This window comes from Hyperolius riggenbachi, chromosome 6, assembly GCF_040937935.1.
Source record: "Hyperolius riggenbachi isolate aHypRig1 chromosome 6, aHypRig1.pri, whole genome shotgun sequence".
NCBI classification, from domain to species: domain Eukaryota; kingdom Metazoa; phylum Chordata; class Amphibia; order Anura; family Hyperoliidae; genus Hyperolius; species Hyperolius riggenbachi.
Window position 1 is genome coordinate 125,454,943 of NC_090651.1, and position 288,358 is coordinate 125,743,300.

Here is a 288,358-nt window from a genome sequence, read left to right on the forward strand (position 1 = left end):
GGAGAAAGAACAAATACATGTTATAACAAACCCGATGCCAAACTCTTCTTCAACATGAACATTTCTTGTTGACCGCCATCTGTAAAAAAACAGAAGAGAGACAAAACAGAAAAAGAGAAAACAACATACATGCATTTACACATACAATAGAAGAAATAAAATATTACACATTGCAAAACTAAAGGATACTACAGGGTGGACCATTTATATGGATACACCGTATCTATGGATACACCCCATAAACTACACCATACTATCAAGTTTTTTGTTCCAACAGTCTTGGAGGGATCTTTCCAATGTGGGTTAGTGTCAGACCAATAGCGGTGGTTGTTTGTTAACTTCACCATTCATATAAAACGGTGTATCTATATAAATGGCCATATTAAAATGTATCCATATAAATGGCCCACCCTGCACTGTGGCCTCCTCCTCCCCAATAGCCACCCTATTCCTCTCCATATTTCTTTTGTTTAACAGTTAGTGTGCAAAATCTGCACAGTGAATGTGAAGACAAAAATTTGCCCAACTGTCACCGCCATAACAATTCACATGCAAAATTCTTCCTCAACATGAAAAATACTTGTAAACCCCATCTGTAAAAAAACAGAAGACAGACAAAAAAATACCAACTTACATGCATTAACACATACAATAACAGATATAAAATACTACACGTAAAATGCACACACAGTGATCGGTAAAAAAGGATTGTTCATACATGCATACATATTATACTGGAAAAAAGAAAAAAAAGTCAGACAAAAAGAGTAATAAAGTGTCAAGGAGAAAGAACAAATACATGTTATAACAAACCCGATGCCAAACTCTTCTTCAACATGAAAATTTCTTGTCGACCGCCATCTGTAAGAAAACAGAAGACAGACAAAACAGAAAAAGAGAAAACAACATACATGCATTTACACATACAATGGATGAAATAAAATATTACACATTGCAAAACTAAAGGATACTACAGGGTGGGCCATTTATATGGATACACCGTATCTATGGATACACCCCATTAACCACACCATACTATCAAGTTTTGTTACAACATTCTTGGAGGGATCTTTCCAATGTGGGTTAGTGTCAGACCAATAGCGGTGGTTGTTTGTTAACTTCACCATTCACATAAAATGGTGTATCTATATAAATGGCCATATTAAAGTGTATCCATATAAATGGCCCACCCTGTACTGTGGCCTCCTCCTCCCCAATAGCCACCCTATTCCTCTCCAGATTTCTTTTCTTTAACAGTTAGTGTGCAAAATCTGCACAGTGAATGTGAAGACACAAATTTGCCCAACTGTCACCGCCATAACAATTCACATGCAAAATTCTTTTTTAACATGAAAAATACTTGTAAACCCCATCTGTAAATAAACAGAAGACAGACAAAAAAATACCAACTTACATGCATTAACACATACAATAACAGATATAAAATACTACACGTAAAATGCACACAAAGTGATCTGTAAAAAAAGATTGTTCATACATGCATACATAGTATACTGGAAAAGAGAAAAAAAAGTCAGACAAAAAGAGTAATAAAGTTGCAAGGAGAAAGAACAAATACATGTTATAACAAACCCGATGCCAAACTCTTCTTCAACATGAAAATGTCTTGTCGACCGCCATCTGTAAGAAAACAGAAGAGAGACAAAACAGAAAAAGAGAAAACAACATACATGCATTTACACATACAATAGAAGAAATAAAATATTACACATTGCAAAACTAAAGGATACTACAGGGTGGACCATTTATATGGATACACCGTATCTATGGATACACCCCATAAACTACACCATACTATCAAGTTTTTTGTTCCAACAGTCTTGGAGGGATCTTTCCAATGTGGGTTAGTGTCAGACCAATAGCAGGGATTGTTTGTTAACTTCACCAATCACATAAAATGGTGTATCTATATAAATGGCCATATTAAAGTGTATCCATATAAATGGCCCACCCTGTACTGTGGCCTCCTCCTCCCCAATAGCCACCCTATTCCTCTCCAGATTTCTTTTCTTTAACAGTTAGTGTGCAAAATCTGCACAGTGAATGTGAAGACACAAATATGCCCAACTGTCACCGCCATAACAATTCACATGCAAAATTCTTTTTTAACATGAAAAATACTTGTAAACCCCATCTGTAAATAAACAGAAGACAGACAAAAAAATACCAACTTACATGCATTAACACATACAATAACAGATATAAAATACTACACGTAAAATGCACACAAAGTGATCTGTAAAAAAAAGATTGTTTATACATGCATACATATTATACTGGAAAAGAGAAAAAAAAATCAGACAAAAAGAGTAATAAAGTTGCAAGGAGAAAGAACAAATACATGTTATAACAAACCCGATGCCAAACTCTTCTTCAACATGAAAATGTCTTGTCGACCGCCATCTGTAAGAAAACAGAAGAGAGACAAAACCGAAAAAGAAAAAACAACATACATGCATTTACACATACAATGGAAGAAATAAAATATTACACATTGCAAAACTAAAGGATACTACAGGGTGGGCCATTTATATGGATACACCGTATCTATGGATACACCCCATAAACTACACCATACTATCAAGTTTTGTTCCAACATTCTTGGAGGGATCTTTCCAATGTGGGTTAGTGTCAGACCAATAGCGGTGGTTGTTTGTTAACTTCACCATTCACATAAAACGGTGTATCTATATAAATGGCCATATTAAAGTGTATCCATATAAATGGCCCACCCTGTACTGTGGCCTCCTCCTCCCCAATAGCCACCCTATTCCTCTCCAGATTTCTTTTCTTTAACAGTTAGTGTGCAAAATCTGCACAGTGAATGTGAAGACACAAATTTGCCCAACTGTCACCGCCATAACAATTCACATGCAAAATTCTTTTTTAACATGAAAAATACTTGTAAACCCCATCTGTAAATAAACAGAAGACAGACAAAAAAATACCAACTTACATGCATTAACACATACAATAACAGATATAAAATACTACACGTAAAATGCACACAAAGTGATCTGTAAAAAAAGATTGTTCATACATGCATACATAGTATACTGGAAAAGAGAAAAAAAAGTCAGACAAAAAGAGTAATAAAGTTGCAAGGAGAAAGAACAAATACATGTTATAACAAACCCGATGCCAAACTCTTCTTCAACATGAAAATGTCTTGTCGACCGCCATCTGTAAGAAAACAGAAGAGAGACAAAACAGAAAAAGAGAAAACAACATACATGCATTTACACATACAATAGAAGAAATAAAATATTACACATTGCAAAACTAAAGGATACTACAGGGTGGACCATTTATATGGATACACCGTATCTATGGATACACCCCATAAACTACACCATACTATCAAGTTTTTTGTTCCAACAATCTTGGAGGGATCTTTCCAATGTGGGTTAGTGTCAGACCAATAGCAGGGATTGTTTGTTAACTTCACCAATCACATAAAATGGTGTATCTATATAAATGGCCATATTAAAGTGTATCCATATAAATGGCCCACCCTGTACTGTGGCCTCCTCCTCCCCAATAGCCACCCTATTCCTCTCCAGATTTCTTTTCTTTAACAGTTAGTGTGCAAAATCTGCACAGTGAATGTGAAGACACAAATATGCCCAACTGTCACCGCCATAACAATTCACATGCAAAATTATTTTTTAACATGAAAAATACTTGTAAACCCCATCTGTAAATAAACAGAAGACAGACGAAAAAATACCAACTTACATGCATTAACACATACAATAACAGATATAAAATACTACACGTAAAATGCACACAAAGTGATCTGTAAAAAAAGATTGTTTATACATGCATACATATTATACTGGAAAAGAGAAAAAAAAATCAGACAAAAAGAGTAATAAAATTGCAAGGAGAAAGAACAAATACATGTTATAACAAACCCGATGCCAAACTCTTCTTCAACATGAAAATGTCTTGTCGACCGCCATCTGTAAGAAAACAGAAGAGAGAAAAAACAGAAAAAGAAAAAACAACATACATGCATTTACACATACAATAGAAGAAATAAAATATTACACATTGCAAAACTAAAGGATACTACAGGGTGGACCATGTATATGGATACACCGTATCTATGGATACACCCCATAAACTACACCATACTATCAAGTTTTTTGTTCCAACAGTCTTGGAGGGATCTTTCCAATGTGGGTTAGTGTCAGACCAATAGCAGGGATTGTTTGTTAACTTCACCAATCACATAAAATGGTGTATCTATATAAATGGCCATATTAAAGTGTATCCATATAAATGGCCCACCCTGTACTGTGGCCTCCTCCTCCCCAATAGCCACCCTATTCCTCTCCAGATTTCTTTTCTTTAACAGTTAGTGTGCAAAATCTGCACAGTGAATGTGAAGACACAAATATGCCCAACTGTCACCGCCATAACAATTCACATGCAAAATTCTTCCTCAACATGAAAAATACTTGTAAACCCCATCTGTAAAAAAACAGAAGACAGACAAAAAAATACCAACTTACATGCATTAACACATACAATACCAGATATAAAATACTACACGTAAAATGCACACAAAGTGATCTGTAAAAAAGGATTGTTCATACATGCATACATATTATACTGGAAAAAAGAAAAAAAGTCAGACAAAAAGAGTAATAAAGTTGCAAGGAGAAAGAACAAATACATGTTATAACAAACCCGATGCCAAACTCTTCTTCAACATGAAAATTTCTTGTCGACCGCCATCTGTAAGAAAACAGAAGACAGACAAAACAGAAAAAGAGAAAACAACATACATGCATTTACACATACAATGGATGAAATAAAATATTACACATTGCAAAACTAAAGGATACTACAGGGTGGGCCATTTATATGGATACACCGTATCTATGGATACACCCCATTAACCACACCATACTATCAAGTTTTGTTCCAACATTCTTGGAGGGATCTTTCCAATGTGGGTTAGTGTCAGACCAATAGCGGTGGTTGTTTGTTAACTTCACCATTCACATAAAACGGTGTATCTATATAAATGGCCATATTAAAGTGTATCCATATAAATGGCCCACCCTGTACTGTGGCCTCCTCCTCCCCAATAGCCACCCTATTCCTCTCCAGATTTCTTTTCTTTAACAGTTAGTGTGCAAAATCTGCACAGTGAATGTGAAGACACAAATTTGCCCAACTGTCACCGCCATAACAATTCACATGCAAAATTATTTTTTAACATGAAAAATACTTGTAAACCCCATCTGTAAATAAACAGAAGACAGACAAAAAAATACCAACTTACATGCATTAACACATACAATAACAGATATAAAATACTACACGTAAAATGCACACAAAGTGATCTGTAAAAAAAGATTGTTCATACATGCATACATAGTATACTGGAAAGGAGAAAAAAAAGTCAGACAAAAAGAGTAATAAAGTTGCAAGGAGAAAGAACAAATACATGTTATAACAAACCCGATGCCAAACTCTTCTTCAACATGAAAATGTCTTGTCGACCGCCATCTGTAAGAAAACAGAAGAGAGACAAAACAGAAAAAGAGAAAACAACATACATGCATTTACACATACAATAGAAGAAATAAAATATTACACATTGCAAAACTAAAGGATACTACAGGGTGGACCATTTATATGGATACACCGTATCTATGGATACACCCCATAAACTACACCATACTATCAAGTTTTTTGTTCCAACAGTCTTGGAGGGATCTTTCCAATGTGGGTTAGTGTCAGACCAATAGCAGTGATTGTTTGTTAACTTCACCAATCACATAAAATGGTGTATCTATATAAATGGCCATATTAAAGTGTATCCATATAAATGGCCCACCCTGTACTGTGGCCTCCTCCTCCCCAATAGCCACCCTATTCCTCTCCAGATTTCTTTTCTTTAACAGTTAGTGTGCAAAATCTGCACAGTGAATGTGAAGACACAAATATGCCCAACTGTCACCGCCATAACAATTCACATGCAAAATTATTTTTTAACATGAAAAATACTTGTAAACCCCATCTGTAAATAAACAGAAGACAGACGAAAAAATACCAACTTACATGCATTAACACATACAATAACAGATATAAAATACTACACGTAAAATGCACACAAAGTGATCTGTAAAAAAAGATTGTTTATACATGCATACATATTATACTGGAAAAGAGAAAAAAAAATCAGACAAAAAGAGTAATAAAATTGCAAGGAGAAAGAACAAATACATGTTATAACAAACCCGATGCCAAACTCTTCTTCAACATGAAAATGTCTTGTCGACCGCCATCTGTAAGAAAACAGAAGAGAGAAAAAACAGAAAAAGAAAAAACAACATACATGCATTTACACATACAATAGAAGAAATAAAATATTACACATTGCAAAACTAAAGGATACTACAGGGTGGACCATGTATATGGATACACCGTATCTATGGATACACCCCATAAACTACACCATACTATCAAGTTTTTTGTTCCAACAGTCTTGGAGGGATCTTTCCAATGTGGGTTAGTGTCAGACCAATAGCAGGGATTGTTTGTTAACTTCACCAATCACATAAAATGGTGTATCTATATAAATGGCCATATTAAAGTGTATCCATATAAATGGCCCACCCTGTACTGTGGCCTCCTCCTCCCCAATAGCCACCCTATTCCTCTCCAGATTTCTTTTCTTTAACAGTTAGTGTGCAAAATCTGCACAGTGAATGTGAAGACACAAATATGCCCAACTGTCACCGCCATAACAATTCACATGCAAAATTCTTCCTCAACATGAAAAATACTTGTAAACCCCATCTGTAAAAAAACAGAAGACAGACAAAAAAATACCAACTTACATGCATTAACACATACAATACCAGATATAAAATACTACACGTAAAATGCACACAAAGTGATCTGTAAAAAAGGATTGTTCATACATGCATACATATTATACTGGAAAAAAGAAAAAAAGTCAGACAAAAAGAGTAATAAAGTTGCAAGGAGAAAGAACAAATACATGTTATAACAAACCCGATGCCAAACTCTTCTTCAACATGAAAATTTCTTGTCGACCGCCATCTGTAAGAAAACAGAAGACAGACAAAACAGAAAAAGAGAAAACAACATACATGCATTTACACATACAATGGATGAAATAAAATATTACACATTGCAAAACTAAAGGATACTACAGGGTGGGCCATTTATATGGATACACCGTATCTATGGATACACCCCATTAACCACACCATACTATCAAGTTTTGTTCCAACATTCTTGGAGGGATCTTTCCAATGTGGGTTAGTGTCAGACCAATAGCGGTGGTTGTTTGTTAACTTCACCATTCACATAAAACGGTGTATCTATATAAATGGCCATATTAAAGTGTATCCATATAAATGGCCCACCCTGTACTGTGGCCTCCTCCTCCCCAATAGCCACCCTATTCCTCTCCAGATTTCTTTTCTTTAACAGTTAGTGTGCAAAATCTGCACAGTGAATGTGAAGACACAAATTTGCCCAACTGTCACCGCCATAACAATTCACATGCAAAATTATTTTTTAACATGAAAAATACTTGTAAACCCCATCTGTAAATAAACAGAAGACAGACAAAAAAATACCAACTTACATGCATTAACACATACAATAACAGATATAAAATACTACACGTAAAATGCACACAAAGTGATCTGTAAAAAAAGATTGTTCATACATGCATACATAGTATACTGGAAAGGAGAAAAAAAAGTCAGACAAAAAGAGTAATAAAGTTGCAAGGAGAAAGAACAAATACATGTTATAACAAACCCGATGCCAAACTCTTCTTCAACATGAAAATGTCTTGTCGACCGCCATCTGTAAGAAAACAGAAGAGAGACAAAACAGAAAAAGAGAAAACAACATACATGCATTTACACATACAATAGAAGAAATAAAATATTACACATTGCAAAACTAAAGGATACTACAGGGTGGACCATTTATATGGATACACCGTATCTATGGATACACCCCATAAACTACACCATACTATCAAGTTTTTTGTTCCAACAGTCTTGGAGGGATCTTTCCAATGTGGGTTAGTGTCAGACCAATAGCAGTGATTGTTTGTTAACTTCACCAATCACATAAAATGGTGTATCTATATAAATGGCCATATTAAAGTGTATCCATATAAATGGCCCACCCTGTACTGTGGCCTCCTCCTCCCCAATAGCCACCCTATTCCTCTCCAGATTTCTTTTCTTTAACAGTTAGTGTGCAAAATCTGCACAGTGAATGTGAAGACACAAATATGCCCAACTGTCACCGCCATAACAATTCACATGCAAAATTATTTTTTAACATGAAAAATACTTGTAAACCCCATCTGTAAATAAACAGAAGACAGACGAAAAAATACCAACTTACATGCATTAACACATACAATAACAGATATAAAATACTACACGTAAAATGCACACAAAGTGATCTGTAAAAAAAGATTGTTTATACATGCATACATATTATACTGGAAAAGAGAAAAAAAAATCAGACAAAAAGAGTAATAAAATTGCAAGGAGAAAGAACAAATACATGTTATAACAAACCCGATGCCAAACTCTTCTTCAACATGAAAATGTCTTGTCGACCGCCATCTGTAAGAAAACAGAAGAGAGAAAAAACAGAAAAAGAAAAAACAACATACATGCATTTACACATACAATAGAAGAAATAAAATATTACACATTGCAAAACTAAAGGATACTACAGGGTGGACCATGTATATGGATACACCGTATCTATGGATACACCCCATAAACTACACCATACTATCAAGTTTTTTGTTCCAACAGTCTTGGAGGGATCTTTCCAATGTGGGTTAGTGTCAGACCAATAGCAGGGATTGTTTGTTAACTTCACCAATCACATAAAATGGTGTATCTATATAAATGGCCATATTAAAGTGTATCCATATAAATGGCCCACCCTGTACTGTGGCCTCCTCCTCCCCAATAGCCACCCTATTCCTCTCCAGATTTCTTTTCTTTAACAGTTAGTGTGCAAAATCTGCACAGTGAATGTGAAGACACAAATATGCCCAACTGTCACCGCCATAACAATTCACATGCAAAATTCTTCCTCAACATGAAAAATACTTGTAAACCCCATCTGTAAAAAAACAGAAGACAGACAAAAAAATACCAACTTACATGCATTAACACATACAATACCAGATATAAAATACTACACGTAAAATGCACACAAAGTGATCTGTAAAAAAGGATTGTTCATACATGCATACATATTATACTGGAAAAAAGAAAAAAAGTCAGACAAAAAGAGTAATAAAGTTGCAAGGAGAAAGAACAAATACATGTTATAACAAACCCGATGCCAAACTCTTCTTCAACATGAAAATTTCTTGTCGACCGCCATCTGTAAGAAAACAGAAGACAGACAAAACAGAAAAAGAGAAAACAACATACATGCATTTACACATACAATGGATGAAATAAAATATTACACATTGCAAAACTAAAGGATACTACAGGGTGGGCCATTTATATGGATACACCGTATCTATGGATACACCCCATTAACCACACCATACTATCAAGTTTTGTTCCAACATTCTTGGAGGGATCTTTCCAATGTGGGTTAGTGTCAGACCAATAGCGGTGGTTGTTTGTTAACTTCACCATTCACATAAAACGGTGTATCTATATAAATGGCCATATTAAAGTGTATCCATATAAATGGCCCACCCTGTACTGTGGCCTCCTCCTCCCCAATAGCCACCCTATTCCTCTCCAGATTTCTTTTCTTTAACAGTTAGTGTGCAAAATCTGCACAGTGAATGTGAAGACACAAATTTGCCCAACTGTCACCGCCATAACAATTCACATGCAAAATTATTTTTTAACATGAAAAATACTTGTAAACCCCATCTGTAAATAAACAGAAGACAGACAAAAAAATACCAACTTACATGCATTAACACATACAATAACAGATATAAAATACTACACGTAAAATGCACACAAAGTGATCTGTAAAAAAAGATTGTTCATACATGCATACATAGTATACTGGAAAGGAGAAAAAAAAGTCAGACAAAAAGAGTAATAAAGTTGCAAGGAGAAAGAACAAATACATGTTATAACAAACCCGATGCCAAACTCTTCTTCAACATGAAAATGTCTTGTCGACCGCCATCTGTAAGAAAACAGAAGAGAGACAAAACAGAAAAAGAGAAAACAACATACATGCATTTACACATACAATAGAAGAAATAAAATATTACACATTGCAAAACTAAAGGATACTACAGGGTGGACCATTTATATGGATACACCGTATCTATGGATACACCCCATAAACTACACCATACTATCAAGTTTTTTGTTCCAACAGTCTTGGAGGGATCTTTCCAATGTGGGTTAGTGTCAGACCAATAGCAGTGATTGTTTGTTAACTTCACCAATCACATAAAATGGTGTATCTATATAAATGGCCATATTAAAGTGTATCCATATAAATGGCCCACCCTGTACTGTGGCCTCCTCCTCCCCAATAGCCACCCTATTCCTCTCCAGATTTCTTTTCTTTAACAGTTAGTGTGCAAAATCTGCACAGTGAATGTGAAGACACAAATATGCCCAACTGTCACCGCCATAACAATTCACATGCAAAATTCTTTTTTAACATGAAAAATACTTGTAAACCCCATCTGTAAATAAACAGAAGACAGACGAAAAAATACCAACTTACATGCATTAACACATACAATAACAGATATAAAATACTACACGTAAAATGCACACAAAGTGATCTGTAAAAAAAGATTGTTTATACATGCATACATATTATACTGGAAAAGAGAAAAAAAAATCAGACAAAAAGAGTAATAAAATTGCAAGGAGAAAGAACAAATACATGTTATAACAAACCCGATGCCAAACTCTTCTTCAACATGAAAATGTCTTGTCGACCGCCATCTGTAAGAAAACAGAAGAGAGAAAAAACAGAAAAAGAAAAAACAACATACATGCATTTACACATACAATAGAAGAAATAAAATATTACACATTGCAAAACTAAAGGATACTACAGGGTGGACCATGTATATGGATACACCGTATCTATGGATACACCCCATAAACTACACCATACTATCAAGTTTTTTGTTCCAACAGTCTTGGAGGGATCTTTCCAATGTGGGTTAGTGTCAGACCAATAGCAGGGATTGTTTGTTAACTTCACCAATCACATAAAATGGTGTATCTATATAAATGGCCATATTAAAGTGTATCCATATAAATGGCCCACCCTGTACTGTGGCCTCCTCCTCCCCAATAGCCACCCTATTCCTCTCCAGATTTCTTTTCTTTAACAGTTAGTGTGCAAAATCTGCACAGTGAATGTGAAGACACAAATATGCCCAACTGTCACCGCCATAACAATTCACATGCAAAATTCTTCCTCAACATGAAAAATACTTGTAAACCCCATCTGTAAAAAAACAGAAGACAGACAAAAAAATACCAACTTACATGCATTAACACATACAATACCAGATATAAAATACTACACGTAAAATGCACACAAAGTGATCTGTAAAAAAGGATTGTTCATACATGCATACATATTATACTGGAAAAAAGAAAAAAAGTCAGACAAAAAGAGTAATAAAGTTGCAAGGAGAAAGAACAAATACATGTTATAACAAACCCGATGCCAAACTCTTCTTCAACATGAAAATTTCTTGTCGACCGCCATCTGTAAGAAAACAGAAGACAGACAAAACAGAAAAAGAGAAAACAACATACATGCATTTACACATACAATGGATGAAATAAAATATTACACATTGCAAAACTAAAGGATACTACAGGGTGGGCCATTTATATGGATACACCGTATCTATGGATACACCCCATTAACCACACCATACTATCAAGTTTTGTTCCAACATTCTTGGAGGGATCTTTCCAATGTGGGTTAGTGTCAGACCAATAGCGGTGGTTGTTTGTTAACTTCACCATTCACATAAAACGGTGTATCTATATAAATGGCCATATTAAAGTGTATCCATATAAATGGCCCACCCTGTACTGTGGCCTCCTCCTCCCCAATAGCCACCCTATTCCTCTCCAGATTTCTTTTCTTTAACAGTTAGTGTGCAAAATCTGCACAGTGAATGTGAAGACACAAATTTGCCCAACTGTCACCGCCATAACAATTCACATGCAAAATTATTTTTTAACATGAAAAATACTTGTAAACCCCATCTGTAAATAAACAGAAGACAGACAAAAAAATACCAACTTACATGCATTAACACATACAATAACAGATATAAAATACTACACGTAAAATGCACACAAAGTGATCTGTAAAAAAAGATTGTTCATACATGCATACATAGTATACTGGAAAGGAGAAAAAAAAGTCAGACAAAAAGAGTAATAAAGTTGCAAGGAGAAAGAACAAATACATGTTATAACAAACCCGATGCCAAACTCTTCTTCAACATGAAAATGTCTTGTCGACCGCCATCTGTAAGAAAACAGAAGAGAGACAAAACAGAAAAAGAGAAAACAACATACATGCATTTACACATACAATAGAAGAAATAAAATATTACACATTGCAAAACTAAAGGATACTACAGGGTGGACCATTTATATGGATACACCGTATCTATGGATACACCCCATAAACTACACCATACTATCAAGTTTTTTGTTCCAACAGTCTTGGAGGGATCTTTCCAATGTGGGTTAGTGTCAGACCAATAGCAGTGATTGTTTGTTAACTTCACCAATCACATAAAATGGTGTATCTATATAAATGGCCATATTAAAGTGTATCCATATAAATGGCCCACCCTGTACTGTGGCCTCCTCCTCCCCAATAGCCACCCTATTCCTCTCCAGATTTCTTTTCTTTAACAGTTAGTGTGCAAAATCTGCACAGTGAATGTGAAGACACAAATATGCCCAACTGTCACCGCCATAACAATTCACATGCAAAATTCTTTTTTAACATGAAAAATACTTGTAAACCCCATCTGTAAATAAACAGAAGACAGACGAAAAAATACCAACTTACATGCATTAACACATACAATAACAGATATAAAATACTACACGTAAAATGCACACAAAGTGATCTTTAAAAAAAGATTGTTTATACATGCATACATATTATACTGGAAAAGAGAAAAAAAATCAGACAAAAAGAGTAATAAAATTGCAAGGAGAAAGAACAAATACATGTTATAACAAACCCGATGCCAAACTCTTCTTCAACATGAAAATGTCTTGTCGACCGCCATCTGTAAGAAAACAGAAGAGAGACAAAACAGAAAAAGAAAAAACAACATACATGCATTTACACATACAATAGAAGAAATAAAATATTACACATTGCAAAACTAAAGGATACTACAGGGTGGACCATTTATATGGATACACCGTATCTATGGATACACCCCATAAACTACACCATACTATCAAGTTTTTTGCTCCAACAGTCTTGGAGGGATCTTTCCAATGTGGGTTAGTGTCAGACCAATAGCAGGGATTGTTTGTTAACTTTACCAATCACATAAAATGGTGTATCTATATAAATGGCCATATTAAAGTGTATCCATATAAATGGCCCACCCTGTACTGTGGCCTCCTCCTCCCCAATAGCCACCCTATTCCTCTCCAGATTTCTTTTCTTTAACAGTTAGTGTGCAAAATCTGCACAGTGAATGTGAAGACACAAATATGCCCAACTGTCACCGCCATAACAATTCATATGCAAAGTTCTTTTTCAACATGAAAAATACTTGTAAACCCCATCTGTAAAAAAACAGAAGACAGACAAAAAAATACCAACTTACATGCCATAACACATACAATAACAGATATAACATACTACACGTAAAATGCACACAAAGTGATCTGTAAAAAAAGATTGTTCATACATGCATACATAGTATACTGGAAAAGAGAAAAAAAAGTCAGACAAAAAGAGTAATAAAGTTGCAAGGAGAAAGAACAAATACATGTTATAACAAACCCGATGCCAAACTCTTCTTCAACATGAAAATGTCTTGTCGACCACCATCTGTAAGAAAACAGAAGAGAGACAAAACAGAAAAAGAGAAAACAACATACATGCATTTACACATACAATAGAAGAAATAAAATATTACACATTGCAAAACTAAAGGATACTACAGGGTGGACCATTTATATGGATACACCGTATCTATGGATACACCCCATAAACTACACCATACTATCAAGTTTTTTGTTCCAACAGTCTTGGAGGGATCTTTCCAATGTGGGTTAGTGTCAGACCAATAGCAGTGATTGTTTGTTAACTTCACCATTCATATAAAACGGTGTATCTATATAAATGGCCATATTAAAATGTATCCATAAAAATGGCCCACCCTGCACTGTGGCCTCCTCCTCCCCAATAGCCACCCTATTCCTCTCCAGATTTCTTTTCTTTAACAGTTAGTGTGCAAAATCTGCACAGTGAATGTGAAGACAAAAATTTGCCCAACTGTCACCGCCATAACAATTCACATGCAAAATTCTTCCTCAACATGAAAAATACTTGTAAACCCCATCTGTAAAAAAACAGAAGACAGACAAAAAAATACCAACTTACATGCATTAACACATACAATAACAGATATAAAATACTACACGTACAATGCACACAAAGTGATCTGTAAAAAAGGATTGTTCATACATGCATACATATTATACTGGAAAAAAGAAAAAAAAGTCAGACAAAAAGAGTAATAAAGTTGCAAGGAGAAAGAACAAATACATGTTATAACAAACCCGATGCCAAACTCTTCTTCAACATGAAAATTTCTTGTCGACCGCCATCTGTAAGAAAACAGAAGACAGACAAAACAGAAAAAGAGAAAACAACATACATGCATTTACACATACAATGGATGAAATAAAATATTACACATTGCAAAACTAAAAGATACTACAGGGTGGGCCATTTATATGGATACACCGTATCTATGGATACACCCCATTAACCACACCATACTATCAAGTTTTGTTCCAACATTCTTGGAGGGATCTTTCCAATGTGGGTTAGTGTCAGACCAATAGCGGTGGTTGTTTGTTAACTTCACCATTCACATAAAACGGTGTATCTATATAAATGGCCATATTAAAGTGTATCCATATAAATGGCCCACCCTGTACTGTGGCCTCCTCCTCCCCAATAGCCACCCTATTCCTCTCCAGATTTCTTTTCTTTAACAGTTAGTGTGCAAAATCTGCACAGTGAATGTGAAGACACAAATTTGCCCAACTGTCACCGCCATAACAATTCACATGCAAAATTCTTTTTTAACATGAAAAATACTTGTAAACCCCATCTGTAAATAAACAGAAGACAGACAAAAAAATACCAACTTACATGCATTAACACATACAATAACAGATATAAAATACTACACGTAAAATGCACACAAAGTGATCTGTAAAAAAAGATTGTTCATACATGCATACATAGTATACTGGAAAAGAGAAAAAAAAGTCAGACAAAAAGAGTAATAAAGTTGCAAGGAGAAAGAACAAATACATGTTATAACAAACCCGATGCCAAACTCTTCTTCAACATGAAAATGTCTTGTCGACCGCCATCTGTAAGAAAACAGAAGAGAGACAAAACAGAAAAAGAGAAAACAACATACATGCATTTACACATACAATAGAAGAAATAAAATATTACACATTGCAAAACTAAAGGATACTACAGGGTGGACCATTTATATGGATACACCGTATCTATGGATACACCCCATAAACTACACCATACTATCAAGTTTTTTGTTCCAACAGTCTTGGAGGGATCTTTCCAATGTGGGTTAGTGTCAGACCAATAGCAGGGATTGTTTGTTAACTTCACCAATCACATAAAATGGTGTATCTATATAAATGGCCATATTAAAGTGTATCCATATAAATGGCCCACCCTGTACTGTGGCCTCCTCCTCCCCAATAGCCACCCTATTCCTCTCCAGATTTCTTTTCTTTAACAGTTAGTGTGCAAAATCTGCACAGTGAATGTGAAGACACAAATATGCCCAACTGTCACCGCCATAACAATTCACATGCAAAATTCTTTTTTAACATGAAAAATACTTGTAAACCCCATCTGTAAATAAACAGAAGACAGACGAAAAAATACCAACTTACATGCATTAACACATACAATAACAGATATAAAATACTACACGTAAAATGCACACAAAGTGATCTGTAAAAAAGATTGTTTATACATGCATACATATTATACTGGAAAAGAGAAAAAAAAATCAGACAAAAAGAGTAATAAAGTTGCAAGGAGAAAGAACAAATACATGTTATAACAAACCCGATGCCAAACTCTTCTTCAACATGAAAATGTCTTGTCGACCGCCATCTGTAAGAAAACAGAAGAGAGACAAAACAGAAAAAGAAAAAACAACATACATGCATTTACACATACAATAGAAGAAATAAAATATTACACATTGCAAAACTAAAGGATACTACAGGGTGGACCATTTATATGGATACACCGTATCTATGGATACACCCCATAAACTACACCATACTATCAAGTTTTTTGTTCCAACAGTCTTGGAGGGATCTTTCCAATGTGGGTTAGTGTCAGACCAATAGCAGTGATTGTTTGTTAACTTCACCAATCACATAAAATGGTGTATCTATATAAATGGCCATATTAAAGTGTATCCATATAAATGGCCCACCCTGTACTGTGGCCTCCTCCTCCCCAATAGCCACCCTATTCCTCTCCAGATTTCTTTTCTTTAACAGTTAGTGTGCAAAATCTGCACAGTGAATGTGAAGACACAAATATGCCCAACTGTCACCGCCATAACAATTCACATGCAAAATTATTTTTTAACATGAAAAATACTTGTAAACCCCATCTGTAAATAAACAGAAGACAGACAAAAAAATACCAACTTACATGCATTAACACATACAATAACAGATATAAAATACTACACGTAAAATGCACACAAAGTGATCTGTAAAAAAAGATTGTTCATACATGCATACATAGTATACTGGAAAAGAGAAAAAAAAGTCAGACAAAAAGAGTAATAAAGTTGCAAGGAGAAAGAACAAATACATGTTATAACAAACCCGATGCCAAACTCTTCTTCAACATGAAAATGTCTTGTCGACCGCCATCTGTAAGAAAACAGAAGAGAGACAAAACAGAAAAAGAGAAAACAACATACATGCATTTACACATACAATGGAAGAAATAAAATATTACACATTGCAAAACTAAAGGATACTACAGGGTGGGCCATTTATATGGATACACCGTATCTATGGATACACCCCATAAACTACACCATACTATCAAGTTTTTTGTTCCAACAGTCTTGGAGGGATCTTTCCAATGTGGGTTAGTGTCAGACCAATAGCGGTGGTTGTTTGTTAACTTCACCATTCACATAAAACGGTGTATCTATATAAATGGCCATATTAAAGTGTATCCATATAAATGGCCCACCCTGTACTGTGGCCTCCTCCTCCCCAATAGCCACCCTATTCCTCTCCAGATTTCTTTTCTTTAACAGTTAGTGTGCAAAATCTGCACAGTGAATGTGAAGACACAAATTTGCCCAACTGTCACCGCCATAACAATTCACATGCAAAATTCTTTTTTAACATGAAAAATACTTGTAAACCCCATCTGTAAATAAACAGAAGACAGATGAAAAAATACCAACTTACATGCATTAACACATACAATAACAGATATAAAATACTACACGTAAAATGCACACAAAGTGATCTGTAAAAAAAGATTGTTTATACATGCATACATATTATACTGGAAAAGAGAAAAAAAAATCAGACAAAAAGAGTAATAAAGTTGCAAGGAGAAAGAACAAATACATGTTATAACAAACCCGATGCCAAACTCTTCTTCAACATGAAAATGTCTTGTCGACCACCATCTGTAAGAAAACAGAAGAGAGACAAAACAGAAAAAGAAAAAACAACATACATGCATTTACACATACAATAGAAGAAATAAAATATTACACATTGCAAAACTAAAGGATACTACAGGGTGGACCATTTATATGGATACACCGTATCTATGGATACACCCCATAAACTACACCATACTATCAAGTTTTTTGTTCCAACAGTCTTGGAGGGATCTTTCCAATGTGGGTTAGTGTCAGACCAATAGCAGTGATTGTTTGTTAACTTCACCAATCACATAAAATGGTGTATCTATATAAATGGCCATATTAAAGTGTATCCATATAAATGGCCCACCCTGTACTGTGGCCTCCTCCTCCCCAATAGCCACCCTATTCCTCTCCAGATTTCTTTTCTTTAACAGTTAGTGTGCAAAATCTGCACAGTGAATGTGAAGACACAAATATGCCCAACTGTCACCGCCATAACAATTCACATGCAAAATTATTTTTTAACATGAAAAATACTTGTAAACCCCATCTGTAAATAAACAGAAGACAGACAAAAAAATACCAACTTACATGCATTAACACATACAATAACAGATATAAAATACTACACGTAAAATGCACACAAAGTGATCTGTAAAAAAAGATTGTTCATACATGCATACATAGTATACTGGAAAAGAGAAAAAAAAGTCAGACAAAAAGAGTAATAAAGTTGCAAGGAGAAAGAACAAATACATGTTATAACAAACCAGATGCCAAACTCTTCTTCAACATGAAAATGTCTTGTCGACCGCCATCTGTAAGAAAACAGAAGAGAGACAAAACAGAAAAAGAGAAAACAACATACATGCATTTACACATACAATGGAAGAAATAAAATATTACACATTGCAAAACTAAAGGATACTACAGGGTGGGCCATTTATATGGATACACCGTATCTATGGATACACCCCATAAACTACACCATACTATCAAGTTTTTTGTTCCAACAGTCTTGGAGGGATCTTTCCAATGTGGGTTAGTGTCAGACCAATAGCAGGGATTGTTTGTTAACTTCACCAATCACATAAAATGGTGTATCTATATAAATGGCCATATTAAAGTGTATCCATATAAATGGCCCACCCTGTACTGTGGCCTCCTCCTCCCCAATAGCCACCCTATTCCTCTCCAGATTTCTTTTCTTTAACAGTTAGTGTGCAAAATCTGCACAGTGAATGTGAAGACACAAATATGCCCAACTGTCACCGCCATAACAATTCACATGCAAAATTCTTTTTTAACATGAAAAATACTTGTAAACCCCATCTGTAAATAAACAGAAGACAGACGAAAAAATACCAACTTACATGCATTAACACATACAATAACAGATATAAAATACTACACGTAAAATGCACACAAAGTGATCTGTAAAAAAAGATTGTTTATACATGCATACATATTATACTGGAAAAGAGAAAAAAAAATCAGACAAAAAGAGTAATAAAGTTGCAAGGAGAAAGAACAAATACATGTTATAACAAACCCGATGCCAAACTCTTCTTCAACATGAAAATGTCTTGTCGACCGCCATCTGTAAGAAAACAGAAGAGAGACAAAACAGAAAAAGAAAAAACAACATACATGCATTTACACATACAATAGAAGAAATAAAATATTACACATTGCAAAACTAAAGGATACTACAGGGTGGACCATTTATATGGATACACCGTATCTATGGATACACCCCATAAACTACACCATACTATCAAGTTTTTTGTTCCAACAGTCTTGGAGGGATCTTTCCAATGTGGGTTAGTGTCAGACCAATAGCAGTGATTGTTTGTTAACTTCACCAATCACATAAAATGGTGTATCTATATAAATGGCCATATTAAAGTGTATCCATATAAATGGCCCACCCTGTACTGTGGCCTCCTCCTCCCCAATAGCCACCCTATTCCTCTCCAGATTTCTTTTCTTTAACAGTTAGTGTGCAAAATCTGCACAGTGAATGTGAAGACACAAATATGCCCAACTGTCACCGCCATAACAATTCACATGCAAAATTATTTTTTAACATGAAAAATACTTGTAAACCCCATCTGTAAATAAACAGAAGACAGGCAAAAAATTACCAACTTACATGCATTAACACATACAATAACAGATATAAAATACTACACGTAAAATGCACACAAAGTGATCTGTAAAAAAAGATTGTTCATACATGCATACATAGTATACTGGAAAAGAGAAAAAAAAGTCAGACAAAAAGAGTAATAAAGTTGCAAGGAGAAAGAACAAATACATGTTATAACAAACCCGATGCCAAACTCTTCTTCAACATGAACATGTCTTGTCGACCGCCATCTGTAAGAAAACAGAAGAGAGACAAAACAGAAAAAGAGAAAACAACATACATGCATTTACACATACAATGGAAGAAATAAAATATTACACATTGCAAAACTAAAGGATACTACAGGGTGGGCCATTTATATGGATACACCGTATCTATGGATATACCCCATAAACCACACCATACTATCAAGTTTTTTGTTCCAACAGTCTTGGGGGGATCTTTCCAATGTGGGTTAGTGTCAGACCAATAGCAGTGATTGTTTGTTAACTTCACCAATCACATAAAATGGTGTATCTATATAAATGGCCATATTAAAATGTATCCATATAAATGGCCCACCCTGCACTGTGGCCTCCTCCTCCCCAATAGCCACCCTATTCCTCTCCATATTTCTTTTCTTTAACAGTTAGTGTGCAAAATCTGCACAGTGAATGTGAAGACAAAAATTTGCCCAACTGTCACCGCCATAACAATTCACATGCAAAATTCTTCCTCAACATGAAAAATACTTGTAAACCCCATCTGTAAAAAAACAGAAGACAGACAAAAAAATACCAACTTACATGCATTAACACATACAATAACAGATATAAAATACTACACGTAAAATGCACACAAAGTGATCTGTAAAAAAAGATTGTTCATACATGCATACATAGTATACTGGAAAAGAGAAAAAAAAGTCAGACAAAAAGAGTAATAAAGTTGCAAGGAGAAAGAACAAATACATGTTATAACAAACCCGATGCCAAACTCTTCTTCAACATGAAAATTTCTTGTCGACCGCCATCTGTAAGAAAACAGAAGACAGACAAAACAGAAAAAGAGAAAACAACATACATGCATTTACACATACAATGGATGAAATAAAATATTACACATTGCAAAACTAAAGGATACTACAGGGTGGGCCATTTATATGGATACACCGTATCTATGGATACACCCCATTAACCACACCATACTATCAAGTTTTGTTCCAACATTCTTGGAGGGATCTTTCCAATGTGGGTTAGTGTCAGACCAATAGCGGTGGTTGTTTGTTAACTTCACCATTCACATAAAACGGTGTATCTATATAAATGGCCATATTAAAGTGTATCCATATAAATGGCCCACCCTGTACTGTGGCCTCCTCCTCCCCAATAGCCACCCTATTCCTCTCCAGATTTCTTTTCTTTAACAGTTAGTGTGCAAAATCTGCACAGTGAATGTGAAGACACAAATTTGCCCAACTGTCACCGCCATAACAATTCACATGCAAAATTCTTTTTTAACATGAAAAATACTTGTAAACCCCATCTGTAAATAAACAGAAGACAGACAAAAAAATACCAACTTACATGCATTAACACATACAATAACAGATATAAAATACTACACGTAAAATGCACACAAAGTGATCTGTAAAAAAAGATTGTTCATACATGCATACATAGTATACTGGAAAAGAGAAAAAAAAGTCAGACAAAAAGAGTAATAAAGTTGCAAGGAGAAAGAACAAATACATGTTATAACAAACCCAATGCCAAACTCTTCTTCAACATGAAAATGTCTTGTCGACCGCCATCTGTAAGAAAACAGAAGAGAGACAAAACAGAAAAAGAGAAAACAACATACATGCATTTACACATACAATAGAAGAAATAAAATATTACACATTGCAAAACTAAAGGATACTACAGGGTGGACCATTTATATGGATACACCGTATCTATGGATACACCCCATAAACTACACCATACTATCAAGTTTTTTGTTCCAACAGTCTTGGAGGGATCTTTCCAATGTGGGTTAGTGTCAGACCAATAGCAGTGATTGTTTGTTAACTTCACCAATCACATAAAATGGTGTATCTATATAAATGGCCATATTAAAGTGTATCCATATAAATGGCCCACCCTGTACTGTGGCCTCCTCCTCCCCAATAGCCACCCTATTCCTCTCCAGATTTCTTTTCTTTAACAGTTAGTGTGCAAAATCTGCACGGTGAATGTGAAGACACAAATATGCCCAACTGTCACCGCCATAACAATTCACATGCAAAATTCTTTTTTAAAATGAAAAATACTTGTAAACCCCATCTGTAAATAAACAGAAGACAGATGAAAAAATACCTACTTACATGCATTAACACATACAATAACAGATATAAAATACTACACGTAAAATGCACACAAAGTGATCTGTAAAAAAAGATTGTTTATACATGCATACATATTATACTGGAAAAGAGAAAAAAAAATCAGACAAAAAGAGTAATAAAGTTGCAAGGAGAAAGAACAAATACATGTTATAACAAACCCGATGCCAAACTCTTCTTCAACATGAAAATGTCTTGTCGACCGCCATCTGTAAGAAAACAGAAGAGAGACAAAACAGAAAAAGAAAAAACAACATACATGCATTTACACATACAATAGAAGAAATAAAATATTACACATTGCAAAACTAAAGGATACTACAGGGTGGACCATTTATATGGATACACCGTATCTATGGATACACCCCATAAACTACACCATACTATCAAGTTTTTTGTTCCAACAGTCTTGGAGGGATCTTTCCAATGTGGGTTAGTGTCAGACCAATAGCAGTGATTGTTTGTTAACTTCACCAATCACATAAAATGGTGTATCTATATAAATGGCCATATTAAAGTGTATCCATATAAATGGCCCACCCTGCACTGTGGCCTCCTCCTCCCTAATAGCCACCCTATTCCTCTCCATATTTCTTTTCTTTAACAGTTAGTGTGCAAAATCTGCACAGTGAATGTGAAGACACAAATATGCCCAACTGTCACCGCCATAACAATTCACATGCAAAATTCTTTTTTAACATGAAAAATACTTGTAAACCCCATCTGTAAATAAACAGAAGACAGACAAAAAAATACCAACTTACATGCATTAACACATACAATAACAGATATAAAATACTACACGTAAAATGCACACAAAGTGATCTGTATAAAAAGATTGTTCATACATGCATACATATTATACAGGAAAAGAGAAAAAAAGTCAGACAAAAAGAGTAATAACGTTGCAAGGACAAAGAACAAATACATGTTATAACAAATCCGATGCCAAATTCTTCTTCAACATGAAAATTTCTTGTCGACCGCCATCTGTAAGAAAACAGAAGTGAGACAAAACAGAAAAAGAGAAAACAACGTACATGCATTTACACATACAATGGAAGAAATAAAATATTACACATTGCAAAACTAAAAGATACTACAGGGTGGGCCATTTATATAGATACACCGTATCTATGGATACACCCCATAAACCACACCATACTATCAAGTTTTTTGTTCCAACAGTCTTGGAGGGATCTTTCCAATGTGGGTTAGTGTCAGACCAATAGCGGTGGTTGTTTGTTAACTTCACCATTCATATAAAACGGTGTATCTATATAAATGGCCATATTAAAATGTATCCATATAAATGGCCCACCCTGCACTGTGGCCTCCTCCTCCCCAATAGCCACCCTATTCCTCTCCAGATTTCTTTTCTTTAACAGTTAGTGTGCAAAATCTGCACAGTGAATGTGAAGACAAAAATTTGCCCAACTGTCACCGCCATAACAATTCACATGCAAAATTCTTCCTCAACATGAAAAATACTTGTAAACCCCATCTGTAAAAAAACAGAAGACAGACAAAAAAAATACCAACTTACATGCATTAACACATACAATAACAGATATAAAATACTACACGTAAAATGCACACAAAGTGATCTGTAAAAAAGGATTGTTCATACATGCATACATATTACACTGGAAAAAAGAAAAAAAATCAGACAAAAAGAGTAATAAAGTTGCAAGGAGAAAGAACAAATACATGTTATAACAAACCCGATGCCACACTCTTCTTCAACATGAAAATTTCTTGTCGACCGCCATCTGTAAGAAAACAGAAGAGAGACAAAACAGAAAAAGAGAAAACAACATACATGCATTTACACATACAATGGATGAAATAAAATATTACACATTGCAAAACTAAAGGATACTACAGGGTGGGCCATTTATATGGATACACCGTATCTATGGATACACCCCATTAACCACACCATACTATCAAGTTTTGTTCCAACATTCTTGGAGGGATCTTTCCAATGTGGGTTAGTGTCAGACCAATAGCGGTGGTTGTTTGTTAACTTCACCATTCACATAAAACGGTGTATCTATATAAATGGCCATATTAAAGTGTATCCATATAAATGGCCCACCCTGTACTGTGGCCTCCTCCTCCCCAATAGCCACCCTATTCCTCTCCAGATTTCTTTTCTTTAACAGTTAGTGTGCAAAATCTGCACAGTGAATGTGAAGACACAAATTTGCCCAACTGTCACCGCCATAACAATTCACATGCAAAATTCTTTTTTAACATGAAAAATACTTGTAAACCCCATCTGTAAATAAACAGAAGACAGACAAAAAAATACCAACTTACATGCATTAACACATACAATAACAGATATAAAATACTACACGTAAAATGCACACAAAGTGATCTGTAAAAAAAGATTGTTCATACATGCATACATAGTATACTGGAAAAGAGAAAAAAAAGTCAGACAAAAAGAGTAATAAAGTTGCAAGGAGAAAGAACAAATACATGTTATAACAAACCCAATGCCAAACTCTTCTTCAACATGAAAATGTCTTGTCGACCGCCATCTGTAAGAAAACAGAAGAGAGACAAAACAGAAAAAGAGAAAACAACATACATGCATTTACACATACAATAGAAGAAATAAAATATTACACATTGCAAAACTAAAGGATACTACAGGGTGGACCATTTATATGGATACACCGTATCTATGGATACACCCCATAAACTACACCATACTATCAAGTTTTTTGTTCCAACAGTCTTGGAGGGATCTTTCCAATGTGGGTTAGTGTCAGACCAATAGCAGTGATTGTTTGTTAACTTCACCAATCACATAAAATGGTGTATCTATATAAATGGCCATATTAAAGTGTATCCATATAAATGGCCCACCCTGTACTGTGGCCTCCTCCTCCCCAATAGCCACCCTATTCCTCTCCAGATTTCTTTTCTTTAACAGTTAGTGTGCAAAATCTGCACGGTGAATGTGAAGACACAAATATGCCCAACTGTCACCGCCATAACAATTCACATGCAAAATTCTTTTTTAAAATGAAAAATACTTGTAAACCCCATCTGTAAATAAACAGAAGACAGACGAAAAAATACCTACTTACATGCATTAACACATACAATAACAGATATAAAATACTACACGTAAAATGCACACAAAGTGATCTGTAAAAAAAGATTGTTTATACATGCATACATATTATACTGGAAAAGAGAAAAAAAAATCAGACAAAAAGAGTAATAAAGTTGCAAGGAGAAAGAACAAATACATGTTATAACAAACCCGATGCCAAACTCTTCTTCAACATGAAAATGTCTTGTCGACCGCCATCTGTAAGAAAACAGAAGAGAGACAAAACAGAAAAAGAAAAAACAACATACATGCATTTACACATACAATAGAAGAAATAAAATATTACACATTGCAAAACTAAAGGATACTACAGGGTGGACCATTTATATGGATACACCGTATCTATGGATACACCCCATAAACTACACCATACTATCAAGTTTTTTGTTCCAACAGTCTTGGAGGGATCTTTCCAATGTGGGTTAGTGTCAGACCAATAGCAGTGATTGTTTGTTAACTTCACCAATCACATAAAATGGTGTATCTATATAAATGGCCATATTAAAGTGTATCCATATAAATGGCCCACCCTGCACTGTGGCCTCCTCCTCCCTAATAGCCACCCTATTCCTCTCCATATTTCTTTTCTTTAACAGTTAGTGTGCAAAATCTGCACAGTGAATGTGAAGACACAAATATGCCCAACTGTCACCGCCATAACAATTCACATGCAAAATTCTTTTTTAACATGAAAAATACTTGTAAACCCCATCTGTAAATAAACAGAAGACAGACAAAAAAATACCAACTTACATGCATTAACACATACAATAACAGATATAAAATACTACACGTAAAATGCACACAAAGTGATCTGTATAAAAAGATTGTTCATACATGCATACATATTATACAGGAAAAGAGAAAAAAAGTCAGACAAAAAGAGTAATAACGTTGCAAGGACAAAGAACAAATACATGTTATAACAAATCCGATGCCAAATTCTTCTTCAACATGAAAATTTCTTGTCGACCGCCATCTGTAAGAAAACAGAAGTGAGACAAAACAGAAAAAGAGAAAACAACGTACATGCATTTACACATACAATGGAAGAAATAAAATATTACACATTGCAAAACTAAAAGATACTACAGGGTGGGCCATTTATATAGATACACCGTATCTATGGATACACCCCATAAACCACACCATACTATCAAGTTTTTTGTTCCAACAGTCTTGGAGGGATCTTTCCAATGTGGGTTAGTGTCAGACCAATAGCGGTGGTTGTTTGTTAACTTCACCATTCATATAAAACGGTGTATCTATATAAATGGCCATATTAAAATGTATCCATATAAATGGCCCACCCTGCACTGTGGCCTCCTCCTCCACAATAGCCACCCTATTCCTCTCCAGATTTCTTTTCTTTAACAGTTAGTGTGCAAAATCTGCACAGTGAATGTGAAGACAAAAATTTGCCCAACTGTCACCGCCATAACAATTCACATGCAAAATTCTTCCTCAACATGAAAAATACTTGTAAACCCCATCTGTAAAAAAACAGAAGACAGACAAAAAAATACCAACTTACATGCATTAACACATACAATAACAGATATAAAATACTACACGTAAAATGCACACAAAGTGATCTGTAAAAAAGGATTGTTCATACATGCATACATATTATACTGGAAAAAAGAAAAAAAATCAGACAAAAAGAGTAATAAAGTTGCAAGGAGAAAGAACAAATACATGTTATAACAAACCCGATGCCACACTCTTCTTCAACATGAAAATTTCTTGTCGACCGCCATCTGTAAGAAAACAGAAGAGAGACAAAACAGAAAAAGAGAAAACAACATACATGCATTTACACATACAATGGATGAAATAAAATATTACACATTGCAAAACTAAAGGATACTACAGGGTGGGCCATTTATATGGAAACACCGTATCTATGGATACACCCCATTAACCACACCATACTATCAAGTTTTGTTCCAACAGTCTTGGAGGGATCTTTCCAATGTGGGTTAGTGTCAGACCAATAGCGGTGGTTGTTTGTTAACTTCACCATTCACATAAAACGGTGTATCTATATAAATGGCCATATTAAAGTGTATCCATATAAATGGCCCACCCTGTACTGTGGCCTCCTCCTCCCCAATAGCCACCGTATTCCTCTCCAGATTTCTTTTCTTTAACAGTTAGTGTGCAAAATCTGCGCAGTGAATGTGAAGACACAAATATGCCCAACTGTCACCGCCATAACAATTCACATGCAAAATTCTTTTTCAACATGAAAAATACTTGTAAACCCCATCTGTAAAAAATCAGAAGACAGACAAAAACATATCAACTTACATGCATTAACACATACAATAACAGATATACAATACTACACGTAAAATGCACACAAAGTGATCTGTAAAAAAAGATTGTTCATACATGCATACATATTATACTGGAAAAAAGAAAAAAAATCAGACAAAAAGAGTAATAAAGTTGCAAGGAGAAAGAACAAATACATGTTATAACAAACCCGATGCCACACTCTTCTTCAACATGAAAATTTCTTGTCGACCGCCATCTGTAAGAAAACAGAAGAGAGACAAAACAGAAAAAGAGAAAACAACATACATGCATTTACACATACAATGGATGAAATAAAATATTACACATTGCAAAACTAAAGGATACTACAGGGTGGGCCATTTATATGGATACACCGTATCTATGGATACACCCCATTAACCACACCATACTATCAAGTTTTGTTCCAACAGTCTTGGAGGGATCTTTCCAATGTGGGTTAGTGTCAGACCAATAGCGGTGGTTGTTTGTTAACTTCACCATTCACATAAAACGGTGTATCTATATAAATGGCCATATTAAAGTTTATCCATATAAATGGCCCACCCTGTACTGTGGCCTCCTCCTCCCCAATAGCCACCCTATTCTTCTCCAGATTTCTTTTCTTTAACAGTTAGTGTGCAAAATCTGCGCAGTGAATGTGAAGACACAAATATGCCCAACTGTCACCGCCATAACAATTCACATGCAAAATTCTTTTTCAACATGAAAAATACTTGTAAACCCCATCTGTAAAAAATCAGAAGACAGACAAAAACATATCAACTTACATGCATTAACACATACAATAACAGATATACAATACTACACGTAAAATGCACACAAAGTGATCTGTAAAAAAAGATTGTTTATACATGCATACATATTATACTGGAAAAGAGAAAAAAAGTCAGACAAAAAGAGTACTAACGTTGCAAGGACACAGAACAAATACATGTTATAACAAACCCGATGCCAAACTCTTCTTCAACATGAAAAATTCCTGTCGACCGCCATCTGTAAGAAAACAGAAGAGAGACAAAACAGAAAAAGAGAAAACAACGTACATGCATTTACACATACAATGGAAGAAATAAAATATTACACATTGCAAAACTAAAGGATACTACAGGGTGGGCCATTTATATGGATACACCGTATCAATGGATACACCCCATAAACCAAACCACACAATCAATTTTTTTGTTCCAACAGTCTTGGAGGGATCTTTCCAATGTGGGTTAGTGTCAGACCAATAGCAGTGATAGTTTGTTAACTTCACCAATCACATAAAATGATGTATCTATATAAATGGCCATATTAAAGTGTATCCATATAAATGGCCCACCCTGTACTGTGGCCTCCTCCTCCCCAATAGCCACCCTATTCCTCTCCAGATTTTTTTTCTTTAACAGTTAGTGTGCAAAATCTGCACAGTGAATGTGAAGACACAAATATGCCCAACTGTCACCGCCATAACAATTCACATGCAAAATTTTTCCTCAACATGAAAAATACTTGTAAACCCCATCTGTAAAAAAACAGAAGACAGACAAAAAAATACCAACTTACATGCATTAACACATACAATAACAGATATAAAATACTACACGTAAAATGCACACAAAGTGATCTGTAAAAAAGAATTGTTCATACATGCATACATATTATACTGGAAAAAAGAAAAAAAGTCAGACAAAAAGAGTAATAAAGTTGCAAGGAGAAAGAACAAATACATGTTATAACAAACCCGATGCCAAACTCTTCTTCAACATGAAAATTTCTTGTTGACCGCCATCTGTAAGAAAACAGAAGACAGACAAAACAGAAAAAGAGAAAACAACATACATGCATTTACACATACAATGGATGAAATAAAATATTACACATTGCAAAACTAAAGGATACTACAGGGTGGGCCATTTATATGGATACACCGTATCTATGGATACACCCCATTAACCACACCATACTATCAAGTTTTGTTCCAACATTCTTGGAGGGATCTTTCCAATGTGGGTTAGTGTCAGACCAATAGCGGTGGTTGTTTGTTAACTTCACCATTCACATAAAACGGTGTATCTATATAAATGGCCATATTAAAGTGTATCCATATAAATGGCCCACCCTGTACTGTGGCCTCCTCCTCCCCAATAGCCACCCTATTCCTCTCCAGATTTCTTTTCTTTAACAGTTAGTGTGCAAAATCTGCACAGTGAATGTGAAGACACAAATTTGCCCAACTGTCACCGCCATAACAATTCACATGCAAAATTCTTTTTTAACATGAAAAATACTTGTAAACCCCATCTGTAAATAAACAGAAGACAGACAAAAAAAATACCAACTTACATGCATTAACACATACAATAACAGATATAAAATACTACACGTAAAATGCACACAAAGTGATCTGTAAAAAAAGATTGTTCATACATGCATACATAGTATACTGGAAAAGAGAAAAAAAAGTCAGACAAAAAGAGTAATAAAGTTGCAAGGAGAAAGAACAAATACATGTTATAACAAACCCGATGCCAAACTCTTCTTCAACATGAAAATGTCTTGTCGACCGCCATCTGTAAGAAAACAGAAGAGAGACAAAACAGAAAAAGAGAAAACAACATACATGCATTTACACATACAATAGAAGAAATAAAATATTACACATTGCAAAACTAAAGGATACTACAGGGTGGACCATTTATATGGATACACCGTATCTATGGATACACCCCATAAACTACACCATACTATCAAGTTTTTTGTTCCAACAGTCTTGGAGGGATCTTTCCAATGTGGGTTAGTGTCAGACCAATAGCAGTGATTGTTTGTTAACTTCACCAATCACATAAAATGGTGTATCTATATAAATGGCCATATTAAAGTGTATCCATATAAATGGCCCACCCTGTACTGTGGCCTCCTCCTCCCCAATAGCCACCCTATTCCTCTCCAGATTTCTTTTCTTTAACAGTTAGTGTGCAAAATCTGCACGGTGAATGTGAAGACACAAATATGCCCAACTGTCACCGCCATAACAATTCACATGCAAAATTCTTTTTAAAATGAAAAATACTTGTAAACCCCATCTGTAAATAAACAGAAGACAGACGAAAAAATACCTACTTACATGCATTAACACATACAATAACAGATATAAAATACTACACGTAAAATGCACACAAAGTGATCTGTAAAAAAAGATTGTTTATACATGCATACATATTATACTGGAAAAGAGAAAAAAAAATCAGACAAAAAGAGTAATAAAGTTGCAAGGAGAAAGAACAAATACATGTTATAACAAACCCGATGCCAAACTCTTCTTCAACATGAAAATGTCTTGTCGACCGCCATCTGTAAGAAAACAGAAGAGAGACAAAACAGAAAAAGAAAAAACAACATACATGCATTTACACATACAATAGAAGAAATAAAATATTGCACATTGCAAAACTAAAGGATACTACAGGGTGGACCATTTATATGGATACACCGTATCTATGGATACACCCCATAAACTACACCATACTATCAAGTTTTTTGTTCCAACAGTCTTGGAGGGATCTTTCCAATGTGGGTTAGTGTCAGACCAATAGCAGTGATTGTTTGTTAACTTCACCCATCACATAAAATGGTGTATCTATATAAATGGCCATATTAAAGTGTATCCATATAAATGGCCCACCCTGCACTGTGGCCTCCTCCTCCCCAATAGCCACCCTATTCCTCTCCATATTTCTTTTCTTTAACAGTTAGTGTGCAAAATCTGCACAGTGAATGTGAAGACACAAATATGCCCAACTGTCACCGCCATAACAATTCACATGCAAAATTCTTTTTTAACATGAAAAATACTTGTAAACCCCATCTGTAAATAAACAGAAGACAGACAAAAAAATACCAACTTACATGCATTAACACATACAATAACAGATATAAAATACTACACGTAAAATGCACACAAAGTGATCTGTAAAAAAGGATTGTTCATACATGCATACATATTATACTGGAAAAAAGAAAAAAAAGTCAGACAAAAAGAGTAATAAAGTTGCAAGGAGAAAGAACAAATACATGTTATAACAAACCCGATGCCAAACTCTTCTTCAACATGAAAATTTCTTGTCGACCGCCATCTGTAAGAAAACAGAAGAGAAACAAAACAGAAAAAGAGAAAACAACATACATGCATTTACACATACAATGGATGAAATAAAATATTACACATTGCAAAACTAAAGGATACTACAGGGTGGGCCATTTATATGGATACACCGTATCTATGGATACACCCCATAAACCACACCATACTATCAAGTTTTTTGTTCCAACAGTCTTGGGGGGATCTTTCCAATGTGGGTTAGTGTCAGACCAATAGCAGTGATTGTTTGTTAACTTCACCAATCACATAAAATGGTGTATCTATATAAATGGCCATATTAAAGTGTATCCATATAAATGGCCCACCCTGTACTGTGGCCTCCTCCTCCCCAATAGCCACCATATTCCTCTCCAGATTTCTTTTCTTTAACAGTTAGTGTGCAAAATCTGCACAGTGAATGTGAAGACACAAATATGCCCAACTGTCACCGCCATAACAATTCACATGCAAAATTCTTCCTCAACATGAAAAATACTTGTAAACCCCATCTGTAAAAAAACAGAAGACAGACAAAAAAATACCAACTTACATGCATTAACACATACAATAACAGATATAAAATACTACACGTAAAATGCACACAAAGTGATCTGTAAAAAAAGATTGTTCATACATGCATACATATTATACTGGAAAAGAGAAAAAAAAGTCAGACAAAAAGAGTAATAAAGTTGCAAGGAGAAAGAACAAATACATGTTATAACAAACCCAATGCCAAACTCTTCTTCAACATGAAAATTTCTTGTCGACCGCCATCTGTAAGAAAACAGAAGAGAGACAAAACAGAAAAAGAGAAAACAACGTACATGCAATTACACATACAATGGAAGAAATAAAATATTACACATTGCAAAACTAAAAGATACTACAGGGTGGGCCATTTATATGGATACACCGTATCTATGGATACACCCCATAAACCACACCACACCATCAATTTTTTTGTTCCAACAGTCTTGGAGGGATCTTTCCAATGTGGGTTAGTGTCAGACCAATAGCGGTGGTTGTTTGTTAACTTCACCATTCACATAAAACGGTGTATCTATATAAATGGCCATATTAAAGTGTATCCATATAAATGGCCCACCCTGTACTGTGGCCTCCTCCTCCCCAATAGCCACCCTATTCCTCTCCAGATTTCTTTTCTTTAACAGTTAGTGTGCAAAATCTGCACAGTGAATGTGAAGACACAAATATGCCCAACTGTCACCGCCATAACAATTCACATGCAAAATTCTTCCTCAACATGAAAAATACTTGTAAACCCCATCTGTAAAAAAACAGAAGACAGACAAAAAAATACCAACTTACATGCATTAACACATACAATAACAGATATAAAATACTACACGTAAAATGCACACAAAGTGATCTGTAAAAAAAGATTGTTCATACATGCATACATAGTATACTGGAAAAGAGAAAAAAAAGTCAGACAAAAAGAGTAATAAAGTTGCAAGGAGAAAGAACAAATACATGTTATAACAAACCCGATGCCAAACTCTTCTTCAACATGAAAATGTCTTGTCGACCGCCATCTGTAAGAAAACAGAAGAGAGACAAAACAGAAAAAGAGAAAACAACATACATGCATTTACACATACAATAGAAGAAATAAAATATTACACATTGCAAAACTAAAGGATACTACAGGGTGGACCATTTATATGGATACACCGTATCTATGGATACACCCCATAAACTACACCATACTATCAAGTTTTTTGTTCCAACAGTCTTGGAGGGATCTTTCCAATGTGGGTTAGTGTCAGACCAATAGCAGTGATTGTTTGTTAACTTCACCAATCACATAAAATGGTGTATCTATATAAATGGCCATATTAAAGTGTATCCATATAAATGGCCCACCCTGTACTGTGGCCTCCTCCTCCCCAATAGCCACCCTATTCCTCTCCAGATTTCTTTTCTTTAACAGTTAGTGTGCAAAATCTGCACGGTGAATGTGAAGACACAAATATGCCCAACTGTCACCGCCATAACAATTCACATGCAAAATTCTTTTTAAAATGAAAAATACTTGTAAACCCCATCTGTAAATAAACAGAAGACAGACGAAAAAATACCTACTTACATGCATTAACACATACAATAACAGATATAAAATACTACACGTAAAATGCACACAAAGTGATCTGTAAAAAAAGATTGTTTATACATGCATACATATTATACTGGAAAAGAGAAAAAAAAATCAGACAAAAAGAGTAATAAAGTTGCAAGGAGAAAGAACAAATACATGTTATAACAAACCCGATGCCAAACTCTTCTTCAACATGAAAATGTCTTGTCGACCGCCATCTGTAAGAAAACAGAAGAGAGACAAAACAGAAAAAGAAAAAACAACATACATGCATTTACACATACAATAGAAGAAATAAAATATTGCACATTGCAAAACTAAAGGATACTACAGGGTGGACCATTTATATGGATACACCGTATCTATGGATACACCCCATAAACTACACCATACTATCAAGTTTTTTGTTCCAACAGTCTTGGAGGGATCTTTCCAATGTGGGTTAGTGTCAGACCAATAGCAGTGATTGTTTGTTAACTTCACCCATCACATAAAATGGTGTATCTATATAAATGGCCATATTAAAGTGTATCCATATAAATGGCCCACCCTGCACTGTGGCCTCCTCCTCCCCAATAGCCACCCTATTCCTCTCCATATTTCTTTTCTTTAACAGTTAGTGTGCAAAATCTGCACAGTGAATGTGAAGACACAAATATGCCCAACTGTCACCGCCATAACAATTCACATGCAAAATTCTTTTTTAACATGAAAAATACTTGTAAACCCCATCTGTAAATAAACAGAAGACAGACAAAAAAATACCAACTTACATGCATTAACACATACAATAACAGATATAAAATACTACACGTAAAATGCACACAAAGTGATCTGTAAAAAAGGATTGTTCATACATGCATACATATTATACTGGAAAAAAGAAAAAAAAGTCAGACAAAAAGAGTAATAAAGTTGCAAGGAGAAAGAACAAATACATGTTATAACAAACCCGATGCCAAACTCTTCTTCAACATGAAAATTTCTTGTCGACCGCCATCTGTAAGAAAACAGAAGAGAAACAAAACAGAAAAAGAGAAAACAACATACATGCATTTACACATACAATGGATGAAATAAAATATTACACATTGCAAAACTAAAGGATACTACAGGGTGGGCCATTTATATGGATACACCGTATCTATGGATACACCCCATAAACCACACCATACTATCAAGTTTTTTGTTCCAACAGTCTTGGGGGGATCTTTCCAATGTGGGTTAGTGTCAGACCAATAGCAGTGATTGTTTGTTAACTTCACCAATCACATAAAATGGTGTATCTATATAAATGGCCATATTAAAGTGTATCCATATAAATGGCCCACCCTGTACTGTGGCCTCCTCCTCCCCAATAGCCACCATATTCCTCTCCAGATTTCTTTTCTTTAACAGTTAGTGTGCAAAATCTGCACAGTGAATGTGAAGACACAAATATGCCCAACTGTCACCGCCATAACAATTCACATGCAAAATTCTTCCTCAACATGAAAAATACTTGTAAACCCCATCTGTAAAAAAACAGAAGACAGACAAAAAAATACCAACTTACATGCATTAACACATACAATAACAGATATAAAATACTACACGTAAAATGCACACAAAGTGATCTGTAAAAAAAGATTGTTCATACATGCATACATATTATACTGGAAAAGAGAAAAAAAAGTCAGACAAAAAGAGTAATAAAGTTGCAAGGAGAAAGAACAAATACATGTTATAACAAACCCAATGCCAAACTCTTCTTCAACATGAAAATTTCTTGTCGACCGCCATCTGTAAGAAAACAGAAGAGAGACAAAACAGAAAAAGAGAAAACAACGTACATGCAATTACACATACAATGGAAGAAATAAAATATTACACATTGCAAAACTAAAAGATACTACAGGGTGGGCCATTTATATGGATACACCGTATCTATGGATACACCCCATAAACCACACCACACCATCAATTTTTTTGTTCCAACAGTCTTGGAGGGATCTTTCCAATGTGGGTTAGTGTCAGACCAATAGCGGTGGTTGTTTGTTAACTTCACCATTCACATAAAACGGTGTATCTATATAAATGGCCATATTAAAGTGTATCCATATAAATGGCCCACCCTGTACTGTGGCCTCCTCCTCCCCAATAGCCACCCTATTCCTCTCCAGATTTCTTTTCTTTAACAGTTAGTGTGCAAAATCTGCACAGTGAATGTGAAGACACAAATATGCCCAACTGTCACCGCCATAACAATTCACATGCAAAGTTCTTTTTCAACATGAAAAATACTTGTAAACCCCATCTGTAAAAAAGAAGAAGACAGACAAAAAAATACCAACTTACATGCATTAACACATACAATAACAGATATAAAATACTACACGTAAAATGCACACAAAGTGATCTGTAAAAAAAGATTGTTTATACATGCATACATATTATACTGGAAAAGAGAAAAAAAGTCAGACAAAACGAGTAATAAAGTTGTAAGGACAAAGAACAAATACATGTTATAACAAACCCGATGCCAAACTCTTCTTCAACATGAAAATTTCTTGTCGACCGCCATCTGTAAGAAAACAGAAGAGAGACAAAACAGAAAAAGAGAAAACAACGTACATGCATTTACACATACAATGGAAGAAATAAAATATTACACATTGCAAAACTAAAGGATACTACAGGGTGGGCTATTTATATGGATACACCGTATCTATGGATACACCCCATAAACCACACCATGCTATCAAGTTTTTTGTTCCAACAGTCTTGGAGGGATCTTTCCAATGTGGGTTAGTGTCAGACCAATAGCGGTGGTTGTTTGTTAACTTCACCATTCACATAAAATGGTGTATCTATATAAATGGCCATATTAAAGTGTATCCATATAAATGGCCCACCCTGTACTGTGGCCTCCTCCTCCCCAATAGCCACCCTATTCCTCTCCAGATTTCTTTTCTTTAACAGTTAGTGTGCAAAATCTGCACAGTGAATGTGAAGACACAAATATGCCCAACTGTCACCGCCACAACAATTCACATGCAAAATTCTTCCTCAACATGAAAAATACTTGTAAACCCCATCTGTAAAAAAACAGAAGACAGACAAAAAAATACCAACTTACATGCATTAACACATACAATAACAGATATAAAATACTACACGTAAAATGCACACAAAGTGATCTGTAAAAAAAGATTGTTCACACATGCATACATATGATACTGGAAAAGAGAAAAAAATGTCAGACAAAAAGAGTAATAAAGTTGCAAGGAGAAAGAACAAATACATGTTATAACAAACCCGATGCCAAACTCTTCTTCAACATGAAAATTTCTTGTCGACCGCCATCTGTAAGAAAACAGAAGAGAGACAAAACAGAAAAAGAGAAAACAACGTACATGCATTTACACATACAATGGAAGAAATAAAATATTACACATTGCAAAACTAAAGGATACTACAGGGTGGGCTATTTATATGGATACACCGTATCTATGGATACACCCCATAAACCACACCATGCTATCAAGTTTTTTGTTCCAACAGTCTTGGAGGGATCTTTCCAATGTGGGTTAGTGTCAGACCAATAGCGGTGGTTGTTTGTTAACATCACCATTCACATAAAACGGTGTACCTATATAAATGGCCATATTAAAGTATATCCATATAAATGGCCCACCCTGTACTGTGGCCTCCTCCTCTCCAATAGCCACCCTATTCCTCTCCAGATTTCTTTTCTTTAACAGTTAGTGTGCAAAATCTGCACAGTGAATGTGAAGACACAAATATGCCCAACTGTCACCGCCATAACAATTCACATGCAAAATTCTTCCTCAACATGAAAAATACTTGTAAACCCCATCTGTAAAAAAACATAAGACAGACAAAAAAAATACCAACTTACATGCATTAACACATACAATAACAGATATAAAATACTACACGTAAAATGCACACAAAGTGATCTGTAAAAAAAGATTGTTTATACATGCATACATATTATACTGGAAAAGAGAAAAAAAGTCAGACAAAAAGAGTAATAAAGTTGCAAGGAGAAAGAACAAATACATGTTATAACAAACCCAATGCCAAACTCTTCTTCAACATGAAAATTTCTTGTCGACCGCCATCTGTAAGAAAACAGAAGAGAGACAAAACAGAAAAAGAGAAAACAACGTACTTGCATTTACACATACAATGGAAGAAATAAAATATTACACATTGCAAAACGAAAGGATACTACAGGGTGGGTCATTTATATGGATACACCGTATCTATGGATACACCCCATAAACCACAGCATACTATCAAGTTTTTTGTTCCAACAGTCTTGGAGGGATCTTTCCACTGTGGGTTAGTGTCAGACCAATAGCGGTGGTTGTTTGTTAACTTCACCATTCACATAAAACGGTGTATCTATATAAATGGCCATATTAAAGTGTATCCATATAAATGGCCCACCCTGTACTGTGGCCTTCTCCTCCCCAATAACCACCCTATTCCTCTCCAGATTTCTTTTCTCTAACAATTAGTGTGCAAAATCTGCACAGTGAATGTGAAGACACAAATATGCCCAACTGTCACCGCCATAACAATTCACATGCAAAGTTCTTCTTCAACATGAAAAATACTTGTAAACCCCATCTGTAAAAAGAAGAAGACAGACAAAAAAATACCAACTTACATGCATTAACACATACAATAACAGATATAAAATACTACACGTAAAATGCACACAAAGTGATCTGTAAAAAAAGATTGTTTATACATGCATACATATTATACTGGAAAAGAGAAAAAAAGTCAGACAAAAAGAGTAATAAAGTTGCAAGGAGAAAGAACAAATACATGTTATAACAAACCCAATGCCAAACTCTTCTTCAACATGAAAATTTCTTGTCGACCGCCATCTGTAAGAAAACAGAAGAGAGACAAAACAGAAAAAGAGAAAACAACGTACTTGCATTTACACATACAATGGAAGAAATAAAATATTACACATTGCAAAACGAAAGGATACTACAGGGTGGGCCATTTATATGGATACACCGTATCTATGGATACACCCCATAAACCACAACATACTATCAAGTTTTTTGTTCCAACAGTCTTGGAGGGATCTTTCCAATGTGGGTTAGTGTCAGACCAATAGCAGTGGTTGTTTGTTAACTTCACCATTCATATAAAACGGTGTATCTATATAAATGGCCATATTAAAGTGTATCCATATAAATGGCCCACCCTGTACTGTGGCCTTCTCCTCCCCAATAACCACCCTATTCCTCTCCAGATTTCTTTTCTCTAACAGTTAGTGTGCAAAATCTGCACAGTGAATGTGAAGACACAAATATGCCCAACTGTCACCGCCATAACAATTCACATGCAAAGTTCTTCTTCAACATGAAAAATACTTGTAAACCCCATCTGTAAAAAAACAGAAGACAGACAAAAAAATACCAACTTACATGCATTAACACATACAATAACAGATATAAAATACTACACGTAAAATGCACACAAAGTGATCTGTAAAAAAAGATTGTTTATACATGCATACATATTATACTGGAAAAGAGAAAAAAAGTCAGACAAAAAGAGTAATAAAGTTGCAAGGAGAAAGAACAAATACATGTTATAACAAACCCGATGCCAAACTCTTCTTCAACATGAAAATTTCTTGTCGACCGCCATCTGTAAGAAAACAGAAGAGAGACAAAACAGAAAAAGAGAAAACAACGTACTTGCATTTACACATACAATGGAAGGAATAAAATATTACACATTGCAAAACGAAAGGATACTACAGGGTGGGCCATTTATATGGATACACCGTATCTATGGATACACCCCATAAACCACAACATACTATCAAGTTTTTTGTTCCAACAGTCTTGGAGGGATCTTTCCAATGTGGGTTAGTGTCAGACCAATAGCGGTGGTTGTTTGTTAACTTCACCATTCACATAAAACGGTGTATCTATATAAATGGCCATATTAAAGTGTATCCATATAAATGGCCCACCCTGTACTGTGGCATTCTCCTCCCCAATAACCACCCTATTCCTCTCCAGATTTCTTTTCTCTAACAGTTAGTGTGCAAAATCTGCACAGTGAATGTGAAGACACAAATATGCCCAACTGTCACCGCCATAACAATTCACATGCAAAGTTCTTCTTCAACATGAAAAATACTTGTAAACCCCATCTGTAAAAAAGAAGAAGACAGACAAAAAAATACCAACTTACATGCATTAACACATACAATAACAGATATAAAATACTACACGTAAAATGCACACAAAGTGATCTGTAAAAAAAGATTGTTTATACATGCATACATATTATACTGGAAAAGAGAAAAAAAGTCAGACAAAAAGAGTAATAAAGTTGCAAGGAGAAAGAACAAATACATGTTATAACAAACCCGATGCCAAACTCTTCTTCAACATGAAAATTTCTTGTCGACCGCCATCTGTAAGAAAACAGAAGAGAGACAAAACAGAAAAAGAGAAAACAACGTACTTGCATTTACACATACAATGGAAGAAATAAAATATTACACATTGCAAAACGAAAGGATACTACAGGGTGGGCCATTTATATGGATACACCGTATCTATGGATACACCCCATAAACCACAGCATACTATCAAGTTTTTTGTTCCAACAATCTTGGAGGGATCTTTCCAATGTGGGTTAGTGTCAAACCAATAGCGGTGGTTGTTTGTTAACTTCACCATTCACATAAAACGGTGTATCTATATAAATGGCCATATTAAAGTGTATCCATATAAATGGCCCACCCTGTACTGTGGCCTTCTCCTCCCCAATAACCACCCTATTCCTCTCCAGATTTCTTTTCTCTAACAGTTAGTGTGCAAAATCTGCACAGTGAATGTGAAGACACAAATATGCCCAACTGTCACCGCCATAACAATTCACATGCAAAGTTCTTCTTCAACATGAAAAATACTTGCAAACCCTATCTGTAAAAAAACAGAAGACCGACAAAAAAAATATCAACTTACATGCATTAACACATACAATAACAGATATAAAATACTACACGTAAAATGCACACAAAGTGATCTGTAAAATAAGATTGTTTATACATGCATACATATTATGCTGGAAAAGAGAAAAAATGTCACACAAAAAGAGTAAGAAAGTTGCAAGGAGAAAGAACAAATACATGTTATAACAAACCCGATGCCAAACTCTTCTTCAACATGAAAAATACTTGTCATTCGCCATCTGTAAGAAAACAGAAGAGAGACAAAACAGAAAAAGAGAAAACAACGTACATGCATTTACACATACAATGGAAGAAATAAAATATTACACATTGCAAAACTAAAGGATACTACAGGGTAGGCCATTTATATGGATACACCGTATCTATGGATACACCCCATAAACCACACCATACCACAATTTTTTTTGTTCCAACAGTCTTGGAGGGATCTTTCCAATGTGTGTTAGTGTCAGACCAATCGCAGTGGTTGTTTGTTAACTTCACTATTCACATAAAACAGTGTATCTATATAAATGGCCATATTAAAGTGTATCCATATAAATGGCCCACCCTGTACTGTGGCCTCCTCCTCCCCAATAGCCACCCTATTCCTCTCCAGATTTCTTTTCTTTAACAGTTAGTGTGCAAAATCTGCACAGTGAATGTAAAGACACAAATATGCCCAAGTTTCACCGCCATAACAATTCACATGCAAAATTCTTTTTTAACATGAAAAATACTTGTAAACCCCATCTGTAAAAAAACAGAAGACAGACAAAAAAATACCAACTTACATGCATTAACACATACAATAACAGATATAAGATACTACACGTAAAATGCACACAAAGTGATCTGTAAAAAAAGATTGTTTATACATGCATACATATTATACTGGAAAAGAGAAAAAATGTCACACAAAAAGAGTAATAAAGTTGCAAGGACAAAGAACAAATACATGTTATAACAAACCCGATGCCAAACTCTTCTTCAACATGAAAAATTCTTGTCGACAGCCATCTGTAAGAAAACAGAAGAGAGACAAAACAGAAAAAGAGAAAACAACGTACATGCAATTACACATACAATGGAAGAAATAAAATATTACATATTGCAAAACTAAAGGATACTACAGGGTGGGCCATTTATATGGATACACCGTATCTATGGATACACCCCATAAACCACACCATACTATAAATTTTCTTGTTCCAACAGTCTTGGAGGGATCTATCCAATGTGGGTTAGTGTCAGACCAATAGCGGTGGTTGTTTGTTAACTTCACCATTCACATAAAATGGTGTATCTATATAAATGGCCATATTAAAGCGTATCCATATAAATGGCCCACCCTGTACTGTGGCCTCCTCCTCCCCAATAGCCACCCTATTCCTCTCCAGATTTCTTTTCTTTAACATGTGCCCAGTATATGTAGCCAGGTGTATATGTGCCCAGTATATGTAGCCAGGGGTATATATGCCCAGTGTATGTACGCAGGGGTATATGTGCCCAGTATATGTAGGTAGGGGGATATGTATCCAGTATATGTAGGCAGGTGTATATGTCCCCAGTATATGTCCCAGTATATGTAGGCAGGGGTATATGTGCCCAGTATATGTAGCCAGGGGTATATGTGCCCAGTATATGTAGCCAGGGGTATATGTCCCCAGTATATGTAGCCAGGGGTATATGTGCCCAGTATATGTAACCAGGGGTATATATGCCCAGTATATGTATGCAGGGGTATATGTGCCCAGTATATGTAGGTAGGGGTATATGTGTCCATTATATGTGGGCAGGTGTATATGTGTCCAGTATATGTCCCAGTATATGTAGGCAGGGTATATGTGCCCAGTATATGTAGCCAGGGGTATATGTCCCCAGTATATATAGTCAGGGTTATATGTGCCTAGTATATGTAGGTAGGGGTAAATGTGCCCAGTATATGTAGTCGGGGGGTATATGTCCCAGAATAGGTAGCCAGGTGTGCCCCCAGCAGGAGGGGAGCAGCGCAGAGAAGAGTGAGAGCTGTGAGCAGCGGTGGAGAAGGGGGGCCATCTCCCCCCCTTCCCTCACCTTAGGGCTCTCCCTCCCTCGCTCACTCTCCCCTCCGAACTAATGTGCGGTGGCCAGCAGGCAGCGGGCGGGACTTACCTTCCGTCTGGATGCAGTGCCAGCGCGGGATGGATTTGCCGCTACTCTGGTCTGGTCCAGTCCAGAGCAGGGGAACCAGAACTTCCGGCGCTGGCGCGAGACGGAAGGTAAGTTCCGCCCACTGCCAGCGACCCGCACATTAGTTCGAAGGGGAGAGCGAGCGAGGGAGGGAGAGCCCTAAGGTGAGGGAAGGGGGGGGGGAGATGGCCTCCCTTCTCCACCGCTGCTCACAGCTCTCCCTCTTCTCTGCGCTGCTCTCCTCCAGCTGGCCGCATGGGCAGCGGCCGGGGGCAGTCAAGTGGTGCGGGGCCTGTTCAAGCGCGGGGCCTGGGGAGATTGCCCAAGTTGCCCCCCCCCAAGGCCGGCTCTGATTCAAAGGACTTTGTTGAGCCAACATTCAGGTCTCTGAGCTGCAGGGTTGTTTTGCCACAAATTGCTACACTCGCTTCTCTGTGGTCTCGTCTTCCCTTACTTAGGACTGAGTAATTGTATGGGATGGTTACTTCAAATGTGTGGCCCGCATTTTCATCAATCCAAGTTTTAGTGATGCATGAAAAATCGCATGTCTGAATAAGGTCTGCAATAATGGCTGTCTTATTGTTTATACAGTAGGCATTGCAGAGCGATGCTGTGACTGAATGGGGCTTAGCAATAATGACTGGGTTCACTGCCGGGGTGTTACTGCATCTCTGACTAGGGACATGGCAACCACTGCTACTTTCAGCCTATGATTTCCAGTAAACATCACTGGAGATCGCTGGAAAGTTCTTTTCCTTGAATGGGCCTGGGTCCCTGGAGTCTAAGTGTGACAATTTTTATGGGCCAGACCACCTTTTTTACCTCTCTGCGTTTTATTTAAAATCCCTAGAGATTCCAGCAAATTAGCTTGTTTTTTTCCAATGTGAGAAGCAGCTCTTGATGGCCTGAGGGACAGTAAGAAGCTTGCCTTATATATTAACATTTCTCTTTGGGAAGGAATGGGTTAATTAAGCTCTTCCTCGATTGTTGTTGTTTATCAGTAGGGGGTAGGCAAAAGCAAACTGCTGGCCTTGAGAATCTGCCAGAAGAGATGTGAAAATTCCATTGATGTGCAGAAACAAGGGGCCTACTAAGGTTCACTTAGAAAGGCAACAACTACATGTTATAACAAATCCCATTCCCCTCTCTTCTTCAACATAAAAATACTTCTAGAGCCCCATCTGTAAGAGAACAGGGCCCATATGCAAATCACATTTTCACCTGAGTTTTCTCCTAAGTCATGGGGTCTGCAACCTTTAAGACATAAAGAGCCACTTGGACCCGTTTCCGAAAAGAGAAAAAAAACTGGGATCCGCAAAACCATTATAAAACAAATCTAACACTGCATATATTGTTTCTTACCTTAATGCTATATACAGGATCAGATATGACCCCAATGTGCACAAATCATTAGCAGATATGACCCCAATATGCACAAATCATTAGCAGATATGACCCCAATATGCACAAATCGTTAGCAGATATGACCCCAATATGCACAAATTGTTAGCAGATATGACCCCAATATGCACAAATCGTTAGCAGATCTGACCCCAATATGCACAAATTGTTAGCAGATATGACCCCAATATGCACAATTCGTTAGCAGATATGACCCTAATATGCACACATTTTTAGCAGATATGACCCCAATATGCACAAATCGTTAGCAGATATGACCCCAATATGCACAAATTGTTAGCAGATATGACCCCAATATGCACAAATTGTTAGCAGATATGACCCCAATATGCACAAATCGTTAGCAGATATGACCCCAAAATGCACAAATCGTTAGCAGATATGACCCCAATATGCACAAAACGTTAGCAGATATGACCCCAATATGCACAAATCGTTAGCAGATATGACCCCAATATGCACAAATTGTTAGCAGCTATGACCCCAATATGCACAAATCGTTAGCAGATATGATCCCAATATGCACAATCCTTCAGCAGATCTGACCCCAATATGCACAATGCTTCAGCAGATCTGACCCCAATATGCACAATCCTTCAGCAGATATGAAAAGAAAAACCCATTTACTCACCTAGTCAGAAGACCTCCTGTCACGATCTCCTCCTATCCCGACCTCCGGTCCCGAGCAAATCCCACGATCCTCTTCCTTCCCGACGTCACGTCCTGCCTGCATTACACTGCAGGGCTACGGCAAAATGGCCGCCCGAAGCCCTGTGCTCCTACTGCGCATGCGGGGCTGCACAACGTGCGGGGCTGCAATAGCTGACAGTACACCGGCCAGCGGCAGCACACGTCACACGCGCGCCGCAGCCACTGACACACACTACTGGAGCCGCGGCCTAGTAGCCGCGGCAAAGGTGAAAAGGAGCCGCATGTGGATCTGGAGCCGCGGGTTGCCGACCCCTGTCCTAAGTGATATTTTTAAACTTGTTGATAAAATGCTTTTTTAAACCACCAGAAAGCAAACAAATACGCAAAATAATTTTGATAGTACCATTTCACCTACTTTTTGGTATTTTTTTTAATTGCAAAGTGATTAAAAGTTATTATAAATCGAAGATAAAACAATTATCTCCTAGGAGAAAACTTCGGCAAAAAAGTGAATTGCATATGGACCCAGAAGAGAGACTACATAGAAAAAGAGAAAACAACTTACAGGCATTATCACATACAATGACAGATATAAAATACTACACAAGAAATTTCTACAATGTCACCTGGAAAAAAAGATGGTTCATATTGCATGTTCATATTATACTGGAAAAGGGAATGAATGAGGGACAAAGAATGGGAGAAAGTTTAAAGGAGAAGAAACAAATACATGTTTTAACAATTTCCATGCCCAACTCTTCTACAACAAGAAAAATACTTGTTGAACACCATCTGTAAGAAAACAGTAGAAAGACAACACAGAGATGAATAATCCCTCTTACATGTAGACAAACATATGCCAAATATAGAAAACAAATCCACTGTCCATAATAGCACTTAGCAGCCGGTCAGCCATTAAAAAGATGCAAATACGTGCACCTGTATCTGCAGTACCAAATCCAGCAAGAGCTGAACATAGACTGGAGAGAGACCTTGGTCGCGCACAATCATAGATCGTGTGACCAGCAGGGGGCACATGAATATCAGGGGCCCCGGGCTCTGATGCTGCGCATGGACCCCCACTCCTCATGTAACACCAAAAGGGAAGTGCAGGTGGACCCCAGTGCTCCCACCAACTGGGCAAACCACCCACAGCTGCCACAGAAACAATATGTCAAATACAGGAAACAAATGCACACTTTAAGACAGCACTTGCCTTTTAAATTAGTCCACAGAGAGTATAAAAATATATATAAATAATAATAATAAATATTACACATTGCATGTGTACAATGTTATCTGTGAAAAAAAAAGATGGTTCATATTTGCATATATATATTACACTGGAAAAGAGAGTAAAAGATAGACAAAATGTGCAAGACAGTTGAATGGAGAAGGAACAATTACATGTTTTAACAACTCACATGCTTAAAGGAAGGATGCTTACGAGGTGAAAAACTTTTAAAAAAAAGTTAAATACCTATTGCTATTTATCATCCTTAGTGGACGCCACCTGCGCCCCCCCATTTCATTCCGCCATGTCTTATGTGTAACTCCCAGTCTCCCATGGGGTCCCGACCCGATCCCCTGGACCGTCCTCGGCTTCTCCAGATAATATGGCCGCAGGGTCCTGCCGCGCCTGCGCTGTTCTCATAGCCGCAAGTGCGGCTGCGCAGCTCTGAGTTCTCCTCCAGCTCTGACCTCATCCCCAGTGGTCTTGCGTGCTTTATGTACACAAGGCTGCTGGGAACGAGGTCAGAACTTAAGGAGGACTCAGAGCTGCACAGCCGCACTTGCAGCTATGAGAACAGCGTAGGTGTGGCTGGACCAGGCAGCCATATTAATTGAGGAAGCTGAGGACGAGCCGGGGGAGCATGTCGGGCCCCCACTGGAGACTGGGAGTTGCACATAAGACATGGCAGAATGAAACGGGGGGGGGGGGGGGGGGAATGTTGTCCCCTAAGGATGATAAATAGCAATAGGTCCTTTAACTCTTCTTCAACATGAAAAATACTTGTTGAGCCCTATCTGTAAGTACTCAGACACACTATAAGCGCTTTTCTGAGCGCTTATTGGCCTCCATAGTTTTCTGAGAGCTTTCATATTGACTTACATTAAAATTGCAGGAAAAATCTTGGTAAAATTGTGTTTGCAGTCAAAATTATGCAATTTTTCTGCGATCACGATTTTACCATGAGTCCTAAGAGAACAGAAGAGAAACAATATAGCAAAGAACAATCCATCTTACATGTATAAACACATATAATGACACTTATAAAATATTACACAGTGCATGCATACAATGTTATCTGGAAATAAAAATGGTTCATATAGCATATATACCATACTAGAAAAAAGAATGAATGGGAGACAAAAGGCTCTATACAAAAAAGGGTGTTAACTCAGTTAGCACGCCTAAAGCTTTGGGCATGCTAACTAGGGTGCTAAGCAGTTAGCAGGCCTGAGGCTGGTTTCACAGTGGGACGTTACAGGCGCACGTTAGAGCAGCCTGTAACGCAGGCCACCGCACAGCAATGAAAAATCAATGGGCTGTTCACAGTGCCCACGTTGCGTTACTCAGTAACGCTGCGCCATAACAGAGCGTACTGCATGCAGTACTTGTTAGACTGCTTGCACATGCGCTGTAATGTTGGGGAGGAGCGGAGAGCGGCCAAGCACATGGCTAATTAATATTCACTGCACTCAGTGACGTGCAGTGTTCACTTCCTGGAGCGGCCGCTCTGTGTGGCGATTGGCCGGGCGGGACCACGTGATGCTGCATGCGTCCAAGAGTGCGCATCACGGCATCACGGACGCCAGAGTGAGCTGCACAACACGGTTCACTCTGACGTCCACATTAGAGAGCACCAGGCATTGCGTTAGGGGCACGTTATGCGACCATAACGTCCCCTAAAACGCAACGTCCTGGTGTGAAACCAGCCTAAAGCTCTTATTGATCGCGCGCAAAGTTTAGCGCTGCCGGTAGCGCGCAAAACGTCGCACCGGGTGCGGCTGAAACGGCGTTTAGGGGGCATCCGGTGCGACGTTTTAGGTGCACCCAGTGCAACGTTTTGCGTGCTAAAGGGCGTTAGGCGTGCTAAGGGGCTTTTAGGCGTGCTAACTAAGTTAGCACCCTTTTGTGAATCAAGCCCAAAGATTGGAAGAAAGTTGAAAGGAGGAGGAACAAATAAATGTTTTAACTGGTCACATGCCTAACTCTTCTTTAACATGAAAACTACTTGTTAAACCCCATCTGAAAGAGAATAGAAGAGAGACAACACAGAAATGGACAATCCATCTTATATGTATACATATACAATGACAGATATAAAATACTACATCCAGTGGCGGACGTAGGCCTGTGCTGTCTGTGCATCCTCACAGGGGCTCCATGTCATGTGGGGCCCATTTAGCTCCATCAGTCAGGCCCAGATCATCCTCTAGGTTTGTGTATGTCGGCAGATTGTGTGAGTTTCTCTGAGGACAGTGAACGGCATGCCTATGTGCTCTGTAATGTGCTGCTGAAGATGTCAGTGCTATATAAATACATAATTATAGTATGGAAGGACATTAGACCATAAGAATGGTAGTGGTTAGCATGTGAGCTCCTCTGAGGACAGTCAGTGACATGATTATACACTCTGTAATGTGCTGCAGAAGATGTCAGTGCTATATAAATACATAATTATAGTATGGAAGGACATTAGACCTTGAGTATAGAAGTGGTTAGAGTGTGAGCTCCTCTGAGGACAGTCAGTGACATGACTATGCACTCTGTAATGTGCTGCAGAAGATGTCAGTGCTATTTAAATACATAATAATAATAATAATAATAATAATAATAATAATAATAATAATAATAATAATAATAATATGGTAGGACATTAGACTACTCTGTAAAACAACTGTGGAAGATAACAGTGCTAAATAATAACAACAAAAGGTTTTTGCCCATTTATATTTTTACAAGTTTTGATCTATGACACTTCTGCATGGGGAGCAGTGATAATTGCTTGTGGCCTAGTGAAGTACAAGATATGATGAATAGGTGGAAAATGTGTGCGACATTAATACAGTGCTTACAGATTGTAACTTAGGTTCACATACTTTTATGTTATTGACAATATTTGAATCGACCCATGATCTGTTATGACCAAGCCCACTTACATGGGGCCCCTACATTTATTCTGCACAGGGGCCCACTGTTGACTTTGTCCGTCATTGACTAAACATGACATTCCTACAATGTGATCTGTATGATCTGAAGAAAAAAGGGTAAGGCTACTGAGGATGGATGGGGAGAGAGAGGTGCTTATTAACAGCCTGTAAGGGCCCAATCTGCTTTTTAAGTCGCTAGTGTAATGTAAACTATATGGTAGAATGGTAGAGATCTCACTGTTGCAATTACCGAAGATTTGTGGTAAACGCAAACGCGATACAAGCAGCATTTTTTGCGATTTTAGAGCTATCATGATTGCAATGTTTTTAAAACGTGAATCACAATTGCAAAAATGTATGGTATTAAATATACGATAATCACAAAAAAGCCAGCATTTTGCTATCCCCAGTGTGAACGGGAAGAGTGTAAGGCTAATGATGATTCTGGGGGTAGATAGGGAGAAAGGGTCAGGGAAGTTTCTAGGCTTCAAACCGGAAGGAGGAAGTGTGCAGTAGTGAGTCTTGCAACGCATCCAATAGGACGCGTGCAAGACGTTTGGAACGCAGGAAAGCCGACGGACTTATGGGTAACTAACCCCCTCTCTCCCAGCCGCACAGCTAAGGCAATTAAGCCCCATTTAAATCACAAGTTAGAGTCCTTAGGGACTCGTGAGCTCCACGCCTGTCGAGAGGTATATGGAGGCTCAACCACCAAACAAAAGTTCTGGCAGCACCGGGAAAATGAATGTGTGCTAAGTCACTGAGAACAATGTACAACTAGAATTATGACCACAAATAGCACCACACCATTATATATCACAAAATATCACAGTTTTATTGATACAATTTATACAGCGCTATCAAACTTAAAAACAATTAAAAACCCATGAGACACCACACTGCAATGGTTAATATATAATACATAATGTAGTAGCTGATGGCATACCAATAATGCCATCACCTGGGTAGTTCAACGTAAGAACTGCCACGGGGATTGAACCCGGGTTCATGAGATCATATTATAATAAAGTGCAAAGACATATACAAAAACATTATACGAGGTTATGGATAAACCATATATAGAAAGTGCAACCTGCAAAAAAAAGTGCATATAGTGCAAGACCATACATGAAAATCTGTGGTAATTATAACCCATGATGCTGAAAAAGCTAAGTGGTAGGATGCTGGGACCGTATAGACAGCATGGAGCGCAGAAAAACGAGGCTTACATGACCCAGGAAGGATAAGACCATGGAGGTGTCTCAAGAATGGAGGAGGCCCCCGGCAGACTTCTCTACCGGTATTGCGGCAGTCACGCCGCTTTCTCAAGAGAGGTGGATCCTGTGTCAAACCGGCATGTATGCCAGGAAGATATAGCGCTAGAGGTGCGGTCACGTGAGCGCCAGACGCGCATCACGTGATCCGCCCCCATTACGCCAGCCAATGCGGCGAAGAGGAGGCATCAGAAGGAAGCAAACAGTCCACGCTGGAACGCACAACATGTAAGTGTATGGGCAGCCCGGAGGGACAAGTAGTCCACATCACAAGAAGGAGAGTAGGATAACGCTGGAGCGCATATGACGTAAGTATAAAGGCCCATACACACGGCGGATTTTTGCGAACGAAGGGTCGTTTGAACGTCCCGTCATTCAGTCGTCCGCACGCCAAATCGGGCCTCCGGGACCCGTCGTTCGAGCTCAGCTCGGGGTAACCTGCGTAGGAGGATTTCTCAGGCCCCGCTGGGCCGATTTTGAAAAAAATTTTCCCTACACGGAGCTAGCACTTTGCTAGCTGTGTGTGGTACGCGATCGCCGCCACTACCTGCCGATTCGCCGCTACCGCGCCATTCTGTACGGGATTTCCTGCTAACTCTAATCGCCGGAGGCAATCGGAGTGGGTGGGGGGATGCCGCTGCTCAGCGGTTATCATGTAGCGAGCCCTGGGCTTGCTACATGATTTAAAAAAATAAATTAAAAAAAAGTGCTCTGCTGCCCCCTTGCCGCGGGAATTGGAGCGGCAAGGGTGTTAAGGTGAATCAGAGGGAGCAAAAAGAATACAATGCCGGTATTGAATATAACAAAGCCAGCAGAAAAATATGATATAAATAAATAGACTCCCGCTCCTATATGCAGTAACTTCAACATCCATACCTCCATAGCCCCATAGTGTAATTATATATTTATTAGCCTTATTATAAATAATACAATTTCATGCATATACAATCAATAACAATACACATATATATATATACACAACAATTACAACGGCAAACAAATTGCATTGCATAGAAATAGCAGGCAAACCAGAGTTCCAAAAGGTGTATAAACAACACCATAGACCATCCATATTTTGATATAAAGTTATTTGAGGCAGTAATTGAATATCCAATCAATCTTAGTGGTATAAAATTACCACGTATCATCAAAACGATGAAAACTCCAAAGAGCGACGCAAGAATGATGATGGTCCATAATAAGAAATTCCCAGAGTCCTTGTAAAACGTCCATGGCTGGATGGTGTAATGGTTAAGGGCTCTGCCTCTGACACAGGCAGCCTAGGTTCGAATCTCGGCTCTGCCTGTTCAGTAAGCCTGCACCTATGCAGTAGGAGACCTTGGGCAAGTCTCCTTAACACTGCTACTGCCTATAGAGCGCGTCCTAGTGGCTGCAGCTCTGGCGCTTAAAGGGACTCTGAGCAGTACCTATGGGTATGCCTTTAAGCATACCCACAACGAATTAATTACATCCTCACACCTACCAGCATGATGTTTGTAATTATATCCCCCTGGGTTCCTTATATTTCATTGCATTGTGCTGAATCGGCTGCCGACTTTGGAGAAAAGTCGTCCTGTGTAATACAATGTAACTATGGAAAGATGCATATCATTTTGAAGCTCTCTTTCTCCTCTTTCCAATGATAAACTGCCACCCTACGCCTTTTAGTTTTCGCTATTTTCGCGATCAAAGTTGCCATGGCCGCGATCATGAAAATAGCGAAAACTAAAAGGCATAGGGTGGCAGTTTATATATCATTGGAAAGAGGAGAAAGAGAGCTTTAAAATGATATGCATCTTTCCATAGTTGCTGCACTGCTCAGAGTCCCTTTAACCATTATACCATCCAGCCACCGCTGACAGGATGGCGAGGGCTGGTTTATGTGCTGATGGGGCCCCTTTGACTCTGAATGGGGCCCCAAGCGACTGCTTTTGTTGCCTGGTCGGTAATCCGACCCTACACTTAGCCATAGACCCTGAACAAGCATGCAGTAGATCAGGTGTTTCTGCCATTATTGTCAGATCTGACAAGATTAGCTGCATGCTTGTTTCTGATGCAGATTCAGACACTACTGCAGCCATATAGTTTAGCAGGACCGGAGTGCTCTTCAGCGCTGCTAGATTTGGGCGCAGCCGGCGCCTCCATAGACTACAATAGGAATCATTCCTATTGCAGTGCTCAGTGAGTAACGTCGGCTCCGTCAGAAGACGGAGCCGAGGTTGCTTAAGAAACACAATAATTCGGCCTCCAGCAATCGCTGGAAGCCGTCTTATTTCATTCCCTCACTATTCATGGCGGCCTGGAGGGGGAATAGTAATTAAAACGGCCCGGACTTGTGCAGAAGCAGGATCAGCCATGTACCGGCTGTATCCTGCACCCAAGTCTACCGGCGCCGATTTCAAATGTACTCTAGCAGGACTGCCATGCAATGTGTATTGTTTAAAAGAAAATAAATATGGCAGCATCCACTTACTTCTCACTACAGGTGTTCTTTAAAGGGATACTGTAGGGGGGTCGGGGGGAAATGAGCTGAACTTACCCGGGGCTTCTAACGGTCCCCCGCAGACATCCTGTGCCCGCACAGCCACTCACCGATGCTCCGGCCCCGCCTCCAGTTCACTTCTGGAATTTCTGACTTTAAAGTCTGAAAACCACTGCGCCTGCGTTGCCGTGTCCTCGCTTCCTCTGATGTCACCAGGAGCACACGGTGCAGGCACAGACCATACTGGGCCTGCGCAGTACACTCCTGGTGCCATCAGCGGGATCGAGGACACGGCAACGCAGGCGCAGTGGTTTTCTGACTTTAAAGTCTGAAATTCCAGAAGTGAACCGGAGGCGGGGCCGGAGCATCGGTGAGTGGCTGCGCCAACACAGGATGTCTGCGGGGGACCATTAGAAGCCCCGGGTAAGTTCAACTCATTTTCCCCTGACCCCCCTACAGTATCCCTTCAAGTTACCTGGGGCTTGTACCAGTTTCCTGCAGGGGACAGACCGATGCTCTGGTCCCCCGCAGCACCCTCCTTTCGTTCTAATGCACTGCCCTGGTCTGCAGGCCTCCTAATCGTGCTCCCATGGACGAGAGCGCTCTGCGCATGTGAAATATGAAAAACGAAGTATTGCACATGCAGAATGCTGTTGCCAATGTTTTGCGATCTTGTGAGTGATTTAGATTTTAACTCTTAACTGCGCGTTCGTTTTTTTTTTTTTTTACAGTGCTTTTCTTAGCGCTTTTGCAGAGCAATTTGTATTTTCACTTTCTGACTCAAGTCAGGAAATGAACTCTTTGATCCGTAAAATAATAAATGTAATGGGCTCTATTCACAAAGAGCCAAATTTTCCGCAAAATTTTACCGCTATATTCCCACCAGCAGTAAACTCCGCATTTTTTCCACATTCAGTAATATTTTCCGCATGTTTTCCGCATGCGGGAAAAAAGAGGCGGAAACAGCCATTATTCATGCGGGAATCATGCGGTAAAAAGGTCGCATGAAAAAGTGTTTAAAAAAAAAAAATTAAAGTCCACCAAGCACAGCCCTTAGCCTCCACACCTCATTAAAGTCAATGGGATGCGGAATATATCACCTACTATTTGTAGGTGATAAAAAAATCGGTAAATAACGATGAAATGATGCGCCTGAACATTTTTGAGAATTGATTTTTTATTGTGGAAAATACCGACTTTTGCGGAAATTTTTCCGCATGAATCCCGCACTTTTACCGCACTTTTTCTGCATGCGGAAAAACATGCGGAACATTTTGAGAATGTCAACTTGACGGTGTTTTGGTCGCAAACTTCCCACATGTACTTTACCGCATGCGGGAAGTCTTTGAGAATAGAGCCCAATGTATTTATTCTTAAAAGCGCTCGGGAAATCACTATACAAAGCGTATTTTCAAGCGCTTTGCAATTTCCCTATACCTTCCATTGAGGCAAATCGCCCTAAAAATGGTACAGGCATCGCTTTGGTGAGCGGATTGGAATCAAACCGCTCATATGTGAACACTCTCATAGGGAATAATTGCACAAAAGCTTTTAGGGCGATTTTGAAAATCGTTGGCGCTTAAAAAAATACCAAAAGCGCGCTTAAAACATCCCAAAAGCGCCCAAGCTTTTAAAGTGAAACTTTTTTTTTCAGCTTTCAGTTCCGCTTTGAAGGGAACCTTATCTCAAAATAGTTTTATTTACCTGGGGCTTTTACCAGCATCCCGCAGTGGCCGTGTGCCCTCCTCAACATGCTGGAGCAATGCTACAGTCCCCCGCAGCAGCTAAGTTTCGTTTTCGGTGACTGGCCAGTCGCCAAGCTACTGCACCTGCGCGGCCCTGCCTGCTCATCTGCGCTCTCGCTCACATTGCTGTCCTGCGCATGCGCAATAAGAGAAATCGGGGTTGGTGACGTGAGCGAGAATGCGTGTCTAGGGCCATGCAGGCGCAGTGGCTCGGCAATGAAACTTAGCCGCTGGGGGTGACTGGAGCATCGTTTTAGGATGTCAAAGGCACAGGTAACTGCAGTGTGTTGGTAAAAGTGCCAGGTTACTGAAAAGCCTTCTTCTTTTTTTTTTTTTTTTCCTCCTTCATTTGAGTTAAAGGGCAACTAAAGCAAGAGGTAAATGGAGGCTGCCATATTTATTTCCTTTTAAATCATACCAGTTGCTTGGCAGCCCTGCTGATGTATTAGGATGCTGTAGTGTCTAAATAGCACCAGAAACAAGCATGGAGCTAATCTGTCAGATGTGACAATAATGTCACAAACACCTGATCTGCGGCATGCTTGTTCAGGGGCTACGGCTGAAAGTATTAGAGGCAGAGGATCATAAATATGGCAGCCTCCATATCTCTCTTGCTTCAGTTGCCCTTTAATTCGCCAGGTTCGCAGCCTACTGCACATATGCAAAAGGCTGTGAAGGCGGAGCTTAAAACGGACGGGGCTTATCGCGACCAAATGGGGGGCGGGAATGCTCTTCGATTTGGAGGAGGGGCTTTGCAGCGGCAGCAGGGGAACATTTTGGCCAATGTCTGGCTGCTCAGGACAAAGTCTGGCCCTGGAAATGACTGATCATGTATTATTGCTACCACAAGGAATTTACATCCGTTTTTTTTTAAGTAATATCAGCCCAGGATGAGCGTCAAAACGCCAGAAACTGATTTCTGCTCTCAGAAATCTAATTCTATGGCATCTATTTTACCTTCACAGTGTCATTTCTACGAGCTGCCGCTAGGGGGAGCTCCGGGATGTAGCCGTCTCTACTATCAGGACAGCCGGTCTCTATGACTGCTTGTTCCTGGAGCCGGTGTATGTCGGGGCTGACTGAGAGCTCCTAGCTGTCGGGGATACGGAGAGAGGGTCGTACGTCTGTCTCCGCCGTTGCTGCTGCTCTGTCTGCGAGGAGGTCGGTCGCGTGCCAGGATGACGTCATAGCTGCTACTGTGACGCAGGTGGGCCTCGCGTGTACCGCTGAGGATGATACCTGCAGTGACACGTGACCACTGCTCCATCTGCTATTGCTGTGCCATGCTAGTGGATGGAGGGGAGGCATTATGTGCAACAGGGAAAGATGAGGGAGAGCGCCGTGCTGTATATACTGCTGCACGTGCATCATGCAGTTATGCATTCAGGCGTGCACATGCCTACCCACACTCCAATTTTGATTGGCCAATTTTACCACTGCCATGTGGTATGTGATTCTGAGCTTACTTGCATAATCTGTGTTTAGCATTCAAAGTCTGTTGGCCCTCATGTTACATGGAGGCGGTAAAAGTGGCTTGTGATTGGCAAATCAATTTTGGATGTGTGTATGCACCCTAAGGTGGCCACTAACTGTCCAATTTGTAGTGGAAAAATTGTTTGAGCGCTCAGACATTCTGATCGGATTGGTTGTAAATAATCTGTTGAGGGGCACATTCGATTATAAACAATTATAAAAAAAATAAATAAAAAAATTCGTTGTCCGATTGGATGTTAGAATTTATTGATCGCTTGAACGATTTTTCACTAGAATTTAGATTGTTAGTGGCCACCTTTTAGTTACTTTGCCCCTCCCTCTACTTTAATGTGATGTACACAGGGCCCAACTGTTTAGAGTACTCTGGCCTCGGAGCAGTGCTTTTTAGCGCTGCTAGATTTGGACGCAGCCGGCGCCTCCATAGTCTACAATAGGAATCACTCCTATTGCAGCGCTCAGTGAGTAACGTTGGCTCCGTCAGAAGACGGAGCCGGGGTTGCTTAAAAAATACAATAATTCGTCCTCCAGCAATCGGTGGAAGCCGAATTATTTCATTCCCCCACTATCCATGGCGGCCTGGAGGGGTAATAGAAATTAAAAACTTGTGCAGAAGCAGGATCAGCCACAGGGGCGTAGCAATAGGGGGTGCAGAGGTAGCGACCGCATCGGGGCCCTTGGGCCAGAGGGGCCCCGTAGGGCCCTTCCTCAACTACAGTATTAGCTCTCTATTGGTCCTGTACTCATAATAATCACTTCTATAGATATTTTGAATAGTGGTAATCATTAACAAGCTGTTCCCCATCCCTTCCTTGCACCTCTGACACTGTAGTTGCCATAGGCAGGGTTTGGTGCGCCATATCAATTGTTATGTATAGAGTGTTTGGGGGGCCCCACTGTAAAACTTGCATCGGGGCCCACAGCTCCTTAGCTACGCCACTGATCAGCCATATACCGCTGTATCCTGCGCCCAAGTATACCGGCGCCGATTTAAAATGTTCTCCTCTGGCCTGCCCCTTAGAATGTGGCTGCTTCTCCCCTCCCTATTGTTGCCTAGTAGGAGGCTCCATCCCCATCTCTAGGCATTACTGCCTTCTTTCTGGCAGCATGATTATAATTCGAGCAAAGCTGCTGCAGCCATCATCTTGTTACCTAAAGCTAGGCATTGTAACACTGGTGTGCCCCTCAGTATGTCACTGCTGCTGCCCTCTTCAATGCTACTGGTGCTGTATGTATGTCCCTGTGTCTGCACACTGGCCCCAATGTTCAAGCCCTTTGCCCTTCAGCTTACCTCCTTGGTATGTCCTAGAAGATTGTAAGTGTATTGCGTCATCACGCTAGCAACGTGTTAGTCATGTGCAATAGAACTTGCAGTGTCTGAAACAGCTGATTATCAGCTGGTTTTGGAGACATGCGCATTTGCCCTGTAATTTTGCACTGCCAGCAAGCCACATTGGAAGCTGCATAAAGGACTGTACCATTCCTTGTTTGGAGTGCAGCATTCTCCATACATAGTGCTCTATTGCTTGCTGTGGCACTGAAGTAAAGGTGCAGTCCGTACAGAAAATGGGCAGCGCATACGCAGAAAGGAGCAGTCCGTCTGCAGAATTCTGCAATCCATACAGAGAATGGTGCAGACCTTTAGACAGCTTAAGGTGTGGTTTCCAGGCAGGGCAGCACAAAATGTAGGGCAAATGCTCATGTCCCTGAAATCAGCTGATAATCGGCTATTTCAGAGACTGAAAGTTCTTTTGCGAATGTGCAGGAGTAACATGGAGCAAGCGTGATGTCACAATATGTTATCAAAAGAACAGGGCGACAGTGCCGATCCTTTGCTTTTGATTCCATTGATGATCCTGGGAGCTGCTGGATCGATCGAGGCACATGGCAACTGTAAGGTGGTTGAGCGCACCAGTTGTTCTACTCACTGTGACACAATATGGTTATGTTATGACATTTAGGAGAAGCCAACTATCTAGGGCGTACCGACACACCAGCAGTCTGAGTCGGAACATAGCTTCTGCAGCCCCCACCTCATCCACTGCAACTTAAGGTGCATACACACATGCTATTTTGATTGGCAGATCACTGTCCAATTTTACTACCTGCATGTAGTAGGAAGGTCAACAGATTGTGGATTGTATGCAGTGTTCTCCCCAGAAATTCTTTTCAGCCGGGTGGCATGACAAAGTAGCCGGGTGGGGAAGTAAGGTCCCTTTTACACTAGGAAATGCAATCGCGAAACCTACAATTTCCACTACCCGCGATTGCAACATATAGCTGCCGGGAACAGAGCACGATCGCCCACCAATTGCGATTCAGAAAAAAACGACGAATGCTAGTGGGAAAGGAGCACGGCGATTAACGTGTTATCATGGTTCTCATTGTGATCTGCAAAACTGCTGCGATGCGCTTTCTGAAGCAGATCGCAGCTAGTGGAAAAGGGCCCTAAGGTCAATATAGTGCATTGTAATATACTGGGGCACATTACTGAGCACAGAGCAGTGTAGTATACTGGGGAACAGTACTGAGCACAGAGCAGTGTAGTATATTGGGGTACTTTTAGAGAAGAGAGGAAAGAGCAGAGCAAAAGTAGAGGAAAGGGAGAGCAAGAAGAGAGAGAAGGTGAAAGACAGCAAAAGTGAGAGTTTGACCCCATGGGATTGTGGATGTGGTCAGTTTGGCTGGCTTGCAGCTGTTCGACATCATAGTAAGTAGGACCAGGGCGCTAGCGTGAGATGCAGGTGGAGCAGGGCCCAGCAGCCGAGGGGCTGGAAGGGCCCCAGAAAATTCAACAGTGAAGGGTCTAGCTTCAGCCATGGCACCTGTGCAGAGCTCAGTGCCCAGCAATGGATAGGTGTGCCAGTACATTATATATTATAAATTTATATATGGGATGTGGATGTACATACTGATATAAATATACACCTGATGACAGATATACGTCCTGCTACATATGGACAGATGTTAACCTAATGATGCAGCATGCTCTCATATATGCCCCATCCATCATGCACATGATTTGTCATGCATGATGACACAGGAGGGTCTGCACAGCGACAGCTGCATGATGACACATGGGGGCTGCATGGTGTGACATGGGGGTTGCACGATGACACATGGAGGCTGCATGATAAGGGGTTGCATGGTGAGTCGGTGACACATGGATGATGTTGACACTGGGGGGCTGTATGATGAGGGACTGCATGGTGACCGTGACACATGGGGGTTGCATGATGATACACGGGGGCTGCAAGATGAGAGGCTGCAGGTATCCCCTCCCCCATAGAATAAGATGATTAAACCTTTTGGATGGTTTGCTGGGTGACCTCTCCCCCCTGGGTCTGGCTGAAGCAAAGGCCACAGACATGCTCCCCCCTGGGCCCCGGTGCGCCTCTGATCCCAGCTGTCAGCACAATCAATTATTCTAGATATTCCTAATAACTGCACCTTATTACTAGCCAGAGGATTCTTCTACGCAGCAGACAGGGGGAGCCGGTGCTAATGGTACGGTCCGTTCCCACTTTCACACGCTGAATGGCGTCAGGTGGGGTCTTGCATACCTGGAAACAGTAGCAATGGATTTCCGATGCGGAGGGCCGGGCACGTGGGTGGCCAGAGTGAGGCAGTGAGGTTCCTGGGCCCGCGGTCGCAACCACGTGTGTGGCGGCCACTCAGCTGCTGAGGCTCAGTGTTGTTTCCCAAGCGAGCCTCCGACTTCCCCAGCTTGCGTCCTGGCAGCCAAGTGGTGCGACTGCATGGTTGCAATGAGCGGTGTTCTGGCGTCTCGTGCTTGAAGCTGGGAGCCCGGTGCAGCTGGTGGTCGACTTCCCTTGCTGTCCTTGATGCTGAGGTGCTGCCGGGGGCTGTCTTCTGGTCCCTCCATGTGCCAGTAGCCATCCCAGGGCTCAGCTGATCCGGTACTGCAGCCGACTTCAAGTCTATGTGGGTAGCCGTCCCGTAGCTGGCTCCTGCAGCACAGATACACAGTGCACCCTGGATGTCCAGTAATCCCTCCCCCACGCCTCCATCCCATGAAAAGGAGATAGTGCTGTGGGAAGGAAGGGGGATAGAAGGGCCAGAGTGCCTGTGTGTCACGCAGCCCTCTTACGGCGCCGGCTTGTATTAAAAAAAAAAAGTCCTGCCTGACTTTTGGAAGCTGGGCCGGGATTTAAAACACCCGGGCGACCCGCCCACCTAATTAGGCCTGGGGAGAACACTGTGTATGAACAGATTGTGCAGGTAAGCTCTTATACCACATGGAAGTAGTAAAATTGTCCAATCAAAATTGCATGTGTGTGTACCAGGCTTTAGCATGGACATTAACTGCTTTCTGAACTCACCACCTCTAATTTGCCCAGGTCTGGATGAAGAAAGAAGAGCCTGTGGTGACCAGTCCCAGCGCAGTGGTGGCCTTCGACAGCTTGACCATGACGCCTGGTGAGGGATCGCTTGGTAAGTATGGTGCACTGCTTTTTGCCCACTGCCACTTCTCATTGGATGGATTTTTATTTATTTATTTTTTGTTCAGTCACTGTGGGCCTGATTTGCAAAACTTGGCGAGCATTGATAAAGGATACCACAACCGAAGGGTTGTGGTAAAAATGATTGCAGCACTGTGTAGGTAGTAATCAGCACATACCTGCTCATCCTCCTGCCCCCCTCCATCTGCCGCCGTTCTCACTCTATACATGCCGGTGTGCGGTGGCTTTTCTGAACTTTGCCCCGGACATACTGCGCACTGTGTGCGCAGTATGTCCTTCCCCCTTCACTTCTGGCCGGCGCACAGTGCGAGACTCAGAAGCACGCTGACCCCTCTGTGCTGCGTGTGCGCTCCATTACACCGAGCGTCACATGCTAATCATGCTGCAATCATTTTTACCACAACCCTTCGGTTGTGGTATTCTTTAATGGGGGAACAAATCCTTTGTACTAACTTTTATTCATATTGTAGATATTGCTGCAAATGCTCGGGCCTCCATCTTTGCCGCATTGATGGGATTGTGACCTAAAGCACAGATACTTACCTATAAAGATGGAAGTCTATGGATCCTGCAGAGTTTTCCCATGTCCTCCTCCAGACCTTCCCTGTTGCCCAGTACTCTCTTGAAGTCCAGGTCTGCGCTCCCCTCTGAGCAGTAGCACCTTGTTTAACCTCCTTGGCGGGGTAAGCCGCGCAGGAGGTTTTCTCCGGCCCTGCTGGGCCGATTTGTTTAATTTTATTTTTTTTGCTGGACGCGTCAGCACACAGATCGCCGCCGCCCCGCGCTTGATCGCCGGTATCCGTCGTGCCGCGCCCCCCCGACTCCGTGCGCTGCCTGGCCAATCAGTACCAGGTAGCGCTGAGGGGTGGTTCGGGACTCCCAATGACGTCCCGACGTCGGTGACGTCATCCCGCCCCGTCGCCATGGCGACGGGGGAAGCCCTCCAGGAAATCCTGTTCTTTGAATGGGATTTCCTGATCGGAGATCGCCGAAGGCGATCGAAGCGGGCGGGGGGATGCCGCTGAGCAGCGGCTATCATGTAGCGAGCCCTGGGCTCGCTACATGATATAAGAAAAAAAAATTGCTGCGCTCCCTCCTGGCGGAATTTTTTATACCGCCAGGGGGGTTAAAGGTAACCTTAAGTCAAAAATAAAAAATGAGTTTTACTCACCTGGGGCTTCCCTCAGCCCTCTGCAGCTGATCGGTACCCACGTAGAGTCGCTCTGATGCTCCTGGACCTACTTCCGGTTTCGCCGTCACCAGCTACAATAGCACCCCCTATACTGCTATTGCGGCAAGGAAGGGTGCTATTGTAGCTTGGAACGCAAAGAATCACTCGCGTTCCCGGCCCGGAAGTAACCTCCGGGCGGTCCAGGAGCATCAGAGCGACTCTACGTGGGTACCGATCAGCTGCAGGGGGCTAAGGGAAGCCACAGGTGAGTAAAACTCATTTTTTATTTTTGACTTAAGGTTACCTTTAATGTGAACCTAAAGTCAAGTAAAATAATGAGATTAACTCACCTGGGGCTTCCCTCAGCCCCCTGCAGCCGATTGGTGCCCTCGCAGCCCCGCGCCGATGGTCCGCAATAGCAGCATAGGGGGCGATATACAGGCTGGGAACGCGAAGAATCGCTCGCGTTCCCATGCCTGTCGGCCGGTGACGGCCAAACCGGAAGTGTTCACCGGCAGGTCCTGGACCATCGGAGTGGGGCTGCGAGGGCACCGATTGGCTGCAAGGGGCTGAGGGAAGCCCCAGGTGAGTTAACCACTTGCCGACCGCCCACAGCCGATGGGCGGCGGCAAAGTGGATCCCTAAAGGACCGCAATACGCCCAAGGGCGTTGCGTCCTTTTCGTATGCCGGGGGAGCGATCGCGTCATTGATGACGCGCGCTTCCCCCGGCAACTGGCTCCGCCCACCCGCCGCACCATCCCGCCGGCCATACGGAAGCGCTGGCGGGATGTTAACCTCGCAATCGCCGCTACAAAGTGTATAATACACTTTGTAATGTATACAAAGTATATTATACAAGCTGCCTCCTGCCCTGGTGGTCCCAGTGTCCGAGGGACCACCAGGGCAGGTTGCAGCCACCCTAGTCTGCACCCAAACACACTGATCGCCGCCCCCTGATCGCCCACAGCACCCCTCAGACCCCCCCCTGCCCAACCCCCAGACCACTGTTTGCACCCAATCACCCCCCTAATAACCAATCAATCACTCCCTGTCACTATCTGTCAACGCTATTTTTTTTTTATCCACCCAAACAATCAGCCCCTAACCTGCCCCTTGCGGGCAATCTGATCAACCACCCACACCAATAGATCACCCGCAGATCCGACATCAGATCACCTCCCAAATCCATTGTTTACATCTATTCTCTCCTCTAAACACCCACTAATTACCCATCAATCACCCATCAATTACCCCCTATCACCACCTGTCACTTTTACCTATCAGATCAGACCCTAATCTGCCCCTTGCGGGCACCCAATCACCCGCCCACACGCTCAGATTGCCCTTTGACCCCCCCCCTTATCAATTCACCAGTGCATTCATTACATCTGTTCTTCCCTGTAATAACCCACTGATCACCTGTCAATCACATGCCAATCACCTATCACCCATCAGTCACCCCCTGTCACTGCCACCCAACAATCGGCCCCTAACCTGCCCCTTGCGGGCTATCTGATCACCCACCCACACCAATAGATCGCCCGCAGATCCGACATCAGATCACCTCCCAAGTGCAGTGTTTACATCTATTCTCTCCTCTAAACACCCACTAATTACCCATCAATCACCCCCTATCACTACCTGTCACTTTTACCTATCAGATTAGACCCTAATCTGCCCCTTGCGGGCACCCAATCACCCGCCCACACGCTCAGATTGCCCTCTGACCCCCCCTTATCAATTCACCAGTGCATTAATTACATCTGTTCTTCCCTGTAATAACCCACTGATCACCTGTCAATCACCTGCCAATCACCTATCACCCATCAATCACCCCCTGTCACTGCCACCCATCAATCACCCCCTGTCACTGCCACCCATCAATCACCCCCTGTCACTGCCACCCATCAATCAGTCCCTAACCTGCCCCTTGCGGGCAATCTGATCACCCACCCACACCATTAGATCGCCCACAAACCCGCCGTCAGATTACCTCCCAAATGTATTGTTTACATATGTTATCTTCTCTAAACACCCACTAATTACCCATCAATCACCCCCTATCACCACCTGTCACTGTTACCTAGCAGATCAGACCCTAATCTGCCCCTTGCGGGCACCCAATCACTCGCCCACACGCTCAGATTGCCCTCAGACCCCCACCTTATCAATTTGCCAGTGCATTAATTACATCTGTTCTTCCCTGTAATAACCCACTGATCACCTGTCAATCACCTGCCAATCACCTATCACCCATCAATCAGCCCCTGTCACTGCCACCCATCAATCACCCCCTGTCACTGCCACCCATCAATCAGTCCCTAACCTGCCCCTTGCGGGCAATCTGATCACCCACCCACACCATCCGATCGCCTGCAGACCCGCAGTCAGATCACCTCCCAAGTGCATTGCATCTGTTCTCTCCTCTAAGCACCCACTAATTACCCATCAATCACCCCCTGTCACTGCTACCCATCAGATTAGACCCCTATCTGCCCCTAGGGCACCCAATCACCCGCCCACACCCTCAGACCCCAGCCCTGATCACCTCGCCAGTGCATTACTTGCATCTATTCCCCCCACTAATCACACCTTGAGACATCCATCAATCACCTCCTGTCACCACCTGTCACCCCCTAGCACACCTACCCATCAGATCAGGCCGTAATTTGCCCTGTGTAGGCTCCTGATCACTCGGCCAAACCCTCAGATCCCCCTCAGACCCCCTTCCGATCACCTCCCCAGTGCATTGAGTGCATCTATTTTCCCCTCTAATCACCCCCTGAGACACCCATCAATCACCTACTGTCACCCCCCTAGCACTCCTATCCATCAGATCAGGCCCAATACAACCTGTCATCTAAAAGGCCACCTTGCTTATGACCGATTCCACAAAATTCGGCCCCTCATAGACCACCTGTCTTCAAAATTTGCAGATGCTTATACCCCTGAACAGTAATTTTGAGACATTTGGTTTCCAGACTACTCACGGTTTTGGGCCCGTCAAATGCCAGGGCGGTATAGGAACCCCACAAGTGACCCCATTTTAGAAAAAAAAGACACCCCAAGGTATTCTGTTAGGTGTATGACGAGTTCATAGAAGATTTTATTTTTTGTCAAGTTAGCGGAAATTGATTTTTATTGTTTTTTTTTCACAAAGTGTCATTTTGCACTAACTTGTGACAAAGAATAAAATCTTCTATGAACTCGCCATACACCTAACGGAATACCTTGGGGTGTCTTCTTTCTAAAATGGGGTCACTTGTGGGGTTCCTATACTGCCCTGGCATTTTAGGGACCCTAAACCGTGAGGAGTAGTCTAGAAAACAAATGCCTCAAAATGACCTGTGACCTTTTTTTTTTTTTTTTTTTGTCACAAAGTGTCATTTTCCGCTAACTTGTGACAAAAAATAAAATCTTCTATGAACTCACCATGCCTCTCAGTGAATACTTTGGGATGTCTTCTTTCCAAAATGGGGTCATTTGGGGGGTACTTATACTATCCTGGAATTTTAGCCCCTTATGAAACATGACAGGTGGGCAGAAAAGTCAGAGATGCTTGAAAATGGGAAAATTCACTTTTGGCACCATAGTTTGTAAACGCTATAACTTTTACCCAATCCAATAAATATACACTGAATGTTTTTTTTTTTTTTTATCAAAGACATGTAGCAAAATAACTTTCGCGCTCAAATGTATAGGAAATTTTACTTTATTTGAAAAATGTCAGCACAGAAAGTTAAAAAAAAGTCATTTTTTTTGACAAAATTCATGTGTTTTTTGATGAATATAATAAAAACTAAAACTCGCAGCAGCAATCAAATAGCACCAAAAGAAAGCTGTATTAGTGAGAAGAAAAGGAGGTAAAATTCATTTAGGTGGTAGGGTGTATGACCGAGCAATAAACCGTGAAAGCTGCAGTGGATTGAATGGAGAAAAGGCTCTGGTCCTTAAGGGGTAGAAAGACTGTGATCCTCAAGTGGTTAATCTCTCTTTTTTTTTTTTTTTTTTTTTTTACTTGACTTTAGGTTCACTTTAAGGGACCCAGCAGAAAACCTCATAGGGAAATTCTGCTTGATTGGGTGGACGGCACCCTCTTGAACCAGGGCTGTGGAGTCAGTACAAAAATCTTCCAACTCCGACTCCTCAGTTTCTGAAACCACGACTCCGGGTACCCAAAATTGCACAGACTCCGACTCCTCGACTCCGACTCCTTAGTCTAATACTTAACAGGGCTGTGGATTTTGTACAAAAATCATGCGACTCCGACTCCTGACTCCTCAGTTTCTGAAACCACGACTCAGACTCCAACTCTGACTCCACAGCCCTGTCTTGAACTGCTAGGTTTCAGATGTAGTAAACTACCCCCCTTCTGTAATTTGAAACCACTATAATATAGTAACTGAATCAGGAGGCTCTACATGTGCTTATCAAATAAATGCAATACAAAACCGCTTGATATCCCCTATTAAAACTCCAATTAAAACCATAAAGACAGGAGGGGAGCACTCCATCACACTTTTCCACTTATCACCATCAGGTCATGCTCAATAGTGGTCACTCAGCCTATGCAAACCACATTGGCCACCGATATGGTTGATAATACGTGGACCCACCACCTCACTTGGTTAAAGACGATCAATTGGGATTTATTAAGTATTTAAAAGTGTACAGAAAAAGGGTAGTCGTAGGTAAACCAGACATCAAAGTTTATATCACACAGAGTTCAGGCCGAGATTTACCTCACAGGAGTTGCAGCGAGGGACATGCTGGGAGCTTGGGGCTGGACAAAGCCTCCGGTAAGTAGCACTTATTTTGCTTTATAATTGCCTGATAACTCCTTTAAAGCATATAGTATACGGCCTTAGGCCCCAGATTCAGCCAGGCCTCTTAAAGAGACACTGAAGCGGAAAAAATTGTAATATAATGAATTGGTTGTGTAGTATGGATAATTACTAGAACATTAGAAGCAAAGAAAATATTCTCATATTTTTATTTTCAGTTTTATAGTGTTTTTATAACATTGTATCATTCTCAGTTTATTGTATCATTTGCAGTGTATACACTACTCAGCATTCTAAATGCTTTTACAGAACAGCCCAGCAAACTTTTGTCCTGGCTTCTGGCAGAGAAAAAGAAAATAGTGACTGACACTTGAGATAACAACTTCAGAAGAGGAGCTCTCTGCGACTTTGAAAGTCTTGGAGCTCAGTGGCTTTTTTGCATAGATAACAGGAGTTTCTTAACTCTTCCTGTATTGGAAACAATATTAGACACATATCTCTGCTCCTAATGTTTTATTTCTTAGCTGTACTACACATACAAATAATTTTTTTTTCCGCTTCAGTGTTTCTTTAAGTATATAGCTATACAGTTATGTCAGAGAAACTGAGAAACTGATTGAAAGTCCTTTACATAGTGCACTTACCTGGTTTTGTTGTCCACAAGGGATATTGCGGCCCGAAACTGCCTTCTGACTCACACCAGCAGTGGACGTGTGGCCAAACTAGTTGACTTTGGAATGGCATGTGACATTTACAGGTAAGAATCTAAAGTCTGAGTATTACGCTGTGGTACCATGCTGATTTATAACTATTACCACTAGGGCTTGCAAACACAAGTATGAAACGCTTGGAAAAATATAAAAATTGAAACCGAGAGCCCAATATAGTGTAGTATGTCAAAAATTGAGTAATAATATTAAAATGACAAGTAATATACTCACAAGTCTGGGTTACCACAAAGGCAACCACTGGAAGTGCAGGTGGGGAGAATTGTAACCTGACCCCACTCAGGTATTAAGAAGTCGCTCTCTGTAGACAGGAAACAGATGGGGATATACCCCTCCACCAAGGGTGGACTGGATCAGATTGAAAATTTGTGATAACAGAGGCGCCAAATTAGAGTAAAAGCATCTAAAATCAGTTTAAAAGGAGGGGGGTTGGTGGATACCACCCTCAGGTATATAAAGACCAGCCAATAAGCCGTTATATATGAATAAATATAATTTATTATAGATCTCCAGGCATGCAACGCGTTTCACGGGTCAAATGTGTCACAGTAGGCGCTGAGCTTGACAATCGATACAGCTTCGTGTGTCTCCAACACTGATTGCCTGATGAGGCGGGCATTTGACCCGTGAAACGCGTTGCATGCCTGGAGATCTATAATAAATTATATTTATTCATATATAACGGCTTATTGGCTGGTCTTTATATACCTGAGGGTGGTATCCACCAACCCCCCTCCTTTTAAACTGATTTTAGATGCTTTTACTCTAATTTGGCGCCTCTGTTATCACAAATTTTCAACAAGTATGAAACGGGTGCATACTCGTACATGGAGGGAAGTGTGGGCCTAAAGAGGACCCTGGTCAGCGGTGGGGTTGAGGATGACATGGGAAGCCTCTGGGGCAATTTCTAGTTGCTAAAAAGGTAATCTGTAGATAAGATAAAAATATATCTCTTTTGCAAAAAGATATGGAGGCTGCCATTGCTATTTATTTCCTTTTAAAACAAAACCAGTAGCCTGGCAGTCTTCCTGGTCCCGTGTCTTTAATATTTTAGCCATAGACGCTGAACAAACATGCAGCAGATCAGGTACTCTGACTCAGGTTTTACTGGATTAGCCATATGCTTGTTTCAGAGTTTTGACTCGATACTACGTATGCCAGAAGAGCAACAGGACTGCCAGGCAAGTGGCATTGTTTACAGAGAAATACATTTGGCAGCCCCCATATCACTCTCACCTCGGTTTCCCTTTAAGAGAAAAGCTAATTAAATAACTGCCTGTCTTTTTGTATTGTACCATGTAACCTTTTATAATGCTCTGGAGTATTTTTTCCATCTCGCTGTCCCTCTCAGAAAATGCGTAAGACTCCTTCAAACCTATGAGCATTTCAGTGCATGCTTTTCACCCTTCTCTTTTCAACTAGGATTATACTGGGGGCAGCCCTTAGCAATTCCTCCATTGCCGGACACCACCTACTCGCCGTTTTTTTTCCTAGCAATTTGGAAGGAAGGGAGGGGTTCCTCCAATAAATGTAAAATATTTTATATTTGTCATCATGCAGCTGAAAAAAGGCTGTTATTTATTATTATTATTATTATTTAGAAAATAGATTTTATTTCTGAAATCTTATATTTTTAATTTGGGTCCACTTTAAGTGGATGCCACCTGAAGCCTTTGTAGAAGGAATATTTACCTCCAAGACCGACTCCTGGTAACCAATACACTGATGTCATCTATTCACTACCCACAGGGCTGGTTCTAGCTCCAATGGGGCCCCGGGGCAAAAGTAACTGGGGGGGGGGGGGCCTTGACCCCTCCTCCTTCCCCAACCACTGATGGACCCCCTTCCCCCCCCCCCCCCCCAAAGTCTCCATCAGACTGGCCAGCTGTGCTCCCCAGTGTTAGGTAGTCCCCCCATCCCCCAGTATAGATGGCCAGTAGTTTTCCCCAGGATTAGGTAGCCCAGAATAGATAGCTAGATGTGCCCCCATGATTGGGTAGCCCTCCAGTATAGATAAATGTGCCCCATAAATAGGCAGCCTCCCCCCTCCAGTAGAGTTAGCCAGATGTGTCCCCATCCACACATGATTAGGTAGCCCCCCTTCCCCCAATATGGATGTATGTGCCCCCCAGGATTAGGCAGCCCCCCTCCCGGAATAGATAGCTAGATGTGCCCTCATGATTAGGTAGTCCCCCCCCCCCCCCAGTGTAGATAAGTAGATGTGCCCCCATAAATAGGTAGCCCCCCTTCAATAGAGGTATCCAGATGTGCCCCCCACATGATTAGTTAGTCCCCCATCAAGATAGCTAGAGGTGTCCCCTGGATTGAGTTGCCGCCTCCTCATATGCAGTGTGGTGGGCATCGCTACAAAAGGACCAGGATACTACTCATCTATCAGGAAGTCTAGAACGGTTTCTCCACTTCACACAGTCACGGCGTCTCTTCTCTGAATCCTCCAGTGGTGCAGTACTGAGGCACCACTAGATGGTAGCAGAGAGGAGACGCTGTGACTGAAAGACGTGGAGAAGACTTTCTGGACTTCCCAACTATGCTGACAGGTGTGTAGTACCCTCAGGGACCCGCACAGCACATTGGGGGGAGAGCACTCGGGGAGCTCCTGCCTGCTGCTGGCTACCCTCCTTTACCCACACAACTTATGCCGCATATCTGCGGCTGACCAAGATCCACTTGCTTGGGGGGCCATTATGGACTCTGGGGCCTGGGGGCAATTGCCCCTCTTGCCTGTATTGTAGCGCTGGCCCTGACTACTAACGCTTCTTTCTCTCATCATCCTCCAGGACAGCCACCTGAGATTACCATTGAGCCCCTCCCCTGTGGAAACAATGCACATGCAAATTAATTAATTACTCCTCTGATCCACCCTCTATATAGTAAGCCTCCTCCTCTACCTCCCTAGTTCTTTCATTGTTTCCACTCACCCGTGGACAGTGCACTAGTTTTTTTTTGTTTATGCTGTAGGGGAGCGTGTGTCGCACCTATAGTAGAGATGGAAATATTTCTGACCTTTCCCCATGAGACTGCAGTTCAGGCTTGTGTCGGCCGAACGGGGAGGAAGTGGTAAGCGGAGCCCAGCGTACACTACCTGCCGGCGTGGAGGGCTGTGTAGAAAGCCTGAAAGCGTCCTTTCTCGTGGCCGCCGCCTGATACTATCGGCGTTGTTCCGAGGAGCCGGAGGGTCACGTGACGCCCTGACGTCAGGCGGAGGCGACCAGGCGCGTACGCTCCGCCCACCGGGGACGTCAGGGGCTAGTAGCCGGAAAAGCTTCTTGAGGCAGGCGGGGCTACAGGCGGCAACTGCAGAGCAGAGCGCACGTGGAACGCCGACACGCTGCGGGCAGGACATGGATCAGGCAGAGGCCGCCACAGCGGACAGCAATGTACCAGCCGCAGAGACACACAGCCAGCCGGCACAGGTACAGCTGAAGGTGTTTCTGCACCCCATAAGCGCTACACTATACATGGCTTGGGGTTGCAGAGAATACTAACAGCCTTATGTTTCTTGTCTGTTTGCTTTACAGAAACATGTGAAAAAGACTAATAAGTGCTCAAAGTGTGGGGAGGTGATGCCACCAAATTGCACACGATCATCATGTGACAAGTGCAGACATAGGGGGGACACTATCCCTGACACTAATATGATGATGATTGACTTAATGAAGTCTATGAAAAAGGAACTGACTACCACCTTTGCAGCCTTCAGGGCAGCTCTTCCTACTCAGCCTCCAGTACAGGGACAGGCCCAGCCCACACCCCTGACTACATCGACAACAGACAGTAGTACGCAAGCGGTAACAGTGAGCATCCAGCCGCCAGCAGGAGAGCAGCCGCAGGGTTCAGGGCTCAGGCAGGATCTGACCCAGCCCAAGCGTATATTACCAACTGTGCCAGTAGAACCTGACTCTCCAGATGATTCGTGGGAGGATATTTCAGGAGAGTCTCTGGAGGAAGTGGAGGCTAGGGATTCGGACGATCCGGGGAGAGCTACAGCCAGAATGCCTAGATACCTGTTTAGCATAGAGGATACATCGGAACTCCTTAAAGCTGTATACGAATCTGAGCATATTCAGGAGACAACCACGACTTCGTCAGTGCAGGACGATATATACAGGGGATTAGAGGAGACCGATTGCAGAACTTTCCCGGTACACAAATCGATTAAAGGGGTCATATCTTCTCAGTGGAAGCAGCCTGAGAAAAGATTATTTATCCCTAGATCATTTAAGAGGAGATTCCCCTTTAAGCAAGAGGACCAGGAGTTATGGTCAAAGTGCCCAAGGTTGGACGCATCATTAGCTCAATACTCCAAAGCCACAGATTTGTCATTTGAAGATTCAGGCAGCCTAAAGGATCCTATGGATCGCAAGGCGGAAATCCTCCTCAAAAGGGCATGGCAGGCAGCATCCTTCGGATTTAAGCCGGCTATTGCAGCCATATGTCTTACACGCAACCTAGAGAAGTGGATGAGAGGGTTAAAGGTGCACCTTATTGCAGGTACCCCACATGAGAAAATTTTAGACTCCCTTCCAGTCATGTCTAAGACGGTAGCTTTCCTGGCAGATGGGGCCACAGAGTCATTAAGATCTGCGGCAAAAACAGCAGCCCTTATAAACTCGTCTAGGCGGGCAATATGGTTAAACACCTGGGAGGGGGATGTCTCATCCAAGCACAGGTTATGTGCTATGGAATTTCAGGGGGACTTGTTATTCGGGAAGGATCTAGACGGTATTCTAGAGAGATCTTCCGATAGAACCAAGAAATTCCCGGACAAGAGGAAAAGAGGAACAAATAGACCCTTTCAGGGGAGACGTTATTTTCCCAGAAGAGAAGTTAGGGGTCAGGGGTCCCGACAGCAGCAGCAGCAGCAGGGGTCTAGAAGGTGGACCTATAGTACAGGGAGGGGAAGACCTACCTTCTTGTTCAATAAAACCCAGCCAGCCACCCCAAAGTCCGACAAATGACACAGATTTACAGGTGGGGGGAAGGCTTCTTTATTTTTTTCAGGCCTGGCAGAGGATAACAGGAAACGAGTTTATTTTAGATTTAATAAGCAATGGGTACAGGATAGAATTCCGAGAGCCCCCCCCAAGAAATTTTGTGATTACGGGGACCCCCAGGGACCCAGGAAAAGCAGATGCAGTTCGCTCCTCTGTGAAAAAATTATTGTAACAGAGAGTGATTCAGAGGGTTCCGGTCCAGGAGTTTGGCAGGGGGTTTTATTCAAGAGTTTTTGTAATACAGAAGCCGTCAGGAAAGTACAGGATGATACTCAACCTGAAGCCCCTGAACCCTTACATTCTGGAAAAGAAGTTTCGAATGGAAAGCGTCGCATCAATCCGCAATTTAATTTGGCCAGGAGCTTTTATGGCCACACTAGATTTGGAGGACGCGTACCTCCACCTTCCTATGCATCCGCAATTTCAGAGGTTTTTGAGGTTTGCGGTAGTCATGGGGGATGCGGTATGCCATTACCAATACCGTGCCCTGCCATTCGGAATATCCTCGGCCCCGAGGATATTCACGAAAGTTGTTGCAGAAGCGGTCGCGCAGTTACATCTCCAGAATGTAAGGGTTCTTCCGTATCTGGACGATTTTTTGATTTTGTCGAATACCGAACAGTCCTTAAAGGAAAACCTACACCTCTGCGTCCAGACCTTAGAGAGTCTGGGCTGGTTAATCAGCAGAGAGAAGTCGTGTTTTCGGCCATCCCAAACAGCGCTTTTCCTGGGGCTAATCTGGGACTCAGAGCAGGAACAGATTCGGCTTCCCCAACCGAAGGTCAGCAAGCTGATGAGAGCAGTGACCGAGTATACATCGGCCCCGTCAGTGTCCCTAAGGCAGACAATATCCCTACTGGGCTTAATGACCTCAGTGATCCCGGCGGTGGAGTGGGCTCAGGCACACACGCGGGAATTACAGGCCTGGTTTCTTCAGGTCTGGGACAGAAGGAGAGCCTCCTTAGATCAGCGAGTAAACCCACCACAGCGGGTGTTGCTCTCTCTCCAATGGTGGGTGTACACAGACCACTTGTCCAGCGGACGTCCCTGGATGCAGAAGGCTCCAGTGAAACTATACACAGATGCCAGTGCATGGGGGTGGGGCGCCCACTGTTTGGATCAGCAAGTACAGGGTCAGTGGTCCCCTCAACTCAGCCGGAAATCATCGAACTTCAGGGAGTTAATGGCGGTCAGATTGGCCCTACAGGCTTTACTGCCGCACATAAGCAACAGGGAGGTACTATTGTTCTCCGACAATATGGTCACGGTCTCCTATATCAGGAAACGGGGGCACCAGGGTGCAGGCTCTCAGGGAGCTGACAATGCAGATTCTTACATGGGCAGAGGAAAACCTGCAGTCACTAGCAGCAACCCATATTCAGGGCAGTCAGAACCGCTGGGCAGATGCCCTCAGCAGGTCAGTCTTAATAGAAGCAGAATGGCAGCTGAACCAGGAGGTCTTCGATCTCATCACAGCAGAATGGGGCAGGCCAAGCATAGATCTGTTTGCCACACCTCAAAATACAAAGACAAGGGATTTCTTTTCCCTACACCCTTCATCTTCAACAGACCGGTTAGATGCCCTGACACAGGAATGGCCGAAGGGCCTTCTATACGCTTTTCCCCCATTCAATTTAATCCCAAGGGTCCTGAGCAAGTTGAGGCAGTCCCAGGCACAAGTAATATTCATAGCACCCTGGTGGCCAAAGAGGGCCTGGTTTCCCTTTCTACAGACTTTGAAGGTACAGGGGCCCTGGCACTTAGGGGACCGAGGGGACCTACTAATACAGAATGGACAGACGCACCCAGACCCAGGATTTCTGAAGCTCACAGCCTGGATCCTGAGAGGCAGACTTTAAAGGGACTAGGATTTTCAGGTAGAGTAATTAATACTCTGCTAAAATGCAGGAAGGAGAACACTAGGAAGATTTATTCCAAGGTGTGGAAGGTTTTTTGTTCATGGAAGGACAGGAATAGAGTTAGTTCAAATGAAACAAGATTTATTTTGGAATTCCTACAGGATGGGGTGGACATGGGATTGGCGGTTAGCACCCTCAGGGTCCAAGTCTCAGCCTTATCCGTATTTTTAGATAGGCAGCTATCCACAGAATTACATATAAGGAACTTCTTGAAGTCAGTGGCCAGATCACAGCCGGTCCCGGTAAAGATGGCGCCCCCATGGGACCTAGCACTAGTCCTAGATTTTCTAATGTCGGACACTTTCCAACCAGCAGAGACCATTCCGATTAGGCTATTAACACTAAAAGTGGCCTTCTTGGTGGCCATTACAACGGCAAGGAGAGTAGGGGATATACAGTCACTATCAATAAAAGACCCCTATATGGTGATTCACCCGGACAGAATAGTTTTCCGACCAGACCCGACATATTTGCCAAAGGTAGCTACGCAATTCCATAGACTGCAGGAGGTTGTTTTACCATCCTTTTCTACAGACCCCAAAAATGATAAAGAAAGGAAACTGGCAAATCTAGATGTGAGACAAGCAATTATCACATATTTGCAGAGGACACAGGAATGGAGAAGGTCCAGCCATTTATTTGTATTGTTTTCTGGCACCCGAAGGGGATTACAGGCAACTAAGGGTTCCATAGCCAGATGGATTCGGCAGCTGATACAGCTAGCCTATGACAACTCACAGACTGACACACCTCCAATCATTAGAGCACACTCTACGCGGTCACTGGCGGCATCCTGGGCGGAGAGATCCGGGGCAACTCTGGACCAGATATGTAAGGCGGCTACATGGTCAGGACACTCTACATTCGTGAAGCACTACAGAGTGGAGCTGTTGTCCAGCCAGGATCAAGCATTTGGTCGTAAAGTACTCCAAGCAGTCATCCCACCCTAAGGTAAAAGTTTCTCGCTGGTCTCAGGTGGCTGTCCTGGAGGATGATGAGAGAAAGGCCGTCCTACTTACCGGTAGTAGTGTTTCGGCGAATCCTCCAGGACAGCTGCCTTAGTACCCAGCCCTAGGATATTGATACGATATAGTATAAACTAGAATAAGGGTGAGCCTGTTACTCTGGTAATGAACTAGGGAGGTAGAGGAGGAGGCTTACTATATAGAGGGTGGATCAGAGGAGTAATTAATTAATTGCATGTGCATTGTTTCCACAGGGGAGGGGCTCAATGGTAATCTCAGGTGGCTGTCCTGGAGGATTCGCCGAAACACTACTACCGGTAAGTAGGACGGCCTTTTTCTAAACACAGCTATAACTAGGACTTTGACTGTCTGCCATTAAGTGGTTAGGATTTTCTGCCATCACCTGTGACATATCAGATCATAGTGAAAGCTGCTAGTGTGTGTGTGTGTGTGTGTGTGTGTGTGTGTGTGTGTGTGTGTGTGTGTGTTAGTGGTTGTTAAATGAAGCTGCATTCAGCATCCTCACTAGAAGGGATTTTTTTTTTCCTTAATAACTCCAGGATAACCCAGGTTTATTCAAAAGGAAAATGTGACCGCAGTCCCACAACCTTTGGATTTTTTAAAGACAGTCTTTAAAAAATCCAGTCCACATTAACTGTTTCGCTTAAGCTATTCCCTGTGGATTCTCAAAGATTACTGGAGATACTTACCTAAGAAGAGGTGAGCCTCTGGATTCTCCAGAAACTTCCCTCATTTTCTTTGAGACCACCACAGTTGCAGGGACCCTCTGAAAGTTTTTGGCTGCACTCATCTTTGTGTACGAGCACAGCTGTCCTGCTCATACATGGTGGGGAGCGGGCTCCACTTTAAGCAAGGAAAAAATAGGTCAAGTTTGCTTTACATAATATTAGTCTTTAGGCCATATAAGTATAGTTAAGACTTCCAATCTGTTACAGGTTCTTTGGAGTGCTGCTGTGGGAGTTCTTCTCATTAGGATATATGCCGTACCCATGCAAAATCAACCAAGAGGTGCTGGAATTTGTAACGAGTAGTGGACGTATGAATCCCCCTCCCCCCTTAAAAGATTCCCCAGGACTAGTGTAAGTGTTTCTGCAAGTTGAGGGCCTGTAAGAGCCTCTCTGACTGATGTGATTATAAATAGTGTAACACAGTGCTCCTCCTTTCATTGATTTGTTACTGACCTGAATGGAACCCAACAATACCAAAACTGTCTGGAAGGGGTTCAGTGCTTCATTGCTATCAGCAAACCAGCACGAGGCAATGGACTGTAAAAGGGGCAATAGCTGTTTCTAAAGTGTCCTGAACTCTGGATGACTCTTTTTTTTTTTTTTAATAAACCTGAAGTCACATAAAAAACGCAAGTTCGATGCTTACCTCAGTAGGGGGAAAGCTCTAGATCATGGGTGCCCACACTTTTTCGGCTTGCGAGCTACTTTAAAATTTGCCGAGTCCAGGAGATCTACCAACATTTAGGTAGCTAGGTATAGGTGCTTTCAGTATAGATAGCTAGGTATAGTGTAGTTAGGTGCCTTCATTATATATAGCTAGGTGTAGGGGCCTTTTGTATAGGTAATCAGGTACAGCATGGTAAGGTGTAGGTGCCTTCAGTGTATATATAGCTAGGTGTAGGGGCCTTCTGTATAGGTATCCAGGTTACAGTATGGTTGGGTGTCGGTGCCTTCAGTATATATACCGTATTTTTCGCCGTATAAGACGCACTTTTTCTCCCCAAAAATGGGGAGAAAAAGTCCCTGCGTCTTATATGGCAAAGGCAGGGAATCCCCGACTTCCATGCGCCCGCCGATACGACCCGCCGCCATCGGGGATTCCCTGCCTGTGTCCCCCAGCATCCTCATGTGTCCCCGCTGGCCTGGCCTGCCTCTCGCTTGTCTCCGGTCCCCCGCTTATGTCTCCGGGTCCCTGCAGTCAGCGGCAGCAGCTTACCACCTCCATCTTGCCCGCGGCGATTGAAGACATGCGGCTTCCTCTAGTGCTGGCTTCTAATGACGCGTCATTAGTAGCCGGCACTAGAGGAAGCCGCACGGGGAAGCCGGATGTCTTCAATCGCCGCGGGCAAGATGGAGGAGGTAAGCTGCTGCCGCTGACTGCAGGGGACCCGGAGACATAAGCGGGGGACCGGAGACACAAGCGAGGGGCAGGCCAGGCCAGCGGGGACACATGGAGGAGGTAAGCTCAGCTGCTACCGCTGACTGCAGGGGACCTGGAGACCTAAGCGGGGGACCGGAGACACAAGCGAGGGGCAGGCCAGGCCAGCGGGGACACATGAGGACGCTGGGGGGGGCAAGAGGGGGGCGACCACAGGGGGGACCACAGGGGACAGGAGGACACAGGAGGTGGACCACAGGGTACAGAGGTGACAAGAGGACACAGGGGGGCGACCACAGGGGGGACCAGAGGACACAGGGGGGTGACCTCAGGGTACAGGGGGGGACAAGAGTACACAGCAGGGGGACCAGAGGACACAGGGGGGACCACAGAGGGAAACAAGAGGAGACAGGGCGATCACAGGGGGGACCAGAGGACACGGGGGGGGGTGACCACAGGGCACAGGGGGGCAGAGGACACAGGAGGGCAACCGCAGGGGACAGGAGGGGACCAGAGGACACAGGGGGCAACCACAGAGCACAGGGGGGGACCAGAGGACACGGGGGAGGGCACAGGGGGGACCAGAGGACACAGGAGGGCAACCACAGGGTACAAGGGAGATCACGGGGTAACTACAGGAGGGAGACCAGAGGACACAGGAGGGAGACCAGAGGACACAGGGGGGAGACCAGAGGACACAGGGAGGAGACCACAGGACACAGCGGAGACCACAGGACAACTTGGGTAGACAGGGTGAGATAAGAGGGCACATGAGGTACACAGGAGGACACCATTTGGGGGAGGTCATGTATAAGACACTCCTGAAATATGGATGCACCAGGTTTAGTTTATATATTTTTTTTTCCCTGTTTTTTGCCCTCTAAACCTGGGTGCGTCTTATATTCTGGAGCGTCTTATACAGCGCGAAATACGGTAGTGGCCTTCTGTATAGGTAGCCAGGTACAGCATGGTTGGGTGTAGGTGCCTTCAGTATATATAGCTAGGTGTAGTGGCCTTATGTATAGGTTGCCAGGTACAGCATGGTAAGGTGTAGGTGCCTTCAGTGTATATATAGCTAGGTGTAGGGGCCTTCTGTATAGGTAACCAGGTACAGTATGGTTGGGTGTCGGTCCCTTCAGTATATATAGCTAGGTGTAGTGGCCTTCTGTATAGGTAGCCAGGTACAGCATGGTTGGGTGTATGTGCCTTCAGTATATATAGCTAGGTGTAGTGGCCTTCTGTATAGGTTGCCAGGTACAGCATGGTTAGGTGTAGGTGCCTTCAGTGTATATATAGCTAGGTGCAGGGGTCTGGGCCACTTACCTCCCTCCAGTTCCAGCAGGGTGTCTGGGGCTTGTCCTGGTCTCCCCTCCTTCAGCCGCGGTTGGAGTGCAAATGGGCGGCTAAAGGAACACTCGGGTGAAGGGGGCGGCAGGCAACGTGCGTGGATGCAGTGTGCCCAGCGCCGCCCCAGCTATGATGTTGCGGCTTCCTCCACCGCCTTTCTCCTATTGGCTACCTCTCCTCTCTGCCTCTTCCGATTGACCGGCAGCAGAATCTGACAGCTGCCGACCTCAAAATTTAATGTGACGCGGGCAAATGGCCACGATCTACCAAATGGGCAGTAGCGATCTACCGGTAGTTTGCGATCCACCTATTGGGCACCCCTGCTCTAGATGGTTCTGAGGCTTTTCTGATCTTCCAAAGGCCCTCTCCTACAGCCTTTCGGCTGTGCTCCCCTCCATGTACGCAGGTGCCTGTAGGTGTGTACGTAGGTGCAGGCTCACAGTACTTCCGGCGCCTATGCAGTATCACGGAGCCACTTATGCACAGCTTTTATCTTCGTGCATGCACAGCTTTGTGCTACTGCACAGGCATGGCCGTCCATGTGCCCCTGCTCGTACACTGAGGGGAGCGTGGCCATGCAGAGGAAGAGGGACACAGCTGGCAGCTAAGGTGTCATAAACATCAGGATCCAGAGGCTTCGCCCCTACTGAGGTAAGTATGAGGGTTTTTTTTTTTTTTTTTTTTAAGCTTTAGGTTTACTTTAAATAAAAATTGTTTGTATGTTCTCCTCTGTAGCATGATTAGCTACTTACCTTTACTTTGTCTCTGTCAGATCCCGTTCCTCAGATATTGCCACTTCCTGTTTGTGTCCTCTAAAGGTGCCCATTAACGGTACAATATTTTACTTAGATATGATCCCAGCAAATCTAATGATCACAAGTAATTGGTGGGTAATTATTGATTGTTCCCATAAACTGATTTATTAGTGTGCTTTCTCTCTTCAGTTTCGATTGTAAAATCAAACATTCATATAGACAAAATTCTGTATACCAATTAATCATAGAATTGTCTTATGTTGATTTTCGCCACATACTGGGTGGTTTTCTGTACAATTTGATCTTTAAAAAAATCTGATCGCATGATCACATCCGAGAAAAAGTATTGTACGGTTAATGGGCACCTTTTAGGTAGGAAGTTGGAATATCTCAGGAATCTAAGAGCAAGTAGTGGTGGCTAACTGACCTGCTTTCTGCACTCTGTGTTTTACATATAGAATAATGACGCAGTGTTGGCAGCACACACCTGATTACTGACTAAACTTCTCTACCATACTGGAGCGGATCATCTACTGCACACAGGTAGGATCTGTGACATTATTTGCCTTAATCAGTGAAACAGTGCAAAGAGCAAATGTAAAGGACAGGTACCCAAGAAACTTTACCTTCCCCTGTGAATGTAAGATTTAAAGTATACCTGAGCCGAAACTTGGGTACACTTTCATTCCAGAGCAGGAGACTTGGGCGCAGCAGTGAGTAACTTCGGCGCCGTCAGAAGACGGAGCTGAAGTTACTTATAAAACACTATAATTCGGGCCTCCAGCAACTGCTGGAAGCTGAATTATTTCATTCCCCACCATCCATGGTGGCCTGGAGGGGGAATAGTATTTAACATCGATGAGAATTTTGCAGGAGCAGGAAAAGCCATACAGGCTGTATCCAGCGCCCAAGTCTCCTGCGCCAATTCCTCTCGTACGCTCGGGTACAAAATTGCATACTTAAGAAGAGGGAAGCCTCTGGATCCTAATCCTTCCCTCTGGGGGCCGAGCACAGACCCTCCTAAGTTCTCTGACGAGGGCTTGTCAGTAATTTGACCAGGGCTGCGCTCTTCTTGAGGCAAAAGAGTGGCCACGCCTGTCTAAGCCGAACCCGCTCATGCACAAGCAGCTCCATGCTACTGTGCAGGTGTGGCCTTGCTTATGCCAGAAGCGTGCAGGCCCCGATCAGCTGGCGGATCAAAGGACAGCAAGGAAGCCTCATTAGGATGCAGTGGATACCCTCTCCTTAGGCAAATATATATATATATATATATATATATATATATATATATATATATATATATTATAATATTTTGGCAGAGTGGCTTCAAGCAGGAGTGGTAGGCAGAACAATGCAGGCAGCTGAGACAATCTGGCACTATAGATCTCTCAGGGATGCATTGGGGCCACCAGACATACCCTAGATTCTCAGCAGAGGCAAATATGACCAACCACCTCAGCTGAGAACTACGCTGAAATTTAAGAGCCTGCATATATATGTATAGTGAAAACTTGAATTCTCTCATTTAACGTATTGTGCTCTCTGCCCGCTTCTGTCCCCACCTCCTTGAGCTTCCTCCAATCGGAAGCTAAGCCGCAACCTGCGAGGTACTTCCTGGGCCCGAAACTAGTATTGCACGGAAGTGTATTGAAAAAATATGCTTCCACGCATGCGCGTCTCAGCACAAACGCAGAAAATGCAAAAAAAAAACAAAAAAAAAAACACTACATCACCATAGACTTACATGAATTCCGGTCACCGTGCTTGCCGACCCCAACTCGCTGTTGTCCGCGCATCACATTGATGATGAAATGAAATCAAAATTTCCAACCTGCCTGACAGAATTTTTTTTTTTTTCAATTTAACTTGAAAAAAAGTTAGAAAACTGATGTTCAGTGCAGTAGCAGGATTGCAGTAAGGCCGGCTTCAGACTGTATACAGGGGCTGCACCACACCACCAAAAATCAGGCCTTCAGGGATTCCCGTGTTAGAATGCGGTAATCCTCTTCTGGCCGAGATCCAAACAGGAAGTGACTCTTGTTGTGGTCACTTCCTGTTTTAGAGCCGCAACATCATAATGCAAACATTGTATCAAACCCTGTTTTGCCATAGACTTACATGACTTCCAGTCCGCCGCTGAGGTTGCGTGGTAACGTTTGTTTGTCCATGTGGTAGATTGGCTACTTCTGGCACACCGCATACTGTATGAAATCACCCACAGGCTTTCATTAGCATAGCGGTGAGATGTGGTAAAATGACCCATTGCACCGCACCAGTCTGAAAGGAACCTAAGGTTTTGGTCAAAACAATCGATGTCTTTTGAAAACGGATCATTTCTATTGAACTGTATGCAGTCAGCTTCACTTTACTGGACACCACTATATTAACCATTACCTTGGCTTAGAGCAGGGATGTTAGACTTCAGTCCTCAATAGCTAAAGTCCTCACACATTTTTGGCACAGCTCAAATTGATGGGACTGAGGGCTTGTTCACACTGAGTGTTAGCCAAATTTTTTTTTTTTTTTTTTAGCCATGGCGATTTAGCAAATTGCCCTAAAAGTGCTTGTGCAATGATTTCCTATGACAGTGTTCACATTTTAGCGTTTCAGTTTCCTTGAAATCGCAAATGCTCTACATGTACCATTTTCTGAGCACTTTGGCTCAATGGAAGGTACAGGGAAATCGCAAAATGCTTGAAAAGGTGCTTTTATTAATAAATACATTGTATTTATTTCCGGCTACAAGAGTTCCTTTCCTGACTAACGTCAGGAAGTGAAAATCTTAACCGCTTAGCAAAAGCGCTTAGAAAAGAGCTCACAAAAGTGTTTTTCTAAGCGCAGGGAAACACTCAAATACAACATTGCTAAGAGAAAAAGAGATTTCCGGGAGCAGCTGCTCGTAACAGTAAAACTCAACTTTTAATAGACTTCCTTAAAAAGTACTTCCATGCAGCAATAAAATTGTAGATACAGAGAGATACTTATCAAGCACATGCAGTCATAGCGGTGCGGAGGATTGACTCATCCTCCGCACCTTTATCTGACTGCATGTGCTTGATAAGTATCTCTCTGTATCTACAATTTTATTGCTGCATGGAAGTACTTTTTAAAGTAAACGGGAACCGCATTTAAAAAAACAAAAAATGAAGCAAATACTTGAGGGAAGGCTCTGGGTTGTATAGAGCCTTCCGTCTCCTCTCTCGGGGCTCTCTATCCTGTGCTGGCTCCCCCTGTTTCAATCCCCCACCGAAAGGATATTTGGAAGTCTTCGGGAGCAGTGTCCTCCCAAAGACGTGCGGCTCCATACTGCACAGGTGTGAGCGTGCAAGAGAGTGCGCAGGCGCAATACAGGGCCGCCCTTCTTCAGGAGCACTCGGGCTCCCTGAAGACTTCTGGAGTCTCCTTTGGCCAGGCAAAGCAGTATTTGACTAATTTAATCAAATACTGCTACCAGGAGAGCCAACACCGGAACGACGGGACCAGGAGAGGAGCCGGAAAGATCTATAGGACCCAGAGCCTTCCCTCTCCTTGGGTAAGTATCTCATTTTTTTTTTTTTTTTTTTTTTTTTAAAGCGGTTCCCATTTATTTTAAGGAAGTCTATTAAAAGTTGAGTTTTACTGTTATGATGAGCTGCTCCCGGAAATCTATTTTTCTCTTAGCAATGTTGGATAAACTATACATTATTCTGGATGTTGCACCATCATTCTAAATGTTTTTGCAGCTGATATATATAGTGTGCACTCGCTACACCCAACTCCTCTGCTATATTGAAAACTCAATAAATAGCCCAGCGCTTGCGATTGCACTGGCGATTAATGTGAACAAAGCCTAAATCAGAAAAGGTGGTGTTCACCAACTAGAACTCATTTCTCAGTCTATCCTAAACATTGGCATGGATATGGCCGTCGAGGACTGGAGTTTAACATCTATGTTTTACAGCATGGGCATACTGTTGGATTGCCGAGCAGTTTTGTGTATTAGTATTGATGCTGCTGTATACATCTATAACAAATCCTCACCAGCTATTATATCTTTCAGGATCCTGATGTCATCAGCAGTGAACTTCCTGTAGAAAGTGGCCCAGCTCCAGAAGACAAAGGTAGTACGCTAATGCGCCCAACCAGTTGCAACAGCATGACTCCTCTGATTGGTAAGCCTTTTCTCCCGGCTATGCTGGACATGCAAACCATGGAACATAAGATAGCAGATATTCCTGAGGAATTACCGGTTGAAAACATGGTTGGGCTGGAGCCTCAGAGCACCCACTCTGCAATGTACTGGTGAAACTCCAGAGGTTTCATGGGCTCCATCAAACCCAATCTCCAGCACAGAGATAAAACCCCAAATGTCCCTCAAACAATACCTCTGGAACCCAACGTCCGGGTCTTGGGTTATGAAGAGAACCTCCTGACGTCCTTAACCATCCTAGTATTCAGCTAGGAGAAGACTCAGGTTCAAACCTTGGGACTGTGGGAGCTTTTTCCACCTCAAGCCAGATATTTCAGCATTTCCAAAAACAAGCACCCCCTGGCCACTTTCACTTGTCTCAAGTTAGACTGCAGGCAAAAAAAAAACAAAAAACTTTGTCCCCAGTAAACACTGAACTTTCTAAGAAGTACTGACAAGATAAAGCTGAAGCCAAGAGACCAACATCAACCTCTAATGTTACATATTTCTCAGTTTAACTAGGAACCTCACTGCAACTATCCATCTAGTAAGGCCCAATGCACATTGGCGTTTTGAGCCAAAAGGATCCAGTGAGCGGATCCGGTCTCCGCTTCACCGGATCCGGATGGCTCAGGCGTGGCCTGGCTCACATAGTGAAAACGGATCTGATCAATGATTGATCAGATCCGTTTTCATTCAGAAAATATATACCTTATTTTCAGTAGTAGCCGGCGGTAGAGGCTTCCTCTTCTTCCGCTGTGATTACACAGTCACATGACGCGGAAGACGACGGAAGCCTTTACCGCCGGCTACTACTGCAAATAAGGTATGAATAAACCCTCAAACACCCGGCATGTCGCCACATGCCCCCATCCCCTGTGGAACAGTCTGTTTATTCACTAGTTAGAAAAAACGTTCCGTTTCTCATTGCCCCAATGCTGCAGTATTTTGTGTCCGGATCCATTCCGCTGGGCAGAACGGTCCGGAAAATTAGGGCCTGCAGCATTTTTTAGATCGGTGGACCGGAACGTATCCGTACCAACGGACGCATGTGAATGGATCCAATCTGTTAACATTGGATCCATTCACATCAGTTCCGTTTGTACAGTATACGTAACGATCCGGAAGAAAACGCTAATGTGAACCGCGCCTAAGCCATAGAACTCTATACAAAGAACAGCTTGTCCTGCTGAAACGTCTGAGTAACACTGATGATGAGATGCACCTAGGTTTAGAGGACATAAAACAGGGAAAAAATATACTAAACCTGGTGCGTCCATGGTGCAGGGTCATCTTATGGACCTTTTTGCCCCCATTTATTCTGTCCCCCTTGTGCCTTCCTTGTACCTCTTGTGTCGCTTTGTCTCCTTATTTGTCCTTGTCTCCTCATTTATCCCCATGTCCTCCTTCATCTCCATGTCCTCCAGTGTAATTTGTCCTTCTGTGTCATCTCTCTCCCATGCAGCCAGTGCGGTGTGCGCCGCTTCGGTCCGCACATAGCCTTCGACAAGCCTTGAAAAGCTATATACCAATCAGGCAGGGGTGGTGCCCCAGACCCACCAATCACAGCTGCACACTGCTCCCTTTCTTAACTGGAACCGATGATTTTTATGGGCGAGACCACGGCTCCATCATTGGTGCACTCCCTCAGCAGCAGTAACCAGATGCCAGGGTACTTCCTGCTGATTGGAGAGGCATGCACCTATCACGCCATACCTATGATGCCTAAGGGCACCCCTGGCACAGTGTCTGGGACTGGTGGCAGCAGACGCTGCAATATGAAGGAATTTGTGGGGGACACCTGGCGCCAATCCGAATGTTATTATTCGGACTATAAGATACACAGACACACTTTAGGGGGAGAAAAGGTGCATCTTATAGTCCGAAAAAATATGGTGCTTTTCATTACATTTGAAAGTGTATTTCAACATTGTAAGCACGTTCTCTGGCCAGTTGATGAGCTAACTCTGTTTATATGAGTCTCTAAAGACAACTAGAGAACTACCGTATTTTCCGGACTATAAGACGCACTTTTTCTCCCCCAAACGTAGGGAGAAAAAGTTCCTGCGTCTTATAGTCCAAAGGCAGGGAGCCCCCGACTTGCCAATATTAACCGCTGACCTGCCACGATGTCGGAGACTCCCTGCACTCACCGGTGTCCTAAACTTTCCCTGCATGAATGCAATTAGCGGCAGCCGCTGTCACTCGCCTCATTGCTGGAGCCTGCGGTGATGAGCTGCTGCCGGCCCCCTCCTGTCCTCGGTGTCCTCGGCAGCCGCGGGCATCACATACCTCATCCTTGGAACCCGCATGGTCAGGCGCTTCCCTCTCACATGCCTTCACTCTAGTGACGGTCGCGTCTGGATGATGATGCCCGCGGCTGCCGCTGCTTGTTATATTAAGAGGGGGAAATCGATCCAGACACCGGACACACCGAGGACAACACCGAGGACAGGAGGGGGCCGGCAGTGGCTCATCACCGCAGGCTCCAGTGATGAGGTGAGTGATAGCGGCTGCCACTACCGCTAATTGCATTCATGCAGTAGGACATAGAGGGGGACATCAGGAAGACAGAAAGGCAGCCAGAAGCTCATCACTGCGGGCTCCAGCGATGAAGCGAGTGATGGAGGGGGACATCAGAAGGACACAAAGGGATACATATTAAGGACTTGAAGGGGGGCAAATGGAGGACTTGAAGAGGGATATTGAGAGGACACTCTGGGGAAAATCTGGACACAAAGTGGGACATTTGGAGGACACGAAGGGGAAAATCTGGAGGACACAAAGGGGGATATATTGATACAAAGAGGGACATAAATGGGGCATTAGGAGGAAACCAAGGGGACAGGAGGAGGGCACCAAAGGGAAAGAACATCTACAAGATGCCCCTGGACCGTAGATGCACCAGGTTTAGTTTTTTTCGCCCCCCCCAATGTTTGCCCTCTAAACCTAGGTGCGTCTTATAGTCTGAAAAATACGTAAGTTCTTTGATTTAAATGTACCTGAGGCAAAATGTGACATGAGATAAATGGGTATGTGCAGTACAAAATACTAATAACCAGGCTGTTTTACCTGCTTTATTTTGCTGCCTGAAAAAGTTAATTTCTAGGCATGTAAGTGAGAGATTTTGTCTTGCCAGTAGATTGTTGGGTATATAGTAAACATCAACGATAAGCAAATTACAGACATAAGTTTCCTGGGAGAATACAACTTCTGAGGGCAGGGATAAATAAAATACATGAACTATTGATCTTTTTCTAACTTTGGGACACTTAATAGGCTGACACTGATTAGAGACTGTGAGGGCGCGATTCCACTAGAGCGGCGCGTGTCTGGGATACGCGAACCGGCTCTTCCGGGTCTGCGGGGAAAGCACATGAATCCCATCAGCCGTGCCATGCACGGCTATGGGATCCGCAGCCTCCCGCGCCGATTCGGATGGAAAAGCCGGCCGTATCGCTAGCGGTAGCGATTCGGCCGGCGTTACCATTGCACCCTATGGCAGAGTTTCCCCGCACTATTCGCCTGCGGGGAAACTCTGCGGATTCGCGGCAGTTTCCGCTCAAGTGGAAACGTGCCCTAAAACATTCAACCTACTTTGTAGATGTTTAACCTGCTCCCGACCACCTAACGCCGATTGGCAGTAGCAGTGTAGCTCTCTGGGGACCACCAAAAGGAGTCATCTCGCTTCTTGCGAGATTAGCAGGGAACAAGCACCCGCATGAGCCTGTGTTCCCTGCACTACGCAGAGGGGGTCGCCGCAATCAAGCCTGCCAGCTCAGATTTAAAAAAAAAAAAAAGGTAAAACGTACAGTGCTTTGGTCTAGATAACAATCTAATCCTTATCGTAGGCATACTGTATGCCTATGTATGCATCATGTAATGTGTGAATGGTAGTGTAGGGCCAAATTAGGAGGGGAAGGGGGAGGTATATAAAAAAAAAAAAAACATTTTGCTCTTTAACCGTTATGTTTACTACTCCTAAAAATGACTTTATTTCATCAGTTTATTTTTACCTCAGGTTCACTTTATAAGCTTCAAAGATAAAACAGTTAGGATGTGTCAGTATTTTTTGTCAGAGTAATTAAAAAAAAAAAAAAAGTCAGATTCTGATACATTAAATTCACTCCATAATCCACAGTGATTTCTATAGCAACCTTGTTGTTTGTACAGTTTTCTAAAACGTGTGGGGTATTCCTTTAACCATGCTGTGCTAATAGACAAGCAGCTTTGGTGATCATCACTAAAGCACATGAAGGCCTCGATTCACTAACCGGCACTAAGCCGGTTAGGTGGCCTTAGCAGTTAGTGGGCGCAAACCACAGTGTTAGGTGGTTTGCCCACAGGACCACCCACATCGCGCGCAGTAATAGTGCACGGTGCAATGATAACATCGCACACGCTGCCTTGTCAGTGTATCCGTTTTCGACACACTGGGTGCGACGTTTACAAGGTAGCGGGTGCGACATTATCGTCACACTGCGCACTATTACTGTCTCGCCGCGCGCGATGTGGGTGGTCTTGTGCGCTATGTAGCTTTGAGGGACTATTAGTGCCCGCAAAGCTACTTATGGGGCACGAAATGGCTGTTCACTCCGGCGCTATCACTTAGCGCCGGTTAGTGAATTAAGCCCTAAGTGTCCAAATCACCAGAAATGCTCCCTTCATTTCAGGTACATTAGAAGACATAACATGAATGGCCTCAATTCACGGAGCATTATCAAACGTTTATCAAACACTTTATCTAACGTTTGATAATTTACCTCATGGGTAAAATCTCATTTTGAATTCACTAAGGTGTTATAGATTTGTTGAACGTTTTATCGGTAAAACATTTGATAAATATATAACACCTTAGGGAATTTAAAATGAGATTTTACCCATGAGGTAAATTATCAAACGTTTGATAAAATGTTTGATAAACGTTTGATAATGCTCCGTGAATTGAGGCCAATGGTTTATGTGCAAATGACATGAATTGATGTAACCCCAGTAAGATTAACCATCAGCATAAAATGGATGTTACACAAATACATAACTAGCGGGCACGTCTTACAGGGAACCTTAACATAGGGATATGGAAGTTTCCTTTTAAACAGTACCAGTTGTTTGTCAGTTTTGCTGATCTCTTTGGCTAGAGTAGTGGCTGAATTACACACCTGAAACAAGCATGCAGTTAATCCAGTCTGACTTCAGTCAGAGCACCTGATCTGCATGTTTGTTGAGGGGCTGTGACTAACTGTATTAGAGACACAGGATCAGCGGGAGAGTCAGGCAACTGGTATTATTTTAAAAGGAAAAATCCATATCCTTCTCAGTTTAGGTTCCCTTTAAGTCTGGATACAAAATGGCTACTACTGCTGTGAGTAGACAGCGGGTCCTTTTTAAAATTACGTTGCAATGAAATGAATTATGCTTGGTTAAAGGACTTACGGGCCCAAAACAGGAAAAAAATGTCTTTACCTGTATGAATTTGTAACGCACGGAGGACGCCATCCGCGCCCTCCGTGCAGCTCCGCCGGGTCCCCGCTGCTTTTGCTCCCCCCAACCGGACCCCGACCCCACAGCCCGGGTCGGTCGCTCCTTCCTCCTCAAAAATGGCCGCCGGAGGAGGCCGCGGCTGCGCAGTCCGCACCGATGCGAGTGCGGCTGCGCAGCTCTAGGGCCTCCCTCCCCGATCCACACGCGTGCGAATGGCGTCCTCCGTGCGTTACAAATTCATACAGGTAAAGACATTTTTTTCCTGTTTTGGGCTCGTAAGTCCTTTAAGGTGGTTGTTGTCAATAGATGGAACTATTGTAATAATATAAATAAATGTTCCTCTATACACTAAATATCTTGTTTATTTTAATTTTATTTTGGTAAACCCAATCATATTTTTCCATTTTGATAGTTATTGTAAACGTAACAGTATGCTGATGGCATGCAGTATTTAAGACTTCCCGCAAACTTGTAGTGAAAATGGCACAATAAATACAATTCCTCATTTTTTACAATATTCATTTAGACAGTGTTTGCCCACTTTTAAAATCTTTCCTCACCTCGCTTTACATTCTGACATTTATCAAAGGGGGCTACTGTTTAGGGCTGAAACCCACTAGCAGCCTTTTCTAAGCGCTAGTGGTTTAAAAACCTGTTAGCTAATACAATGCTAAAAAAAATCATATTGCTCAAGTGGGATCACACCCATAGCATTATATTAGCGTGAGCTTTTCAAATCATAAGCGCTTAGAAACGTACTGCTAGTAGGTTCCAGGCCTTAGTCCTGCCAGCTGATCTCTGCAGAATGTTTGTTTACTGAGAGGTCTATGCACAGAGGGAGATACTGCTTGCCTTACAGTTGAAAAAAATACGTTCTTTCTCTTAACGCAGCGAGGATCACAGACAGCAAATTATCAGGACCATGGTCATGACATCACATTGTGGGAGTGGTTTCGCTGCAATACCAGTCATACAGACCCCCTTGGTGATCTATTTGAAATAGGTAAAGATTTCTCATGATAAATGGGTTATTGCCTACTGATTGGGATGAAGTTCAATCCTTGGTTAAAGTTCCTCTTTAAAAAAAACTGTAATGACATACCATGGGTAGGGAACCTATGGCTCGGGAGCCAGATGTGGCTCTTTTCAGGGCTACATCTGGCTCACAGTTAGGGGTTGATTTACTAAGCTACACTGCTCAAGCAGCGGTTTGCTATTCCCAATGTGACTCTGGCCTAAACGATCTTTTGAAGAAAAAATAAAATAGTTTAAGACCCTGCCTTATTTTCAAGGAGCACGTGTCAGAAGCATTTCTGATGTGGAAACCATGATAAATAATGGTTCTACTGCATAATTTATTACATTCTGCTACTGTATATGTCAGGGGTCAGGAACTTTTTTTGTCTGAGAGCCATAAACGCCACATTTTAAAATGTAATTCTGTGAGAGCCATACAATAGATTTCAAACTAGGATAGTGTGCCTGCGCAGCAGAGAGCTCATGTCCTTGTTGCCATGGGTATGTGTACACAGTTGATCCTCCGGGTAGGGGAAGTGTGGCCATGGGTATGTGTACACAGTTGATCCTCCGGTTAGGGGAAGTGTCAGACATGTCTTCAGCTTATCTTGGGTTTCAGCAACATCAGCAATTTCCCTGAGAGCCAGACAGGAGAAATACCCACTAACAGCTTGTACAATTAGCAAGCTGACGTGGGGTTTGGTTCACTTTGTTGGATGAGATCCTTACTTTGATTGGCCCAACAGGCTGTCACTTTACAGGCAGCTTATTGGTCCAAAGTCAAGTGACAGACAGCCTATAGGGCCAATCAAAGTGCGGGGATCTCGTCGGGGTCAGCCATACACCCCTGATATTACAATTAAAGGGGTTCTATGGGGGGGTTAAAACAAAAACTGACACTTACCTGGGGCTTCTACTAGCCCCCTGCAGCTGTCATGTGTCCGCATCGTCCTCTAAGATCCTCCGCTCCCCGCCGCCATCATCGTTCAATTATTTGGCGCTAGCGCTTTCAAAAGCGCTAACATAATATATGGCAGTGGTCTCACAGCGGGGATCGCTGGCGATTTGCATTTTGCGGAAAACGAAAAATGTTTTTAGAGTGATCACGGTTCTAATGTTTAAACATTGTGAATCTCGATTGCTCAAAAATCACAAAAATGTCCAGTGAGAAATTGGGAAAAACCCCTCTGCAAAACACAATCTCTCACTGGACATTTTTGTAATTTTTTTTTTTTTTTTGAGCAATCGAGATTCACAATGTTTAAACATTAGAATCGTGATCACTCTAAAAACATTTTTCGTTTTCCGCAAAATGCGAATCGCCGGCGATCAAATAGTGGCGGCGGGGAACAGAGGATTGTAGAGGATGGTGTGGACACACACACACACACACACACACACACACACACACACACACACACACACACACACACACACACACACACACACACACACACACACACACACACACACACACACACACACACACACACACACACACACACACACACACACACACACACACACACACACACACACACACACACACACACACACACACACACACACACACACACACACACACACACACACACACACTCACACTCACTCTGCAATATCAGGATTGCATAGATTGTGAAAGAGAAAAGATAATACTTTTCTATCATTCTCCCAGTACAAGACTGTTTCTGTTCAGATGTATTTGTATATTATCATTATTAAAGAGACCCTGTACTGAAAAAGTGCCCCGGGGGGTACTTACCTTGGGACGGGAAAGCCTCTGGACTCTCTCGGGGGTGCTGTAGAGGCTCTCGGCTTGGAAATAGCCAATCCCAGTCAGGTCCACTCTACTGTGCAGACTCAGACTTGCACCTGCGCAGTAGAGCGGACCTGACTGGGATCAGCTATTCCCAAGCCACTACTGCACCTGTGCTGGACCCGGGAATGTAAATATTTACATGCCCGCTGTTCAGAGTGGCATAGCAAGACCACGGTGGGACGGAGGAGGACAGGGGAAGCCTCGATAGGTTCCAGAGGCTTCCCCCTCCCGAGGTGAGTACCCCCTAGGGGCATTTTTTTTTCATACAGATACTCTTTAAGCCTCAGAAATTCTTAAAACATATACTGTACTCCCTGAGGCCTACTAAAGTACACCCAGGGGTACACGTACGCCATGTTGAGAACCTAACAGCTATTGGGTACTCTAAAGTACTGCAACATTTATCTGGGACCCATCAGATCACAGTAAGTATTGCTAAAGGATGAATGAAATGGCGTGTGTGAAGTTGCTGTAGCATACTGTACATTTAATGGCAACAATGACACTTTGTAAAAATGTACTGCAGATACTGTATATGGCTACAATTACAAGACTGCTATATGACAAAAGGCGATAAATAAAATCAGCGTCAGGCATTGCGGTGGCTCGTGATTGGTTGTTTACCGAGTAATGGAGGGGTTAGGGTAAGATGTACTGCCCCTTTAACACGTGTGCTCTGGGTACAGAAAAAGAGTCCTATGTAAATCTTCATTAGTAGATGAATTCCCCCGGCACTACTTAAACATAGGATAAAAAAAATCAGTACTTTTCCGTTAGCCGGGCATAAGTGTAATAGGGCAAAAGTAACATGTTCTGTGAGGCCGTTAGCCGCCCGCAACTTGCGCCCGGCTAATGGAAAAGTACCAAAAATTCTTTGTCGGCTTTAGGGTTGCTGCAGTATGACCGTATACCGCAGTTTGATTGTGCATGGTAATCGTACTATGCACAATCCTGGTTTACCGGTTTTAGGGGGTGGGGCATCGGCGGTGAAGAGAACGGCCGCATCGGCGGGGAGAGCGGGCAGAAACTCACCTTCGTTTGGCCACATGCGGCTACAATCTACTTCCTCCCAGGCGTAGTCGCTTTGGTAACACCATCCCCTGTGATGTCATCACAGGGAGCCCCTTGTGATTTCATCACGGGGCGCTGTTATTAACGTGACGATGCCTAGGAAGAAGGAGATAGATGCTGCGTGTGGCTGACTGAAGGCAGGTGAGTTGTTTCTGCTTGCTCTCCCCCACCGCACACTGGAGGCACCTATATCGGGGGCAACTATACTAGCTATCTAACTGGGAGCAACTATTAGGGCTGAGCTCTCGGATTCCGAATTTCGAGTTTGCCATCGGAATTTGGCAGTTCCGAGTAAGCACTCGAAACTCGAAAATTCGGCAATTCAGAGTACCGAATTCGCGTTTATATTGAAGTCAATAGTGCTAAATTCCGTGGTTAATTGTAAAGCCCCCTTACATGCTATCATCACCAAATTTGGCATGTATATTAAGCAGATGAGTAGGAACATGGTAAAAAAAAAAAACATTTTGTGAAAAGACCTTAGTTTTTGAATTAAACGATTTTAAAGTTTAAAAATGGTTTTTAAACTGTAAAATGATACTGCTGCAGTACAGGTTACTGCATTCCGAGTTCTACATACAAATTGTATACATTTCATGAAAACAGACAGCGTGGGGTCCCCTCTCCCAAGCCTCCTTAACCCCTTGTCCCCCATGCAGGCTGGGATAGCCAGAATGCGGAGTCCCGGCCACGTGGGGCTTCGCACCCTGAGCTATACCAGCCCGCATGGTCCATGGTATGGGGGGGCTCTGGAGGAGAGGGGCGGCCAACCTCCCCCAGAGCCCTTGTCCAATCTATGGATAAGGGGCTCTTCCCCACCTCTGGTGCCCGAGGAGGAGGTGGGGGCCGCCGACGTCCTGGGGGGTTTATGGTGCCATCCGGGGGTCCCCTTTAACAAGCAGACTCCGGAAGCCGCCCCCTCCCCAGGAGAAATAAGTATAGGGGTACACGAAACCCCCTTACCCATTTCAGCAGAGAGTTAAAAAAAAGAAACAAAAACACAACGGAAAAAGTCCTTTATTGCTCTGGATTAACCAGGGATACTTACCTTGCAATAATCCCACGCCAGTATCCTCAGGAGTGGTCCCACGCCAGTATCCTCAGGAGTGGTCCCACGCACCCACCCAACTCCCGGGGCTGAATGGCTATAGACAGCCTCTGCAGTCTGTATTGCATAAGCTAGAAACACGAAAATTGTTTGCTAAAACAAGAATTTTCAGCAAACCGTGCCATAAACAAAATGGCTGCTGGGGAATTCCCGTTCCCCGGAGGCCACATCAGAGTGTCAGACTGAGCGTTATTTCACATAACTAGGTGGGTCCAGGGGACCAGGGCGCCTCCTGCTCTGGTCACCTGGACCCATCATCTATGGGAAAAATGGCTAGTTTCGCCACTCTAGTGTGGCCTCCAGCGTTCCAGGATTTCCCAGTGGCCATTTTGATCGCATCACTGTTTGCCGAAATTTCTTGTTTCAAAGGCAACATTTTCATGTTCACAGCCTCTGCTATACAGATGCAGAGGCTGACTGTGACCATTCAGTGGCGGGAATTCGTCGGTGTGGGAGGGTGGTGAGATGTCCTAAGAGGATACTGGCGTGGGACCACTTCTAAGGATACTGGCGTGGGATTTTCGCAAGGTAAGTATCCCTGGTTAATTTAGAACAATAAAGGACTTTTTTCGTTGTAGTGTTTTTATTTCTTTTTTTAACTCTGCTGAAATGGGTAAGGGGAACCGTGTACCCCTATACTAATTTCTCCTGGGGTGGGGGCGGCTTCTGGGGTCTGCTTGTTAAAGAGGAACCCCGGATGGCACCATGAACCCCCCAGGACGTCGGCGGCCCCCACCTCCTCCTGGGGCACCGGGGGTGGGGAAGAGCCCCTTGTCCATGGATTGGACAGGGGCTCTGGGGGAGAGGGGGAGGTTGACCGCCCCTCTCCTCCAGAGCCCCCCCCCCCCCATACCATGGACCATGCGGGCTGGTATAGCTCAGGGTGCGAGGCCCCACGTGGCTGGGACTCCGCATTCTGGCTATCCCAGCCTGCATGGGAGATAAGGAGTTAAGGAGGCTTGGAAGGGGGGACCCTACGCTGTCTGTTTTCATGAAATGTATACAATATGTATACAGAACTCGGAATGCAGTAACCTGTACCGCAGCAGTATCATTTTACACAGTTTAACCACTTGAGGACCTAGGGCTTTCTACCCCTTAAGGACCGGCCACTTTTTTTCCATTCAGACCACTGCAGCTTTCACGGTTTATTGCTCGCTCATACAACCTACCACGTAAATGAATTTTGGCTCCTTTTCTTGTCACTAATAAAGCTTTCTTTTGGTGCTATTTGATTGCTCCTGCGATTTTTACTTTTTATTATATTCATCAAAAAAGACATGAATTTTGGCAAAAAAATGATTTTTGAATTTTACTTTATTTGAAAAATGTCAGCACAGAAAAAAAACTTTCTGTGCTGACATTTTTCAAATAAAGTAAAATTTCTGTATACATGCAGCGCGAAAAATGTGGACAAACATGTTTTTGATTAAAAAAAAAACCATTCAGTGTATATTTATTGGTTTGGGTAAAAGTTATAGTGTTTACAAACTATGGTGCAAAAAGTGAATTTTCCCATTTTCAAGCATCTCTGACTTTTCTGACCCCCTGTCATGTTTCATGAGGGTCTAGAATTCCAGGATAGTATAAATACCCCCCAAATGACCCCATTTTGGAAAGAAGACATCCCAAAGTATTCACTGAGAGGCATAGTGAGTTCATAGAAGATATTATTTTTTGTCACAAGTAAGCGGAAAATGACACTTTGTGAGAAAAAAAAAAAAAAAGTTTCCATTTCTTCTAACTTGCGACAAAAAAAAATGAAATCTGCCACGGACTCACCATGCCCCTCTCTGAATACCTTGAAGGGTCTACTTTCCAAAATAGGGTCATTTGTGGGGTGTGTTTACTGTCCTGACATTTTGGGGGGTGCTAAATTGTAAGCACCCCTGTAAAGCCTAAAGGTGCTCATTGGACTTTGGACCCCTTAGCGCAGTTAGGCTGCAAAAAAGTGCCACACGTGGTATTGCCGTACTCAGGAGAAGTAGTATAATGTGTTTTGGGGTGTATTTTTACACATACCCATGCTGGGTGGGAGAAATATCTCTGTAAATGACAATTTGTTAATTTTTTTACACACAATTGTCCATTTACAGAGATCTTTCTCCCACTCAGCATGGGTATGTGTAAAAATACACCGAAAAACACATTATACTACTTCTCCTGAGTACGGCGATACCACGTGTGTGGCACTTTTTTGCACCCTAACTGCGCTAAAGGGTCCAAAGTCCAATGAGTACCTTTAGGATTTCACAGGTCATTTTGAGAAATTTCGTTTCAAGACTACTCCTCACGGTTTAGGGCCCCTAAAATGCCAGGGCAGTATAGGAACCCCACAAATGACCCTATTTTAGAAAGAAGACACCCCAAGGTATTCCGTTAGGAGTATGGTGAGTTCATAGAAGATTTTTTTGTCAAAAGTTAGCGGAAAATGACACTTTGTGAAAAAACACAATTAAAATCAATTTCCGCTAACTTGTGACAAAAAATAAAATCTTCTATGAACTCGCCATACTACTAACGGAATACCTTGGGGTGTCTTCTTTCTAAAATGGGGTCATTTGTGGGGTTCCTATACTGCCCTGGCATTTTAGGGGCCCTAAACCGTGAGGAGTAGTCTTGAAACGAAATTTCTCAAAATGACCTGTGAAATCCTAAAGGTACTCATTGGACTTTGGGCCCTTTAGCGCAGTTAGGGTGCAAAAAAGTGCCACACATGTGGTATCGCCGTACTCGGGAGAAGTAGTATAATGTGTTTTGGGGTGTATTTTTACACATACCCATGCTGGGTGGGAGAAATTTCTATGTAAATGGACAATTGTGTGTAAAAAAATCAAACAATTGTCATTTACAGAGATATTTCTCCCACTTAGCATGGGTATGTGTAAAAATACACCCCAAAACGCATTATACTACTTCTCCTGAGTACGGCGGTACCACATGTGTGGCACTTTTTTACACCCTAAGTACGCTAAGGGGCCCAAAGTCCAATGAGTACCTTTAGGATTTCACAGGTCATTTTGCGACATTTGGTTTCAAGACTACTCCTCACGGTTTAGGGCCCCTAAAATGCCAGGGCAGTATAGGAACCCCACAAATGACCCCATTCTAGAAAGAAGACACCCAAAGGTATTCCGTACAGAGTATGGTGAGTTCATAGAAGATTTTATTTTTTGTCACAAGTTAGCGGAAAATGACACTTTGTGAAAAAAAACTATTAAAATCAATTTCCGCTAAGTGTCATTTTCCGCTAACTTGTGACAAAAAATAAAATCTTCTATGAACTCACCATACTCTGTACGGAATACCTTTGGGTGTCTTCTTTCTAGAATGGGGTCATTTGTGGGGTTCCTATACTGCCCTGGCATTTTAGGGGCCCTAAACCGTGAGGAGTAGTCTTGAAACCAAATGTCGCAAAATGACCTGTGAAATCCTAAAGGTACTCATTGGACTTTGGGCCCCTTAGCGTACTTAGGGTGTAAAAAAGTGCCACACATGTGGTACCGCCGTACTCAGGAGAAGTAGTATAATGCGTTTTGGGGTGTATTTTTACACATACCCATGCTAAGTGGGAGAAATATCTCTGTAAATGACAATTGTTTGATTTTTTTACACACAATTGTCCATTTACATAGAAATTTCTCCCACCCAGCATGGGTATGTGTAAAAATACACCCCAAAACACATTATACTACTTTTCCTGAGTACGGCGGTACCACATGTGTGACACTTTTTTGCAGCCTAGGTGCGCTAAGGGGCCCAACGTCCTATTCACAGGTCATTTTGAGGCATTTGTTTTCTAGACTACTCCTCGCGGTTTAGGGCCCCTAAAATGCCAGGGCACTATAGGAACCCCACAAGTGACCCCATTTTAGAAAGAAGACACCCCAAGGTATTCTGTTAGGTGTATGACGAGTTCATAGAAGATTTTATTTTTTGTCAAAAGTTAGCGGAAAGTGACACTTTGTGGAAAAAAAAACAATAAAAATCAATTTCCGCTAACTTTTGACAAAAAATAAAATCTTCTATGAACTCGTCATACACCTAACAGAATACCTTGGGGTGTCTTTTTTTTCTAAAATGGGGACACTTGTGGGGTTCCTATACCGCCCTGGCATTTTACGGGCCCAAAACCGTGAGTAGTCTGGAAACCAAATGTCTCAAAATGACTGTTCAGGGGTATAAGCATCTGCAAATTTTGATGACAGGTGGTCTATGAGGGGGCGAATTTTGTGGAACCGGTCATAAGCAGGGTGGCCTTTTAGATGACAGGTTGTATTGGGCCTGATCTGATGGATAGGAGTGCTAGGGGGGTGACAGGAGGTGATTGATGGGTGTCTCAGGGGGTGGTTAGAGGGGAAAATAGATGCAATCAATGCACTGGGGAGGTGATCTGAGGGGGATCTGAGGGTTTGGCCGAGTGATCAGGAGCCCACACGGGGCAAATTAGGGCCTGATCTGATGGGTAGGTGTGCTAGGGGGTGACAGGAGGTGATTGATGGGTGTCTCAAGGTGTGATTAGAGGGGGGAATAGATGCAAGCAATGCACTGGCGAGGTGATCAGGGCTGGGGTCTGAGGGCATTCTGAGGGTGTGGGCGGGTGATTGAGTGCCCTAGGGGCAGATAGGGGTCTAATCTGATAGGTAGCAGTGACAGGGGGTGATTGATGGGTAATTAGTGGGGTGTTTACGGTAGAGAACAGATGTAAACACTGCACTTGGGAGGTGATCGGACGTCGGATCTGCGAGCGATCTATTGGTGTGGGTGGGTGATCAGATTGCCCGCAAGGGGCAGGTTAGGGGCTGATTGATGGGTGGCAGTGACAGCGGGTGATTGATGGGTGGCAGTGACAGGGGGTGATTGATGGGTGGCAGTGACAGGGGTTGATTGATGGGTGATTGACAGGTAATCAGTGGGTTATTACAGGGGAGAACAGATGTAAATATTGCACTGGCGAATTGATAAGGGGGGGTCTGAGGGTAATCTGAGCGTGTAGGCGGGTGATTGGGTGCCCGCAAGGGGCAGATTAGGGTCTGATCTGATAGGTAACAGTGATAGGGGGTGATTGATGGGTGATTGATGGGTAATTAGTGGGTGTTTAGAGAAGATAACAGATGTAAACAATACATTTGGGAGGTAATCTGACGGCGGGTTTGCGGGCGATCTAATGGTGTGGGTGGGTGATCAGATTGCCCGCAAGGGGCAGGTTAGGGGCTGATTGATGGGTGGCAGTGACAGGGGGTGATTGATGGGTGATAGGTGATTGGCAGATGATTGACAGGTGATCAGTGGGTTATTACAGGGAAGAACAGATGTAATGAATGCACTGGTGAATTGATAAGGGGGGGTCTGAGGGCAATCTGAGCGTGTGGGCGGGTGATTGGGTGCCCGCAAGGGGCAGATTAGGGTCTGATCTGATAGGTAAAAGTGACAGGGGGTGATTGATGGGTGATTGATGGGTAATTAGTGTGTGTTTAGAGGAGAGAATAGATGTAAACAATGGATTTGGGAGGTGATCTGATGTCGGATCTGCGGGCGATCTATTGGTGTGGGGGGGTGATCAGATTGCCCGCAAGGGGCAGGTTAGGGGCTGATTGATGGGTGGCAGTGATAGGGGGTGATTGATGGGTGATTGACAGGTGATTGACAGGTGATCAGGGGGGATAGATGCATACAGTACATGGGGGGGGGGGGGGTCTGGGGAGAATCTGGGGGGTGGGGGGGTGATCAGGAGGGAGCGGGGGGGGGGGTATAAAAAAAAATAGCGTTGACAGATAGTGACAGGGAGTGATTGATGGGTGATTAGGGGGGTGATTGGATGCAAACAGGGGTCTGGGGAGTGGGCAGGGGGGGGGGGTCTGATGGGTGCTGTGGGCGATCTGGGCGGGGGGGGGGGGGAAATCAGTGTGCTTGGTGCAGACTAGGGTGGCTGCAGCCTGCCCTGGTGGTCCCTCGGACACTGGGACCACCAGGGCAGGAGGCAGCCTGTATAATACACTTTGTAAACATTACAAAGTGTATTATACACTTTGTATGCGGCGATCGTCGGGTTAACATCCCGCCGGCGCTTCCGTGTGGCCGGCGGGATGTTGCGGCGAGTGAGCGGCGACAGGCGGAGGCGGAGGATCGCCTCACGGATGACGCGATCGCTCCGCCCATGCCCAAACAAGGACCGCCGCATTTTGTCAATACGGCGGTCCTTGCGGCGTCTGCTTCCCGGCCGCCATTTGTCTATACGGCGGTCGGGAAGTAGTTAAAAACCATTTTTCCTATGAAACTTTGAAATCTACTAGCTCAAAAACTATAAGGTCTTTTCACAATTTTTTTTTACCATGTTCCTATTCATCTAGCTATTTTTTTTTTTTTTTAAACTTTTTATTATTTCGAGAAGTATATAGCATACAGAAATGTTGGAAAACTGATGATGTTACATATAACAGAGAACAGTTTTTCAATGTTGTACATAGTATTGTGTGACAGTACACGAAAATCCAACAGCATATTCTAGATAGCTATCATCATCCTTGAAGTATTGCATATATTTTGCCCTTCTCGATTTTGTATTTTCTTCCCTTCTATCCTAACTAAACATCAACGGCCCCAAAATCCGTATTGCCCTCCCTTAGCCCTCCCCAATTTTTTCCCTCCCCGTCTTTGGGACCGCATATAACCCCATCATTAACACACTCCATCTGAAATGGCGGCACTCTCACTACCGTCATAAATGAAAATATCTTAATCTGAGCTAGGAGTAGTTAATATATACATTGTCTATTTCTAAGTATCTACACGTCGCAACCAGTAAAGATCCAGAGTATAATTTTATGTGTGAAGTTTATATTTTGGAAGAGGCGCGTCCCAGCAGCGCGCTCCCTCCTCAGAGTTAGTCTGGATCCATACCATAATAAACAAACGGTTGCGACGTGCAGAAATAAATAAAGTACCCCCAGCAACAAAGGTATTGAAAGTTTAAAAATACCATTAGAAACATTTTCTCTCATAAAGCTTCCTTTTTTCCTCACGATATGAGGACACATCTCAGAGAACATAAACATTGTACGTTTCTTTTGCCCTTGTCCATCCCATGTACATATAAGCTGAATAATATAGACTAAGATCATATTAATGTATATGGGTTGGAGAGGGTTCTCACAAACTAGCTGAAACATTAGTCTAGTTTCCCGTTGCTTTCCCCCCTGTTGGGTATAAGGTCGGATCCTTACACGACCCGACCAATGCTGATACATCATAATAGTTGCAATCTATAGATCTTAAGTAAAGTTTTTTTAAGAAAAACCATCTATCTATCTGTAAAAGAAAAAGTTAGGCAAAAGGACCTTGCATATACGTAATTAGCTTATGTTTAAGACTATAGCTTTTAGAAATTCCCGACTAGCATAGCTAATGTAAAGTGGAACTTGTTGCAGTCTCTAGCCTATGCAGGACCCCCCTCATGCACCGATCCAGCGACCTTCAAATCTAGGCCCAGTCATTTTCAGGAGCCGCTTGGGAGCCAAGATCTTCGGCCGTGTCGCCCAAGACGGGCGGGGAGATCAGCATCGGCATATGCGCATCGGCCTTTGCAGATGGAGAAGAGTTAGTCAGCTGCGTGTCCGGGATCTCGGTCGGTGGTTTAAAAGCTTTTGCGTAGTCAATTGCTGCTGCAGGTGTAGAGAACGTAAGTGCTGGAGCGTCAGGTGGAAAGACCTTTAGTACTGCTGGGTATACTAGTGCGAACTTCTGTTTCTTTGAAAATAGCATCTGACTTGCTGGGCCAAACTCCTTTCTAGCCTTAGAGACTTTTACGGAATAGTCTGTAAATACCAGGATATTTTGGTCGTGTATTTTAAGTGTCTTCTTAAGGCGGTAGGCTTTTAAAATCTGTGTTTTTTCATTAGTCAAGGTACCTGGCAATTACCACTCTAGGCCTGTTGTTGGTGGGTTTGATTTGACCCAGGCGATGTGCCCGCTCAACTTTAAAAGGGCTAGGAAGGCCCAGTGCCTCAGGAATTAGTTCCGAACAAATTTCCATCAGAGCTTCTGGTTTATAAGATTCCGGAAGGCCTACAAATTTTAAATTGTTGCGGCGAGATCGATTTTCAAGATCTTCAATATGGTCTGCCATAATTAGATGCTTCTTATCGCTTAAATCTGATTTAGTTTGTAAGGATTTAACTGAGTCCTCCAAATCACTAGTGCGTTGCTCCATAACTGTCATTCTGCTGGTAAATTGAGTCATCTGTGCAGTAATGGGCGCCATGTGCTCGTCTAGGGCGTTGGCTAGTATGGCTGCCACGTCTTTTTGCAGGCATGCTGCTACCTCTGCTGCCAGCCTCTTATAGTCTATGGAGTAGGACCTACCTCCGTGGCTAGAGAGGGATTCATCTTCGCTGCCAGATTCTGGTTTGGCGAGCGAGGCCTGCTGGCTGCGTGTCGCCGCTCGTGCAGCCGTTTTCCCTGTGCGCGTGTGCCGATGGGTCTTGGCAACAAACTTGTCCATGGCTCCTTGCCGCCGTGTTCTGATCGGTGCTGGGTCGGTACCGGGCACTGGGGAGTCCGTGGTTGTGGAGATTAATGTAGATTGCAGGAGATGGGGTCGGAGCTCCGGGAGATGCGTCCGCTACATGAGGCGCCGGAACCGGAAGTACGCCGGAACCGGAAGTCTCATCTGCCTATTATACATGCCAAATTTGGTGATGATAGCATGTACAGAGGCTTTACAATTAACCGCATAAGTTGGCACTATTGACTTCAATAGAAATGCACTCGGAACACGAAATTCGGTTTTCGCATGCGGTACATGAAATATCGACGAAATCGGAATTCAGCTGTTCCGATCAGCCCTAGCAACTATACTAGCTATCTATACTGGGAGGTACCTATACTGAGGGCAACTATAATAGCTATCTATACTGGGAGGCATCTATACCTATACTGGGGGCAAGTATACTGTCTACATATACGGGAGGCACCTATACTGGCTACATATGCTAGAGGCACCTACCTGGCTAGTCTACACTGGGGGCAACTATACTGGCTACCAATGCTGAAGGCACCTACCTGGCTAACCTATCCGGGGGCAACTATACTGGCTACCAGTACTGGAGGCAGCTACCTGACTAACCTATACTGTGGGCACCAATAGCTGGCCAGTTTTGGGTATTGGCTGGCCAGACCCCAAATTTTTCGGGTTCTGGCCGTATCATACTTTAACTTCAAAGTGTACCAGAGCCAAAGCTTGAGTACAAAATTAGATACTTATCTTGAGAGGGAAGCCTCAGGATCCTATTGAGGCTTCCCTCGCTACTCCGTTGTCCCCCGTTGCTGAGCGCGCCCCCCGAAAGATTAGCGGCAAGGAAATAATTTTGTAATTCTGTCATACGGTGTTTTTTGTAGACCGTTATCATACCGTCATATTTCATACCGTTGGAACCCTAGTTGGCTTACATCCGTATAAAAAACAGTATGCTGCCAGCATGACACGTATCGCATGTACAAACATACATCCGTTCCTAAATGATGGAATGGCTGTGGGGCACGACACATGTAAGCCAACACAAAGCTTTTTGTATCCCAAGTTTACGCAGTGCCGGGGAATTCATCTACTATTGAAGATTTATATGACAAAACATCACTGCAACCTCAAATATCATTTCTGATCATCTTCCATCCTTTTTTTTGCTAAAATTGGAAAAAGAAATGCATAGCAGTAGGACTACTAAAGATGGTAAGTAGAGCCCTGACCAGCTATGATGGCTAGAGGCCCACAGGAATAGGGACCTATGAGGCGTTTCCCTGCTAACCTCCTCGCTAGCCCATCCACATAGTAATGATTCTGGGAATGATGAGGTACTTTGCAAGAGACACTAGCAAAACTTACCCCTTCCTTGAGCATGACATAAGGACAAGAAGATCCTAAAAAGTACCTCACCACTCACAAATAACCAATTAGAATATGAATCAGTCTTTATTAATACAAATATTGCACATAAAAACACTTAAAATCCAGATGCATGAGATGTAGCGCTCAAAATGAGTATCAACAAATAATGATAATATTGATCATCCCAATAAATACAGATAAATGATATGGCCCTATGACTCCAAGGTAGCCAACATATGGTTCAAACACTATTGAAAGTGCAATGCAATATATGCATAAATTATGCCAGCAACTTCCACTATAAAGTGCAATGTGCTAAGAAAATATATATATCATGGATAATGTGCAATAGGATGAGAATGAATCCCAAAAGTATAAGTGAAATATAAATGGTGAGAAAACAAACCAAGAATCCAAAAGGGACATGAATAGTGAAGAGTGTGGGCAACGGTGAGGGAAGTGAAAGAAATGACGCTCAGAAGCACTGTGAGAGCAGCGTGCAGGCACCACAACCAGATGAAAATAGGAAAGATAGTGAAGACAAGGGAAGGTAGTAGCTGGACAGAGGTGTGAGGGAGCTTACTGAGGAGAGCTGGGCACGACTTCTGACCACCACGCAAGGGCAATGTAAGTCAATGGGGACTTACAATAGACACAAGGCTGCCCCAAACTCTGCAGTGCATTGCCGCATGATCTGTACCTACTTCATGGATTATGCAACAATGCAAGTGTATGATGACACGGTAAGTGTGAATCCCCGACTGCAGCAATAATGCAGCACATAGGCACAGAGCGATGAATTTCCAGTGACGTACTTCCTGTCCAGCAGGCAGTACATCACTGAGTGGGGGAAGCACTACACCTATTACCCTGTCGGTGCACTTTGGCGCAGTGTAATATGCATGGGAAATTGGTGTGCCCTGAGCTCTCCTGCTGCAATGGCCTTGATTCACTAAGGCCTCTTTTCCATGGACAGTTGATAGGCAGTGAAACGCCTCTCAAATGCTTGCTGCTGCCTGGCAACTGCTTGCTGAGCACACAGTTCAACTGTCCATGGAAAAGAGGCCTAAAGCTACTGCGCACAAACAGTGCAGGGTATTATTAGCACACGTGCAGTCCTGTTAACATAGTGTGCGCTTAGTTTACACGAGATGCTTCTAACTGCGGTGCAATGTGCTTGTAGTGCCACTGCTACAGTGGATTATGGCGGTGGCGCTGTGAGCACATTGCGCAGAAGTTAAAAGCATTGTGCATAAGTTAAGAGCGCACACTACGCTGACTGGACCTCGTGCTAATATTAACTGGTGCTGTTTATTCACAGTAGCTTTAGTAAATAGAGGACTGTATATCAAATTAGCCTTAAAGGGGCCCTGAGATGGGGGGCGGGGAGAGAAGAAATTCATACATACCTGGGGCTTCCTCCAGCCTCCTTCGGCCTGATCCGTCCCTCGCCGCTGTCCTCCTCCTTTGATCTCGAGGATGGATGGGAGTCCCAGTCCCTCAACTCTTTTGCACCCAGGCTTCTGTTATGATCGCTTCTGCAGCGTTTACTGCTGACTGCAGTGGTATTGCAAACCAAGCAGTTCTAATGTCATTACATGCATTTGCTTGCATAGTTTGGTTTGCATTTAAACTAGTTGCTGATTCCATCTGCAGTCGCTCTGAAGTTAATGACAGTTTAATATGCTTTTGTGTAAACAAACATTGTCTGCTGCAGTGGAGGGGCGGTCCCTTTTCTGCAGGCTGCATATCATTGTCTGCCTTTTCCTGCTATCAGCCTGTGATTAATTACCATTCACTTGTGTGGGAATCTGCAGGTCTGCTCCCATTGGATGACCTCAGTATAAAGAACTGCTTCCTGCAATGCCTCATGGGCTATCATAGTTTCAGACTCTATCTGTTACTCTGCTCGTGCCCCACCTCGTTCCTGGTCCGTGTGGACTGCGCTGACTCCTGCGAAGGGGTCAGCGAGTCCTCCTAGTTCTGCTCTTGTTCTAGAAGTTGCTACTTGCTTGTCTTGTGTCATATATTGGTTCATCGCCAATATATACGCATACTTGCGCATTTTGTTATTTTCCTTGTATTCGTGTTACGTTAATATATCAGTGTCGCTGATATATACGTACACGAACTGTTTATTTCCTGTGTTCAGTTAGTCAGTTTTCCAGCACGTTTTGGTAGTTTGCGCGTATCGTGAACACCCGTGCTGAGCTAGTTATCCTGTTCCTGGTCCTGTTTGTGGATTGCGTTCATCTCTGCGAAGAGATAACGAATCCTTCTGAATCCTGTTCCTGGTCCTGTTTGTGGATTGCGTTCATCTCTGCGAAGAGATAGCGAATCCTTCTGAGTCCTGTTCCCTGTATTACTTCAGTCTTAGTCAGAGTTCCTGCTTATGTCATATATCGGTTCATTGCCAATATATACATATGTTAGTCAGACGTTACGAATAGTTTCATTGATAGCTGTAATTGTAATACGCTAGGAAAACATACTTATTGTATATTTATCTGTGTTACGTTCATCTATCTCGATCCTGCTATTTCCTGTCTCTCCTGTCCTGTCTTTGTGAGGCACGCCATCGCCGCAACGCATTGGCTGCCTCATTCCAGTCTGTCTGGTTTTGGACGCTTGCTGTCGCTAAGTAATCGCTAGCTAGCAAGTGTTCATTCTGTCTACCTGTCCTGATCTCCTCAGTCCTGGTTTATGCGCTCAGCGCTACTTTGCGCTGAGACGTTATTACGAAAGTGTTTGTGGCTGTTCAGATCTGCACCGGCTCTGTGCACCACAATCTCCTATTGGAGTCAGTCCTCTCCTCCACTAAACTGGGGATATCCTGATCCCTTGTGCTGGTGTGTGTACCTCCTTCACGTCAGCTTATGTGTTGTATGCTGACTGTGGAGATTACACCCCCAAGCTTAACATTATGATAGCCCCATTACCAATCCCCATTGTGGGGGGGGTTCCCAGCAAAAATGACACTGTTTGTTATGGTTCCTGTTCCTTTAAGAAATTTGAGAAGCTCAATTCTGAAACAGAAAATGAGTTTTTTTCTGAATGTGCCAGGTTCCTGGCCAATCCTGAGCTCCAGGCTACTCCTGTTTCAACGTGGGCCCCCCAGCTAGTTTATGTTTTATTTAAGGGAAGATTGTTTCAGTGGGCCTACGATGTCTTGGATCATACCAATTTAAAAGAAAGACCACTGGAATTTCTAGCGTTTGTGATCCATAACTGGCTGCGCAAAACCGATTTGCCTAGCCCTTTTGATAAGCTCCTGGCAGCTTGTCAATCAGCTGCTCCTTCTACTGCCTACAAAAATAATCAGCAAGCAGATAATTGTTCTGATAACTTTTCTTCTGCTAAGGCAGCAGGGTCTAAAGCCAAACGTAAACGCTCCAAAAGAAAAGCGTTACAATCAGCGGAGTCGTTGCCCTTGGCGACTGCGCATCAGATCTGTAATGAGACTCCGCCAGTAGTAGATAATGAAATTCAGTCACCATTCAGGGGAGTCAAATGGACCTATGAAACTACTAATGAACTTTCATTGCTAGCCAGGGAAAATAAAAGTTCTTGTTTAAATGAATTATCTGAATATGATTATGAAGATATATTACAGAGTATTGAACAGATCAATTTATTCGTGCAGCAAGGGAAATTTGCATACACTACAGTTCAATACTTGCTACAGGTATTGGAGATCCTTAGGAATAAGAAATCGGCCAATCACCTGCTAAATAACCCAATGTATGTTTCTGCCACTAACACATTTGCAAACTATGATCAGCCGGAATGCTCAGCTGTTAAATATGCATGGGATCCTCCATTTGAGAAAGGAGAGATGGAAGCTCTGGTCTATGAATGGAAGAAAGATGCAAGTTCATTTTGTCAGTTTTACAGTGCAAAAAGTGAATTAGTATTGAATGCATGCATTAAGTCTGCCTATAACCTAATAAAAACTGGTGTGTGTGGGTATGACTTTGTGGCTCCATTGATCGATGTGTGGAGAATGATTCTGGACGATTTTTATGCAATTCAATCAGTTGATACCAGGGAAGACACACTGTCAAGTGGAGATTGTTCCACTTCCTCAGTTCCTGAGGACTCGCCTGCTTCAGCACCTTTGGCTGATTCAGCGAGTGATTCAGAGCTCCTTTTGTGTGAAATTGAAGTTCCTGTAATTCCACCCTGTACCATGGATAACTCAGTGTTACTTCCCAGTAAGACAGAAATTACTAATACTTCCTTAATCTTGCCCTGCACAAATTTCTCAGCAGAGGACCCAGAGGTCCTGCTGACTTTCGAGTCCAGCCTAGCCAGTACTCATGACTCTTTGTTTAGTGAAACAGACACCAGAAAAATCTTGCCTGTCTCTGCAAACACTTCTGCAGAAATTACCTGTGTTAATAAAGTTCAACTCCTGTCTGATCCAGCAGATGCCAATAGATGCACTACATCAGTTTCCGAGTCCCAGCAATCCTGTCTAGTAAACTCAGAACCCCAGCATCTGAATTTTCCAATTTTACAAATGAATGGTGATTCAGATGCGCAAACATTGTGTCTTGATCTTCCTGTTTCTACACCTCGCTCTAGTTTCGTGAATAGCTCAGAGCATCTGCTATGTGAACCTGAAATCGCAGAATTATTACCTTGTTCAGAAAATTTTCCAATAAATTTGCCCTGTACCATGAATTGTGCAGTAGATCTCTCCAATGAAACTCAGGTCACAGAATCATTATGCTGTCCAGCAGGTGCTTCCATGGTTTTGCCCTGCAGTGTGGACTGTTCGGTGATCCTGTCCAGTGAAGCTGTGGTCACAGAGTCTTATGCTTCACCCAGTACTTGGGATACTTCAAACCCTCTAGCAGAACAGTCTGAGGCACTGCTTACCTCAGTTGGTGTTACAGTAATATTCACTTGTCTAGCAGCTGTTTTGGAATTACAGTCTGCTCTAATAAAACTTGATGAATTTCTGCCCAGCGAAGCAGAAGCCATTGAAATATTGTCCTCGTCAGCAAGTGTGTCAGATACCTTGCCCTGTACACAGTCTGATTTAACCAATGTTGTTGAGTCCCTCTCCAGTGTTGTAACAGCCGAGGAACTCCAGCCCTGTCCTCTGAATGTTTCAAAAGTCTTGCCCTGTAACATGGATAATTCTGACTCGCTGGAAAAAATAATAGAAATCTCAGAATTTCAGTCCGGGTTAATGAGTGTTTCTGAAACCCAGCCCTGTATCCTGGAAAATTCTGGTTCTCTGGCCGGTGTGGCAGAAGTTCCTGAGTCCCCTTCCTGTCCAGTGAGTTACTCAGTTTTGCCTAGTTCAGTGGGGATTGCTGCACTACTGACTTGTTTTGCAGCCCTTCATGAGCTCCAATCCAGTGTATTTGATGAGTCTCTGTCTAGTCCAGAAGAAGTTATGGGAACCCTGTCTAGTTCGGTGCATACATCAGAAGATTTGTCCTGTCTTGTAAATGCCCCTGAACATGATTTGTTAATAACTTTGCTGGAATCAGAGACATCTAAGTCTAATCCTGCATTTTTTAGTGACAATCCAGTAACTGTGAAGTCTAGTCATGATGATTTTTTTTTGCCCAGTCCTGGTTTCGGTCCTACCTTGACTGACTTTGAGGTTTGCAGTTCCTTGACATGCCCAGAAGTCTCTCTTGTGCCAGTGTGCCCAGATGTGCTTCGTATGCCAGAGTGCCCAAGTGTGTCTGTGTTGGCGTGCTCACACGCTTCCCTAGTGGAGACATGTTCTGATGTTGCCGGTTGGCCTGCATGCCCGGAGATGGTTCTGGTCCCTAAAAACCCTGATCTTGATGTTTGTCCTTGTGACCCTGACTCTAGAGTTGCCCTGGGTTCCATAGGGGTTCTTGATGGTTCTCCATGTGAACCTAAGGGGCGTTCTGACCTGTGGGGATCTCTTTGGAGCTTCCAAGTGTTCTGGGAGATCTCTGAGGAAACTTGTCCTGGTACCTTGGACTGGTTCAACGGTGGGTTTTGTGTTGGTGGGGACAGTTCCGGTGGGCATTGTAAAGGCTTTGGCGTTTTTGGACAGTCCCGAGAAGGCGGTGGGTATCGCTCAGAGAGTTTCTGGGGGCTTTTCTCTGGAAGTCGTGGTTCTGATGGGTATCACACTGAGGCTTGTAGTGCTGACGGGCATGGTTCGGTAGGTTCTGGTTCCAATTGGTCTAGTTTTGGTGAGACTGATTCGGGAATTTGGTTTTGTCGGACGGATCCGACCTTCATGAATTTTCAGTCAGATCAGTTTGCGGGATTTCCCACTTCTGATTTTTTGGTTTGGGTGGTTCAGGAGAAATATGTCAGTTTTCATAGGCGTCCAGAGGCCGCGTTTAAGGGAGGGGGTACTGTTATGATCGCTTCTGCAGCGTTTACTGCTGACTGCAGTGGTATTGCAAACCAAGCAGTTCTAATGTCATTACATGCATTTGCTTGCATAGTTTGGTTTGCATTTAAACTAGTTGCTGATTCCATCTGCAGTCGCTCTGAAGTTAATGACAGTTTAATATGCTTTTGTGTAAACAAACATTGTCTGCTGCAGTGGAGGGGCGGTCCCTTTTCTGCAGGCTGCATATCATTGTCTGCCTTTTCCTGCTATCAGCCTGTGATTAATTACCATTCACTTGTGTGGGAATCTGCAGGTCTGCTCCCATTGGATGACCTCAGTATAAAGAACTGCTTCCTGCAATGCCTCATGGGCTATCATAGTTTCAGACTCTATCTGTTACTCTGCTCGTGCCCCACCTCGTTCCTGGTCCGTGTGGACTGCGCTGACTCCTGCGAAGGGGTCAGCGAGTCCTCCTAGTTCTGCTCTTGTTCTAGAAGTTGCTACTTGCTTGTCTTGTGTCATATATTGGTTCATCGCCAATATATACGCATACTTGCGCATTTTGTTATTTTCCTTGTATTCGTGTTACGTTAATATATCAGTGTCGCTGATATATACGTACACGAACTGTTTATTTCCTGTGTTCAGTTAGTCAGTTTTCCAGCACGTTTTGGTAGTTTGCGCGTATCGTGAACACCCGTGCTGAGCTAGTTATCCTGTTCCTGGTCCTGTTTGTGGATTGCGTTCATCTCTGCGAAGAGATAACGAATCCTTCTGAATCCTGTTCCTGGTCCTGTTTGTGGATTGCGTTCATCTCTGCGAAGAGATAGCGAATCCTTCTGAGTCCTGTTCCCTGTATTACTTCAGTCTTAGTCAGAGTTCCTGCTTATGTCATATATCGGTTCATTGCCAATATATACATATGTTAGTCAGACGTTACGAATAGTTTCATTGATAGCTGTAATTGTAATACGCTAGGAAAACATACTTATTGTATATTTATCTGTGTTACGTTCATCTATCTCGATCCTGCTATTTCCTGTCTCTCCTGTCCTGTCTTTGTGGGGCACGCCATCGCCGCAACGCATTGGCTGCCTCATTCCAGTCTGTCTGGTTTTGGACGCTTGCTGTCGCTAAGTAATCGCTAGCTAGCAAGCGTTCATTCTGTCTACCTGTCCTGATCTCCTCAGTCCTGGTTTATGCGCTCAGCGCTACTTTGCGCTGAGACGTTATTACGAAAGTGTTTGTGGCTGTTCAGATCTGCACCGGCTCTGTGCACCACAATCTCCTATTGGAGTCAGTCCTCTCCTCCACTAAACTGGGGATATCCTGATCCCTTGTGCTGGTGTGTGTACCTCCTTCACGTCAGCTTATGTGTTGTATGCTGACTGTGGAGATTACACCCCCAAGCTTAACAGCTTCTGATCACTGGGGTGGGAAGGAGTGGGGGCACCTGCCTGACCCTCTACTCTTTTGTTACTGTGAGGAGCAGAGGCGCCAATGAGGTATAAAATCAATTTAAAAACGTTTAAAATTGGGGGGTTAATGATGGACTTACCTCCCTACAAAAGAAGACACAATAATGTGTAATATACAAGGCAAAAATAGGCGCAACTCTAATGGTGGCCGCACACCATACAATTTTTTAAATATCTGTTCAATTTAAGAATTGCAATCAATTTTTCTGACTGATTGTAAAATTTCAAAAATATGACCAATGTACCACACACACACCTTTGTTCATTTTTTCCCCAATTATGAAAAATATGATTGGATACTCTGACCAGGGATGCTCAAGTTCGGCTTCGGGAGATATCCGGATTTTTGCTATCCGGATATCTCCCAGTAATGCTGGGCGGGGGGGTCAAGCTTACCTCTCTGACGTCTTCTTCGGTCGTCCCTCAGCGCCTCCCACGATGCGCTCCAAGCGGCGGTCACCTGATTACAAACACTTCCTCCTTCCGGGTTGAAGGAGGAAGTGTTTGTAATCACGTGACGCGCATGGAGCGCATCGTGGGAGGCGCCGATGGACGACCGAAGAAGACGTCAGAGAGGTAAGCTTGACCCCCCCGCCCAGCCCGCACAGCATTACTGGGAGATATCCGGATAGTAAAAATCCGGATATCTCCCGAAGCCGAATTTGAGCATCCCTAACTCTGACAAAATTAGGGTATATATATTTATAAATTGGCAATCTAACACACATCATACAATCTTTAAAAAGATTGAAGAAAAATATCTGGCATTCCGGATCGATAAAAATCGAAGAAAATGGGAAATCCAATCCATTTTTTTCAGTTGAATGGAAAAAAGAACTTTCGATTTTTTTTCAGGAGATCGATCGTTTTTATTGAATTACCGTAAAATCGGGTCATTTTATTGTATCATGTGTAGCCACCTTAACCACTTGCCGACCGCACACTCATACCGTGCGGCGGCAAAGTGGTAGCTGGAGGACCAGCGACGCACATCTGCGTCGCCAGTTGCCTCCCTAATTAATCAGGAAAGGCCGTTTCCTGTTATATCACGGAGCGGGTCTCCGTGAATAGCCTGCGAATCGCGGCTCGCAGACTAAATGTAAATGCAGGAGACGTTTGTCTCCTTTGTTTACATTGAACGGCGCTGCTACGCAGCAGCGACGTAAGGCAGATCGGCGATCCCCGGCCAATCAGCAGCCGGGGATCGCCGCCATGTGACAGAGGACATCCTGTCACAGGCTGCACAGGACGGATAGCGTCCTGTGCAGCCCCTATCACCAGGGGGGGCAGGTAGGAGAGGGAGGGGGGGAATTTTGCCGTGGAGTGGGTCATTGAGGCCCCCCCCAACATGCCAGCCAGCAGGAGCGATCAGACCCCCCCTGCACATCATCCCCATAGGGGGGAAAAAAGGGGGGCGATCTGATCGCTCTGCATGCCACCTGATCTGTGCTGGGGGCTGCAGAGCCCACCCAGCACAGATCACAAAAAACAGCGCTGGTCCCTAAGGGGGGGGGGGGGGGGGGTAAAGGCTGGGTCCTCAAGTGGTTAAGAGTGTGTATATGTGGTATAGTGCCTCTGTATACCACATATAGACACACTTACAGTTGCTCCTTTTTGTATTTTTGAGGAAGCGGGCATGAGACCCGCAAAACGCGTTGCAGATCTTTTGGAGTAAGAAATAAATGTTATTTGTCTATTACACATTATTGTGTCTTCATTTGCGGGGAGGTAAGTTCCCCCCTCCCCCCCCCCCATTTTAAACTGTTTTTAACTTATTTTATACTTCATTGGCGACTCTGTTCCTCAAAATGATCTTTTACCCACCCGGTGGATGGGTGTTACTACCCTTTTCAATCTACAGAGAGCGACATCTTAGCCCGGGTGGGGACGGGAAAAATTCCCCATTGGTGTGTTCAGTGTTTGCCTAGCTCACCTGTGTTTGTGAGTATACTAATCTATCAATTAATAACCTGTATAGCATTGATTTTACACTATTGGGGCTCCTGAATCTTCCTTTTTGTCTCTACTCTTTTGTAACCATGCATTTATTGCAAGGGTCATTCACTCCGGATGGCCTTATGTGCTTCCCAGCTTCCATTTGTAGATAGAAAGGACCATAAGCAGTTCATGCAGAGTCGTTATAGGTACAAAAGTTATCAAAAATACTTTGACACAAATACAAAAAGAGGGTTTCCAAAAAATTACTCTCTGTGAGAGGCTCCTTATAGCTATGCAAATATCTTCCAAAACAGGAATATAACAACTTAGTGCTACAGAAAAGGCAGGCAACGACACGTTCGTTTCGGGCAAGGCCCTTCGTCAGGCCCAATATATAAAGCACTGCTAGTCCTGGGGCAAATGCAAGGCAGGAGCGCCAGAGACTGGGAAAAACATCTGCAGCAACCAGATGTAAAAGACACGATCCTGAGGGCTGGTAAAAAAACGACACAGCTGCTACATCAGCTTCCATTCAAGTGAATGAAGCTGAGAATTGGCACTTTCGGGCAATTATGATTGGTGATCCAAGTATTTAGAGTCCCTTAGATAAGCCAGCTGCCCAAAAGGAAAACCCTTTTAGCCAATAGGATCTTAAGCAAAGCCACCACGTCAAGGAGGACTCTTTAAGAGTGGGTCCTTCACTACACTATGATGGCCTATGCTGTCTGGTGCTAGTTACCCTAATACCATCATTACTATATCTCCTGCTCCAATATGACTTGTAGTTAGGATGTATAAAGCAATAACATGAACTATTGTACAGGACAGAAGGAAAACAAATAGAATTGTTCCCTACAGGGCTGTGGAGTCGGGCAATTTTGGGTGCCTGGAGTCGGGAAAAAATGCACCGACTCCGACTCCTAATGAATTTGTAACTGTAATTAAAATAGAAAATATGATAAAATGTTCTATTTCTCAGATAATAGTCATTAAAAATAATGTATATATATATATACAGTATATATACAGTAATAGCTGTGCTTAGTCCACAAAAATGAAATAAACCAATCAAAATGAGTTACTTGTGTGCTGCTTCAATAAAGCAGTCCCCGTATTTTTAAGGTCAGATATACATATCTGATTGTGACTGTATATATGATGTGTACACAGGAATCTCTTATATATACTAAATAACATCTATGCTGTAAGAATAAAGCCTGATGTGTAGCTGTGTCACTAATAGAGATGGTCAACGAGATGGAAATAATTCTGCATTGATGCTGATTTATGCAAATATAGGCACTCCCTTTGCTGATGAAATCAACTAATTTGATATGTTAAAATTTGGTTTGGTGACTACAAATTAAAGGGTAACTGAGACGGATGAAAAGTAACGTTTTATACATGCCTGGGGCTTCCTCCAGCCCCCTTCAGGCTAATCCGTCCCTTGCTGTCCTCCATCACCCGGATCTTCTGCTATGAGTCCTGGTAATTCAGCCAGTCAGCGCTGTCCGGCCGCATGCCGCTCCCACAGCCAGGAACATTCTGCACCTGCGCAATAGTGCTGCACAGGTGTAGTATGCTCCTGGCGGCGGAGTGTGTGCAAGCGCACTACGCCCGACTGGCTCAAGTACCTGGACTCATAGCAGAAGATCCAGGTGGTGGAGGAGGACAACGAGGGACTGATTATCCTGAAGGCGGCTGGAGGAAGCCCCAGGTATGTATAAAACTTTAATTTCATCTGTCTCAGGTTTACTTTATTACACAGTAGTACTATACTCTACATATGCACTCCCCACAGAGCTGCAGGGAATCCACTGAGAATGCTGTGCACATTGAACACAGAGGTGTTGTCTGTTTACAATCTCCTCATTCCCCTGCAGAGTACCTGCACATCATTCTTACATGTACCCACACTTACATTGCCTAAGGCCTGATAGATGTTCTTTGTTCCGGTTTGTACCTTTTACAAGTACTCTTACCAAGGACTAGTTTTAGTCTAAAGGGAATAAATCTAGTATTTTACTCCAAAACCATTTAGGCGGCCACATGTTTATAATTAGCACAACTCATACGAGGAGATACTCTGGTACCAGACTATTATAGCATCAATACATATACAACCAGGGAATCTTCATGTGCTTATATTAACTTTATTCTAGACCTGCAAAATCCATTACCGAAACAGTGGTACACAAACATTTAAAACATCCTAAAAACATGATCTGACACTGGAGCTGTTACTCTGTGCAATCCCACTGTCCCTGTGATGGTTTGTACCGTCTCAATCGCCCAGCCTCAGCCTATGCAATTGGATCGGTTACCCAATCACTATTGGACATGTGTGGGCCCTCCACCGGCGCACACCACGAGGCCTCCGCATGCAATCTGTATAGTGCACTGTAACTGACCGCCGGCCGGCTAGCTGATGGACTTCTCTAACACAGTTCATCAACCGGTGGCCGGTGGAGGGCCCACACATGTCCAATAGTGATTGGGTAACCGATCCAATTGCATAGGCTGAGGCTGGGTGATTGAGACGGTACAAACCATCACAGGGACAGTGGGATTGCACAGAGTAACAGCTCCAGTGTCAGATCATGTTTTTAGGATGTTTTAAATGTTTGTGTACCACTGTTTCGGTAATGGATTTTGCAGGTCTAGAATAAAGAATAAATATAGTAGTCTACATATCCTTCTCACTTCAGTTGTCTTGTAAAATTCCTAAGCGTTGGCAGTTAAGAGACGAATTTCATGTTACATACTTTTAATCAACAAAATTGTAATATGCAAATTAGAGGAGTCGGAGTCGGTGGAATCCTAAACTGAGGAGTCGGAGTCGGTGGATTTTTGGACCGACTCCACAGCCCTGGTTCCCTATCTGTATTTAGATAGAGTTGCCTGTCTAATTCCCCTTCATCTTTGTCTAAGCACAATTTGTAATTTGTTCCATGAGCTGTATCAGCTGCCTGCCACGGCAGAGAGGTCATTGGTAAACACAGGATGTTAACAATATGTCTGCTTCCATGAAAGCAGGAAGTAGAAACAGTGCAGATTTATTGCAGGATTTTTATCAGCTGTAACAAAGAAATGTTCTTTAATAAGTTTATTATGCTGTTGTGTATCTTTTAGAGCAAAGAGGATGTTCTGAGTTCAGGTTAAGGTGAAAACAACCTGTGGACTGAAGTAGTTAAAGGGAATCTTAACTCAAAATTTAAAAAAGAATTTCACTTACCCCCCTGTTCCCTCAACATTCTGGAACGATGCTCCGGTCCCCCGCAGCAGCTAAGTTCTCTTTTTCGGCAACTGACCAGTCGCCAAACCACTGTGCCTGCATGGCCTTGGTCGTGCGCATCCTCGGTATTACTCATGTTGCCGTCCCTGTCTTGCGCATGCAGATCTCGTACTGTGCATGCGCATGACGGGGATGGCAACATGAGCGAGGATGTGCACAACCAGGGCTGCGCACGCACCGTGGCTCTGTGAATGAAAAACGAAACTTAGCTGCTGCAGGAAACAGGAGCATTGTCCCAGGACATTGAGGGTACACGGTGGCTGTAGGGGCTGGCAGAAGCTCCAGTTAAGTGAAACTTTTTTTTTTTTACTTAAGGCTTACATTTTGCTCACCTCCAGGTTCACAGCCAGAAGCATACGACTGTTTGGAGGCAGAACTTACCATGGCGATTTGGGGGCAAAATGTTGTGCCGATCTGGGGGCGTGGCTTCACAGTGGCCATGCACCCCTACTGAGGGGAACATTGTGGCAAAGGCAAGACCTGGAAAAGACCCTGACCAGTATTGTATAATTTATACCAAATGGCATTCACAGCAGTTTTTTTTTTTTAAGTCTGCATCAGCCCATGACGAGTGTCAAAAAAATTACTACTCATAGAAATCTACTTACATCCATTCTAAAGCAACCGTGTCATTTCTTCTATTAGCCGCTAGAGGGTACTCCAGGCTGTAGTTGTTCCCACTAATTGGACAGCCGCTAAGGGTATCTTTAGGATGTAGCGGTCTCTGCTGATTGCACGGCTGCTAGGGGGAGCTCTGGGCTGGAGCTGTCTTTACTGATTGGACAGCCGCTAGGAGGCGCTCCGGGTTGTAGTTTCTATTGATTGGATGGCCTCTCTTCTTCACTTCGTTTCTGGAAGTTCTGCTGGTGGGCGTCAGGCCTGAGAGCTGCTGGATGTGTCAGGATGACGTCATGGCAGGTGTGACACGTGTGCAGCTGGGCCACTCGTGTACCGCTGAGGATGGCTCATGCAGTGACACGTGACCTTATAGCCTTCTGCTGCTATTACTGAACCATGCTAGTGCTAATTAGAGATGGGAAGTTCGGATATTTTCAATGATTTGGATGATTCGAATCGGATCATTGAAAAGATCCGGATCTTTGATCCGAATCTCGAATCATTTTTACTAGGGAACCATTGGGGGGTGAAATGACTAGCAGGACAGGACTCTCCCTGCAGTGGACAGAGAAGGGGAGGGGGTGTACGGACAGAGAAGGGGAGGGGGTGGACGGACAGAGAGGGGGAGGGTGGTGGACAGATAGAGAAGGGAGGAAGTGGACAAAGAGGGGTGAGCAGAGAGCAGAAATGTTTTTTGCACACATCACCCACATGTTGCAATCATATGCTCACAGTGAAAGAAAGCATTCCCCACCCCAATGTGTCCTGTTTTCACCTCCAACACGCATCATAAATGTAGGGAGAAGTGAAGTGCAGCTGTTTAGAGCAGAGTGCAGGAGGATCATATTGCACAGCAATCACAGTGCCTGCCCTTCTAGCCCAGCACCTGTCTGCAAAGTTACTGAGCTGTGCTTCTGAGCCAAAAGTTTCCCATGTGTTCACTATGTACAACTACGGAACAGACAGCCTAAAATCAGCAGCACATTATAGCCAGTATGTGTGCTCTACACATATCTGGCAGTGGCACCCATGTCCCCTCTCTCTCATCTACCTGTCCCTGCAAGGCTAGCTCCCTTCCAACAGAGCGATCCATCTCTGCTCTGCTTCCAGGACCTCACTGCCCGCTGAGAGGGTGGCGTGCTGCTCCTGGCTCCACCCCTTTTTTGATCCGAATCATTCATTTTGGTGATCCGGATGATTCGACTCACAAGAGATTCGGATGAAAGATCCGAATCGTTCATGATCCGGACAACACTAGTGCCAATAGGAAAAGAAATCCCTAGTGCCAGCCTGTTCCCACCAGCAGCCTCTCTGCACTGCCACTTATTGCTGGGCAGAGCTGTGGACTGGAGGATGGGGATGAGGCAGTACATGCCACTGGGAAATATGACGGGGCTTGTGCTCCTCCCCTTCTGAGGCAAAGGCTGGCCCCTTGGTGATAATAAACTAAGTTTTACTCTCGGACATCTATTTACTCTGCACCCATTCTAACTCAACAGTGCCATTTATCCTACCAGCCGCTAGGGGGAGCTCCGAGCTGTAGCTGGCATTGCTGATAGGACAGCCGCTCTTGTTCCTGGATGATTGCCGGTGGGTGTGGCAGCTGAGACGGCTCCTGCGTATTGGGAATGCGGAGCGAAAGGCCGCATGTCTTTCTCTGCCGCTCGGTCTGCGGTGAGGGTGAGTGCCAGGATGACGTCATGGCAGGTGTGATGCTCGTGTACAGCTGAGGATGGCTCATGCAGTGACACGTGACCTCGGCCCTTCTGCTATTGCTGCACCATGCTAGTGCTAATAGGAAAATAAATCCCTAGTGCCAGCCTTCCCCCACTCTGCACTGCCCATATTATTGCTGCACACAGCTGTGGAGGATGGGAGTGCAGTACATACGGGTGGGCAATATAACGAGGCGAGAGCGTCTCCCCTTCTGAGGGGAACATTGTGGCAAAGGCCGGTGCCCTGGTACCGTAATACTATAAACCTATTTATATTCGCGGAAATCTTTTTACATTGCATTCACTCTAAACTCTACAGTGCTATTTCTCCTACCAGCTCCTAGGGGGCGCTCCCGACTGTAGCTGGTATTACTGATTGGACAGCTGCTCTGTTCCATTTCTTGTTCCTGGATGGTTTGCCGGTAGGTGGCGTAGCTGAGAAGGCTCCTGGCTGTCGGGAATGCGAAATGCTGCACGTCTCTCTCCTCCGCTCCATCTGCAGGATGGGGGGTGCCGGTGTAATGTCAGAATGGGCAGCCCGGAAGCAGCCTTCCTCACTGAGTATGACGCATGCTCAGTGGGAAGTTAGACATTATTTAACTAAAATATCTCCGCTTCTGCACCACGTACACTCCCGAAATTTTCAGGGGAGGGAGGGGACTCCCAGATCTAGCTCTGTGCCGAATTGCAGCCCCGCTAGTTCCCGCGATAGGTTTGCTGCAATCAGCCTCGGGAACTAGTGGGGCTCGGGGGCTGCAATATGGCACAGAGCTAGATCTGGGGGTCCCCTCCCTCCCCTGAAAATTTTGGGAGTGTACGTGATGCGGAAGCGGAGATATTTAGGACGTTTTACGTGGCTGCACAATTTAATGGGATGCAGGCTCCTACTGCGCATGCGGGGCTGCCCATTCTGCGGGGCTGCCCATTCTGAAACTACACCGGGCTGACGCACGTGTGCAGGTGGCTGCTCGTGTACCGCTGAGGATGGCTCATGCGGATCTACATGGCCACGGCCCTACTGCTACTACTGTTCCATGCTATTGCTAATAGGAGTCTGTCACCACTAGTAGTCTCACTGCAATTACTGTATTATTTCTGAAGGAACAGCTACACAGAGATGAGGAATTACATGCAACTGGGAAATTTGAAGGAGCGTGTGCTGCTGTGCTGTGCATGCTTCTGTACCGTGCTCTGTATGCTGCTGTGCACTGTATGCTGATGTACTGTGCTGTGTAGCCTGTTGTGCTCTGTATGCCGCCGTGCTTTGTATGGCTGTGTATGCTGATGTACAGAACACACACACACACACGCGCGCTCCCGATCACCAGACGGTCATTTGCTAATGCTCTGCACAGGTAATGTACAAGAGACACACAAAAAACTGTATTTTGACGGGAAGAGGTTGAAGGTTCAGTTCACGTTATTCTACCTGCATCTTATTTAGCTGATGCTGAATGTTTTTTTGCTACCAAGCAGAACGGGAGCATAGATTTACATTGTCACCTCTAGATACTTTTTTTTTGTTTGTTTTTTTCTATTTTTCTTTTGGTAGGGAGTGCTTAAAGGATACGCCCAGGCACAAAAAAAAAATCCACTTACCTGTGGCTTCTTCCAGCCTCTGGCAGCCGTCCTGGGCCTCGCCGCAGCTACAGTGGCTCCCAGTCTCCTCCGCTACAGATGCCGACCTCGCCAGTAGTTCTGCGCCTGCGCAGTTCAGACCTGATGATGTCGGCGCTACCACATGACCCTTGCTGTGGAGCGCACAAGAATCCGGCCCGGAAAGCTGACCTGGCAAGGTCGGCTTTTGCAGCGGAGGACACCGGGAGCCACTGGAGCTGCAGGGAAGGAACAGGACAGCTGCCAGGGGCTGGAGGAAGCCCCAGGTAAGTGGATTTTTGTGCCTGGACGTATCCTTTTAAGACCATGTTCACAGTGGCTATTGCATTCCCTGTGACAACAGGAACACAACAGACGGGACAATGGCACTGTATGTTATGCTCATGGTGTATCCGGTACAGTGACTCATACAGTCATCCTCTGTGGTGCAAATGCAGCCCATCAGCACACGTTCTTCACAATAGCTGCATGATGTCATCCTGGCACTCATCCTCCCTGCAGACGGATCAGCCCTCCCAGACTGCGGCCTTTTGTTCTGCATCCCCAATACATAGTAGCCGTCTCAGCTGCCACACCAGCAAAACATCCAGCAACAAGAAGTGAACAAGTGCATCCGGTACAATGAAGCATACAGTCAATGAAAAGTATGCTTCACTTTTACTGTTAACTCACGTGTTAAGTGGTAACACACTACCAATCCGCAACCTGTTACACTGAAACTCTCCCGCCGCACTGTGAACTTCACATAGGTGGTGAATGTAGTTACAAAGCGGCTGTTAGGCCTCTTGCACAGTACATGCGATTCCTTTTTTTTTTTTTTCTTTATACGATCCGATTTTTGATTCTGATTAATAAACTTAGCTGCGCGCAGTACTTTTTTAATCAGAATCAAAAATCGGATCGTATAAAAAAAAAAAATTGGAATTGCATGTAGTGTGTAAGAGGCCTAAGGGCTCGTTTCCACTATAGCGAATCCGCATGCGGGCACTGCATGCAGTTTCGCATACTTAATGTTAGTGGATGGGGCTGTTTCCACGTGTGCGGCGGCGGCGGCGTTTTTCGGTGCGGGGAAAATCTGCACGACAGGGTCGTGCAGATTCGCGTGCGGCAGGAATGCGGGCAAATCGCCGCTAATGTGTTCAATAGGGAAATCGCATGCGGCTTTGTCATGCGGATTTCCCCGCGATTTCGCATGCGATTTCGCATGAAAGCCAATGGAACTTAACACAGGCAGTGACATGGTTAAATTCGCATGGCTCCTTGCCATGCGAAATCGCATGTGAAATCGCGGGTAAATCTGCATGCGGAAACGCAGCCGCATGCGATTTCTTCAGCGGTGGAATCCAGGCGATTCCGCACCGCTACAGTGGAAACAAGCCCTTATACTGTGATATAGCGGGGAACTCCGCTTTGATGGATTTATCCAGGTGTTCCAAATTAATGTTAACCTGTTTCTAAGCATGCATTAGAAACCTGGAATCATAGAGACACAGACACCATATCTCCTAGATTCATAATTAACAAGTCCTTTATTGGCACGTAATCCTTGATATATATATAGATTACATGACGTACAAATAATGTTTATTAAATTTGGGATGGGTTATTGGTTAGTAGAGGTGTGCATAATTATTAGAAGGTGTGTTATGGGTGTACATATTTAACATAATTAACTATGATGCAATCTACAGCTCTGTCCTGTAATGTATGCTCTGGGTGAAACTGTCCTTGCAGCCTTCCTCTAAACAGCATCTATGCTGACCTTCACCGCTGACTTACATCACTTGAACAGAGCTGGAACATTCCAGGAACAGAACTGAACAGCACATTGTAGCAAGTTAGACATCAGAATACACAGCATAAAGCAATATATATGAATATTGAAGAAAATGAGCAATGACTGTTTGGGGGAGGGGGTCTAATCAATAAATCCTGGATTTAAATCAATAACCTATGAGGTAAAGAATGTTATTCAATACCTAATCAATAATATGCCTATGACAACTGCAAGGCACCACTTTGAGCGTGGTCTAAAAGCAAGGCAACAGTCACTTGCCTGTGCCTGTTGAGGGCAGGGGGCTATCATGGTGATTAAGCTTTATAACTTTATTAATCTAAGTGATTCTGACTTTTTTTGTATATTTTTCTAGACTGGAAAAATGACTTACTTGTACAGGAGAAAAGTAAGAAGAGAAATTGTTACAGGTTTTTTTCTATTTCAAATTACAGGCTTGGATTGACTATGTTGTGAATTCTCCCTGTTCTGCACACAGTACTGACATCACCAGTGCTGGGAAGACAAGAGGTGGTGTGTACATGGCTTACGCCCATGCCTCCCACTTTTGATAGTTGGGTTAAACGTGTCAGCACTGCTTTACCCTATAAAATACTTGTATACCTTCATAGAGGCTCACAGAAAAAAATTCATCTAAACAGATGGAAAAATCGATAGTTCCCTTTCACCCTACTTGGTTACATTCATAAACGGACCCCAAAAGGCTACACATAAAATTTTGCTGAAGATCAAGTCCTCGAACGCTACTTATTTATCATTTCTGTGCCAATTCCAATCAATGTACTTCTATATATGTGTAATATTAATGCCATGATCTCATGTGTGACTTTTACTTAAAAAATTGAAATGCAGCAACCATTCTGTATGCACGTACCTTGTATATCTGTATGCCTTGTGATCTTATTATACTGTTAATAAAGCCTTGCTTTTTGTTTTAAAAAAAAAGTTACACTTGCACGCTACACGTGCTGCCGCCAGTGCAGTACACTCTTAAGGTCCATGCGCTAGTACAGCACCGCAACATTTGACTAGTGCAACAGCTACTATGTCACTTATCGTAGTAGTGGTGCTGCACTAGCGCGCCCTTAATTTATGAGCGCAGGCTACGCTGCTGGCAGTGCACTTGGCATACAAGTGTAACATTTAACAACGCGATAATGAATAAAGGGGTTGATTCATTAAGCTGCGCTTTAATGATGTGTGCAGTGCGAGTTGTGTGCATGGTAGTGCTGCGTAACGAGCACTAGTAACTTGCACACGCTCTATTCACGTAACGGGTGCTACACACATCTCATCCTGAGTTCTGTCGGGTCCAGCAGCTTTATAGGAGGTGATCCCCGCACTTTGGCGCAATAGGCTGCCTGTCAAGTGCTTACAGTGCAAGTGTGTACAAATGTGAAGGGTGGGTAGGTATAGTGTGCATGTTGTGCAATGCAGCGGAAGACTAAGGGGTCATCAATCCGCCACTGTACCCTTTCACTTACATTTTCCAAGATGGCCGATCATCAAACTGTCATTTGGTAAGGTGGTCAAAATGCATGGCAAGTGAATTGATCAGATCTGTTTGAACAATGGATATTTGCATATTAGATCAGTGTAATTGAATTGACTGTAAACTCATACAAAAATTAACACATCTATGGGCAGCTTAGAATATTATTTAGTATTTATATAGCGCCGACATTTTCCGCTGAGCTGTACAGCGTATTTTGTCTTGTCACTTAATTGTTCGTCAGAGGGTTTCACAAACTAATCCCTGCCATAGTCATATGCCTACTGGGCAGTTTCACCCACCAGTTAGTACAGGCAGCCGCTTGGAGCCCCGTACGGGAAAAAGGAGCGGCTGCCCACCGCTACTGCCGTGACTGCTATAGATTCACTTGTATTTTGTTTATTTACCGAGATCCGGGCTGACATCAGTGCTCAACCCCCCCCACCCCCCCAATATGTTCTGGCGAGTGCGAGTTGATCTGGGGTAGGGCACTTGGGGAGAGGTTTTCTTGCCTGGAGTGAAAAAAAGGCTAGAAACAGCCCTGTATGTCTGTACTTATCGTATGGTGTAGGTATAGTAGTCTAGGGACAATTTAGGGGGAAGCCAATCAACTTATCTGTATGTTTTTAGGATGTGGGAGGAAGGAAACCCAAACAGACACAGGAAGAACATACAAACTGTGCAGAAAGTGCCCTGGCTGGGATTCTAACCAGAGATCCATTACTTCACTCCACTACTCCATTACTTCAAGCCACTGTTATTGTTGTACAGTAACATATCAGGTGTAAAATGTCTTCCTTGTCTCAGGGATAATTTTGCACACAGAGACCATGCAGGGAGGGAGTATATGCACTATACAGCACGGATGGATGCTATTGAAAAAAAGATCTAAACTTTTGTATACTCGCTAGCTTAAACTGGGGTGGCTGGTGAAGACTAGTCTACTGTGAATCTGTGTGTGTATGGGAGACCATTTCAAAAAGCTTTTTTTTACATCCAGGAAGACTAAAAATAAAGAATCCACTTACCTGGGGCTTCCTCCAGCCCCTGGCAGCCGTCCTGTGCCCTCGCCGCAGCTCTGCTCCTTGCCGGTGTCCCAGAGTCCTTTCCGGTACCAGAGGCCCACTTGCATTCCAGCGTGCGACTCACTTAGTCGCGGTGACGCCATCTGGACTGTACGGCGCAGTAGCTCTGCGCATGTGCAGTACATTCCGGTTGACTCCCGAGGTTGGCATCTGCACTGGCGGGGACTGGGAGCCACTGGAGCTGCAGCGAGGGCACAGGACAGCTGTCAGGGGCTGGAGAAAGCCCCAGGTAAGTAGATTTTTCCTTTTTTTTTTTTTATATATATCCTGGACCTTACCTTTAAAGTGACCCTGAGACAAGGGGGAAGTGGGGCGGGCGCACACGGCCGGGCATGCACAGTATGCCAGACTGGCTGTGGAGAACAGGGCTACTACCGGGAGATCTATGAGGCTTTGGACTACGGTGAAGGAGCGATCTGCGCGGAGGGGTCTGGAGGAAGCCCCAGGTATGTATAAAACTTTTCTTTCACCTTGTCGGTTACACTTTTAAGGCTATGTTCACAGTGGTGCATTGCATTGGACAATATGATGTCCTTACTAACATGATGCAATTACTTTTTAATGATACGTTTATATCGGGGCGTTAGAAGTGCGGTACGACAGGACTGTTGAGCATAATGCGGTGCATGTAGTGCGGTATTGCATAACCTGCGTTAACAGTTGCAGTGAAGCATACGTTGCATGTACTGTAGGAATCACACTGGGGGCGTAATGTGTGATGTGACTCTTCCCCACCAATGCATTTCTGTTTTTACAGGGAACGCTGTGCAACTTCTCACTGTGAACAGTTTGGATGTGACGTCTATGGAGGATTTGTCAGGTGATATACACTCACCTAAAGGATTATTAGGAACACCATACTAATTCGGTGTTTGACCCTCTTTCGCCTTCAGAACTGCCTTAATTCTATTGATTCAACAAGGTGCTGAAAACATTCTATAGTTGGCCCATATTGATAGGATAGTGTCTTGCAGTTGATGGAGATTTGTGGGATGCACATCAAGGGCATGAAGCTCCTGTTCAATCACATCCCAAAGATGCTCGATTGGGTTGAAATCTGGTGACAGTGAAGTACCATTTTAGTACAGTGAACTCATTGTCATGTTCAAGAAACCAATTTGAAATTATTCGAGCTATGTGACATGGTGCATTATCCTACTGGAATTAGCCATCAGAGGATGGGTACATAGTGGTCATGAAGGGATGGAAATGGTCAGAAACAATGCTCAGGTAGCCCATGGCATTTAAACGATGCCCAATTGGCACTAAGGGGCCAAAAGTGTGCCAAGAAAACATCCCCCACACCATTACACCACCACCAGCAGCCTGCACAGTGGTAACAAGGCATGATGGATCCATGTTCTCATTCTGTTTACGCCAAATTCTGACTATCGAGACTCATCAGACCAGGTAACATTTTTCCAGTCTTCAACTGTACAATTTTGGTGAGCTTGTGGAATTTGTAGCCTCTTTTTCCTATTTGTAGAGGAGATGAGTGGTACCCAGTGAGGTCTTCTGCTGTTGAAGCCCATCCGCCTCAAGGTTGTGCGTGTTGTAGCTTCAAAAATGCTTTGCTGCATACCTCTGTTGTAACGAGTGGTTATTTCAGTCAACGTTGCTCTTCTACCAGCTTGAATCAGTCGGCCCATTCTCTTCTGACCACTAGCATCAACAAGGCATTTTCGCCCACAGGACTACCGCATACTGGATGTTTTTCACTTTTCACACCATTCTTTGTAAACCCTAGAAATGGTTGTGTGTGAAAATCCCAGTAACTGAGCAGATTGTGAAATACTCAGACCGGCCTGTCTGGCACCAACAACCATGCCACGCTCAAAACTGCTTAAATCCCCCTTCTTTCCCATTCTGACATTGTTTGAAGTTCAGGAGATTGTCTTGACCAGGACCACACCCCTAAATGCATTGAAGCAACTGCCATGTGATTGGTTGGTTAGATAATTCCATTCATGAGAATTTGAACAGGTGTTCCTAATTTTCCTTTCGGTGAGTGTAAAAGTTGACAGTGTGGCATTGAAGCAAGATATTTGTTGCATCATTTTATTTCCACAATGTTGCATCATTTTATTTTAGAGCCACAAAGGTGGTGATAGCACAATGTAAGTGTATGAGAAAAATCTAGTAATGAATGATTTTGGTGCAACAATGTTTGTATTGTACATGTTCAAGTGGCAAAAGTGTGTTGTATGTATTTAGTGCAGGATTTATTTTATGCGAGAGGCGGTTTCTACAGCGGTGCAGCGAGATTTTCAATATCAATGTAATTCGGGTGCCGACAATAGCCAGACCCGAATTATGAAAGGGGAGAATAGTATTTAACTCTGCCCGGAATTTCAGTGGCAGCAGGGTTGCGGTCAGAGGCCTTTTTCTGAGGGCTCGATGTAGAATTTGGACCTGGGTGCCCCCCAACCCTACATTAAATAGCCAGGTATAGGCGTCTCCACTGTAGGTAGCCAGTAATGGGTACCTCAGTATAGGTAGCCAAGAATAGGTGCCCCAGTATAGGTAGCCAGGAATAGGTGCCCCAGTATAGGTAGCCAGGAATAGGTGCCCCAGTATAGGTAGCCAGGAATAGGTGCCTCAGTATAGGTAGCCAGGAATAGGTGCCCCATTATAGGTAGCCAGGTATAGGTGCTTCCAGTATAGGCAACCCGGGAATAGGTGCTTCCAGTATAGGTAGCCAGGTATAGGTGCTTCAGTATAGGCAACCTGGGAATAGGTTCTCCCAGTATAGGCAGCCAGGAATAGATGATTACAGTATAGATAGCAAGAAATACAGTGGTGTGAAAAACTATTTGCCCCCTTCCTGATTTCTTATTCTTTACATGTTTGTCGCAATTAAATGTTTCTGCTCATCAAAAACCGTTAACTATTAGTCAAAGATAACATAATTGAACACAAAATGCAGTTTTAAATGATTGTTTGTATTATTTAGTGAGAAAAAAAAACTCCAAATCTACATGGCCCTGTGTTAAAAAGTGATTGCCCCCCTTGTTAAAAAATAACTGTTCAATTTCTGTAGTTCAATTTCTGTAGTCACCCCCAGGCCTGATTACTGCCACACCGGTTTCAATCAAGAAACCACTTAAATAGGAGCTATCTGACACAGAGAATTAGACCAAAAGCACCTCAAAAGCTAGACATCATGCCAAGATCCAAAGAAATTCAAGAACAAATGAGAACAAAAGTAATTGAGATCTATCAGTCTGGTAAAGGTTATAAAGTGATTTCTAAAGCTTTGGGACTCCAGCGAACCACAGTGAGAGCCATTATCCACAAATGGCAAAAACATGGAACAGTGATGAACCTTCCCAGGAGTGGCCAGCCGGCCAAAATTACCCCAAGAGCGCAGAGAAAACTCATCCGAGAGGCCACAAAAGACCCCAGGACAACATCTAAAGAACTGCAGTCCTCACTTGCCTCAATTAAGGTCAGTGTTCATGACTCCACCATAAGAAAGAGACTGGACAAAAACGGCCTGCATGGCAGATATCCAAGGCGCAAACCACTTTTAAGCAAAAAAAACATTAAGGCTCGTCTCAATTTTGCTAAAAAACATCTCAATGATTGCCAAGACTTTTGGGAAAATACCTTGTGGACCGACGAGACAAAAGTTGAACTTTTTGGAAGGTGCGTGTCCCCTTACGTCTGGCGTAGAAGTAACACAGCATTTCAGCATAAGAACATCATACCAACAGTAAAATATGGTGGTGGTCGTGTGATGGTCTGGGGTTGTTTTGCTGCTTCAAGACCTGGAAGGCTTGCTGTGATAGATGGAACCATGAATTCTACTGTCTACCAAAAAATTCTGAAGGAGAATGTCCGGCCATCTGTTCGTCAACTCAAGCTAAAGCGATCTTGGGTGCTGCAGCAGGACAATGACCCAAAACACACCAGTAAATCCACCTCTGAATGGCTGAAGAAAAACAAAATGAAGACTTTGGAGTAGCCTAGTCAAAGTCCTGACCTGAATCCTATTGAGATGTTGTGGCATGACCTTAAAAAGGCGGTTCATGCTAGAAAACCCTCAAATAAAGCTGAATTACAACAATTCTGCAAAGATGAGTGGGCCAAAATTCCTCCAGAGCGCTGTAAAAGATTCCTTGCAATTTATCTCAAACGCTTGATTGCAGTTATTGCTGCTAAGGGTGGCCCAACCAGTTATTAGGTTCAGGGGGCAATTTCTTTTTCACACAGGGCCATGTAGGCTTTGAGGTTTTTTTTTTCTCACTATATAATAAAAACCATCATTTAAAACTGCATTTTGTGTTCAATTATGTTATCTTTGACTAATAGTTAACGGTTTTTGATGAGCAGAAACATTTGTGTGACAAACATGCAAAAGAATAAGAAATCAGGAAGGGGGCAAATAGTTTTTCACACCACTGTAGGTGCATCAGTATAGGTAGCCAGGAATAGGTGCCCTAGTATAGGTAGTCAGGATTAGGTGCCTCCGTATGTTTAGCCAGGGATAGGTGCCTCAGTATAGATAGGCAGGATTAGATGCCTCAGTCAGTGCAGTTTCTAGGCTAAAATGCACCCAGGGTGAGGGGGTGTAAAAATTGCGCCCCCCCCCCCGCAGAGCCAGGTATAGGTGCCCGCAGTATAGGTTAGCCAGGTCTAGTTGCACTCAGTATAGGTCCCCCCCCAGTATAGGTAGCCAGGAATAGGTACCCCAGTATAAGTAGCCAGCTATAGGTCCCCCCCCCCCAGTGTAGGTAGCCAGGCATAGGTGAGCCAGTATAGGTTAGCCAGGTAGGTGCCTCCAGTATAGGTAGCCAGTATAGTTGCCCCCAGTATAGGTTAGATAGGCAGGCGCCCCCGGGAAAAGTTAGGTAGGTGCCCCCAGTACAGGTTAGCTAGGTGGGTGCCTCTAATATATGTAGCCAGAGTAGTTGCCCCCAGTATAGGTTAGTTAGGTAGGTGCCTCCAATATAGGTAGCCAGTATAGTTGCTACCTGTATAAGCTAGGTAGGTTGGGGCCCCCAATACAGGTTAGATATGTAGCTTCCCCCCAGTATAGGTTAGATAGGTAGCTGCCCCCCAGTATAGGTTATATAGGTAGCTGCCCCCCAGTATAGGTTAGATTAGGTAGCTGCCCCCCAGTATGTTAGGTAGCTGCCCCCAGTATAGGTTATATTAGGTAGCTGCCCCCCAATATAGGTGAGGTAGGTAGGTTCCTGTCTTCATAATGGAGGGGGGAGCCGCAGCCGCTGGTAGGGCAGCCCGACCTCTCCCTCCCTTCCTCTCCCTCCCTCCATGCCCCCCTCACACTGCAGAGTGAGAACGCAGAGAAGCGCTGTATAAAGCTACTCACTTCCGTCCCAGGTTCCAATCGCAGCTCACTCGCCGCTGGTCTCCTCTCTGCATAGCCGGTATACACACGCAGTGTGTGTATAAGAGTCTATGCAAAGAGGAGACCAGCGGCTGGTGAGCGGCCATTGGAACCTGGGACGGAGGTGAGTAGCTGTATACAGCGCTTCCCTGCGCTCTCACTCTGCAGTGCGAGGGGGGAGCATGGAGGGCAGGGAGAGGAAGGGAGGGAGAGGTCGGGCTGCCCTACCAGCGGCTGCGACTCCCCCCTCCATTACAGTGCCCCCCTCCCAATAGTGCTCAGGGAAGGCCGCACAGCCCTAGAAACGGGCCTGGCCTCAATATAGACTGCCAGGGATAGGTGCCTCAGTATAGGTAGCCAAACGGAGGGGGAATGCTGCAAGACGCACACAAGCAGTGGCTGAGGAGTCATCAAATACTACCTTTGCCGGAATCCACTGGCTGCATCTAATTATGTTCCTGCATTCCATCTCACAGTAACAGCATCCCCTAGGGGGCGCTATTACTGTGAGCTGAAACGCAGGACAGGAAGAAGTTTGTAGTTAGGGTTGCCAGGTCGGCTGATGGGGAAAACTGGACAGGGGGTGGAGTTAGGGGCGGAGTCAGAAGCACACTTTTATGTAGAGTGGGGCTAAGCAATGGGCTTTTTAAAAAATGTTTTTTACAGTATTTATATCGCACTGACATCTTCTGCAGCACATTACAGAGTACATAGCCATGTCACTAACTGTCCTCACCAGTACATGCACATAAGAGACCACTTTTCACCAGTAAATGCACATAAGAGACCGCTTTTCACCAGTAAATGCACAAGCATTACACGTAGCAACGTCGGGAAGCGCGGGCTCGGGGGCGGTACTTAAGCTGGCGTAACTTACGCCGCGTAAGCTGGCTGGCTGTGCCTTTGACTGACAGCCAGGCAGCGAATCAGCGGTCGCGCAGCACTGGCGGACGGGTGGCGGGCCTGTTACCCAAAACGGGCTACACTGACTTCATAATCAAACTGTATTTCAATTGCTGAACCACAGATTACATCATGCCCCATAGGACATGCTAAGACTTGTAGTCCCCCAACAACCAGATGACAGCAGGGTGCGTGTTTTTGCTGTTCTCCTCTGCGACATGAGGTCTGCTCATTTAATGAGACAATGCAAGTCATCCACGCAAATAGGTTCACCTTTCGCAGATTCGCTAAGTTTTTGAAATCATTGATCGCTGCTGCATTATATATATTCCCTATTCAAGTGAATTGGTACATTATATTTGCGCTTCGGATAATTCTACAACGACCCACAATAAACACCTGTAACATCGACAGACAGCGAAGGAAGCACAACGCTGTTGCAAAATACAACCAAAAAGTGTTAATAAGTAGCGAGGCGAGTAGGAAACGCTAGAGCCAAAGCTAAAGCAACAGTATAGGGGGTGCTGTACATAGGCATGGTGAGGGGTACTCACGCTGCTGTTGTGTCCCCCGGTTCAGTGCACCATGGCTTGGTTGTGGGCAGAATCCCCAGTCAGTGGGAAGCTGGTACTGCTCAGCCTTAGCTCCTCCATCCTGGCACGGTTGAACCTCCCTTCTTCCCTGGAGCCCCTGGCATCTGCCCTCTTCACCTTCTGCCCATCCATGGAGAAGCTGGTCAGGGGGTCCTCCTCGCTGGGGTCAGAGGGCAGCATGATGCCAAGCCTGCCAGGTGAAGGTTGCTCCCTCTTGGTCATCTTCTGCTTGCCCTCCTTGGTAGCTTTCTCAGAGGGCTTCTTGCAGCTGCTGGTCCCTCTTATGGTGCCCCCTGGCTGGTGGCCAGAGAGGAGATGCAGCTGTAGGACTTCAGGGTGTCCCTCATCCGCTTCGCCCTCCTCTTTCTCCTCGCCACCGCTGGAGTTCTGCACAAGTTCCCTGGCCACCCTCCGCTGCTGCTGCCCCACACCAGCCCTCAACCATCCGTGGTCCCTCAGCTGGATCCGGTCCTGGCAGTGCCCACAAGTGATCTCCCCGCTGGCACCGGTGCTGAGGAGCAGAAAGATCCACAGGAACGCCAGGAGATTCGCATAGCAGCCCTCCATCCTCGCAAAAGGCATAAAACCGGACATCTTAATTGTCCGGTTTAACATGCCTTTTTGGACAGGACACAGCGGCCAAAAACCGGACTGTCCGGTCTAAAACCGGACACCTGGCAACCCTATTTGTAGTACATGCGTCGCTGGCTCCTTGCAAAGGTAGTATTTGATGACTCCTCAGCCACTGCCCCCCCCCCCCCCCACACACACACACACACACGCAGTAGGGAGTAGGGCAGGGCTATGTGCCAGAACCCAGGTAGTATGGGGCTCTGCTGAATCCTATTATAGAAACTACTTTCCAGCGCATTCACGCTGGCAATGAAAGGCTTGAGTGGCCAACAAGTGTTGGCTTCCTGGCCAGGTCCTTTGTTTTGTTCCCAAAGGCAGATAACATTTTAACTGCTTCCGGACCGGCAATCTCTGGCCCGTTTAGGACCAGAGACTGTTTGGTCCGAAAATGGAACTCAACTTCACACCGGATGTTGTGACTGTGAGGCTTTGTTCACATTTAAAATAGAAATTGCAAACGCCAGCATTTTGCGATTTTGTGCGCGCTTTTCCGCCTCCTGGTGATCGGGTGGGCGCTGTAGTTTTTATAAAGCCCTTTTTTTTTTTTTTTTTTTTTTTTTTTAGCGCTTTTGCTGAGCGATTCTGCTTTTTCACTTCATGGCACAAGTCAGGAAGTGAGCTCTTTGACCCAGAAAAGAATAAATACAATGTATTTATTCTTAAAAGCGCGAACGCAATCGGCGTATAAATCGATTTGTGAGCATTATGCGTTTTTTCCTATATCTTCCATTGTGCAAAATCGCTCAAAAAATGGTACATGCAGCGCTTTGCGGAGCGGAAAGCGGGCAAAACACGCTGATATGAACTATCCCATAAGGATTCATTGCACAAGCGTTTTTAGGGCGATTTTCAAATTCGCCGGCGCTTGAAAAAAAGGCAAAAACGCTTAAGGTGTGAATGAACCCTGAAGGTTCAGTTACCATGTTTGTGTGTTACAGGATCTTATTTGTGTTGTGTTAATCTTATGATTATGCCACATGCCTTGAGAAAGGGTGACCCTGCGTGGCCCCAGAAACAATTGTCGGATTATTATGTGGAATAGTGCAAAATAAATGTGCGTTGCATCCTAACTAGACTATCTGGTGTGCTGATGTACCGGACCATTTTGAAATCTTTGTGACTGTTACTTGGAATACCAGTGATTTGTAGTGTAGCCAGATGTTTCTCTGAATAGATTGCAGCAGACATAACTATGTATTGGTCCTGATGGACCATCATTGTCACGGAGTGCTAAAGGCCAGCCAATGTTTGTTTTTCTGATATGCAGAATGCTCCTGATGGAGGAAGTGCATGGCCTGGAACAGCACATGCCCAGTGACCTGCAACCAAGGTGGATCACAAACTTCACAGAAGTACAGCGGATCAGACCAGAAGGACATTGAGAGCTGACAAACAGGAGCTGGAGGTAGCCCCAGGTAATTAGAAATCTTATTTTACCCCTCAGGTTTACTATAGAAGCGGCCATATTTAGTTCCTTTTAAACAGTGCCAGTTGCCTGAGGCTAGTTTTACAGAGGGACGTTGTTCTCCTGCGTTTATATAGTGATATAACGCAAGATACCGCACTGCATTTTCACAGTGCGCCGTTAAAGTCGCATTGTAAATGTTGCATTAAGGTAATGTGCTGCTGCAGTACGGGACTTTTTAACACTGACTTTAACAGATACAGGGAAGCATACAGTATTTTTCAGACTATAAGAACCACCTTTTCTCCCCCCAAAAGTGGGGGGGGGGAGCCCCTGCATCTTATAGTCCGAATGTAGTCAGGCAGGTGTCCCCCACAGGCAGGTACAGGACAGTGCGGAAGCCCTCACCTATTCCAGCTGTGGGCTCAAAGTCCTGCATCCTGCTTCTGTGCATCCAGCATGACATGGATGGCTCACGCTCTCACCATGTGGCTCCTGTAGTGGCTCAACTCACCAATCTTCCTGTTGGGGTGCCTCTCACCCGCTTGCTCTATTAGGGGCGCCCACGTGGAGTGGCTCTTGCTCCACCGCTGTCACTCCTCTGCATCCGCGCACCAATCGTCCTAATGGGCGGTTCCTGCAAAAACTCCAACAGCGGCTCCGCCATTATTACTCCTGAACCACGCACTGATCATCTTGCTTAGCTGCTTCTCAACCGCTCACTCTGTCCATGTGGCTCCTGCAGGCTCGGCTCTACCGCAGGTGAGACACCTGGACCGATGTCCCCTGCAAGTATTATGTATTACATGTTGGAAGACAGTTTATGTTGTGAGAAAAAAGTAGGTTGTGGGGACCATGTAGCTTAGTGTAGATTATGGGGACAGTGCAGCTTGGTGTAGGTTGTGGGGACAGTTCAGCTTAGTGTAGGTTGTGGGGACAGTGTAGCTTAGTGTATGTTGTGGGGTCAGTGTTGGTTACTGTAGGTTGTGGGGTCAGTGTAGGTTACTGTAGGTTGTGGGGTCAGTGTAGGTTGTGGGGACAGTGTAGGTTACTGTAGGTTGTGGGGTCAGTGTAGGTTGTGGGGACAGTGTAGGTTACTGTAGGTTGTGGGGACAGTGTAGGTTACTGTAGGTTGTGGGGACAGAGTAGGTTACTGTAGGTTGTGGGGACAGTGTAGGTTACTGTAGGTTGTGGGGACAGTGCAGCTTAGTGTAGGTTGTGGGGAAAGTGCATCTTAGTGTAGGTTGTGGGGAAAGTGCAGCTTAGTGTAGGTTGTGGGGACAGTGCAGCTTTAAGGGGCCCATACATTCAGCCGATTTTCTGGCCGACCGATCGATCTATTGCAAATCGGTTGGCCAATCGACCGATCGATGGCCGATTTCGAACGATTTCGATGGATTTCCATCAAACTGGCAGGGTGGAAAATTTAGGTCGATCTGATGAGATTGCTTATCATTTTGCATTGGCCTTAATGGAAATCTGATGGCAAAAAAATACCATCAGATCGAATTTCAATATATTTCAAACTGAAATCTATTGGAATTCTATCCTGGTAAAAAATGTTTTAAAAACGCATCAGATAGATCATCAGATGCATTTCTTATCTATCTGCTGCCAAGCTGACGAGTGTATGGGCACCTTTAGTGTAGGTTGTGGGGTCAGTGTAGGTTACTGTAGGTTGTGGGGTCAGTGTAGGTTACTGTAGGTTGTGGGGACAGTGCAGCTTTGTTATGGTGACAGTGTAGGTTACTATAGGTTGTGGGGACAGAGCAGCTTAGTGTAGGCTGTGGGGACAGTGCAGCTTAGTGTAGGCTGTAGGGACAGTGCAGCTTAGTGTAGGTTGTAGGGACAGTGCAGCTTATTGTAGGTTGTGGGAACATTACAGTTTAGTGTAGGTTGTGGGGACAGTGCAGCTTAGTGTAGGTTGTGGGGACAGTGCAGCTTAGTGTAGGTTGTGGGGACAGTGCAGCTTAGTGTAGGTTGTGGGGACAGTGCAGCTTAGTGTAGGTTGTGGGGACAGTGCAGCTTAGTGTAGGTTGTGTAGTGTAGCTAGTGGGGCAGCTGGGGTTAGTTTAGCTGGGCAGTGCTGGACAGCTTTGAGACAGCTGTGGGGGGAAAGGCACCAGGTTTAATTTTTTTTTTTCCCCCTTGGTTTTTGACTTCTGAAACTAGATGTGTCTTAGGCTAATTTCACACCAGGACGTTGCGTTAGAGGGGGCGTTAAGGTCGCATAACGTCCCCCTAACGGAACGCCTGGTGGTGCTGGATCTGGACGTCAGAGTGAGCCGCGTTGTGCAGCTCACTCTGGCGTCAGTGATGCCGTGATGCGCACTCTTGTGCGCATGCGGCATCACGTGGTCCCGCCGGCCAATCGCCGCACAGAGCGGCCGCTCCAGGAAGTAAACACTGCACGTCACAACGTGCAGTGCATATTAATTAGCCATGTGCCTGGCCGCTCTCCGCTCCTCCACAAGATTACTGAGCATGTGCAAGCAGTCTTCTAAAGTACTGCATGCAGTACGTTGTCTTGTGACGCAGCGTTACAATGTAACGCAACGTGGGCACTGTGAACAGCCCCATTGATTTTTCATTACTGTGCGGTGGGCTGCATTACAGGCTGCTCTAACGTGCGCCTGTAACGTCCCACTGTGAAACCAGCCTTATAGTCCAAATAATACGGTACTTTTCATTGCATGTGATGTGACTTTTTTGTTGTGATGCGGGGTTAAAGTTTCAACATCACAACGCAACACACCGTCCCACTGTGAACCTAGCCTCACAGTCCTGCTCATTTTCCTGGTCACTATAGTCTAAATCACACCCCTGAAACAAGCATGCAGCTAATATTGTCAGATTTGTCAAAGACACCTGATCTGCATTCTTCTTCAGGGTCTATTGCTTAAAGTACTAGAGGCAGAGTTATGCAGGAGAACAGAGGCGCCAAAAGGATAAAAGGAAGCTAAATGAGCTTAAAAACCAAATTCTTGGTAAATAGAGGAGGTAGTGGTGGACTTACCTCCTCCAAGTAGACACACAACGACTGTAGTAAACACAGTCAATATATTTTATTTATGAACTCCAAATATGCAACGCGTTTCGCAGGTTTGATCCCGCTTCATCAGGCAATAACAACGGAGCAATAGCATATGTGGTCAGTAGAAGAGCCAGGCACCTCTGTCTCTCTTTGACTTCCTTTTATCCTTTTGGCGCCTCTGTTCTCCTGCATAATATTGAGTCCACCCTGGGTGGAGGGTTGAACCCCCTTTTTCTCATCTACAGAGAGCGACTTCTTATTCCTGAGTGGGGTCAGGAAAATCTCCCCACCTGCCTTTACAGTGGTTGCCTAATGGTAACCCTGGTTTGTGAGTATTAATATTTACTCTATCTAGTAACCATTTACCAGTACATATTACACTATTGGGGCTCTTGGTGTTCCTTGTTTTTACTAGAGGCAGAGGGTCAGCAGAGCAGTCAGGCAATGTGCATTATTTAAAAGGAAATAAACATGTCAGCCTTCATATCCCTCTCGTCTCGGGTTCCCTTTAAGTTCTACAGCAATTAAAACCACAGTGCTCTTCTATGGTTGGGTCAGAATGGCCATCCTTTGCTCCCTATGCCTGCCAGTGAGTCTTGGGCACCCATTAGGCCCCGTTCACACTGCACACGTTGACGTCCGGATTTCGGCAACGCGTGCAGGAGGCAGACATGCACTACATCAGAAAGTGCATAGACTGCACTGTGTGATGATCACACTGCATGCGTTCCAGACCAGTGCAGTCTGCAAACGCATGCTGCACGCATTTTTTCCCAAAATGTGTGGCTGACATCAGCCGCACAATGCATACAAACGCAAATGGCGTGCATTCGTATGCATTGCGTTCCGAACGCACGGCCATCCGCATTTAATGATGTGAACAGGGCCTTACCCTGCAGCCACTTCACTGGCTCTTCCTCTTCTTTTTTTGGATCACTTTTAGTAGGTACTGACTATATGTACCTGTAACTGTCCACCAGACCTGCCATTTTGGTCACCCAGGCATCTTGTCATCACAATTCAACCCACTTCTTTATACTTTGGATCTGTAGTTGACTATTCACTTGGTGCCAGTATATCCTACCCTTTGACCAGTGCATAATTGGTGTTCTTTAGTTGTATTGCTTGTCGTTTTAACCTTGTAACTGATTTGCGTTAATTGAATAATATATTACTTGGATGTTCTGATTTGAGTGATTAGGCACTTACTGGTAGATTGGTTTCTTAATCAGTTCAACTTTGCTTAAAGCAAACCTAAACACAAAAATAAAACAGCAATTTAACTTTTCCCTGTAGTCTTTCTGTGCCCTTGCCTCATTCTGTGACCTTTGGTCAGCTGCAGTGCCCTTCTGTCAGCTGTATGTACCTGATGTGCTCTCATGCACGTAAACATTGCTACTGCGCAGGCGATCAGGAGGCGTGCGGCCCGGGGCTGTGCATGTGCAGTAGCCCGCGACTGCCCAGCTTCCAGAGGAGCTCTTCGGCTGACTTGGAGGGTCACGTAATAAAAGCAAGGGAACAGAACTGCAAAGGGCTGGAAGCAGCCACAGGTAATTAAGTTTTTTTTCTTTTTGCTTTGTGTATTCGGGAGGGGGGGTTCATATGGGACACCTCTTTCCAACCCTGTCACCCCCGCTTATATTGCTGCCTCAGGAGGCTTTGAAAGTACTTGTGTCCCAACTGCTTTCTGAAGATGGGTGGCTTTGTACAGTGCATATGCAAGTGTGCAGTGTGGAGCCGCCCTTTTTCAGGTAACATGAAGTGCTTCCGAAGGCTACAAAGGGCTCATGTACATGTATTCGACCATTCGGGTATTGGGAAACATTTGGACCAATACCCTGCGCTCACTGCATCAAATGTATGCTTTTTCATGTGCTCTGATGAGAACCTGTCTATAGATTTGCTTTCCAGGCATAATATATTGCAGTGACAGTCACATTTACTGTTAGAAGACGTTATGTATTGTTATATTAAACTGGAAATTCACTTTCAAATCTTTTCATTTTCTTTTAGGTAGAATGCAGACTGAGCAAGAATCATTCTGGATGAGGATGAGAAGATAGCATGGATCCGGAACTCAAAGGTAACCACTGAACTCCCCATCTGTCCACTACTGCAAGCTGTCCACCCTTGGCGGAGGGGTGTTGCCCCTATATTCTGATCTACAGAGAGCGACTTCATAATCTGAGTGTTTTGCTTTATAAACATCTGTCTACTAGAGACAGTTTACATAAAAGAGAATCTGTCATTTAAAAAACAGATACTTACATCGAAAGCAGGAAGTCACTGGATCCTAATGAGGCTTCCCCATCCTCCTTTATGCTGGGTACACACGATGCGATTTCTCGCTCGATCCACGGGATCGATTATTTCCAACATGTTCAATTGGGTTTTGATCGATACAGCCATTGTTTTTGCACGCTTAACATGCAAAATCGGCGGCTGTAACGATTGAAACCCAATCGAACATGTCAGAAATAATCGATCCCGCGGATCGAGCGGGAAATCGCATCGTGTGTACCCAGCATAACAAGGGCGATCCAGCGCTGGCACCCCTGAACTAACCAAAACAATGACGATTGCCTTTAGTGGCTTTCCGCTCAGGCAGCTTTCAGAGAGGCCGAGCAGTAAGCTGCTAGTGCGCCTGTACGCAGCAGCAACAAGTGGGCTTTCAGGGGTCCCAGCTCTGGGTTGCCTCTGCTGAGGACAATGTAAGCCTCTTTTGGATCCAGAGGCTTCCCCCTCAAGAGGTAAGTACCTCCCAGGGGCACTTTTATTCCCTACTGGTTTCCCATCTGGTTCACTTAAACCACTTCAGGACCACAGGCTTTACCACCTTTAAAGGGAACCTAAACTAAAAGGATGTGCATTTTTTCCTTTTAAAATAATACCAGTTGCCTGACTCTCCTGCTGAACCTGTGTCTCTAATACATTTAGCCACAGTCCCTCAACAAGCATGCAGATCAAGTGTTCTGACTGAAGTCAGACTGGATTAGCTGCATGCTTGTTTCAGGTGTGTGATTCAGCCACTAATACGGCTAAAGAGATCAGCAGACTGCCAAGAAACTGGTATTGTTTGAAAGGAAACACTCCTATCCCTCTCAGTTAAGGTTCCCTTTAAAGACCAGGCTATTTTTTGTAAAATAGGCCACTGCAGCTTTAAGGCCAAGCTGCAGGGCCGCACAACACAGCACACAAGTGATTTATCCCCCCCCCCTCCCCCGCCTTTTCTCTACACCAGAGAACACTCTGTTGGTGGAGTCTGATCGCTTCCCCAATGTTTGTTTTAGTTTTTTTTTATAAATATTTTTGTGATTATTTTTTGATTAAATATTTCCCTTTTATTTATATTTTTTTTTTGTAAGCCCTCCCCAGCCAATTACTGTGATCGGCTGTCATAGGCTTCAGGAGCTCCGCCTACCAAGCGGAGATGCGCACGCGATCTCCTGCAAAATGAAGCCCCAGGACTTTACGCCGATCGGCGTTAGGCGGTCCTCGGGCTGCGGCCAAGCCTGTCGGCGTGACACGGTCGGCAAGCAGTTAAAATCTACATGCAGGTGGTAGATGTTAATCAGCACAGTAGCGTACTGGTTGGCAATCTCGCCTTGCATTGCTGGGTCCCCGGTTCTAATCCCAGCCAGGGCATTATCTGCACAGAGTTTGTATGCTCTCCCTGTATCTGAGTAGGTTTCCTCTGGGCACTCCAGTTTCCTCTCACATCCAAAAACATACAGATAAGTTAATTAGCTTCCCCCTGAATTGGCCCTAAACTACAATACATACACTACACAATACATACATAGACATATGACTATGGTAGGGATTAGATTATGAGCCCCTGTGAGGGACAGTTAAGTGACAATATACTCTGTACAGTGCTGCAGAAGATGTCTGGTGCTATATAAATACTAAATGGTAATCATTTAAGGCAATTGTTTGTAAAGATTTAACCTCCCTGGCGGTTAATTTTTTTTTCCAAATGGAAAAAATCATTTATTTTTTTATTTTTTTTTTTTTTGTTTCATGTAAAGCTACCAGAGTGGTAGCTACATGAAACACCACTAGAGGGCGCATGTGGCCCTCTAGTCCGATCGTCGCCGGCATCTATAGCAAACAGGGGAACGCGTATATAACGCGTTCCCCTGTTTGGCTTCTCCCGTCGCCATGGCGACGATCGGGATGACGTCATGGACGTCAGCCGACGTCCTGACGTCAGGCACACCCGATCCAGCCCATAGCGCTGCCCGGAACTCATTGATCCGGGCAGCGCAGGGCTCTGGCGGGGGGGGGCCTTCTTCAGCCGCTGCGTGCGGCCGATCGCCGCAGAGCGGCGGCGATCAAGCTGTGCGCGCGGCTAGCAAAGTGCTGGCTGCGCGCACAGCAATTTACAGCATGTAAATCGCCCCACCAGGGGCTGAGATCTCCCCCTGCGCGGCATAGCCCGAGCTCAGCTCGGGCTTACCGCCAGGGAGGTTAAGTGAAAATCTAGCATCAGTACAGGTGTCCCATGCTATTTAATAGCCTGCTGTGCTTCATCACTAAACAGCTGCTGCTGTTGTTCAGCACCTCCCACTTATCCCTCTTGCCTCTCCTTAGAACAGAACATGCTGTTTTCTCCAGGCAATACTTACTGAATGTCTGTACAGGGTGTAAGATCTACTTGCACCTGGTGGAAGGGTGACATACCCTCTTTTCCGTCTTCAGAGAGCGACATCTTATTCCTGAGTGGGGACAGGTCTAATCTCCCCACCTGCCTATACAGTGGCTGCCTGTATGGTAACCCGTGTTTGTGAGTATAATACTTACTTGTCATTATTCATCCTGGTTCCAATACGTACTACACTATATTGGGCTCTCGGTTTTTTCTGTTTTATCTTCTCTACAAACTTGCATAAAGTTGTGTAGGGTAGGCTGAATACCATGTAAGATGTGTCTCAAAGTAAACTGCTTACAAAAATGTGGAGGCTGCCATTGCTGAACCCCAGTTTAAAGTGTACCTGTTATTAGGACCAGGATTAATGGGTGTATTTATACTTGCCTCAGGCCTCCTCCAGCCCCATGAGATGTGTGGGCTCCCTTGTCTTCCTATCTGGCCGCTCCGTTCACTTGATATAATCCCCTCCCCCCGGGTAAGCTGGCCAGTCACAGCTAGTCATGCGCTTCCTCACCATGCAGCACTCTCATTCTCTGGAGTTTTCTGCGTCTCCACAGTGCTGATGAAGGCCGGCCATATTACCGGGGGGGGGGGGGGCATATCAAGTAATTGGAGAGGATAGCAAGGATGCTATCGCGCACCTCGTGTTCCTGTAGGAGGCGCCACATAAGTAAAAATACACCAATTAATCCCATCTCAGGTTTCCTTTAAGGCAGTGTATAGTGATTTTGTTTTATGGATTAGTACAAAAACATCTACTTTAAGATTAATAATAAATAAGTCAGAAAAAAATAAATATTGCATACGAAATTGTGATATTTGTTTGGACATCATTTGCTGTTTTATTGACAAGTGAGAAGAGTTACTGCGGTGTAGTTCACTATAAAGAACTATAGAGCTAAAATTGAAATTGATTTGTTTTTCTTAAAGGATACCCGAACTGAAATGTGACATAATGAGATAGACATGTGTATGTACAGTGCCTAGCACACAAATAACTATGCTGTGTTCCTTTTTTTCTTTCTCTGTCTGAAAGAGTAAAAATATCAGGTATGTAAGTGGCTGACTCAGTCCTGACTCAGACAGGAAGTGTCTACAGTGTGACCCTCACTGATAAGAAACTCCCCTTTTTTACCTCTTTCTTGCTCTCAGAAGCCATTTTCTGCTAGGAAAGTGTTTTATAGTTGGAATTTCTTATCAGTGAGGGTCACACTGTAGTCACTTCCTGTCTGAGTCAGGACTGAGTCAGCCACTTGCATACCTTATATTTAACTCTTTCAGGCAGAGAAAGAAAAAAAAGAACACAGCATAGTTATTTGTGTGCTAGGCACTGTACATACACATGTCTATCTCATTATGTCACATTTCAGTTCGGGTATCCTTTAAAAGAAAAAAAAAATCAACAAAGAATTTCCCAACATATATCAGTTATTGCGAGTTATTTGAAAATGCCAATAGAAAAATTATGGGGAGCCACTGAGTATATAAAAATGAAAAACTTTATTAGCACAATATCATACCAAATATTAATAATAGCCCTTTCCCTTCCCATTAAAACAGCTGAGTCCCTATATCTTGACCCACCCTTACTAGCTAATTGGAGTGCACTCCATTAGGTCCTATAGTGATAGGAAATGGCAAATTCTCCAGGGCCCTCTTTAGAGGTGGTCTTTAGTATATAAATTGGAACAGCCGCCTTTGAAGTATCCAAAATTCTCCATCACACAATCGTATGTTGCACATCACTGTAAGACTAAGCCTCTACACGCCATCTCATTACGTGCACATAGAGTGCACACCCCAGTGACCCTTTCAGTGTTTCAAGTTAAGCCGGTATTACCGGTACTCGCGTATCCGTTTAAAGTCCATTTGGCGTTGTAGATCACCCCCCCGGCGGGTACCGCCATCTGGCCTTGCTGGTTTCCCTGCGTGGCGGGTTGTGCCGGGTAATAGGTCAGGTTATAACTTGCTGAGAATACTCCAGGTCGGAAAGATGGACGCCAGGTCGGGGGAGATGGCGGAGGCCGTCACTGCTTAGTGGAGCATGGACTTCTCGAGCGGCGTCAGCAGGCACGTGACGCGTTTCACCCTTTCCGGGTTTCTTCAGACGTGACGTCAGTGGTATTTCCTTCCCCTTATATCGCGGGATTCAAGAGTGTAAAGTTCATTAACCACCCTGGCGGTAATGACGAGCCTGGCTCGTCCAGCAGAAACCTGCTGAAAGTGGTAATGACGAGCCAGGCTCGTCAATACTGCCAGGGAGATTTCCTGTTTCTCTGCGCCGCCAGCTCCACTTTTCCCTCATCAGAGGGATTCCCCAGGATGGCTGGATGCCTGTCTGCACGCTGTGGGTAGCGATCTGTGCTACCCCCAGCATGCAGAACTAGCATCCAGCCACCCTGGGGAATCCCTGTGCAGCCAGCGGGGCAGAGTATGCGCTGGCTATGCGGGCGGGTGGGGGCATCCCCCTTCTATGTGTGCGGATGGCCGAGCGGGGGCTCCCCCTTCTATGCGGGTGAGTGGGGGGATCCCCGTTCTATGTGTGCGGATGGCCGAGCGGGGGCTCCCCCTTCTAAGCCGGGGGAGGGGATCCCCCTTCTATGTGCGCGATGTCCGGGAGGGGGTTCCCCCTTCTAAGCAGGGGAATCCCCCTTCTATGTGGGCGGATATCCGGTTGGGGGATCCCCTTCTAAGGGGTGGGGAATCCCCCTTCTATTTGCGTGATGTCCGGGTGGGGGCTCCCCCTTCTAAGCAAGGGAATACCCCTTCTATGTGGGCGGATGTCCGGTTGGGGATCCCCCTACTTTGGGGGATCCCCCTTATAAGCGGCGTGCTGTGGGTGTCCCCCTCCTCCCATACGATCTCCCCCCCCCCCCCCCTGTCTGAAGCACCTTGAGGTGGGATCTACTCACCCGAAGGCTCTCTCCTGCGGCGGCTGGCTCACTTCCTCCTCCATTGCCGAAGTCCTGGTCTGTGTAGTTACAGTACGAGGCTTGGTGACGTCACCAAGCCTCGTACTGTAACTACACAGAGAACGAGACTTCGGCAATGAAGGAGGAAGTGAGCCAGCCGCCGCAGGAGAGAGTCTTCTGGTGAGTAGATCCCACCTCAAGGTGCTTCAGACAGGGGGGGGGGAGATCGTATGGGAGGAGGGGGACACCCACAGCACGCCGCTTAGAAGGGGGATCCCCCCAAAGTAGGGGGATCCCCACCCGGACATCCGCCCACATAGAAGGGGTATTACCCTGCTTAGAAGGGGGAGCCCCCACCCGGACATCACGCACATAGAAGGGGGATTCCCCACCCCTTAGAAGGGGGATCCCCCACCCGGATATCCGCCCACATAGAAGGGGATTCCCCCCCACCCCCTCTTAGGAGGATCCCCCACCTGAACATCCGCCCGCATAGAATAGGGATTCCCCGCCCCTTAGAAGGGGGATCCCCCACCCGGATATCCACCCACATAGAAGGGGGATTCCCCCCCCCCCCTTAGAAGGAGGATCCCCCACCTGAACATCCGCCCACATAGAATAGGGATTCCCCGCCCCTTAGAAGGGGTAGCCCCCACCCGGCCATCCGCACGCATTCAAAGGGGAATCCCCCCCCCCCCTTAGAATGAGGAGCCCCCACCTGGCAAGGCCATCCGCACACATAGAATGGGGATCTCCCACCCACAAACCTGGCTCCCTATACATCTGACTCCCTATACATCTGGCTCGCTATACATCTGCCTACCTATACATCTGCCTACCTACCTATACATCTGGCTCACTATACATCTGGCTACCTATATACCTGGCTGCACATCTGACTACCTATACATCTGGCTCACTATACATCTGGCTACCTATATACCTGGCTGCACATCTGACTACCTAAAAACCTGGCTATACATCTGGCTCCCTGTATACCTGGCTATACATCTGGGTTTTATACTCACCATTGGCGTGCTGATCCCTCGTCGCAAACCTCTGATAGCTTCCCTAGTTCCATGTCCCTTGGCAGATTTTTCTTCTCCCTCGGCAATGACATGTCCCCCGCCGATCGGCATTGATGACACCAGAGTCACACAACATCATCAACATCTCAATGCAAACACTTTTTTTTTAATGGAATTCAATACAATAACCTATATTGATTTCAATATAAAAAAAACCGATCACACAAAAAAAAAAAAACTTGAAAATTATTTGAAATTAATTGAACCACTTTTTGCACAGAAATCCTGGGGAAATTGAACGCCAGGGTGGCTACAAACAAACAGGCTAAATTTGAGGTGCACAAGTGCGACATCTAGTGGCTGTTTATAAGACTTTCAAATTTAATCCACTGTTTAAACCATATGGAAACATGGATTTACATCTGTAAATCCAATATGATTCTTTTTTTAACAACTCTTTATCAAAGTCCCCTCTCCTAGGGCTGATATTTAATTTATATATGATTCCTTTCACCTTTAGGTATTTTGGGTCTGAATTATGATACCTTTCAAAATGCACCGCAACTGGACTCTTCATTTTTTTTCCATAAAATTATTCACATGTTCTTGTATCTTTTTTTCAGGGGTCTGTATGTTTTTCCAATGTAGAATTTATTGCAGCTACGTCTCAATTGGTAGATTACCTTTTCTGTGGTACAAGATATATAGTCATTTATCGAGAAGCTCTCAGATCCATCAGAGTTGCAGAACTTGTCACCTTTTCCACATAGGTGCAAATATCACAGTTTCTGCACCGATGCATACCTTTTACTTCATACTTCAAAGGCGGCTGTTCCAATTTATATACTAAAGACCACCTCCAAAGAGGGCCCTGAAGAACTTGCTATTTTCTATCACTATAGGACCTAATGGAGTGCACTCCAATTAGCTAGTAAGGGTGGGTCAAGATATAGGGACTCAGCTGTTTGGTTTTAATGGGAAGGGAAAGGGCTATTATTAATATTTGGTATGATATTGTGCTAATAAAGTTTTTTTCATTTTTATATACTCAGTGGCTCCCCATAATTTTTCTATTGGCTGTATTCTGCAATGGGTGAGATGCTTGAGTATTTGGTAGCTATCCCATCATTTGTATATATATTATTTGAAAATGCCTCTGACAGAAATCCCCGCTTATTATCCACCAAAAATGCCTAAATAGGCCTCTTCTCACCTTGAAAAGTTAAAGCAAGCCTGAATGAATTAAATATGTAGTACTAATGGTAAATAGACATTTGTAACAGAGCAAAATAGAAGATATGTATTTGGCTAGCACATTAATATTGCCCTAGTTTATCACTTGGTTCGCTGCAGATGATCATAAACTCACTTTACATGTGCCACAGACTTACGAGGGTTGAATGAAAAGTAATGCCTCCACCTCCATAACTCGTCAACAGATGGCAGCACTGGTTTGTGGCAAGTACTGGATTGTTCAGTAGACTCTCCTCTACAGTTCCAGTTGTTAGGAAGCCTTAGCGTTGAACGGTTGTGTTGTTGCAGTGCAAAGTATGGAACCCTGCGCAGAAGGTCGGTCAATGTGATTTAAGCAACTTGCTGTTATTGAATTCCTGACAGCAGAAGGTGTCACCCCAAAGGAGATTCACCAGAGAATGAAAGCTGTTTATGGTGGTTGTGTTGATGTGAGTACTGTGCGTCGTTGGGCCAGTAAATTTAAAGATGTTGAGGCAGGGGCGTAACTAGAAATCACTGGGCCCCCCTGCGAATATTTGGATGGGGCCCCCCCATAGGTGCCAAATAATCGTAATGGGGCAGCGTTTCACTGTAAATTAATTGTAAAGTGGGCAGCATTTTACCAGACAATCGTAATGTGGGCCAGAAAATCGTAATGTGGGCAGAGTTCACCAGAAAATCGTAATGTGGGCACCAGTCACCAGAAAATAGTAACGTGAGCAGCAGTCACCAGAAAATTGTAACGTGGGCAGCATTCACCAGACAATCGTAATGTGGGCAGCGTTCACCAGAATATCGTAATGTGGGACAGAAAATCGTAATGTGGGCAGAGTTCACCAGAAAATCGTAACGTGGACAGCATTCACCAGACAATCGTAACGTGGGCAGTGTTCACCAGAAAATCGTAATGTGGGCCAGAAAATCGCAATGTGGGCAGCAGTCACCAGAAAATCGCCATGTGGGCAGCAGTCACCAGAAACTTGCAATGTGGGCATCAGTCACCAGAAAATCCTAATGTGGGCAGCAGTCACCAGAATATCGTAATGTGGGCAGCAGTCACCAGAAAATCCTAATGTGGGCAGCAGTCACCAGAAAATCCTAATGTGGGCAGCAGTCAGTCACCAGAATGTCGTAATGTGGGCAGCAGACACCAGAAAGTCGTAATGTGGGCAGCAGACACCAGAAAATCCTAATGTGGGCAGCAGTCACCAGAAAATCGCAATGTGGGCAGCAGTCACCAGAAAATCGCAATGTGGGCAGCAGTAACCAGAAAATCGCAATGTGGGCAGCAGTCACCAGAAAATCCTAATGTGGGCAGCATACACCAGAAAATCGTAATGTGGGCAGCAGACACCAGAAAATCGTAATGTGGGCAGCAGACACCTGAAAATCGTAATGTGGGCAGCAGACACCTGAAAATCGTAATGAGGGCAGCAGACACCTGAAAATCGCAATGTGGGCAGCAGTGACCAGAAAATCGCAATGTGGGCAGCAGTGACCAGAAAATCGTAATGTGGGCAGCAGACACCTGAAAATCGCAATGTGGGCAGCAGACACCTGAAAATCGCAATGTGGGCAGCAGACACCTGAAAATCGCAATGTGGACAGCAGACACCTGAAAATCGTAATGTGGGCAGCAGACACCAGAAAATCGCAATGTGGGCAGCAGACACCAGAAAATCATAATGTGGGCAGCAGACACCTGAAAATCGTAATGTGGGCAGCAGACACCTGAAAATCGTAATGTGGGCAGCAGACACCAGAAAATCGTAATGTGGGCAGCAGACACCAGAAAATCGCAATGTGGGCAGCAGTGACCAGAAAATCGCAATGTGGGCAGCAGTGACCAGAAAATCGCAATGTGGGCAGCAGTGACCAGAAAATCGTAATGTGGGCAGCAGGCACCAGAAAATCACAATGTGGGCAGCAGACACCTGAAAATCACAATGTGGGCAGCAGACACCTGAAAATCGTAATGTGGGCAGCAGACACCAGAAAATCGCAATGTGGGCAGCAGACACCAGAAAATCATAATGTGGGCAGCAGACACCTGAAAATCGCAATGTGGGCAGCAGACACCTGAAAATCGCAATGTGGGCAGCAGACACCTGAAAATCGTAATGTGGGCAGCAGACACCAGAAAATCGCAATGTGGGCAGCAGACACCAGAAAATCATAATGTGGGCAGCAGACACCTGAAAATCGTAATGTGGGCAGCAGACACCTGAAAATCGTAATGTGGGCAGCAGACACCAGAAAATCGTAATGTGGGCAGCAGTGACCAGAAAATTGCAATGTGGGCAGCAGTGACCAGAAAATCGTAATGTGGGCAGCAGTGACCAGAAAATCGTAATGTGGGCAGCATACACCAGAAAATCGTAATGTGGGCAGCATACACCAGAAAATCACAATGTGGGCAGCAGTGACCAGAAAATCGTAATGTGGGCAGCAGGCACCTGAAAATCACAATGTGGGCAGCAGACACCTGAAAATCACAATGTAGGCAGCAGACACCTGAAAATCACAATGTAGGCAGCAGACACTAGAAAAAAAAATGCACCTGTGAAAAAAAAACAATTCACTTACCTGACAGAAGTCTTCTCCTCTCCCGGCATCTGGCTCGCAGCTCCCCGAGTCCTCCTGCAGCACATCTCCCGCGCTGACAGGCAGAGTGCAGGGCTACGGCAAGATGGCTGCCGAAGCCCTGTACTAGAGACACATAGTCTCCAGTGTAGGGCTTCTTCGGCGGCCATCTTGCCGTAGCCCTGCTCTGCCTGCCGGAGACTATGCAGGCTGCTGAAGCGGGGCTGCGGGGAATGAACTGGCGCAGCGTCTATTAGACGCTGCGGCCAGTTGAGCACCTTGCTGGGGGGTCCAGAGCAGCGCTCCCCCCACGGACAGTGAGCGGGCCCCAGAGCAGCCCCGGGCGGCCGGGCCCCCCTGCGGCTGAGAGAGTCGCATCCCCGGTAGGTATGCCGGTGGTGACAGCATTTCCTCCTCCGGGCCCCTGACTTGCTAGGGGCCCCCCTGCAACTGCAGGGGCTGCAGGGTCTATTCCTACGCCCCTGTGTTGAGGTGAGAACATCTGACTTGCGGGACAAAGAAAGAGTTGGACGTCCTGTGACAGAAACCTCACAGTTTCACAGGCAGAAAGTTGACAGACTGATTTCAGGACAATCGCCGTATCACAGGGAAATTGCAAGCATAATAGGCATTTCACAAGAACGTGTGGATCAAATTATTGCTTTGCTTGGCTATAGGAAGATCTGTGCACGATGGGTAACCAGGCAATGACAATGCCAGACCACACACATCAAATGCCACCACAGCAGAACTGCAGAGACTGAACCTCACCACCATACGGCATCCTCCATACAGTCCAGATTTGGCGCCATCTGACTTCCATCTGTTCCCGATAATGAAAGAAAGTCTTCGGGGACGTCATTACACTTCCGATGAAGAAGTTGAGAGAACTGTGAGAAGCTGGTTGCAGAAACAGAGTGTTGACTTCTTTCGTGACGGCTTCAGGAAACTTGTTAATCGTTGGCAGAAATGTATCCAATTGTCTGGCGATTATGTGGAAAAGTGAATATTGAATATTGAAGATCACATTCTAAGGATTATTTCTGTGTTTGATTTATTAAAATATTCCCATCCAAACCCAAGTTATGGAGGTGGAGGCATTACTTTTCATTCAACCCTCGTATGAATTCTAAACAAGATGTGTTGTTATTATCGATTACTATAGCACCAGCATATTTCATGGCACTGTACAAGGTATAAACAATACAGTTAACAATAACATATAATGGTGATTGATTACATGTGATGTGATGCAATGAACAAATGGAGTACAGATTCTTACACAGGGGTAGGAGGTATGCACACCCATTACACAGCATTGTGAGACGAGAGACCGAGAGAGAGCCCTGGCCAAAAGGGCTTGGGGCCGTTTCCACTTCACATGTTGCTATGCGGAAACCACACCGCAACGTAAAGAAACTGCAACCAATTCCTGGCAATGGAGTAGTTTCCATTAACGCGAATTGACCTATGTGATCCAGCGCGATTAAATGCTGCGGAATTTATGGATAGCATGCTGCAGTTTTCCGCAGCACGCATCCAATTCCCCATAGCCGCCGCCGGGAAGCCGCATGACACTGCATCCAGTTGTACGGACGACAAGCGGAAGTACCTGCGGGGGATGCAAGGTGATCGCTTTGCATCCACATCGATAGTGGAAATAAGCCCTTACAGTCTTAAGCCTCATCTACACGCATAGATGAGGCGGTGATGTGGCTTATCAATCGAGCCGCTGATGTGGCTCGATTGATAAGATCCGACAGGTCGGATCTTGCTACCGCCAATTCCCTGCTCGTTCCCCGCGAGGGGACAATGGCAGGGAATTGAGCGGAAGATGCACGGTGCGGGGATGAGCGGGTATCGAATCCGGCGCACGTGCGGGCGAGCGGGGACGCGGAAGATGCGATCCGGCGGCTAATCAAGCTGCCAGATCAGAGCCTCATCTACGCAGGTAGATGAGGCTTAAAGGATTAAGGGATTGTGTCTTCCAAATTTCCGTTAGTCAGTGAGGCACATATTATCTAGCACAGCAGTGTATATAAATATTGCTGTTCCAGTGACTTTCATTCTGTGTAGAATGATATTGGCATTCTGCTAGTGAGATTATATAGTAAAGGTGGCCATACATTGGTCGATATGGCCAGCAGATAGATCCTTCTCTGATCAGAGATAGGATCTATCTGTTCGATTGCTTGCACACAGATTATTTATCTATTTCAGCACGAAATCTTTGATTATCTGTGCTTGCTGGGTCCCAGTGTCCACCCTGCGGTTCTCACCTCTCCGCCGTGTGGTCTCAGTCTTTGCTTCTTCCCGGTGGCTGCTCAGTCTTCTTCACTTCTGTTTCTCTGGGCGCATGTGGGATATAATGCAGAGGACAGACACTAGAGCAGGGGTGGGCAAACTTTTTAAGGATCGGGCCACATTCCTCTCGACTGTAGCTTGCTCGCTCTCTCCTCCTTCAAACTGAAGAATTGCAGGAAAGGATTGGGTATAACTCGCCCTATCACACTCTCCAGTGGTGATCTCCATGGCAACAGCAGCATCATGTGACACACTATGTAATGACAGTTTGCCACCATTACCATGGAGAGCTCCCCTTGGGAGTGTGATAGGGTGAGTTGGATTTCTTGTACATGCTCTGCACGGCGGGAGGGAGAAAGGGAGAGGAGCAGAATCTGGCCCTCTTTTGACAGGATGGCTCCATAGTGACTGCAAGCCGTATCCGGCCCGCGGGCCGTAGTTTGCCTATGGCTGCATTAGGGTCACTGTGACCAATACAGGCCCCTAGTGTCTTTCCACTGTATTATGCCACACAGGCACCTGGGGATACGGAAGTGAAGATGATGCTGGGGAGAAGCATAGACTGGGCTGTGCGGTGGACAGGTGAGAGTACGCTCATCAGTCGCCAACTAAAACGCTGCTAGCAACGCGCTCCCTGTCTGTTAACCTACATTTTTCACCTGGATTGATTGACCCAATTGAGCGATTTTGGTCGAAATTCGCTTAATTGGTTGGTTGATCAGGCCGTATATCAATGAGAGGAATCGATGAGTGTATGGCCTGCTTAAAGGATACTGAGTGTATGGCCTGTTTAAAGGATACCTTAGCGCAAAAAAAGAAAATGTAAAAACGGGGTGCAGGCATGTTTAGTGGGCTCTCCTTATGCCCTCCGCTCCCCCCGTTCTCCTCTGTCCCCTTCCGGTGCTGCCTACCAACCTCCCCAAACTTCCTTCCTGGTCAGGCTGGTTGCAGCTGACTGCGCAGGCGCTGCCGGCCATGCATGCACTATGTGCGGCCAGGAGCGCTCTGCGCATGCTCACTGTCAGAACTACGTAGTGCGCATGCGCAGAGCGGTCCGGGAGCAATCAAAGGAGGCGTGCCGCTGGGTAATGGCTGCGCAGTCAGACGCGACCACCCCAACCAGGAAGTAAGTTTAGAGCCCACTACACATGACTACTCCCCCTTTTTTAAATTATTTTTGCGCTAAGATATCCTTTTAATGCAGGGGAAAGTACAATAGATCCACAGTGCAGTTTATTCTCTGAGACACTGAAGCGCTGGCTCAGCATAATGCCGTTATTTGCTTATATAGTGTAATGCAAAACATAATAGGAGTATTGCACATGTCTGCAGGAGATTGGGAATTTTCAAAATAACTTTCCTGATATCCTACTTTTTATGTTTGTAACATTTATTGAGATATATAGAGAATCATTGCTTCCACTATAGCAGGTTTTCTCAACCAGGGTTCCCTGGAACCCCAGGGTCCTTGAGTACTCTGCAGGGGTTCCATGGCATTTTTCCCTATCGTGGGTGTTGGGTCAAGTATGAAAGAGAGCACACTGTATTAGGGGGTACTGTAAAAAGAAGCACAAAATTGGTGGTCAGAATAATAATGAACACATTAATAAAAAGCACTAGAATAAAGAGATATTATAATGAAGGGCACTGTAATAGGGCATTAACTACCCCACCAGTGTTTAAAGACCATGCCACCTGCAAAATAATTTCAGGGGTTCCTTGAGATCCAAAAAGTATTTGAAGGGTTACTCCAGGGTGAAAAGGTTGAGAAAGGCTGCACTAGAGTGTCCCTTCTTTCTCTCTAAACCTTGGCCTGCCAGTTCGAACTGATTTTGTGTTAGGGCATGTGGGCATGGACTGCGGTGTGAACAGTAATAAATATCCTTTATGATAAATATGGCTCGCTGACGGCCTTGAAATGATAAAGTAAGTAAAGCCGACCCCCCCCCCCAAACAAAACAAAACAAAAAACATTTCTTTGTGTTTTAATAAATTGTAGTTTTTGCTAAATTAAAAAACGGCTACTGCACAATTTTATAGCTCCTAATTTGCAGCTGCCTGATTACTGCTACCTCATTACTGCCCCAATCTGTCAGCAGTCATAGGTATGGGCAGCACAGTGGCGTAGTGAATAGCACCCTTACCTTGCAGCGCTGGTTCCCTGGTTCCAATCCTAGCCACGGCATTATCTGCACGCGTCTATATGTTCTCCTTGTGTCTGTGTGGGTTTCCTCTGGGCACTCTGGGTTTCCATCCACAATTGGCTTCCCTCTAAATTGGCCCTAGACTGCAATACATACGCTACACAATACATACATTGACCTATGACTATGGTAGGGATTAGATTGTAAGCCCCTCAGAGGGCGAGTTAAGTGACAAGACAATATACTCTGTACAGCGCTGTGGAAGATGTCTGCCCTATATAAGTAGTAATAGTTATAAGCACTGCGAAGCTACAGAAAACCAACAACGCTAAATCACATTTGATGGAGGGGACCTAGAAAGGTGGTGGAGATTTTGGGTTTCTGGAATTGGATTACGATACAGAAGTATTGTAAAGTTGGGACATACTTTGAAGAGCTCTGAAAAAGTGTAATAACCTATGGGGTGCCCAGGGCAGATTAAGCACACAAATGAGCTCCGGAACTACAGCACTAAATATGTTGCATATGGCACTACCCACTGTTGAACTCGCCTACTTTTTACCACATAGCTGTGGCTTTACCCAACTAAAATAAATTTCAGGGAAGAACTCTCAAATGGCTGTTTTTTCCTTTTTGCAAGACCAGCAACATGTTTTACAAAACGGTTAATGCATAATTGGTTGAAAATAATCCCGTTAATTGCACATAAAAAAACTGTGCTATCTTGGGCTTTAAAAATTGATCCCATAGATCAACCAGTGTCTGGAGTCTGTAATCCCGTTTTTAATAATTCACATCCAGTGGTTCATAAAATTGAGCTTCCCAGAATGCAATGGGTGAGATGATTTGGTAATGTCATCACATGCCGTTTAGCTTCACATGTATACAAGGGACCTGGCTTGAGGCACATAACAGGATTATGAAAGCACTTTTTGCTTATTTGTTTCTGCAGGACTACGGCGGCTGTGTCTGAGGAGTATCGGCAGCAAATAAGGGACTAGAAATCCTCCTATCAGCAGCAAGTGGAGGTGGAAGACTTAAAGTGGCAAATACAGGCAGAGCAGGTGACGGGGGAAGGCACTGGAGATGGAGAGGTCCTTGCTCACTCAGCAGATACAAGAGAGTAAGATCATTTTCATTACTTTTAGGCTGGTTGCATAGCTAACAGCAGTGCAAGCACTGCATTGCACCGCAGAAATCAGCCTTTATATAACCTTGCGCCACGGTGCAGCGTGAGGGTCATATGCCTAGAGCCGCTCCCCAGCTACTCCCTGCTGGGTAGGAAGGAAGTCCCTGGGATTCCCTTCAGTCATGCACACATGATGCGTAGCCCATTGACTTGCATTGCTGCATAATCATGTGGTAGGCATGGATCATGCAGTAATGTGCTACAGCCTTTGCTTTGGCAGTCATCACACAAATCTAAGTCTCCTTAGATCTGCATGGCCCTTGCGGTGGGGGAAGCAGCCAGGGCTGTGGAGTCGGTACAAAAATCATCTGATTCCGACTCCTCAGTTTACAAAAACATCGACTCTGACTCTTCTAGGTACCCAAAATTGCTCCAAATCCTACTCCACAGCCCTTGCATGGCTGTGGAGTGGGTACAAAAATCATCAGACTCCGACTCCTCAGTTTATGAAACCTCCAACTCCAGGTACCCCAAAATTGTTTCGACTCCAACTCTGATTCCACAGCCCTTGAAGCAGCATGAAAAAATAACGCGGGCAACAGTGTGTGAGGGGCCTAAATGTAAACTTGCCACTTGTACCATATGTATATATGTGAGGTAACGGTCCTGCTGCTTTTCCTCTAGTAGTTGCTCACCTGTTCATGTAATTCTCACCAGACCTGCAGCAGGCTGAAAGTCAGGTCAGGTTTGGTTTGCCTGACCACTTCGGTACCAGCAGTCTTTGGCCCCTTAACCTCCTTGGCGGTATGAAAAATACCGCCAGGAGGGAGCGCAGCAGGTTTTTTTAAAAAAAAAAAATTTTTAATCATGTAGCGAGCCGAGGGCTCGCTACATGATAGCAGCTGCTGAGCGGCACCCCCCCGCCCGCTTCGATCGCCTTCGGCGATCTCCGATCAGGAAATCCCGTTCATAGAACGGGATTTCCTGGAGGGCTTCCCCCGTCGCCATGGCGACGGGGCGGGATGACGTCACCGACGTCACTGACGTCGGGACGTCATTGGGAGTCCCGGGCCACCCCTCGGCGCTGCCTGGCACTGATTGGCCAGGCAGCGCTGGGGTCTGGAGGGGGGGGGGGGGGGGGGGCCCGCGCCGCAGCAGATAGCGGCGATCGCAAAGGGGCCGGCGGCGATCAGAGTGCTGGCGCAGCTAGCAAAGTGCTAGCTGCGTCCAGCAAAAAAAAAATTATTAAAATCGGCCCAGCAGGGCCTGAGCGGCACCCTCCGGCGGCTTACCCCGTGTCACACACGGGGTTACCGCCAAGGAGGTTAAGGACCAGAGACTTCTGGTTTGAAAAAACGGCTTACTGACCTCACGCCGCACTGACCCGCCGCTACCACTGCTCATGCTGCTTTCCCATCGCTGTAGCCCCCTCGCTCTGCTGTCCCTATGATGGCAGAGCTCTCTGAGCTGGTCAGGAGCCGATTTCATTGGCTCCTGACCCTGTGACCAATGTGATTGGCTGACAGTGATCACAGGGTCAGAAACGAATGAAAACTGCTCCTGACCTGCTCATGGAGCTCTGCCCTCATACTGATGATAGAGCGAGGGGATGCAGCAGCAAGAGTGGCAGAAGCGTGTGGTGGAAATGGATGAAATTTACACCCTGGCAGGATTAAGGGGTTCTAAACAGGGCGTACATTTCAATCAGCGTGGTCCGGAAGTGGTTGGTTACAGGCTCACAAAATATAACCGATATCAGAATGACTTTATTGATATTTAAGAAACCCTAACCCTTATAAACTTAAAATATATAATCAGTAGATAACACATGAAAACTGCATGTCTAAATTTTCAGAAGCTGCAGAAGTGAAAGCATATATACTATCTGACACGTTAGTAAACTGGCTTATAGGCTTTTTATCCTATATCAGACGTGTCCAGTTGTGGATACACCCATTGTATGTGTAGGATGTAGATGCATCCACCATTAGCATAGGAGATTGGCCTCGACGGCGGCAGAGGGTCTTATCCCACATGCCTGTGTTGGATATGTGGCACCAATAATCCCGTTTATGTTGGTATGCTGTGTTAGCTACTGGCTGTGAGTTTTTAGCCGAGGGCCCTTTTTAATTTTGCACAGCTATTTTACCACCACCTCCTTTAAGGTCCGTACACACACCTATAATTTTTATGTGCAGCTCACTGGCCAATTTTCCCATCTCCATGTAGTATGAGAGCATACCTACAGAGTCTGTTCATAGTATTCCAAATCTGTTGGCCCTCATACTACATGGCAGTGCTAAAATTGGCCAGTTCAAAATTGGATATGTATGCGGAGCCCTATTCAGACTTGCCCCAATTGCCAACAAATGACATGAATAGGGAAATAAACGCTGTGTTTGGTGGGCACTAGGGAGGGTACCGAGTACACTGTGTTGTGAACAAGCACCTTTTCCACTAGCTGCAATCTGCTTAAAAAAGCAATCGCTGCCATTTTGCTGATCGCGAGTGCACCGTGAATTACAAGTAAATCACCGTGCACTTATCCATTAGCGCATTTTCATTTTCTGCAAATCGCAATCGGCGGGCTGCACAATTATTGGTGCAATTGTGTTTCACTCACAATGGTTCACATCGCAATCGCAGCAAGTGGGAAAAATAAGCTTTTGCAAGCACGTTTGCGATTGCAAGTGGAAAAGGACCCTTAATGTGTCTGGTGCCCCACCCCTTTACCCACCAACCACATGGAATATTTCCCTCCTCATCTGCCTGCCATCGGTGTAACGTTAAAAATAAGGTTGTGGTAAAATAGCAATGCCGGTCTCAACGGTTTGAATGATTGCATTTGACTATTCATGTTTGTTGTACTTGCTACCTGTGAGCTCCAGGCTGCTGGTGTATTTAAATACAAATTGGAGTTATTTCCTGCAGTTTCTTCTATGGTGTATGAATAACCCCAGAATCACACTACATAGCAACCCACTGCAGAGCAACACGTGTTCTCCTGCTTTGGTAATGTGAATTAGGCCTTAGTCAGATTCTGAACTAAATCATGTTTGCCATTTATAAGAGATCCTATAACTGACTTGGCTTTCTCTGTGATTGCAGACCAGAAGTGGCTTGTGAAAGAGCAACAGCATCTAACTGTATTTTGCCAGGAAAGAAAAGAATCTGCAGTTCAAACTGAAGTCAAAACCTATGCTGAGGTTAAGGTACAGAACTGCGTACAAACTGAAATCCAGCCAGACTCTGAGGAACTGGAGTGGAAGCAGCTAGTGCAGCTGGAACTGCTACGCAAATGCTCCCTACGAAGGGCCGAGAGGAATATCCTGGAGGAAAAGGTTGTATTTCAGCTTGAGAGGATTGTAAAGAAAAAAAAAAAAGCAAAAACTCTTTGAGGCTAAAATAGCTCTCCAGCAACTGCAGGCAGCACACTGGATTTAGGACCATTTCACACTAGAGCGGATGCAAGACGGACACAGTTCTGTTCATTTTGCGTCCCCTTGCAGAAATTTCACCCTCTGCTTCGATCATGTGTCCTGCATCGATCACATCTGCATTACCGCTCATCTATCCCACCACCGTTCGGTCTGTCTATATTCAGACCGGAGGCAAGCAGGAGTATGGGGCTCTCCATAGGCTGCATTAGGCCATCTCTCCCTAGCAACGGAGAATTTTCATTGGTGCACTATGAACCAATGAGAATTTTCCCTCTTTCTAAGGATACCCATTAGTCTTTTGCAGCTCAATGGAGAGCCCCATGCTAATACCAGCTACTGGGCTGAATATAGATGGACCAAGCGGTGACGAGCTGTGCCTGAGGGACCGAGCGGCGGTGATCTGTGGGAACACGCAAGTATTACGTCACAGCAGCGAGCGAGCCGTGCGAAGCTGATGCAGCAACTAGCCTAGTGAGAGCGGACAGTGTCCATTCTCATAGGCTTTCATTGCATAGAATTTCCCATCCGGTCCAGGAAAATGTGCCAAGTTCAGACTCTGTTCCGCTTAGTGCATTGCGACAAGTGGATCCATTTTTTTTAACCAGTAGAGGTGGATCCTATTTTTAACATTAGGATCGGCTTCCTGCACAAAGTGGAGTTTAAAAAAAAAAAACATTAAAAAAAAAGTTCCCGAACCGGCCTTCAGTGAAGATGCACTGAAACTTATCTCCAGGTTCATAAAGTGCAAGAACCTTCTGTAATTTCCACAATACTTAAAGGAAACCAGAGATTAATCAATATAAAAGTTGTATACATACCTGGGGCTTCCTTCAGCCCCCTCTGTACCGATCGCTCCCATGCCGTCTTCCTCTGGTTCCCCCTTCTCCCGGAAGAAGCCCCATTAGCTTGACCAGTCGGGGCGAACTGCACATTCGCAGCCCATCAGCATGCGGGTGCTCCAGTGGCCTGAATTGGCATGCGCAAGCTCAGAAAACTCCCAGCTGCAGGAGCGAGATGGGGGGGGGGGGTGCAGCCGGGCATGCATTGACCAAACCTATGGGTCTTCTACTGGGAGAAGGTGGCGGGGAAGATGGCATGGGAACGATCAGTGCGGAGGGGGCTGGAGGAAGCCCCAGGTTTGTATAAAACTTTTATATTGATTGATCTCTGGTTTCCTTTAAACTTTCTTTATGCCCCGCCCCCTCTAGTGTCCATCCCCCTCTCCATTTCCTTCTCAGGCCAAATCCATGGCTGCTGCTTCTTAAAGACAATATAACCCCACTGCTAAAAAAAGAACCCAGATACTTGCCGAATGAGAGGTAAGGCTCTAGGTCCTAATGAGTCTTCCCTCTTCTCTCTCGGTGCCCGTGGTGCTGCGCTGTCCCCAGGAGCAGTATTTGACTAAATTGGTCAAATACTGCTCCTTCCGCCGGCAAAGGTCACTTTGGAAAGTCTTTGGGAGCCCGAGTACTCCCGAAGATGGGCCGCTCCACAATAAGCATGCGAGCGCCCTCTATCGTGTCATCGCGCATTCGCAGTACGGAGCTGCCTGTCTTCCGGAGAACTTGGCTCCCGAAGACTTCCGAAGCCCCCGGTTGGGGGCTTTGAACGGGAGAGCCAGCGCTGCACTGAGTGCACCGGCAAAGGAGAGGGAAGACTCTCCTCTGCCGGTGCAGACCTAGAGCCTTCCTTCTCCTTAGGTAAATATCTGGTTTCTTTTTTTTTAGCAGCGGGGTTACATTGGCTTTAAGTGACCTATATGTGCCAAAACCAATTCTGGGTATGTCGCAATGATGCTTGGCAAAATAAAACTGATTCGGATTTGTAAGCTACACTATGCTTATGCAGTAATACAAAGTTAAACCACAAGATGGTGTGGTTGCAAGCTTAATAGTGGGCTCAGCCTCAAATGAATCACTGATATGTGCATTTCATTCATAGTACTGTATAGTGTATCTACTATGTATGTTTATAACCATAATAAAAATAAAAAAAGTTACTCGTGATTGGTGGTTTTTTTTGCTCTACACCAGGAATATAACAGTTGGGATGCAATTGCTTGGTGTACTCTAGACAACCTTTCCACTTCAAGTAGAATCTGTGAGTTAAAAAAAAACCTTGGGAGGAGAAAGCCTCTGGATCCTAATGAGGCTTCCCATCCTCAACCAGTGCGATTCAGCGATGTTTAATGGTGGTCCAATCAGGTCCACTCTACTGCTGAGGTGCAGACTGCTCAGACAAGTTCTTGTGGCCAGAACGGTAGGGCTAGGGAAGCCTCTTTAGGATCCAGAGGCTTCCCCCTCCTGAGGTAAGTACCCACTAAGGAAGGGGTGACCAGACTTTTTTAGGCCTAGGGCCACGCTGCCATTCTTGAGGGCTGGGGGGGCAAACTAGCGAAATTGAAGGGAATGTCAGAGGAAGTGCAAGAGCCGCTTGCGGTCGCGCTGACATCTGGATTATTCTGCGCAGGTGCAGAGCTACTGCACCGTACGCTCCAGATCACGCCAGCGCAACGACGAGTTGCTCTCATGCAGGCACAGTAGATGTCGGCATCTGCACTGGAGGGGACCCCAGGGCCACGGTCTGGGATCTGAGCTGCAGCGAGGGCACAGGACGGCTGCCAGGGGCTGGAGGAAGTTTTTTTTTCTTTTTTCCTTCTTCAGACATTCCCTTTAAACGTTATGTACAGTATGCCTGTGACAATTTGTCAAATAAAACATTTCCACAGAAATAACCCATATACAGTGTGCAGTTGATATGTCCCTTTCAATATGCAGGCATAATAATAATACAGACACTTGTATAGCGCTTTTCTTCTGTCAGTCTCAAAAGTGCTCAAGAGCTGCAGCCACTGGGACACGCTCAAGAGGCCACCCTGCAGTGTTAGCGAGTCTTGCCTTGGACTCCTTACTGAATAAGTACTGACCCCTAGCCAGGATTCGAACCCTTGTCTCCCATGTTAAAGTTATTGCCCTTTAAGGAGTCATCAAGCAACTAATGCTACCCATAGTAGTACTAACCTGGGGCTTCCTCCAGCCCCTGGCAGCCTCTATGTCCCTCGCCGCAGCTCCGATGGCCCCCGTTCCTCGACGGCGCGCAGAACAACCTCCAGGTCTTCCTCTACTGCGCCTCCTTGACCGCTGCTGTCAATCACCTCCACATGGTCTGGAACATACTGCACAGGCGCAGAACTACTGCACCTGCCCAGTACGTTCCAGACCACGTGGAGGTGATTGACAGCGTGGCTTGCACAATCGCAGTAGAGGACAACCTAGAGGTTGTTTTCCACGCACCGTCAGAATGGGGGCCAGCTGCGGCGAGGGACATAGCGGCTGCCAAGAGTTGGACAAAGCCCTGGGTAGGTAGTACTATGAGTAGCACTAGTTGCTTGACTACTCCTTGAACCAATACACTACATAGTGCTAGTAGCACTGTTGCAGCTGCTAATCAGTGTCTGGTACTGCTGATGGCACAGTGGCAGCTGCTAATCAGCGGCTGTTATTGCTGCTGGCATAGTGACAGCTGCTAATCAGGAGCTGGTATTGCTGATGGCACAGTGGCAGCTGCTAATTAGCGGCTGTTACTGCTGCCACCATAGTGGCAGCTGCTAATCAGTTACTGCTACAGTGGTGGCTGATGATCTACAGGTGAGCAAAGGGGGTAGTAGTGGCGATGCAAGGTGGCCCCTGCATGGGGCACCTCAGCTATAGCCTGCGACAAAGTGATATTCTACCTTTGTTGATAACTAGGCAATCTCATTAGTTTAGGTCTTGAACAAATTTGAAGCGCAAGTAATCCTGAGAAGAAGAAGCTGCACCACCAATAATGAGTAATCAATGCCTTTATTTATTTAAACACTAGGTCACCACCCTCAGTGACCTGTCTGGTCAACGCCCTGGCAGCATAGAGAGCTGGATAGGTGGGCTGTCCAGTCACTGCCCTTGGAGCATAGAGAGCTGGATAGGTTGGCTGTCTGGTCAACGCCCTGGGAGCATAGAGAGCTGGATAGGTGGGCTGTCCGGTCACTGTCCTCAGAGCAATACAGAGCTGGATGGGTGGGCTGTCTGGTTACTGTCCTTGGAGCAAAGAGCAATGGATTTATGTGCGGTCTGGTCACCACCCTGGGAACATAGAGATCTGGATGGGTGGAATGTCTGGTCACCACCCCCTGAGCATAGAGAGATGGCTGGGTGGGCTGTCTGGTTACTGCTCCCACAGGATAGATTGTTCAATGGCAATTTTGGCAATCGGAAAAAGTAATTTTTTTTTTTTTTTTAGCTAAGAATCGTTAGAACAATTGGATAACTGTGATTGGAAATAACATGTAATACATTGATTTTCTTTATCAACTAGCCAAAATGTACTTCCCACCCATCACGACTAATTATAAAAATTATTTTTCGGACAAAATTGCAGTCAAACAAATAATTCAAGAATTGTTCTCAGACGAATTGGAACATCAAAGGAGTTTATTTTTTGCCAGTTTGATCACAATTGTCTGATCGCTCAAACAATTCAATTTCTACAGAAAAATCGTTTGAGCGATCAGATAATTCTGATCGGAAGTGAAGTATTGTAATACATCATTCACTACTACACCATCAACAAACCAATTTTTGCTTTCTATCGATCATAACCGACAAGAATATCCAATCGGACTACTGATTCTCTAATCGTAATGGATTGTGCCCATCAACGGAGATTATTTACAACCAATTTGATCGTATCTGATCAGAATTATCTGATTGCTCTAACAGGTTTTTTGTTTTTTTTTTGCTAGAAATTTGGCCACCTTTAGAGTGCATACACACATCCAATTTTGCTGTACACATGCAAAAGATCCATATCTGCAAAAGATCAATTCCTGCAAAATGCATTCATAGTCTATGATATCTACAGATCTCAAACACACCTTGTTTAATGGAAATTCATCTGCAGATCAGACAATCATCTGAAGATCCATCCGGGTGGATCTGATCTGCAGATATCATAGACTATGAATGCATTTTGCAGGAACTGATATTTTGCATGTGTACAGCATCTTTGTGTACGTTTTATGTGATGGGGAGTCAGCTCAATAGAATAGACTGTGTAGAGTATGCTCTCATACTACATGGAAGGGGGGTAAAATTGGTCTGTGCCTTTTTCAAAGATCTTTTATCTCAATTGTGTACTTAGCTTTAGAACACATCTTCAATTATGATTGGCCAATCACTGACCACTCTTACCACCTCCATTAAGTTTAGGGTAACAGATATTGAATACTGTACTATGAGCAAATTATGTAGGTAAGCCCTCATATCACATGGAGTTGGTAAACTTGATCAGTGATTGACCAATCATAATTGAAAGTGTATATAATAACAATTCCTTTTTTTTGTATATCGCTTTTCTCCTGTCGGACTCAAAGCGCTTATGAGGCAGCCACTAGAGCGCACTCAGTAGGCAGTAGCAGTGTTAGGGAGTCTCGCCCAAAGAACGCCTTACTGAATAGGTGCTGGCTTACTGAACAGGCAGAGCCGAGATTCGAACCCAGGTCTCCTGTGTAAGAGGCAGAGCCCTTAACCAGCACACTATCCAGCCACCGTATATCAGGCCTTAAGCCTTGTACACACTTTTAATTATAATTGAGCAATCACTGACCAATATTACCATGTCTATGTGGTATGAGGTTCCCCTGCACAATCTGCTCATAGTATTCAGTATCTGTTGACCCTCGTACTACATAAACGTAGTAAAATTGGTAGGTGATTGGTCAATTATAATTGAAAGTATGTACCAGGCTTAAATTGCATGCAAAAACATCAATAATAGATTTCTATGCACCTTCCACGATTTTAGGAAGCATCTCTCTTTTTCCAGACTTTCTCCCTTGCAGATTGAAGTTCCTCAGTGTACCTTATAAGTATAAATGAGATCCCATAGCGTAACTCTGTAAAAGTTAACAAATTTATTGTGTTAAAAATACTCACAAGAATACAAGTATTGCAGCGTTTAGAGTAATAACAGGCTCTCCATAGTGCCTCCCGGGTAGGCCTGAAGATTGCGCCGTTTCTCTGCCACCTGGCTGCCTGCTCTCGCGTCCTAGCGTTCTTCCTGGTTATCCTCCGGCTCCACCCTACGCGTTTCGTCACTCCGCGTGACCCATCAGGGGCGTGGCTAGCCATTGGACACCAGGTAAATTTAAAACAATGCGTCATGCGTACATTACGTCGCGTCCGCCCTACTGAGGGCAGGCTTGCGTAAGTGTCATAGTACGGGCGGTGAGACTCCGCCTCATTGATGTCACTCCGCCACGTATAGATTAAGGAAGGAGCCATGCGTTCCAGCTTGGTTCCTAGATTCGGATTGAGAGCCCCTTTCACATAAAATTACATCTCAGTATTGCATTTACATCAAACTAACAGATATTACCAATACAATAATATGAAAGTTGTTAAAGGGACTCCGAGCAGTGCAGAAACTATGGAAAGATGCATATCATTTTAAAGCTCTCTTTCTCCTCTTTCCAATGATATATAAACCGCCACCCTAGGCCTTTTAGTTTTCGCTATTTTCGCGATTGAAATTGCCGCGGCCGCGATTTCGATCGCGAAAATAGAGAAAACTAAAAGGCGTAGGGCAACGATTTAGGTGTCGTCAGAAAGAGGAGAAAGAGAGCTTTAAAATGATATCCATCTTTCCATAGTTATATTGTATTACACAGGGCGACTTTTTGTCAAAGTCAGCAGCTGCATTCAGCAGAATGGAGCTGCTGACACTGGGGAAAGTGTCGTCCTGTGTAATACAAGTAACTATGGCAAGATGGATATCATTTTAAAGCTCTCTTTCTCCTCTTTCTGACGACACCTAAATCGTTGCCCTACGCCTTTTAGTTTTCTCTATTTTCGCGATCGAAATCGCGGCCGCGGCAATTTCAATCGCGAAAATAGCAAAAACTAAAAGACGTAGAGTGGTGGTTTATATATCATTGGAAAGAGGAGAAAGAGAGCTTTAAAATGATGTGCATCTTTCCATAGTTTCTGCACTGCTCGGAGTCCCGGACGTATCTATTAAGAGGCACCCGTGGGCCGGTGCCATGGGCGGGTCCTCGGGGGGGGCGGGTGGCGACTGGGTTTAAATAAAAAAAAATTTTTTTAAATTTTTTCCCCTTGTGACATATTTTTTTTTTTTATTATTATTTTTTTTTGGAGGGGGGGGGGGGGGGGGGGGAAGCGCCGCTGCATCACCACTTACAGTTATTTTGCAAGCGCTCGGCGCTCCCCCCTGCCGCCGCCGCCACCATGGTTTTGTCTGTGTGCCAGCCAGCCCAGAGCAGAGAGGAGGGAGGCAGCCACTTGCACACGTACGGGGAGGGGGGGCGTGGCTTGACATTGAGTCTGAGAGACTCTGAGAGAGGCAGGCAGCCAGCCAGCATGGATACATTGGCCTCCGTCATATGCTCCGCCCCCCCCATAGCCGAGCCCGGAAAAAGTGACTCCACCTCCTCCTCCCTCGCCGCCATTTTAGATCACGCAGGCGGCAGGAGGACTGGAGGACAGCAGCAACGAGGTGGTCGGGTCGGGACTGGAGTCTGGAGCCACGTGAAGCAGCCGCCGCCGCCCAGACACAGCTACCCAGCCGCCACAGCTACCAACCCAGCCGCCACAGCTACCAACCCAGCCCAGCAGCCGCCACAGCTACCCTACCCAGCCCAGCCGCCACAGCTACCCAGCCAGGAGCCAGGCAGCCAGAGGTACCCAGCAAGCACCCTCGCCTCGCCTAGCCCAGGGTCACTCACAGGCAGCAGGCCCCAGCCGCCCAGGCAGCACAGCAGGCCGCCACCAGCTACCCCAGCCCAGGGTCACAGACCCCAGCCGCCCAGGCACCACAGCAGGCCACCAACAGCTACCCCAGTCCCCAGCCCAGGGTCACTCGCAGGCCCCAGCCGCCCAGCCCAGGCAGCAGGCCACCACCAGCTACCCCAGCCCAGGGTCACAGACCCCAGCCGCCCAGGCAGCACAGCAGGCCACCAACAGCTACCCCAGCCCAGGGTCACAGACCCCAGCCGCCCAGGCCACCAACAGCTACCCCAGCCCAGGGTCACAGACCCCAGCAGGCCACCAACAGCTACCCCAGCCCAGGGTCACTCGCAGGCCCAGGCAGCAGGCCACCACCAGCTACCCTAGCCCAGGGTCACAGACCCCAGGCACCACAGCAGGCCACCACCAGCTACCCCAGCCCAGGGTCACAGGCAGCAGGCCCCAGCCGCCCAGGCAGCACAGCAGGCAACCACCAGCTACCCTAGCCCAGGGTCACAGGCAGAACAGCAGGCCACCAGCTACCCCAGCCCAGGGTCACAGGCAGAACAGCAGGCCACCAGCTACCCCAGCCCAGGGTCGCAGGCCCCAGCCGCTCAGGCAGCAGACCACCAGCAGCTACCCAGCCCAGCGTCACAGGCAGCAGGCCCCAGCTGCCCAGGCAGCAGGCCACCCGCTACCTACTAGCTACCCCAGCCCAGGGTCGCAGGCAGCAGGCCACCACCAGCTACCCCAGCCCAGAGTCACAGGAAGCAGGCCCCAGCCGCCCAGGCAGCAGGCCACCAGCTACCTACTATCTACCCCAGCCCAGGGTCACAGGCAGCAGGCCACCACCAGCTACCCCAGCCCAGGGTCACAGGCAGCAGGCCCCAGGCAGCAGCCAGCAGGCCACCACCAGCTATCCCAGCCCAGGGTCACAGGCAGCAGGCCCCAGGCAGCAGCCAGCAGGCCACGACCAGCTATCCCAGCCCAGGGTCACAGGCAGCAGGCCACCAGCTACCCCAGGGTCACAGATAGCAGGCCCCAGCCGCCCAGCCCAGGCAGCAGGCCTCCAGGTCACAGGCAGCAGGCCCCAGCCGCCCAGCCCAGGCAGCAGGCCTCCAGGTCACAGGCAGCAGGCCCCAGCCGCCCAGCCCAGGCAGCAGGCCGCCAGGTCACAGGCAGCAGGCCCCAGCCACCCAGCCCAGGCAGCAGGCCACCAGGTCACAGGCAGCAGGCCCCAGCCGCCCAACCCAGGCAGCAGGCCACCAGGTCACAGGCAGCAGGCCCCAGCCACCCAGCCTAGGCAGCAGGCCACCAGCTACCCAGCCCAGGTCACAGAGGCTCCTAGAACTCCACTCGCTGCCAACCACATAACTGAGAAAGACCCTGAGGCTCAAAGAGCAGCCGAAGTTGTGAGGCTTTGGCCTCCTCCCCCGCTCCCCCTACAGCTCCCTGATGCTGAGAGAGACATCAGGCGTACTCACGCTGGCCTGACGTCTCTGCATCTTCACCATGTGTGGCACCGGCGGGAAATACCAGAGCTGGACAGAGACGAGGAGACAGAGCGAGTAAATGATTGAGCAGCCAGCCATGAAAGCAGAGAGAGGAGCTGCAGCCCGAGCCTGCCAGTGACAGCCTCTAGCTTGCCTTACAGACACCCAGAGGGACATAGCTGCCATAGCCAGCCCAGCAGAGTGCACAGAGACAGCCTGCCAGCCAGACACATGACAGAAGGGGAGGAGGTAATGTACAATGCTCTGGTGTGTTCCTTTTGCCCATACTCCTCTCTTGAATATTGTCAAGGCTGGTTCACACGGACGTCTGCGCGGCGTCACGTTTGATGACGTGCGGTGGCTGCTGCGCGGTCAGGCTTTCAGTAGCCGTCGCGTCCGGATGCGGTCAGCGTTTTTATCTCCCAAGGGGGACATTACCCGTCGCGTTTGGCAGCCCCTGGAAGCTACATGTAGCTTCCAGGGCGGCCACGAACGCAAGCGAAAATCGAGACCCGAACGCTGCGTTTGTGTAAACGCGTGTAAAAGCTCGGTGCAAACGTTTAACAAGACGTTCCGAACGCTTGAGGTAAGCGTTCCGCAAGCGTCCGTTTGAACCAGCCCTAACACTTTCTGTACCTGTCTATCTGCTTACCCTATGTCTCTCTCTCTGCCCACCCTCTCTAACCCTCCTTCCAACTCTCACCGAAATGCTGCCCACTATACGATTATTTTCTGATGAAATTTGCACTCATTGCAATTATTCTCTGGTGAAACGTTGCACTCATTGCGTTTATTTTCTTGTGAAATGTTGCACTCATTGCGATTATTCTCTGGTGAAATGTTGCACTCATTGCGATTATTCTCTGCTGAAATGTTGCACTGATTGCGATTATTCTCTGCTGAAATGTTGCTCTGATAGCGATTATTCTCTGGTGAAATGTTGCTCTGATAGCGATTATTCTCTGGTGAAATGTTGCACTGATTGCGATTATTCTCTGCTGAAATGTGGCCTTCATTGTGCTTATTCTCTGGTGAAATGTAGCTCTCATTGCGGTCATTCTCTGCTGAAATGTTGCTCTGATAGCGATTATTCTCTGGTGAAATGTGGCTCTCATTGCGATCATTCTCTGCTGAAATGTTGCACTGATTGCGATTATTCTCTGGTGAAATGTGGCCCTCATTGTGCTAATTCTCTGGTGAAATGTGGCCCTCATTGTGCTTATTCTCTGGTGAAATGTGGCCCTCATTGCGATTATTCTCTGGTGAAACATTGCTGCTGTACGATTATTTTATGGTGAAATGCTGCCCCATTACAATTATTTTATAGTAAAACACTGTCCCATTACGATTATTTGGCACCTATAGGGGGGGGGGGGGCATCCAAATTTTTGCAAGGGGGCCCAGTGATTTCTAGTTATGCCCATGACTATTACCTAAACTGAAGATACCTATAGACCTGGCTATCTATACTGGGGACACCTATATGTCTATATTGGGGACACCTATAGACCTGGCTACTTTATACTGTACTTATACTAATTTATATAGCGCCAACATATAACGCAGCGCTGTACAGAGTATGTATTGTCTTGTCACTAACTGTCCCTCAGAGGGGCTCACAATCTGATCCCTACCATAGGCATACGTCTATGTATGTATCGTAGTCTAGGGCCAATTTTTAGTGGGAAGTCAATTAACTTATCTGTATCATATGGTATTGGGATGTAGGAGGAAACCAGAGTGTCTGAAGGAAACCCACACAGACACAGGGAGAACATACAAACTCTTTGCAGATGTTGACCTGGCTGGGATCTGAACCGGTAACCCAGCGCTGCAAGGCGAGAGCGTTACCCACTACGCCACTGTGCTGCCATACTACTGTACTATATTGTACTGCCATCTTCAGCAGTACTTCAGAGTACATAGTCATGTCACTGACTATCCTCTGAGGAGCTTACAATCTAATCCTACCATAGTCTAATGTCCTACCATATTATTGTGTATTTATATAGCACTGGCATCTTCTGCAGCACTTTGCAGAGAACATAGTCCTGTTACTGACTTTTCTCAGGGGAGCTCACAATCTAATACCTACCACTATTTTGTGTGAGAGAACACTGGCTAATGTGTGTTTTTTTTGTTTTTTTTTTGGGGGGGGGGGGACATTTCCTACTTGCTTTTTTGAGGGTCACTTTACTGCCCCACCGACTTTGGGCTGCACTCTTACTAGGAAATTTTAATTGGCCACACCCACTGTATGTTATGGACACGCCCACTGCAGACCATGACCACGCCCATTTTTTGCCGCGGCGCGCTGCGCGCCGCCAACGGCCTCCTCGGGGGGGGGGGGGGGGCGCCATAGGTTTGGGGTGCCTAGGGGAGCCCAAACCCTAAATACACCCCTGCCTTTAATTACTTTCACAGTCCATTGTCACATATTCATTTTCCTATATTTTATGCCATCTTGTGGCCAAAAATGTATACTACATGTTCCTTATTTTAAAATAAATCTAGTTACAAATTATTAGAATTAAGAATTATTACCAAATCATTCCATCTTGTTTCAAACATAAGGATTTGCAATGAATCGCATAATTTTTACGGTCACAAATTTTATAAACCAACAAATCCTTTGGACTAGCATAAATAATATTAAAAATTAAAGATTAAAAATTAAAAGACCTTCATGAGATACAACACTATACCTAACTATTTGCTATAAAACAGTTAAGATCTAGTTCAATGTTATGTCCCTTTGGTTTTAGGGTTCCCATGTTATATATCCATTTGGTTTCACATTTTGATATATCTCTTGTCTTGTTGCATCCTCTCCAAGAGTAGTTTGCCTTTTCCAGTCCACAAAATTTGAGAGACCTAGGGTCGGAGTTATGATGTGTCCTGTAATGGTCAGAAACACTATGACCTGTAAATTCTCTTCTAATATTCCCTATATGTTCTCCGATTCTTGCTTTAAGTTGTCTGGTTGTTCTCCCACTATACTGTATATTGCATGGGCACCACACCATGTATACGACTCCTTTTGTATTGCAGGTTATATTCTGTTTTATTTTATATGTTATTCCTCTTGATGTTGAAACCACTTCTTTACTTTTTATTGGAGTTGCTTCCCTACATCCCACACAGTCCCTACATGGGAAGAAACCGTCTTTCTGCCAAAACGGGAGTACGATCTTTGGTGGGTTTACACAGCTTGCGGCCACATAGCTTTTCAGATTTTTTGCCCTTCTATAAATAAATGGTGGATCTTCTGGCAGTTTTCTCTTAAGTGTTGCATCCTCCTTCAGTATAGGCCAATGTTTTCTAATTATATATTCTACCTGCCTATATTGGATGGAATAATCGGTGATAAATGGTAGACAGTCCATCTGTTGAGGTCCCTTTAAATTCCTTGGGCCTTGTCCTAACAAAGCCCTCCTCGCTATTCTCCCCACTTCCATAATTTCTCTCTGTATCTCTATATTATCATAACCTTTCTCAATAAACCCTTCAGCCACTAGATGCGATTGAGTTACATAATCGTTTAAATTACTGCAGTTCCTCCGCAGTCTCATAAATTTCAAAGAAAGCTGGTAGATCATCCTTCCTTCCTCCCCACAGTACGAATAAATCGTCTATGAATCTTCGCCAAGTTTTTATTCTATCATCTCTTTCTTCTCCCAGCACTAGTTCTTCCCATCGTCCCATGAATAAATTTGCTAGGGAGGGGGCGAAGCCCGCCCTGATTGCACATCCCTTCACCTGCAAATAGTAATCCCCTTGATGCCAGAAGTAATTTTTTGTTAGTGCAAAGTTCAGTAATTTCATTATAAAATCTCTCTGTTGAATCTTCATATCAGGATCCTTTGCCAAATAGTAATGTACTGCCTCCATCCCTTGCTCATGCGGTATGTTCGAGTACAATGCTGTGACATCTGCTGTCACCAGAATGTCATTTTGTTCCACCTCCAGAGTTTCCAATATTTGTAACATATGTTTCGTATCTTTAACTGTCTGTGGGAGGTTTCTTTCTAGCGGCTGTAAGACTTAGTCCAGGTACTGGCCCAGTCTATGTGTTAGCGATCCAATTCCACTTAGGATAGGTCGTCCCGGTGGCTGCTCTGCGTTTTTATGTACTTTAGGTACCTGATATATTACAGGTGTTCTTGGTGCTGTGGGCATTAAAAATTCGAATTCTTTATACTCAAGGATACCCTCATCCAGTCCCTCACGTAGTATCTTTCTCAATTCATTTGTATAGGTCATCAGTGGATTCCCTCTTAATTTTACATAGGTACTCAGGGGCGCCTTTACCTACAGACAATATAGGCGGCCGCTTGGGGGCGGCAGGAGAGGGGGGGCGCGCCGGAGGGGGGGGTATTTCAATCAGCCTGTCACCGCTGTCACTGTATGTGCGTGTGACAAGCTCGTACCGATCGTTTCTTTCCCTGGAGTTCTCTGCCACCGCCTCTATGTACGCCCCCCAGGAAGCTCCCAGCCAATAGATTAACCTTCAAGCAGTGTTTTACACTGCTCCAATGTTTACACCTCCTTCCTCTCAGCCAGCCCCCCTCTATAGCAGCAGCCGCACGGGTATCTTGTTTACCTCGTGTGGCACCGCCCCTAACTCCGCCCCCCGCGTGATTCGCCAGCCAGGGCGCCGTATGCTGCTAGCTAGCTAGTAGCTAGAGATTGTGCATCCGTCCTGAGCCCCCTGGCCCGCTGCGGTACTCCGTGTCTGGCTGCGATCATCCCCCTCCCAAAACACGTGGCTGGTGGCTTTTAGTCAGCCTGAATGTAGACACAGCCAGCACAGTGACACAGCAGCACACAGTGAGCAGAAATTGAGACATAAGGTAAGCCAGCCACCCTGGCCCCTATAGGATCTTTCCTGGCAGTGGACAGTCTACTCTCCTGAGTGTGGAAAGTTATTGTGTAATGCCAGCAGACGCCATCCTGTAAAATTAAACAATTTTTATTGTGCATTGAATTTGCTATATCATATAGCACATTCGCTGCACAATAAAAATCCTTTGCTTTTACAGGATGGTGTCTGCTGGCATTACACAATAACTTTCCACACTCAGGAGATCAGCTAATGCAGTGTATGTATGATGCATCGTGTCACCAGACTAGAGGACCAAATTGCAGCTGTTGCTGCTTCCTGTAGAAACAGTCACAAGAGTTGGTTTGACTTTCTCTGCAATCCTCCACCAAACATACAAGTCTGCCCTGCTGGCCAGGGCCGAGCCTGGGCGGGTGCTGCAGGTGCATTGCACCTAGGCGCCTGTCTCAGACAGGCGCCGCCTGGCCGCTGCTCACCCCCTGTGGCCGCCGCTCCCTCCGTCCCTGTGGCCACCGCCGCTGCTCCCCCCTCCCTCCTGGCGCCTCACTCAGGCCTCGATCAGGTGGCGACCAATCATGCGGGCGCTAGGACCCAGCACCTGCCCTGATATGCGGAAGTGACATCACTTCCGCATATAGAGCGGGTGCGTCCGGCGCCCGCTCGTACTGGTCGGGTCGCCACTGATCCTGAGGTCTGCAAGGTGAGGGGGAGCAGGAGCGGCGGGGGCTGGGGGGCTCCCTGTCACTCACTGCCTAAAGGGGCTCCCTGTCACTCACTGCTCAAACGGGCTCCCTGTCACTCACTAGCTAAAGGGGCTCCCTGTCACTCACTGCTCAAACGGGCTCCCTGTCACTCACTGCCTAAAAGGGCTCCCTGTCACTCACTGCTCAAACGGGCTCCCTGTCACTCACTGCCTAAAGGGGCTCCCTGTCACTCACTGCTCAAACGAGCTCCCTGTCACTCGCTGAATAAAGGGGCTCCCTGCCACTCACTGCTCAAACGGGCTCTCTGTCACTCACTGCCTAAAGGGGCTCCCTGTCACTCACTGCTCAAACGGGCTCCCTGTCACTCACTGCCTAAAGGGGCTCCCTGTCACTCACTGGTGAAAAACGGTCTCTTATTGTGTGCATTTACTGGTGAAAAGCGGTCTCTTATTATGTGCATTTACTGGTAAAAAGCGGTCTCTTATTATGTGCATTTACTGGTGAAAAGCAGTCTCCTATTATGTGCATTTACTGGTGAAAACGGTCTCTTATTATGTGCATTTACTGGTGAAAAGCTGTCTCTTATTATGTGCATTTACTGGTGAAAAGCGGTCTCTCATTATGTGCATTTACTGGTGAAAAGCGGTCTCTTATTATGTGCATTTACTGGTGAAAAGCGGTCTCTTATTATGTGCATTTACTGGTGAAAAGCTGTCTCTTATTATGTGCATTTACTGGTGAAAAGCGGTCTCTCATTATGTGCATTTACTGGTGAAAAGCGGTCTCTTATTATGTGCATTTACTAGTGAAAAGAGGTCTCTTATTATGTGCATTTACTGGTGAAAAGCGGTCTCTTATTATGTGCATTTACTGGTGAAAAGCTGTCTCTCATTATGTGCATTTACTGATGAAAGGCTGCCTGTCATTACGTGCATTTACTGGTGAAACGCTGTCTCTTATGTGCATTTAGTGGGGAAATTTTGTCAGTAAAAATAATCTTTTGTCAGTAAATTTTTAGGTATTTGTCAGTAAAAAATAACGTGAAAGGTTGGCAACACTGGCAGGCTGCGCGGCGCAGCGGGAAAGATACAGGCAGCCCACCTCACGCTTGGGCTTGGCGGGGGGAGGAGCCGACGACAGCGAGCGAGAGTAGGGTGACCGCAGACAGCCATAAATACGCAGTGTGTGACTGCGTCGCACTCGCAGAGCCTCTCAACCTGAGTCAGTCCAGAGACTAGCAGATTGGCAGGCAGCCAAAGCCAGCCAGGAGCAAGCCCATGGAAGAGGGGTAGGAATGGGGTATCACATGCATGCGGAAAGAGGTGGAAGGTGTGGGTGTGATTAGGCAGTACATGGGTGTGGTTATGTAGTTGGGCGCGGTTAATTTAACCACTCCCATAGGCGCCAGAGAAAATCTTGCACCCAGGTGCCAGGCACCCCAGGCTCACCCCTGCTGCTGGCTGTATTATTTTACACTAGTGACTTTAGCCCGTTTAAAAACGGGCTAGGTCTATCTCTGCGCACCCGTCGCACGCGTGCTGTGAGCAGGGACAGTTGCCTTTTATTATATAGGATTGTTGTCTTCTCTGTGCATTAGGAAAATATCAGTCCTGTACCCTCACTGCAGCACTATGGGGGGAAGGGGTTGACTGCCGGCAAGGAGGAGGGATACGGATACGCCAGATGGGGGCGCCACAGGTTCGCTCGCCTGGAGTGACAAAATGGCTAGAGGCACCCCTGTAGGTACTTGTATCATTAACAATCCGGTCCAGCTCTGCACTGTACTGGTCTTGCCTCATCACAACCACTCCTCCCCCCTTGTCTGCCGGTCTTATTACAAGCTGCTTATCCTCCAATAACCCCTGGGTTAGTTTTGTTATCCCCCTAGTTTTTTTTCATTTCCATTTTATCTAGATCATTCTCCACCATTCTTTTGAATACCTCCACTGAATTTCCATTGTTGCTGGATTGTGGGTTAAATAAGGACCGATTTTTCATCCCCGTGTGTTGATATTGACTTACAGGGTTTGATCTAGTTGAAGGGCCTTCTTTATTCAGGAAATATTTTTTGATATTTAATGTCCTGGTGTACTTTTTGCAGGTCTATATACGTGCCAAATTTATTGAGCGGTTGATTCGGTGCATGTTTCAAACCTTGGTCTAAAAGTTTCAACTCCTCCCTATTTAGTGTTACACCTGATATGTTAAATATTCCTTTCCCTACTTCTCTCTTCTTTGTTTGTATGCGCCTCCCTCCTCGTACACCCCTTCTGGTCTTCGTTTGTGTCCCCCGGGGGTTGGTTGTTGCATGGGTTCGTATTCCGGTCATTGAAATTGAGTCCATGGGGGTCTCTCTGGTCCCTGGTTGTACCCTAAAAAAGGTTTATGGCACCTGCCTATCGAACCTATACTGGGGACTCCTACCTATATAACCTATATTGTGTGCACCTATCTAGCTAACCTATACTGGGGGCGCCTACCTATCTAACCTACTGTATACTGGTGGCAACTATACTGGCTGCAAATATTGGAGGCACCTACCTAGCCAACCTATACTGGAGGCAACTATACTGGCTATCTATACTGGGGGTTCCTGCCTATCTAACCTATACTGGGGGCAACAATACTGGTTACCTATACTGGAGGCACCTACCTGGCTAACCTCTACTGGGGGCAATTACAGGTCCTTTTCAAAAAATTAGCATATTGTGATAAAGTTCATTATTTTCTGTAATGTACTGATAAACATTAGACTTTCATATATTTCAGTTTCATTACACACAACTGAAGTAGTTGAAAGCCTTTTATTGTTTAATATTGATGATTTTGGCATACAACTCATGAAAACCCAAAATTCCTATCTCAAAAAATTAGCATATAACGAAAAGGTTCTCTAAACAAGCTATTAACCTAATCATCTAAATCAACTAATTAACTTTAAACACCTGCAAAAGATTCCTGAGGCTTTTAAAAAACCCCAGCCATTACTCAAAACCACAATCATGGGTAAGACTGATGACCTGAAGGCCATCATTGACACCCTCAAGCAAGAGGTTAAGACACAGAAAGAAATTTCTGAATGAATAGGCTCTTCCCAGAGTGCTGTATCAAGGCACCTCAGTGGGAAATCTGTGGGAAGGAAAAAGTGTGGCAGAAAACGCTGCACAACGAGAAGAGGTGACCGGACCCTGAGGAAGATTGTGGAGAAGGACCGATTCCAGACCTTGGGGGACCTGTGGAAGCAGTGGACTGAGTCTGGAGTAGAAACATCCAGAGCCACCGTGTACAGGTGTGGGCAGGAAATGGGCTACAGGTGCAGAAACAGCTGCAGAAGCGCCTGACCTGGGCTACAGAGAAGCAGCACTTGACTGTTGCTCAGTGGTCCAAAGTACTTTTTTTCGGATGAAAGCAACTTTTGCATGTCATTTGGAAATCAAGGTGCCAGAGTTTGGAGGAAGACTGGGGAGAGGGAAATGCCAAAATGCCTTAAGTCCAGTGTCAAGTACCCACAGTCAGTGATAGTCTGGGGTGCCATGTCAGCTGCTGGTATTGGTCCACTGTGTTTTATCAAGGGCAGGGTCAATGCAGCTAGCCATCAGGAGATTTTGGAGCACTTCATGCTTTCATCTGCTGAAAAGCTTTATGGAGATGAAGATTTCATTTTTCAGCACGACCTGGCACCTGCTCACAGTGCCAAAACCACTGGTAAATGGTTTACTGACCATGGTATTACTGTGCTGAATTGGCCTGCCAACTCTCCTGATCTGAACCCCATAGAGAATCTGTGGGATATTGCAGAAAGGAAGTTGAGAGACGCAAGACCCAACACTCTGGATGAGCTTAAGGCCGCTATCGAAGCATCCTGGGCCTCCATAACACCTGAGCAGTGCCACAAGCTGATTGCCTCCATGCCACGCCGCATTGAAGCAGTTGTTTCTGCAAAAGGATTCCCGACCAAGTATTGAGTGCATAACTGAACATAATTATTTGAAGGGCACTTTTTTTGTTTTGTTTTAAAAACACTTTTCTTTTATTGGTTGGATGAAATATGCTAATTTTTTGAGATAGGAATTTTGGGTTTTCATGAGCTGTATGCCAAAATCAATATTAAAAACAATAAAAGGCTTAAACTACTTCAGTTGTGTGTAATGAATCTAAAATATATGAAAGTCTAATGTTTATCAGTACATTACAGAAAATAATGAACTTTATCACAATATGCTAATTTTTTGAAAAGGACCTGTATACTGACCAGGGATGCTCAAATTCGAATTGGGGTGAATTTGGATAGTTGCTATCCGGATTTCACCCAGTAAACCTGTGTGGGGTGGGCGGGGGGTCAAGCTTACCTGTCTGACGTCTTCTTCGGTCCGTCCCTCGGCGCCTCCCACGATGCGTTCTACGCAGCGGTCACGTGAGTACAAACACTTCCTCCTTCCGGGAAGTGTTTGCAGTCACGTGATGCGCGTGGACCACATAGTGGGAGGCGCCGAGGGACGGACCGAAGAAGACGTCGGACAGGTAAGCTTGACCCCCCACCCCATTGCCCCCCACCCCACCCCGCACAGGTTTACTGGGTGAAATCCGGATAGCAACTATCCGGTTTCACCCCAATTCGGATTTGAGCATCCCTGATACTGACTACTGATACTGCGGCACCTATGCCTGGCTACCTATACTGTGTGCATTTTCTAACGTGCAACTTTAAAGTTGCTCTGTGAAAGAGGCCTTAGTTTTGTGAGGTTTTCTGTTTTTGTGGATTGTTTACAAATGATTTGAGGATTGATTACAAATGATTATTCATATGAACGATCGGAAATGATTGTTTGGGACTTCTAATAGACAAAAATCTCCTAACCAATCGGATGAGATAAAATCTATATGATTTTTGGATCGATTCTGTCAATCTGATTGTATTTATTTACAAGGGAAGAAAATATCGCCCATAGAATAGCCAATAACTATGTATAAATTGTGACACTATTTAAAAACGGGTCAGACACCTCATGCAATGAATGAGCCAATATAAAGTGGGTTGCAAAAATATTCGGCCTGCTTGAAGTTTTCCACATTTTGACACATTACTGCCACAAACATGCATCAATTTTATTGGAATTCCATGTGAAAGACCAATACAAAGTGGTGTACATGTGAGAAGTGGATCGAAAGTCATACATGTGAGACATGTGAGAGAGATGCACGGTGGCGGCTGCTCTGCCGTGGCTGCGCTGGAAGTGCTGCCGCTCTCTCTCCCTGTCAGAGCAGTCAGCTGTTTGTGGTGCGAATAGATCGGCACCTGGTCCTGGGGGGGGAGAGGGGGGAGAGGGGGGTCGGGCAGACATAGGCATGCTCTGCATGCTCATCAGTATCAGATATGCGGCTTTGCGTCATTAGCTTGGGCAAAAGGCTACATAGTAACAAAATTATATTGATTTTTAAGTTCTGCATTGGCTTTTTGGATCACTTTAATACTAAATAAAACATTGCTGTAGAGATTTAAATTTCACTTTGGGGGCTAACAGTTACTCTTTAATGACAATCACCTGTGCAGGCTGGGAGGGGGGTCAATCTTACCTATCTGACGTCTTCTTCGGTCCGTCCCTCAGCGCCTGCCACGATACGGTCCACATGATTACAAACACATCCTCCTTCCGGGTGAAGGAGAAAGTGTTTCTACTCACGTGACGCGCGTGGACCACATCGTGGGAGGCGCCGAGGGACGGACCGAAGAAGATGTCAGATAGGTAAGATTGACACACCCGCCCCCCTGCCCAGCCTGCACAGGTGATTGTCATTAGCAGAGTGAAATCTGGATAGCAGCTATCCGGGTTTTACCCGAATTCGGATTCGAGCAACCCTGCTCGGGAGCAGAGGAGAGACGAGTGCAAAGGAGGCTGCCTCGGAAACACCCTGTCACTGTACATGCAGTGTACTGCTCTACCCTCTGTCCCCTGAACTGAACGTAAACCAAAAAAGCTGAACTCTGAAGTGATATCACCTCTCCTGCTCTCCGTAGCTGGATTAGACCAGCAGCTCCTTTTCTAAATACACTAGCACTGTTGTTATCTGCTGTCTGCGGGGGATGGAGAATAAAATTCATAGCTGTCCCTGATTGCCAACCCAAAGCCTCATCTCATAACTCCTTCAGGCTGCTGACAGGATGTGTGGGCGTGCTTGCTTGGCTGCCTCTTTTCATTGGCAAGAGAGGTGCCGGTATAAAATAAAGCTTGTTACGCTGGGCACACACGGGTCGACCCGGCGGCTCGATTAGCCGCCGGATCGACTCCCGCCGCGTCCCCGCCGCCATCCGGATCGATTCCCACTCGTCCACACGGGCGCTTCCTTATCTTCCGCTCGATTTCCCGCTATTGTCCACCTGTGGGGATCGAGCAGGGAATCGATCCGGCGGGTCATCGGACCTGTCAGAAATGATCAGCTCCCAGCATCAGCGGCTCGATAGACGGTACAGAAACGTACCGTGTATCCCCAGCATATGTCATTGGAGGGCGGAAGGGAGAGACAGAGCTGGAGTTTCTAGCTAGATGCAGTGCATGGTGCTGCCCCTTACAACCCGTTCAGCCAGTCCCTGCTCCACCAGGAAGTGTGAGTTGACAGGCAGAGGAGCGCTCCTGCAGTGCAAAGCGTCAGCTTTCGCTATTGTGCGAGAGCTGGACGCTGATTGCTAGTAGGCAATGGAGTGCTCCTGCCTGCAGTTTATTAAGCACTGGGTTTTTTTTTCTACCTAGGTGGGCGAATGACAGCTGGGCGGTGTTTAAAAACAGCCGGGCGGCCCACCCACCTAATTGGCCCTGGGGAGAACACTAGTATGGATTCAATGTAACTTTATCCTAAAGGACTAGTATCATGAATACTGTCAAGCAGTGGTGACTACTGCTGACGCAGAGTGCAATTCACCAGGATTTCATTTATGGCACAGAAAATGTATAAACTTCCTGAAATCAATCCTGTACCTGTACTGGCTTTGGGATGCACTACCCCCCCCCCCCTGTGTAGGGGGCGCATCTAATCCGCCTCACCCAGCTGATTCATGTATTCACCCCCAGCCTACGTAGACCATTCCTAACAAGCACTGTGCTTGTAGACTCCTAAAGTAAATCAGCTGGGTGAGAGGCTGAATATGCTTCCCCTACACCAGGGGTTCTCAAACTGGGTGCCGCGGCACCCTGGTGCGCCTCAGGCACCTTTCAGGGGTGCCTCGGCACGCATCCCGATCCTTTATGCAATACCATCAGGTAATGCAACCGCGCATTGATATACAATGTGGCTGCATTACCTGCTAGTTAACCTTTAGTCCCGCAACCATGGGTGAAGTTGAACATGAGGAATTGCTGTGCCTAATAAGCATCACTAGCTACTTGGAGTGGGTCGTCGCCTGATAAGGGTCATAATGGCATTTCTGTAGTTGTTTTTGCCGAGGGGTGCCTTGAAAAAATTTCAAAGCCACCAAGGGTGCCTTCAACCGTAAAAGTTTGGTAACCACTGCCCTACACAGTGGTAGTTTGTCCCGATGCCAGTACGTCACAGGAAGCAGGAAGCAAGAAGACCAGATGACATCCTGGTACGCACGGAGAAGCAGTGGTATGATTTACAGCCTGTTCCGCTGCCCATTTTACTCTGCGGGGGGAAGGGGACACTGGGGGCACATTAGGAGGGAGGGAGGGAAAAGTTTAATGGCGGCGGCCATCCATGCCGCATACCGTATCCTGGGCTGGTGCCTCTATCGTTTTTTTTTTCCCCCTCTCTCCCCAGCGGCCGGGACCTGGGGAGGGGGGCAGCACGGGACAGCGGGTCGGCCGCCCAAAATCGGGACCGTCCCGACGAAATCAGGGCGGTTGGGGGCCCTGCTGCTACACACAGATTTGTTTGTGACATTGGTGCTTAAGGCAGGGGCCACACTTGTCTTTCAGTTTTCTGCACACCATGGGGGCAATTCACAAAAGCGTGATAAATGCTATCACAGCAGTTATCATACGATCTGCCTGTTCGCAGTGCTTTTCACGTGAAATGCGCATGTGAGCGCGTGATAACCATCGCTTATCACATGAACTAACGCTGTTCACATAAGCACTGCGAGCAGGCAGATCGCGTGATAACTGCTGTGATAGCCGATATCACGCTTTCGTGAATAGCCCCAGGTGTGTTTGTATGCAGAAAAACGTGTTTTTTCACAGCAGCTAATGTAATGTTATGCATGCGAAAAAACAGGGCTGTGGAGTACAAAAATCCTCCGACTCCTCAGGTTAGGATTCCTCAGACTCCTCTAATTTGCATATTACAATCTTGTTGATTGAAAGTATTTAACATAAAATGCATCTCTTAAATGCCAACGCCTAGGAATTTTAAAACTGAACTGAGAGAGATATGGAGGCTGCCATATTTTTTCCCTTTTAAACAATACCAGTTACCTGGCTATCCAGCTGATCTTTTGCCTCTTATACTTTTAGTTGTAGACTTAGGGCTCGTTCACATCATACGTGCTTCCGCGCGCATTTGGAAGCGTGTATGACGTGGTAACATGCAAGAACGGCACATGGGTATAGACAGCCCTTCTGCCGTTCACATCAAATGCGCTGCGCAGCAGTACGATGCACTGTAATGTGCTTGCTTACTGCTGCATGCATTCTGTCTGCAAGCAAAGAGCTGACTCATTAACTGTCAATGGATGGGATTAGCAGTGCAGCAGGTTGCAGCACAGATGGTGTGCGATCGTACGCGTTGTGTTCCGATCGCACGGCCATCTGCACTACATAGATGTGAACGAGACCTAAAACTATTCCTTGGTAAGAAGTACTTGTAGAAGGTACAGACATGAACAACAAACATCTATTAGGCAACGTAACTGTGGGTATATGTTAAGAGTGATTTGCAGGTACTCTGCAGGAGAATGAGGATTCTTCCTCCATTAAACATTCTTCATGTACAATCTAAACCAGGTTTATGGGTGATAGACAACAACTCTGTGTTCAATGTGCACAACATTCTCAGTGGATTCCCTGAAGCTCTGTGGGGAGTGCATATGTAGAGTATAGTACTACTGTGTAATTTAAAGTAAACCTGAGACAGATTAAAGTTTTATACATACCTGGGCTTCCTCCAGCCCCCTGCAGGCTAATCATTCCCTCGCTGTCCTCTTCCGCGACCTGAATCTTCTGCTATGGGTCCAGGTACTTTAGCCAGTCAGGACGTAGTGCGCATGCACACACTCCGCCACCAGGAACGTGCAGCACTATTGCGCAGATGCAGAAAGCTCCTGGCTGTGGAAGCGGCACACTGCCAGACTGCGCTGACTGGCTGTATTACCAGGACTCATAGCAAAAGATCCTCGTGTTGGAGGAGGACAGCGAGAATTTATTAGCCTGAAGGGGGCTGGAGGAAGCCCCAGGTATGTATAAAACTTTTTTCATCTGTCTCGGGTACCCTTTAATTCATAGTCCCCAAACCAAATTTTAACATATCAAATTATTTGATTTTATGAGCAAAAGGAATGCATATATTTGCATCAACGTAGAATTATTTGCATCTCATTGACCATCTCTATTAGTGACACAGCTACACATCAGGCTTTATTCTTACAGCAAAGATGACATCTTTGTTATTTAGTATATATGTTACGGCCAGAACCCGAAATCTGGCCACTTTGGGTTCTGGTCAGTCAGAACGCGAAGTGGGTGTGCACCTGCGGCCAATGTTAGAAATGAAAAGTTTCTCCAAATCCCACCCCCCACCCTGGCGGTGGCAATGTAACAGATGAAGCTGCCTCTTCAGCTCTGCCTCCTCTTCCTGCACCCCCCGACCCTCTCCTATGCAAGTACAGCAGCCGTGGACCACGCGTGTCCCCCAAGATTGTTCGTAGCGGCAGGGAAGCAGAGCAGAGGTTGCAGACATTACTTCTGCCAGCACCCGCTCTGCAGGAACGAACGGCAGGATTCCCTGACGCTATGAACGACCCTGAGGGACACGTGTGTGTGCCACCGCTGCATAGGAGAGGGGGAGGAGACATCATATATATACCATCACAATAAGATATGTATATCTGACTTTTCAAATACGGGGACTGCTTTATAGAAGCAGCACAAGTAACTCATTTTGATTGGTTTATTTCATGTTTGTGGGCTAATCACAGCTATTATTGTAAATATAATTTTTGAACATTATCTGAGAAATAGACATTTTTTTCATATTTTCTATTTAAATTACAGCTTAAATTCATTAGGAGTTAGAGCAATTTTTGGGTACCTGGAGCCAGGGAAAAAAAATGCACCGACTCCACAGGCCTGTGAAAAACATATTGAGTGTGAACTAGACATTGATTAATGCGTTTTCAGGGTTTTTTATTTTTTTTTTCTGTGCAGAAAACTTGCACAAAACAGTCAATTGTGTCCCCTGCTTCAAGGCTACTCACACTAGGGCATCGCCACAGATCCATTTACAGTTGCACTGAAGCGCACTATTAAATGTCACACTGCATGTAATGTGCAATGGAGCTTCCCCTCCATTGGTATTATGTTTTTACAGGATACACAATGTGAGTCTTGATCTTGTCATGGCAAGAAGGGGAAGAAGGTAATGTTTGGGGTTAGGGGTGGAGTTAACTGGGAATGATCAATGAGATGTAAATTTCTCTTAACATTCAATGTCTTGTAAATTATGCAGCTTGAATTTGGACCAATCAGAATAATCAGAACTAGATCTCTATGAAACACAGATCTGCGGTAACACTGTAGCCATACATTTACCGATGATGGGTAGACTCAACCAAAATCTCTGATTGGATGTTAGGGCCAATGCAAACCAAAAAGTGCTAGCATAGTTGCAAACGCTCAACGCTTTTTGAAGTGAGTTTTCTAGGCATGTGCCTAGCGATTTTTGGAGCATTTTTGGAGCTATAACTGAACAGCTTCTGTAACAAAAAAGCTTGGAAAATGGCTCTGTTCTAGCGCTTCTCAGAGCGACTTTCCACTTTCCTATATTTAACATTGGGTCTGAATCGCCACAGAAATCGGCTGCAGGACCAAAGTGTTTGGGAGAAAATTGCATTGCTCTGGTGTGATCCATTCAAATACATTAGCCAAAGGCTTTTCAAAGTGCTGGCGTTTTTAAAAGTGCTCAGAAGCGCTCTTGGTGTGCACCAGCCCTAAGAGAGATCTGTCGGCTGCCCGTACAATGCAGGCTGATACCCAATCAATTTTAGCATGAAATCTCTCTATTTTCCGAGTCAGCTGCTGTTCCCCAGTGTATAAAATGTATCCCCTGTGTGTGCATTTATACATGCCCTACGTCGCCCACCACAAGCCCATTCGTCTTCAGAATGTCGCTTTTCCATACACCGCTGGCGCATAGCATGCAGTGTGCGTGTGACATCACACACATCATGTGCTATACTCTGGCACCATGTATGGAAAAGCTGCGCATTCTGAAGATGGGCAATACAGGACATTTTTGATCCCAATATCGGTCGCCATTACCGCCATGTATCTGAGCATATGCTGCAAGATACAGCATGTCAGGCAGAAATGGTTAATTGGGCATGCAGTTGGTGGCACTGCCTGCACTTCCCCCTACAGCAACACTTCCTAGTTGCGTGCATGATCATGTCATTATGCATGCAACTGGCTGAAAGGGGAAGGCATGAGTAAGAGAGGAGCCGCTGTTTATTGTGGGCACGCTCGGTATAGTGAGTGACAGCGCAGCTACAGGGTTCCGACACAAGGAATGCGGATACAGGCTGGTAAATGACACAAGCTGCTATTGCCGCTAATTACACCACACAGTGCAGCTAGGAGGCACAGAGGTGGATACTGGGGACAGCATCTAGATTCTAGACACTGGGAGACAGGAAGATGACACTGGGGACAGCATGGGGACAGGAGGACAATGCTGGGGGGACAGCATAAGGACACTTTAGGACTGGAGGAGGGCAAAACTGGGGGACCGGACACCACAGGAAACAGGAGGAAGACACCAGGAAGACACTGTGTGGGACAGGAAGAGGACTCTGAGGGGGACAATATTTGGGGGAGAAGAACATCGACAAGACGCTTCACGACCATGGATGCACCAGGTTTAGTGTTTATATATACAGTGGGTTGCAAAAGTATTCGGCCCCCTTGAGGTTTTCCACATTTTGTCACATTACTGCCACAAACATGAATCAATTTTATTGGAATTCCACATGAAAGACCAATACAAAGTGGTGTACCCGTGAGAAGTGGAAGGAAAATCATACATTATTCCAAACATTTTTTACAAATCAATAACTGCAAAGTGGGGTGTGCGTAATTATTCGGCCCCCTGAGTCAATACTTTGTAGAACCACTTTTTGCTGCAATTACAGCTGCCAGTCTTTTAGGGTATGTCTCTACCAGCTTTGCACATCTAGAGACTGAAATCCTTGCCCATTCTTCTTTGCAAAACAGCTCCAGCTCAGTCAGATTAGATGGACAGCATTTGTGAACAGCAGTTTTCAGATCTTGCCACAGATTCTTGATTGGATTTAGATCTGGACTTTGACTGGGCCATTCTAACACATAGATATGTTTTGTTTCAAACCATTCCATTGTTGCCCTGGCTTTATGTTTAGGGTCATTGTCCTGCTGGAAGGTGAACCTCCGCCCCAGTCTCAAGTGTTTTGCAGTCTCCAAGAGGTTTTCTTCCAAGTTTGCCCTGTATTTGGCTCCATCCATCTTCCCATCAACTCTGACCAGCTTCCCTGTCCCTGCTGAAGAGATGCACCCACCGAGCATGATGCTGCCACCACCATATTTGACAGTGGGGATGGTGTGTTCAGAGTGATGTACAGTGTTAGTTTTCCACCACAAATAGCGTTTTGCGTTTTGACCAAAAAGTTCCATTTTGGTCTCCTCTGACCAGAGCACCTTCTTCCACATGGTTGCTTTGTCCCCCACATGGCTTGTGGCAAACTGCAAACGGGACTTCTTATGCTTTCTGTTAACAATGCCTTTCTTCTTGCCACTCTTCCATAAAGGCCAACTTTGTACAGTGCATGACTAATAGTTGTCCTATGGACTGAGTCTCCCACCTGAGCTGTAGATCGCTGCAGCTCGTCCAGAGTCACCATGGGCCTCTTGCCTGCATTTCTGATCAATGCTCTCCTTGTTCGGCCTGTGAGTTTAGGTGGACGGCCTTGTCTTGGTAGGTTTACAGTAGGGCCATACACCTTCTATTTCTGAATGATCGCTTGAACAGTGCTCCGTGGAATGTTCAAGGCTTTGGAAATCTTTTTGTAGCCTAAGCCTGCTTTAAATTTCTCAATAACTCGATCCTTGACCTGTCTTGTGTGTTCTTTGGACTTCACGGTGTTGTTGCTCTCAATATTCTCTTAGACAACCTCTGAGGCCCTCACAGAGCAGCTGTATTTGTACTGACATTAGATAACACACAGGTGCACTCTATTTAGTCATGAGCACTCATCAGGAAATGTCTATAGGCAACTGACTGCATTTAGATCAAAGGGGGCCGAATAATTATGCACACACCACTTTGCAGTTATTTATTTGTAAAAAATGTTTGGAATCATGTATGATTTTCGTTCCACTTCTCATGTGTACACCACTTTGTGTTGGTCTTTCATGTGGAATTCCAATAAAATTGATTCATGTTTGTGGCAGTAATATGACAAAATGTGGAAAACTTTAAGGGGGCCGAATACTTTTGAAACCCACTGTACGTGTGTGAATATATATATATATATATATATATATATATATATATATACACTAGCTGGTCGCCCGGCGTTGCCCGGGTATGTATTTGGCTAGTGTTGGCTCTGCCCACTTTCTCTAACCCTAACACACAATTACTCAATGACCTAGTCTGTGAGCTTTGCAGTCTTTGGCATCAATGATTTGCATTGAAATGAAATAAATCTAATTGGCTGTTTGTGGCTCCACCCCCTTTTCTGAATTTGAACCCCAGTCACCCAATAACTGCACCAGGTTTGAGGTTTGTGCCATTAACAGTGCAATAATGGCAGCAATGAAATATTTCCCCTTCAAAATCAATAGGTTAATTTTGATTGGCTTTTGTAGGCTCCATCCACTTTTCTGAATATGAATCCCAGTCACCCAGTGACCAACTGTTTAAAGATTGAGAACTCTACCATTGACATTGTAAGAGTGGCGGCAGTTTACATTCTGACAGTGAAATTTGTATTTTTTTCTGCCCACTGATGTCCTGACGTTTCCCGGGTATGTATTTGGCTGGTGTTGGCTGTGGTCACTTTTTCTAACCCTAACACACAATTACTCAATTACCAAGTTTGTTAGATTTCTTTGGCATTAATAATTTGCATTGAAATGAAACACATCTGATTAGCTGTTTATGGCTCCACCCCTTTTCTGAATTTGAACCCCAGTCACCCAAAGACCAACTGCACCAGGTTTGAGGCTTGCCCCATTAACAGTGCAAGAATGACAGCAATGAAATATTTCCCTTGAAAATCAATAGGTGAATTTTAATTGGCTTATGTAGGCTCCACCCACTTTTCAGAATATTAATCCCAGTCACAAACTGTGCAAAGTTTGAGAACCCTACCATTAACAGTGTAAGAATGGCTGCTGTTTACATTTCCCTGTGAAATGTGTATTTGTCTCCGCCCACTTTTTGGTTATAGGAATAAAAAGTATCCTATATACTATTCCGGTTAGTGTTCTATTTGTGCGCCAAATTTCATACAAATCCGTTCAGCCATTTTTGCATGATTGAGTAACAAACATCCAAACATCCGAACTTTCCAATTTATAATATTAGGATATGTACGTGTGTATGTCACCATCTTAGACATGTCTTGCCTCAAAGTGGAGAGTCACACTGCAGCAGCTCTCCTGGCTGCTCTTAACAAACAGGTGGATCAGTGGCTGGCCCCGCACCAACTGGAGATCAGCAACGTGGTGTGTGACAACGGCAGGAATCTCGTTTTGGCTTTGAATTTGGGAAAGTTGACACATGTACCCTGCATGGCAGGTGCTGGATCTAATAATTCAGAGATTTGTGTGTAAGTACCCAGGCTTACAGGACGTCCTGAAGCAGTCCAGGAAGTTGTGTGGGCATTTCAGGCGGTCTTACACGGCCATGGCACGCTTGGCCGATATTCAGCGGAGAAAGAACTTGCCGGTGAGACACTTGTTTTTCGATAGCCCGACTTGCTGGAATTCAACCCTCATGTTTAACTGCCTGCTACAACAGGAGAAAGCCATCAACCAGTATCTCTACAACTACAGTAGAAGGACACACTCTGGGGAGATGGGGATGTTCTGGACGAAGTACTAGAGACTCATGCGAAATGCCTGCAGGCTTATGCGGCCATTTGAGGAGGTTACAAACCCGGTGAGTCGCAGTGAAGGCGCCATCAGCGACTTGATCCCATATGCTTTCTTCCTGGAGAGTGCCGTGTGTAGAGTGGTGGATCAAGCTTTGGAGAAGCGTGAACAGGAACAGTTACAGGAATAGGAGGAAGAGTTGTGGGATCATTTCTCAGAACCAGCTGTTTCCTCAACACCTGTGGCAGCACAGAGGAGGGGGGAGGAGGAGGAAGAGTCATGTGGGGAAGAGGATTCAGATGATGAGGAAGGTGGTTTTTTGGGGGGAGGAGGCGAAAGAACAACCGCAGCAGGCATCACAGGGAGCTTGTGCTGCTCAACTTTCCCTTGGTATTATTTGTGGCTGGGGAGAGGAGGAAAACTTACCTGACATCACTGAGGAAGAGCAAGAGGAGATGGATAGTACGTCTGCATCCAAATTTGTGCAGATGGCGTCTATTATGCTGTCCAGCCTGTTGAGGGACTCCCATATAAAAAACTCAAGTGGAATGAGCTGTACTGGGTGGCCACACTACTAGACCCTCGGTATAAGCACAAAGTGGTGGATATGTTTCCAAATCATCAGAAGGCAGAAAGGATGCAGCACTTGCAGAACAAGCTGGCAACTATGCTTTACAGTGCGTTTAAGGGTGATGTCACAGCACAACAGAATAAAGGTACCACTGCCAGTAATCCTTCTCCCATGTCCACGCAGGCAAGGACAGGACGCTCTAGCGATCTCATGGTGATGTCGGACATGCGGACATTCTTTAGTCCAACGCCTCACCTTAGTCATTCCGGATCCACCCTCCACCAATGCCTCGACCGGCAGGTAGCCGACTACCTGGCCATAAGTGTGGATGTAGACACTGTGAGCAGCGATGAACCCCTGGACTACTTGGTGCGCAGGCTTGACCTGTGGCCAGAGCTGTCACAATTTGCCATCCAACTTCTGTCTTGCCCTGCCTCAAGTTTCCTGTCAGAAAGGACCTTCAGCGCAGCTGGAGGCATTGTCACTGAGAAGAGAAGTCACATAAGTCACAAAAGTGTTCAGTACCTCACCTTTATCAAAATGAATGAGGCATGTATCCCGGAGCATGAAAAGCCAACTCACATTGGCTGGGAATTGAACCCAGGCTGGGCTGGTAATTGAACCCAGGACTCAGTGTGTGGTACGTAACTCACTTAACCACTACACCACCAACACTACACACTGAGACCTGGGTTCAATTCCCAGCCCAGCCTGAGTTCAATTCCCAGCCAATGTGAGTTGGCTTTTCATGCTACAAATCCTTAAGCAAGCTATTTTTTCTCTTGGATTGATCATAATGGTACATGCTAGGCTGGCTTCAGCATGTAGTGTTGTTGGTGGTATAGTGGTTAAGTGTGTTACCTACCACACACTGAGACCTGGGTTCAATTCCCAGCCCAGCCTGAGAGAGAGAGAGAGAAATATAAGGAATAACAATCAGCTTGGAACAAGCCTACAAGAGTCTAATTAAACTCTCCCTAGCAAAGTCTGTCAGCAGCTGTCCTTTAACTAATTACTGTAGGCAGATGAGTGAGTTAAACAACAGGAGAACCTTGCCTTTTATAAGGGGGGTGGGGCTCCTAGAGTTAGTGTAGTCTGATTGGTGACAATGTGCCTGCTGACTGTGATGTAGAGGGTCAAAGTTCTGCTCAATGGAGCATTATGGGGCGAATCGAACTTCCGCAAAAGTTCGCCTTCGCCGGCGAACGCGAACCACCTAAATTTTGCCTGGATCCATTCGCGGGCAAACCGTTCGGGACATCTCTACTCCCCATAGAGAAGAGCGGAGCTGTGCGGGGAGGTTGTGGTGATTGCTGGAGCCAGGCTGGGTAATGCAGCAGAGGATGAGGCAGTGATGACTGGCATTGATGAGTATTGATCAGCTGATCATCATACTGTCACAGCAGTGAAAACTGCATTATTTTTCCCTGGAAGCAATAATGAATGTAATGTTTATGTCACTTCCTGGCATGATGTAAGAGTAAGTAGATGAAATATATCTAATTTTTTTGCGTTTCACCTGTACGCATTATTATACCTCATGGAGGATGAGTAATCTGTAATCAGTAAAGTGCTGCTGGTGTAACTGACATTACTCAGCATGGGATTGGATGGAATCTGATCACAAGAATCCTCCATTACCTGATCACAAGAATGCTCCAATTTAAAACCTATGAGAGAAGATTACATATATTACAGCTGATTAAGGAGAAAAAAAAAAAAGACTGAAGAGGGAACGGTTAAAATCAAGAAAAGATTAGCAAAATTAGAAAGAGAAGAACATTGAGGGCCATACACACAGTTTATTTTAGGCAAATACAGTATATAAATAAAGTTTACTTCAAAAGCAGCTCCCTTTATTTAAAACAAACACTGGATGAGGGGTTTTCCGGTTATCAACACTGAGGGGTCAATTCATAAAAGGCTGTACGGTAAAAAAAAATTTGTGTGTTACTTCATAAAGGTGCGGTAGAAGTGCGGTAATTTCCCAAAGCCCAACTGTCGGTAACAGCAGTAGAGTGTGAGTTTCCTGTGTTGTTACATGCAGAGACAGCCTTACAATATAAGAGACATCCCAACTTCCCTTTAGATGTGCATGTTTTGTTATACTGCCTCTGCTTGCTCTGAATTGACATTTAGGCTTTGCTCACATCTAAAATCGAAATCGCTAACAGCAGCGATTTTTGATTTTTTTGTGTTTTTTATTTCTCCTCCCGGCACTTAGCTGTATGCTGTGATTTTGTATAAGCGCTTTTCAAAGCGCTTTTGCAGAGCGATTTGTTTTTTCACTTCCTGATCTAAGTCAGGAAGTGAACTCTGTGACCCGGAAAAGGATAAATACAATGGGGTTGATTCACTAAACCGTGCTAACGCAAAGCACGTCCGTTAACACGCATTATCAGAGATAAGACGCCTTACCAAAGTTAACACGCCTTATCAGAGTACCATAGTGAGCGCTACGGGTTCAGGGCAGGATGAGGAGCTCTTGTCATTGCCAATTAGCAGGCATAAGTTTGTAGTGCTCACTATGCTACTCTGATAAGGTGTAACTTTGATAAGGCGTGTTATCTCCGATAAGGCGTATTAACGGTTTAGTGAATCAACCCCATATTTATTCTTAAAAGAGCTGGGGAAATCGCTATACCAAGCGCTTTGCAATTTCCCTATACCCTTGTAATGATCGCTGCTGCAGCAGCTATTGCTGGAAGTAGTAGTGCTGCAGCTCAGGCAGTTCTGATCTATTTCCATGCAAGCTGCATAGCTTTGTCTGTCTTTCCCTGCTGTCAGCTTGTGACTGATTATCATTCACCTGTGTGGGAATCTGCATGTCTGCTCCCATTGGATGACCTCAGTATAAAGATCTGCTTCCTGCAGGGTTTCCTTGGGTTTTCATAGCTTCAGCTTAAGCCTGCCTTGCTGTCGCTTTAGCCCCCGATCGTGTTTCTTGTTATAAAGATACTTTGCTGGTCTTTGCATCATATATTGGTTCATTGCCAATATATATGCATACCAGCACGTTTATTATTTTCCTTGTATTTGTGTTACGTTGATACATTAGTGTCGCTGATGTATACGTACACGAACTGTTTATATCCTGTGTGCAGTTAGTCAGCTTTCCAGCACGTTTTGGTAGGTTGCGCGTACCGTGACCACCCGTGCTGAGGTAGTTACCCTGCTCCTGGTTCTGTTTGTGGATTGCGTTCATCTCTGCGAAGAGATAACGAATCCTTCTGAATCCTGTTCTGTTACCGTTTGTGGATTGCGTTCATCTCTGTGAAGAGATAGCGAATCCTTCTGAGTCCTGTTCCCTGTGTTACTCCATTCCTAGTCAGCGTTCCTGCTTATGTCATATATCGGTTCATTGCCGATATATACATATGTTAGTCAGACGTTACAAATAGTTTCATTGATAGCTGTAATTGTAATACGCTAGGAAAACATACTTATTGTATATTTATCTGTGTTACGTTCATCTATCTTAATCCTGCTATTTTCTGACTATCCTGTCCTGTCTTTGTGAGGCACGCCATCGCCGCATCGCATTGGCTGCCTCATTCCAGTCTGTCTGGTTTTGGACGCTTGCTGTCGCTAAGTAGCCGCTAGCTAGCTAGCATTCATTCTGTCTACCTGTCCTGATCTCCTCAGTTCTGGTTTATGCGCTCAGCGCTACTTTGCGCTGAGACGTTATAACGAAAGCATTGTTTGTGGCTGTCAGATCTGCACCGGCTCTGTGCTCCACAATCTCCTATTGGAGTCAGTCCTCCCCTCCACTATACTAGGGATAGCCTGTTTCCTTGTGCTAGTGTGTGTACCTCCTCCACGCCAGCTCATGCGTTGCATGCTGACTGTGGAGAATACACCACCAAGCCTTACATTATGAAAACCCCATTACCAATCCCCATTGTGGGGGGGATTCCCAGAAAGTATGACACTGTTAATTATGGTTCCTGTTCCTTTAAGAAATTTGAAGAACTTAGCTCTGAAACAGAAAATGAGTTTTTCTCTGAATGTGCCAGGTTCCTGGCCAATCCTGATCTCCAAGCGACTCCTGTTTCAACCTGGGCACTCCAACTAAGTTATATTTTGTTTAAAGGGGAATTATTCCAGTGGGCATTTGATGTTCTCAATCATTCCGATTTGAAAGAGAGACCGCTGGAATTTCTAGCGTTTGTGATCCATAACTGGTTGCGCATAGATCCATTGCCTTTTCCTCTTAATGAACTCCTGGCAGCAGGTCAATCAGCTACTCCTTCAATTGCTTGCAAAAATGTTCAGCAAGCAGAAGGTGTTACTGATAATTTTCCTGCAGCCTTGAATAAATCACCAAGAACAGCAGGGAAAACAGCAAGGTCAAAGGCAAAACGCAAACATTCTAAGAAACGTGTCCAATCTGCAGAATCGTTATCCTTAGCGACTGAGACCTATAATGAGATTCTGCCATTAACAGATAATGAAATGCAATTGTCTTTCAGGGGAGTTAAATGGACTTATGAAACTACTAATGAACTTTCCTCCCTGGCTAGGGAAAATAAAGATTTTTGTTTAAAAGAATTATCTGAGTATGATTATGATGAGATATTACAGAGTATTGAACAAATCAACTTATTTGTGAACCAAGGGAAGTTTGCATACACTACAGTTCAACACTTGCTACAGGTATTGGAGATTCTTAAGAATAAGGAATCTGCCAATCACCTGCTAATTAACCCTATACATGTGCCTGCCACAATCATATCTGCAGACTGTGATCAGCCTAAATGTTTCGCTGTTAAGTATGCATGGGATCCTCCATTCGAGAGGGGAGAGATGGAAGCCCTGGTCTGTGAATGGAAGAATGATTCAAGTTCATTTTGTCAATTTTACAGTGCAAAAAGTGAAATGGTATTGAACGCATGCATTAAGTCAGCCTATAACCTAATAGAGGCTGGTGTGTGTAGGTATGACTGTGTGGCTCCTTTGATTGATGTGTGGGAACTGATTTTGGATGATTTTTATGTGACTCCGAATTCGCAAATTTGGCGTTCTGACCCGCCTGCTTCAGCACCTTTGGCTGATTCAGCAGGTGATTCGGAGCTCTTTTTGTGTGAAATTGAAGTTCCTGCAATTCCACCCTGTACCATGGATAACTCAGTGTTACTTACCAGTAAAACAGAAGCCACTGATACATTCTTAACCTTGCCCTGCGCAAATTTCTCAGCAGAGAATCCAGAGGTCCTGCTGACTTCCGAGTCCAGCCTAGCCAGTACTCATGACTCTTTGTTCAGTGAAACAGACACCAGAAAAATCTTGCCTGCCTCTGCAAATACTTCTGCAGAAATTACCTGTGTTAATAAAGTTCAACTCCTGTCTGATCCAGCAGATGCCAATAGATGCACTACATCAGTTTCCGAGTCCCAGCAATCCTGTCTAGAAACATCAGAACCCCGGCATCTGAATTTTCCAATTTTACAAATGAATGGTGATTCAGATGCGCAAACATTGTGTCTTGATCTTCCTGTTTCTACACCTCGCTCTAGTTTCATGAATAGCTCAGAGCATCTGCTATGTGAACCTGAAAGCGCAGAATTATTACCTTGTTCAGAAAATCTTCCAGTAAATTTGCCCTGTACCATGAATTGTGCAGTAGATCTCTCAAATGAAACTCAGGTCACAGAATCATTATGCTGTCCAGCAGGTGCTTCCATGGTTTTGCCCTGCAATATGGACTGTTCAGTGATCCTGTCCAGTGAAGCTGTGGTCGCAGAGTCTTATGCTTCACCCAGTACTTTGGATACTTTAAACCCTCTAGCAGAGGAGGCTGAAGCACTGCTTACCTCAGTTGGTGTTGCAGTAATATTCACTTGTCTAGCAGCTGTTTTGGAATTACAGTCTGCTCTAATAAAACTTGATGAATTTCTGCCCAGCAAAGCAGAAGCCATTGAAATATTGTCCTCGTCAGCAAGTGTGTCAGATACCTTGCCCTGTACACAGTCTGATTTAACCAATGTTGTTGAGTCCCTCTCCAGTGTTGTAACAGCCGAGGAACTCCAGCCCTGTCCTCTGAATGTTTCAGAAGTCTTGCCCTGTAACATGGATAATTCTGATTCTCTGGTCAAAATAATAGAAATCTCAGAATTTCAGTCCGGTCTGATGAGTGTTCCTGAAACCCAGCCCTGTATCCTGAAAGATTCTGGTTCTCTGGCCGCTGTGGCAGAGGTTCCAGAGTCCCCTTCCTGTCCAGGAAATTCCTCAGTTTTGCCTAGTCCAGTGGGGGCTGCTGCAATACTGACTTGTTCTGCAGCGCCTCATGAGCTCCAATCCAGTGTATTAAATGAGTCTCTGTCCAGTCCAGAGGTAGTTGTGGAGTCCCTATCTGGTTCAGTGCATACATCAGAAGATTTGTCCTGTCTTGTTAGTGCCCCTGAATCTGATTTGTTACTGACTTTGCTGGAATCAGCGACATCTAAGTCTGATCCAGCATTCTCGTGTAAAAGTCCAGTAGTTGCGAAGTTTAGTCATGATGATTTTTTTTTGGCCAGTCCTGGTTTTGGTCCTGTCTTGGCTGACCCTGAGGCTCACAGTTCCTTGACATGCCCAGAGGTTTCTCTTGTGCCGGTGTGCCCAGATGTTCTTTGTGTGCCAGAATGCCCAAGTGTGTCTAAGGTGTTAGCGTGCTCTGATGCTTCCTTAGTGGGAACACGTTCTGATATTGCCAGTCTGCCTGCATGCCCAGAGATGGTTCTGGTCCCTGAAAGCCCTGATATTGATGTTTGTCCTTGTGGCCCTGACTCGGGAATTGCCCTAGGTTCCATAGGGGTTCTTGATGGTTCTCCATGTGAGCCTAAGGGGCATTCTGACCTATGGGGATCTCTTTGGAGCTTCAAGGTGTTCTGGGAGGTCTCTGAGAAAACTTGTCCTGGTGCCTTGGACTGGTTCAACAGTGGGTTTTGTGTTGGTAAAGACAGTACCGGTGGGCATTGCAAAGGCTTTGGCGTTTCTGAACAGTTCCTGGAAGGCGGTGGGTATCGCTCAGAGAGTTTCGGAGGGCTTTCTTCTGGAAATCATGGTTCTGATGGGTGTCACACTGGGGCTTGTAGTACTGATGGGCATGGTTCTGTAGGTTCTGGTTCTGATGGGTCCAGTCTTGTGGGGACTGATTCTGGAATTCGGTCTTGCCGGGCTGTCCCGGTCATCATGAATTATCAGTCAGACTGTTTTGTTGGAAATTTCAGTTTTGAAAAGCGTCTGGAATCCGCTTTTAAAGGCGGGGGTACTGTAATGATCGCTGCTGCAGCAGCTATTGCTGGAAGTAGTAGTGCTGCAGCTCAGGCAGTTCTGATCTATTTCCATGCAAGCTGCATAGCTTTGTCTGTCTTTCCCTGCTGTCAGCTTGTGACTGATTATCATTCACCTGTGTGGGAATCTGCATGTCTGCTCCCATTGGATGACCTCAGTATAAAGATCTGCTTCCTGCAGGGTTTCCTTGGGTTTTCATAGCTTCAGCTTAAGCCTGCCTTGCTGTCGCTTTAGCCCCCGATCGTGTTTCTTGTTATAAAGATACTTTGCTGGTCTTTGCATCATATATTGGTTCATTGCCAATATATATGCATACCAGCACGTTTATTATTTTCCTTGTATTTGTGTTACGTTGATACATTAGTGTCGCTGATGTATACGTACACGAACTGTTTATATCCTGTGTGCAGTTAGTCAGCTTTCCAGCACGTTTTGGTAGGTTGCGCGTACCGTGACCACCCGTGCTGAGGTAGTTACCCTGCTCCTGGTTCTGTTTGTGGATTGCGTTCATCTCTGCGAAGAGATAACGAATCCTTCTGAATCCTGTTCTGTTACCGTTTGTGGATTGCGTTCATCTCTGTGAAGAGATAGCGAATCCTTCTGAGTCCTGTTCCCTGTGTTACTCCATTCCTAGTCAGCGTTCCTGCTTATGTCATATATCGGTTCATTGCCGATATATACATATGTTAGTCAGACGTTACAAATAGTTTCATTGATAGCTGTAATTGTAATACGCTAGGAAAACATACTTATTGTATATTTATCTGTGTTACGTTCATCTATCTTAATCCTGCTATTTTCTGACTATCCTGTCCTGTCTTTGTGAGGCACGCCATCGCCGCATCGCATTGGCTGCCTCATTCCAGTCTGTCTGGTTTTGGACGCTTGCTGTCGCTAAGTAGCCGCTAGCTAGCTAGCATTCATTCTGTCTACCTGTCCTGATCTCCTCAGTTCTGGTTTATGCGCTCAGCGCTACTTTGCGCTGAGACGTTATAACGAAAGCATTGTTTGTGGCTGTCAGATCTGCACCGGCTCTGTGCGCCACAATCTCCTATTGGAGTCAGTCCTCCCCTCCACTATACTAGGGATAGCCTGTTTCCTTGTGCTAGTGTGTGTACCTCCTCCACGCCAGCTCATGCGTTGCATGCTGACTGTGGAGAATACACCACCAAGCCTAACAACCCTCCATTGAGCAAAAACGCTCAGAAAATGGTATAGGCAGCGCTTTGCTGAGCGGATCAGAAACGAACCCCTCAGATGTGAACTCTCTCATAGGGAATCATTGCACAAGCGCTTTCAGGGCAATTTTGAAAATCGACGGTGCTTAAGAAAAAAAAACGCAAAACGCCCCAGCTGTGAACGAGCCCTTACTGACGTGTGTTGAGGTAATTACTGCACAAGTCGGTTATTTACCTCACTGCTCGGTAATTTCAGCTTTTCAAGCAGTAACAGCTTTTATGAATTGACATTTTCCTAAGTGCTCGGTAAAGTCAGCTGTTTTCTGCATTACCGAATGTGGTAATGCTTTATGAATCAACCCCTGTAAGTAAATAGTCTACAAAGACCCTTTTACACAATCTCATGGACCCAATGCCAATATTGCAAAAAGAGATGGGTCTAATGTGGCTGCTCAATTTATTCATTGCTGTTTAGCAGATAACTTGTTGCTTCCTTTTCTTTCGACAACAAAAACAAATAACTATACATACTAGCAAGCAAATCAGAATAAGGGATCCGCATACTACCAGGCTCAGGGTTATTACTCTCACATTTGCAGAAGTGTTATTGGGAGGTTTCACAGATGGAGAGCTGCTGATCTTTGCAGCAGTGCTGTTAAGCATTGCCATGGTATTGGGTTTTATCACTTGCAGAGTAGTGAGGGGCAACGATGGAACGTTATAGAAAGCCAACTGCGCAATGTTAGATACTTCTGATTTCTGAGCTGCTTTGTCAGTGGCAATTATACCAAAATACAGAATGGTGCCGTTCTGAAAGTTAACATCTTCAGGTGCAAAAGTAAACGTTTCTCTTGATCCAGCTGGTGATGGGGTGAGACTCCCAATGTTAACCAATGGGCTGCTTTCAAAGTTGTCCTTAATTTTCTTCAGGTTATTATTCATTCTTAGTTGATAACTTGATGCTAAAACATTAAGAAAAAGGTGCTTGAGAATAGTTCTTTTTACATTGACTAATCTTTATTCCAGTTTTCACATCACCCACAGCATGTACAGATTCAGTTTTCAGTGCTAGTTATGTAACCTAGCTACAGTGACCGCTGATCTCTGTTGGTCTCCCTACACTCTATCATCTCTGTGCTTATTGTAATGGTGTATCACCAAACACCGAGTACAGCATAGAGGAACAGATAGTGATCACTGGTGTCCTCTTATCTTCTGCTATGGGAATGGACTAGCCTAATGGTGCCCATATATTAGACGATATACAGGCAGATCAACCAAGAGACAGATTTCTCTCTGATTGAATCTGATTGGAGAGAGATCTGTCACCTGCCCATATACCAGAGGCCAATTTCTGATTGATTTCAGCATGAAATCTCTCAGGAATCAGCCTTGTGATGCTGCATCCACTGGTGCCCCCCCCCATGCAAAATGTGCCCCCCTGTGCCCAGCACAGTATACTTTAACTTTCCGTGCTGCCGCCTTTTCTGTCCTGCCTCCCATACACCTGCCCTACGTGGTTGCTGGCGTAATGTGGGACATCACACATGCGCCCACATATACCGTGGCAACCATGTGGGGCATGTTATGGGAGGCAGGACAGAGATGGTGGTGGGTAAGGACAGTTAACGTATACTGCACCGGGCACATTTTACACCTTTGGGGCAGTGCCGGGGGTTTCATTGTTCATTGCTCACCCCAATATTGTACGCGTTACCGCTGCACACCCGATCGAGCATGTCGGCCCTACATCTTGCTGCATGTCAGATTAATAAATGCATCCAATTCTGGCTTCAATTTGGTTGCATTGTCGACCGGTCATGCTCTTGACGGCATCGATTCTCATCAGATGATAATAATAGAATCGGATGGTTGATTTTCTGCCAAGTCGTCTGATGTTTGGCCACCTTAACCCTCCTGGCGGTCTATTAAAAACCACCAGGGGGCAGCGCAGCAGTTTTAGAAAAAAACATTTTTTTAAATCATGTAGCAAGCCTAGGGCTCGCTACATGATAGCCACTGTGCAGCGGCATCCCCCCACCCGCTCCGATCACCTCCGGCGATCTGCGATCAGGAAATCCCGTTCCTGGAGGGCTTCCCCCGTCACCATGGCGACGGGCGGGATGACTTTAAAAAAGCTTCATTACTTCTATGTTGTGTTGCCCGATTCTTCTATTGGATGGCAATCAGACATAAATAATTCATGCAGATAATACAGGACGAAGCATATTTTGTATGGAAATGTATGCAGCTTGAAGAAGGGCCAATCAAAATCTCGGTGGGATTTTATTGTTCCATACAACGCAACACTATTGTTTACACTTATAGCCGAGTTTTTCATGGGCACACACAAATGTAATGGCACGTATTGCACCCATATTTGCATGGCTCCCCCGAACTAAAGTGGCTAAAGGAAGTGTGGTCTTAAACAACTAAAAGTTTTGCAGTCAGGACAGCTGCAATAGGATCGCGCTTCCCTCCATTTCCTCTACAGAGATTTAGGTGCGATCAGTCAGGTGTATGGAAAGATTGCATTGCATTTGCACTTGCAATTTCCGATGGGAGGGAAAAAAAACTCAAACAGAAAAATGTATAGTAGCGAGATTGCTGTGCAATTTTCCTGTGCTCCTTCACAGAGTTTAGGTGCAAATGCAACAACAATGCAGCAAGCCGATTCGGAAAGAGAGGAATTACACTAGTGGAAAAACAGCACAGCGATTTACATGTTAATTGCGGTGCTGTAGCGATCAACAAAGTGCCTGCGATCCAAACTGCCTAGTGGAAAAGGGCCCTTATAGAGCCCCCATAGACACTGCATTGCTAAGGACACAGATGGTACACTTGCAGGGACACAGACTATACTCTGCACAAACAAATGCACAGCCCACCCTAAAAAGAGAAAAACATAAGATGTGTCCCGCAGGAATGAATCCATCACTGCCTACTAAATAACTTTCCCCACCAAAACAGATGATAGCTTACTATTTCCACCTCTCCCCGCCACCATGTAAGGGGTGTCCCCAAAACGAATGATAACACTGACAACATCTTTCACCCCTACCCCCTAAAAAAAAAAAAGAAACAACCAAAAAGAAGAATTTGCACTGCTGCCATAGGCAGTAAACACACTAGACGTGATATTCGTTTTACTGTGGATGGCCCAACGCACAAGGTTGCATAGGCTATTGAAGACAATGGCCTCACTTGGGAAATGCACGTCATGAATATTCGTTTGTGATTTTCCACACATTTGTAAATTGCACAGCTTACCGCTTTTGTACCAAACAACGCACTCATCTGCTAATTGTCTGCCGACCGCGTCACGCCAATGGGCGCGGCGGCAGCCCCAGGACCGCCTAACGCTTATTGGCATAAGGTCTTGGGGCTTCGTTTTGCTGTAGATCGCTGTCCCCTCCAGAGTCTCGGCGGTGATCGGCTGTCATGAACTGAAACCTATGACAGCCGATAACAGTGATTGGCTATTGGGGGAAGGGAGGGAGGGAGGCTTTAGTGAAGAAAAACAAAGAAGGAAATGTATTTAAAAATAAATACAAAGAATATTTACAAAACAACAAACAAACAAACAGTAGGGAAGCGATCAGACCCCACCAACAGAGAGCTCTGTTGGTGGAGAGAAAATGGGGGGAGTGAATTACTTGTGTGCTGTGTTGTGTGGCCCTGCAGCTTGGTCTTAAAGCTGCAGTGGCCTCTTTTACAAAAAATGGCCTGGTCTTTAGGGGGGGGGGGGGGGGGGGGGTAAAGCCTGTGGTCCTGAAGTGGTTAATATTCCCCCTCCAGGTCGATGTGGATGATAGAGAATTATGTAATTTGGCTGACATCTATTGCTGGCGGCCAAATTACATTGTTTTAAATGTAACTTCAGCTCTGTCTTCTGACAGCGCCAAACTTACTCACTGTGCACAGCTATAGCCATAATTCCTAATATGGTCTATGGTGGCGCCGGCAGCACCCAAATCTCCTGCGCTGGATTCCTTGTGTTCAAAAGAAGATATGCAAGTGGAGCCAGGGGGAAGATATATCTTTGTAAGGGGTACTGCTTACTCAAGAGATCCCTATCGCCACCATACACTCCCCCAATACTGGTCAGGTGGGGTTTTTGTCCAAAGTTCTAAATGCCTTGCAGTCTTTTGCCAAAGGAATGATTGTCCTTGGTGGAGACATTATTGTCCTGCTATTAACCCTCGTTGACACCTCCTCAAATCAGTCATACCATATAGGGCTTTACGAGCTCTTAAATTTAAATCAAAGGAACTTTCTCCCATGGATGCATGGTGGCTGCTTCATCCAAGTGGGAGAGACTGCACATATTACTCTTACCTTGCTCAAATATACTTTAGGTTAGGTTATTAATTTTTTACACAAGCAGACCTAGATTAGGTATGGAAAGCTCCTATTGGCAATATTGATATCTCAGATCAAGAGGCCTCTGTCATGTTCATGATAGGAAAAGCAGGGATGGTCTTAGTCAGTCAGCTTTGAGTAGTGTATGTGGACGCTTATGCCATTATGCAGAAAATTGTACGCATGAATGCCTCCTTTTTTTACGGTTGTGCCAGTAACTCTTCTATGCGTACGTTCCCCTTTCCAATGCGTAATTTTGTAAGCATACAATCATACATGGAAAAATAGACAACAATATCACGTTTGTAGTTTACTTCGCAACACACGTTAACTATGTGTAGGAGCGTACGCATAGTGTTACTTTGCTACGCATAAATTTGTATGCGGAGATTTGAAACGTTTCCTACCAACTACGATGCGTATATGTGAACTACGATGTGTAAATTCGCACTGGCGTAGTTTCTGCTCATCCCTGAGGAAAAGCCTTTGGAGAAGAGGAGATTTAGGTGCAGCCGAACACCACCATAGTATGCACGAGAAGAATTATGACTATATATAGCACCACACAATAGGTATCAAAAATGTAACAATTTATTAGAATTAGAATCAAACAGCACTATAAGCATTAAAAACATCTAAAAACCAAAAGGACACCTCATCTCATTGGTATATATCCATAAGCAATTGCTCACAATGAAAGCTATAATAGCAATAATGTAAACCACCTGGGCAGTGCAGTGAGAGCTGCCACAGGGATTGAACCCGGGTTCAGCAAGCCACAAGCTAAAGTGCATGAAAAGTGAATAAAACCTCCATAGATGAAATAATCAAGAGACAATGAAAAAGTGAATACCTGTGGAAAAAAGTGCATAAGTGCAAACAATAAATAAATAAAGATCAGCCCAAACCTATGGATGCTGAATAATCAGTGTTTAGATGCTGGGACTAATCTAATGGAGAAAGTGATAGGACAAGAGCAAGAGGCTTACATGACCTGATGGAGGATGAAACCACGGAGGTGTCCCGAGTGAAAGAGGGCCCCCGGTAGACTTCTCTACCGGTATCGCGGCAGTCACGCTGCTTTATCAAGAGAGGGGGGATCCTCCAGCAATAGCTAGAAGCCGATTTATATCATTCCCCATTATCCACTTGGACCTAGAGGGGGAATAGTTATTAACGTCGCCGGGAACTTGTGCGGCAACAGGATAAGCCATAAGCTGTATCCTGCGCCCAAATCTCCTGGCAGCAATCACATAGGTACGCTTTGGAGACACCTAAAAACTAACACAGGTGCGAAGCCTTATTCATGTTCAGAGGGTGGAAAATATTGTACTCAGAATGGAAACCTTCATACACCCGTGAAAATATACAACGGGAAGTGGCCTTTTTCATGTACAGAGTGTGGGAAAGTTTTCTATGACAGAGGAAATTTTATAGACACCAAAAAATGGACACAGGTGACAGACCGTATTCATGTTCAGTCTTTTGTAAAGGACATGATAAGACACACAGGTAAGAGGCTTCTGTCATGTTCAGAAGGTGGGAAAACTTTTCTTGATAGAAAGAGCCTTCAGAGACACCTAAAATCTCACACAGGTGAGAAGCCTTATTCATGTTCAGAGGGTGGGAAATTATTTACTCAGAATGGAAACTTTAATAGACACATGAGAATATACACTGGGAAAGGCTTCTTTTCATATTCAGAGTGCTGGAAAGATCTTTATGACAGAGGAAATATTCATAAACAGCATCAGACTCACACAGGTGACAGATCGTATTCATGTTCAGACTTTTGGAAAGGACATGATAAGACACAGAGGTAAGAGGCCTCTGTTGTTCAGAATGTGGGAAAGCATTTCAAGATAGAAAGAGTCCTCAGAGACACCTAAAAAACTCATACAGGTAAGAAGCTGTACTCTCATGTTCAGAGTACGGGAAACCTTTTACTCAAAAAGGAAACCTTATCAGACACATGAAAATACACTCTGGGGAGGAGACTTTTTCATGTTCAGAGTGCGGGAAAGATTTCTATGACACGGGAAACTTTCATAGACACCAAAAAACTCACACAGGTGACAGATCGTATTAATGTTCAGACTTTTGTAACGCACATGATAAGACACACAGGAAAGAGGCTTCTGTCATGTTCAGAATTTGGGAACACTTTACATGATAGAAAGAACCTTCAGAGACACCTAAAAAACTCACAGGTGAAAAACTTTATTCATATTCAGAGGGTAGGAAATGTTTTTCTTTAGAATGGAAGCCTTACTAGACACATGAGAAAACACACTAGGGAGCAGCCTTTTCCATGTTCAGAGTGCGGGAAAGATTTCTACAACAGATGAAACTTTCGTAGACACCAAGAAACTCACACAGTTTACAGACCGTATTCATGGTCAGACTTTTGTAAAGCTCATGATGAGACACAGAGGTAAGAGGCCTCTGTCATTCAGAATGTGGGAAAACGTTTCATAATAGAAGGAGCCTTCAGAGACACCTAAAAAACTCACACAGGTAAGTAGCCTTATTAATGTTCAGAGGGTGGGAAATGTTTTACTCAGAATGGAAACCTTAATTTACACATGAGAATATACACTGGGGCATGGTCTTTGTCATGTTCAGAGTGCAAGAGAGTTTTCTATGACTGAGGAAACTTTCATAGACAACAGACTCACACAGGTGACAGACCGTATTCATGGTCAGACTTTTGTAAAGCTCATGATGAGACACACAGGTAAGAGGCTTCTGTCATGTTCAGAATGTGGGAAAACCTTTCATGATAAAAAGAGCCTTCCGAGACACCTAAAAAACTCACAGGTGAAAAACTTAATTCATGTTCAGAGGGTGGGAAATGTTTTTGTTTAGAATGGAAACCTTACTAGACACATGAGAATACACACTGGGGAGCGGCCTTTTTCATGTTGAGAGGGCGGGAACGATTTTAATGACAGAGGAAACATTTATAAACACCAAGAGACTCACACAGGTGTCAGATCATATTCATGTTCAAACTTTTGTAAAGCACATGATAAGACACAGAGGTAAGAGGCCTCTGTTGTTCAGAATGGGGAAAATGTTTCATGATATAAAGAGCCTTCAGAGACACCTAAAAAAACTCACACAGGTGAGAAGCTGTATTCATGTTCAGAGTGTGGGAAATGTTTTACTCAGAATGGAAACCTCATCAGACAAATGAAAATATACACTCTGGGGAGGAGACTTTTTCATGTTCAGAGTGCGGGAAAGATTTCTATGACAGAGAAAACTTTCATAGATACCAAAAAACTCACACAGGTGAAAGACCATATTCATGTCCAGACTTTAGTAACGCACATGATAAGACACACAGGTAAAATGCTTCTGTCATGTTCAGAATGTGGGAAAACTTTTCATGATAGAGCCTTCAGAGACACCTAAAAAACTCACACAGTTGAGAAACCGTATTCATGTTCAGAGTGTGGGAAATGTTTTATTTAGAAATGAAACCTTACTAGACACATGAGAATACACCCTGAGGAGCAGCCTTTTTCATGTTCAGAGTGCAGGAAAGATTTCTACAACAGATGAATATTTCATCACACAGTTTACAGATTGTATTCATGGTCAGACTTTTGTAAAGCACATGATAAGACACAGAGGTAAGAGGCCTCTGTCATTCAGAATGTGGGAGAACGTTTCATGATAGAAAGAGCCATCCGAGACACCTAAAAAACTCATACAGGTAAGAAGCCTTATTCATGTTCAGAGGGTGGGAAATGTTTTACTCAGAATGTAAACCTTAATTTACACGTGAGAATGCACACTGGGGAGCAGCCTTTTTCATGTTCAGAGTGTGGGAAAGTTTTCTATGCAGAGGAAACATTCGTAGACACCAAAAGACTTAAACAGGTGATAGATTGTATTAATGTTCAGACCTTAGTAATGTACATGATAAGACACACAGGTAAGAGGCTTCTGTCATGTTCAGAATGTGGGAAAACGTTTCATGATAGAAAAAGCCTTCAGAAACACCTAAAAAAACTCACAGAGGTGAGAAACCATATTCATGTTCAGAGTGTGGGAAATGTTTTACTTAGAATGGAAACCTTACTAGACACATGAGAATACACCCTGAGGAGCAGCCTTTTTCATGTTCAAAGTGCGGAAAAGATTTCTACAACAGATGACAATTTGTAGAAACCAAGAAACTTACACAGTTTACAGACCGTATTCATGGTCAGACTTTTGCAAAGCACATGATGAGACATAGAGGTAAGAGGCCTCTGTCATTCAGAATGTGGGAAAACATTTCATAATAGAAGGAGCCTTCAGAGACACCTAAAAAAAAAACCTCATACAGGTAAGAAACCTTATTAATGTTCAGAGGGGGGGAAATGTTTTACTCAGAATGGAAACCTTAATAGACACGTGAGAATACACACTGGGAAAGGCATTTTTTCATATTCAGAGTGCTGGAAAGTTTTTCTATGACAGAGGAAACATTCATAAACAGCAAGAGACTCACACAGGTGACAGAGCATATTCATGTTCAAACTTTTGTAAAGCACATGATAAGACACAGTTGTGTTCTGTTGTTCAGAATGTGGGAAAATGTTTCATGATAAAAAGAGCCCTCAGAGACACCTAAAAAAACCTCACACAGGTGAGAAGCTGTATTTATGTTCAGAGTGTGGGAAATGGAAATGTTTTACTCAAAAACAAAACTGTATCAGACACATGAAAATACACTCTGGAGAGGAGTGCGGGAAAGATTTCTATGACAGAGGAAACTTTCATAGATACCAAAAAACTCACACAGGTGACAGACTGTATTCATGTTCAGACTTTAATAAAGCACATCATAGGACACACAGGTAAGAAGCTTCTGTCATGTTCAGAATGTGGGAAAACCTTTCATGATAGAAAGAGCCTTCAGAGACTCCCAAAAAAACTCACACAGGTGAGAAACCGTATTCATGTTCAGAGTGTGAGAAATGTTTTCTTTAGAATGGAAGCCTTACTAGACACATGAGAAAACACACTGGGGAGCAGCCTTTTTCATGTTCAGAGTGCGGGAAAGATTTCTACAACAGATTAAACTTTCGTAGACACCAAGAAACTCACACAGTTTACAGACCGCATTCATGGTCAGACTTTTGTAAAGCTCATGATGAGACACAGAGGTCAGAGGCCTCTGTCATCCAGAATGTGGAAAAACGTTTCATAATAGAAGGAGCCTTCAGAGACACCTAAAAAACTCACACAGGTAAGTAGCCTTATTAATGTTCAGAGGGTGGGAAATGTTTTACTCAGAATGGAAACCTTAATTTACACGTGAGAATATACACTGGGGCATGGTCTTTTTCATGTTCAGAGTGCAAGAGAGTTTTCTATGACAGAGGAAACTTTCATAGACAACAACAGACTCACACAGGTGACAGACCGTATTCATGATCAGACTTTTGTAAAGCTCATGATGAGACACACAGGTAAGAGGCTTCTGTCATGTTCAGAATGTGGGAAAACCTTTCATGATAGAAATAGCCTTCCGAGACACCTAAAAAACTCACAGGTGAAAAACTTTATTCATGTTCAGAGGGTGGGAAATGTTTTTGTTGAGAATGGAAACCTTACTAGACGCTTGAGAATACACACTGGGGAGCGGCCTTTTTCATGTTAAGAGGGCGGGAACGATTTTAATGACAGAGGAAACATTGATAAACACCAAGAGACTCACACAGGTGTCAGATTATATTCATGTTCAAACTTTTGTAAAGCACATGATAAGACACAGAGGTAAGAGGCCTCTGTTGTTCAGAATGTGGGAAAACATTTCATGATAGAAGGAGCCTTCAGAGACACCTAAAAAACTCATACAGGTAAGAAGCCTTATTAATGTTCAGAGGGTGGGAAATGTTTTACTCAGAATGGCAACCTTAAAGGGAAGGTTCAAGCAAAATAAAAAAATGAGTTTCACTTACCTGGGGCTTCGACCAGCCCCATGCAGCCATCATGTGCCCTCGTAGTCACTCACTGCTGCTCCAGTCCCCCGCTGGCAGCTTGCTGACCTCGGAGGTCGGCGGGACGCATTGCGTACATTTTTACGCATTCCCGCTAGTGCAGGAACATTAACACATACATTTTTACGCGTTACTGGTTTAATGCGTACATTTTTACGCATTGAACCAGTAATGCGTAAAAATGTATGTGTTAATGTTCCTGCACTAGCGGGAATGCGTAAAAATGTACGCAATGCGTTCCGCCGACCTCCGAGGTCGGAAAGCTGCCAGCGGGGGACCAGAGCAGCAGTGAATGACTACGAGGGCACAGGATGGCTGCATGGGGCTGGTAGAAGCCCCAGGTAAGTGAAACTCATTTTTTAATTTTGCTTGGACATTCCCTTTAATAGACACATGAGAATACACACTGGGAAGGGATTTTTTTCATATTCAGAGTCCTGGAAAGATTTCTATGACAGAGAAAACATTCATTAACAGCAAGAGACTCACATAGGTGTCAGATCATATTCATGTTCAAACTTTTGTAAAGCACATGATAAGACACACAGGTAAGAGGCCTCTGTTGTTCAGAACGGGGAAAATGTTTCATGATATAAAGAGCCTTCAGAGACACCTAAAAAAAACTCACACAGGTGAGAAGCTGTATTCATGTTCAGAGTATAAGAAATGTTTTACTCAAAAAAGTTCAGAGTTACATAGTTACATAGTTACATAGTTATTTTGGTTGAAAAAAGACATACGTCCATCGAGTTCAACCAGTATAAAGTACAACACCAGCCTGCTCCCTCACATATCCCTGTTGATCCAGAGGAAGGCGAAAAAACCCTTACAAGGCATGGTCCAATTAGCCCCTAAAGGGAAAAATTCCTTCCCGACTCCAGATGGCAATCAGATAAAATCCCTGGATCAACATCATTAGGCATTACCTAGTAATTGTAGCCATGGATGTCTTTCAACGCAAGGAAAGCATCTAAGCCCCCTTTAAATGCAGGTATAGAGTTTGCCATAACGACTTCCTGTGGCAATGCATTCCACATCTTAATCACTCTTACTGTAAAGAACCCTTTCCTAAATAAATGGCTAAAACATTTTTCCTCCATGCGCAGATCATGTCCTCTAGTCCTTTGAGAAGGCCTAGGGACAAAAAGCTCATCCGCCAAGGTATTATATTGCCCTCTGATGTATTTATACATGTTAATTAGATCCCCTCTAAGGCGTCTTTTCTCTAGACTAAATAAACCCTGTTTATCTAACCTTTCTCGATAAGTGAGACCTTCCATCCCACGCATCAATTTTGTTGCTCGTCTCTGCACCTGCTCTAAAACACCAATATCTTTTTTGTAATGTGGTGCCCGGAACTGAATTCCATATTCCAGATGTGGCCTTACTAGAGAGTTAAACAGGGGCAATATTATGCTAGCATCTCGAGTTTTTATTTCCCTTTTAATGCATCCCAAAATTTTGTTAGCTTTAGCTGCAGCTGCTTGGCATTGAGTACGATTATTTAACTTGTTGTCAATGAGTACTCCTAAGTCCTTCTCCAAGTTTGATGTCCCCAACTGTATCCCATTTATTTTGTATGGTGCTAGACCATTAGTACGTCCAAAATGCATGACCTTACATTTGTCAACATTGAATTTCATCTGCCATGTATGTGCCCATATAGCCATCCTATCCAGATCCTGTTGCAATATGACACTATCTTCCTGAGAGTTAATGATTCTGCACAATTTTGTATCATCTGCAAAAATAGCAACATTGCTCACTACTGCATCTACTAGGTCATTAATAAATAAATTGAAGAGCACTGGACCCAGAACAGACCCCTGTGGGACCCCACTGCTAACAGTCTCCCATTTTGAGTATGATCCATTGACCACAACTCTTTGTTTTCTGTCCATTAGCCAGTTCCCTATCCATGAACACAGACTCTTCCCCAGTCCTTGCATCCTCAACTTTTGCACCAGACTTTTGTGGGGAACAGTGTCGAAGGCCTTTGCAAAGTCCAAGTATATCACATCTACAGCATTCCCAATATCCATATTAGCATTCACTACCTCATAAAAGCTGAGCATGTTAGTCAAACAGGACCTGTCTTTAGTAAACCCATGTTGATGCTGAGAAATAAGATTATTTTCTACTATGAAGTCATGTATAGTATCTCTTAGTAACCCCTCAAATAGTTTGCATACAACTGATGTTAAACTTACAGGTCTATAATTTCCTGGATCAGATTTTTTGCCCTTCTTAAATAATGGGAAAACGTGGGCTGTACGCCAATCCACTGGGACTCTGCCAGTTGCAAGAGAGTCACAAAAGATAAGATAAAGGGGTTTATCTATAACTGAACTTAATTCCCTTAGGACCCGAGGATGCATGCCATCCGGGCCAGGTGCCTTGTCTATTTTTAATTTATTTAGTCTTGCCTTCACTTCTTCCTGCGTTAAGTATTTAATATTACAGTTAGAAGATTGAGACTCTTCCGCCTCTGTAGTTTGCAACAGTGCTGTTTCTTTTGTGAAGACAGAAGCAAAGAAAGCATTTAATAACTCTGCCTTACCTTGGTCATCCACCATTGAGTTCCCATCCTCATCCTTTAGGAGTCCTATACAGTCAACCTTTCTTTTTTTAGAGTTAATGTACTTGTAAAACTTTTTTGGGTTAGATTTGATATCCTTAGCGATTTGTTTTTCAGCTTCAATCTTTGCCTGCCTAATTTCTTTTTTACAATTTTTATTGCACTCCTTATAATTGCTTAGTGCAGCCTCTGTCCCCTCCTGTTTTAAGACCTTATAGGCATTCTTTTTCCTCTTCATTTTATCTTTAACCTTTCTATTCATCCATAGAGGCCTTTTTTTATTCCTAGACATTTTGTTTCCATATGGGATATACATACTACAGTATTGATTGAGTATAAGTTTAAAAGCTTGCCATTTCCCTTCAGTGTCTTCCCCTTGTAGTACATTATCCCAGTTCACCAAACTTAGTGCCTGCCTAATTTGAGTGAACTTTGCTTTTCTAAAGTTCATAGTTTTAGTGGTCCCGCTGCCCCGTGGCCTATCAGTCACCAGCTCAAACGTTATCATGTTGTGATCACTATTTCCCAAATGTTCTTGAACCTGCACATTTGATACATTATCTGGTCTATTAGAAATGATCAGATCCAGTAACGCATTCCCCCTAGTTGGTTCAGTTACCATTTGAGTCAAGTAATTGTCCTGTAGTGCTGCCAGAAATCTGCTGCTTTTACCAGAATGGGTAGCCTCAATACTCCAGTCAATGTCTGGAAAGTTGAAGTCGCCCATAATTATGACCTCATTTTTACCTGCAGCTTTTTCAATCTGCTGTAGTAATCGCAGTTCTGCAGCTTCATTAATAAGAGGTGGCCTGTAGCATACCCCAATAAGCAATTGGCAACTTTTATTTCCACCATGAATATTTACCCAAACGGACTCCACATCTTCGCAATCTTCCTCCATCTCATCGTTGAGGACAGCTGTAAGAGAATTCTTAACAAAGAGACAAACCCCTCCACCTTTTTTCCCTGTTCTATTCCTCCTAAACACATTGTATCCTTTTAAATTAGCTATCCAGTCATGACTTTCATCCATCCATGTCTCGGTTATTCCCACAATGTCATAGCCTTTGTCATTCAGAATGAACTCTAGTTCGTCTATTTTATTTGCAAGGCTCCGAGCATTGGTTACCATGCACTTTATATTTTTACCACCACATTTACCAATTTTGTTTACATGAAATTGGCTACTTGAATTTTTACCAACCTCCTTAATCTTTACACTGTCCCCACCCCCCTCTCCACCCTCCATAATGATAGGTTCCCACTGTCTTTTTACCTCATCTTGTCTATGTATTGAGACTTTATCCTCCCGCCTCCCCCCAGATCCTAGTTTAAAATCTCCTCCAACCGTTTAGCCATCTTCTCCCCCAATGCAGCTGCACCCTCCCCATTAAGGTGCAGCCCATCCCTTCTGTAGAACCTGTAGCCGACTGCAAAGTCTGCCCAGTTCTCCAGGAACCCAAACCCTTCCTTCCTACACCAATTTCTCAGCCACTTATTTAACTCCCTAAGCTCCCTCTGTCTCTCAGATGTAGCACGTGGCACTGGCAGTATTTCAGAAAACAGAGTGCGGGAAAGATTTCTATGACAGAGGAAACTTTCATAGACACCAAAAAACTCACACAGGTGACAGACCATATTCATGTCCAGACTTTTGTTAAGCACATAATAAGACACACAGGTAAAATGCCTCTGCCATGTTTAGAATGTGAGAAAACTTTTCATGATAGAAAGAGCCTTCAGAGACACCTAAAATAATTCACACAGGTGAGAAACCTTAATAATATTCTGAGTGTGGGAAATGTTTTACTTATATTGGAAACCTTACTAGATACATGAGAATACACACTGGGGAGCGGCCTTTTTCATGTTAAGAGGGCGGGAACGATTTAAATGACAGAGGAAACATTCATAAACACCAAGAGACTCACACAGGTGTCAGATCATATTCATGTTCAAAGTTTTGTAAAGCACATAATAAGACACAGAGGTAAGAAGCCTGTGTCGTTTAGAATGTGGGAAAACTGATCATGATAGAAAGAGCCCTCAGAGACACCTAAAAAACTCGCACACATGAGAAACCTTATTAATGTTCAGAGGGTGGGAAAGGTTTTACTCAGAATGGAAACCTTAGTAGACACATGAGAATACACACTGGGGAGCAGCATTTTTAATGTTCAGAGTGCTGAAAAGTTTTCTATGACAGAGGAAACTTTCATAGACACCAAAAAACTCACACAGGTGATAGACCATATTCATGTTCACACTTTTGTAAGGTACATGATAAGACAAACAGGTAAGAGGCCTCCGTCATGTTCGGAATGTGGGAAAACTTTTCATGATAGAAGGAGCCTTCAGAGACACCTAAAAACCTCACATAGGTGAGAAGCCATATTTATGTTCAGAGGGTGGGAAATGTTTTACTTAGAAAGGAAACCTTGATAGAGACATGAGAATACACACTGGGGAGCAGCATTTTTCATGTTCAGAATGTGGGAAAGATTTCTACAATGGATGAAACTTTCATAGACACAAAGTTTGGGAAAGTATTCTATGACAAAGGCAACTTTCATCAACACCAAAAGACTCAAACAGGTAACAAATCATGTTCAAAGTTTTGTAAAGCACATAAATAGTTTTCCTTATGCCTCCATGGCAGCACATTGGGTAGTGGCTCCGCCCCCCTACCCCATAGGACCAGTCAGTATTTAAATAGAGATTAGAGGAGGTGCTCGCTGTCTTTTTTTCTCTGTCCTCACCTCATAGGGTCAGAGGCTGCAGTCCTGCAGACATTTTTTTCTCTTTTTTGCACCTATCTGACTGTTTTCCTGCAGTCCCCGCACATTGCCTCCCTGTGCGATGATCCCCTTTTTATGTCCTATAAATTAGGATCAGAGGGGATGCCCCGTTCTGCTGGTCTTGGGGGCAAAAGCTGGTTTATGCTATTGCTGGGGACACTGTGTGCCTAGCCATACCAGATGCCTTTTGTGCATAATAATGTACATATGATGCAGGGTATACAAGCCACTCATGTGGGCTTAGGCCTACCGGCTCCGGCTTCTATGTGACTCTAAATGGGTCTTGTTCTGGCGCGCGTCCTCCTTAGTCTCGCTGTCCAGGGCGTGCGCTCCACAGCATTCCGCGCTGGAGCGCAAGTGGGCGGGGTATAGGCGCAGCGGCGCTCTCTCGCCCTCTCGTCCATGACGTCACCGCCCTCTGTTCTGATTGGGCGGTGACGTAGCTTACTCCTCCCCGGTCCTCCGGCTGCCGCCCATACAGGAAACATTTTAAACCTGGTGGCGGCGGCGGCTGGCGTTCTCCGTGCAGCCCAGGTGGATTTGTGCGGTCAGGTGGACAGATGGAGCCCGAAAACTCTGCTGTAGCAGCAGATGTATCCATAGTGGCAGAGGAGTGAGTACTTCTTTATTCTTTCTTCATTTGTTGCTGTGTCCTGCTGCAGTACAGCACTGCTATGCTTTGGCATAGCAGAGAGACAAGATTAATGTTTTATTTTTGTGTGTTACTATGCCTATCCTAGACACTATTTTTCTTTTTTTTTCTCCCTCTTTTCCAGCTACTACTCTTCTTCCTCTTCATCTCCGGACACATATGCGCCTCTCAGAGACCAGCAAACTATAGATAGGTAGGTGCATTACAGGTAGGTTACCTTATCTTGGGAGTGCACTAATAGCAGATAGTCATCTATGGCTATTCTTTTTTCAGCCCAAGAAGACAGAGGGAGCCAGACCCAAGGAAAGCAACAAGGAAATCATCTCCTCCAAGATATTATTCGTCCTCATATACAAGGCACCAATCAAGGAGTCGTTCTCCTCCCCGCAGGAATTATTACGACTATTATGATGATTTGTGATGATCCGCTCAGCTGGCTGCACAGGCAGACAGCTGTTTGTCCATTCCTCTAGTGGAGGTACAGAGGATTGGTTCCTCTGCACTCCCCAGCGCCATCTGCCGACAGGAATTTCCCTCTACAGGTGCGTAGCACCTTTTGCTGGTGCCTGCAAATATACGCTTGTGAAGGATTTCCGCCGTGTCAGTGCACGCGTTGTGCGCTGATCACGGAGAAAGTTCCACAATCGTTACAGAATGACCAGCCCAACCCAAAACCCCAGTGTAGACGGAATTTCCGATTTGTACGATTTTGTCGAATATGGCTCTTGTACCTTTAAGAGATTTAAAAAACTTGAACCTGAATCAGCAGACGAATTTTTGTCTGAGTGTACGAAACTGTTAGCGAACCCTGAATTCCAATGCACCCCAGTGTCTACCTGGGCCCCCCAAATGGTCTACATTCTGTTGGGGGGCAAAATGTCAATGTGGGGTTACGATGTGTTAGATCATACCACCCTGAGTCAAAGACCCCTGGAATTCTTGGCCTTTTTAATTCACAATTGGCTGAGATTACCTCAATTACCATACCCCCTTAATGAGTTGTTGTCAGCAGCTCAATCAGCTGTTCCATCTACTCTTTCATCCATAAAGCAGCCATCCAAAGCCTCTAAGTCTAAACGTAAAAGATCTAGGAAGGCTTCCCAGCGGAAAGATCCATTGCCCATGGCAACCACAGATAGAGAGGTTATTTCTGTCAAGTCTGAAATGGGCAAAACCATGCAGTATGATAATGATGTTTATAATGCATCTGCTGATCAGTTTCCAGGTTTTTTGCCCCAATCCAAAGCTTATGTGGATCCTGCTATAGGTAGGATCGCACACTATATTAAAGCAGTTAAAAAATCTGTACTCGTTCCTGATCCCCACCCATATGGAGATTATTTAGATACTGGGTTGTTCGAACCGCCATTTGCATCATGGGAAATCGGGGCCTTGGTGGAGGAATTTGATTTGGATTGGAAAGCCTTTTGCGATTTTTACATCGCAAAAAGCGCGGATGTCCTGAACGATTGTCTTGACTCTGTGTGCCTTTTGATTGATTCTGATGAATGTGACGAGTGTGTTGTGGATCTGGTGATGTATGTGTGGCAGATCATTTTGGATGAATTACACACACACCAATTAATTGATCCCAATAAAGAGGTAAAAGATTCCCGTTCTGTTCCTGCTCCAGTTCCATCTGTAGACTGTGCGCACTATGATTTTTCATCCTTTGTTAAGTGTGCATGGGAGCCCCCGTTTGAGAAATGGGAGATCGAGCTCCTGGTCTATGAATTGGAATGTGATTGGAGATCGTTTTGCAATCATTACCGTTCTAAAAACGAAGCAGTTTTGTATGCGTGCATTGAGTCTGCGTGCACTTTAATCAAGACTGGTGAATGTATCTCTGACTTTGTGACTCCGCTGTTTGACATATGGAGAATGATTTTGGATGAACTACATGCGCTTCAATCTGCTAAAAACACATTGTCAGCGGACGATTGTTCCAATCCTCTGGATTTAAAGAAAGTGAGTTTTGAATGTATTCCCTTTCCCAAAGCAACTGAGTGTTTGAAGTCTGAGTGCAAGTCGTTCAGAGCAGTTGCTTGTGTGGAAGTTGAACTAGTGCGGTCTGATGTTGCCACCGCACGTATGGCTGCAAAAGGTCTGTGTGGTCCTGTGTCTAAGGAAGACAGATTTTTTCCCTCAGGTTCTCTAAGATCGTCCGTTTGTGAGCCTGCCATGGGGAAAATTCCTAAGTTATGCAACTTTAAGAAAATTATTGATGTGTCTAATAAAGTTTCTCCTGTTGTTGTCGCCACTTCTTTTGCAAATGAATCTATGTCTTATTCTGTTCGCACCTGTGCAGGCCTGTTGCCTGATGACAGTTGCTCCAGTGTTTCTGTCCTAGATGCCTTGCAGTCTGCTCCGCAGATCACGGAGGTTTGCGATATGGAAGTGTCAGTTTCGCAACCTAAAGCGATCTTGGATCCGCAAATTTTGCGTTCTGACTCCTCGGATTCGACATTGTTAGCCGAATCTAAGAGTGAGACAGCGCTTCGGTTTTGCGAATCTGATGCTGAAGCTTCTTTGCCTTGTCCAGAGAAGCTTTCTCTGAACCTGCCCTGTACCATGAATGAAGGCATGATGTCCACTTGCATTGACATTTGCGAGTCTGATTCTGAAGACAGTATTGACTCTCCACCCAGTACTCTGGATGAGTCAATATTGCCTTGTACAATATCTCCTGCCCTGCCCCTAGAGGCTCGTCTAGGTATTGCTGCTATTTTTCCCTGTCTTTCTGCAGTTTTGGAGTTGCAAGCTAGTTTGACTACTACGCAGAGTTCTGGGTGCAGCGAGATTAAAGTTAGGGAGTCAGTGTGTGGTCCAGTGAATATTCCTGTACGTTCCACTCATGATGATGAAATTCAGTCTCAGTTTATGGTGGAACCTTCCCTGGGACATCTGCCCTGTTCTCAAAGTAAAGTTCCAGTTTTGCCCTGTAACATTGATAGTACAGAATCCTTCTTCGACAACTTGAAAAATGATGTTCCTGAGGTCTTGTTTGATGATTTGAAAGTCTCCGAGTTCCTCCCAAAGGGTGCAGAACTTGTAGGAGATGTCTCCTGCCCCCCAGGTCCTTCTGAGGTGTTGCCCACTTCAGTAGGCATTGCTGCCTTGCTGACTACTTTTGCAGCTCTTGTGGAGCTTCATTCATGTGTAGTCAATGATGATATTACAGTTACAGAAAATTCTGAATTTGAGTCCGAGTCTTCTTTTGAAAGACCAGTACCTGTGACCTTTACTCGTGATGATTTTCTGCCCGGTACTGGTTTTGGTCTTGTCGTGTCAGACTCTGAGGTTGGCAGTTCCCCGACATGTCCTGAGGTTTCTCCTGTACTAGTGTACCCCGATGTGCTCTGTGACCCAGAAAGCCCAAGTGTGCCTCGGTTACCAGCGTACTCAGATGCTTCCTCAGTGGAGACATGTTCTGATATAGCCTGCCTGCTTGCATGCCCAGAAGTGGTCCCTGAAAGTCCTGATCTTGATGGGTGTCCTGCTAATTTTGAGTCTGGAATGATCATAGGTTCCATAGGGGTTCTTGGTGGTTCTCCATGTGAGCCTGGTGAGCGTTCTGGCTTCTTGGGATCTCTGCGGAGCTTCAAGGCGTTCTGGGAGATGCCGGGAAAGGTTTTGCTTGGTGCCCTGAATACGATCAGCAATGGCTTTGTTGTTGTAAGGGACACTTCGAACAGGTATTGCGGCAGGTTTGGTATTCTTGGACGCTCCTTGGAAGGTGGTGGGTATTGTCTGGAGGGTGTCGATGGCTTCTTCTCTGGTGTCCACAGTCCTGATGGGTGTTACGCTGAGACTTGTAGTGCTGATGGGCATGTTTTGGTGGCTTCTGCTTCCGATGAGGTCGGTTTCGGATGGACTGACTCTGGAATTGGGCCTTGTCGGGCTGTCCCGACCTTCATGAGTCTTCAGTTAGAGTTTTGTGATGATACCAGTTTTGAGGGATGTCTGGAATCCATCCCTAGAGGGGGGGGGGGGCACTGTGATGATCCGCTCAGCTGGCTGCACAGGCAGACAGCTGTTTGTCCATTCCTCTAGTCTGTGGGCTGCAGGTCTCTGGAACAGAGACCTGTCTTTCCATTGCAAGTTTCTGGTCTGTTCTCTTGCTGGGGAATTTGCATACATTCGTTATGCAAATCCCCTACCTGCCTTCTTTGATGACTGGCACTATAAGAGCTTTATGTTTCCCAGAAGGCTTTGCTGGTCATTTCCTTTCCATGGTCTGTTCCTGATGGACACTGCTGGAGTGTCAGCCATTGCTATCTAGTATAGTTAATTCCTGGGGGTTGCTTTAGGCTTCCCTTCTAGCCCAGTCAGGTTGTATTATCTGTATTGCCTGTTCTGTCTTGTCTTGCCTGTTGCCATTGTCCTGCCCCAAAGGTGGTCGACAGGAAATGGTTCTGATCTCTGTTCTTGGAGTATAGCTGGTGCAGCGGTTGCTACCAGCTATCTCTTCTGTTCTGTCTCCTGGGATCGCGCTAGCTACTTTTCGCTAGCGCTGGGGATCCTTCTGTTCTGCTACTCTGTACCTGGATCGCGCTAGCCACTTTTCGCTAGTGCTGTGGATCCTATCTCTCGCTTGTCCCTGTTTTCGTGTGTCTGTCTTGTCCGCTACGCTTGCTGCAGGCTCGGTGAGGTAACCGTTAAGCAAGTGCTCACGTCCTCTGTTTCATGTTTGTCTGTCGATGGTTAGTTAGGCGTGCTTGTCTCTATTGTGCTTATCACGTGGAGACCGCGCATAACTGCGTGCACTGTTGCGAATGAGTGCGGTGTTCGCGGTTAGCTAGCGTTTATTACTTTCCGTATCTCCTTATTGTATTATTTGCTGTGCCTTTGCTACCCTCGTATTCTATTCTGATCTGCCTTGTGTCACGTCTGGCGATCGCACCTCTCGCGATCGCGTTCCTATTTCATATCTGCTGTTGTGTGTGCGCGGTCGCGGAGTGGCGACTGGATTGGCGCACACACATACAACCTGTCCCTTTGCTCAATCTCATTCGCAATCGCCTCCCTTGCGATTGCGTTCTGCGCTTCGTACAATTCCTGTCTGGCACTTGTGGAGGTACAGAGGATTGGTTCCTCTGCACTCCCCAGCGCCATCTGCCGACAGGAATTTCCCTCTACAGGTGCGTAGCACCTTTTGCTGGGTGCCTGCAAATATACGCTTGTGGAGGATTTCCGCCGTGTCAGCGCACGCGTTGTGCGCTGATCACGGAGAAAGTTCCACAATCGTTACATGATTACTATGCATACCGTAGGAGAAGAAGTCCTCCTCCCAGACACCATTCACCGGACCATCATCCACACCAGAAGGGCTGCTGGGCCTGTGGAGAGACTGTAATGCCGGGGAAATTGTTGTGCAAAACTTGCTTTCAACAAAAGTCTGGCGAAACAGAGCATTCTGAAATTGATGTGTCGGCACTAATAAAAAAAGCTGTCCAGGAATCAATGGACACATATATCTCAAACCTTCCTTCTTCCCAACCCTTGGATCAGGCGTCACCTCACACTTCAGCCTATGAGATATCCGCAGAAAATGTAGCCACAGGGGGCTTCGATTTCTCTCTTGTGCCCCCCTTTATCAAGGCAGTGCGAGAAGCGATTGAGTGGGAATCAGAGGAAGAAATGGAAGAATCAACTATTGAGAAAAAGGAGAAGAAACGATACTATACGCATCTTAATAAGACTAAGGATACGTTTCCATACCTTGTGGAAATTGAGGAAGTAATTAAAGATGAGTGGCAAAGACTAGAAAAGAAGGCTCCTTTGGCCAATCGGCTTTCAAAATTATATCCGCTACCAGAAGATGAGTCAAAAGCCTTGGACAATGCCCCTATAGTGGACGCCTCGATAATGAGACTAGCTAAACAGACGCTACCTCTGGAAGACTGCATATACTTTAAGGATGTACTACTCAGGAAAGCCGATTTAGATCTAAAGAAATATATACCTCGGCTGGAGGAGCATGCAAGCCCGCTATAACGTTAGCAGCCGTAGGCAAGGCCATAAAGTCCTGGACAGAAAACATTGAAACAGCTATTAGGTCAGATGCCGACAAGGATACAATAATTTCTTCACTGGAGGATTTGAAAATTTCCGCGGACTTTATAGGAGAAGCATCATTCGATGTCGTGAGAGGAGCTTCTAGAGCAATGCTTTACTCTGTAACAGCTAAAAGAGCCCTCTGGCTCAGGTCATGGTCGGCAGACATAAACTCGAGACAGGCATGGTGCAAGATACCATTCGATGGGAAGACTTTATTCGGTGAAAGGATAGATGCTGCCATTTCGAGAGTTACCGGAGGCAAATCCGGTCTTTTGCCCCAAGACAGAAGATCTACCAAACCGACCTATACCTCCACACAACAGCAACAAAATAGATATAAGAATGCGAGAGCATACCGCCCAGGCAAGAACTTTAGGAAAGACTGGCGAAGCACACAGGGGCCATCACACAGATCCACTAAGCAGAAGACTACGGAGGCTCCTACCAATCAGAAGAAATCTTTTTGACGGTGTCCAAGTCCAGGATGTACCTGTAGGTGCCAGACTAAGTGCCTTCAGCTTAGTCTGGGAAAACAAGATCGATTCACAATGGGTCAACAGAACAATTTCCACAAGACATTTCTGGACATTCAAGCGCATCCCGAAGTATCGGTTTATCGAAACAAGGATTCCAGTTGCACGGGAGAAAAGGAACATCTTATTCTCCTACGTACAAGAACTAATTCAGAAACAGGCAATATCTTTAGTTCCTGTAAATCAAAGAACAGAGGGATTCTATTCCCCTCTCTTCTTGGTAAAAAAGAAATCAGGGAAACTTCGTCCTGTATTAGATCTGAAAAGACTGAATCGTCACATAAATCTAGAAAGCTTCAAAATGGAGTCGCTCCAATTAATCAGTCAAGCTATCCTGAAGGACGACTGGATGCTCTCGGCAGATTTGCAGGACGCATACCTGCACATACCTATCCAAGGGGATTACCAGAAGTTCCTAAGGTTCGCAGTAGGGGAGGACCACTTCCAGTTCACCTGTCTCCCCTTTGGGGAATTCAACTGCCCCGCGAACATTTACAAAGGCCCTAGTGTCAGTCATCGCCTTAATCAGAGTCCAAGGACTGAGAACTTACCACCATTTGGACGACATACTGCTTCTGGGATCCCACCTACAGATAATACTTCAGCACAGAGAGATTCTGCTTCAGACTTTACAACAGTTCGGATGGCTAATCAATCCAGAAAAAAGTCAGTTAACACCAACCCAGGATCTTGTTTTTCTCGGAGTTCGCTTCCAGACTCGCCTAAACGCAATTTCAATTCCGACAGAGAAGATTCCTGTTATTCAACAGAGAGTCAGAACCATCAAGAGCTCCTCTTGGGCCTCCGCAAGACAATGTCTCAGACTTCTAGGTACCTTATCGGCGACCATTCTTATGCTGCCCTGGGCCCACTGGCATATTCGGGACTTTCAAATCGGATTCCTCGAGCAGTGGGACAGAGTAAACCTAGATCAGCGTATTACACTTCACAAGCCGATGACAGACAGCCTTTCTTGGTGGCTTCTAGACTACAAGATCTGCCACCAGCTACAGCTGACACCAGACCCTCCAATAATCATAACGACGGATGCCAGCTGGAAGGGATGGGGCGCTACATGCCAGGATATGGTAGCTCAGAGTCCCTGGGAACAGGAGGTGGTGAAACAGTCCTCGAACTCACTGGAGCTAAGAGCAGTCCTTCAAGCCCTGCTCCACTTCCTACAGTATATTGTCAACAAGAATTGTCTCCTCCGCATCGACAACAGTACAGCGGTAGCGTACATTCAAAGACAGGGAGGAACAAAAAGCCGTCATCTTCTGGAGATTGCCAATCAAATTTTCCAACTGGCGGAAACGAACCTCTTGCCTCTGAGGGCGGTGTATATTACTGGGAGATTGAACACTACCTCAGATTGGACTACCTCAGTCGCAACTTCCTCAACAACAACAAGTGGTCCTTACATCAGGAGACATTCGACCTGATATGCAGTCGCTAGGGTCAGCCGGACATAGACATGATGGCGTCAAATCGCAATGCCAAATGCAGGAGATTCATGGCAAGATATCCATTCAATCAGGCGGAAGCAGTAGACGCAATACCTGCCCCATGGAACTTTTCGAGAGGTTATGTGTTCCCCCAACACCAATGATACACAACCTCCTGAGGAGAATTGAACAGGAGCCGGTATCTATAATAGCAGTAATACCGATATGGCCTCGACGTCCATGGTACCCTCTTCTGCTGACACTGGCAGTAGGAGAGCCAATGACCCTACCACTCAGGAAGGACTTGCTAATGCAGGGACCATTCTTACACCTGAATCCGAGTCGTTTGAATTTAGCGGCATGGCAATTGAGAGGGCGAAGCGTGAAACCCTAGGATGTTCTGCAGGAGTCATAGACACCCTTCTTCAGGCTAGGAAGCCCTCTACTAACAGAACATACTATAGCATCTGGGAGAAATTCACTAAATCATCTTCTTTCAATCCTCATCAGCCTTTGCCTCAGAATGTGTTAGCCTTTTTACAGACGGGTATAGAGAAGGGTCTAGGCTATAACGCCATCACAGTACAGGTCTTCGCCATATCTGCACTGTCAGACTTCAGGTGGGCCTTACACCCTCTCATCAAACAATTTATGTTAGCCTTAATCAAAATTAGACCACCAAGGAAGTCAACATATGCGAAGTGGGATCTTCCCTTAGTACTGAACTTTCTGTCGGGCGATCCTTTCGAACCAATACAGTCATGCTCACTTTGGAATCTGACCTTAAAAAACGCCTTTCTAGTGGCAATAACCTCTGCCCGCAGGGTCTCAGAATTAAGCGCTCTAGGATGCAAAGAACCTCATTTGACTTTCTTTCATGATAGAGTCCAGCTAAGGCCAGTAGACTCTTTCCTTCCTAAAGTAGTAAAATCATATCACATCAACCAGGCTTGGTCATTACCAGCTTTCCAGGACGACTCTAGTTCAGTTCTACATACCCTGGACGTCTCAAGAACATTAAAAGCATACCTGGAAGTTACAGAATCCTTCAGGAGATTGGATCATCTCTTCATAGTACCTTCAGGTTACAGAAGGGGTCAAATGGCTTCCGCACGAACTATAGCTTCATGGCTAATAAAAAAAATTCAATCGGCATACAGGGCTGTCGGTTTGCAACCACCAGAGACGATAGGGGCGCACTCAACTAGAGGAATCTCCTCATCGTGGGCAGCCTATTCAAATGTATCAGCAACAACAATATGCCAGGTGGCAAATTGGTCTACAATCAATACATTTATCTCTCATTATAAAGTAGACGTTTCTGTAAATACTCCAATTGAGTTTGGGAGAGCTGTAATCTCCTCCTCTGTATTCAGTAATGAATACATTTTCTTTCATTCTGCAGCATATATTAGTCTCCCTCCCTTATTTATAATAGTTAGATCCCAATGTGCTGCCATGGAGGCATAAGGAAAGCGGAAAATTGTATACTCACCTATCGGTAATTTTCCTTTCCTGATGCATCCATAGCAGCACATGGATCCCACCCGACTATTCGGTGAGGATTATAGTTACAAAGACAGCGAGCACCTCCTCTAATCTCTATTTAAATACTGACTGCTCCTATGGGTTAGGGGGGCAGAGCCACTACCCAATGTGCTGCCATGGATGCATCAGGAAAGGAAAATTACCGATAGGTGAGTATACAATTTTCCGCTATTTGGGTTGAAAAAAAAACATATGTCTATTGAGTTCAACTAGAAAACAAAGTACAACACCAGCCTGCTCCCTCACATATCCCTGTTGATCCAGAGGAAGGTGAAAAACCCTTACAAGGCATGGTCCAATTACCCCAAAAATGGAAAAAAAATCCTTCCCGACTCCAGATGGCAATCAGATAAATCCCTGGATCAACACCATTGTGCATTACCTAGTAATTGTAGCCATGGATGTCTTTCAATGCAAGAAAAGCATCTAAGTCCCCTTTAAATGCAGATTTAGAATTTGGCATAACTACTTCCTGTGGCAATGCGTTCCACATCTTAATCACTCTTACTGTAAAGAACCCTTTCCTAAGTAAATGGCTAAAACGTTTTTTCTCCATGTGCAGATCATGTCCTCTAGTCCTTTGTGAAGGCCTAGCGACAAGAAGCTTATCTGCATCCGCATGATAAGACACACAGGTAAGAGGACTCTGTCATGTTCAGAATGTGGGAAAACTTTACATGATAGAGCCTTCAGAGACATGAGAATGCACTCTGGGGAGCAGCCTTTTTGAAGTTCAGAGTGCGGGAAAGATTTCTATGATAGAGGAAACTTTCATAGACACCAAAAGACTCACACAGGTGACAGACTGTATTCATGTTCAGAGTGTGGGAAATGTTTTACTCAGAATGGAAACCTTCATGGACATGGGAGAATACACACTGGGGAGTGTCCTTTTTCAAGTTCAGCGCTCGGAAATGATTTTTATGATAGAGGAAAGTTTCATAGACACCAAAAAGCTTACACAGGTGACAGACCGTATTCATGTGCAAACTTTTGTAAAGCACATGATAAGACACATGGATAAGATGCTTCTGTCATTTTCAGAATGTTGGAAAACTTTTCATGATAGAAAGAGCCTTCAGAGACACCTAAAACTTACAGGTAAGAAGCCTTGTTCATGTTCAGAGTGTGGGAAATGGTTTTTAATCAGAATGGAAACCCTTATAGACAGTGAAGGGAGCATCTTTTTTCATATTCAGAGTGCGGGAGGGATTTCTATGACAGAGGAAACTTTCATAGACACCAAAAGACTCACATAGGTGACAGACTGTATTCATGTTAAGAGGTTGGGAAATTTTATACTCCGAATGGAAACCTTCATGAACACATGTATCCATGTTCAGACTTTTGTAAAGCCCATGATAAGACACACAGGTAAGAGGCTCCTGTCATGTTCAGAATGTGGGATATCTCAGATCATGCTTCTGTTTTTCTCAAATTAACCTTCCCAGCTACTCGGAACAAACAGAACCATTGGAGATTGAACCCTCAGTTGCTCACAGATGACTCAGCTTGGATGGAGATCTCTGAGGCTTTGCACAATTATTTTAGAGAAAACACTATTGATAAGTTTTCTGGTCTAACTGTGCATCTATTTTTAAGAAAATTAATTAAAGAGATGGAGTTTTATTGATTGTGCTCCTGGAGTTTCTATGCTCTTCTGCAATGTTCTAACCTTGTGGGAAGCCCACAAGGTGGTCATTAGGGGTGTACTTCTCAAATTGGGAGCTCCCCCAAAAAAGACTGACTAGGTATGAGTTTCTTATATCTAAGATTCAAAAATTGGAGCAGCAGCATAAGATGTCTCTACTCTCTAGTACAGGCCATGTTACAGAAACTGCACTCTCTGGGAGAAGAAGCTCTTATACCAACTACAAAGTGAATGCAAATGAAAAGTTATGCTACAAACCAAGTTATTTTATGAATTTGGGAACAAGTCTGGCACACTTTTGGCTATATTGCTTAGGAAAAGACAGACTAGTTCTGTAGGTTAAAAATTCTGAATGGAAACTGTGTCACACTTTCAAAGATATAGCCAGCGCCTACCAACAATATTACTCTCAGCTCTATAATTTGAACTGTATCTCAGCTATATCTCCCAACCCTGAGCGTAGGAGGGCTGACATATCCAATTTCTTGTCGGACTTTGGCTTCTCCACAATCACCCCAGACCTTGCTGAGGAATTGGATGAAGACGTTTCTATTCCAGAGCTCCTTGCTGCTGTTAAAGGCCAAAAACTGGATAAATGTCGAGGCCCAGATGACCTAACCTCTCAGTACTATAGGCACTATGCTGCTGCTCTGGATCCAGCCTTCCTTGAGGCATTTAATGCAATCCCTTCTGGCATTGCTCCCTCTCAACAGTTGCTTAAGGCTCACATCACAGTGCTATCTAAAAGTGGCAAGGACACACGTCTTGGTCAGAGCTACTGGCCAATATCCTTGCTGAACTTAGATGTGAAAATATTAGCAAGACTATTGGTCATGCACCTGCAGAAGATGGTTGCTGACAAAGCAAATAAAGACCAAGTGGGATTTGTGATGGGGGGTGAGGCATGGGATAACACCACCAAGGTCATTGGTGTGCACTCCTGGTTCTCTTAGAGTTTCATTGAGGGTATGTTTCTGTCTACAGACACCAAGAAGGCCCTTGACAGGGTCACCTGGGCTTACATGTCTGCAGATTTATCCAATCTGGGACTGGGCATGACAATGATGTCTTAGATAGGGCTGGTATAGGCAAATCCATCTGCGAGAGCGCAAGTCAACAACACCTTGTCAGAGCCCATCTTACTGAAAAATGGAACACATCTTGTCCCCTGTCTCCACTCATTTACATCCTGACGCTGGAGCCCTTCTTTAATTTGGTAAGGTCAGTTGTGAATGTACAGGGGGTAACACTATGCGGGAAATAATTTGCCAACAATCTCCTGTTTTTTTATCATTCAGCCCCTCCTATCCTTACCTAATGTAATGTTCTGTTTCTGCTGGTGACATCCCTGTGAATGTACTAATGTGCTTGGACTTCCTCTCTTCATCAACACATGTCCTAATCAACTTTGCTTTGAATCTTGTTTTTTCTCTGCCTACCAGCAGAGGGCTCACTCCTCCAGATCTTGTATTATGCTACAGACTGTTGGGAGGAGATCTGAATGGTCACCTGATCTCTCAGCACAAAGATATAAACCAAGCCTGAGCACTAATCCAGTGCTAGTTCATCATACCAGTGTTCTGGCCTTCCTAATCTGAGTTATCGGCCCTTGTACTCTGTTCCTTGCTGCCTTGTATTTTTGTTGCCTTCCTGTGTATGACCAACTGCTTACTCCTAGATGAGTCTTAAATAATCAACAAACACTATGCTGCCGCTCTGGATATACAAAATATTAAACCACCTTTATTCTTGTCAAATATCAATTTCAAAAAACGTACAAAAAGCATCACGACTGCCCTAAAAACACTTTAAACTAGTGCGGAGCGCTCCTTACAACCACCAAATGCAACCAACCACATTCATCCCATACACTCTGGTACCGGTACCACATATATCAGTTTTCTTCAGAGTGTGGAGACAGGTAATTGCTGCCTTTGGAGTGTTGCAAACAGACCTCAAGCCGGCCCTGCACTGACAAAAACAGACATTCAGTGGCACAGACCGCTGTAATAAGGTATAACACCCCATATACCACACCATACCATCAATGTTTTTGTTCCAACAGTCTTGGAGGGATCTTTCCAATGTGGGTTAGTGTCAGACCAATAGAGGTGGTTGTTTGTTAACTTCACCATTCACATAAAACGGTGTATCTATATAAATGGCCATATTAAAGTGTATCCATATAAATGGCCCACCCTGTACTGTGGCCTCCTCCTCCCCAATAGCCACCCTATTCCTCTCCAGATGTCTTTTCTTTAACAGTTAGTGTGCAAAATCTGCACAGTGAATGTGAAGACACAAATACGCCAAACTGTCACCGCCATAACAATTCACTTGCAAAATTCTTCTTCAACATGAAAAATACTTGTACACCCCATCTGTAAAAAAGCAGAAGACAGACACAAAAAAATACCAACTTACATGCATTAACACATACAATAACAGATATAAAATACTACACGTAAAATGCACACAAAGTGATCTGTAAAAAAAGATTGTTCATACATGCATAAATATTATACTGGAAAAGAGAAAAGAAGTCAGACAAAAAGAGTAATAAAGTTGCAAGGAGAAAGAACAAATACATGTTATAACAAACCCGATGCCAAACTCTTCTTCAACATGAAAAATTCTTGTCGACCGCCATCTGTAAGAAAACAGAAGAGAGACAAAACAGAAAAAGAGAAAACAACGTACATGCATTTACACATACAATGGAAGAAATAAAATATTACACATTGCAAAACTAAAGGATACTACAGAGTGGGCCATTTATATGGATACACCGTATCTATGGATACACCCCATAAACCACACCATACTATCAAGTTTTTTGTTCCAACAGTCTTGGAGGGATCTTTCCAATGTGGGTTAGTGTCAGACCAATAGAGGTGGTTGTTTGTTAACTTCACCATTCACATAAAACGGTGTATCTATATAAATGGCCACATTAAAGTGTATCCATATAAATGGCCTACCCTGTACTGTGGCCTCCTCCTCCCCAATAGCCACCCTATTCCTCTCCAGATGTCTTTTCTTTAACAGTTAGTGTGCAAAATCTGCACAGTGAATGTGAAGACACAAATACGCCAAACTGTCACCGCCATAACAATTCACTTGCAAAATTCTTCTTCAACATGAAAAATACTTGTACACCCCATCTGTAATAAAGCAGAAGACAGACAAAAAAAATACCAACTTACATGCATTAACACAAACAATAACAGATATAAAATACTACACGTAAAATGCACACAAAGTGATCTGTAAAAAAAGATTGTTCATACATGCATACATATTATACTGGAAAAGAGAAAAAAAGTCAGACAAAACGAGTAATAAAGTTGCAAGGACAAAGAACAAATACATGTTATAACAAACCCGATGCCAAACTCTTCTTCAACATGAAAATTTCTTGTCGACCGCCATCTGTAAAAAAACAGAAGAGAGACAAAACAGAAAAAGAGAAAACAACATACATGCATTTACACATACAATGGATGAAATAAAATATTACACATTGCAAAACTAAAGGATACTACAAGGTGGGCCATTTATATGGATACACCGTATCTATGGATACACCCCATAAACCACACCATACTATCAAGTTTTTTGTTCCAACAGTCTTGGAGGGATCTTTCCAATGTGGGTTAGTGTCAGACCAATAGCGGTGGTTGTTTGTTAACTTCACCATTCACATTAAACAGTGTATCTATATAAATGGCCATATTAAAGTGTATCCATATAAATGGCCCACCCTGTACTGTGGCCTCCTCCTCCCCAATAGCCACCCTATTCCTCTCCAGATTTCTTTTCTTTAACAGTTAGTGTGCAAAATCTGCACAGTGAATGTGAAGACACAAATTTGCCCAACTGTCACCGCCATAACAATTCACATGCAAAATTCTTCTTCAACATGAAAAATACTTGTAAACCCCATCTGTAAAAAATCAGAAGACAGACAAAAAAATACCAACTTACATGCATTAACACATACAATAACAGATATAAAATACTACACGTACAATGCACACAAGGTGATCTGTTAAAAAAGATTGTTCATACATGCATACATATTATACTGGAAAAAAGAAAAAAAAGTCATACAAAAAGAGTAATAAAGTTGCAAGGAGAAAGAACAAATACATGTTATAACAAACCCGATGCCAAACTCTTCTTCAACATGAAAATTTCTTGTCGACCGCCATCTGTAAAAAAACAGAAGAGAGACAAAACAGAAAAAGAGAAAACAACATACATGCATTTACACATACAATGGATGAAATAAAATATTACACATTGCAAAACTAAAGGATACTACAAGGTGGGCCATTTATATGGATACACCGTATCTATGGATACACCCCATAAACCACACCATACTATCAAGTTTTTTGTTCCAACAGTCTTGGAGGGATCTTTCCAATGTGGGTTAGTGTCAGACCAATAGCGGTGGTTGTTTGTTAACTTCACCATTCACATTAAACAGTGTATCTATATAAATGGCCATATTAAAGTGTATCCATATAAATGGCCCACCCTGTACTGTGGCCTCCTCCTCCCCAATAGCCACCCTATTCCTCTCCAGATTTCTTTTCTTTAACAGTTAGTGTGCAAAATCTGCACAGTGAATGTGAAGACACAAATTTGCCCAACTGTCACCGCCATAACAATTCACATGCAAAATTCTTCTTCAACATGAAAAATACTTGTAAACCCCATCTGTAAAAAATCAGAAGACAGACAAAAAAATACCAACTTACATGCATTAACACATACAATAACAGATATAAAATACTACACGTAAAATGCACACAAGGTGATCTGTAAAAAAAGATTGTTCATACATGCATACATATTATACTGGAAAAAAGAAAAAAAAGTCATACAAAAAGAGTAATAAAGTTGCAAGGAGAAAGAACAAATACATGTTATAACAAACCCGATGCCAAACTCTTCTTCAACATGAAAATTTCTTGTCGACCGCCATCTGTAAGAAAACAGAAGAGAGACAAAACAGAAAAAGAGAAAACAACATACATGCATTTACACATACAATGGAAGAAATAAAATATTACACATTGCAAAACTAAAGGATACTACAGGGTGGGCCATTTATATGGATACACCGTATCTATGGATACACCCCATAAACCACACCATACTATCAAGTTTTTTGTTCCAACAGTCTTGGAGGGATCTTTCCAACGTGGGTTAGTGTCAGACCAATAGCGGTGGTTGTTTGTTAACTTCACCATTCACATAAAACGGTGTATCTATATAAATGGCCATATTAAAGTGTATCCATATAAATGGCCCACCCTGTACTGTGGCCTCCTCCTCCCCAATAGCCACCCTATTCCTCTCCAGATTTCTTTTCTTTAACAGTTAGTGTGCAAAATCTGCACAGTGAATGTGAAGACACAAATATGCCCAACTGTCACCGCCATAACAATTCACATGCAAAGTTCTTCTTCAACATGAAAAATACTTGTAAACCCCATCTGTAAAAAAACAGAAGACAGACAAAAAAATACCAACTTACATGCATTAACACATACAATAACAGATATAAAATACTACACGTAAAATGCAAACAAAGTGATCTGTAAAAAAAGATTGTTCATACATGCATACATATTATACTGGAAAAGAGAAAAAAAAGTCAGACAAAAAGAGTAATAAAGTTGCAAGGAGAAAGAACAAATACATGTTATAACAAACCCGATGCCAAACTCTTCTTCAACATGAAAATTTCTTGTCGACCGCCATCTGTAAGAAAACAGAAGAGAGACAAAACAGAAAAAGAGAAAACAACATACATGCAACTACACATACAATGGATGAAATAAAATATTACACATTGCAAAACTAAAGGATACTACAGGGTGGGCAATTTATATGGATACACCGTATCTATGGATACACCCCATAAACCACACCACACCATCAATTTTTTTGTTCCAACAGTCTTGGAGGGATCTTTCCAATGTGGGTTAGTGTCAGACCAATAGCGGTGGTTGTTTGTTAACTTCACCATTCACATAAAACGATGTATCTATATAAATGGCCATATTAAAGTGTATCCATATAAATGGCCCACCCTGTACTGTGGCCTCCTCCTCCCCAATAGCCACCCTATTCCTCTCCAGATTTCTTTTCTTTAACAGTTAGTGTGCAAAATCTGCACAGTGAATGTGAAGACACAAATATGCCCAACTGTCACCGCCATAACAATTCACATGCAAAATTCTTCCTCAACATGAAAAATACTTGTAAACCCCATCTGTAAAAAAACAGAAGACAGACAAAAAAATACCAACTTACATGCATTAAAACATACAATAACAGATATAAAATACTACACGTAAAATGCAAACAAAGTGATCTGTAAAAAAAGATTGTTCATACATGCATACATATTATACTGGAAAAGAGAAAAAAAAGTCAGACAAAAAGAGTAATAAAGTTGCAAGGAGAAAGAACAAATACATGTTATAACAAACCCGATGCCAAACTCTTCTTCAACATAAAAATTTCTTGTCGACCGCCATCTGTAAGAAAACAGAAGAGAGACAAAACAGAAAAAGAGAAAACAACATACATGCATTTACACATACAATGGAAGAAATAAAATATTACACATTGCAAAACTAAAGGATACTACAGGGTGGGCCATTTATATGGATACACCGTATCTATGGATACACCCCATAAACCACACCATACTATCAAGTTTTTTGTTCCAACAGTCTTGGAGGGATCTTTCCAATGTGGGTTAGTGTCAGACCAATAGTGGTGGTTGTTTGTTAACTTCACCATTCACATAAAACGGTGTATCTATATAAATGACCATATTAAAGTGTATCCATATAAATGGCCCACCCTGTACTGTGGCCTCCTCCTCCCCAATAGCCACCCTATTCCTCTCCAGATTTCTTTTCTTTAACAGTTAGTGTGCAAAATCTGCACAGTGAATGTGAAGACAAAAATTTGCCCAACTGTCACCGCCATAACAATTCACATGCAAAGTTCTTCCTCAACATGAAAAATACTTGTAAACCCCTACTGTAAAAAAGCAGAAGACAGACAAAAAATACCAACTTACATGCATTAACACATACAATAACAGATATAAAATACTACACGTAAAATGCACACAAAGTGATCTGTAAAAAAAGATTGTTTATACATGCATACATATTATACTGGAAAAGAGAAAAAAAGTCAGACAAAACGAGTAATAAAGTTGCAAGGACAAAGAACAAATACATGTTATAACAAACCCGATGCCAAACTCTTCTTAAACATGAAAATTTCTTGTCGACCGCCATCTGTAAGAAAACAGAAGAGAGACAAAACAGAAAAAGAGAAAACAACATACATGCATTTACACATACAATGGATGAAATAAAATATTACACATTGCAAAACTAAAGGATACTACAGGGTGGGCCATTTATATGGATACACCGTATCTATGGATACACCCCATAAACCACACCATACTATCAAGTTTTGTTCCAACAGTCTTGGAGGGATCTTTCCAATGTGGGTTAGTGTCAGACCAATAGCGGTGGTTGTTTGTTAACTTCACCATTCACATAAAACGGTGTATCTAGATAAATGGCCATATTAAAGTGTATCCATATAAATGGCCCACCCTGTACTGTGGCCTCCTCCTCCCCAATAGCCACCCTATTCCTCTCCAGATTTCTTTTCTTTAACAGTTAGTGTGCAAAATCTGCACATTGAATGTGAAGACACAAATATGCCCAACTGTCACCGCCATAACAATTCACATGCAAAATTATTTTTCAACATAAAAAATACTTGTAAACCCCATCTGTAAAAAATCAGAAGACAGACAAAAAAAATCAACTTACATGCATTAACACATACAATAACAGATATAAAATACTACACGTAAAATGCACATAAAGTGATCTGTAAAAAAAGATTGTTTATACATGCATACATATTATACTGGAAAAGAGAAAAAAAAGTCAGACAAAAAGAGTAATAAAGTTGCAAGGAGAAAGAACAAATACATGTTATAACAAACCCGATGCCAAACTCTTCTTCAACATGAAAATGTCTTGTCGACCGCCATCTGTAAGAAAACAGAAGAGAGATAAAACAGAAAAAGAGAAAACAACATACATGCATTTACACATACAATGAAAGAAATAAAATATTACACATTGCAAAACTAAAGGATACTACAGGGTGGGCCATTTATATGGAGACACCGTATCTATGGATACACCCCATAAACCACACCACACCATCAATTTTTTTGTTCCAACAGTCTTGGAGGGATCTTTCCAATGTGGGTTAGTGTCAGACCAATAGCGGTGGTTGTTTGTTAACTTCACCATTCACATAAAACAGTGTATCTATATAAATGGCCATATTAAAGTGTATCCATATAAATGGCCCACCCTGTACTGTGGCCTCCTCCTCCCCAATAGCCACCCTATTCCTCTCCAGATTTCTTTTCTTTAACAGTTAGTGTGCAAAATCTGCACAGTGAATGTGAAGACACAAATATGTCCAACTGTCACCGCCATAACAATTCACATGCAAAATTCTTCCTCAACATGAAAAATACTTGTAAACCCCATCTGTAAAAAAACAGAAGACAAACAAAAACATACCAACTTACATGCATTAACACATACAATAACAGATATAAAATACTACACGTAAAATGCACACAAAGTGATCTGTAAAAAAAGATTGTTCATACATGCATACATATTATACTGGAAAAGAGAAAAAAAAGTCAGACAAAAAGAGTAATAAAGTTGCAAGGAGAAAGAACAAGTACATGTTATAACAAACCCGATGCCAAACTCTTCTTCAACATGAAAATTTCTTGTCGACCGCCATCTGTAAGAAAACAGAAGAGAGACAAAACAGAAAAAGAGAAAACAACGTACATGCATTTACACATACAATGGAAGAAATAAAATATTACACATTGCAAAACTAAAGGATACTACAGGGTGGGCCATTTATATGGAGACACCGTATCTATGGATACACCCCATAAACCACACCACACCATCAATTTTTTTGTTCCAACAGTCTTGGAGGGATCTTTCCAATGTGGGTTAGTGTCAGACCAATAGCGGTGGTTGTTTGTTAACTTCACCATTCACATAAAACAGTGTATCTATATAAATGGCCATATTAAAGTGTATCCATATAAATGGCCCACCCTGTACTGTGGCCTCCTCCTCCCCAATAGCCACCCTATTCCTCTCCAGATTTCTTTTCTTTAACAGTTAGTGTGCAAAATCTGCACAGTGAATGTGAAGACACAAATATGCCCAACTGTCACCGCCATAACAATTCACATGCAAAGTTCTTCTTCACCATGAAAAATACTTGTAAACCCCTACTGTAAAAAAGCAGAAGACAGACAAAAAAATACCAACTTACATGCATTAACACATACAATAACAGATATAAAATACTACACGTAAAATGCACACAAAGTGATCTGTAAAAAAAGATTGTTTATACATGCATACATATTATACTGGAAAAGAGAAAAAAAGTCAGACAAAACGAGTAATAAAGTTGCAAGGACAAAGAACAAATACATGTTATAACAAACCCGATGCCAAACTCTTCTTCAACATGAAAATTTCTTGTCGACCGCCATCTGTAAAAAAACAGAAGAGAGACAAAACAGAAAAAGAGAAAACAACATACATGCAACTACACATACAATGGATGAAATAAACTATTACACATTGCAAAACTAAAGGATACTACAGGGTGGGCCATTTATATGGATACACCGTATCTATGGATACACCCCATAAACCACACCATACTATCAAGTTTTTTGTTCCAACAGTCTTGGAGGGATCTTTCCAATGTGGGTTAGTGTCAGACCAATAGCGGTGGTTGTTTGTTAACTTCACCATTCACATAAAACGGTGTATCTAGATAAATGGCCATATTAAAGTGTATCCATATAAATGGCCCACCCTGTACTGTGGCCTCCTCCTCCCCAATAGCCACCCTATTCCTCTCCAGATTTCTTTTCTTTAACAGTTAGTGTGCAAAATCTGCACATTGAATGTGAAGACACAAATATGCCCAACTGTCACCGCCATAACAATTCACATGCAAAATTATTTTTCAACATGAAAAATACTTGTAAACCCCATCTGTAAAAAATCAAAAGACAGACAAAAAAAATCAACTTACATGCATTAACACATACAATAACAGATATAAAATACTACACGTAAAATGCACACAAAGTGATCTGTAAAAAAAGATTGTTTATACATGCATACATATTATACTGGAAAAGAGAAAAAAAAGTCAGACAAAAAGAGTAATAAAGTTGCAAGGAGAAAGAACAAATACATGTTATAACAAACCCGATGCCAAACTCTTCTTCAACATGAAAATGTCTTGTCGACCGCCATCTGTAAGAAAACAGAAGAGAGACAAAACAGAAAAAGAGAAAACAACATACATGCATTTACACATACAATGAAAGAAATAAAATATTACACATTGCAAAACTAAAGGATACTACAGGGTGGGCCATTTATATGGAGACACCGTATCTATGGATACACCCCATAAACCACACCACACCATCAATTTTTTTGTTCCAACAGTCTTGGAGGGATCTTTCCAATGTGGGTTAGTGTCAGACCAATAGCGGTGGTCGTTTGTTAACTTCACCATTCACATAAAACAGTGTATCTATATAAATGGCCATATTAAAGTGTATCCATATAAATGGCCCACCCTGTACTGTGGCCTCCTCCTCCCCAATTGCCACCCTATTCCTCTCCAGATTTCTTTTCTTTAACAGTTAGTGTTCAAAATCTGCACAGTGAATGTAAAGACACAAATATGCCCAACTGTCACCGCCATAACAATTCACATGCAAAATTCTTTTTTAACATGAAAAATACTTGTAAACCCCATCTGTAAATAAACAGAAGACAGACAAAAAAATACCAACTTACATGCATTAACACATACAATAACAGATATAAAATACTACACGTAAAATGCACACAAAGTGATCTGTAAAAAAAGATTGTTCATACATGCATACATATTATACTGGAAAAGAGAAAAAAAGTCAGACAAAAAGAGTAATAAAGTTGCAAGGAGAAAGAACAAATACATGTTATAACAAACCCGATGCCAAACTCTTCTCAACATGAAAATGTCTTGTCGACCGCCATCTGTAAGAAAACAGAAGAGAGACAAAACAGAAACAGAGAAAACAACATACATGCATTTACACATACAATGGAAGAAATAAAATATTACACATTGCAAAACTAAAGGATACTACAGGGTGGACCATTTATATGGATACACCGTATCTATGGATACACCCCATAAACTACACCATACTATCAAGTTTTTTGTTCCAACAGTCTTGGAGGGATCTTTCCAATGTGGGTTAGTGTCAGACCAATAGCGGTGGTTGTTTGTTAACTTCACCATTCACATAAAACAGTGTATCTATATAAATGGCCATATTAAAGTGTATCCATATAAATGGCCCACCCTGTACTGTGGCCTCCTCCTCCCCAATAGCCACCCTATTCCTCTCCAGATTTCTTTTCTTTAACAGTTAGTGTGCAAAATCTGCACAGTGAATGTGAAGACACAAATATGCCCAACTGTCACCGCCATAACAATTCACATGCAAAATTCTTCCTCAACATGAAAAATACTTGTAAACCCCTACTGTAAAAAAACAGAAGACAGACAAAAACATACCAACTTACATGCATTAACACATACAATAACAGATATAAAATACTACACGTAAAATGCACACAAAGTGATCTGTAAAAACAGCTTGTTCATACATGCATACATATTATACTGGAAAAGAGAAAAAAAATCAGACAAAAAGAGTAATAAAGTTGCAAGGAGAAAGAACAAATACATGTTATAACAAACCCGATGCCAAACTCTTCCTCAACATGAAAATTTCTTGTCGACTGCCGTCTGTAAAAAAACAGAAGAGAGACAAAACAGAAAAAGAGAAAACAACATACATGCATTTACACATACAATGGATAAAATAAAATATTACACATTGCAAAACAAAAGGATACTACAGGGTGGGCCATTTATATGGATACACCGTATCTATGGATACACCCCATAAACCACAACATACTATCAAGTTTTTTGTTCCAACAGTCTTGAAGGGATCTTTCCAATGTGGGTTAGTGTCAGACCAATAGCGGTGGTTGTTTGTTAACTTCACCATTCACATAAAACGGTGTATCTATATAAATGGCCATATTAAAGTGTATCCATATAAATGGCCCACCCTGTACTGTGGCCTCCTACTCCCCAATAGCCACCCTATTCCTCTCCAGATTTCTTTTCTTTAACAGTTAGTGTGCAAAATCTGCACAGTGAATGTGAAGACACAAATATGCCCAACTGTCACCGCCATAACAATTCACATGCAAAGTTCTTCTTCACCATGAAAAATACTTGTAAACCCCATCTGTAAAAAAGCAGAAGACAGACAAAAAAATACCAACTTACATGCATTAACACATACAATAAAAGATATAAAATACTACACGTAAAATGCACACAAAGTGATCTGTAAAAAAAGATTGTTTATACATGCATACATATTATACTGGAAAAGAGAAAAAAAGTCAGACAAAACGAGTAATAAAGTTTCAAGGACAAAGAACAAATACATGTTATAACAAACCCGATGCCAAACTCTTCTCAACATGAAAATGTCTTGTCGACCGCCATCTGTAAGAAAACAGAAGAGAGACAAAACAGAAACAGAGAAAACAACATACATGCATTTACACATACAATGGATGAAATAAAATATTACACATTGCAAAACTAAAGGATACTACAGGGTGGGCCATTTATATGGATACACCGTATATATGGATACACCCCATAAACCACAACATACTATCAAGTTTTTTGTTCCAACAGTCTTGGAGGGATCTTTCCAATGTGGGTTAGTGTCAGACCAATAGCGGTGGTTGTTTGTTAACTTCACCATTCACATAAAACGGTGTATCTATATAAATGGCCATATTAAAGTGTATCCATATAAATGACCCACCCTGTACTGTGGCCTCCACCTCCCCAATAGCCACCCTATTCCTCTCCAGATTTCTTTTCTTTAACAGTTAATGTGCAAAATCTGCACAGTGAATGTGAAGACACAAATATGCCCAACTGTCACCGCCATAACAATTCACATGCAAAATTCTTCCTCAACATGAAAAATAGTTGTAAACCCCATCTGTAAAAAAACAGAAGACAGACAAAAAAATACCAACTTACAGGCATTAACACATACAATAACAGATATAAAATACTACACGTTAAATGCATACACAGTGATCTGTAAAAAAAGATTGTTCATACATGCATACATATTATACTGGAAAAGAGAAAAAAAAGTCAGACAAAAAGAGTAATAAAGTTGCAAGGAGAAAGAACAAATACATGTTATAACAAACCCGATGCCAAACTCTTCTTCAACATAAAAATTTCTTGACGACCGCCATCTGTAAGAAAACAGAAGAGAGACAAAACAGAAAAAGAGAAAACAACATACATGCATTTACACATACATGGAAGAAATAAAATATTACACATTGCAAAACTAAAGGATACTACAGGGTGGGCCATTTATATGGATACACCGTATCTATGGATACACCCCATAAACCACACCATACTATCAAGTTTTTTGTTCCAACAGTCTTGGAGGGATCTTTCCAATGTGGGTTAGTGTCAGACCAATAGTGGTGGTTGTTTGTTAACTTCACCATTCACATAAAACGGTGTATCTATATAAATGGCCATATTAAAGTGTATCCATATAAATGGCCCACCCTGTACTGTGGCCTCCTCCTCCCCAATAGCCACCCTATTTCCTCTCCAGATTTATTTTCTTTAACAGTTAGTGTGCAAAATCTGCACAGTGAATGTGAAGACACAAATATGCCCAACTGTCACCGCCATAACAATTCACATGCAAAATTCTTCTTCACCATGAAAAATACTTGTAAACCCCATCTGTAAAAAAGCAGAAGACAGATAAAAAAAATACCAACTTACATGCATTAACACATACAATAACAGATATAAAATTCTACACGTAAAATGCACACAAAGTGATCTGTAAAAAAAGATTGTTTATACATGCATACATATTATACTGGAAAAGAGAAAAAAAGTCAGACAAAACGAGTAATAAAGTTGCAAGGACAAAGAACAAATACATGTTATAACAAACCCGATGCCAAACTCTTCTTCAACATGAAAATTTCTTGTCGACCGCCATCTGTAAAAAAACAGAAGAGAGACAAAACAGAAAAAGAGAAAACAACATACATGCATTTACACATACAATGGATGAAATAAAATATTACACATTGCAAAACTAAAGGATACTACAGGGTGGGCCATTTATATGGATACACCGTATCTATGGATACACCCCATAAACCACACCATACTATCAAGTTTTTTGTTCCAACAGTCTTGGACGGATCTTTCCAATGTGGGTTAGTGTCAGACCAATAGCGGTGGTTGTTTGTTAACTTCATCATTCACATAAAACAGTGTATCTATATAAATGGCCATATTAAAGTGTATCCATATAAATGGCCCACCCTGTACTGTGGCCTCCTCCTCCACAATAGCCACCCTATTCCTCTCCAGATTTCTTTTCTTTAACAGTTAGTGTGCAAAATCTGCACAGTGAATGTGAAGACACAAATTTGCCCAACTGTCACCGCCATAACAATTCACATGCAAAATTCTTCTTCAACATGAAAAATACTTGTAAACCCCATCTGTAAAAAATCAGAAGACAGACAAAAAAATACCAACTTACATGCATTAACACATACAATAACAGATATAAAATACTACACGTAAAATGCACACAAAGTGATCTGTAAAAAAAGATTGTTCATACATGCATACATATTATACTGGAAAAGAGAAAAAAAAGTCAGACAAAAAGAGTAATAAAGTTGCAAGGAGAAAAAACAAATACATGTTATAACAAACCCGATGCCAAACTCTTCTTCAACATGAAAATGTCTTGTCGACCGCCATCTGTAAGAAAACAGAAGAGAGACAAAACAGAAAAAGAGAAAACATCATACATGCATTTACACATACAATGGAAGAAATAAAATATTACACATTGCAAAACTAAAGGATACTACAGGGTGGGCCATTTATATGGATACACCGTATCTATGGATACACCCCATAAACCACACCATACTATCAAGTTTTTTGTTCCAACAGTCTTGGGGGGATCTTTCCAATGTGGGTTAGTGTCAGACCAATAGCAGTGATTGTTTGTTAACTTCACCATTCACATAAAATGGTGTATCTATATAAATGGCCATATTAAAGTGTATCCATATAAATGGCCCACCCTGTACTGTGGCCTCCTCCTCCCCAATAGCCACCCTATTCCTCTCCAGATTTCTTTTCTTTAACAGTTAGTGTGCAAAATCTGCACAGTGAATGTGAAGACACAAATTTGCCCAACTGTCACCGCCATAACAATTCACATGCAAAATTCTTCCTCAACATGTAAAATACTTGTAAACCCCATCTGTAAAAATAAACAGAAGACAGACAAAAAAATACCAACTTACATGCATTAACACATACAATAACAGATATAAAATACTACACGTAAAATGCACACAAAGTGATCTGTAAAAAAAGATTGTTTATACATGCATACATATTATACTGGAAAAGAGAAAAAAAGTCAGACAAAACGAGTAATAAAGTTGCAAGGACAAAGAACAAATACATGTTATAACAAACCCGATGCCAAACTCTTCTTCAACATGAAAATTTCTTGTCGACCGCCATCTGTAAAAAAACAGAAAAGAGACAAAACAGAAAAAGAGAAAACAACATACATGCATTTACACATACAATGGAGGAAATAAAATATTACACATTGCAAAACTAAAGGATACTACAGGGTGGGCCATTTATATGGATACACCGTATCTATGGATACACCCCATAAACCACACCATACTATCAAGTTTTTTGTTCCAACAGTCTTGGAGGGATCTTTCCAATGTGGGTTAGTGTCAGACCAATAGCGGTGGTTGTTTGTTAACTTCACCATTCACATAAAACGGTGTATCTATATAAATGGCCATATTAAAGTGTATCCATATAAATGGCCCACCCTGTACTGTGGCCTCCTCCTCCCCAATAGCCACCCTATTCCTCTCCAGATTTCTTTTCTTTAACAGTTAGTGTGCAAAATCTGCACAGTGAATGTGAAGACACAAATTTGCCCAACTGTCACCGCCATAACAATTCACATGCAAAATTCTTCTTCAACATGAAAAATACTTGTAAACCCCATCTGTAAAAAAGAAGAAGACAGACAAAAAAATACCAACTTACATGCATTAACACATACAATAACAGATATAAAATACTACACGTAAAATGCACACAAAGTGATCTGTAAAAAAAGATTGTTCATACATGCATACATATTATACTGGAAAAGAGAAAAAAAAGTCAGACAAAAAGAGTAATAAAGTTGCAAGGAGAAAGAACAAATACATGTTATAACAAACTCAATGCCAAACTCTTCTTCAACATGAAAATTCCTTGTCGACCGCCATCTGTAAGAAAACAGAAGAGAGACAAAACAGAAAAAGAGAAAACAACGTACATGCATTCACACATACAATGGAAGAAATAAAATATTACACATTGCAAAACTAAAAGATACTACAGGGTGGGCCATTTATATGGATACACCGTATCTATGGATACACCCCATAAACCACACCACACCATCAATTTTTTTGTTCCAACAGTCTTGGAGGGATCTTTCCAATGTGGGTTAGTGTCAGACCAATAGCGGTGGTTGTTTGTTAACTTCACCATTCACATAAAACGGTGTATCTATATAAATAGCCATATTAAAGTGTATCCATATAAATGGCCCACCCTGTACTGTGGCCTCCTCCTCCCCAATAGCCACCCTATTCCTCTCCAGATTTCTTTTCTTTAACAGTTAGTGTGCAAAATCTGCACAGTGAATGTGAAGACACAAATATGCCCAACTGTCACCGCCATAACAATTCACATGCAAAGTTCTTCTTCACCATGAAAAATACTTGTAAACCCCATCTGTAAAAAAGCAGAAGACCGACAAAAAAATACCAACTTACATGCATTAACACATACAATAACAGATATAAAATACTACACGTAAAATGCACACAAAGTGATCTGTAAAAAAAGATTGTTTATACATGCATACATATTATACTGGAAAAGAGAAAAAAAGTCAGACAAAACGAGTAATAAAGTTGCAAGGAGAAAGAACAAATACATGTTATAACAAACCCGATGCCTAACTCTTCTTCAACATGAAAATTTCTTGTCGACCGCCATCTGTAAGAAAACAGAAGAGAGACAAAACAGAAAAAGAGAAAACAACATACATGCATTTACACATACAATGGAAGAAATAAAATATTACACATTGCAAAACTAAAGGATACTACAGGGTGGGCCATTTATATGGATACACCGTATCTATGGATACACCCCATAAACCACACCATACTATCAAGTTTTTTGTTCCAACAGTCTTGGAGGGATCTTTCCAATGTGGGTTAGTGTCAGACCAATAGCGGTGGTTGTTTGTTAACTTCACCATTCACATAAAACAGTGTATCTATATAAATGGCCATATTAAAGTGTATCCATATAAATGGCCCACCCTGTACTGTGGCCTCCTCCTCCACAATAGCCACCCTATTCCTCTCCAGATTTCTTTTCTTTAACAGTTAGTGTGCAAAATCTGCACAGTGAATGTGAAGACACAAATTTGCCCAACTGTCACCGCCATAACAATTCACATGCAAAATTCTTCTTCAACATGAAAAATACTTGTAAACCCCATCTGTAAAAAATCAGAAGACAGACAAAAAAATACCAACTTACATGCATTAACACATACAATAACAGATATAAAATACTACACGTAAAATGCACACAAAGTGATCTGTAATAAAAGATTGTTCATACATGCATACATATTATACTGGAAAAGAGAAAAAAAAGTCAGACAAAAAGAGTAATAAAGTTGCAAGGAGAAAGAACAAATACATGTTATAACAAACCCGATGCCAAGCTCTTCTTCAACATTAAAGTTTCTTGTCGACCGCCATCTGTAAGAAAACAGAAGAGAGACAAAACAGAAAAAGAGAAAACAACATACATGCATTTACACATACAATGGAAGAAATAAAATATTACACATTGCAAAACTAAAGGATACTACAGGGTGGGCCATTTATATGGATACACCGTATCTATGGATACACCCCATAAACCACACCATACTATCAAGTTTTTTGTTCCAACAGTCTTGGAGGGATCTTTCCAATGTGGGTTAGTGTCAGACCAATAGCGGTGGTTGTTTGTTAACTTCACCATTCACATAAAGCGGCGTATCTATATAAATGGACATATTAAAGTGTATCCATATAAATGACCCACCCTGTACTGTGGCCTCCTCCTCCCCAATAGCCACCCTATTCCTCTCCAGATTTCTTTTCTTTAACAGTTAGTGTGCAAAATCTGCACAGTGAATGTGAAGACACAAATATGCCCAACTGTCACCGCCATAACAATTCACATGCAAAATTCTTTTTTAACATGAAAAATACTTGTAAACCCCATCTGTAAATAAACAGAAGACAGACAAAAAATACCAACTTACATGCATTAACACATACAATAACAGATATAAAATACTACACGTAAAATGCACACAAAGTGATCTGTAAAAAACGATTGTTCATACATGCATACATATTATACTGGAAAAGAGAAAAAAAAGTCAGACAAAAAGAGTAATAAAGTTGCAAGGAGAAAGAACAAATACATGTTATAACAAACCCGATGCCAAACTCTTCTTCAACATGAAAATGTCTTGTCGACCGCCATCTGTAAGAAAACAGAAGAGAGACAAAGCAGAAAAAGAGAAAACAACATACATGCATTTAGACATACAATGGAAGAAATAAAATATTACACATTGCAAAACTAAAGGATACTACAGGGTGGGCCATTTATATGGATACACCGTATCTATGGATACACCCCATAAACCACACCATACTATCAAGTTTTTTGTTCCAACAGTCTTGGGGGATCTTTCCAATGTGGGTTAGTGTCAGACCAATAGCAGTGATTGTTTGTTAACTTCACCATTCACATAAAACGGTGTATCTAGATAAATGGCCATATTAAAGTGTATCCATATAAATGGCCCACCCTGTACTGTGGCCTCCTCCTCCCCAATAGCCACCCTATTCCTCTCCAGATTTCTTTTCTTTAACAGTTAGTGTGCAAAATCTGCACATTGAATGTGAAGACACAAATATGCCCAACTGTCACCGCCATAACAATTCACATGCAAAATTCTTTTTTAACATGAAAAATACTTGTAAACCCCATCTGTAAATAAACAGAAGACAGACAAAAAAATACCAACTTACATGCATTAACACATACAATAACAGATATAAAATACTACACGTAAAATGCACACAAAGTGATCTGTAAAAAAAGATTGTTCATACATGCATACATATTATACTGGAAAAGAGAAAAAAAGTCAGACAAAAAGAGTAATAAAGTTGCAAGGAGAAAGAACAAATACATGTTATAACAAACCCGATGCCAAACTCTTCTCAACATGAAAATGTCTTGTCGACCGCCATCTGTAAGAAAACAGAAGAGAGACAAAACAGAAACAGAGAAAACAACATACATGCATTTACACATACAATGGAAGAAATAAAATATTACACATTGCAAAACTAAAGGATACTACAGGGTGGACCATTTATATGGATACACCGTATCTATGGATACACCCCATAAACTACACCATACTATCAAGTTTTTTGTTCCAACAGTCTTGGAGGGATCTTTCCAATGTGGGTTAGTGTCAGACCAATAGCGGTGGTTGTTTGTTAACTTCACCATTCACATAAAACAGTGTATCTATATAAATGGCCATATTAAAGTGTATCCATATAAATGGCCCACCCTGTACTGTGGCCTCCTCCTCCCCAATAGCCACCCTATTCCTCTCCAGATTTCTTTTCTTTAACAGTTAGTGTGCAAAATCTGCACAGTGAATGTGAAGACACAAATATGCCCAACTGTCACCGCCATAACAATTCACATGCAAAATTCTTCCTCAACATGAAAAATACTTGTAAACCCCTACTGTAAAAAAACAGAAGACAGACAAAAACATACCAACTTACATGCATTAACACATACAATAACAGATATAAAATACTACACGTAAAATGCACACAAAGTGATCTGTAAAAACAGCTTGTTCATACATGCATACATATTATACTGGAAAAGAGAAAAAAAATCAGACAAAAAGAGTAATAAAGTTGCAAGGAGAAAGAACAAATACATGTTATAACAAACCCGATGCCAAACTCTTCCTCAACATGAAAATTTCTTGTCGACTGCCGTCTGTAAAAAAACAGAAGAGAGACAAAACAGAAAAAGAGAAAACAACATACATGCATTTACACATACAATGGATAAAATAAAATATTACACATTGCAAAACTAAAGGATACTACAGGGTGGGCCATTTATATGGATACACCGTATCTATGGATACACCCCATAAACCACAACATACTATCAAGTTTTTTGTTCCAACAGTCTTGAAGGGATCTTTCCAATGTGGGTTAGTGTCAGACCAATAGCGGTGGTTGTTTGTTAACTTCACCATTCACATAAAACGGTGTATCTATATAAATGGCCATATTAAAGTGTATCCATATAAATGGCCCACCCTGTACTGTGGCCTCCTACTCCCCAATAGCCACCCTATTCCTCTCCAGATTTCTTTTCTTTAACAGTTAGTGTGCAAAATCTGCACAGTGAATGTGAAGACACAAATATGCCCAACTGTCACCGCCATAACAATTCACATGCAAAGTTCTTCTTCACCATGAAAAATACTTGTAAACCCCATCTGTAAAAAAGCAGAAGACAGACAAAAAAATACCAACTTACATGCATTAACACATACAATAAAAGATATAAAATACTACACGTAAAATGCACACAAAGTGATCTGTAAAAAAAGATTGTTTATACATGCATACATATTATACTGGAAAAGAGAAAAAAAGTCAGACAAAACGAGTAATAAAGTTTCAAGGACAAAGAACAAATACATGTTATAACAAACCCGATGCCAAACTCTTCTTCAACATGAAAATTTCTTGTCGACCGCCATCTGTAAAAAAACAGAAGAGAGACAAAACAGAAAAAGAGAAAACAACATACATGCATTTACACATACAATGGATGAAATAAAATATTACACATTGCAAAACTAAAGGATACTACAGGGTGGGCCATTTATATGGATACACCGTATCTATGGATACACCCCATAAACCACAACATACTATCAAGTTTTTTGTTCCAACAGTCTTGGAGGGATCTTTCCAATGTGGGTTAGTGTCAGACCAATAGCGGTGGTTGTTTGTTAACTTCACCATTCACATAAAACGGTGTATCTATATAAATGGCCATATTAAAGTGTATCCATATAAATGACCCACCCTGTACTGTGGCCTCCACCTCCCCAATAGCCACCCTATTCCTCTCCAGATTTCTTTTCTTTAACAGTTAATGTGCAAAATCTGCACAGTGAATGTGAAGACACAAATATGCCCAACTGTCACCGCCATAACAATTCACATGCAAAATTCTTCCTCAACATGAAAAATAGTTGTAAACCCCATCTGTAAAAAAACAGAAGACAGACAAAAAAATACCAACTTACAGGCATTAACACATACAATAACAGATATAAAATACTACACGTTAAATGCATACACAGTGATCTGTAAAAAAAGATTGTTCATACATGCATACATATTCTACTGGAAAAGAGAAAAAAAAGTCAGACAAAAAGAGTAATAAAGTTGCAAGGAGAAAGAACAAATACATGTTATAACAAACCCGATGCCAAACTCTTCTTCAACATAAAAATTTCTTGACGACCGCCATCTGTAAGAAAACAGAAGAGAGACAAAACAGAAAAAGAGAAAACAACATACATGCATTTACACATACAATGGAAGAAATAAAATATTACACATTGCAAAACTAAAGGATACTACAGGGTGGGCCATTTATATGGATACACCGTATCTATGGATACACCCCATAAACCACACCATACTATCAAGTTTTTTGTTCCAACAGTCTTGGAGGGATCTTTCCAATGTGGGTTAGTGTCAGACCAATAGTGGTGGTTGTTTGTTAACTTCACCATTCACATAAAACGGTGTATCTATATAAATGGCCATATTAAAGTGTATCCATATAAATGGCCCACCCTGTACTGTGGCCTCCTCCTCCCCAATAGCCACCCTATTTCCTCTCCAGATTTATTTTCTTTAACAGTTAGTGTGCAAAATCTGCACAGTGAATGTGAAGACACAAATATGCCCAACTGTCACCGCCATAACAATTCACATGCAAAATTCTTCTTCACCATGAAAAATACTTGTAAACCCCATCTGTAAAAAAGCAGAAGACAGATAAAAAAAATACCAACTTACATGCATTAACACATACAATAACAGATATAAAATTCTACACGTAAAATGCACACAAAGTGATCTGTAAAAAAAGATTGTTTATACATGCATACATATTATACTGGAAAAGAGAAAAAAAGTCAGACAAAACGAGTAATAAAGTTGCAAGGACAAAGAACAAATACATGTTATAACAAACCCGATGCCAAACTCTTCTTCAACATGAAAATTTCTTGTCGACCGCCATCTGTAAAAAAACAGAAGAGAGACAAAACAGAAAAAGAGAAAACAACATACATGCATTTACACATACAATGGATGAAATAAAATATTACACATTGCAAAACTAAAGGATACTACAGGGTGGGCCATTTATATGGATACACCGTATCTATGGATACACCCCATAAACCACACCATACTATCAAGTTTTTTGTTCCAACAGTCTTGGAGGGATCTTTCCAATGTGGGTTAGTGTCAGACCAATAGCGGTGGTTGTTTGTTAACTTCATCATTCACATAAAACAGTGTATCTATATAAATGGCCATATTAAAGTGTATCCATATAAATGGCCCACCCTGTACTGTGGCCTCCTCCTCCACAATAGCCACCCTATTCCTCTCCAGATTTCTTTTCTTTAACAGTTAGTGTGCAAAATCTGCACAGTGAATGTGAAGACACAAATTTGCCCAACTGTCACCGCCATAACAATTCACATGCAAAATTCTTCTTCAACATGAAAAATACTTGTAAACCCCATCTGTAAAAAATCAGAAGACAGACAAAAAAATACCAACTTACATGCATTAACACATACAATAACAGATATAAAATACTACACGTAAAATGCACACAAAGTGATCTGTAAAAAAAGATTGTTCATACATGCATACATATTATACTGGAAAAGAGAAAAAAAAGTCAGACAAAAAGAGTAATAAAGTTGCAAGGAGAAAGAACAAATACATGTTATAACAAACCCGATGCCAAACTCTTCTTCAACATGAAAGTTTCTTGTCGACCGCCATCTGTAAGAAAACAGAAGAGAGACAAAACAGAAACAGAGAAAACAACATACATGCATTTACACATACAATGGAAGAAATAAAATATTACACATTGCAAAACTAAAGGATACTACAGGGTGGACCATTTATATGGATACACCGTATCTATGGATACACCCCATAAACTACACCATACTATCAAGTTTTTTGTTCCAACAGTCTTGGAGGGATCTTTCCAATGTGGGTTAGTGTCAGACCAATAGCGGTGGTTGTTTGTTAACTTCACCATTCACATAAAGCGGTGTATCTATATAAATGGCCATATTAAAGTGTATCCATATAAATGACCCACCCTGTACTGTGGCCTCCTCCTCCCCAATAGCCACCCTATTCCTCTCCAGATTTCTTTTCTTTAACAGTTAGTGTGCAAAATCTGCACAGTGAATGTGAAGACACAAATATGCCCAACTGTCACCGCCATAACAATTCACATGCAAAATTCTTTTTTAACATGAAAAATACTTGTAAACCCCATCTGTAAATAAACAGAAGACAGACAAAAAATACCGACTTACATGCATTAACACATACAATAACAGATATAAAATACTACACGTAAAATGCACACAAAGTGATCAGTAAAAAACGATTGTTCATACATGCATACATATTATACTGGAAAAGAGAAAAAAAAGTCAGACAAAAAGAGTAATAAAGTTGCAAGGAGAAAGAACAAATACATGTTATAACAAACCCGATGCCAAACTCTTCTTCAACATGAAAATGTCTTGTCGACCGCCATCTGTAAGAAAACAGAAGAGAGACAAAACAGAAAAAGAGAAAACATCATACATGCATTTACACATACAATGGAAGAAATAAAATATTACACATTGCAAAACTAAAGGATACTACAGGGTGGGCCATTTATATGGATACACCGTATCTATGGATACACCCCATAAACCACACCATACTATCAAGTTTTTTGTTCCAACAGTCTTGGGGGGATCTTTCCAATGTGGGTTAGTGTCAGACCAATAGCAGTGATTGTTTGTTAACTTCACCATTCACATAAAATGGTGTATCTATATAAATGGCCATATTAAAGTGTATCCATATAAATGGCCCACCCTGTACTGTGGCCTCCTCCTCCCCAATAGCCACCCTATTCCTCTCCAGATTTCTTTTCTTTAACAGTTAGTGTGCAAAATCTGCACAGTGAATGTGAAGACACAAATTTGCCCAACTGTCACCGCCATAACAATTCACATGCAAAATTCTTCCTCAACATGTAAAATACTTGTAAACCCCATCTGTAAAAATAAACAGAAGACAGACAAAAAAATACCAACTTACATGCATTAACACATACAATAACAGATATAAAATACTACACGTAAAATGCACACAAAGTGATCTGTAAAAAAAGATTGTTTATACATGCATACATATTATACTGGAAAAGAGAAAAAAAGTCAGACAAAACGAGTAATAAAGTTGCAAGGACAAAGAACAAATACATGTTATAACAAACCCGATGCCAAACTCTCCTTCAACATGAAAATTTCTTGTCGACCGCCATCTGTAAAAAAACAGAAAAGAGACAAAACAGAAAAAGAGAAAACAACATACATGCATTTACACATACAATGGAGGAAATAAAATATTACACATTGCAAAACTAAAGGATACTACAGGGTGGGCCATTTATATGGATACACCGTATCTATGGATACACCCCATAAACCACACCATACTATCAAGTTTTTTGTTCCAACAGTCTTGGAGGGATCTTTCCAATGTGGGTTAGTGTCAGACCAATAGCGGTGGTTGTTTGTTAACTTCACCATTCACATAAAACGGTGTATCTATATAAATGGCCATATTAAAGTGTATCCATATAAATGGCCCACCCTGTACTGTGGCCTCCTCCTCCCCAATAGCCACCCTATTCCTCTCCAGATTTCTTTTCTTTAACAGTTAGTGTGCAAAATCTGCACAGTGAATGTGAAGACACAAATTTGCCCAACTGTCACCGCCATAACAATTCACATGCAAAATTCTTCTTCAACATGAAAAATACTTGTAAACCCCATCTGTAAAAAAGAAGAAGACAGACAAAAAAATACCAACTTACATGCATTAACACATACAATAACAGATATAAAATACTACACGTAAAATGCACACAAAGTGATCTGTAAAAAAAGATTGTTCATACATGCATACATATTATACTGGAAAAGAGAAAAAAAGTCAGACAAAAAGAGTAATAAAGTTGCAAGGAGAAAGAACAAATACATGTTATAACAAACCCGATGCCAAACTCTTCTCAACATGAAAATGTCTTGTCGACCGCCATCTGTAAGAAAACAGAAGAGAGACAAAACAGAAACAGAGAAAACAACATACATGCATTTACACATACAATGGAAGAAATAAAATATTACACATTGCAAAACTAAAGGATACTACAGGGTGGACCATTTATATGGATACACCGTATCTATGGATACACCCCATAAACTACACCATACTATCAAGTTTTTTGTTCCAACAGTCTTGGAGGGATCTTTCCAATGTGGGTTAGTGTCAGACCAATAGCGGTGGTTGTTTGTTAACTTCACCATTCACATAAAACAGTGTATCTATATAAATGGCCATATTAAAGTGTATCCATATAAATGGCCCACCCTGTACTGTGGCCTCCTCCTCCCCAATAGCCACCCTATTCCTCTCCAGATTTCTTTTCTTTAACAGTTAGTGTGCAAAATCTGCACAGTGAATGTGAAGACACAAATATGCCCAACTGTCACCGCCATAACAATTCACATGCAAAATTCTTCCTCAACATGAAAAATACTTGTAAACCCCTACTGTAAAAAAACAGAAGACAGACAAAAACATACCAACTTACATGCATTAACACATACAATAACAGATATAAAATACTACACGTAAAATGCACACAAAGTGATCTGTAAAAACAGCTTGTTCATACATGCATACATATTATACTGGAAAAGAGAAAAAAAATCAGACAAAAAGAGTAATAAAGTTGCAAGGAGAAAGAACAAATACATGTTATAACAAACCCGATGCCAAACTCTTCCTCAACATGAAAATTTCTTGTCGACTGCCGTCTGTAAAAAAACAGAAGAGAGACAAAACAGAAAAAGAGAAAACAACATACATGCATTTACACATACAATGGATAAAATAAAATATTACACATTGCAAAACTAAAGGATACTACAGGGTGGGCCATTTATATGGATACACCGTATCTATGGATACACCCCATAAACCACAACATACTATCAAGTTTTTTGTTCCAACAGTCTTGAAGGGATCTTTCCAATGTGGGTTAGTGTCAGACCAATAGCGGTGGTTGTTTGTTAACTTCACCATTCACATAAAACGGTGTATCTATATAAATGGCCATATTAAAGTGTATCCATATAAATGGCCCACCCTGTACTGTGGCCTCCTACTCCCCAATAGCCACCCTATTCCTCTCCAGATTTCTTTTCTTTAACAGTTAGTGTGCAAAATCTGCACAGTGAATGTGAAGACACAAATATGCCCAACTGTCACCGCCATAACAATTCACATGCAAAATTCTTCCTCAACATGAAAAATACTTGTAAACCCCATCTGTAAAAAAGCAGAAGACAGACAAAAAAATACCAACTTACATGCATTAACACATACAATAAAAGATATAAAATACTACACGTAAAATGCACACAAAGTGATCTGTAAAAAAAGATTGTTTATACATGCATACATATTATACTGGAAAAGAGAAAAAAAGTCAGACAAAACGAGTAATAAAGTTTCAAGGACAAAGAACAAATACATGTTATAACAAACCCGATGCCAAACTCTTCTTCAACATGAAAATTTCTTGTCGACCGCCATCTGTAAAAAAACAGAAGAGAGACAAAACAGAAAAAGAGAAAACAACATACATGCATTTACACATACAATGGATGAAATAAAATATTACACATTGCAAAACTAAAGGATACTACAGGGTGGGCCATTTATATGGATACACCGTATCTATGGATACACCCCATAAACCACAACATACTATCAAGTTTTTTGTTCCAACAGTCTTGGAGGGATCTTTCCAATGTGGGTTAGTGTCAGACCAATAGCGGTGGTTGTTTGTTAACTTCACCATTCACATAAAACGGTGTATCTATATAAATGGCCATATTAAAGTGTATCCATATAAATGACCCACCCTGTACTGTGGCCTCCACCTCCCCAATAGCCACCCTATTCCTCTCCAGATTTCTTTTCTTTAACAGTTAATGTGCAAAATCTGCACAGTGAATGTGAAGACACAAATATGCCCAACTGTCACCGCCATAACAATTCACATGCAAAATTCTTCCTCAACATGAAAAATAGTTGTAAACCCCATCTGTAAAAAAACAGAAGACAGACAAAAAAATACCAACTTACAGGCATTAACACATACAATAACAGATATAAAATACTACACGTTAAATGCATACACAGTGATCTGTAAAAAAAGATTGTTCATACATGCATACATATTCTACTGGAAAAGAGAAAAAAAAGTCAGACAAAAAGAGTAATAAAGTTGCAAGGAGAAAGAACAAATACATGTTATAACAAACCCGATGCCAAACTCTTCTTCAACATAAAAATTTCTTGACGACCGCCATCTGTAAGAAAACAGAAGAGAGACAAAACAGAAAAAGAGAAAACAACATACATGCATTTACACATACAATGGAAGAAATAAAATATTACACATTGCAAAACTAAAGGATACTACAGGGTGGGCCATTTATATGGATACACCGTATCTATGGATACACCCCATAAACCACACCATACTATGAAGTTTTTTGTTCCAACAGTCTTGGAGGGATCTTTCCAATGTGGGTTAGTGTCAGACCAATAGTGGTGGTTGTTTGTTAACTTCACCATTCACATAAAACGGTGTATCTATATAAATGGCCATATTAAAGTGTATCCATATAAATGGCCCACCCTGTACTGTGGCCTCCTCCTCCCCAATAGCCACCCTATTTCCTCTCCAGATTTATTTTCTTTAACAGTTAGTGTGCAAAATCTGCACAGTGAATGTGAAGACACAAATATGCCCAACTGTCACCGCCATAACAATTCACATGCAAAATTCTTCTTCACCATGAAAAATACTTGTAAACCCCATCTGTAAAAAAGCAGAAGACAGATAAAAAAAATACCAACTTACATGCATTAACACATACAATAACAGATATAAAATTCTACACGTAAAATGCACACAAAGTGATCTGTAAAAAAAGATTGTTTATACATGCATACATATTATACTGGAAAAGAGAAAAAAAGTCAGACAAAACGAGTAATAAAGTTGCAAGGACAAAGAACAAATACATGTTATAACAAACCCGATGCCAAACTCTTCTTCAACATGAAAATTTCTTGTCGACCGCCATCTGTAAAAAAACAGAAGAGAGACAAAACAGAAAAAGAGAAAACAACATACATGCATTTACACATACAATGGATGAAATAAAATATTACACATTGCAAAACTAAAGGATACTACAGGGTGGGCCATTTATATGGATACACCGTATCTATGGATACACCCCATAAACCACACCATACTATCAAGTTTTGTGTTCCAACAGTCTTGGAGGGATCTTTCCAATGTGGGTTAGTGTCAGACCAATAGCGGTGGTTGTTTGTTAACTTCATCATTCACATAAAACAGTGTATCTATATAAATGGCCATATTAAAGTGTATCCATATAAATGGCCCACCCTGTACTGTGGCCTCCTCCTCCACAATAGCCACCCTATTCCTCTCCAGATTTCTTTTCTTTAACAGTTAGTGTGCAAAATCTGCACAGTGAATGTGAAGACACAAATTTGCCCAACTGTCACCGCCATAACAATTCACATGCAAAATTCTTCTTCAACATGAAAAATACTTGTAAACCCCATCTGTAAAAAATCAGAAGACAGACAAAAAAATACCAACTTACATGCATTAACACATACAATAACAGATATAAAATACTACACGTAAAATGCACACAAAGTGATCTGTAAAAAAAGATTGTTCATACATGCATACATATTATACTGGAAAAGAGAAAAAAAAGTCAGACAAAAAGAGTAATAAAGTTGCAAGGAGAAAGAACAAATACATGTTATAACAAACCCGATGCCAAACTCTTCTTCAACATGAAAGTTTCTTGTCGACCGCCATCTGTAAGAAAACAGAAGAGAGACAAAACAGAAACAGAGAAAACAACATACATGCATTTACACATACAATGGAAGAAATAAAATATTACACATTGCAAAACTAAAGGATACTACAGGGTGGACCATTTATATGGATACACCGTATCTATGGATACACCCCATAAACTACACCATACTATCAAGTTTTTTGTTCCAACAGTCTTGGAGGGATCTTTCCAATGTGGGTTAGTGTCAGACCAATAGCGGTGGTTGTTTGTTAACTTCACCATTCACATAAAGCGGTGTATCTATATAAATGGCCATATTAAAGTGTATCCATATAAATGACCCACCCTGTACTGTGGCCTCCTCCTCCCCAATAGCCACCCTATTCCTCTCCAGATTTCTTTTCTTTAACAGTTAGTGTGCAAAATCTGCACAGTGAATGTGAAGACACAAATATGCCCAACTGTCACCGCCATAACAATTCACATGCAAAATTCTTTTTTAACATGAAAAATACTTGTAAACCCCATCTGTAAATAAACAGAAGACAGACAAAAAATACCGACTTACATGCATTAACACATACAATAACAGATATAAAATACTACACGTAAAATGCACACAAAGTGATCAGTAAAAAACGATTGTTCATACATGCATACATATTATACTGGAAAAGAGAAAAAAAAGTCAGACAAAAAGAGTAATAAAGTTGCAAGGAGAAAGAACAAATACATGTTATAACAAACCCGATGCCAAACTCTTCTTCAACATGAAAATGTCTTGTCGACCGCCATCTGTAAGAAAACAGAAGAGAGACAAAACAGAAAAAGAGAAAACATCATACATGCATTTACACATACAATGGAAGAAATAAAATATTACACATTGCAAAACTAAAGGATACTACAGGGTGGGCCATTTATATAGATACACCGTATCTATGGATACACCCCATAAACCACACCATACTATCAAGTTTTTTGTTCCAACAGTCTTGGGGGGATCTTTCCAATGTGGGTTAGTGTCAGACCAATAGCAGTGATTGTTTGTTAACTTCACCATTCACATAAAATGGTGTATCTATATAAATGGCCATATTAAAGTGTATCCATATAAATGGCCCACCCTGTACTGTGGCCTCCTCCTCCCCAATAGCCACCCTATTCCTCTCCAGATTTCTTTTCTTTAACAGTTAGTGTGCAAAATCTGCACAGTGAATGTGAAGACACAAATTTGCCCAACTGTCACCGCCATAACAATTCACATGCAAAATTCTTCCTCAACATGTAAAATACTTGTAAACCCCATCTGTAAAAATAAACAGAAGACAGACAAAAAAATACCAACTTACATGCATTAACACATACAATAACAGATATAAAATACTACACGTAAAATGCACACAAAGTGATCTGTAAAAAAAGATTGTTTATACATGCATACATATTATACTGGAAAAGAGAAAAAAAGTCAGACAAAACGAGTAATAAAGTTGCAAGGACAAAGAACAAATACATGTTATAACAAACCCGATGCCAAACTCTTCTTCAACATGAAAATTTCTTGTCGACCGCCATCTGTAAAAAAACAGAAAAGAGACAAAACAGAAAAAGAGAAAACAACATACATGCATTTACACATACAATGGAGGAAATAAAATATTACACATTGCAAAACTAAAGGATACTACAGGGTGGGCCATTTATATGGATACACCGTATCTATGGATACACCCCATAAACCACACCATACTATCAAGTTTTTTGTTCCAACAGTCTTGGAGGGATCTTTCCAATGTGGGTTAGTGTCAGACCAATAGCGGTGGTTGTTTGTTAACTTCACCATTCACATAAAACGGTGTATCTATATAAATGGCCATATTAAAGTGTATCCATATAAATGGCCCACCCTGTACTGTGGCCTCCTCCTCCCCAATAGCCACCCTATTCCTCTCCAGATTTCTTTTCTTTAACAGTTAGTGTGCAAAATCTGCACAGTGAATGTGAAGACACAAATTTGCCCAACTGTCACCGCCATAACAATTCACATGCAAAATTCTTCTTCAACATGAAAAATACTTGTAAACCCCATCTGTAAAAAAGAAGAAGACAGACAAAAAAATACCAACTTACATGCATTAACACATACAATAACAGATATAAAATACTACACGTAAAATGCACACAAAGTGATCTGTAAAAAAAGATTGTTCATACATGCATACATATTATACTGGAAAAGAGAAAAAAAAGTCAGACAAAAAGAGTAATAAAGTTGCAAGGAGAAAGAACAAATACATGTTATAACAAACTCAATGCCAAACTCTTCTTCAACATGAAAATTCCTTGTCGACCGCCATCTGTAAGAAAACAGAAGAGAGACAAAACAGAAAAAGAGAAAACAACGTACATGCATTCACACATACAATGGAAGAAATAAAATATTACACATTGCAAAACTAAAAGATACTACAGGGTGGGCCATTTATATGGATACACCGTATCTATGGATACACCCCATAAACCACACCATACTATCAAGTTTTTTGTTCCAACAGTCTTGGAGGGATCTTTCCAATGTGGGTTAGTGTCAGAGCAATAGCGGTGGTTGTTTGTTAACTTCACCATTCACATAAAACAGTGTATCTATATAAATGGCCATATTAAAGTGTATCCATATAAATGGCCCACCCTGTACTGTGGCCTCCTCCTCCACAATAGCCACCCTATTCCTCTCCAGATTTCTTTTCTTTAAAGGGAATCTGTATTGTTAAAATCGCACAAAAGTAAACATACCAGTGCATTAGGGGACATCTCCTATTACCCTCTGTGACAATTTCGCTGGTCCCGCCGCATTAAAAGTGGTTAAAAACAGTTTTAAAAAGGTTTGTTTATAAACAAACAAAATGGCCACCAAAACAGGAAGTAGGTTGATGTACAGTATGTCCACACATAGAAAATACATCCATACACAAGCAGGCTGTACACAGCCTTCCTTTTTAATCTCAAGAGATCATTTGTGTGTTTCTTTCCCCCTGCAGCTATCTTCCACTGAAGTGTCAGGCTGTTTCTTCCTGCAGAGTGCAGACAGCTCTGTCTGTATGTAATTCTTCAGTATGTGAAAGCCCAGCCAGCTCAGAGGAGGATTTATCCAGCTTGTAAAAGATAATAGAGCAGAGAGAAGTTGTACTAATCTAAATAATACACAGGCAGTGTGCAGAGAGGGGCCTGGAGGGGGGAGATGCATCACAGAACCACAACACTGAAGAACTTGGCAGCCTTCCAGACACAGGCTGACAAGTCTGACAAGAGAGAGATAAGTTGATTTATTACAGAGATGGTGATAGTAGAACGTGCTGCAGTAAGCCAGAGCACATTAGAATAGATTTTGGAACTTGTAGGATGGAAGAAAACCGGATGAAATTTTTGTTACGGAGTCTCTTTAACAGTTAGTGTGCAAAATCTGCACAGTGAATGTGAAGACACAAATTTGCCCAACTGTCACCGCCATAACAATTCACATGCAAAATTCTTCTTCAACATGAAAAATACTTGTAAACCCCATCTGTAAAAAAGAAGAAGACAGACAAAAAAATACCAACTTACATGCATTAACACATACAATAACAGATATAAAATACTACACGTAAAATGCACACAAAGTGATCTGTAAAAACAGCTTGTTCATACATGCATACATATTATACTGGAAAAGAGAAAAAAAAGTCAGACACAAAGAGTAATAAAGTTGCAAGGAGAAAGAACAAATACATGTTACAACAAACCCGATGCCAAACTCTTCTTCAACATGAAAATTTCTTGTCGACCGCCATCTGTAAGAAAACAGAAGAGAGACAAAACAGAAAAAGAGAAAACAACATACATGCATTTACACATACAATGGAAGAAATAAAATATTACACATTGCAAAACTAAAGGATACTACAGGGTGGGCCATTTATATGGATACACCGTATCTATGGATACACCCCATAAACCACACCATACTATCAAGTTTTTTGTTCCAACAGTCTTGGGGGGATCTTTCCAATGTGGGTTAGTGTCAGACCAATAGTGGTGGTTGTTTGTTAACTTCACCATTCACATAAAACGGTGTATCTATATAAATGGCCATATTAAAGTGTATCCATATAAATGGCCCACCCTGTACTGTGGCCTCCTCCTCCCCAATAGCCACCCTATTCCTCTCCAGATTTCTTTTCTTTAACAGTTAGTGTGCAAAATCTGCACAGTGAATGTGAAGACACAAATATGCCCAACTGTCACCGCCATAACAATTCACATGCAAAATTCTTCTTCACCATGAAAAATACTTGTAAACCCCATCTGTAAAAAAGCAGAAGAAAGATAAAAAAAATACCAACTTACATGCATTAACACACACAATAACAGATATAAAATTCTACACGTAAAATGCACACAAAGTGATCTGTAAAAAAAGATTGTTTATACATGCATACATATTATACTGGAAAAGAGAAAAAAAGTCAGACAAAACGAGTAATAAAGTTGCAAGGACAAAGAACAAATACATGTTATAACAAACCCGATGCCAAACTCTTCTTCAACATGAAAATTTCTTGTCGACCGCCATCTGTAAAAAAACAGAAGAGAGACAAAACAGAAAAAGAGAAAACAACATACATGCATTTACACATACAATGGATGAAATAAAATATTACACATTGCAAAACTAAAGGATACTACAGGGTGGGCCATTTATATGGATACACCGTATCTATGGATACACCCCATAAACCACACCATACTATCAAGTTTTTTGTTCCAACAGTCTTGGAGGGATCTTTCCAATGTGGGTTAGTGTCAGACCAATAGCGGTGGTTGTTTGTTAACTTCACCATTCACATAAAACAGTGTATCTATATAAATGGCCATATTAAAGTGTATCCATATAAATGGCCCACCCTGTACTGTGGCCTCCTCCTCCACAATAGCCACCCTATTCCTCTCCAGATTTCTTTTCTTTAACAGTTAGTGTGCAAAATCTGCACAGTGAATGTGAAGACACAAATTTGCCCAACTGTCACCGCCATAACAATTCACATGCAAAATTATTCTTCAACATGAAAAATACTTGTAAACCCCATCTGTAAAAAATCAGAAGACAGACAAAAAAATACCAACTTACATGCATTAACACATACAATAACAGATATAAAATACTACACGTAAAATGCACACAAAGTGATCTGTAAAAAAAGATTGTTCATACATGCATACATATTATACTGGAAAAGAGAAAAAAAAGTCAGACAAAAAGAGTAATAAAGTTGCAAAGAGAAAGAACAAATACATGTTATAACAAACCCGATGCCAAACTCTTCTTCAACATGAAAGTTTCTTGTCGACCGCCATCTGTAAGAAAACAGAAGAGAGACAAAACAGAAAAAGAGAAAACAACATACATGCATTTACACATACAATGGAAGAAATAAAATATTACACATTGCAAAACTAAAGGATACTACAGGGTGGGCCATTTATATGGATACACCGTATCTATGGATACACCCCATAAACCACACCATACTATCAAGTTTTTTGTTCCAACAGTCTTGGAGGGATCTTTCCAATGTGGGTTAGTGTCAGACCAATAGCGGTGGTTGTTTGTTAACTTCACCATTCACATAAAGCGGTGTATCTATATAAATGGCCATATTAAAGTGTATCCATATAAATGACCCACCCTGTACTGTGGCCTCCTCCTCCCCAATAGCCACCCTATTCCTCTCCAGATTTCTTTTCTTTAACAGTTAGTGTGCAAAATCTGCACAGTGAATGTGAAGACACAAATTTGCCCAACTGTCACCGCCATAACAATTCACATGCAAAATTCTTCCTCAACATGAAAAATACTTGTAAACCCCATCTGTAAAAAAAAACAGAAGACAGACAAAAAAATACCAACTTACATGCATTAACACATACAATAACAGATATAAAATACTACACGTAAAATGCACACAAAGTGATCTGTAAAAAAAGATTGTTTATACATGCATACATATTATACTGGAAAAGAGAAAAAAAGTCAGACAAAACGAGTAATAAAGTTGCAAGGACAAAGAACAAATACATGTTATAACAAACCCGATGCCAAACTCTTCTTCAACATGAAAATTTCTTGTCGACCGCCATCTGTAAAAAAACAGAAAAGAGACAAAACAGAAAAAGAGAAAACAACATACATGCATTTACACATACAATGGAGGAAATAAAATATTACACATTGCAAAACTAAAGGATACTACAGGGTGGGCCATTTATATGGATACACCGTATCTATGGATACACCCCATAAACCACACCATACTATCAAGTTTTTTGTTCCAACAGTCTTGGAGGGATCTTTCCAATGTGGGTTAGTGTCAGACCAATAGCGGTGGTTGTTTGTTAACTTCACCATTCACATAAAACGGTGTATCTATATAAATGGCCATATTAAAGTGTATCCATATAAATGGCCCACCCTGTACTGTGGCCTCCTCCTCCCCAATAGCCACCCTATTCCTCTCCAGATTTCTTTTCTTTAACAGTTAGTGTGCAAAATCTGCACAGTGAATGTGAAGACACAAATATGCCCAACTGTCACGCCATAACAATTCACATGCAAAATTCTTCCTCAACATGAAAAATACTTGTAAACCCCATCTGTAAAAAAACAGAAGACAGACAAAAAAATACCAACTTACATGCATTAACACATACAATAACAGATATAAAATACTACACGTAAAATGCACACAAAGTGATCTGTAAAAAAAGATTGTTCATACATGCATACATATTATACTGGAAAAGAGAAAAAAAAGTCAGACAAAAAGAGTAATAAAGTTGCAAGGAGAAAGAACAAATACATGTTATAACAAACTCAATGCCAAACTCTTCTTCAACATGAAAATTCCTTGTCGACCGCCATCTGTAAGAAAACAGAAGAGAGACAAAACAGAAAAAGAGAAAACAACGTACATGCATTCACACATACAATGGAAGAAATAAAATATTACACATTGCAAAACTAAAAGATACTACAGGGTGGGCCATTTATATGGATACACCGTATCTATGGATACACCCCATAAACCACACCACACCATCAATTTTTTTGTTCCAACAGTCTTGGAGGGATCTTTCCAATGTGGGTTAGTGTCAGACCAATAGCGGTGGTTGTTTGTTAACTTTACCATTCACATAAAACGGTGTATCTATATAAATAGCCATATTAAAGTGTATCCATATAAATGGCCCACCCTGTACTGTGGCCTCCTCCTCCCCAATAGCCACCCTATTCCTCTCCAGATTTCTTTTCTTTAACAGTTAGTGTGCAAAATCTGCACAGTGAATGTGAAGACACAAATATGCCCAACTGTCACCGCCATAACAATTCACATGCAAAGTTCTTCTTCACCATGAAAAATACTTGTAAACCCCATCTGTAAAAAAGCAGAAGACAGACAAAAAAATACCAACTTACATGCATTAACACATACAATAACAGATATAAAATACTACACGTAAAATGCACACAAAGTGATCTGTAAAAAAAGATTGTTTATACATGCATACATATTATACTGGAAAAGAGAAAACAAGTCAGACAAAACGAGTAATAAAGTTGCAAGGAGAAAGAACAAATACATGTTATAACAAACCCGATGCCTAACTCTTCTTCAACATGAAAATTTCTTGTCGACCGCCATCTGTAAGAAAACAGAAGAGAGACAAAACAGAAAAAGAGAAAACAACATACATGCATTTACACATACAATGGAAGAAATAAAATATTACACATTGCAAAACTAAAGGATACTACAGGGTGGGCCATTTATATGGATACACCGTATCTATGGATACACCCCATAAACCACACCATGCTATCAAGTTTTTTGTTCCAACAGTCTTGGAGGGATCTTTCCAATGTGGGTTAGTGTCAGACCAATAGCAGTGGTTGTTTGTTAACTTCACCATTCACATAAAACGGTGTATCTATATAAATGGCCATATTAAATTGTATCCATGTAAATGGCCCACCCTGTACTGTGGCCTCCTCCTCCCCAATAGCCACCCTATTCCTCTCCAGATTTCTTTTCTTTAACAGTTAGTGTGCAAAATCTGCACAGTGAATGTGAAGACACAAATATGCCCAACTGTCACCGCCATAACAATTCACATGCAAAGTTCTTCTTCTCCATGAAAAATACTTGTAAACCCCATCTGTAAAAAAGCAGAAGACAGACAAAAAAATACCAACTTACATGCATTAACACATACAATAACAGATATAAAATACTACACGTAAAATGCACACAAAGTGATCTGTAAAAAAAGATTGTTTATACATGCATACATATTTTACTAGAAAAGAGAAAAAAAGTCAGACAAAACGAGTAATAAAGTTGCAAGGAGAAAGAACAAATACATGTTATAACAAACCCGATGCCAAACTCTTCTTCAACATGAAAATTTCTTGTCGACCGCCATCTGTAAAAAAACAGAAGAGAGACAAAACAGAAAAAGAGAAAACAACATACATGCATTTACACATACAATGGAAGAAATAAAATATTACACATTGCAAAACTAAAGGATACTACAGGGTGGGCCATTTATATGGATACACCGTATCTATGGATACACCCCATAAACCACACCATACTATCAAGTTTTTTGTTCCAACAGTCTTGGAGGGATCTTTCCAATGTGGGTTAGTGTCAGACCAATAGTGGTGGTTGTTTGTTAACTTCACCATTCACATAAAATGGTGTATCTATATAAATGGCCATATTAAAGTGTATCCATATAAATGGCCCACCCTGTACTGTGGCCTCCTCCTCCCCAATAGCCACCCTATTCCTCTCCAGATTTCTTTTCTTTAACAGTTAGTGTGCAAAATCTGCACAGTGAATGTGAAGACACAAATATGCCCAACTGTCACCGCCATAACAATTCACATGCAAAGTTCTTCTTCACCATGAAAAATACTTGTAAACCCCATCTGTAAAAAAGCAGAAGACAGACAAAAAAATACCAACTTACATGCATTAACACATACAATAACAGATATAAAATACTACACGTAAAATGCACACAAAGTGATCTGTAAAAAAAGATTGTTTATACATGCATACATATTATACTGGAAAAGAGAAAAAAAGTCAGACAAAACGAGTAATAAAGTTGCAAGGACAAAGACCAAATACATGTTATAACAAACCCGATGCCAAACTCTTCTTCCACATGAAAATTTCTTGTCGACTGCCATCTGTAAAAAAACAGAAGAGAGACAAAACAGAAAAAGAGAAAACAACATACATGCATTTACACATACAATAGATGAAATAAAATATTACACATTGCAAAACTAAAGGATACTACAGGGTGGGCCATTTATATGGATACACCGTATCTATGGATACACCCCATAAACCACACCATACTATCAAGTTTTTTGTTCCAACAGTCTTGGAGGGATCTTTCCAATGTGGGTTAGTGTCAGACCAATAGCGGTGGTTGTTTGTTAACTTCACCATTCACATAAAACGGTGTATCTATATAAATGGCCATATTAAAGTGTATCCATATAAATGGCCCACTCTGTACTGTGGCCTCCTCCTCCATAATAGCCACCCTATTCCTCTCCAGATTTCTTTTCTTTAACAGTTAGTGTGCAAAATCTGCACAGTGAATGTGAAGACACAAATTTGCCCAACTGTCACCGCCATAACAATTCACATGCAAAATTCTTCTTCAACATGAAAAATACTTGTAAACCCCATCTGTAAAAAAGAAGAAGACAGACAAAAAAATACCAACTTACATGCATTAACACATACAATAACAGATATAAAATACTACACGTAAAATGCACACAAAGTGATCTGTAAAAAAAGATTGTTCATACATGCATACATATTATACTGGAAAAGAAAAAAAAAGTCAGACAAAAAGAGTAATAAAGTTGCAAGGACAAAGAACAAATACATGTTATAACAAACCCGATGCCAAACTCTTCTTCAACATAAAAATTTCTTGTCGACCGCCATCTGTAAGAAAACAGAAGAGAGACAAAACAGAAAAAGAGAAAACAACATACATGCATTTACACATACAATGGAAGAAATAAAATATTACACATTGCAAAACTAAAGGATACTACAGGGTGGGCCATTTATATGGATACACCGTATCTATGGATACACCCCATAAACCACACCATACTATCAAGTTTTTTGTTCCAACAGTCTTGGAGGGATCTTTCCAATGTGGGTTAGTGTCAGACCAATAGAGGTGGTTGTTTGTTAACTTCACCATTCACATAAAACGGTGTATCTATATAAATGGCCATATTAAAGTGTATCCATATAAATGGCCCACCCTGTACTGTGGCCTCCTCCTCCCCAATAGCCACCCTATTCCTCTCCAGATTTATTTTCTTTAACAGTTAGTGTGCAAAATCTGCACATTGAATGTGAAGACACAAATATGCCCAACTGTCACCGCCATAACAATTCACATGCAAAATTCTTCCTCACCATGAAAAATACTTGTAAACCCCATCTGTAAAAAAACAGAAGACAGACAAAAAAATACCAACTTACAGGCATTAACACATACAATAACAGATATAAAATACTACACGTAAAATGCACACAAAGTGATCTGTAAAAAAAGATTGTTCATACATGCATACATATTATACTGGAAAAGAAAAAAAAAGTCAGACAAAAAGAGTAATAAAGTTGCAAGGACAAAGAACAAATACATGTTATAACAAACCCGATGCCAAACTCTTCTTCAACATGAAAATTTCTTGTCGACCGCCATCTGTAAAAAAACAGAAGAGAGACAAAACAGAAAAAGAGAAAACAACATACATGCATTTACACATACAATGGATGAAATAAAATATTACACATTGCAAAACTAAAGGATACTACAGGGTGGGCCATTTATATGGATACACCGTATCTATGGATACACCCCATAAACCACACCACACCATCAATTTTTTTGTTCCAACAGTCTTGGAGGGATCTTTCCAATGTGGGTTAGTGTCAGACCAATAGCGGTGGTTGTTTGTTAACTTTACCATTCACATAAAACGGTGTATCTATATAAATGGCCATATTAAAGTGTATCCATATAAATGGCCCACCCTGTACTGTGGCCTCCTCCTCCCCAAAAGCCACCCTATTCCTCTCCAGATTTCTCTTCTTTAACAGTTAATGTGCAAAATCTGCACAGTAAATGTGAAGACACAAATATGCCCAACTGTCACCGCCATAACAATTCACATGCAAAATTCTTCCTCAACATGAAAAATAGTTGTAAACCCCATCTGTAAAAAAACAGAAGACAGACAAAAAAATACCAACTTACAGGCATTAACACATACAATAACAGATATAAAATACTACACGTTAAATGCATACACAGTGATCTGTAAAAAAAGATTGTTCATACATGCATACATATTATACTGGAAAAGAGAAAAGAAAGTCAGACAAAAAGAGTAATAAAGTTGCAAGGAGAAAGAACAAATACATGTTATAACAAACCCGATGCCAAACTCTTCTTCAACATAAAAATTTCTTGTCGACCGCCATCTGTAAGAAAACAGAAGAGAGACAAAACAGAAAAAGAGAAAACAACATACATGCATTTACACATACAATGGAAGAAATAAAATATTACACATTGCAAAACTAAAGGATACTACAGGGTGGGCCATTTATATGGATACACCGTATCTATGGATACACCCCATAAACCACACCATACTATCAAGTTTTTTGTTCCAACAGTCTTGGAGGGATCTTTCCAATGTGGGTTAGTGTCAGACCAATAGTGGTGGTTGTTTGTTAACTTCACCATTCACATAAAATGGTGTATCTATATAAATGGCCATAATAAAGTGTATCCATATAAATGGCCCACCCTGTACTGTGGCCTCCTCCTCCCCAATAGCCACCCTATTCCTCTCCAGATTTCTTTTCTTTAACAGTTAGTGTGCAAAATCTGCACAGTGAATGTGAAGACACAAATATGCCCAACTGTCACCGCCATAACAATTCACATGCAAAGTTCTTCTTCACCATGAAAAATACTTGTAAACCCCATCTGTAAAAAAGCAGAAGACAGACAAAAAAATACCAACTTACATGCATTAACACATACAATAACAGATATAAAATACTACACGTAAAATGCACACAAAGTGATCTGTAAAAAAAGATTGTTTATACATGCATACATATTATACTGGAAAAGAGAAAAAAAGTCAGACAAAACGAGTAATAAAGTTGCAAGGACAAAGACCAAATACATGTTATAACAAACCCGATGCCAAACTCTTCTTCCACATGAAAATTTCTTGTCGACTGCCATCTGTAAAAAAACAGAAGAGAGACAAAACAGAAAAAGAGAAAACAACATACATGCATTTACACATACAATGGATGAAATAAAATATTACACATTGCAAAACTAAAGGATACTACAGGGTGGGCCATTTATATGGATACACCGTATCTATGGATACACCCCATAAACCACACCATACTATCAAGTTTTTTGTTCCAACAGTCTTGGAGGGATCTTTCCAATGTGGGTTAGTGTCAGACCAATAGCGGTGGTTGTTTGTTAACTTCACCATTCACATAAAACGGTGTATCTATATAAATGGCCATATTAAAGTGTATCCATATAAATGGCCCACTCTGTACTGTGGCCTCCTCCTCCATAATAGCCACCCTATTCCTCTCCAGATTTCTTTTCTTTAACAGTTAGTGTGCAAAATCTGCACAGTGAATGTGAAGACACAAATTTGCCCAACTGTCACCGCCATAACAATTCACATGCAACATTCTTCTTCAACATGAAAAATACTTGTAAACCCCATCTGTAAAAAATCAGAAGACAGACAAAAAAATACCAACTTACATGCATTACCACATACAATAACAGATATAAAATACTACACGTAAAATGCATACAAAGTGATCTGTAAAAAAAGATTGTTCATACATGCATACATATTATACTGGAAAAGAAAAAAAAAGTCAGACAAAAAGAGTAATAAAGTTGCAAGGACAAAGAACAAATACATGTTATAACAAACCCGATGCCAAACTCTTCTTCAACATAAAAATTTCTTGTCGACCGCCATCTGTTCTGTAAGAAAACAGAAGAGAGACAAAACAGAAAAAGAGAAAACAACATACATGCATTTACACATACAATGGAAGAAATAAAATATTACACATTGCAAAACTAAAGGATACTACAGGGTGGGCCATTTATATGGATACACCGTATCTATGGATACACCCCATAAACCACACCATACTATCAAGTTTTTTGTTCCAACAGTCTTGGAGGGATCTTTCCAATGTGGGTTAGTGTCAGACCAATAGAGGAGGTTGTTTGTTAACTTCACCATTCACATAAAACGGTGTATCTATATAAATGGCCATATTAAAGTGTATCCATATAAATGGCCCACCCTGTACTGTGGCCTCCTCCTCCCCAATAGCCACCCTATTCCTCTCCAGATTTCTTTTCTTTAACAGTTAGTGTGCAAAATCTGCACAGTGAATGTGAAGACACAAATATGCCCAACTGTCACCGCCATAACAATTCACATGCAAAATTCTTCCTCAACATGAAAAATACTTGTAAACCCCATCTGTAAAAAAACAGAAGACAGACAAAAAATACCAACTTACAGGCATTAACACATACAATAACAGATATAAAATACTACACGTTAAATGCATACACAGTGATCTGTAAAAAAAAGATTGTTTATACATGCATACATATTATACTGGAAAAGAGAAAAAAAAGTCAGACAAAAAAAATAATAAAGTTGCAAGGAGAAAGAACAAATACATGTTATAACAAACCCGATGCCAAACTCTTCTTCAACATAAAAATTTCTTGTCGACCGCCATCTGTAAGAAAACAGAAGAGAGACAAAACAGAAAAAAAGAAAACAACATACATGCATTTACACATACAATGGAAGAAATAAAATATTACACATTGCAAACCTAAAGGATACTACAGGGTGTGCCATTTATATGGATACACCGTATCTATGGATACACCCCATAAACCACACCATACTATCAAGTTTTTTGTTCCAACAGTCTTGGAGGGATCTTTCCAATGTGGGTTAGTGTCAGACCAATAGTGGTGGTTGTTTGTTAACGTTACCATTCACATAAAACGGTGTATCTATATAAATGGCCATATTAAAGTGTATCCATATAAATGGCCCACCCTGAACTGTGGCCTCCTCCTCCCCAATAGCCACCCTATTCCTCTCCAGATTTCTTTTCTTTAACAGTTAGTGTGCAAAATCTGCACAGTGAATGTGAAGACACAAATATGCCCAACTGTCACTGCCATAACAATTCACATGCAAAATTCTTCCTCAACAGGAAAAATACTTGTAAACCCCATCTGTAAAAAAACAGAAGACAGACAAAAAAATACCAACTTACATGCATTAACACATACAATAACAGATATAAAATACTACACGTAAAATGCATACAAAGTGATCTGTAAAAAAAGATTGTTCATACATGCATACATATTATACTGGAAAAGAAAAAAAAAGTCAGACAAAAAGAGTAATAAAGTTGCAAGGACAAAGAACAAATACATGTTATAACAAACCCGATGCCAAACTCTTCTTCAACATAAAAATTTCTTGTCGACCGCCATCTGTAAGAAAACAGAAGAGAGACAAAACAGAAAAAGAGAAAACAACATACATGCATTTACACATACAATGGAAGAAATAAAATATTACACATTGCAAAACTAAAGGATACTACAGGGTGGGCCATTTATATGGATACACCGTATCTATGGATACACCCCATAAACCACACCATACTATCAAGTTTTTTGTTCCAACAGTCTTGGAGGGATCTTTCCAATGTGGGTTAGTGTCAGACCAATAGAGGAGGTTGTTTGTTAACTTCACCATTCACATAAAACGGTGTATCTATATAAATGGCCATATTAAAGTGTATCCATATAAATGGCCCACCCTGTACTGTGGCCTCCTCCTCCCCAATAGCCACCCTATTCCTCTCCAGATTTATTTTCTTTAACAGTTAGTGTGCAAAATCTGCACATTGAATGTGAAGACACAAATATGCCCAACTGTCACCGCCATAACAATTCACATGCAAAATTCTTCCTCACCATGAAAAATACTTGTAAACCCCATCTGTAAAAAAAACAGAAGACAGACAAAAAAATACCAACTTACATGCATTAACACATACAATAACAGATATAAAATACTACACGTAAAATGCACACAAAGTGATCTGTAAAAAAAGATTGTTCATACATGCATACATATTATACTGGAAAAGAAAAAAGAAGTCAGACAAAAAGAGTAATAAAGTTGCAAGGACAACGAACAAATACATGTTATAACAAACCCGATGCCAAACTCTTCTTCAACATAAAAATTTCTTGTCGACCGCCATCTGTAAGAAAACAGAAGAGAGACAAAACAGAAAAAGAGAAAACAACATACATGCATTTACACATACAATGGAAGAAATAAAATATTACACATTGCAAAACTAAAGGATACTACAGGGTGGGCCATTTATATGGATACACCGTATCTATGGATACACCCCATAAACCACACCATACTATCAAGTTTTTTGTTCCAACAGTCTTGGAGGGATCTTTCCAATGTGGGTTAGTGTCAGACCAATAGTGGTGGTTGTTTGTTAACTTTACCATTCACATAAAACGGTGTATCTATATAAATGGCCATATTAAAGTGTATCCATATAAATGGCCCACCCTGTACTGTGGCCTCCTCCTCCCCAATAGCCACCCTATTCCTCTCCAGATTTCTTTTCTTTAACAGTTAGTGTGCAAAATCTGCACAGTGAATGTGAAGACACAAATATGCCCAACTGTCACCGCCATACTAATTCACATGCAAAATTCTTCCTCAACATGAAAAATACTTGTAAACCCCATCTGTAAAAAAACAGAAGACAGACAAAAAAATACCAACTTACATGCATTAACACATACAATAACAGATATAAAATACTACACGTAAAATGCACACAAAGTGATCTGTAAAAAAAGATTGTTTATACATGCATTCATATTATACTGGAAAAGAGAAAAAAAGTCAAACAAAATGAGTAATAAAGTTGCAAGGACAAAGAACAAATACATGTTATAACAAACCCGATGCCAAACTCTTCTTCAACATGAAAATTTCTTGTCGACCGCCATCTGTAAAGAAACAGAAGAGAGACAAAACAGAAAAAGAGAAAACAACATACATGCATTTACACATACAATGGATGAAATAAAATATTACAAATTGCAAAACTAAAGGATACTACAGGGTGGGCCATTTAAATGGATACACCGTATCTATGGATACACCCCATAAACCACACCACACCATCAATTTTTTTGTTCCAACAGTCTTGGAGGGATCTTTCCAATGTGGGTTAGTGTCAGACCAATAGCGGTGGTTGTTTGTTAACTTCACCATTCACATAAAACGGTGTATCTATATAAATGGCCATATTAAAGTGTATCCATATAAATGGCCCACCCTGTACTGTGGCCTCCTCCTCCCCAATAGCCACCCTATTCCTCTCCAGATTTCTCTTCTTTAACAGTTAATGTGCAAAATCTGCACAGTAAATGTGAAGACACAAATATGCCCAACTGTCACCGCCATAACAATTCACATGCAAAATTCTTCCTCAACATGAAAAATAGTTGTAAACCCCATCTGTAAAAAAACAGAAGACACACAAAAAATACCAACTTACAGGCATTAACACATACAATAACAGATATAAAATACTACACGTTAAATGCATACACAGTGATCTGTAAAAAAAAGATTGTTTATACATGCATACATATTATACTGGAAAAGAGAAAAAAAAGTCAGACAAAAAAAATAATAAAGTTGCAAGGAGAAAGAACAAATACATGTTATAACAAACCCGATGCCAAACTCTTCTTCAACATAAAAATTTCTTGTCGACCGCCATCTGTAAGAAAACAGAAGAGAGACAAAACAGAAAAAAAGAAAACAACATACATGCATTTACACATACAATGGAAGAAATAAAATATTACACATTGCAAACCTAAAGGATACTACAGGGTGTGCCATTTATATGGATACACCGTATCTATGGATACACCCCATAAACCACACCATACTATCAAGTTTTTTGTTCCAACAGTCTTGGAGGGATCTTTCCAATGTGGGTTAGTGTCAGACCAATAGTGGTGGTTGTTTGTTAACTTTACCATTCACATAAAACGGTGTATCTATATAAATGGCCATATTAAAGTGTATCCATATAAATGGCCCACCCTGAACTGTGGCCTCCTCCTCCCCAATAGCCACCCTATTCCTCTCCAGATTTCTTTTCTTTAACAGTTAGTGTGCAAAATCTGCACAGTGAATGTGAAGACACAAATATGCCCAACTGTCACCGCCATAACAATTCACATGCAAAATTCTTCCTCAACAGGAAAAATACTTGTAAACCCCATCTGTAAAAAAACAGAAGACAGACAAAAAAATACCAACTTACATGCATTAACACATACAATAACAGATATAAAATACTACACGTAAAATGCACACAAAGTGATCTGTAAAAAAAGATTGTTTATACATGCATACATATTATACTGGAAAAGAGAAAAAAAGTCAGACAAAACGAGTAATAAAGTTGCAAGGACAAAGAACAAATACATGTTATAACAAACCCGATGCCAAACTCTTCTTCAACATGAAAATTTCTTGTCGACCGCCATCTGTAAGAAAACAGAAGAGAGACAAAACAGAAAAAGAGAAAACAACATACATGCATTTACACATACAATGGAAGAAATAAAATATTACACATTGCAAAACTAAAGGATACTACAGGGTGGGCCATTTATATGGATACACCGTATCTATGGATACACCCCATAAACCACACCATACTATCAATTTTTTTGTTCCAACAGTCTTGGAGGGATCTTTCCAATGTGGGTTAGTGTCAGACCAATAGCGGTGGTTGTTTGTTAACTTCACCATTAACATAAAACGGTGTATCTATATCAATGGCCATATTAAAGTGTATCCATATACATGGCCCACCCTGTACTGTGGCCTCCTCCTCCCCAATAGCCACCCTATTCCTCTCCAGATTTCTTTTCTTTAACAGTTAGTGTGCAAAATCTGCACAGTGAATGTGAAGACACAAATATGTCCAACTGTCACTGCCATAACAATTCACATGCAAAATTCTTCCTCAACATGAAAAATACTTGTAAACCCCATCTGTAAAAAAACAGAAGACAGACAAAAAAATACCAACTTACATGCATTAACACATACAATAACAGATATAAAATACTACACGTAAAATGCACACAAAGTTATCTGTAAAAAAAGATTGTTCATACATGCATACATATTATACTGGAAAAGAGAAAAAAAAGTCAGAGAAAAAAAGTAATAAAGTTGCAAGAACAAGGAACAAATGCATGTTATAACAAACCCGATGCCAAACTCTTCTTCAACATGAAAAATTCTTGTCGACCGCCATCTGTAAGAAAACAGAAGAGAGACAGAACAGAAAAAGAGAAAACAACATACATGCATTTAAACATACAATGGAAGAAATAAAATATTACACATTGCAAAACTAAAGGATACTACAGGGTGGGCCATTTATATGGATACACCGTATCTATGGATACACCCCATAAACCACACCATACCATCAATGTATTTGTTCCAACAGTCTTGGAGGGATCTTTCCAATGTGGGTTAGTGTCAGACCAATAGCGGTGGTTGTTTGTTAACTTCACCATTCACATAAAACGGTGTATCTATATAAATGGCTATATTAAAGTGTATCCATATAAATGGCCCACCCTGTACTGTGGCCTCCTCCTCCCCAATAGCCACCCTATTCCTCTCCAGATTTCTTTTCTTTAAAAGTTAGTGTGCAAAATCTGCACAGTGAATGAGAAGACACAAATATGCCCAACTGTCACCGCCATAACAATTCACATGCAAAGTTCTTCCTCAACATGAAAAATACTTGTAAACCCCATCTGTAAAAAAACAGAAGACAGACAAAAAAATACCAACTTACATGCATTAACACATACAATAACAGATATAAAATACTGCACGTAAAATGCACACAAAGTGATCTGTAAGAAAAGATTGTTCATACATGCATACATATTATACTGGAAAAGAGAAAAAAAGTCAGACAAAAAGAGTAATAAAGTTGCAAGGAGAAAGAACAAATACAAGTTATAACAAACCCGATGCCAAACTCTTCTTCAACATGAAAAATTCTTGTCGACCGCCATCTGTAAGTAAACAGAAGAGAAACAAAACAGAAAAAGAGAAAACAACATACATGCATTTACACATACAATGGAAGAAATAAAATATTACACATTGCAAAATTGAAGGATACTACAGGGTGGGCCATTTATATGGATACATTGTATCTATGGATACACCCCATAAACCACACCATACTATCAAGTTTTTTGTTCCAACAGTCTTGGAGGGATCTTTCCAATGTGGGTTAGTGTCAGACCAATAGCGGTGGTTGTTTGTTAACTTCACCATTCACATAAAACGGTGTATCTATATAAATGGCCATATTAAAGTGTATCCATATAAATGGCCCACCCTGTACTGTGGCCTCCTCCTCCCCAATAGCCACCCTATTCCTCTCCAGATTTCTTTTCTTTAACAGTTAGTGTGCAAAATCTGCACAGTGAATGTGAAGACACAAATATGTCCAACTGTCACCGCCATAACTATTCACATGCAAAATTCTTCCTCAACATGAAAAATACTTGTAAACCCCATCTGTAAAAAAACAGAAGACAGACAAAAAAATACCAACTTACAAGCATTAACACATACAATAACAGATATAAAATACTACACGTAAAATGCACACAAAGTGATCTGTAAAAAAAGATTGTTTATACATGCATACATATTATACTGGAAAAGACAAAAAAAGTCAGACAAAAAGAGTAATAAAGTTTCAAGGACAAAGAACAAATACATGTTATAACAAACCCGATGCCAAACTCTTCTTCAACATGAAAAATTCTTGTCGACCGCCATCTGTAAGTAAACAGAAGAGAGACAAAACAGAAAAAGAGAAAACAACGTACATGCATTTACACATACAATGGAAGAAATAAAATATTACACATTGCAAAACTAAAGGATACTACAGGGTGGGCCATTTATATGGATACACCGTATCTATGGATACACCCCATAAACCACACCATACTATCAAGTTTTTTGTTCCAACAGTCTTGGAGGGATCTTTCCAATGTGGGTTAGTGTCAGACCAATAGCGGTGGTTGTTTGTTAACTTCACCATTCACATAAAACGGTGTATCTATATAAATGGCCATATTAAAGTGTATCCATATAAATGACCCACCCTGTACTGTGGCCTCCTCCTCCCCAATAGCCACCCTATTCCTCTCCAGATTTCTTTTCTTTAACAGTTAGTGTGCAAAATCTGCACAGTGAATGTGAAGACACAAATATGTCCAACTGTCACTGCCATAACAATTCACATGCAAAATTCTTCCTCAACATGAAAAATACTTGTAAACCCCATCTGTAAAAAAACAGAAGACAGACAAAAAAATACCAACTTACATGCATTAACACATACAATAACAGATATAAAATACTACACGTAAAATGCACACAAAGTGATCTGTAAAAAAAGATTGTTCGTACATGCATACATATTATACTGGAAAAGAGAAAAAAAAGTCAGAGAAAAAGAGTAATAAAGTTGCAAGGACAAAGAACAAATGCATGTTATAACAAACCCGATGCCAAACTCTTCTTCAACATGAAAAATTCTTGTCGACCGCCATCTGTAAGAAAACAGAAGAGAGACAAAACAGAAAAAGAGAAAACAACGTACATGCATTTACACATACAATGGAAGAAATAAAATATTACACATTGCAAAACTAAAGGATACTACAGGGTGGGCAATTTATATGGATACACTGTATCTATGGATACACCCCATAAACCACACCATACTATCAATTTTTTTTGTTCCAACAGTCTTGGAGGGATCTTTCCAATAAGGGTTAGTGTCAGACCAATAGCGGTGGTTGTTTGTTAACTTCACCATGAACATAAAACGGTGTATCTATATCAATGGCCATATTAAAGTGTATCTATATAAATGGCCCACCCTGTACTGTGGCCTCCTCCTCCCCAATAGCCACCCTATTCCTCTCCAGATTTCTTTTCTTTAACAGTTAGTTTGCAAAATCTGCACAGTGAATGTGAAGACACAAATATGTCCAACTGTCACCGCCATAACAATTCACATGCAAAATTATTCCTCAACATGAAAAATACTTGTCTGTAAAAAACAGAAGACAGACAAAAAAGTACCAACTTACATGCATTAACACATACAATAACAGATATAAAATACTACACGTAAAATGCACACAAAGTGATCTGTAAAAAAAGAATGTTTATACATGCATACATATTATACTGGAAAAGAGAAAAAAAAGTCAGACAAAAAGAGTAATAAAGTTTCAAGGACAAAGAACAAATACATGTTATAACAAACCCGATGCCAAACTCTTCTTCAACATGAAAATTTCTTGTCGACCGCCATCTGCAAGAAAAGAGAAGAGAGACAAAACAGAAAAAGAGAAAACAACGGACATGCATTTACACATACAATGGAAGAAATAAAATATTACACATTGCAAAACTAAAAGATACTACAGGGTGGGCCATTTATATGGATACACTGTATCTATGGATATTCCCCATAAACCACACCAAAAAATCAATTTTTTTATTCCAACAGTCTTGGAGGGATCTTTCCAATGTGGGTTAGTATCAGACCAATAGCAGTCGTTGTTTGTTAACTTCATCATTCACATAAAACGGTGTATCTATATAAATGGCCATATTAAAGTGTATCCATATAAATGGCCCACCCTGTACTGTGGCCTCCTCCTCCCCAAGAGCCACCCTATTCCTCTCCAGATTTATTTTCTTTAACAGTTAGTGTGTAAAATCTGCACAGTGAATGTGAAGACACAAATATGTCCAACTGTCACCGCCATAACAATTTACATGCAAAATTCTTCCTCAACATGAAAAATACTTGTAAACCCCATCTGTAAAAAAACAGAAGACAGACAAAAAAATACCAACTTACATGCATTAACACATACAATAACAGATATAAAATACTACACGTAAAATGCACACAAAGTGATCTGTAAAAAAAGATTGTTCATACATGCATACATATTATACTGGAAAAGAGAAAAAAAATTCAGAGAAAAAGAGTAATAAAGTTGCAAGGACAAAGAACAAATGCATGTTATAACAAACCCGATGCCAAACTCTTCTTCAACATGAAAAATTCTTGTCGACCGCCATCTGTAAGAAAACAGAAGAGAGACAAAACAGAAAAAGAGAAAACAACGTACATGCATTTACACATACAATGGAAGAAATAAAATATTACACATTGCAAAACTAAAGGATACTACACGGTGGGCCATTTATATAGATACACCGTATCTATGGATACACCCCATAAACCACACCATACCATCAATGTATTTGTTCCAACAGTCTTGGAGGGATCTTTCCAATGTGGGTTAGTGTCAGACCAATAGCGGTGGTTGTTTGTTAACTTCACCATTCACATAAAACGGTGTATCTATATAAATGGCCATATTAAAGTGTATCCATATAAATGGCCCACTCTGTACTGTGGCCTCCTCCTCCATAATAGCCACCCTATTCCTCTCCAGATTTCTTTTCTTTAACAGTTAGTGTGCAAAATCTGCACAGTGAATGTGAAGACACAAATTTGCCCAACTGTCACCGCCATAACAATTCACATGCAAAATTCTTCTTCAACATGAAAAATACTTGTAAACCCCATCTGTAAAAAATCAGAAGACAGACAAAAAAATACCAACTTACATGCATTAACACATACAATAACAGATATAAAATACTACACGTAAAATGCACACAAAGTGATCTGTAAAAAAAGATTGTTCATACATGCATACATATTATACTGGAAAAGAAAAAAAAAGTCAGACAAAAAGAGTAATAAAGTTGCAAGGACAAAGAACAAATACATGTTATAACAAACCCGATGCCAAACTCTTCTTCAACATAAAAATTTCTTGTCGACCGCCATCTGTAAGAAAACAGAAGAGAGACAAAACAGAAAAAGAGAAAACAACATACATGCATTTACACATACAATGGAAGAAATAAAATATTACACATTGCAAAACTAAAGGATACTACAGGGTGGGCCATTTATATGGATACACCGTATCTATGGATACACCCCATAAACCACACCATACTATCAAGTTTTTTGTTCCAACAGTCTTGGAGGGATCTTTCCAATGTGGGTTAGTGTCAGACCAATAGAGGTGGTTGTTTGTTAACTTCACCATTCACATAAAACGGTGTATCTATATAAATGGCCATATTAAAGTGTATCTATATAAATGGCCCACCCTGTACTGTGGCCTCCTCCTCCCCAATAGCCACCCTATTCCTCTCCAGATTTATTTTCTTTAACAGTTAGTGTGCAAAATCTGCACATTGAATGTGAAGACACAAATTTGCCCAACTGTCACCGCCATAACAATTCACATGCAAAATTCTTCTTCAACATGAAAAATACTTGTAAACCCCATCTGTAAAAAATCAGAAGACAGACAAAAAAATACCAACTTACATGCATTAACACATACAATAACAGATATAAAATACTACACGTAAAATGCACACAAAGTGATCTGTAAAAAAAGATTGTTCATACATGCATACATATTATACTGGAAAAGAAAAAAAAAGTCAGACAAAAAGAGTAATAAAGTTGCAAGGACAAAGAACAAATACATGTTATAACAAACCCGATGCCAAACTCTTCTTCAACATAAAAATTTCTTGTCGACCGCCATCTGTAAGAAAACAGAAGAGAGACAAAACAGAAAAAGAGAAAACAACATACATGCATTTACACATACAATGGAAGAAATAAAATATTACACATTGCAAAACTAAAGGATACTACAGGGTGGGCCATTTATATGGATACACCGTATCTATGGATACACCCCATAAACCACACCATACTATCAAGTTTTTTGTTCCAACAGTCTTGGAGGGATCTTTCCAATGTGGGTTAGTGTCAGACCAATAGAGGTGGTTGTTTGTTAACTTCACCATTCACATAAAACGGTGTATCTATATAAATGGCCATATTAAAGTGTATCTATATAAATGGCCCACCCTGTACTGTGGCCTCCTCCTCCCCAATAGCCACCCTATTCCTCTCCAGATTTATTTTCTTTAACAGTTAGTGTGCAAAATCTGCACATTGAATGTGAAGACACAAATATGCCCAACTGTCACCGCCATAACAATTCACATGCAAAATTCTTCCTCACCATGAAAAATACTTGTAAACCCCATCTGTAAAAAAACAGAAGACAGACAAAAAAATACCAACTTACATGCATTAACACATACAATAACAGATATAAAATACTACACGTAAAATGCACACAAAGTGATCTGTAAAAAAAGATTGTTCATACATGCATACATATTATACTGGAAAAGAAAAAAAAAGTCAGACAAAAAGAGTAATAAAGTTGCAAGGACAAAGAACAAATACATGTTATAACAAACCCGATGCCAAACTCTTCTTCAACATGAAAATTTCTTGTCGACCGCCATCTGTAAAAAAACAGAAGAGAGACAAAACAGAAAAAGAGAAAACAACATACATGCATTTACACATACAATGGATGAAATAAAATATTACACATTGCAAAACTAAAGGATACTACAGGGTGGGCCATTTATATGGATACACCGTATCTATGGATACACCCCATAAACCACACCACACCATCAATTTTTTTGTTCCAACAGTCTTGGAGGGATCTTTCCAATGTGGGTTAGTGTCAGACCAATAGCGGTGGTTGTTTGTTAACTTCACCATTCACATAAAACGGTGTATCTATATAAATGGCCATATTAAAGTGTATCCATATAAATGGCCCACCCTGTACTGTGGCCTCCTCCTCCCCAATAGCCACCCTATTCCTCTCCAGATTTCTCTTCTTTAACAGTTAGTGTGCAAAATCTGCACAGTAAATGTGAAGACACAAATATGCCCAACTGTCACCGCCATAACAATTCACATGCAAAATTCTTCCTCAACATGAAAAATAGTTGTAAACCCCATCTGTAAAAAAAACAGAAGACAGACAAAAAAATACCAACTTACAGGCATTAACACATACAATAACAGATATAAAATACTACACGTTAAATGCATACACAGTGATCTGTAAAAAAAGATTGTTCATACATGCATACATATTATACTGGAAAAGAGAAAAGAAAGTCAGACAAAAAGAGTAATAAAGTTGCAAGGAGAAAGAACAAATACATGTTATAACAAACCCGATGCCAAACTCTTCTTCAACATAAAAATTTCTTGTCGACCGCCATCTGTAAGAAAACAGAAGAGAGACAAAACAGAAAAAGAGAAAACAACATACATGCATTTACACATACAATGGAAGAAATAAAATATTACACATTGCAAAACTAAAGGATACTACAGGGTGGGCCATTTATATGGATACACCGTATCTATGGATACACCCCATAAACCACACCATACTATCAAGTTTTTTGTTCCAACAGTCTTGGAGGGATCTTTCCAATGTGGGTTAGTGTCAGACCAATAGTGGTGGTTGTTTGTTAACTTCACCATTCACATAAAATGGTGTATCTATATAAATGGCCATATTAAAGTGTATCCATATAAATGGCCCACCCTGTACTGTGGCCTCCTCCTCCCCAATAGCCACCCTATTCCTCTCCAGATTTCTTTTCTTTAACAGTTAGTGTGCAAAATCTGCACAGTGAATGTGAAGACACAAATATGCCCAACTGTCACCGCCATAACAATTCACATGCAAAATTCTTCTTCACCATGAAAAATACTTGTAAACCCCATCTGTAAAAAAGCAGAAGACAGACAAAAAAATACCAACTTACATGCATTAACACATACAATAACAGATATAAAATACTACACGTAAAATGCACACAAAGTGATCTGTAAAAAAAGATTGTTTATCCATGCATACATATTATACTGGAAAAGAGAAAAAAAGTCAGACAAAACGAGTAATAAAGTTGCAAGGACAAAGACCAAATACATGTTATAACAAACCCGATGCCAAACTCTTCTTCCACATGAAAATTTCTTGTCGACTGCCATCTGTAAAAAAACAGAAGAGAGACAAAACAGAAAAAGAGAAAACAACATACATGCATTTACACATACAATGGATGAAATAAAATATTACACATTGCAAAACTAAAGGATACTACAGGGTGGGCCATTTATATGGATACACCGTATCTATGGATACACCCCATAAACCACACCATACTATCAGGTTTTTTGTTCCAACAGTCTTGGAGGGATCTTTCCAATGTGGGTTAGTGTCAGACCAATAGCGGTGGTTGTTTGTTAACTTCACCATTCACATAAAACGGTGTATCTATATAAATGGCCATATTAAAGTGTATCCATATAAATGGCCCACTCTGTACTGTGGCCTCCTCCTCCATAATAGCCACCCTATTCCTCTCCAGATTTCTTTTCTTTAACAGTTAGTGTGCAAAATCTGCACAGTGAATGTGAAGACACAAATTTGCCCAACTGTCACCGCCATAACAATTCACATGCAAAATTCTTCCTCAACATGAAAAATACTTGTAAACCCCATCTGTAAAAAATCAGAAGACAGACAAAAAAATACCAACTTACATACATTAACACATACAATAACAGATATAAAATACTACACGTAAAATGCACACAAAGTGATCTGTAAAAAAAGATTGTTCATACATGCATACATATTATACTGGAAAAGAAAAAAAAAGTCAGACAAAAAGAGTAATAAAGTTGCAAGGACAAAGAACAAATACATGTTATAACAAACCCGATGCCAAACTCTTCTTCAACATAAAAATTTCTTGTCGACCGCCATCTGTAAGAAAACAGAAGAGAGACAAAACAGAAAAAGAGAAAACAACATACATGCATTTACACATACAATGGAAGAAATAAAATATTACACATTGCAAAACTAAAGGATACTACAGGGTGGGCCATTTATATGGATACACCGTATCTATGGATACACCCCATAAACCACACCATACTATCAAGTTTTTTGTTCCAACAGTCTTGGAGGGATCTTTCCAATGTGGGTTAGTGTCAGACCAATAGAGGTGGTTGTTTGTTAACTTCACCATTCACATAAAACGGTGTATCTATATAAATGGCCATATTAAAGTGTATCCATATAAATGGCCCACCCTGTACTGTGGCCTCCTCCTCCCCAATAGCCACCCTATTCCTCTCCAGATTTATTTTCTTTAACAGTTAGTGTGCAAAATCTGCACATTGAATGTGAAGACACAAATATGCCCAACTGTCACCGCCATAACAATTCATATGCAAAATTCTTCCTCACCATGAAAAATACTTGTAAACCCCATCTGTAAAAAAACAGAAGACAGACAAAAAAATACCAACTTACATGCATTAACACATACAATAACAGATATAAAATACTACACGTAAAATGCACACAAAGTGATCTGTAAAAAAAGATTGTTCATACATGCATACATATTATACTGGAAAAGAAAAAAAAAGTCAGACAAAAAGAGTAATAAAGTTGCAAGGACAAAGAACAAATACATGTTATAACAAACCCGATGCCAAACTCTTCTTCAACATGAAAATTTCTTGTCGACCGCCATCTGTAAAAAAACAGAAGAGAGACAAAACAGAAAAAGAGAAAACAACATACATGCATTTACACATACAATGGATGAAATAAAATATTACACATTGCAAAACTAAAGGATACTACAGGGTGGGCCATTTATATGGATACACCGTATCTATGGATACACCCCATAAACCACACCACACCATCAATTTTTTTGTTCCAACAGTCTTGGAGGGATCTTTCCAATGTGGGTTAGTGTCAGACCAATAGCGGTGGTTGTTTGTTAACTTCACCATTCACATAAAACGGTGTATCTATATAAATGGCCATATTAAAGTGTATCCATATAAATGGCCCACCCTGTACTGTGGCCTCCTCCTCCCCAATAGCCACCCTATTCCTCTCCAGATTTCTTTTCTTTAACAGTTAGTGTGCAAAATCTGCACAGTGAATGTGAAGACACAAATATGCCCAACTGTCACCGCCATAACAATTCACATGCAAAATTCTTCTTCACCATGAAAAATACTTGTAAACCCCATCTGTAAAAAAGCAGAAGACAGACAAAAAAATACCAACTTACATGCATTAACACATACAATAACAGATATAAAATACTACACGTAAAATGCACACAAAGTGATCTGTAAAAAAAGATTGTTTATCCATGCATACATATTATACTGGAAAAGAGAAAAAAAGTCAGACAAAACGAGTAATAAAGTTGCAAGGACAAAGACCAAATACATGTTATAACAAACCCGATGCCAAACTCTTCTTCCACATGAAAATTTCTTGTCGACTGCCATCTGTAAAAAAACAGAAGAGAGACAAAACAGAAAAAGAGAAAACAACATACATGCATTTACACATACAATGGATGAAATAAAATATTACACATTGCAAAACTAAAGGATACTACAGGGTGGGCCATTTATATGGATACACCGTATCTATGGATACACCCCATAAACCACACCATACTATCAAGTTTTTTGTTCCAACAGTCTTGGAGGGATCTTTCCAATGTGGGTTAGTGTCAGACCAATAGCGGTGGTTGTTTGTTAACTTCACCATTCACATAAAACGGTGTATCTATATAAATGGCCATATTAAAGTGTATCCATATAAATGGCCCACTCTGTACTGTGGCCTCCTCCTCCATAATAGCCACCCTATTCCTCTCCAGATTTCTTTTCTTTAACAGTTAGTGTGCAAAATCTGCACAGTGAATGTGAAGACACAAATTTGCCCAACTGTCACCGCCATAACAATTCACATGCAAAATTCTTCTTCACCATGAAAAATACTTGTAAACCCCATCTGTAAAAAAGCAGAAGACAGACAAAAAAATACCAACTTACATGCATTAACACATACAATAACAGATATAAAATACTACACGTAAAATGCACACAAAGTGATCTGTAAAAAAAGATTGTTTATCCATGCATACATATTATACTGGAAAAGAGAAAAAAAGTCAGACAAAACGAGTAATAAAGTTGCAAGGACAAAGACCAAATACATGTTATAACAAACCCGATGCCAAACTCTTCTTCCACATGAAAATTTCTTGTCGACTGCCATCTGTAAAAAAACAGAAGAGAGACAAAACAGAAAAAGAGAAAACAACATACATGCATTTACACATACAATGGATGAAATAAAATATTACACATTGCAAAACTAAAGGATACTACAGGGTGGGCCATTTATATGGATACACCGTATCTATGGATACACCCCATAAACCACACCATACTATCAAGTTTTTTGTTCCAACAGTCTTGGAGGGATCTTTCCAATGTGGGTTAGTGTCAGACCAATAGCGGTGGTTGTTTGTTAACTTCACCATTCACATAAAACGGTGTATCTATATAAATGGCCATATTAAAGTGTATCCATATAAATGGCCCACTCTGTACTGTGGCCTCCTCCTCCATAATAGCCACCCTATTCCTCTCCAGATTTCTTTTCTTTAACAGTTAGTGTGCAAAATCTGCACAGTGAATGTGAAGACACAAATTTGCCCAACTGTCACCGCCATAACAATTCACATGCAAAATTCTTCCTCAACATGAAAAATACTTGTAAACCCCATCTGTAAAAAATCAGAAGACAGACAAAAAAATACCAACTTACATGCATTAACACATACAATAACAGATATAAAATACTACACGTAAAATGCACACAAAGTGATCTGTAAAAAAAGATTGTTCATACATGCATACATATTATACTGGAAAAGAAAAAAAAAGTCAGACAAAAAGAGTAATAAAGTTGCAAGGACAAAGAACAAATACATGTTATAACAAACCCGATGCCAAACTCTTCTTCAACATAAAAATTTCTTGTCGACCGCCATCTGTAAGAAAACAGAAGAGAGACAAAACAGAAAAAGAGAAAACAACATACATGCATTTACACATACAATGGAAGAAATAAAATATTACACATTGCAAAACTAAAGGATGCTACAGGGTGGGCCATTTATATGGATACACCGTATCTATGGATACACCCCATAAACCACACCATACTATCAAGTTTTTTGTTCCAACAGTCTTGGAGGGATCTTTCCAATGTGGGTTAGTGTCAGACCAATAGAGGTGGTTGTTTGTTAACTTCACCATTCACATAAAACGGTGTATCTATATAAATGGCCATATTAAAGTGTATCCATATAAATGGCCCACCCTGTACTGTGGCCTCCTCCTCCCCAATAGCCACCCTATTCCTCTCCAGATTTATTTTCTTTAACAGTTAGTGTGCAAAATCTGCACATTGAATGTGAAGACACAAATATGCCCAACTGTCACCGCCATAACAATTCATATGCAAAATTCTTCCTCACCATGAAAAATACTTGTAAACCCCATCTGTAAAAAAACAGAAGACAGACAAAAAAATACCAACTTACATGCATTAACACATACAATAACAGATATAAAATACTACACGTAAAATGCACACAAAGTGATCTGTAAAAAAAGATTGTTCATACATGCATACATATTATACTGGAAAAGAAAAAAAAAGTCAGACAAAAAGAGTAATAAAGTTGCAAGGACAAAGAACAAATACATGTTATAACAAACCCGATGCCAAACTCTTCTTCAACATGAAAATTTCTTGTCGACCGCCATCTGTAAAAAAACAGAAGAGAGACAAAACAGAAAAAGAGAAAACAACATACATGCATTTACACATACAATGGATGAAATAAAATATTACACATTGCAAAACTAAAGGATACTACAGGGTGGGCAATTTATATGGATACACCGTATCTATGGATACACCCCATAAACCACACCACACCATCAATTTTTTTGTTCCAACAGTCTTGGAGGGATCTTTCCAATGTGGGTTAGTGTCAGACCAATAGCGGTGGTTGTTTGTTAACTTCACCATTCACATAAAACGGTGTATCTATATAAATGGCCATATTAAAGTGTATCCATATAAATGGCCCACCCTGTACTGTGGCCTCCTCCTCCCCAATAGCCACCCTATTCCTCTCCAGATTTCTCTTCTTTAACAGTTAATGTGCAAAATCTGCACAGTAAATGTGAAGACACAAATATGCCCAACTGTCACCGCCATAACAATTCACATGCAAAATTCTTCCTCAACATGAAAAATAGTTGTAAACCCCATCTGTAAAAAAACAGAAGACAGACAAAAAAATACCAACTTACAGGCATTAACACATACAATAACAGATATAAAATACTACACGTTAAATGCATACACAGTGATCTGTAAAAAAAGATTGTTCATACATGCATACATATTATACTGGAAAAGAGAAAAGAAAGTCAGACAAAAAGAGTAAAAAAGTTGCAAGGAGAAAGAACAAATACATGTTATAACAAACCCGATGCCAAACTCTTCTTCAACATAAAAATTTCTTGTCGACCGCCATCTGTAAGAAAACAGAAGAGAGACAAAACAGAAAAAGAGAAAACAACATACATGCATTTACACATACAATGGAAGAAATAAAATATTACACATTGCAAACCTAAAGGATACTACAGGGTGGGCCATTTATATGGATACACCGTATCTATGGATACACCCCATAAACCACACCATACTATCAAGTTTTTTGTTCCAACAGTCTTGGAGGGATCTTTCCAATGTGGGTTAGTGTCAGACCAATAGTGGTGGTTGTTTGTTAACTTTACCATTCACATAAAACGGTGTATCTATATAAATGGCCATATTAAAAAGTGTATCCATATAAATGGCCCACCCTGTACTGTGGCCTCCTCCTCCCCAATAGCCACCCTATTCCTCTCCAGATTTCTTTTCTTTAACAGTTAGTGTGCAAAATCTGCACAGTGAATGTGAA

At 42.5% G+C, this 288,358-nt stretch overlaps 1 long non-coding RNA gene across 7 annotated transcripts; it reads left to right on the top strand.

The window, feature by feature from the left end:
- The first annotated feature begins 56,142 nt into the window (after positions 1-56,142).
- LOC137521081 (uncharacterized) lies at positions 56,143-159,999 on the top strand. Of its 7 annotated transcripts, XR_011022019.1 has the most exons (11): positions 56,143-56,356; positions 61,002-61,095; positions 67,745-67,837; positions 76,664-76,807; positions 80,395-80,479; positions 83,976-84,087; positions 90,477-90,588; positions 134,609-134,756; positions 139,794-139,863; positions 155,591-155,761; positions 158,876-159,999. It is a non-coding gene; the product is annotated as an uncharacterized lncRNA (long non-coding RNA). The 7 variants fall into 7 exon arrangements; XR_011022016.1 differs by lacking the exon at positions 76,664-76,807; XR_011022022.1 differs by lacking the exon at positions 76,664-76,807 and having other exon boundaries at positions 83,976-84,036.
- The last annotated feature ends 128,359 nt before the right edge of the window (positions 160,000-288,358 follow it).